This window comes from Pantherophis guttatus, chromosome 2 (assembly GCF_059756535.1).
Source record: "Pantherophis guttatus breed Tessera chromosome 2, ASM5975653v1, whole genome shotgun sequence".
In the NCBI taxonomy this organism is placed as follows: Eukaryota; Metazoa; Chordata; class Lepidosauria; order Squamata; family Colubridae; genus Pantherophis; species Pantherophis guttatus.
In genome coordinates, this window is record NC_142064.1 from 114263060 (window position 1) to 114514002 (window position 250943).

The following is a 250943-nucleotide window of genomic DNA, read 5'->3' on the forward strand; positions in this document are numbered from 1 at the left end:
TATTCTGGATCGAAAGATTATAAAAATGGCTAATGGCTTTGTAGAATTTATGATTAAGTTGGATGAAAATACTAACTTATTAGAGTCTAAAGTGGAAGAAATTGAGGACAATTTGGATAATAAAATACAAAAAATTGAAAATGATTTGACAAACATTCAAGACAATAGCTCAGAAGAAAAACCTAAAATGGAGGTTGAACAAAAGTCTTGTAATGCAGAAAATTTACAACAACGGATTGAAAGAGAGGTCCTAATGGTGCATTACAATTTTACAGAATATGCGATCAGACTCAGAGGTTTGCAGGAAAATAACAGAGATGATTTAAGGAAAATATCTTCTGAAATTCTGGCTGGGATTTTAAAGGTTCAACCTGAGGAAGTGTTTTGTAGGATTGACAGAGTGTACAGAATAAACTCCTGGATTGCAAAGCAAAGGCAATTGCCTAGAGATGTGGTGATTTATTTTACAGATAAAGAAATTAGGAATAATATTGTGCAAAATTCCTTTAATTCTACTTTGCAATTGTATGGAAGAAAGATATGGATCTACAAAGAGCTCCCCCCCAAGATGTTAACGGAAAGGAAGAAATTTGGTTTTCTGGTGACTGAGTTAAAATACAGAAATATTCCATTTAGGTGGGATGCCCCAGTTGGCATAATATTGAGATATCAAGGAGAAAGATACCAATTAGATACTGTTGAAAAAGCGGAAGAATTTTATCAAAAATTTTTGAAAATGAACTTAACATCTATAGGCACAATACAGGATAAGCAGAAGGAGTTGGAAATAAAGGGAAAACATCGAATTACAGAGGTTGCGGTAGACAAATTGCCTTTGGATTCTCTCGATACCCCAGCTGGATTATCTACAAATATGAGAGAAGCGGCATCTGATTTCAACGTGATGATTCACCAAGTTAAAGACAAGTATGGAAATCAATTAGCTGATATACAATTGGCAAAAAAGAAATATGAGATACAAAAACAAAACCAACAAGATCAACTTATAAAGCAGAATGAAAACCGATCAGTTGATATACAACTTGTAGAAAGGAAAACAGGATGGAAATTAAACCCACAAAAAGAAAAGAAAAAAAGAAATAGGTCTCATAAAAACAGAAATTTCTAAATTAAGCAACGGTGAAGCCAGTGATTTTAAAAAAATGAATGAATATGTGAAAAGATAGTGGAGGCGAAGTATTGGTTAATATCATCCTGAGGACAGTGACAGACCTCTGCAATGCCGTAATTTTGGGATGTGAAAAGAGCCTTAAACTGTTGGATTTGAATTATCTATTTTGGATTTCTTTCTTGTATTGATAAATATATTATAACTATTCTGAGCTACAAGGCAAGAGAGCTACGTTGGGGCATGCAGAAGATCTGGTTGTTACCCATTACGATGATGGGAATTAATAATCCTGATGAAAGCCACAATTACAACTATATGGAATATAATCATAATGTCACTCGGGTGGTTGTTTTTACTTTTATATATATATGAGGATATTCATTACTGATGGGGGCAGATGATGACTGAAGACTTTGAACAAACTGTTGCACCAGGATGCTACGTTACCCAATTATGGATGAGGGACTCAACAATCCAGTGGAAAGACATCAAAGAAGATATTATATGGATTATAAATTTAAAGTTATTGTCTTTTTTTTTTAAATAACGGAATATATACATACATACATATATATATATATATATATATATATATATATATATATATATATATATATATATATATATTAGCAGAGTGGGCAGTGGATTAAAGATATTAAGAATTGTTGTGCATGGTAATTTTGTAGGAAAGTGGGTGGAAATATGTTAGTCTACTGATGGATTAGCTTAAGAAAAGGGATGTTTAAGTGATATATTTAGGGTAGTGGAGGAAATGGATAGAGTTGAATAAATGTTAAATTAGGATTTATGGGGAAGGCTGCTTTGAAATGTTATATTAATATACACAAAGAATAAATGTTAAAGTAGGATCTATTATACAGTCTTAAAGTGGAGGGTTGCTTTGAAATGTTGTAATAATATATAGATATAAGTTTTGGGGAGGACAAAAAGGGCAGATTATTGCTAAATTGGGAGTTATAATAATATTATGCTAAACTAGAAGTTATCATACAATGTTATAGCAGACTGCTTTTTTTTTTGAAATGTATGGTAAAAGGGGAAAGTAACAATAATATTTTTAGTAAGTAAGGGTCAGTATATAGAGGAGGCAGTAAGGCGATGGTAAAATATTATGTAATCTGTTATGAATTAGGTTTTTGGTGTGAAGAAGTCTCGGGGTGGGTGGGTGGCGAGGGGGGGTTAGGGAGGAGGGGGGGAAGGAAAAAAGGGGGAAAAATTTGTATTTGAAAACTTTTTCAATAAAAAAAAAAAGACAGGGGTGGGGGTGGGTGGGTGGGAAGGGTATGGTCCCCATTTTTTTCCCTCCAGTACAGGGGAACACTACTAGGGGAATGTGCATGTTATTTCCAGAAGCAGAGAAAATCAGATTAGGCAATTGTCAAAGGAATTGTGAAACTGACTGGCAGGGATAGTAAAACTGATCAGGTTAAATTGTAAAACTGATTTGAAAATGGGCTTGTTGTCAAGTGGAGGGTAGGAAGTATAGTATTTCCTAGAGATTGTGGACAAGAAAATATTGGTTTCTCTTTTTTTTAAAAAAAAAAACCCTCTCAAAGATTTATTTGTTTAATTGATTTATATGGCTCCCCATTTTACATCTGAGACTCTGGGAGGTGGACAGAATTAATAGTTTGTTAAAGTATGAGGAACCTATATGAACCTAAAAACACAGATAGAACATTGGATCAAGATAATATGGTGGCAGCTGGAGCTTGCAGATGCAATGTTGTTGGTTTCCAAGAACATGCCACCTTTCCACCACCTAATTCTCCTGCAAATAAGAGAAAGCCTTGTGTTCAGAATGAGTAATGTGCTGTTTGTAATACCCTACCAATGAACCAACTGATATTGCAACATCTCACATGCAAAAAATCCAATGTAAACCCTACCATAACAACCTCTTGCACCTACTTTAAAAAGTAAACCAATTAAACTCCAGAATTAATATATTTCTTCCTAACAGAAAAGAATAAATATGTACACAGCTAAGGCCCTACAAATGACTTATAGCTGAATACATAACTGCAGTGGGCACCTTTATCATGGCAAGCTTCTAGAGAATTCAGTTAGATCAGAATGCACACACAACTGACTTTGAAACTATAGTTCAACAACCCTCACTGGGGCCAGAATTTCCATTCCCTAAGAGAAATGGTTGTTAAGATAAACATCACATGACCACACCTCTCAGTGACAGTATTCTGATAGTCTTGGTTCTGGTATTGGCATGATCTGTGCCATCAATAGGTGAGGACTTCACATTTCTCTTGCCTTGCTTCTGCTTGCTTCCATTTCAACTTCTCACCACGTATATCCCACCCCCCATCTGTGCCCTTCTGTCTGTCATTTATTCTGAAGCTCTCCTCATCAGCAACAGCTGGCTTCTTCTTCTTCTTCCTAACATAGTCACGCAGATGCAGGGTCCACTTTTTGGATCATTGAACACCACTTTGCATGGTCAGCTGCATCTCTGAGGCACAGGTCTGCAGCTTCCATGTCTTTGTTGATGGTGTCTTGCCATCTCTGTTTCAGACACCCTCGAGGTTGCCGGCCATTGACTTTTAGTTGATAGGCTGTCTTGACAACGGTGGAAGCTGCTGCTCTCTGGACGTGTCCATACCAGCGGAGCCAGCCTTCTCTCATCTTCTCTGTAATTGGTGCCACACCAAAATGCTGTCAAATGGTCTCATTTGTGATGTGGTCAAGAAGGGAGATGCCCAATATTCAATGGAGCATTCGTATTTCCATGGCATGGAGATAGCTTTCGATCCCTGTTGTTGCTGTCCAACATTCAGTGCCATACAGTACAACAGGGCGGATGACTGTCTTATAAATCTTAGATTTAAGATGGGTTGGCATTCATCTGTCAGATAACACACCAATGAGTTTTTGTCAATGCATCCAGATTGCATTCACCCTTGCTCACACCTCACCATTGATGTCGCCATTGCCTTGGAGATGGGATCCCAGATACCAAAAAATGTCCACCATTGATTTGAAGCAATTCCAGGGGTAGTGACAGTCTCTAAGTACTCAGTATCCTTGATGTTGAGGCAAAGTCCAAAATGGTTGAGGTAATCATTCCATGTTGGAACTTGCTGCTGTAGTTCACCTCTGGTGGTGGAAGCAAGCGTAACATCATCAGCATACAGCATAGTCCAGGGTGCATTCTGCTGCAGGTCATGCGTGTTTCAGTTTTGGAAGACAATTTTCTTTTTTGCTTCTTTACTGCCACATATTTTAGCTGGTGAAGTTGGGAGGGGGTTGTTGTTGGAGCGGTAGAAAGTTAGTCATAACAACATTCCATATTCAAGGACTTTTGCCTGCGTCTGATGGAGACTGCCGGAAGATTGTATCCAGTTGAGTGGGATGAGTTGATTGGACAATGTGATGAACTTGTGGGTGTGGGGCAGGGCTGTGAACTGTTAGCTAGGTGTGGAAAACCTGGAAGCTTTCAGATTCGGGTTTTCCCAGATGTGCCAACATGACATCTCTAATAAACTTTATTTATTTATTTATTTATTTTATTTATTAAATTTTTATACCGCCCTTCTCCCGAAGGACTCAGGGCGGTGTACAGCCATATTAAAACCACATATACCTATAAAATTTAAAAACAGTTTAAAATATATTAGAAATTTGGCCCTTATATTAAAAACTACAAACACCTGACTAAAATTCATTTTCTAAGCCAGCCCAGCCTGTTGAAACAATAGAGTCTTAAGGGCACGGTGAAAGGTACGTAGGTCCTTTGAGGAACCTCAGGCCTCAGAGCTTTAATTTGTTGGGGGCAGGGGTGAAATGTAAAATTTGTTACTACCAGTTCTGTGGGCGTGGCTTGGTGTGTGTGGGGGGTAATGTGACTGGGTGGGCGTGGCCAACTTTTTTTTTTTTTACTTTTCAAAGCATTCTTTCTAATGCTTGGAAAAAGCCTCTGCTTTTTAAAAAATACCTCTCGATCCCAGCTGAGTTGCCTGATCGGCAGAGAGGTATTTTTTAAAAAGCCTCTCTGACAATCCCAGCTGAGTTGCCTGATGAGCAGAGAGCTATTTTTTAAAAAGCCTCTCTGACAATCCCAGCTGAGTTGCCTGATCGGCAGAGAGGTATTTTTTAAAAAATACCTCTCTGCCCATCAGGCAACTCAGCTGGGATCGTCAGAGACTTTTCGAAGCATTTTTTTTATTACTTCTTCAGTCAAGAGGTTGCAGAAAAAAATGCTTTGAAAGAAAAGCCTCTGACGATCCCAGCTGAGCCGCACAATCATCAGAGGCTTTTTTTTAACTTTTAAAAGCATTTTTTCGTCAGAAGAAGTTGTAGAAAAAATGCTTTTAAAAGTTAAAAAAAAGCCTCTGATGATTGTGCGGCTCAGCTGGGCCTGGGGGGGGGGGGCGCAGGGATTTTTGCTACCGGTTCACCTAACCACCTGCCGCCATCGCTACTGGATCGGGTGATCCGGTCTGAACCGGAAGCGTTTCATCCCTGGTTGGGGGTATTCCTTGGATGGTCCTTGGAGCGTGATGGTATCCACAGAAGTGGCTACAGTGCAGAGCCTTGGCGCACCATCACTGGGAATCTGTTAGAGAGACCAGCTGGGCATTGCACCTGCCTGTTCTTATTTAACATTTTGACCCAGTCAATGAGGGATTCATGTACTCCATGATCCCGGAGGGCATACTAGATCAGTTGGTGTGGGACACGATCAAATGCCTTCTCCAGGTCTAGGAATGCCATGTGTAGTGATTATCTCTTCTCACAGTGTTTCTCTATGAGCTGACGGGGTGCAAAGATGGCATCAGTTGTTCCACAGCCTTTGATGAAGCTGCATTGGTTGATGGTGGGTTGGTGATGCTGCAAATGTGTTGATCAAGGATTTTCTCAAAGATCTTCATGGTGTGAGAAAGAAGGCAACCGTTGGCTGTATGGAAGAAAAGGAAGGAATTTAAGTTTATCCCAGATTGTGGGCAAAATCTTCTAGAATCTAAACTAAACTTGTAAACTAGACTTCTAATGCAGTGAGTAAGCAGAATTCCATTAAGATAGTATGTATGAACTTCAACTCCCAGAATTTCTCATCCAGCAAGCTAGCTGGGGAATTCTGAGAGTCCATACATCTTAAAGTTGCTAAGATTGAGACTTATTTTACTTTGCATGTTCTCAAGACAGATTACCCAGGTTTCTTCCACAGCTAGCTTTTCTCTGAGTCTTAATCTCATTTATGCATGACTTAATGATTACCTCTTTTCTTATACTTCCTCACTGAAATCCAGTCCTTTGCTTTAAGCCTTATCACTCATCTATTACCGTATGTTTCCTTATTGTTGCACATTAATAAACTCTAAATATTAATTTATGCATATATTTTTTTGTCAGTTTCTTTTTTTTTTTGCAAAAAGTTTTTTATTTTTTTAAACAAAAACAACATAAAAGCATCAACCTTCCAAACACAGACAGTATTTCGATCGGTGAAAATCGTTTCGTGCTCTCAAAATTTTCAAACTCTCATTATATGACAGATATTCTTACCTCTAACAAAAAACCAAACAAAACACCAAGTGCTTAAACATTTTATCCAAATTTCATTTCATATATAATATTTCATCTCCATGCTTTATTATCTATCCATTGATAAAATAGCTCCCATATCAAATAATATTGTTTATCTTCCTGTTCTCTTATTTCAAATGTCAATCTACTCATTTCGGCACAATCCAACATTTTCTTAATAATTTCTTCATCAGTAATCATCTTTTCTCCTTCCCAGTTTTTTGCAAATACAATTCTAGCCGCTGTTAATATATTCACAATTAAATATTGTAATTCTTTATTAAATGTCTCTGGTAAGATCCCTAATAAAAATATCTCTGGTTTAAGGTCAATATGTCTCTTTGTCATTTTTTCCAACCATGTGTGTATCTTAGTCCAAAATCTCCTTGCTTCTACGCATGTCCACCACATATGGTAATAAGATCCTGGGGTCTGATGGCACTTCCAGCACTTCTCCGATTGTTCTTGAACATTCTGGCTATCCTCGTTGGGGGTAGATGCCACCTGTAAAACATCTTATACAAATTCTCCTTATTTGCTGTAGACATTGTCATTTTATAATTATGTGACCACAATTTTTGCCATTTCTCTAAATCAATACTATAACCAAAATTTTTCCCCCATGCTATCATTGACTCTTTAACTTGTTCTTCTTCCAATTTTGCCTCTAGCAAGTGTCCATATAACTTTTTAATTACATGGTCATCAGAGCCCATCAATATCTTATCTAAGGTAGTCAAAACATTATAAAAACCTTCTTGTTTGAGATCTTCTCGATATCTAGAAAATATTTGCATATATGAAAACCAATCCATCTTAAATCCCTGATCTTCTAAGTCTTGCTTTAATTTAAGTTCACCCTTTTCATCCAATAATTCACTATATGTAACAATTTGTTCCCTTTTGAGTATCACTGGATATGAAAAAGTTTCAATTGTAGATACCCAGACTGGAATCTACAAATGGTATTTTTTAATCCTCTCCCAATTCAAAAGCAACGCTTCATGTATCTGATGTCTTCTGAAATACCCCTGTATTTTAGTTCCTTTGTACCATAAAAAGGCATGCCACCCCTTCAACAAATCATGTCCCTCCAAATTCAATAGTCTAATATTTTTCAATGTTACCCATTCTTTAATCCACATTAAACTAGCAGCTTGATAATATAATTCAAAGTTAGGTAAACCAAAACCATCACTTTAGCATCTTGTAACAACTTAATTTTTATTCTTGCCTTTTCCCCTTGCCAAATATATTTCAATATCATTTTATTCAAATCTGTAAAAAAATCCTTGTCCAACTTTATCGGAATTGTCTGAAACAAATACAACATTCTAGGCAAAATATTCATCTTAATGGTTGCAGTTCTCCCAATTAAAGATAGTTGCAAGTTTCCCCATTTTCCAAATCTTGTCCTATCTGTCGTTTAACCTTATTATAATTATTTTCCTTAAGAGAACTACACCTTGCTATCAATTGTATCCCCCAAATATTTTACCTTATTCGTAACCTGTATATTTGAAATCTCAATTCTTCTCTTTGCTTTTTCAACATATTTTTAGTCATTATCTTTGTCTTTTCTTTATTAATTTTTAAACCAGCCGCTTCTCCAAACTCTCCAATTCTTTCTAGCAATTTATTTATAGATGTTAAGGGTTCTTCCATAATAAAAACCAAATCGTCTGCAAAAGCTTGTAATTTATATTCCTCTTTCCGAATTTTCATACTTTTAATCTCCTTTTCTTCTCTAATATTTCTGTTTAGCACTTCCAATGTCAATATAAACAACAATGGGGACAGTGGGCAACCTTGTCTATGCCTTTCTCTATTTCAATATATTCAGACAATTCTCCATTTATCATTACCTTAGTCTTTTGTTTTGAGTATACAGCTTCTATTGCCTGAAGAAATTTTTTCCCAAAGCCCATCTCCTCCATCTGTAACATCATAAATCACCAATTGACATTTTCGAAGGCTTTTTGTGCATCTAAAAATATCAAAGCCATCTGCTTTTCAGGGTGCGCTTCATAGTATTCTAAAGTGTCCAAGATTATTCTTATATTGTCTCGAATTTGTCTTTTAGGTAAGAATCCATTTTGGTCGGAATGTATAAAATTATTCAAATATCTCTTAAGTCTTTCTGCCAATATCATAGCAAAGATTTTATAATCTGCGTTTAGCAGGGATATCGGCCTATAGTTTTTGATTTGTTGTGGGTGTTATGTATTGATACTTTTGAGCGGGAGTTTCAAACCTGCCTACGTTTCTGATTGGCTGACAGTCCCTCCAGGATTGTATATAAGGAGGACTGCAGCCTCTGAGTTTTTGCTGAAGTCTCACTGTAAATTAAAGAGCTGTTGTCACTTGCTCGGTTGTGCCTCTCGTTATTCCCGAACCACTTCATTGGCGACGAAGGTGGGATTGAGGTCACAACAAGCGAACCAGTGAGACCACGAGCTTCAGCTAGGCGACGAGGCGAACTACAGGAGGCATACCGAATATGTCTGCCTACGTTCCGCCCAAGCCTTTTGATCCGACCCGCGAAAAATGGGTCTCGTACCTAACGAGGTTCGAATGCTCGCTCGAAGCCAGCGATATGCAAGGGCTCTCCGCTAATCGGAAGAGGGCCCTCTTCCTAAGCCACTGCGGACCGGACGTGTTCGAGATGGCAGAGTCACTATGCGAGCCAACGCCGGTCCAGACCGTTTCCTGGGACACCCTGATGGCCATGCTCCGGGCTCACTACGCTCCCGTGCCCTCCAAGTTCGTGCAACGATACCAACTCAGACAGCGCGTACAGCGAGAGGGAGAGCCGGTCAGCGCATACATGGCCAGCCTGAGGAAAGCCGCAACTCATTGCGACTATAGAGACTTGGACGATGCGTTGCTTGAGCAACTCATCTGTGGTGTCCGGGACATTAGGCTGCAACGGCGCCTGCTCGCCAAGCCTGATTTAACGCTTGCTGGAGCTCTAGACGAGGCCAGGGCTCATGAAGCCTCCACAAAAGCCGCAGAGACGCTGCAGCGTCCGCTGACCAGCAAAGACAACCCCAAGTCTGCCCCGGTGCACAGAGAAGACGCCGGATCCAGCTCGGAGTCCGAGTCGGATGAAGACGTCTTCCGAACAGAGCACCAGAGGAAAGACACTGGCAGCCCCCGGCGAAGCTGTCCCAGCTGTGGAGGGCACCATGACAGACTGTCCTGCAAATATAGGGAGGCTATTTGCAGGCGTTGCGAGAAAAAAGGGCACTTGGCGCGAGTTTGCAGAGCCATTCTGCCCAGAAAACACCAACCACGTGAGCGCCGCAGCCAACCGGAATCAACGCGCCAGAAACAACCAACGAGAGAAGGCGGCGCGAAAAAACGGCGCGAATTTGAACCTCGAGATGGCCGCAGCATTCACATAGACCAGGCCAGCGCGGAAGTCGAGGACAAAGTCAGCACGGTGGTTGAAATCAACGGCAAGCCATGCTCAATGGAGATCGACACCGGATCGGCTCTCTCCATAATGTCTTGGGCGACCCTAAAGACCCTCCTGCCGTCGTTCCGGAAGGACCAGCTCTCCAAACAGAGACTGCGCATCCTAGACTACCAGGGGAACCGAGTCCCCCTCGAAGGCGTGGGCACGTTCCGAGTCACCTACGGAGACTACGAAAGAGACCTGCCACTGACCATCGTCACGAAGCAGCTTCCCAGCCTTCTCGGCATGGGGTGGTTCCGAGCCCTCGGCATGGGTTTCACCGGCGTCCACCAGATGCTCAAGTCATCGTTAAAAGACAGTCTCCTGACCGAGTTCCAGGACGTTTTCGGGGACACGTTGGGCAAGTATGTGGGGACCCCTATCTCCCTTAACTTAGACCCCAACGTAGCCCAAATAAGACTCAAAGCCAGACGGGTGCCTTTCGCATTGAAACCAAAGATCGATGCGGAACTGGACAAACTGATTAAACAAGGGGTGTTGGTTCCCGTCGACCATGCAAAGTGGGAAACCCCTATAGTGACCCCAGTTAAGTCCGACGGCTCAATTAGAATCTGCGCCGACTACAAGTGCACGATCAACAAGGCTTTGCAGCCGAGCGCCTATCCGGTGCCGATCGTGCATCATCTACTACACTCCCTGGGGCCCGGAAAATTTTTTGCCAAATTAGACCTGGCTCAGGCCTATCAACAATTACCAGTCGATGATGCCACGGCAGAGGCACAAACGATTGTTACTCATAGGGGTGCATTCAAATGCACCAGGCTCCAGTTTGGGGTGAGCGTCGCACCCGGCCTGTTTCAAAGCACCATGGAGCACCTTCTGCAAGGGCTTCCCGGAGTGGTGCCCTATTTTGATGACGTTCTAGTCAGCGCTCAGGACGAACGTCAGTTAGGGGATAGAGTAAGGAACGTCCTTTCTAGATTTAGGGAAGCGGGACTAAGGCTAAAAAAAATAAATGTATGATCGCTGTCCCCTCCGTTGAATTTTTGGGGTACAGGGTGGACGGCACAGGCATCCACCCTACCGAAAGCAAGGTGAGAGCAATTAAGAACGCACCTGCCCCCAAGACCAAAGCTGAGCTCCAAGCCTTCCTTGGACTGCTCAATTTTTACTCAATGTTCCTAAAAGACAAAGCTACCGTCGCAGATCCCCTACACAAACTATTGGGGAAGAATGTACCATGGGTCTGGGGGAAACCACAAGCAGCCGCTTTTGAGGCAGTTAAGAGACTTCTATCAGAAGACAGTTTCCTAATCCAATACAACGCAGCGCTACCGCTTGTATTGGTTTGTGACGCCTCCCCCGTAGGAGTTGGTGCCGTCCTGGGCCATAGACTGCCGAACGGCCTAGAGGCGCCCATTGCGTTTTACTCTCGCACCCTGTCAAGCGCAGAGCGAAACTATAGCCAATTGGACAGAGAGGCTCTGGCTGCAATTGCGGGGGTTAAAAAGTTCCACGAATATCTCTTTGGCTGGCAATTCGAACTTGTGACTGATCACCGGCCCTTGCTAGGACTTTTGGCAGGCGACAGGCCCACCCCCGCTGCCCTGTCCCCACGTTTGACTAGATGGGCTATTTTTCTTTCGGCCTATTCGTACCAACTTGTACATCGACCTGGACGGACCCTGGGTCACGCGGATGCCCTCAGCCGCTGTCCCCTACCTGACTTACTGACCAATCCAACACCTGAGGCCTCCGTCCTTCTACTGGACACATTAACTTTGGGACCTATTTCCTCTGCCGAAGTGGCTAAAGCCTCAGCCAGGGACCCAATCATTCGCACTGTGATGGGGTGGGTGCTGAAAGGGTGGCCGGTCAAGGTGGATGGGGGGGACTATCAAGGTTTTGTAAACAAATGGAACGAACTGTTTACGCAAGGGGGTTGTTTATTGTGGGGTGATCGGGTGGTAGTGCCAACAAAACTGCGAACGAGGGTCTTGGAATTGTTGCACGAAGGGCATCCGGGCATTGTCAGAATGAAAAGTTTAGCCCGCAGTTACGTTTGGTGGCCCAACATGGACCAAGTTATCTCTGTGTGGGTGGGGAAGTGCAGACCCTGCCAGGAGTCTCGCCCCGATCCCCCGGTAGCGCCCATCCGAGAGTGGGAGAAACCAAAAGGGCCATGGGGGAGGATCCATATTGATTTTGCTGGCCCCTTCCACGGGCAAACGTTTTTAATTGTAGTAGATGCCTTTTCGAAATGGCTCGAAATCATTTTAATGCCCTCTACCACAGCCGAGGCTGTTATTAAGGCCCTTCGCAAGCTGTTCGCCACACATGGCCTACCGGATACCCTAGTATCTGACAACGGCCCTTAGTTCACAGCAACCCTGTTCGAGGGATACTTGGCCAGACTGGGCATCCGCCATGCCCTATCGGCCCCGTTTCACCCGGCTTCTAACGGATTGGCCGAACGTTTTGTAAGAACGGCCAAAGAGGCCCTATCCAGACTAGACAACGGGGACTGGCAGGCCAGGATAGATCAATTCTTAGCTGTCCAGCATGCCACACCATGCACAGCCACAGGGAGAAGCCCAGCAGAGCTCCTCATGGGCAGGAAGCTCCGATGTGTGTTAGATAGGCTTCATCCCAACTATTCGCACGAAAACTTCAAGGGAGAGACCTCCGGCCTAAGACAGTTTCAGGTTGGGTCCCCGGTGTTCGCTCGTAACTATGCCAGCGGACCTCTATGGGTTGCAGGAACCATAGTGGGCATAACGGGCCCAAAATCCTATACGGTAGACGTAGGAGTAGACAGACTCTGGAAGCGCCACATAGACCAGCTAAGAAAAAGGGTAGTCGGCGAAGCAAACATAAATTTAGATATATCCGAGCCTAACTATAACAACTTTCCCAAAACAGCTAACTCAAGCCCGGGTTCGCGAGAATACTTAGCTGACAAGCCCTGGTTCCAGCGCCGCCCCAGCGAGTCGCCACTCCCAACCAGGGATAACCACGCCCCGGACAAAATCCAGGAGGTTCCATTGGCGGAGCTGGGAGAGACAGAAAGTCCCTCCGACCAGCTCGATGCCCCACCAAACACTGAACTGCGCAGGTCAACTAGGACGAGAACTCCCCCTGGGCACCTGCGAGATTTTGTGTGTACTTATGTAAATTTTTGAATGTCAGTGCCTTCTGGGAAGGGAGGGGTGTTATGTATTGATACTTTTGAGCGGGAGTTTCAAACCTGCCTACGTTTCTGATTGGCTGACAGTCCCTCCAGGATTGTATATAAGGAGGACTGCAGCCTCTGAGTTTTTGCTGAAGTCTCACTGTAAATTAAAGAGCTGTTGTCACTTGCTCGGTTGTGCCTCTCGTTATTCCCGAACCACTTCAGTGGGTCTGTCTTTTCCTTATGAATCAAAGTGATGTATGCCTCAGTCCATGTCTTGGGTATTTCTTTTTTTATCATTACTTCATTCATAACCTCCAGCATTGGGATCAATAGTGATTCTTGTAGAGTCCTATAATATTCGACTGGCAGTCCATCTGGGCCTGGTGCCTTTCCATTCTTCTGTTTCTTAATTGCCTCAGTTAGCTCCATCATCATTATATTTCCATCCAATAACTCCTCAACTTCTTTGGGAATTTTTGGTAGTTTAGCTTTTTGTAGATACCTTGCCACTTTATCCTCTTCTATCACGTCTTTCTTGTACAGTTGTGTATAGTATTCCTGTATTATTTCCCCCATCTCTTTATTTCCAAATCTACTTTGTCCTTGGTGATCAATTAATTGCGTTATTTTCTTTGATTCTCTTTCTTTTTTCAATTTATGTGCTAACTGTTAAGTGGGGTGAATGAGGACACAGCAAGTCAGAGTAGTGAGTGACAACAGCTCTTTATTGTATAGTGAGAATCCAGCAACTAACCCAGGGAGCCAGCTCCCTTTATATACCTTGCAGCTGTAGTGGTCAGCCAATCAGCTGCAGGTCAGTTAATTCGAACTTCCCGCCAAACAAACCTATTTACATAACACTCCTCCCCTCCCAGAAGTCAGTTGGAGTGTTATTTACATACAAAGTCTCTCAGGTGACTAGGGCGTGTGCGAGTCCTAGTTGACCTGCGCAGTTCAGTCAGAGGGGCGGCGTCGAGCAGGTCGGAGGGACCCTCTGTTTCTCCCTGCTCCGCCAATGAGGCCTCCGGAACTTCCTTGTGGGCGGTGACTTCTCCGGCGGCCTGGACTACCTCGATGGGGCGGCGCTGGATACCAGAATCCTCAGCTAAGTCCTCCGCTCTACCCGGGCTTGTAGTTTGTGTTTCTGGTTGGTAGTCATGGTCAGGGATTGGTTCTTCGACTCTGTCTTCGGTGTCTGCGGTTACTCATTTTCTCAGTTGGTCGATGTGTCTGCGCCAAACTCTCCCGTTCCCCATGTCTACCCTGTATGATTTGGGCCCCGTGATTTCTGCAATGGTCCCTGCCTCCCAGAGTGGGCCCTGTCAGTAGTTTCTGGCGTGGACCGGCATTCCTATGGTGAACTCTCTAAGCCTCTCGGTGCATGGGTGCTGTCCTCTGCGTTGTTCGCCTTAGGTGGGAGCTCTTCAGTTTCTCTGCAGGAGATTTTAATATTGTATTGTTCAATGTCCATCTAGATCTGCCTTTTCGCCCTTTCCAAATAGCGATCACTGCATTATGATCCGCCCATGTATTAGTATCTATATTCACTTGTTCAATATTTAAAGTCAATTCCATTGTTGCCCATATCATGTCCAGTCTGGACCAAGATGAATGTCTGTCAGAGTAGAAAGTGTATTGTCTATTTTTCCCATTTCTCTCCCTCCAAATGTCTTTCAAGTTTATTTCCTCTATCATTTTAAAGAAGGTCCTCAGCAATATCTTTCTACTATCTCTTGTTGTTCTACTTGTTTTATTGTCCAGTTTTTCATCTACAATTCCATTAAAATCCCCCATCATGTAAACATTTTCATACTCCATTTCAATTATCTTGTTATGTAATTTCCTGTAAAAATCATTCTGATTGTTAGGGCCGTATATTGCTACTAAAAGTAATTTTGTATTGTTATCAATTAATTCCACCATCAAAATTCTGCCTTCTGGATCAGCATACTTCTGCTCAGCTGTAAATGTATTTCTAATATACAGAGCAACACCTCTTTTTTTACTTTGCGCCAATGATAGAAAAGTTTTACCAAGTTTTGGTTGAATCAGTAATTGTTCATGTTGCTTTTTAATATGCACTTCCTGTAAACAAATTATATCAAATTTTAATTTTTCTAATTTATGAAAGACTTCTTCTTTTGTTGGTCGAATTAAGTCCATTTATATTTATTGAGATTAATTTCCTTTCATCCATATTCATACTTTATAGTTAGGTTTTGTTGCTCTAGTTGATCTGGCTTTTGTAGATGTTACAAACCAAAATCCACAAGCTTCAAAGATTTCAAAAATGTCCCAATACTGCTTTCCTGCTTTCAATCCAGTCCAGTTATCCAAAACGGAAATAAGACAATTAGGCAATTTCAAGTCTTTTAAAATATATACTTGGGAAAAAATAAAATCAATCCAAAATAGGTTTGCCGCTCCTCTTCATTTACTGCCCATCACAGTTCCATGCACTAATAAGAGTGTTCTTAGTAAAAAAAAAAAGTAGAAGTTTCTCACCAGTCTAGTCACTGTTGTTCCGATCTTCCTTCCTGAAGTTGACACAGCCTCCGCAGCCTAATGGCTGCTGCTCTGCTGCTGGAAAAAGGGCTTTCCTGGCTCAACCAGGACTTAACAATGTCCCTGGGGGCCTCAGGACGTGCCCTCCACTACCACAGTCAAAACGAGACTGTGTGGTCCGATTCGGACTGTCCAGCAGCGGAGTTTCTCGGCGGAGTTTCAGGAGCCCTAAAAACCCCGCGCGTCTCGCCACGGCACCAACTTCCGGTCCCATTTTGGTGTCAGTTTCTTGAGGGATTCTGGAAACATGCTTCTAAAGGCTAAGGCTTCTCCAAAATGTTAGCCAAGCTATTGAGTGTATGGTGTCCCTATATTTTTCAATTAGCAGAAAAGAAAAGTCATTTTCTTTCTTTTAGTCTTGCTCACAAAACCTTGCTGGGGGAGCGGGGAGCAGGGGAAGGTCATGTAAGACAATAAGTGCCACATCACTCTGTGTTGTTTTACTTGGGCTGGATGAATTCAATGCAGACAAAAAGAAAATTATCACCAGCAAGTGATTGTTTAGCTTCCCTTCTTTGTTGCTATTTGGGTTTTCCTCACCTTCCTTTAGGCTGATTTATCCCTCTTTCCTTGGCATTCTTCCTTTTTCCTTCATTCTCTTGCCCCTGCTATTTAATTTTAACATGATTTCTATTTCATTGCTAAATGCTTCCTTCAGATTTTCTCTTCTGCCTCCAAGTGAATATTTTTGTACTGTATGTATGCAATGGCCCTGTCTTACAGAATTTGACAATGAGGTCAATCATCATTATCTTCCATTTCTAAATATCCTAATAAGGAGATATTGTACAGTGCTTTTGAGCAATGGTACTAATTATCTATCTATCTGGAGCAGGGGTGGGTTCTAAATTTTTTTACTACTGGTTCTGTGGGCATGGCTTATTTTGTGGACGTGGTTTGATGGTCATGTGACAATTCTTTAGGATTTAGCAGAGGTACTGGTCTACCAGGCTTTTAACTGCTTGCAGAGCTGTACCGGTCTACCCATTTATTTTCGCAGGCACTGGTCTACCCATTTATTTTCACAGGCACTGGTCTACTCATGTATTTTTGCAGGCACTGGTCTACCCATTTATTTTTGCAGGCATCGGTCTACTCATTTGTTTTTGGAGGCACCAATCTACCACCAAACTGTCTTTTACCACTGATCAGCTGTAGGTGGCCCTTTGAAGCCCCACGGCAAGAGTTTAAACAGTTTTTCCTTATAGCCCATCAGCTGGGACTCAGGAGGCAGCAATAGATTGGGGGTGGGGCCAAATAAATGGTAAGAATAATGTGGGTGGGTGTGGGGGGGGACGGGGGGGCAGAACCGGTTTGGTGATGACATATCATCACTGCTACCCACCACTGATCTGGAGACACAATGAAACTTCCTTAAACATTTTGCATATACAGTAGGTAACTCTCTGGCTTAAACTGAGTCAGTCACAAAGAACAAGGGAGCAGCAGTACTAAGATAACACAAAAAGAATATTCAACATTAAAACAATGAACGAAGGCCTGAAATTTGAGCAAGAATAAGAATAAGAATAATTTTATTTCTATACCGCCCTTCTCCCGAAGGACTCAGGGCGGTGTACAGCCTATTAAAAGCACAAGACAAACATCAATTAAAATAATTTAAAATTATTAAATAATTCGGCTCAATTTAAAACCCAGAAATTTAAAACACCCAATTTAAAATTATTATGTTGATAGCCTGGCCTGGCGGAACAACAGGGTCTTGAGTGCACAGCGAAATACCCAGAGGTCGGAGACCTTACGCACTTCCGGGGGCAGTTCATTCCACAGGGCTGGGGCTCCCACAGAGAAGGCCCTCCCCCTGGGTGTCGCTAGCCAACATAACTTGGCCGATGGCACCCTGAGGAGACCCTCTCTGTGGGAGCGAACTGGCCGGTGGGAGGCTATTGGTGGCAGAAGTCAGTCTCGAAGGTACCTGGGTCCTATGCCATGGAGCGCTTTAAAGGTGGTGACCAACACCTTGAATTGCACCCGGAAGACCACTGGGAGCCAGTGCAGCTTGCGCAGGAGGGGTGTCACGTGGGCACAACGAGTTGCGCCTATAACCACCCGCGCAGCCGCATTCTGGACCAGTTGGAGCCTCCGAGTGCTCTTCAAGGGGAGCCCCATGTAGAGAGCATTACAATAGTCCAACCGGGAGGTGACAAGGGCATGAGTGACCGTGCGCAAGGCGTCCCGGTCCAGAAAGGGCTGCAACTGGCGAATCAGGCGAACCTGATAAAAGGCCCCCCTGGCCACGGCCATCATATGCTCTTCAAAAGACAGCCGTGCGTCCAGGAGGACACCCAGATTGCGAGCCCTCTCTGTGGGGGGCAAAGATTCACCCCCAATAGTCAGCGATGGCACCTGCTGACTATATCGGGATGCCGGAAGCCACAGCCACTCGGTCTTGGAAGGGTTGAGTCTGAGCCTATTTCTCCCCATCCAGACCCGCATGGCCTCCAGGCAGCGAGACATCACATCAAGGGCATCATTGGGGTGGTCTGGGGTGGAGATGTATAGCTGTGTGTCATCAGCATACTGATGAACACTCACCCCAAAACCACGGATGATCTCGCCTAGCGGTTTTACATAAATGTTGAACAGAAGGGGTGAGAGGACTGATCCTTGCGGCACCCCACAAATAAGGTGTCTCGAGGTCGACCTCTGCCCCCCTGCCAACACAAACTGCGAACGGTCAGAGAGGAAGGAGGAGAACCACTGAAGCATGGTGCCCCCTATTCCTAACCCCTCCAGCCAGTGCAGTAAGATACCATGGTCGATGGTGTCAAAAGCGTTGAGAGATCTAATAGGACCAGGATAGAGGAACAACCTCTGTCCTGAGCCCTCCAGAGATCATCAACCAACGCGACCAATGCCATTTCCATGCTGTATCGTGACCTGAAGCCCGACTGGAACGGATCCAGATAGACAACTTCATCCAGGTATTGGGGTAGTTGTCGCGCCACCACACCCTCAACAACCTTTGCAACAAAGCGAAGATTGGAGACTGGACGATAATTTGATAATATAGCCGGGTCCAGGGAAGGCTTCTTGAGGAGGGGCTTCACAACCGCCTCTTTCAAGGTGGCGGGAAAGACACCCTCACTCAGAGAAGCATTTATAATCCCCTGGAGCCAGCCTTGTGTAACCTCCCGGGAGGCCAGTATCAACCAGGAGGGACACGGGTCCAATAAACATGTGGCAGCGTTAAGCTTGCCCAGAATCCTGTCCACGTCCTCAGGAGCCACAGAGTCAAACTCTTCCCAGATAACGCTCTCAAGACCTGCCCCCGTCTCCTCCCCTGGATCTACCCAATCGGAGTCCAGGCCTTCCCGAATATGCTGGATAGAAGGAAATGAATTACCAATAATCTTTTCTGTCATCCTCACCACTCTCTGCACCACCTTCCTGTCCAAAGCAGTAATGCTTCCAAACCAGACAGTAATGGAATATGACAGGATACTCTTGATTGTCCCTCTATAGAAAGTGGTAAGGACAGGGGAAGGAAGATATACTTTTCTCATGCGACACAGAAAATGCAGTTGCTGCTGTGTCCATTTCACCAGTGTCTCTGTTCGACTGGCCACAGCGTGCTCCTTAGGAAAGAATGACCCTTGACTCCATAGCAGTTAGTAGAAAAGGTACTTTTACTAGAGATCTGAGTGCAGTATAAGTAAGGCAAATTCTGAAGAAAAACCATGTGAAAACCATATATTGAAAGCAATCTCCAATGTCCAAAACCTTCCCCCCGTGAGAGTAGTCCAATCAGGTTCTCTTCTGATGTTTTGGGAAGCTGGTGCTTCAGGCACCAGTGTAAATTCCTTTCCCAGGGCCGGCATCCTTGAAGGCAGGAAGATGGCTTGGTTTGGCACCTCTGGTTCTTGTTAGTGTCCATTCTCCCCAAATTCCCACAGCATTCTTTCACACCTCCAGCACTCTTCCCGTCCCAAATGTCAACTCCCCCTGCATATGGCAATTGCTAGCGAGCTTCAAAGAAAGCGAAGATGGGCAGCTGACAGTCTCACTGTTGAGCGACCAAGCTAGCCTACTCGTTTAGCTGCACACCCAGAAACTGCTAACCACCTCATTAATACAGAGATGTGTGGCTGTGCTTGCCTTTTCTGAAATTGACAATGATCTCTTTAGTTTGTCCTACATTTAAAATGAGGCTGTTTCTATTACACCAGGTCACCAAACCCTCTACTTCCTTGTGCTAAGCACCCTCATTGAAATCCTGAATAAGCCCCATCACTGTTGTATCATCTACATACTTCAACAATATGGTTAGTGGCAAACCTTGCAAAACAGTCATAGGTCAACAGGGTGAACAACAGTGGACTTAGGACACAGCGCTGAGAAGAACCTGCACTCAAGAAAATGGTGTTAGAAATATTAGTCCCAAATTGCACATACTGGGGCCTATCAATAAAAAAATAAAGAATCCAGTTGCACAAAGGAGTATTAAAGCCTAAAAGGCCCAGTTTGTCTATTGGAAGCTGAGGAATAATTGTATTAAATGCCGAACTGAAGTCAACAAACAGCATTCGCACATGAGTATTTCTTTCCTCCAAGTACGCCAAGCTCGGATGGCGAACAGAAGAAATAGAGTCCTCTGTAGAGTCCTCTGATTTGGATGGTAAGCAAACTGAAGCGAGTCAAGTGCTGGAGGGAGGCTGGATATAATGATGTCCTTTATCAGCTTCTCAAAACATTTCACAATGATGGATATAAGTGCAACCAGACGGTAATCATTAATCATGCCTTGAATCTTCCAAAAAACGTGTTCAGCTTGTTTAAAAAGTCCGTGTCGCCCTTTGAACGTGATGGAGCCACTTTATGGTCTGTAATGGCCTGGATGCCTTGCCACATATGCCTGAAAAAAGGCCTGAACTTTCTGACAATGGGCTTGCTCTGCTCTTTTCACGGCGCTTTTGAAATTGGCTCTGACTGTTCTAAATGCCAGCATATTGCTGTATTTAAAAGCCATATTCCATGCTTTCAATATCTTGAGAGCCTCATATGTCATCCATGATTTTTCATTAGCCCACACAACAATATTTTCAAGGACACAGACACCCTTCATGAACTTCAAGATGTTGCTTGGGTGACCAAGTGAGGAGTTGTACAATTGGATATCATCAGTTTATTTACCATTTGTAATCTATGGATTCGCTGATATACTTGACCCACTGCCTTGAATTCATTGAGACCGTTTGCTGTCATAGTGCCTAGCACCCATTGAAGTCAAGTTGCCATTCGTGTGCCTTGAACCCATTGAAACCAACTCACCTTCATTGTGCCTTGAGCCTGCTGGAGTCATGTTGCCTTCGTTGTGCCTTAAACCCATTGAAATCATGTTTAAATTTGCTGTGCTTTGAGAGTTATTGGGGATGTTGTGCTGCCGGCATTGCTCCTGGGCCACAGGTGCAGAAAAGACTGCAGCACATTTTGTTTCTGTTCCCTTCATGTTGTCTAGGTCACTTGGAGCAGACTTTAAAGACTGCACAGATGGAGTTGGGACTTCGGGAAGGACTACAGGGTTGGTTGTGTGAAATAAACACACTTACTCTCCTCGTGCTGAGTATGGGTATGTGTGTGGACTGGGATAGGACACAGATGTTCTTTGTTCAGTTCTTTAGTGGAATTTGAACCTTACAAGCCTTGCGCTCTTCTGCTATGGAGGATACCTGTGTCTGGAGAACCTCAATAAGGATGAAACTGGTCTGCCAGCTAAGCTCTAACTAGTCAATAGATAATATAACATCAAAAGCTATATAAGCCCCCTCTTCAGGGGAGATTCTCTTGAAAGCCTCTAGCATGAGGCTCAAACCAGTAAAAGTCACAAAACTTTCTAGTATGAGAACACATAGGGAAAAAAAACTTACATAGTTTCTATAAGTTCCCTTCTCCCCACGCCTTTGTCTTAAAAACTATTAATTCTAATAAGAGAGAAAAAGTGTAGCTCAGGGCTAAAACTGGAGGGTTCTTGTTGCTCTCTGAGCTTGGTACTCAGAATTCCAAGAACCCACAAACTGCTAATTGCATTTTTATGAAGTTTAGCTACAAGTAAACTAGAACATCACTTTAAGAGTCTGGTGGCCTATCTGGAGAACTACCATGAGAAACTCAAAGGTGCTTTTTCAAAAGGCAACTGGATTTTGTTTTTCCTTGAAGATATTTCACTTCTCATCCAAGAAGCTTCTTCAGTTCTGACTGAATGGTGGAGAATGGAAGGATTTATATTCCTTGCAGTCATCTGGTCACTAGCACTCTGAGAATCGCTGAGGCCATTTGGAGATTTATCTGTGCCCCCACAGTCTTCATGAAAGACATGAACTTTGACTGTCTATGGAGTATTAAACTGGTACTCTATTTATGTCCTACCTAGATATTTATGAGCTAAATGCAGATACTACAATATGAATAAAAATCCAGAGATCTCCTTCAAAAGGAAAGCAAATGCTGTCAAGAGTTCTATCCTTGGAAGTAGAGGATTGAGAAAAGAAATACACTTTGCTCTTTTAACACTTTACTTCAGGAAAAAAAATACAGCTAACAGACAAGTAAAGCCCCATATTGATCACATAAGACAAAAGGGATGCAAAGCCATCTTGATATATTAGGTTGTGTCATTTAATGGGGTGAAAATTAATTTTTGCATTCTTTTTTTCAGTGAGGGGTTCTAAAAATATGTGTTTTTATGCCAAGAATTCAAACCTGCTGTTAATTTTGCAATTGCACAATGTTTAGCTTGGTATGGTAAATCCATGTCTGATCATATACCCCACAAAAGTCAACCAGAAAAGTCAAAAGTCAACCCACAAAGAATAGCAGGTGACTGGCCCTAATTGTCTTTGAGCTCTTTACTTTTGAACACATAAATATGTCCAGGCTGACAGCTTTCTGATTAATCTGAACAAAAATCTAATCTCATTCATTGGAACACATTAAAACAGGGGTGTCAAACTCACGGCGTCATGTTGTCGTCATGTGATGTATCACAACTTTCCCCCCCTTTGCTAAACCAGGGGTGGGCGTAACCAGCGTGTGACGCATCTGGCCCATGGATCACGAAAATGACACCCCTGCATTAAAAGAAGATAATCTTGTGTCAATTTCTCCTGAATTTTGTGGTTTGGGAAAGACTGGTAATTCAATAAAGGCCAAACTCTTCCTGTTTGTATAGTGCTGATTATTAACCAGAATGGTAGCTTAAACTCAAAAACGCTACAAAAATGTACCATTTCAAAAATTCATTTTTATGGACAATCAGACCATCTCCTATGTGCTTTGATCTCAATACCTTCAACCTTACATTTATTTCAATCTGCCCTGTACAAGATTTGGGACTCTAATCAAACCGGCAGGAGTTTCTTTTCTTTTTTAAATGAGATTGTAGAGCAGGGGAGCAGGGCCCTTGTAATGGGAAAGAGACTTGCCATGAATTAATAGTGAAAAAGGCAATCTCTACAACAAAATAAGTCTCCAAAGTGACTTAAAACTATGAATGTTCTCAATGTCAAAATTCTAGAATGAATCAGGAGTGCAGCCATGTCAAACATAGGAAAGTTAAGTCTTTTAGAGTGCCATGGTGCCCTCCTTTTGTCTTTGTCAATTAATTTTAACAAGGTGTAATTATTCTTGCTTCCTTGAAATTTTTAATATTTTTTAAAACTTTTAATTCTAAAATTTTAACTTCAACATTTTAATTTTTATGTACTGTGGTACATAACAGAATTACAAATTACAGAATCTCTCTTTGAGGGAGATGGGCAGTTCAGAAATGTGAAACATAAATAAATAAATAAACAATTTTTTCAAGGCTATATTATTCCCCACAAAATTAAAAAAAAGTTTATTTAAATCAATCTTAGTGATACTTAAAAAGCGTCAGTATGAGTTCTACTCATCCAAGAAAATGTCAATAGAATCAAAACCACAGCCAAAAACATTATATTCTCCCATTCTGCTGAAGTGAAGACTCTTCTGCTTTATAATACAGTTGTTTTAGGTTGGATTTCTGTAATGTTTCTTGAGGTTAATCAATAAATTGTGAAACTGTCATACTTCCAACATGAATGCTAATTTAATTCGGGAAAGGAAAATCTTTGAGATTCGTGACATTGGGAAAAAGAATTTGGTGACACAACTCAATGCAATGCAGAATAGAAATTTACTTCCTTGTAATTCAATCCCAGTAACTAGAATAGCTAGATCTCTGCATTTTGCTGAGTTTCCACCAAAGGCACTATTCAAAGTGCTTTTTCACTTCCTGCAAATTGCAAAGGCATGCACATTTATAACTTTTCCATGCATATCGCTTTCCATCAATTACAAATTGCATCAGAAATTGATATATGAGGAACAAAAGCAATGTTAAATATAATTTGCAGCTATCCCCTTTTTTATGTTCTTTGAAGTGATATATAATGTATTTTAAAAATATTGATTTTAGAGCCAAAATCAAGTATTAATCAAGGAGGATCAGAGTACTGACTGTCTACAGGCGCCTTTCTCTGAGAGGCTTTTTAAAAAAGATATATTAAATTAAAATCAGTTAGATAACAAAAAAAGGAACAGACAAGACAAGTACAGACAATGATTGCAGAAAATACGAGTTCAGCAACAGAGTGGTCAATGCCTGGAATGCTCTACCTGATTGTTGTTACAGCCTCAAACCCTCCAGGCTTCAACCTCAAACTGTCTACCGTGGACCTCACCCCATTCCTAAGAGGTTCGTAAAGGGGGTGTGCATAAGCGCACCAGCAAGCCTACCATCCCTGTCTTACTGTCCCCATTTATCTGTACTTACTTCCTTTGTTTATGTTTATGTTTATACCTATACCTGCTATCTTGTACATGTTTGACAAACAAATAAATAAATAAAAATAAATAAAGTATGTCTTCACCAGCAATCAGCACCCAAATCAGTATAGATTAACTCCAAGATTAACAACATGCCAACGATCAAATAAACAATCCCCCCAATCAAAAAACTGCCAAGGAAACCAACAGTAAACAGCCTAACCAAATAATGTCTAAGACCACCCCCACCAACGCTGACAGGGCAAGCCACTAGACTAGAATATAAATTTGAGAGCAAACTCCATTCCTTATCAGTCCTGATGATGTTACCTAGTTTGGGTAATAAAATGTCTGCAAGAAAACTAGCAAACTCAGAGAGCATCAAGGACTCCTCAGTAAGGTAACCAACAAACAAGGACATCTCACTAAACTAAACTATTCTTCTCTCTAATGTTATTGCTTAAATAATATCTAAAGGCAAAAACCAAGAATAATTTGAAAGCAACATTCCTAATTTTTTTTCAGTTGAAAAATGGAAAGATGCTCAGAGGAAATATGATTCCCACCAAATGATCAAAAACTAAAATAAAATTGGTGGACTCTGGGTTTGGCAATTCTGTTTATTAACATAGACTGCTACTTTTGCTTTTGTGAGTTCTGGGAAAGATTTATCACTTCATCTGTCTTTAAAACAGTGGAGAGAGCTGGCCCAAAGTCCTGCCTAACTGATTTACAGAGTATGATCAATAACTGTATACACTCCATCTATGCTGCGGTGGCGCAGTGGTTAGAATGCAGTACTGCAGGCTACTTCTGCTGCCTGCTGGCTGCCTGCAATTTGGCAGTTCGAGTCTCACCAGCTCATGGTTGACTCAGCCTTCCATCCTTCTGAGGTTGATAAAATGAGAGCCCAGATTGTTGGGGCAATATGCTGACTCTGTAAACCGAGGGCTGTAAAAGCACTGTTAGAGAGGGCTGTAAAAGCACTGTGAAGCGGTATATAAGTCTAAGTGCTAGTGCTATTGCTATGCAGAAAATTGTTAGACTGGTTAGAGTAGGATAAAATTCTATCTGAGGAGGAAATGGGGTTTGCTCCCCATGTGGCATTTACAGATCCTGAATCAGCATTCAAATCAGTTTTAGGAACAGGCTGTTTTGGAATAAATATTAGATGATGATGATGATGATGATGATGATGATGATGATGATGATGACATCGACAATGATGACAATGATGTACTATGTAAGCCTTCTCTAAATAATGCTTCACTAATCAAGCTTTAAATTGGTTCCTTTCAACACCGCAGTAATATGTTCCTCCATATGTTTCCTAGTTTTAAAGCTTGAAAGAGACTTAGATGACAAAGCCTGGAATCACATACTCTGTTCATAATACTGTATATCTACTTCAAACTTCCAAAATGATTTCAATTATTGCCCAATTCCTAAATCACAACTTCAGAATAAATGCTTTCCCCCTTTTTACAGAGTATGTATTAAGAGGAAGGGCAACATATATGTTATGTACGGATTGGCTAGAATCTACATAAGGTTTCATGCTCACTGCTGATTGGAATCCAGACCGTGGGAGATTTAACCTGCTGTCATTGGCTGGCTGGTCTGCCTGGAGCTCCTTAAGAAGGCAAGCTCTGGCAGCCCAGCTGGCAGAGTGCTGAATTCACTAATGGCTCTCGCCTGTTGCCTTGCGCCGATCTAACACTGGCAACGAAAGACAAAGGAGACCTGAGAACCTCCTCGTGAACCACGCAGCTGTCTTGGAACAAGGACCTCTGACCACCTGCATGAATGGCATCGCTAGTATCGCTGGCCCCAGCGATCTTCGACCCGCAGACAGAAGACTGGCACACATACATGGGCCATTTCAGAATGTTCCTGGAGGCCAACGATTACCAGGACAGTCCAGACAAGAGGAAGTGAGCATTATTCCTGACCTACTGTGGCACCAAGATCTACGAAATGGCACAGACGCTGATCGCCCCAGCAGATGTGGAGATCATCACCTGGGCGACCCTGCAACGTGCCCTGGAAGACCACTACACACCATCCACTGCCCCCATGGTCAGCTAAAATGAGTTTTACCACTGGCAACAATGAGAGGGAGAAACCGTCAATGATTTTGTGGCCAGCCTCCGGGAGATCGCTACCAGGTGCGAGTTCATAAATCCCGAAGAAATGATGAAGGACCGGATCATCCTGGGGATGAGGGACCTCACTCTACAAAAGAAACTGTTGATAAGGAGAGGGGTCTCATTCAAGGACGTTGTCGAGGAGGCCAGGGCTGCAGAATCATCAGACAACTCAGCGGCAAATGTAAGGAAGACCAGCAGGGTGCACCATACATACCGGGAGCCCGACTGGTCAACCGAAGTCCCTGAGTACGATGACGACTGGGACGACACAGATGACACCATCCACTGCTGTACCCAGAAAAGCAGCAGAACCCCAGGGACGCAGAGAGCAGGCAGCCACATTGCCCAGGCTGCATGAGTTTTCACACAAGGGCGGCTTGCCGTTTCCGGGATGCAATGCCGCCGATGCCAAAGAAAGGGCCACATTGCTGAAGCTTGCAAAGCACCCCAACCCATTCCCTTTCAGCGCAAAACCTTGGGGAGGTTCCAGAAAAAAGGACTCAAAGTGAACCCTAATAAATGCAAAATTGATATAAGGCAGGTAGAGTTCCTGGGTTACTTAATAGATGGGTTGGGCATCCACCCAACTGACAGCAAGATGAAAGCCATTAAGAATGCTCCAACCCCAAAGAATAAGGCAGAACTGCAAGCCTTCTTGGGACTGTTAAACTTTTACAGCACATTTTTACAACAGAAGGCCACCATGCTGAACCGCTCCACAACCTCTTGGGGAAGACGACACTGTGAACCTGGGGACGGAGGGAAGACCAAGCTTTTGCAGCAGTGAAAGACCTCCTCTTGTCCGACAGCGTCCTGATCCAATATAACCAGACGTTGCCGGTTCGGATCACCTGTGACACCTCCCCTTTCGGAGTTGGGGCGATCCTCAGCCACCACCTACCAGATGGAACAGAAGCACCAATAGCATACTACTCCAAGACCCTGTCATCGGCCGAGCACAACTACAACCAGATTGATAAAGAGGCCTTGGCTGTGGTGGCAGGGATCAAGTAGTTCCACGAGTATGTATACGGTAGGCATTTTGAGATTGTAACCGATCATAAGCCCCTATTAGGACTCCTGGCTGGTAACTAACAAACCCCGCCATACATGTCCCTGAGGATGACCAGATGGGCCATTTTCCTCACGGCGTATGACTATGAGCTAATCCACCGCCCCGGCAAAGACATCAGCCACGCCGACACTCTCAGCTGCTGCCCCCTGCCAGAATTGGTGGAAGACCTGCACCCACCACCCAAGTGCTGTTGATCGACATCGACCTGGCCAGCCCAGTGACCGCCAGAGACATTGCTGAACACACCCAAAAAAACAAAACGTTAAGAAAGGTTCTGAACTGGGTGTTGAGGGGGTGGCCACAGGACAACCTGGGGGAGGAGTTCAAGAGTTACCACAACCATTAAGAACTGTTTGCTGTGGAGAGAAAGGGTTATCATTCCTCAAAAGCTTCGGAGGCACGCTATGGACACCCTGCACATGGGACACCCTGGAATCATGAGGATGAAGGTGTTAGCCTGGAGCTACATCTGGTGGCCCCAGATGGACAAGGACATTACTGAGTGGGTGGACACCTGCAAACCCTGCCAGGGAACGTGACCAGCACCACCACGGGCACCCACTCATGAATGGGAAGCGGCCAAGGGGCCCTGGTCCCGCATACATATTGACTTTGCAGGGCCAGTAGAAGAACAGACGTTCCTGATTGTTGTGGACGCATACTCCAAGTGGCTAGAGGTGATCATCATGCAGACAACCATGACAGAAGCCACCATCCGAGCCCTCCGATGGCTGTTCGCCACCCACCGTCTACCCAAAGTCCTGGTTTCCGATAACGGCCCACAACTGACAGCCAAGTCCATGGAGGCATTCCTCGCAGAGCAAGGGATCCAGCATGTACTCATCTCTCTGTTCCACCCAGCAAGCAACAGGCAGGTCGAGTGCATGGTGAGACTAACCAAGGAAACCCTCACCCGAAGGGGTCCAGGGAATTGGCAGGAAAAAGTCGACCAGTTCCTCCTCACTCAACACATCACCCCCCATCACCCCCACCAACAAGAGCCCAGCAGAGTTGCTGATGGGAAGAAGGCTGAGGTCGCAACTTGACTGATACCACCAGGACTACCTTCCTGAGAGCCCCCTGGACTCTGCACGGCCCATGTGGGCATTCAATGTACAGGACCGGGTATTTGCACACAACTATGCGGGGTACCCAACCTGGCTGGTGGGCCGAGTCGTGGCTGTCACTGGCCCCAAGTCATACCGCATTGAGCTGGAAGACGGGCAGATCTGGAGGAGGCATATCGACCAACTCAGACACTGCCTGGGGGACACCGAGCTGAGGAACCAGGGTGACTGGACCGCGACCGGAGGGCCAGTGCAGCAATCGCAGAACCTAAGGTCTCCGCTCCGAAGAGCGCTGTCAACCGCCATCCGGGAAGCAGACGAGCAGGAACCAGGCCTACCCGGTGGCCCAACAGGGGGACTACTCGCCAACCAGGGCCACAACCATTCCTCTGGGATCAAGGGCATCCAGCGGGAAGCGACGGTTTTAGAAACCGAAGGAACCAGGCCGGAACTCGACTTGCGGGCCGAGGAGCTCCAGAAGGTTCCTTCCCAGGCAGCCGGAGGAACACCAGATTCGACCGCTGCAGCCAAGATCCCGGGGACAAGTGGGAAGCCAGTGCACCCCGCCTACCTAGAGGACTATGTCACATATATAGGCAGGGGATTGGACACTGTTCATTCTAGGAGGGGAGGGATGTTATGTATGGATTGGCTAGAATCTACATAAGTTTTCATGCTCGCCCTGGATTGGCTAGAATCTACATAAGGTTTCATGTTCACCACTGATTGGCTGTCCGGACCGTGGGAGATTTAACCTCCTGTCATTGGCCGGCTGGTCTGCCTGGAGCTCCTTAAGAAGGCGAGATCTGGCAGTCCAGCCAGCAGAGCACAGACACATTTTGCTGGAAATGAAAAGGTGCTGAATTCACTAACGGCTCTCACCTGTTGCCTTGTGCCGATCTAACAATATAGATAAGGTGCTATAAAGCAATACATTTTTAAAAATTGCAACATGTATGTTTTCCAGAAATCTTGAATGCAGCTTTCTTCAATTTACTCTTGGGGTGTATTTCTTTGGAATTGTGGGAATTGCTGCGCAAAACATATTTATGCCTGGTGAAGTTAGTTGTTTTCATGAAATCCTTGTTCAGTTTTTAATCTAGCACAACACAAGGCAACGTAACATTGCCTAAAATTTACAGCACATTCTCTTAATAGGTATATCTTCATAGTGTTAGCAGGAAAAGATAAAACTCAGAATGAGATATACTACAAAATGCCAGACAGCAGGAAAAAAACACCAAACCTCTTTCAGCCCATGACTGATTGTCTATACATAAGCTAAAAAAACTGGCTAACCAATATCCATTAACTCTTCAGCCAAAATTCTGACCTACTATGTCATCTTAAACCTGAAATGAAAGTATATTTACAGGACAGGTTTTGGTTTTAACAGCTGAGCTGGGCATTTAGAGTTTGAATGTCAGGATAAACTTAATTAAAATGCAGTATATTGCCAGGATAAAATGACAGAATATGATTTCTTGTTATGTCAGCTTTTTAGACATAAGAACTAGGGAATGGATTTTAAACATTAGAAATCTAAGCAGCAGCTTCCCAGTTCTTTTCAGGTCATCAAAGAGATTTCTTTATAATTTCTTCCGGTTTTTCTTTCTTATCATTTTAAAAGTTCCGAGTTCGAAGTTTTCTTAGCTTTGCAGTCCTATAGCAATCTGAAACTTTATTACATTGATAAAATACAGCCTATGTGAGTACATACTCTGGTAATCAGTAAAAATCAGTAAAACAAACTGGCTGGCTGTCAATTAATTTGCATAGGAGGAAATGCTATCAATCTCCAAAATTGATAAATTACTGCTTGTTTCTTTCAAAACAGCTTTCAGTGGGGGACAGTTTTCCCTCTAAAGTTCAGAGCCACATGCTCCTTTTTATTGTAACTTCTTAGAGGGAAGGCTGTTGCCCACTGTCATGTCTCCAAAGCAAAGAGCAAAACGATCAAAGTTCTGTGCCTCTTAATAACATTTATCAGCATGCCAAGTAAAGTGATCTTCTGCTCTGTGGCCACTCTTGAGGTCACTCTTTCCCAATCTCAGTGAAGGTCAGACAGGGGAGGTAAATCCTCCCAGATCCCAGTGCTTCCCGGAATGGAGAGGAAAGGTGATGCTGCTGGTAGTGGAGTCTGTTGCAAGCTGGGTAAACAAGGCCAAACTTTGACTCTCTCTTCATACAGACTCCAGATGTGGTAGCCTTTTTTTGGGGGGGGGGGGTTTGCGCCAACGAAAGAGTCTAAACAGGTGATATTGTCTAGGATCTGCTGTCTTTGAAGACTTGGGAATGTTCAGATTTTTCAAAAGGACAGCAAAAACCTATAGACATCCATTGAAGCTCATTGAATGAGCTTTTCTCATATATCACTGACTCTCAATCCATTCCAACTCATTGTGGAAATAAATAGGAGGGAAAAATCTGCCTGCTGCCTTGTGTTCATTGGAGCAAAAAGTTTTATCTTTAATAAAATAAGTATATTGCAGTAAGTGTCTTCAGAGCAGAAGTGGCAGAGCAAGGGCCATTTTTCTGCCGTGCTCTGGTGTGGTCCATAGAACTGCTGATCTATGGTTTCTGCTGATCCCATAGAAACACTCCTCCTATTTCCAGGAGCAAATATATATCTGGGAAAGAAGCACGGACAATCCATTCCTTCTCTTCCCAAGGGAAAATGTTGCATCCTCCTGAAACACCCTTTGACCAAAAGGGAAGCAGAGTTTTAGAGGCTGCCATCTCAGGCCTGCTAATTAACCTGTGTTAATTATCTGATTGATAATTAGCTTATCATTCAGATATAATTATAACATTTGAAATTCCCAGCAGGAGACTCACATCCTGAGGTTGCAGTCTATCACTAACTAAAGTGTACTTTTTTCTGAGTTAGGGGATGAGATCTGTTTGCAGATGTATCTGCATGAAGGGGACAAGGGGTGGTGGTCACAAGCATCATGATATTAAGATATAATATCATCAGGTACATCATCAGATACAATATAAAAAAGGCATGATTTGCAATGTGTTAATATATTCACAATCAAATATTGTAATTCTTTGTTGAATGTCTCCGGTAAGATCCCTAATAAAAATATCTCTGGTTTAAGGTCAATATGTCTCTTTGTCATTTTTTCCAACCATGTGTGTATCTTGTTCCAAAATCTCCTTGCTTCTACGCATGTCCACCACATATGGTAATAGGATCCTGGGGTCTGATGGCACTTCCAGCACTTCTCCGATTTGTTCTTGAACATTCTGGCTATCCTCGTCGGGGGTAAATGCCACCTGTAAAACATCTTATACAAATTCTCCTTATTTGCTGTAGACATTGTCATTTTATAATTATGTGACCACAATTTTTGCCATTTCTCTAAATCAATACTATAACCAAAATTTTTCCCCCATGCTATCATTGACCCTTTAACTTGTTCTTCTTCCAATTTTGCCTCTAGCAAGTGTCCATATAATTTTTTAATTACATGGTCATCAGAGCCCATCAATATCTTATCTAAGGTAGTCAAAGCATTATAAAAACCTTCTTGTTTGAGATCTTCTCGATATCTAGAAAATATTTGCATATATGAAAACCAATCCATCTTAAATCCCTGATCTTCTAAGTCTTGCTTTAATTTAAGTTCACCCTTTTCATCCAATAATTCACTATATCTAACAATTTGTTCCCTTTTGAATATCACTGGATATGAAAAAGCTTCAACTGTAGATACCCAGACTGGAATCTTCAAATAATGGTATTTTTTAATCCTCTTCCAATTCAAAAGCAACGCTTCACGTATCTGATGTCTTCTAAAATACCCCTGTATTTTAGTTCCTTTGTACCATAAAACATTTCTGAAAACATTCTTAATTTACAGCACTGTTGCACAACTGCCTAAAACTTTTGCACAGTATTGTATGTACATATATACACACATACTATCAACCTGCAAAACAACTTCAGCTGATGCCATACTTATTTCTGCTTCATTTCTTGGTTGCCATTCAAGGGGGAGGGGGGAGACCATGAGGGGAACTCAGGAATATGGTGCCTCAGCCGGCTAGCCATAACATCTACCAACTGGTATGAGAACCAAGGTCATGTCAACGGACACCTGTTGAAGTTGAGCGGGAATCTGCATCTGGACTGATTGGCCCATGTGACCTGAGAGACAAAAGTGAATGGGGCGGTCTTATTCTTTTAATTATCCCTAAATGCGGGAATAATTTAGAGCTAGCTTCACCTTTCTAAGTGCCAATAAAGGATTTATTGAATCTGAACAAAGTATCAGAATCCTGACTTCCCTGAGTTCATTACTTGGAATGTTGCAAGATACATATAAATTTATTTATTTCCTGGTGCCCTCAAGTCAATGTGAACTCCTGGTGATTGCTTAGATGTGTTTCTAAGTAAGATTTTGGAAGATGTTTGCCCTTGGCCACTTCCTGTATTGAATGAAAGAAGGACTGGCCCAAGGTCAACCAGCTGTCTTTATGTCTAAATGGGACTAGAACTCTTGGTCTCCCTGTTTTTAGCCTGGTGCCTTAACCACCACACTAAACTTGCTCTCTTATACATCATATATTAAACATTATGTAGAGATCAATGGTTTACAAAAGTACTTTATAATATTATGTTGTTGTTATGATTAAATACAGCAATAGACTGTGAGTCAGAGTCTCTTTTTATTTTTATTTTTGTTGTGGGGGTAATTACCTTATTCAATACCAGGAAAGGTGTAATTGGATCAAATAATTTGATACTACTTGACTGTTGTAAAATATCATAAAACCTGTGGATAAAGTTATTGTTTTACTTTCTGATTAGAGGAGGACATTGTACTTTAAAACAGATACATTACACATTTCCAATCATTGTGGGGAAGTTCTGTGGCAAGACAGGACTCTGCATGGGATGGACCATCGACAGATATCTGACATGCTGACATTGGGAAATCCTATCAATGTTTGGAAAGGGCTGGACTATAAGGCAGCGCTGAGGCACTGATCATAGCAGCACATGAACAGGCACTAAGATCCTCTACTGGGTTGTGGCTGCCCAATCTCCAAGCTGGTATTCATCCCAAGAAGCAACTGGTTAGGGACAAACATTCTATAAATATGGCTTACTAACTTTGAGCATCAACTCTACGGTGGCGCTGTATTGAATACCAAGGTGGTCGTAGCCGAGATAAACTCTGGCTCATATGAACAACAGATGCTACTGTAAGAATTAACTTTACTCTTTAGCTACAAAGCTTCCTATGACATGAAGGAAATATATGAAAATACATGAACCAGTTGGCTTTAATATACCTGCTTTATTGCTGTCTTAACAAATCTGAACAGTTTCTGATCAAATGATGACAGCAAGCTAATTAAGAACTGCCACAAACTCAGGAGGATGAAAGCAAAGTCAGCTGGGGGTTGTGTCTCTTTTTGACTATTCAAATCACTTTGGGGTCCACTGCCTCTCATTTTCCACCTGCCCATCTGCCTTTGCAGTTACAAACATGTAGAGGTCACAGAATACTTTCCATGCCTAAACATACTTTTCAGCAAGCCAGAGTAAACAGAGTAGATATGGTGCAATTGATTGTCTTTGGAGATTGTCCAGGCTCCAGTGTTGTCCATATATCCTGCCAAGAAGAACTCTTACTGGAAACCACCTGATGAATTATATTTCCTGATTAACTCTTTACTGATGTGCAGTGGTAAATGTAACTTATAAAATGCTTCTTAACTGTCTTATTTGTATCTTTGGTCTGGCAATAACTGCAGCCATTTGACTTCTAATGTGCATTCTAATTAAACACATAGTAAGACGATGCCAGAGAATGCCTGTTTTTGTAACTTGGGCGTAATCCTACTGAGAACTGTAGCATGTAAGATAAAATATGCTTAAGCAAAGGCATCTTTAGACATTCTTTGCTAATTAGCCCTGGTTTTTTTTGAAAGCCAGGCATGGCTTTCCACGTGAGGGTTTACTTGGGGAAAATTCAAGACCTCACTATGCTATTCAAAGAGACTTTGGGAACTTGCCCATTTCATTTATTGAATAGTTTCTGTAATTTAAGTTTCAGTTTCTAGTTAATAATGTTATGTCCTACATCTTTGAGCTCCCAACCACCTATAATCACTGGGAGTCATGCAGCATATAACTTGTTTTATTTTTATTTATTTATTAAACCAAATTATATAATCTTCCATTTCATAAACAAGCTATTCTGGGCAACATACACCAATTTGCAATAATAATGTCCATGCTAATAATATACTTGTAAGATTCAACTGTGTTCTCAAAAGTTTTAATTAGAGGAACAGTTATTTCTACATATAAAAGCAGGCTTCGGTTCACATCTATACTTTACATTTTGTTAAACAAATCAGAAAATCAGAGTTGATTAGATTCTGATAAAAGACTAAGCCATAATCCCTGATGTACAAAATGCAAAGTCTTGCTTCAATGGGTGAAGTACATGTGAATGTGCATATCAGAACCTGAAAGTTCTCCTTATTTAATACAAACAAATTTAGGAAAAATTAATTGGGAGCAGAGAAGCAACCTGCAAAGATGTTTAACCCACCTGTTACTTTTCCACTTCAAATATACTTCCTTTCCTTCTGTAAAATTCCAAGGGGGCACTTACTAACAATACCTGTATCTACAGAGGGCATTTGAGAGGCATGGAATTGTTGTGGATCAAATTTGGTTCCTTTAGTCACATCCCCAAAGAGACGAATGTCTGGAGATTCTCAATCATCCAGTCATGGTTGCTCCAAAGAAGCTTTTTGAAGAGGCAACTGGGCTTTTTTCCCCCCCTTGAAGCTTCTTGGATGAGAAGTGAAATATTTTCAAGGAAAAAAATGAAGAAAATCCAGTTGCCTTTTGGAAAAGCATCTTTGGGATCCCCAAAGAGATGTTGCTGGGGAAAAAAAGCCATTTGGAGTTTTCCCACTGCTGAAAGGGCCTATAGATTTTCATGAAATGTCTAGTTCAATCTTAAACATTTTGTTTTCAAGTTTTGAGATGTATGGCTCAGGAGAGATCTAGTGGATAGATCAATTTCTACATGACATATTTGGGAGAAGTTAAAAATAGTATCTACCTAGGATCCTATTATTCTTCAAATGTAGATTATAAAATACCCCATGTCTGAATTGCTTACAAGTAAAATATTAATTTTGTAAAACAAACAGTGAAATAAGCTTTTAAATTTGTTCATATATCACTGTAAAAGAAAAAGCATCTTCAAGAGGCCAATGCAATTTTAACTTTGGCATTATGAAATATCAGATGTAAACTTTTAAATCCCTGGAATGTGCTTAGTTAAGATTAATTTCAGTCTTGGTTATGCCAGGCCTTTCTTGTCATTTTGTTGTCTCTGACCAATCTTCAAAAATTGTAAACTTGTTTTTCTGAAAAAATATTTTCATCCTAATCATTCTGATTTTGTTTATAGTTATGCATACATTCCCATTAATTTGAAATAAAGTGCTCACAAATGCATTCTTATAAAATTATACTGGTTTTAATTGTTCTTACTTAAGTTTTACAGCTTATTTAAGCTGTAAATATTGTACATGTGTGCATGAATAGGGAGGAGAGAAATTTGAAATGGGACCCCACACTAGCTTCAAGGGAAATACTCGGGAAAACAAAAATAGGAATACCCAGAGCTACTATAACTATCCCATATCACCAGTCTTCAAAGCAGGTGCTCCAAATAATTGGCATTTCCTGCTCAAAAAACCTGAGGAAACAACAATGTCTTAACAGCCTTATTGTGATCTGTTTAGGGGCAGATTTGGGCTACTTCCAAATCTGTGTGAGGGAGAGAGGGAAAGTGAGTTTGTGAGTTCCTGATCTTAAGATAAAGGGATATTTGCAGGCATAATAGCAGAATATCTAGAACAAATTGCACAAAAATGCTATTTAGCAATCATGTTGAACTAAGAGAGAGAAGACAAATAATCCAGTGTGTTTTTAAGGGCCTCATTAATTTCCTCTGAAATTCCCTCCTTGCTCAAGCTCCTCCTCACCCCCCATTCTCATGTACTGATTAAACATTCAGCAATTGCAAAGAGGCTTGGCTTCAAAGCAGACTCTCTGGATAAATACTGAAGTTGTCACCACTTCTCCTGCCCCTCTGGACTACCATGGAGGGGATGGCTCTCTATCTGGTGGCTGCTCTATTGATTGGTTTTCCAGGGTCTTCCCATGGGGGTCTGTAAGTATCATAGATATTTCAGCAGTGGGAATAAAGCAGTGCTGGGAAAGCCTTGTGGTCCTTTTCAAGGTAATGAATTTTCTTGCAGATGGCCCCAAACACTTTGGGGCTTTTTCAGAAAGTCCAATATATTTCATGACAGGAGTAAAATTATTATAATCATCAATAAGGGGAACTGACAGGCTCTGAAGTTCTAAGCTGAGGAATTGTCCTTGGAGTGAAGATTCTCTGGACAAATATAAAGACCTCTTGTTCTCAGTTATGGCTGAGGCCCCATCTATATTATCATTGCTAAGCAGAGTCAACAACTTCCAGAAAACAATAAGGTTGAATATCTAGAAAACAGCCATCCCACATTCTTTGTTTCTGATGTCTTCAAGTTACCTTTTGCCATCATGGCTAAGACTTCAGTGACATAAAGACTGGTCTACCTGCTTGTTTTGAGAAAATATTTATTTTGTTGTGCGTACCTATACTGGAAAACCAGATATGACTTTGCAGCAGGCATACAGTATGTGTAACTAAATGACATATGAGTGATAGCAGCCATGAGGCTGACTATACGGTATTTCTCTGGTCCCAGTATGGAGTATCAGGTACTGAAAAAGCAAAAGACAGGAGAAGGAGGAGGCAGAGAAGGTGATTTGTCACTATACATATAACAACTCTTATTGCAGGAAAGAAAGGTAAGCGGTCAATTCTGGTCCCATTTGGGATTGCAAACAAACTCTCTGTAGATGTAAACCCAAAGCAGGGACATCCAAGAGAGACTGACAAATCTCAACACTATGTTAGACGGGGATTTTGTTAGGGATTTGACAGAGAAGCCAAGTTGATTTATTGCTTTTAAAGGAACAGAAACCTAAACACTACAGCTATGAATAGGAGACAATGTTTAAGACCTTTAACATTTGGCTTCCTTTTCACTTTGGGAAGGCAGTTGGAAGGGCAGGATTTGTGTTGGGGGTATGTGTTCAAGTGGTATTGTAAAAAGTGAGGCTTGTGGTCTTCCTACCTTTCCTTCCTCCTACCTTTCCCTCCAGAGTATGATCCTCCATGGTTTGTTCCTTGTTAGGGTTTCAGTAAGCAGAAACTCAGGAAGGATTTTGTTGAATTTGTTTGTTTAACAATAACAATGGATGAAACTATACTAGATGTACAAAATCCATGGTCAGGCTGCCTAAGACATTGTTTTAAAGAAGCAGCTCTTAAAAGTTCATAAAAAGAATTGTAAATCCTAATTGTTTATGCTCAATTGCTGCTCTTTGGATTGATGTGAAGAATATAATGTAATATATGTATATATGGTTACAACTGTCAGGCCATTACAATAACACAAGCAACAGCTGTGCAATAATAGGTATGTAATCATTACAGCAGAAGAAAGCAGTGTTTTGTAAAGGCATATGTGGATTAGCACAATTAACTTAATTATTGACAAATATCACCATGAAACCTTATCTGAGCTTCAGTTCTTGGCTAAGGGGAAGTACATTTTTGTTAATCCAAGGAAACATATGAAGGTGTGCATGGTGATCATTCTTAGGCATTCATACTGTATTCCTTTGCACTCTGTGGAGTGCTGGCCAGTGGTGTTATTTGAAGTGTGTTGTACTTTTTTTAGAACAGTGGGCCTGGGAAATCCTGCTGGCCAGGCACTGTATGGATAAACTTGCTCATACAGTATCTCCTCTAACTTGGATGCTAGATGGGCAAAGTCTTCTCATGATACATGAGAGGTAACATCCTGCTAGATCATCTGGGATTTGACCAGGCCTATGGCACTGCAGTAGACATGGTCGTCTGGGAATGAGCTTAGTCATCTATAAAGTAGATCTGGGCCCTCCTGGCTGATACGTACAGCTAGAGAGGAAAGGATAGCTGGATATAGGAGGTGGTACATTCATAGTTGAGGGATGGATGATGCCCTCAGTCATAAAGAAGATGGTGATGTGTTGTCAAGAATCCATCACTTGACCTGGCTATCTTCAATATATCCCTTTTAGGTGAGGTGGTTGAATTATAAATACACAGGAGTGTATTTTATATAAACCTTTACATAAAAAAGATTTTAGCTATACAATAGTGGCAAATCTATGACACACGTGTCAAAAGGACACAGCACAACATTCTTGAGTGACACACCAGCCTTCACCAACACCCAACAACTAATCTCCACCAACACTCAACAACTAGAACAATTAATCAGTGGAACAACTTGCCTCCAGAAGTTGTGAATACTCCAACACTGGAAGTTTTTAAGAAGAGGTTGGATAACCATTTGTCTGAAGTGGTGTAGGGTTTCCTGCCTAAGCAGGGGGTTGGACTAGAAGACTTCCAAAGTCCCTTCCAACTCTGTTATTCTATTCTAACTATTCTTGGAAGTGGTTTTCAGAGGTCAGTTCTTGTGTGGGGAAGTCTCTGTCTCTCCATGCAAGACGACCATGTTCTCATGCAGCATCCGAAGCCTCAAAAAATCACATGAGAAAGGGATAAGCTTTCACAGGGTTTTCCAGGGCTGAAGAGGCCATGGAAGAGCTTTCTCCAATGCCACCAAGAATGAAGGCCTTAGGTAAGGTGGAGCAGCCTCAAGTAGGCCACAGAGGCTTCTCAACAGAAAGAGAAGGCCTTCTGTCGGAAAGTGGCACAAGACAGATCCTGGGGAATCACACACCCACACAATTGCACTGTACTTTTTTTTTAAAAAAAAATAATGAATATATAAAAAAATGAACCTCTTTCGTTGGGGGCATGCAAGTGTGTGTGTGAGAGAGAGATGCAAGAAGAGTCAAATTAGGCATTTCCCAAATTTTTGACATGCTAATCCCAAAAAGTTCACCATTATTGTCTAGCCAGGACAATAATGCCCACTTTTCACCAAAAGTCCCTCTTAACACGGCCTTCCCAGTAGCAGCTTTACTTTAGAACAGGTTGATCCCCATCATTTTATTTTTTTCTCTGTTGCCTTGCAAGTAGACTGAGTGCTTCTGTACCAGATTTAAATTCCTTGAGTGTCTAATAAAATTTGGCCAAATAAAGTATTCAATTCAATTCAACTCAAATGCCTATTATTCAGGAGGAAAGTGAAAAGAGTCCTCTTTTAGGGCTTTTGGAATGGGGACCCTCATTAGATGGCAATTTTTATAGATTTGAAAGGATTGATAAAAAAAATACATAAAGAAATACAATTTCTAATATTGTTTGAGTTAACAATCCCAAACACTGGAGAATTTTAATAATATGAGTTGTGCATGAGTTTCTAATGTCACTTCATGACATATGGGCACAATCTGCAAAATGTTGGAAATGTCACCAGATACCTGGTTCATACTATCATCTGGACCAGTTGGAGCACTCGGAGGCTCCAACTGGTTCAGAATGCGGCCGCGTGGGTGGTTATGGGCTCAACTCGTTGTGCCTGTGTGACACCCCTCCTGCGCGAGCTGCACTGGCTTCCAGTGGTCTTCCGGGTGCGATTCAAGGTGCTGGTTACCACCTTTAAAGCGCTCCATGGCATAGGACCCGGGTACCTTCGAGACCGACTTCTGCCACCAGTTGTCTCCCACCGGCCAGTCCGCTCCCACAGAGAGGGTCTCCTCAGGGTGCCATTGGCCAAGTTATGTCGGCTGGCGACACCCAGGGGGAGGGCCTTCTCTGTGGGAGCCCCAGCCCTGTGGAATGAACTGCCCCCTGAAATACGTAAGATCTCTGACCTCCGGATGTTTCGTTGCGCATTGAAGACCCTGTTGTTCCACCAGGCCGGGCTATCAACATAATGATTTTAAATTGGGGTATTTTAAATTTTTGGGGTTTTAAACCGGCCAAATCTATTTAATTATTTTAATTTTTAATCATTGTTGTGTCTTGTGTTTTTAAATTGGCTGTACACCGCCCTGAGTCCTTCGGGAGAAGGGCGGTATAGAAATAAAATAATAATAATAATAATAATAATAATAATAATAATAATAATAATAATAATAATAATATGTGGTGGACATGTCAAAAAGCAAAAAAATATTGGCTGGAAAAAATGATAAAACAACATAGAGACTTGAAACTAGAGACATTTTTGTTGGGCATTTTACCAGACAAATATAACAAAGGGAATGTATATCTGATTTTACATGTAATGATTGCAGTGACAATAGCATTTGCACAACAATGGAAAAGTGAAGAGATCCCAACATATGAAGATGTGATTAGAAAAATATTAGAATGTGCAGAAATGGATAAACTAATACTTACAATTAAAGGGGAAAAAAAGAAACTGAATATTTTTTGACTTGGGACTTATTTTATCAATGGCTAGCTGACAAAAACAGGAGCTAGAAACAGGGAAATATGTGAAAGGATCAGCAATATAAGGAAGATAGGTTAACTTGGTTAAATAAATAGTATGATTATTACTGTTATTAATATTAATATAATTGATATTGATGCAATGAATATTGTTGTAAACACTTTGATTATTATTTCCTGAAATGATTTGTGCCCAGACAACACTGTTCAACTGAAATTGGAATTTTTGTATGTTAAAAAAATAAAATAAAAACTTATTACAAAAAAAAGATTGGAACATTTTCCCAAGTCCCAGCTGCTGGGGCAAAATCTGACATCCCATAGACTGAAAAAGCACCATACTGGGAAAGATGCCTTCAGAACTTATTAAAGGAAAGAGGGACTGAAAATAGAGAGGACAGGGAAGGCAAGTTCAGCGGTAGCACCCAAACTGCATTTTGCTCTCTTTCAGTTTTCTCTAACAGCTGTTCTACAATCAGTTGAATGACTGTGGCTGAAGTCTTCCTACTGCTATTATGTAACCCTATATTATAAAGCTATACAGATCTTACAAATACATATTTCATCATGCCTTTTAATTAGCAGTACTAGAGTTATCTGTCTGTCTAGGGACCGAGATAGATTCATATTTAAAGATCTGTCTGCGAAAGATGTAATTTATTAGCCCTTAGTTTCTGGGGTTGATTCTGCATCTGTTCTGCAACACTGCAACACTACTGTGTTGCATGAATTCTGGTGTGTGGATTAGGGTGTGTGGGGGCAACTTCTGAATGGTGAGGAGTCTCAGGAGACTGTGTGGTTTGCAGTGATGTCACTGAGAGGAGTTGGTCAACATTTCCACCTCATTTTAGGCAAGGGTTGGGGATTAAAGATGGAAATCCTTATTTCCTGGAAAAAAAAACAACTTGATCTCACTTTGTCAAAATCTAGCCATTTTGCAGCCAAATTTCAGCAACATAGTTTCAGGTGCAGGGGTCTGCAGATGGGTTACTGGAGGACTGTATGTAGGATGGGTTATGCCTCACCTTGGATGAAGGCACAATTCTATTTTTCTTCTTCAAATCTGAGATCAAACTCTGTTCTTTCATAGGAAAGGTTGCCCTTCTTTAAGCTGCAAGGGGATACTGCATTGTTCATTATAATGTGATCACATTACAATACCACCCAGTTTACTGTAATGGTCACTCCCATTTTATAACCCAAAAACAGCTCCCCAAATCTCTTTTAAGTGATATAAAGATAAAGATTTACTAATTTTTCAACGGTATTTGGAAGGTCACAAAAACTTTTCCAACCATTTACTTCTTCACTTTTCTAAAAGAAGAGATAATGGAGATGCCTCATCAAATGCCTCACTTTTCCTAAGCAAACTAACTCAGGAGATGTTCTTTCCTTCTTCTGCAGCTACACCCTCATCACCCCTGGTGTTTTGCGAACAGACACAGAAGAGCAAATTTTGGTGGAGGCCCATGGAGACAATACTCCAAAACAGCTTGACATCTTGGTTCATGATTTTCCACGGAAGCAGAAAACCTTGTTCCAAAGAAGAGTAGATATGATTGCGAATCCAGAGGGAGGCATGCTTGTCGCTCCAACTATAAATGTGGGTGTATGGTGATGGTTGCAGTAGAGTCTATTGTATCCCTAAAAAAAAAAAAAAAAATCAAGCTAAAATCCTGTTCATCCTGTTTGAGAGGACGTGCCATGCACTTTAGTAGAAAGAACATGACTAGACTGTCAAATATTGGGAGAAATTGAGAGTATAACTCGAGGGAGGAAAGAAAAACAAAGTTATAGGATACATATGTATTTATTTTACAGTTCTTGTTGCCATAATTGCTGAAAGATTCTGCACAGCATTTCACAGCAAACAAGTAAAATATTATAAATATTTAGATCAAAATCAGCATCAAAACCAAAAGTCAACCATAGGAAGAAACCAAAAGAAAACCTGATAGATATGAAGTATAGCAAAATTAAAGTGATTAATAAAACAAAACTGCTAAACTAGCTTTTAGAACAGATTGCTAGAGATTCTGAATCAGTCTAAATTTGGTGGTTAGTAAAAGTAGGATGTTAGTGGGCCAAAGAGCCGAATTTTCAGATTTAAAATGTAAACATTTCAGGGAACTCCAAAGGCTTCTGGACAACTTTTGTTCTCCCTTACCCAGGGAGGGAAATTGGGCTAGACTGTGTGCTGATAGAACTATGTTCACTCTCAACATGAACGAAGGAGAAAAAAAGAATGCTGAATGGTATATGTCTATGACTGATCCGTTTCCAATAGTCCTGGATATTCCAGAGGGCTTCAGTGTTGAAATGTTATTCCCTGACCAAATCCCATCCAAGGCTTTACTAAATCTGACTCTGCTAGTACTTGAGCCCAAAGAATGTCAAACAGCTGCTGGCATCTGGAGGGACAGATAAACTGAGAAAAGTTCTGCAAATTGGACCATAATCTCATCAAGAGAAATTACCTCCTGACTTTCAGACCTTCTAGGTTGGAGTTATGGACAGATTTGTTCATATTGGTAAAAGTGGTGTGTGTTAGTCTTGTGTGTATCTCTGTGTATCTGGATAATCCAATAATTGCCCAATGAAAAAATGATAAAGGGAAAGAGATAATAGCTCTCATATGATTGTAGAGCTACAGTGCGCAGCCCAGATGGTAGGATTCATTATGAGCTGGGATTCATGTTTCTCCAGGTTGAGACGGTTGACCAGAAAAGTTTACTTGGGATGAGGGTTCCCTCACTCTCCGTCCCACTTATCTTGAGCTTGGAATTAGGCACTGAGTTTTCTTGGTGCATAAATTAGGAGGGAAAAAGGCCAAGGAGAAAAAGGTTGTGGGTACACGGCAGTGGGCAAAGGACACTAAATGTGACTTGTAACAGCAGAATGGCAAGGTGAGATCTTGGGGATATGTTCTTCATTAGTTTCATTGACTGTGCTGCTTTAGCTGGACATAATAGGGCAGTGATGGCTAACCTTTTCTGGATCGAGTGCCCAAAGTGTGTGTGTGCGAATGCACACGTGTGTGCCTGAACCCCCAAAATACAATGTGCGTGAGGCCCCAGCATGCCCCCCCGCATGTGCCCTGCCCTCCCCGCATGTGCACCCTGCCCCTGCACATGCCCCTGCATGTGCCCCATCCCCACACATGCACGCACACCCCCTGCATGTGCCCCACTGCCGTGCATGCGTGCATGGCCCCCACATGCACCCCTCCCCCCGTGCATGCGCAGCAGAGACCTGATAACCAGCTGGCCGGTGGGAAGACTGCATGCATGCACAGCGGAGCTGAACTGGGGTGACGGCTTGCATGCCCACAGAGAGGGCGCTGCCATAGGTTGCCATAGGTTCGCCATCATGGCTATAGGACCTCTCCTTAGCCTTCTGTGAGGAAGGATCAGAAACTGACTTAGGAGAAGCAAGAAATATGTTTTTAAGATTTAATACATCTATGTGTGGCATTCTGTGATCCTCTTTGTTTTCCTTTAGAAAGGAGTAGAATGTTTTGGACCAATGTTTTAGTGTTGTTGCTTAGGACTAAGGAATGAGGCCTTGGGTGGCCTTTAGTCATGATTACGTTTGAAACCTCTGCTCTACTCATTTTCTCATCCAGATTCCTGCAAAAGAACTGAATAAGGATTCCAGGCAAAATCAGTATGTGGTTGTGCAAGTCTCAAGTGGTCCTCAAGTGAATTTGGAAAAGGTGGTTCTCCTTTCTTACCAGAGTGGTTTTGTGTTCATCCAGACAGATAAAGGCATCTATACACCAGGCTCTCCAGGTAAACTCTTTTTCTGCCTCTATTCTTCACTCCCCTGGGGTCCCACTGTAATTATGTGATGAATAATACTATAAACAAAACCATTCTTGGGATTTGTCATTTATTCAAGATATTTCCAGAGAGTGGGGAATGGAAGAGCCTTGGTAGAACAGGGGTTTAAGGCACCCTGTTATTAAGCTTATTAAGACCAGCTGCCTGCAATTACTGCAGGGTTCGAATCTCGCCAAGGCTCAAGGTTGACTCAGCCTTCCATCCTTTCTAAGGTAGGTGAAATGAGGACCCAGTTTGTGGGGGCAATAAGCTGACTTTGTATAAATATACAAAAGGATGAAGGCTATTGCTGAGCACATTGTAAGCCGCCCTGAGTCTTCGGAGAAGGGCGGCATATAAATCAAATTAAAAAACAAAAAACAAAAAACGTGTGTCTTGTGAGTGTTGGCATTGATGATATTGAGAAATCAAGCTTAGAAAGTTCAGAAAAGATTTAAGAAACACATTGATTGATGGTCCAGTGGAATGTAATCACAAATTAGGAAGGGAATGGAGAAGTCAAAGAAGATGTCATCCTGACTAATCGCAAGCTATAAAATGGGGAAACTCTTGAGGGTTATGTGAGTGATCTTTAAAAAAAATATTCTTACTGTGTTTCTTTAAGAGAAGAAAATGTATAATCTTGAAGGCCTTTCCTTTCCAGAAAGGCTTTTTCTTTAGCTTTCCTTTGAAGAACTAGGTGGTGTTTTTGTCTAAGATACAGGAGATTTAGATTGAAGTAATCTGGAAACATTTACGCCACAATAAACCCATTAGCCTTTAAAGTGCCTGAGGATGCTGCTGTTTTGGCCAAATAGATTAATCAGCTGTTTTTCTAGAAACTGTCCCACATCTGCTTTTTAGGATTTACAGTGAGTCTGGCAGACAGCTGCTGTCATGGTTGAGACTTGGCTCACTTTGCAAACCCCGCTTACAACTAGACAAGAAGAATGAGTGGAGGGAATAGATTGGAATGCAGGGGAGGCATAATGGGGCGGAAAGGAATGCAAAGAGCACTGACTTGGAGCCTGAGAACCAAGGTCATCTGCTGAGAAAGTCTACTAGGTGGAGAGTCCATTAGCCAAACAAACTGAACTGAACTGACCATACTGATTGGATGGAATAAAGGGGAATGTTTAACTATGCTGCTTGCGTGTGAAAACATTCGTATTGTCTTTGCTACTTCTGTATCCGTGTTGGCTCAGTAAATTATACTCTTGGTAATAAAAATGTTCCAGGAGTCTTTATTTGCTGCATGAATCATGTGGACAGCTACAAAATATCAGACAATTTACGACAATACTTTTTTTAGGATGTAAGCACATCAATCAATCAATTTTTTATTATGGTCACAGGCCAGCATGATGCAAGTACATATGTTCTGAATACTATCACAAATTACAGCTAGTCTCTTTTTTCTTAGTGCGCTATCGTGTCTTTTCTATGGATCACAACATGCACAGGATGGACAAAACTGTGATTGTCGAATTTCAGGTGAGAATCGTGTCTGCAATCCTGTGTGATTAGTAGTCCTCTGAACAAGGAGTGCTTGTTGATTCTTCTTATAACCTAGTGCCCCACCTGCTGGGTTGCATTTGCTCTCTATATTATGTCATCACATAGAAAATCTAGTATTCCAGCTGGAGTTTGATGATACAGAATGCATAGGAAATAATAGGCAACATGTATTTTTGCAACACACCTGTATTTTATTTATTTGTGCCCAGACTCCACAAGGCATTGTTGTCAGTTCTAATCCAGTCAACCCATCTTCAACCTTGATCCGGCCTTACAATTTACCAGAACTTGTCAGGTAATTTAACATGGATATTGTCATAAGGCAACCAGTTTAGAAACCAAGGTAAAACTCTGATGGGTGGGTGGGTGGGGGAAACATTCAGCTATTAAAGACTGGTTATAGAATAAAGCTGTATGTTCCCTTTTAGCTTGCTTTTCAGATAGTTTATTAAAGTAAGAAAAATCCAGGTTTCATATTTTGCATTTGTCCATCACATTTCTATTTCCTCTTGTTTTTTGGTGGGGTTATAATGTTATTTGTATGGCGATTCTGTGAAATTGAATGGACAAATAATAGATACAATTTCATCACCACCATTTAAGACCAATGAGTAAGAAGAAATTTGTTGCAGAAGTAAGAGTCACATTTCAGTTTCTACATATATGAATCTGAAGATCTCTGAATCAGGCATTTTCTTCCTCTTACACTTATTCTACATAATCCTATTAATCCTATTAATATCAAGAAGAGTTGTGGGTGCTCCAACACTGAAGGTTTTCAGGAAGAGATTGGACAGCCATTTGTCTGAAATGGTATAGGGTCTTCTGCTTGAACAGAGAGTTGGATTAGAAGACTTTCAAAGTCCCTTCTAACTCTGTTATTCTTTATTCTCTATTGTCATAAATCGATTGCAAAGCCAAAACAATGAAAATTCTCTTCTTTTTCTTTCTATAGTTTTGGGACATGGAAGGCTGTGGCCAAATATGAACATTCAGCAGAGAATTATACTGCATATTTTGATGTCAAAGAATATGGTACGAAGAAAGATCATTTCTGTTCAACAAATCTATTTTCTGATCCTGGGTTTTTATCCCCTTTGATTTATCTCTAAAAACCTTTTTCTGTCATTTATAAAAGTAGAAATGGCTGCTATGATCTCTCCTGGAAAGTTATGAGAGCCAATTTGGTCTAGTGGTTAAGACACAAGGCTAGAAACCAAGAGACTGTGAGTTCTACTACTGTCTTAGGCAGCTGGGTGGCCTTGGCCAGTCATTCTCTCTCAGCTCAGTCCACAGGGTTGTTGTGGGGAAAATAGGAGGAGAAAGATATGTCAGATATGTTCACTGCCTTGAGTTATTTGTAAAAATAATAAAGGTGTGATATAAATAAACAAATAAGAAAATATATTAAATAAAATTAAGTAAATAAATCTTCCTGTCAGACGTCTACTCTTTCACCTGTTTCATTTTCTGTAGTGTTGCCAAGCTTTGAAGTCCGTCTGCAACCATCAGAGAAGTTTCTTTACATTGACGGCAATACAAATTTCCAAGTGTCTATCACTGCAAGGTATGCTTATTTACAAATATGAGTAGATAAAGAAATTTATTTTGACACTGGGTAACATCTGCATGAAAGTGGTTTTTCTTTGGGTCATAATATTCAGAAAAATATGATTTTGTGACTAGTCCTGATCTGAACATATTTACTTGACATTTATTTCACAAATACAATATTTATAATATTAGAAAATAGTCTTTAGACTTTATTTATCTTTATTAGTCTGACTGCTTACGATACCAAATTCACTTATCACTTATAGCTTTAATACTGCATCTTTTTAGTGTCAAGGGTAGGGTGGTAGCCCAGTCATAGAAATGATCAGAGGGAGAGTAATCAAATTCATTTTTCAGGGAAATTATTATAATAAAAAAATATCCTAATCCCATTTCCCCATTATTTAGGAAATTACAAATATATTCCTTTCAGCAAATTCTTAGTTATTTTAATTATTGATTTCACTTGTATTAAGGCTTTAATTGTGGTATGTTTTCTACTCCATTCTTTTCATTTTTGCATGCAACCTTGAGTGTTGGAATGAAGAGAAAGGTGAAGTATATATTTAGAAATCAGAAAATAAAATGGGCAGAAGGATGAAGGAACTGAACTTATCATTCCTGCCACCCTCAAATTCTGTTTTCCCCTGCCCAGCTGTAGTATCAGAAGTGACAAAGGCTTGGAGAAAGATGCCTGAATGAGTAGAACTGAGAAAATAAAGAGCTTTGAGAAATAAATCAACGCCCTCACTGATGTACCCCTCTTGTGTCAAAGAAGATCAGTAGGAAAAGCAAAGTTGTATAATTGGGCCTTTACTTTCATTGTGTCATTACAGGTACTTGTATGGAAAGAAAGTGGAAGGTGTGGCCTTTGTCCTCTTTGGAGTGAAAATAGATGGTGTAAAAAAGAATATTCCAGAGTCACTCACGAGAATTCCGGTAAAATGTAACAGGAGTGTTTGCATATAGGAGTGTGCTTGTGGGTTGTTTGTCAGATCTACTAGGTAGAACAATTCCACTAGAAGGCTAAGCTATCATAATTGAGGTTGTCTATAATAACAGAATTTTGCAAGCCTGGTTGTGCTATAATTCCCTCATTTTCTAATAATTCAGTGAATAATGGAGTGTGTGCCCGAGTCTGAATGTTATTTGGATGTTCTGGACTTAAAACATATTTTTCCCCTTGCTGCTTTGGCCACAGAACTTGCATATCTCCATCAAGGTCATCTTCCTTGTTCTAAATTGTGGAAGGCCACTTGATTTCCTTCCTTATTTTTACTTATTTTTCATTTATTTTCAGATTATTGATGGAGATGGGGATGCAACATTAGAAAGACATAAACTACGTTCCCGATTTCAAAATCTCACTGATCTTGTTGGGCATACTCTGTATGCATCTGTAACAGTGATAACAGAATCAGGTGAGCAGGGGTGGGAGAAGAGAAGGGTAAATTGTTTCTTTGAATACAAACATATTACACTTTTAAAAATTAACAGACTACAATTTTAAATACCAGGGTCTGAAAATAAATAAATAAAAGAAAACAAACCATCACCAGAATACATCATTGATTTGTGAATTGGCTTTTGAATCCTCCCCTTTCTCAATGATTATTCACCTTTTTCCCACAAAATCCACAATATTATTGTGGATAAATGTCTCTTAATTGACTCTAAATGTTTAGAAAAGTGAGTCAAAATTTTCCAAATTAGATTAAAAGGGATGTCTAAAATGTTGCCCTGTATGAATTGTATCTATTAGTTTTTTTCAATTAAAAATGTTTCTAATCATTTGGAATATTAGGCCTAAATTTGGAATATTAATGTCCTTCTCTTCCTATGTGCTTCCTGACACCAGTATCAATTTGATCTTGTCTTTGTTTCTAATTTTTTCATGGTCTTCTTGAAACACCAATAAAACACTTAATTGCTATGGCAGATGGTATAATAGAACTTATTCATTTCTGTAAAAATTGATCAAAATTTTGGATTTTGGGCAATGCTACTAGATATGTCAATTTTTATCTTTATTAGATATTGTACTCAAATATTTACTAAAAATTGGAATACAATATGAATATTTTTTTATAATCCTTCCACAGTAAAATAAAGCTTTCCATTTCATATTCTTCCACAGTAAGGTGAAGCTTTCCATAAAGCTTTCCATTTCATATTCTCAGTATTGTTTCCAAGCTTTTGACATTTTACTGCATTCTGGATCTCTTGAATAATATCATATAAAGTTTTGACATGATTCTTTGGTATTTTCCTTTAGCTCAGAAACTATTGTTTCGGAGTCAGTTGGGGTATAAAGCTATTTTCTTTATTTTTTCATCTTTAATAAATGATAGAACCTGTACATATTTAGTCCTGAAGCATTAGATCTCTGCCTTTTCTCTATATCAGAAATTGTTTCTCCATTTATAAATCAACCTTATATAAATTTGCATTTGTTCATCTCTTTGAAGTGCTTTAAAATCTCTGGAAAATATTGAACTTCTATCAGGGACATAATTGGAGAAAAGTTACAGTGCTAATATTTCATATCACTTTTGTCAAATATCAATTTCGAATTTCATTTTTTTTGTCAATTTTCTTCAAGCAGTTTTGAAACTATAGTCTTGTGTGGAATTACATTCAGACTTTGTTTTTGAAGCATATAAATCTAAGTGCTATTGCTATTTTAAGGGAAACAATATGTCTAGTCTCAAAACCACAAAATAAAACAATATATTAATAAATCCCCACTCCACACCTTCTGAAGTTTTAATATGCCAATTTTCTATTTATAAATGATCATTTGCCACATTATTTTCTCTAACTTCTTAAGACCATTTACATGACAGGATAATAAAACTTACAATCAGCACATAATATGTTGAAACATTGTTTTCTAGAAAAAGAAATACGAAGTTAGTGTCAGGGTTCCAAGTAACACCCCCAACAAAAGAAGACTCCGAGGCTCGAGATTCCTCAAAGTTCCATTTTATTAGAGATGTCATATTGGCACATCTGGGAAAACCTGAATCTGAAAGTTTCCAGGTTTCCCCCACCCAAGTAAAAGTTCTAGTTCCTGCTCAGCACCCATATGTCCATCACATGGCTCAATCAGGCACCGTTCCAACTGGAGATGCCTCCCAGTCACCCAACTCCAGGTGCCAGGCAGACGTCCTTGACTTTTTGAGAAAGGAATGTTATTTTGACTATATATCTCCCATACTCCATATAATCCCCCCTCCCATTTTCCCACAGTAGAATATGTGGCAGGCCTGAAGGCCCAGTGCAAAAGATGGCTGTCAGATCCCTAAAAGTGATACTGCCATTCAATCGGAGGAGGGGGGACACTTGGATTCGATTTATTAGCATTGCCTGTGTCAACAGATATTTTACAACCTATATCCTGGCGCCAAAGAGCCCTGAGATCCCCTTTACCTGCAGGAATTTTTATGATAGCCATATGGGTTGTTTCACTTTAAAGGATAATGGTGGGAATGCATGTTTGTTCAGGTTCTCAGAGAAACTAGTAAAGAAAACATCTTCACACTTGTGTATTGGCTAAAATCTGCATTCTGACTTAAAGGGAGAGGTCTCTACCACTTTAATCCTACTGCCTTGCCTAAGGGTATTCAGATCTTGCTTTAACTGGATGGCTGTCACTTCTGCTTAATAAAAGAAATCCTTTTGAACAACCACATTTCAAGAGTTCTCACTTTCTTAAATTAGAAGGAGAGGCGATCCTTACAATGGCTTCCAGACCTGACAGATAGAAGAAGTTGAGAGACAATTTGCAAACTGTGGAAGTCCTGGGTTTATTAGGTTTGAAACTAATAGTGCTTCAAAATCTTTGCATGATTTTTTTCTTGCATTTCTCAGTTTGATTTCCTATTTTAAGTTGCATTCCTTCTTTTTGTTTTGCAGGCAGTGATATGGTAGTGACTGAGCAAAGCGGCATTCATATTGTGACATCTCCCTATCAGATCTCCTTCAGAAAAACCCCCAAATATTTCAAGCCAGGAATGCCATATGAACTGACGGTAATAGAAACCAAAGTCTTCTATTTTGTCAAAGAACCATCTTAACAATATCCTCCTCCACCTTACTGGGCTTCTGAAGAGCTGTCCAGATTTGGTGGTTCAAGATGCATGTGGAGGCTTCAGTTTACCTCGGGGTTGGCTCTGCCACTGTAGATTGATCGATTGATTGGTATTTGTATATTGGATGTTTTCCTGTAATGTATCTGCATAGAACATACAGTATAAATTACAAAAAAAACTTTAGTAAATCGATTTCTGAGCTGCCTGGAGTCGGTTTGAGTGAGTTGGGCAGCCATATAAATCTTTTTAATAAATAATAGTTAAATAAATTGATTTAGATTCAGAGGAAGCTGCTATGGTCCATGCTGAATCACCTCTTCTGGATTGTTTTAGGTGTCTGTTACCAACCCCGATGACTCACCAGCTGCCAATGTACCAGTGGTATCAGAGGCCATTCATTCTGAGGGAACCACTTTGAGTGATGGGACTGCTAAGCTCATCTTGAACACACCACTGAACATTCAAAGCCTACCGATCACTGTAAGTCACTCTGACATTCTGTTAAGTCCCATTCAGTGTGCTGATGAGAGGGAATGTCATGTGGAGGGAGAGGGGCACTGCAGAGGAGTAAGTGGCAACTCAGTCCGGATGCTTTGTGTGAGAGAAATAGGATGAAGACAGCCTCACCTAATACTTCTCAGAGTATATTGTAGATACAGATAGTGGACTCCTCAGTCTGACAAGATTTTGTCTATAGGTTTGAAAGCAATAAAGAACTCAGCTTGGGAAAAGTGTTATTATTGGTTTTGGACCTGACATCTATGTTGAAACATAGGGCCATCACAGTCTGGTGTGCAAATTGTGCACCACGCAATGAAATGACCTGAAGAGAGGATTGTCAATTGCCAGATACAAAGAAAGCGAAGGAGATATGTTATGTCAGTAACATAAGCTCACCCGCTTTGCCCATACACAGTCAGACTCTGAGAGAAGAGAGAGACCTAGCAGGCCTATGCATTGTGGAATTCTGCACAATGGATGCCAGCAGCAGCTCTGCTGTTGCTCAAGAGGGAACAAGTAATGCAATGTCCAACTGTTTGTTGTGATGAAAACTCTGTTTTTATGCACTTTTGCAGGATAGTCCACACAGCTATGAAAGGCAAAGCAAGAAAAATACGCTGTGAAGCCCCTATGCACATTGTGTCACTGGAGAGTCATCTTAGCTAGGAATGGAGAGGAATACATTATGTATGCCTGTTAATGTAAGGGAGATCATTGTATATAGGTTGATATCTGTATATTTGGGTCTATTGCTGTTGAGTTGAGTGTAATATAATGACAATCTTTCTTCATCTTTTTTTTTTTTTTACAAGGATCACTTGTAAAAGTCAGCTGATCATGGTATATTGTGTGGTCTGGTGATATCTATAAAAAGAAAGGAAGGTGGGCAAATAAATGGCCTCGGGCTGCTCCTTAGGCCCTGGTAAGGTTTGTTTTTTAAGGGAAAACAAATAGAAAACATACCCCGTGGATAAATGCCACTGAAAATAAAGTGATTTCTTCTCTTTTCTCAGTATTTCTCAGTATTATGAAGTAGCGATACTCTTTCAGAGGAACAGTGATTCTTGCAAGTCCCTGATTTGGTTTGGCATTAAATATCCCATTTGCTTTTTGTAGCCAGTTCATCATCCCATCTGACCCTCAGACTTTGCAATTGTTTTAGTCAATAGCTATGCCCACTCCACACTCCCCAAATCCCAATTACAATATAGAATTTGCTACACTCATAGTAACACAGAGCTCTTTTTTATCTTAAAGATGCAGATCAAATAACAGAATCTCAGATTTTTTTTTTATGAAAACAGGGTGCCAGCCAGTTCTTTTCTAACCATTACTGAATTCTTTCAGCAGTCTTCATGTGGACATCACTAAGTGCCAGCCTTAAAAGGAGTCATAGTTGCTTCCTAATTAGGTTACTGCTTCGTATGTACCCTGTGTAGGTTAGAACCAACCATAGAGACCTCCCAAGAGAACGCCAGGCAACAAAGTCCATGACAGCCACAGCCTACCAAACCCAGGGAGGATCTGGAAACTATCTTCATGTAGCCATTACATCTGCAGAGATTAAGCCCGGAGATAATTTACCTGTCAATTTCAATGTGAGAGGCAATGCAAATTCATTGAACCAGATCCAATATTTCACATACCTCGTAAGTATTATAGACCTGGAGGAAATCCAAGGGCTGCATTTCAATTCATATTGTAGCCTTGAAGCCACTGGCTTAATCTATCATTTCTAACCTTTCCATTAATCAGTATTTGTTCACCCTCAGATATTGACTAAGGGGAAGATTTTCAAGGTTGGCAGGCAACCCAAGGGAGCTGGGCAGAATCTGGTGACCATGAATCTGCGTATCACTCCAGATCTCATCCCTTCCTTCCGGTTTGTGGCTTACTACCTAGTGGGAAACAATGAAATTGTGGCTGATTCTGTCTGGGTGGATGTGAAAGATACCTGCATGGGAACGGTAAGTCAGCCTTCCCAGTAGCTTTCTTAGCAGTCATGGGAAACACCTTATTATAGCTGCATTAGAAGTGCATAAATCAAATTCTAATGTCTAATTCAAATATTTATCCAGTCCACTCCAAATTAAAGCTTTGTTATCTTCCACAGCCATTAAAAATCGAAAGCAAGCAATGTAGAAAGACAGATACTCCTTAAAAGTTCTCACAGTTTCCAAATCATCTTTTAGTAGTCAAGGTTACAACTGTACTTCCTTTTCTTTCTTTCAACAAATATTGCTGTACTCTCTTTCAGCCAGCAGTTGTTTCTCTCAAATCCACAATATTCTCAAGCCAACTAAGTGTCAAAGCTGTCAAAAATACTTTAAATCCACATAGAAAATACTTTTCCTTGGGTTCTTTTCTTTTATTATTTTTAGTTTCTCCAAATCCAATTATTGACACAAAAACTTTCTTGGGTTTTAGTATTTCAGCCTCCTCTTTGTTCTTCTCCCTCCATAGAATTTCCCAAATGCCAATTAGCCGCTCATTTCAGCTCTGGGACATCTTTTAATCGAATTCGAAATTTTCTTTTACCTGTGAGTTGGCTAATCACTCACCCGGTACCAGCATTCCATTCAAACACCTCTCCTGCACAGCAACTTAGTCCAGTTGCCCCAGCTTCAGAGTGGTCATTTTATAATGGCCGCCACCCCTGCTGCTGGTCTGAAGAGCTGCCTCTGACCTTTCAAGGAACTTGCCTGTTCCTCTTGGTCTTCTGAGATGCCTCTTCTTCTTCACCATCATTACAGGACAGTTATGGTCCGAAAAACCACCCGATAGCAGTTTGTCCAGCTGAATTTTCATGGAGCTTGTCTGAGCCCACTATTTTTCCAGCCGGTCTCGCTGCAACGCTTCCGGTCTCCACCAAACATTTATTTCTGTTCAGCTAGAAAAAGCCAACTATTTTCCCTTGAACTGGCAATTTTGCTGTCTGTTAGATATTTGAACTGTTCTTTGCTTTGTATAAACAGTTGGTTGTGAAAGGAGCATCTTCCAGAGACGATAAAATTCAAAAGCCAGGAGCTGCAATGAAAATCAAATTGGAAGGAGATCCAGGTGCTCGGGTCGGTCTTGTGGCTGTGGACAAAGCAGTATATGTCCTCAATGATAAATATAAGATTAGCCAAGCTAAGGTAAGGCCAGACATTTCTTAAGCTACACTCAGCTTTCAAGGGGTTTCCGACTTACGGGACTGAAGAGGAACATTTTTTTCCTGTGATCTGCACTAGATATGGGACACAATAGAAAAGAGTGACTTTGGCTGTACAGCTGGCAGTGGACAGAACAATCTGGGTGTCTTTGAAGATGCTGGATTGACTCTGACAACCAGCACCAAGCTCAACACCAAACAAAGATCAGGTATTTTGGGGATGGATGCTAATGTCTGGTAGATGGCAGAGGTTTTCCAATCCATTTAGAAGCCAAGAGAAGAGCATTTGCTCCATCAAATACTACTGGCATCATATGGGAATCAATTCACAAGGCCCAAAGCAAATAGTCAAGTGACTGCAACCAAGAGTCACTTGGTTGAGATGGGCAGTTTAGGAAAGAAAGAAAGAAAGAAAGAAAGAAAGAAAGAAAGAAAGAAAGAAAGAAAGAAAGAAAGAAAGAAAGAAAGAAAGAAAAAGCATATAGTTATCAGCGTGTACTGGAGGAACTGCCTCCAGAAAATAGTAGAAGAAATTCGAGCAGACAAAAAGGTTCACTCATATTTATACATTTCAGAAAGGAGGAAAAAAATGATAGAGTCATATATATACCTAAGTAATACATATATAAGCATAAACATTCATAATTAACAAACCTCATGTTACTTCTCCACTTACTATGTTCAAGAAGGAATTATTGTATTAATAAAAGAAACATATCAGTTCGGTTGCCATAGAAATCTTGGTCAGACTCAGGGGTGGGTTCTAAAATTTTTTACTACCGGTTCTGTGGACGTGGCTTATTTTGTGGGCGTGGCTTGGGGGTAATGTGACGGTGGGTATGGCCAACTTTTTTTTTTTTTTAACTTTTACTTTTAAAAGCATTTTTTCTACAACCTTAAGAGGTTGCAGGAAAACATGCTTTTAGAAGCTTCTGACAATCAGGCAAATCTGCTGAGATCGCCAGAAGCATTTAAAGGGATTATTTTTCCTACAACCACCTCGGCTGAGGAGGTTGCAGGAAAACATGCTTTTAGAAGCTTCTAACAATCAGGCAAATCTGCTGAGATCGCCAGAAGCTTTTAAAGGGATTTTTTTTCCCTACAACCTCCTTGGAGGTTTGAGCAACCCGTCCTTTTTTTTGGGGGGGGAATCTTTGCAAAGAAAAGGAATGCAGATAAGGCAGGTTTAAAGACCCTTCCGCTGTAAAGCCAGGGGCATCCCCTGGAAGTCCCAGTCATCGGAGATCCTGGCCCCCCACCCCAAACAAGCCAATTCACAGGCTTGGATTCCAGCCCACCCCCCTCTCCCCACGAGCCACACAAAACGCGCGTGGAGCGTCAGAATTCCCAACTTGCGCCTGGTTTTGCAAAAGCTCACTTGGATAGGACCCCCCCTGTGCCCACCCTCCCCGCTCCCTCCGCCAGTTCCCTGGCAGTGTAGGCACAGCAGCCCTGGGTGGGGAAAGGAGGCCCCGTCCATGAGGCCGCTTTGCAAAGGTGCACCTGCGCGGCACCTCCTGCGTTCTTACCTGTTGGATCTGCCCGGACGCCATCTCCGTCGCTGCAGCCACCGGAGCCTGTCTGGCGCCGGCGGGGAACTTTTTCAAACTTGGCCCGTCCTCGCGGAGGAAGTGCAGCTGCATCTCACACCCTCTGCTGGCTCTCTGATCCGGTCAGAGACCGGGAAGCCCCCGTGGAAAACTCGCCGTCTTTGCGGGTTCCGCAAAACAGCCCTCACAGGTAGACCCAGGGCCCTAGGAAGGTCATGGGGATGCTGGGCCCCATGCGCCCAGGCGAGTCGTGTTTGGTGCTGTGGGTGCATTGCGGGGATGGCAGCCTCTGGGGCAAGTTTCGCCTTCTGCTCTGCTCCCATGTGTCTGGGGCGGATGGTTTATCCTTTGGTCGAGCCAGCTAAGAGGCAACGTTCCTCCTCCTGCCATCCTCGAGCTCAGCTCCGGGCACTGTCCAGCCAGCCATACCTGGCTTCTCCCTGCGGCAGCCCACCTCGATCCCAGGCAGCGGAACTTCAGGGCCTTTCCTCATGGTGTTGTGACTCTGACCCTCGAGCCCATCTTATTGGAGAGAGAAGACTCTGAAAGTGAAGGAGAGGAGTTGACAAGGCCTCCCTCTCCAGGACCCTCCTCTCTGGCAATGCCTCAGGTGTCTTCCGAAGGCCAAGAGATAGGCCAGGAGCCAGGCACTTCCGAGCAGCCACAGTTAGACAGCGATGGAGATAAGTCTTGGCTGGATCCCCGTCAGTGTAGGAAAGACAAGCGCACGCAGCAGAGAAGGAGGCGTGCCAGAGATTAAGCTAAGTCACTGGATCACACCCCACAGGGGATAAAAGGGGGTGTGGTGGCCATTCAGGCTTTATGATGGACAAAACTGAAAGCTAGCAAGTCATTCTGCATTTCTGGAGCTTTGTTATATGCTCTGTTTGGATTGATTTTTGGACTGGACTTGACCATTCTTTGGCTTTTGTGGACTTACTTTGATGTTTCGGTCGGAGGAGATAAACCTCCCTTTGTAAGTAAAAACTTTTGGCAAGCAGCCACTGGGTTGCTGCCAATTCTGTTATCAAAGGAAATTCTTGTCTGCTGGTTTATTTTAACTCTTGGTCGACTGCTGGTGTGCGTGTGTGAGACGGGGACAGAACACGTGGTGGTGACGAGGCAGGCAGGCAGCCGGGTGCATGGGAGTGACTGGCGGCAGTGCTCCTGGCTGGCAAAGGGAGTTCCGGGGCTGCATGGGGCCAATAACGGTGGGCTGGGTAAGCGACTGGCGACCGGGCTGGGAACTGGTTCGGGGGCATGGCCAGCCAATCTTATTACCAGTTCTCCGAACTATTAAATTTTTTTACTACCAATTCTTGTGAACCGGTGCGAATTGGGAGCAACCCACCACTGGTCAGACTTACAGAGAACCAGGCACTTCAAGGTTGCCTTTTTCATGTGCCAATTAGCACACATTCCTTTTACGTTTCCCTTTTGCTAAAATGTCCCACTCCTCTAAGGATTTGTTTTCCTCACACCTGAAAAATATGTTTCAGTGTTTGAAGCACAGAATATTGGCCACTGAGTTCTTGAACTGCATGCAATGATTCCAACATCTTCTACCAAATGATTACTCAAATTGTAGGGCAAATTCCAGATCACTGTTTCTAAGGGTGGCTCTAGAGGAGGGAATTATAATGCAGGATTTCTACTTTATTCCAATGATTGTAAGAGAGTCCTAACTTACTAAGCTTCCTTCCTTCTTTACGATTGTAAAATTAATCTTCACAGGAATTAGTGCTGAGTATTATTTTCTTACTTTAAAGAATAATTGTTCCTACCTCTTCTCGTTCAGATGCAAAGTGTCCTCAGCCTGCAAATCGGAGGCGTCGCAGCTCTGTTTTGCTGCTTGACAGCAAGGCAAGCAAAGGTATATGAAAAATAATGAAGTCTGTTTACTCTGAGGTAAAAGAATAAAACTGCAGTCCATTTGCATTTATTGAATCAGTCAGGAAATGGACAAAGGAATAGAAGATTATCCCTCTTTCCTTTCTTTCTCAAGCAAAAGGGTAGAAAATTAATGATCTCTATTAAATAGAATCATTCTTAACTTATCAATAACTTTGAGTGCTTGAATTCTGAGTGCAATGGGGGGAGTACTTAAATGGCCCAATAGTTCAATGTAGAATCTACAGTAACTGGTTCCAGCTAAAGCGATTACATTTGATAGACAAAATTTTTAAGCATTGTTTTTGAGTGTTCTTGGAGCACATCACTGATCAAGAATTGTTCTTGGTGAGGAGGAAGTAAGCAATGGCCAGTGAACTACAAGCAGCCCCCAAACCAGGAGCATCTGTGGGGATGCCTGCATATCAACAGGGCAGTTCCAACTGAACAATCAAAGCTCTGCCCCTAGTAAAATAAAATGGCTATACCTAGAGAGATCAGTAAAGCTCCTATGAAAGGGGCCAGAATTTAGTGGCCAAAGAAATGTTCTGCAGGCAGGTGTTGAACTGGAAGCCTTCAGAGAGCATTCCGTCCACAGAAGCTTTGGGGGTAAATTATTATTATTACTTTTGCCTGTTCTGCCTACTCTCCTATTATTACTTTTACCTGTTATGAGAGGAGGAGAATTTTGTTGAAGAATAATTGTATTAACTGTTTTTAATTTTAATTACATTGAAATTCAAACTAAGTGAAATGAATTGGGTTTCTTCTCGGTTTACCCAGTAGTTTTTAGGAGCGTGCCCCCCCCCCTGCATGCCATCCAAAGACCAAGGGGAACTCTGACCCTGGAAGATGTTGCCCAGGGTCAGTGCAGAACAACCAGCAGCATGAGAAGCTGGCCATGCCTCTCAGCTAGAAATGAACTGGGGCCACCATCTTCCTCAAGCAGTCCCTTCCCCTGCCCAAGGGACCTAAACAATCCCTTCCCCTGCCCAAGGGACCTAAACAAGGCGCATATTCTGGAATTGTTATTTGGACTCCTCTGTATGCAAGGTTGCAGGACGGCTTGGTTGAAAGAAGAGGGATAACTAAAGAAAAGGGCCTCTAGGTGATTTAAAGCCCATGTTTTTTCCAGGAGCTGGTGATTGCTTACTCAGTCCTGGTAGCACCTATAATGCTCCATTTAAGAGTTTGAGATACATTGCAACATTTGACTGATTTTCAAAAACAGAAGATAAGTTTGAATGTTCTGGCAAAACTGCAGATGCAGTAATAAGCCATAAAGCTTATTACTTGCGCACTAATAACTACAGTAGTGAAAAGTCAAAGGATGCTCAGTTGTTCCTTCCAACTGTCTGGGACAAGATAAAAAACTAACTAATTTGATTAATTTATGTAGACATTCATTGTCTATTGTTTCCCTTTATGCCTATGACTATGAGAAATAGGATTGTCTAATGTTTCACAAATTTTCCATATTTTAGTGACACAGTTTCAGGATCAAGACCTGCGTAAATGCTGCGAAGATGGCATGCATGAGAACCCCATGGGGTACAGTTGTGAAAAGCGTGCAAAATACATCCAGGAGGGAGATGCTTGTAAGGCCGCCTTCCTTGAATGCTGTAACTACATCAAAGGGATCCGAGATGAAAACCAACGGGAGAGTGAGTTGTTTCTGGCAAGAAGTAAGTAGCAGGTTCTGGGATTATTGAAATAAAGGAACATTTAATTCACCAATATCTGGAAAACGCAGTATATAATAGCATTACCAAGGTTGAAAACCCAGTTGGGATATATTGTTATTATTAGGTATTTATATGTCATTGTTGCTAATTTATAGCTGAGCTTTAATGCAAAATACAGCTCTGTAAATGCAGGAGGAACACTAGAAATTGGGTTGAACGAGGCTTCATTCGTGAGAGAGCCTCCCAGTCCCTGGGCTCTCTCAGTGCCCATCAAGGTTAGGTCTATGCCGCATGGAGCTATACTCTCATTACATCACTGTTTTTAATTAAAGCAGACTAGGAATCTGCTGTTTCCTCTCAAAACAACCCACCACATTTTAAAAAACATTGCTGACCTTTTAGTTCAGCTAAAGCATCAGCAACTTTTGGGGAGGTCTCAGTGGTTGAAGAAAGCTGTTGGTGAGAAATGAACTGGAGGGCTTGTTGAGTGAAAGTGGTGGCAGTACAGATCTATCTTTGGTGGTAGTTTAATGGTAGACTGCTTCAATATTATTCTAGTTGGAACAGTGAACTATAAATTAAAACCTTGATTTAAAAAATTGAGTTTGAAAATGATTTTTTAAAAAGGCTGAGGTAAAAAAGGTCAAGATGGCAACTATAGTAGTGTGGCTGAAACTCTGCCTGTTTTCTATGTACAAAATGTGGGTGAACACTCTTAAAGAAAAGAGGATTTTTCCTCTTTTGTGTCAATATTGTGAGAGAGCTACACTTTGAGGTAGCTACAAGATTGGAAGAGGATTAGAAACATATATGACCTTGATTTTCTTTGCCTTCATAGATAATTGTTTTTCTAGTTCTTGTTTTTCCTGTCTGACTGAAAATTTATTATTTCTTAATTTCATTTTATGTATACATGTTAATCTAATAGAGAACATAAAATAAGGATGGAAGAAATAGGTGTCTATGGAAACAATGATTAATTCTCATCATATCCTTGATACTACATCTAATACTGTATGTGATGGAAACAGTCCCTGTTGCCCCACAGAATGCCTCATTCTGAATAGCTTGAGTTTTCAAGAAAGAAATGTTGCACCATTGTGCCAGTTTGCATGTTCAGTACTTTCTGGTAGAATAGCAAGTGGGGGAAAGTATACTTTGATTAACCAAAATACAGAGATACCTACTATTTTGCTATTTTTGAAAATAACTATCAAGTTAATTGTGATTTATTTAATAAACTATTGTTAAAAAACTGTACGTTATACCAACTTGCTTTCTGTTTTCCAGGTGATTTTGAAGATGATTTCTTTGGAGATGACAACATCATCTCAAGATCTGATTTTCCTGAGAGTTGGTTGTGGCTAACGGAGGTGCTGCCCGAGCAGCCTAACAGTCAAGGGTATTAGAGTTCTGCTGTTTATATTATCCCACTTTTCAGCTGAAAGGAAAATCTAATGATTGCAAAATTTATACAAGGATGGGGAAGATGGTGTCTCTTCCAAGAGGAAAGGTTCAGAAAAGGTCCTGCATGAAACCTGGGGTTTATTTTTCACCTCCTTTAGAAGAGAAAAGCTACTTGTTAATCACTGTTCTTTATTATGGCCAATGACCAGAATTCCATTTTGAAAAAGTAGAAATGATTATTAATTACAATTAATAAGAGAATAACAGAGTTGGAAGGACCTTGGAGGTCTTCTAGTCCAATCCCCTGCTTAGGCAGGAAACCCTACACACTATAACCCTAAATAGTTATCCAATGTCTTCTTAAAAACCTCCAGTGTTGGAGCATTCACAACTTCTGGAGGCAAGTTGTTCCACTGATTAATTGTTCTAACTGTCAGGAAATTTCTCCTTAGTTCTAATTTGCTTTTCTCCTTGATTAATTTCCACCCATTGCTTCTTGTCCTACCCTCAGGTGCTTTGGAGAATAGCTTGACTCCCTCTTCTTTGTGGCAGCCCCTGAGATATTGGAACACTGCTATCATGTCTCCCCTGGTCCTTCTCTTCACTAGACTAGCCATGCCCAGTTCCTTCAACCGTTCTTCATGTTTTAGCTTCTAGTCCCCTAATCTTTTTTGTTGCTCTTCTCTGCACTCTTTCTAGAGTTTCCACATCTTTTTTATATCGTTAACATTTACATTTTTTTTACATTTAGTTTATTTAGAATATTTAGTTTTAATATCTTGCTGGTTTAAAAAAGAAAAACTGGCTACTTTAACAAAACCATCTTTAAGGAGGGCTGAGTAATTGTCTTTCTGCATAATTGATTGTTTAAGGCTTGATATACCCTGCTTAAACCCGCATCATCCTGTGAAAAGCCATGAATTTTAATAAATTAATCTTAGCCAAGTTGATCCAGAGTTATCAGCCAAGATCAAAGGGCCTAGGTCCATTGGGGAAAAAAATAGTTTCAGCGAAATAGAGATGTATGTTGGCATATGCTGTTTTCCCTTTTCACACCAAAAGACCCCATTAGCAGCAATAATGCATCTTTCCTCTTGGGTTCTACTATATGGAGCACAGTAGAAGGACCAAGAAATGGTAGTTGTGGAGAAAGCTGCTTTTCAGCTCTTGCCACTTGGACTAGATCGGTTTGTTGTGCATCGTCTCCCATTACAGGGCAATTTTGGAAGCTGTCAGTAGAACCTTGAAGGAAATGCAGATAAAGGAAATGTGACAGAGAATCACCTTGAAGTTGATTTCAAAGTTAGGATTAGGTAGTTGGTGATTATTTATCCAGCAGCAATCAAATTGCATTGTCATATCTGTTTCCCATATTACTGTTGATTGCTTTCAAAATGAGTATTTTATTTTGAAACCCCACTGTTGCAAACTTAGAATTTAATGGGGGAAGTAGATGATGACAACTTCCATTTGGAACTTGTTTGTATTTCCCATTGATTCTCAGATCCTTTTGGAAGGAAGGATGCTGTATAATTGGTAGCTGTCTACCTGACATGAGCCTCCAAGTGTTTACTGTAATACCTCTGCATAGTAATGATGCAACAAAATGGTTCTCAGCCTTTTCTTCACTGTGGCCCCCTTTAAATATCTTTTGTGGCCACAGACCATGTCTACAGACCCTCAAGATGTAACTCAATATGTAAATCATAACATTTCTTCAACCCTTTGTGGACCTCCTGTGATGACATGCCCCTCCCCTCCCCGGAGTCTGCGGACCACAGGTTGAGAACCACTGACATAACACATTCCATTTTGTTACTAGGATTTCAAGCAAGACACTGTCTTTTTATCTGAGGGATTCCATCACAACTTGGGAGGTACTGGCTGTGAGCATTTCACCCACCAAAGGTAAAGAATTTTGAACGATGGAGCTAAAGTTGGGAGATGTGAAAAGCACCTAAGAATTGAAGTAGAATTAACGTTTTTTTTGGGGGGGGGGCTTTGCCTTACTTGCAGGGATCTGTGTGGCTGAACCTTATGAAATAACAGCCATGAAAGACTTCTTCATTGATCTTCGAGTACCGTATTCAGTAGTGAAGAATGAGCAGGTGGAGATTCGAGCTATTCTGTACAACTACATTGATGAAGATATTGAAGTAAGTTTTGGGACTGTGACAAGAGTGTGGGTTTAGAAATTAGGAAATGTGCATGACTTGTGTTGCTATCAATTCTTTGATGGGCAAACTTTATGTACTTTCAAATCTAAGCCACATCATTTTCTGACTAATAAAAAAGTGCCAGTGATGGAGGCAATGGTGGGCACATTTGGCTAAGGCTCTTTGGATCAGAGTTGCTTAAAATTTTTGTTGACAGGACCACTTCCCACTTTTGAACATTATGGAGGGCCCCCAAAGAGCTTTTATTCCTATGGGCTATATTTACCCATCTTTACCATATTAAAAATTGAAATTGATGCATTTGTAGAATATTTACTGAATAATATAAAAACAATAATATTAAATCCATCACATATTAGCCAATAGAATATTTTTCATGAAAAATATAGCATAATAATGAGAAGAGTAACATTATTTTAAATGTGTGCAAATACCTTTACTGCGTGGCAAATAATTCTGATATTGTGAGCCCCTGTGAGGGTTTTTAGAGGACCCTTCTTCAGATCACACTTTAAGAAACACTGGTTTAGATCATCATCTCTGCTCCATTTGTGTTTTCTATTGAGAAGTGCACTTATGGGGCTCAGGTATTTGGATTGCCTTATTTGCATACATACTGAATTATTCACATAGTCCTATTTTCTACCATGATGAAGGGAAGGATGAATTGCATGATATGATATATGTGTATGTGTGCTCTGTGTGTACCCCTCTTCGGTGTTTCCTTTCATGTATCACAATGATTTGCTGGTGCAGGAACAGATTTAGTGGGAAATGTGTTTGTGTCATCTGTGGGAAAGCTGGATTTTAAATGATTCTTATGGCCAAAGCTGCCTTGTGGCTCATCTGCTTTTTTTCATCTCCACTAGGTGCGAGTGGAACTGTTACACAACCCAGCCTTCTGCAGTGCTTCCACAGAAAGACAAAGATACCGACAGCAGCTCCCGATTAAAGCCCTGTCCTCCAGGGCAGTACCATTTGTGATAGTCCCATTACAGCAAGGATTGCATGATATTGAGGTCACAGCACGTGTCCGGGGAGAGATGGCATCAGATGGTGTGAGGAAGAAGCTGAAAGTTGTAGTAAGTAACAAGTGGGGTTACATTATGGCTCCTGGAAAAGAGAGGCTGTAACCAGAGATCGCTGCAGATAAAGACTATTTACCATAATTATATTAATGAATGCACCCTTTACCTTCTCCCATTGCAACACAAAGGCTTTTTGGTCTCAAAACGTAACTTGTAACAACACAAAATGGCATATGGTGGCTAAAATGGTCTAGTTTGTTATTCATCTTGGACTGTGTAGTTGTTCTGATTTTATAGTTGTTCTTTTAAAAACTCCTAGAATCTTCCCATAGCAAAATTTGGTTGGTTTGAAAATGGCAGAATGGGGCAGAGCTCAATGCTTGGGGAGTTCTTTCATGCAAAGTAAATATGTTCAGTGTTGCAGCCAGGATTCGTTTAGTCCAGTCTTTCTCTCCCACCTCCCAATCCCTCCCCCAGGTGCAATAAAAAAAAATCCCTGCCACATGAAACAATTACCCTTTACATTTCAATGGTGTGATTTGGTGGATGGGTGGGAGACATGACCATGGGGCTAAAATTGTCCACAACAACAGCAATACTGCCGAAAAGAAAAAAAAAAGTATGCTGGGTGACTAGTCAGTTTAATTTAGGAGTTCCCTAGGCTGGCCTGCCTTGCCAGGGTAGTCATGTGTTTCCCCTCCTATCCTTGGACTGGAATGGGATGGCATCTTTGTCTTAGCCCATGAAATACTTGCCCACCACAAATTCTAAAAAAATTAATAATACTATTTAATTCTGAAAGAGAAATATCAAAGCAGCCATTTCAAAACCATAGGAGCCATTCAAATTCATTTATGCACAACAACTCAAGCTGGGGCTGAATGGATAGGTCTCACCTAATGAGAACAAGATTAAGAACAATGTGCTGGCCGGGTGCTTTTCAAAATGAAGTTTGGGAGCAGACATTTGGAGAACAATGGTTACAAACAGATGTGAAAATAATTGGCAACCACTAGGAAGTGAGTGCAGACGATTCCCTTCAAAAATAAGTCTAATTTATCTGGAAGTCTCCGAAGTTAGGCTAAGCCAAAATAGTACCAGGCTGACTTTATTGTTGTTTCTAGAGGATGAGGAGTGTTACTCTTGTGCAACAAAAGTCACATCAGCATTGCAACATTTTAAAGACTGGCAATGCTTTTATCATCTAAACTTCATCAGATATGTGGAATATCATTCTGTCAGAAGCAGGCTACACACACAACATACAGCAGCTGCTATTGGGGAGGAAGAAAGCACAGAAGGCAGTACAATAAAAATAAGTAAGATAAGAACCTCTTGAGTGACCAGAGACATTCTTGTCCCCTAACCCTTAATCTGAGATAAGGAAGCTCAGGGCTTCCAGGATATTCAGCTACAGGAGGGGCAAGGATCCATTAAGAGCCGATGGTAGACTGGTGGATAAATAGAAATTAATCCTTAATAGAGGGCCATGTTGATTTGGCTATTGAGAAGATATGAGGCTGACCTAAGTCTTTTCCTATTGTGCATCCGAGCACCAATTCTATTACTGAATATTTTACTACATTTCTAAGAGATGCTACAGGAGAGTCTTTGTATTTTGTAAGTGTTCTTATGAAGTACTTGTTGCTGTCATGCATTATATTTTTATTTGCAATGAGGCTCCCATAAGAGATTGTTCTGGTGTTTTTCTGTAACAGCCTGAAGGGATACGGAAAGATATTGTGACTATTATTGAACTGGACCCAGCTGCAAAAGGTGAGTAACTCTAATTCTTACTCATTAATTCCCATTATACCTTTTACTAAGTCCTGCAGATGGCAAAGTCCTTTCACCCACATGCTTTATTGTTTCCAGGGAAAGGAGAGGATCTTTTTACCATGACAGTTTAAATAAAGTTATTTTACTTTGGAAAAGTTATGTGCTTACAGACAATTATATTCCTTCCTGTTAAGTGCCTATTAAGATAATTGTGTTGAATTCCATTTACAATTATTATTAGAAACAATGTCAAAGAGGTACCTAATGTGGAATGTGATATTTTTCTTTTCCTGTAATTTTCCTCATTTTCTTTTTCATTTTTCAGGTGGAACCCAGGAACAAACAGTTATAGCCAATAAATTAGATGACAAGGTGCCTGAAACAGAAATTGAAACCAAGATTAGTGTTCAAGGTAAGAATTGGTTATTTGAAACCCAGGCTTCTACATCTGTTAAATATAGAAGATGAAATAATCACTAGCCCAATTTTGCTACAATCTACTGGTGCTGTAGATGGACTCCTTGATAGAACAACATTTTCATATTTCTCTGTTCCTGTACTGTTCACCAGTAGAACCTCTGGTGATGAACGCTTTTGACCACAACCAAATCGGGTTCCGACCAAAAAATTCACAAAATTTTTGAATCTGGTCACGAACACAAACTTGAGTGGTGATCAAACACGGCCACGGCCTATTTCCCATTCTGCACCATTTTTTTTTTGTAAGCGTCAAGCAACAGTGACCTCATGTGGCCGCTGCATTAATTTTGCATTAATTTTGGTTAGGTTCGGGTCACGACCAAATCGGGTTGTGACCAAAGTTATGAAATGAATTATGGTTGTGATCAGAGGTTCTACTGTAGATGGAGCATAGATCAGAGCCTTCCTTACTGGATTCACAGATACAATCGATCTGACCCACTTCTGACATTTAATCTTATTACTTTTGCCTATCTGGAGAATCAAAGTGGGTCTGCTCCAGGTCCTGATGTTTAAACAGTGTAATCTTATGGGACCTAGGAAGTCCCATAAGCAGATTTCCTTCTCTGCTCAGTGCCTGCCCTCTGGAATGCCATTCTCCCCCAGATCCATACAGGTCTAACTCTAATGACATTCAAAAAGTCATTTAAAAAATTGGTGGTTTTCCTTGTGGAGTCCCTGTAAAAGTTTGGTTTTCTATTGGTAATGAGTTAGTGTTAGATCTACCATCACACCGCTTCAACCCTACTTCACTTTGATGGCAGCCTGCCATAAAGTATGGGGGGAGGGAAAGGCGAATGCAGGGAGGGGGTATGACAGGAGCCAGAAGTGCCAACCAGAGATACCTGTTGAATGATTCAAGGACACAGGCATGGGAACAGAATGCAAATGCCTATCAAAGAGGCTCCAAACCTCAGACCTGTTACCAAAACAACTAATTTAAACTTTACTGGACACTACTGGGGGGGCAGGAGGAACGCCTGGAAGAGGGGAAAAGAAATGGCTTTATGTGTGAATCCTCTGATCTGGCTTTTCCTACACTGTAACCAGTGGTGGGTTGCTACCGGTTCGCCCTGGTTTGGGTGAACCGGTAGCGGTGGCAGCGGGATGCTCCGCCCACTCGCCTGGACATCATCAAATACGATCTGCGCATGCGCAGAAGCTTCTGCACATGCGCAGATGGGGTGCATGTGCAAGCGAAGTGAACCAGTAGCAAAGGTAAGTGAAACCCACTTCTGACTGTAACCAGTTGGCTTTAGTAAAAGTATGCCTTTCACTGCAAATGGAGTTGAGGGTCTTTCTTTAGGACAGCCTTGACAATCTTTTGGTCAGCTATATCCTTTTCTATATATATTGTTTCTTATTTTTAACTATAAACCACCCAGAATTGCTAAGGAGTCTGGCAATCTTTAAACTGAAATAAATAAGTTAGTTAATAAACCTTCTAATTAGTCCTGGAACCTAATTACTCCATGTTCAATGCTCTAAATGAAGGGTAGGGGAGTTGGAAGCAAGATTAGACTAATCATTTGCCCTAAAGATATTGAAGCTTAAAGAAAGATCACAAACTACCCAGTTTCTAACATGCTTGGCAATTTTTTCACATTCAGGTGACCGTGTGGCTCAGTTGATTGAAAACTCAATCGATGGAAGTAAACTCAATCATCTCATTATCACTCCTTCTGGCTGTGGGGAGCAAAATATGATCACCATGACTCCATCGGTTATTGCCACCTACTACCTGGACACAACAGGGCAGTGGGAGAATCTTGGCGTGGATCGCAGGACTGAAGCTATCAAACAGATCATGACTGGTAAGGCAAATTGTCTCCAGATATGTTTTGCTCAGTAGATGGGAATGTGAGATTCTTTAATCCCTAAAATAAACAAATATAAGACCCACAGAAGTCAAGAAGCCAAATGTTCTTAAATGTATGGTGGAACTCTGTTGTTATTGTTTTTCTTTCACAAGATAGATTTCTGCTAGCTTAGCTAAGGATATTACTTCATTAATCTGGAGCGGTCATAGTAACTGCTGAGAAATGTTTAAATATGGACTCATGGAATTATCATAATATTATATAAAAGGAAAGACATTTTCATCTCTTGTGGTGAGTTTGGAAATACTGTTCTGCTATCAAATGCTTGTTTTTCAGGCACACAGGACTCCTTTTGTTGTTGTTGTTAAGGTTGCTTGCTTTCAGAATCTCATCTGAAGAGTGGGATGGTTTTACACTGAGACCAGAACACAAATCAAAACAATTGTGCCAAGGAAAAGCAGCTCCAATGAGACACACAGCAAAGAAAGAAGAGTGCAAAACTGTTTTGGATGCCAGTCTGGATGCAAGTGTGATTTTGTATGGCTGGAGCTAAATTTCACAGCTCTTTCTATCTTGTCCCTTTTCAGGTTACACCCAGGAGTTGGTGTACAAGAAAGCAGACCATTCCTATGCAGCATTTCCAGATCGTGCATCTAGTACTTGGTATGGACAAAAATATAGCCATTACTTTCAGATCATGGAAAGGCTTTCCTCTAACTTCCTCTATAAATGTTCATATATTTTCATTTTCTAACTTCTGCTGGTGCATCTGAGTTTCTGTCTTTGTATTTTGTTTTTTTGCTTTCTTCATTTCTTCATTCCTTTCTACCTACCTTTCCCTTCTTTGTAGTTAGTAGCTCCTTTCTAGCCCATGTTTCGGTCAAAATCCTTTCAGCTTTCAGACAAAATACTCTTTTCTGATAATGGCTTACCCATATAATATGTCTCCCTCTTGTCTTCTCATGTCTAGCATTTAATATCAACCAGTTCTATTGTTTTTTTTTTCATTAAAATAAGAATCAGAATGTCCTGCTTCAAGCTAGTAGAAGATTTGAAACACTGATTCCATAGGATTGAGTTGTTGCTGTTATTGTTACTAGAATTTTTTTCTCTTTGGTTAGTTCAAGGTGATGAACATACTTAATATTCTTGCCTTTTATTTTCCCCACAACAGTAGCCAACAGTAGTGTGAGGTGAATTTGGCTGACAGAGGCCCAAAGTCACCCAGCTGGCTTTCATGCCTAAGGGAGGCCTAGGACGCACAATCTCCTGTTCTCTAGGCCAGGACCTTCACCACTACTGCAAAGTGGCTCTCTGAATAGATGATTATCCTACTTCAGTGAGGAGCTGTCCTCTGAAAGTACTCAGTTCCACTGACTATTACTAACACATATAGAGCAAATGTTTAGAATTCATCTTTGATAGTCACAAGAACTGAATTAAGGAATTCTCCTTCTCTTAACTCTTATCCTGGATTTCTTCCAAAGCTCTAGTTCCTATGTACTGTACTGATATAACAATATTATAATTCCTCTTAAACTGATTTGATGCATTATTTCTCCTGATACTTCCTTGAGTCCTGGGTTGAGACCTGGATTAGTTGAGCTCTTTTTCCTTCCTAGGTTGAAGGACAGATGAGAGATGAGGACAACTCATTTTAATCTTGATTGTTTCCCATAAATGCATGGACAGCTTCTACCCTTGTTATATCGTAATATAGTGATGTGGTGACTGGACAAACCACTCTTCCCCTCTTCCTCTTAGCTAGCAGCAACCTAGTCATATTTGGCTTACAAAACCAAGCAAGCAACTGCTTGTATTAAGATCTTCATTGAAATGGTTAGTTAATGCATTATCTTCTTTACAGGCTAACAGCATATGTTGTAAAAGTCTTTGCCATGGCTACCAAAGTTGCAAAAGACATTAGCCATGAAATCATTTGTGGAGGTGTGAAGTGGCTGATTCTGAACAGGCAACAACCAGATGGAGTGTTCAAAGAAAATGCCCCTGTAATCCATGGAGAAATGCTGGTATGGTCTCCCTCCCTCCCTCCCTCCCTGTTCGATTTAAATAAATCCAGAGGTTTTAAAGTTCTTAACAAAAAACCCAAACCCAGGTATTAAAGAAAAGATTGTACTGTGCAAGTGGTTCATTGCTAGCTTTTTCTCTAATGATATTGGTCAGCTGTACAGGAATTCAGGTAGGACATGCAGATATATACCATTATTTTATTATTATTGTTTGTTGCACAGTCAGATGTTCAAACTAGGTGGTATTATTGTTGTTGTTGTTGTTGTTGTTATTATTATTATTATTATTATTATTATTATTATTATTATTAGTAGTAGTAGTAGTAGTAGTAGTATCATTTGGGTATTGCTCTAAGGGCTCCTATTACTATTGGTACAACCATTGATTTCTTCCTCCACAATCACTCAACTGCAATTTGCAGATTGCGGTATTTCATTATTTTTTCTAGTTGTTTCTCTTCAATTCATGCATCACCTGGTATTGCAATATCAATGACCTTTTTCTTTTCCACAATAGTGATGTCAGGAGTGTTGTGGGCCAGATGTATGTCTGTTTGGATTCGAAAGTTCCACAAGATCTTGACCTGTTCATTTTCAAGGACTTTGTCAAGTTGGTGTGCTTACTAATTTTTGCTGCATTCAAACCCAACATCTGGCAAAGCTTCCAATGTATGATTTTGGCAATTTGATCATGATGTTGTAGATAATCACTTTGTGAGATTTTGCTGCAGTTACTGATAAGATGATCCACCGTTTCATCTTTCTCATTGCATACGGATCTGGATGGGGAGGAACAGACTCAGGCTCAACCCATCCAAGACCGAGTGGCTGTGGTTTCTGACGTCCCGATATAGTCAATTGGTGCCATCACTGACTATTGGGGATGAGTCATTGCCCCCCACGGAGAGGGTTCGCAACTTAGGCGTCCTCTTGGACTCACGGCTGTCTTTAGAAGAACACTTGACGGCTGTGGCCGGGAGGTCTTTTTATCAGGTTCGCCTGATTCGCCAGTTGCGTCCCTTTCTGGATCGGGACTCGTTAAAAACGGTCACTCATGCCCTCGTTCACGCCTGGACTACTGTAATGCTCTCTACATGGGGCTCCCCTTGAAGAGCACCCGGAGGCTCCAGCTGGTCCAGAATGCGGCCGCGCGGGTAGTTATGGGAGCAGCATGGCGCTCCCATGTGGCTCCCCTCCTGCGCGAGCTGCACTGGCTCCCTGTGGTCTTCCGGGTGCGCTTCAAGGTCTTAGTTACCACCTTTAGAGCGCTCCATGGCTTAGGACCGGGGTACTTACGAGACCGCCTTCTGCCACCAATAGCCTCTCACCGCCCAGTACGCTCCCATAGAGAGGGGCTTCTCAGGGTGCCATCAGCCAAACAATGTCGACTGGCGGCCCCCGGGGGGAGAGCCTTTTCTGTGAGGGCACCCACCATCTGGAACGAGCTCCCCCCAGAGATACAGAAGATTCCGGATCTGCGCACTTTCCGCCGTGCCCTCAAAACATTCCTGTTTCAGCAGGCCGGCCTGGCCTAACTTTCCCTTTATATTGCTTTTTGATTTTATTTTAAACTAGGATGTCTTGAATTATCTAGGACCAGAATGTTTAGTATATTTTAATTGGTTTTTTATTATTAACGTTTGTATTATATGTATTTTTATCGTTCGCTGTTCACTGCCCTGAGTCCCTTAGGAATAGGGCGGTATATAAATTTAATAAATAAATAAATAAATAAATAAGCAACATTTGCTGTTGTTACTGACATGTTGAATTTTTGCTTTCATGGAATTGGTTTGTTCTTGGGCAGCTGAAATGTAGCCTTCAGTTTCTTTCTTCAGCACCCCTGATCTCAACCAGCTCCATGTTAGCTTTGTATCTACCTTTCCTTCAATGTCCTTCAGGTGTTGATGGTGCATAGGCTGCTTTTTCCAGTTAGAAACTCAATGCTCAATTGTTTCCTTTTGATATTCTGCTTTCAGCTTGTTGTTTTCAAGAGGTTTCCCTTGTTCACCTCCTCCAGCAGAGGCACTTTTGCTTTTTTATGTAGTCATTTAAACCATGTTTTTTCTCTTCCATAGTTTGTTTCACCTGTAAGAATCCTCTGCCACCCTGACATCTTGGAAAGTACAATTGATCAATACCACTTTTTGGGTGCAGAGCATGGTGCATTGTCATTAGTTTTCTTGTCTTTCAATCTAAGTTATCAAGTTAGTTAGTTGAGTCCAATCAATTATTCCAGCTTCGTATCAAATTACAGGCACTGCTTAGGTGTTAATTGCCTTAATGATATTTCCTCTGCTTAGCTTTGGTTTCAAAAATGTCTGGACTCATTTTATATATTTTGTTGAAGTAGCTTCATTGACTTGGTTGTGCAACAGGCCAGAGACTTCAAAAATTCCTAAGTACTTGTACCCTTCTTCTGGTATTACTGCTTTTATCAACTCTTCATTATCAAGTTCGAATCCATCATCTTCAACAATTTTTCCTACCTTAATAGCAATTGTTGCACATTAGTCAATGCCAAATTGCATCTCAATGTCTCTGCTAAACTCCTCAGTGCTTTTCAGCAATGAGCTCAATTCAGATTTTGTTTTTCCAAACAGTTTTAAATCATCCATGTAAAGCAAATGGGAATTTTTCAACCCTTTTTTTGCCAATTCATAGCCACAATTTGGTTTGTTCAAAATGCTTGTTAGTGATGCCATCAAAAGTACAAATAATAGAGGTGACAATGAGTCACCTTGGAAGATTCCTTGTTTGATTTCAACTTCACCAAGTTCTTCTCTACAGGCCATCAATTTAGTATGCCATAGCTTCATGGAAGTCTTCAGGAATTTCAAATTCCAAAGCACCTGAAGGCCAGACAAGGAATAATGGATGGAAACTGAACAAGGAGAGATTCAACCTGGAAACAAGAAGAAATTTTCTGACAGTGAGAGCAATCAACCAATGGAACAGCTTGCCTTCAGAAGTTGTGGGAGCTTCATCACTGGAGGCTTTCAAGAAGAGACTGGACTGCCATCTGTCAGAAATGGTGTAGGGTCTCCTGCTTGGGTGGGGGGTTGGACTAGATGACCTCCAAGGTCCCTTCCAACTCTGTTACTCTATCTAATCTATCTAATTTCTGGGTGTTGCTGCTAATTCCAAAAATATCTAAGCATTTCTCAATCCAGCTGTATGGAACAGAATCAAATGCTTTCTTATAATTAATCCAGCCCATGAACAAATTTGTTTGTCTTTTCCTTGAATTCTTCAAAACCAGTTATCAATCAACAATTGGTCTTTGGTTCCTTTTGAATTTTTGCAGCATCCTTTTTGTTCTACAAGTAGCAAATCCTTGTTTTCTAGATATCCATAAATTTGGTTTGTAATAATGCCTGTAAGTAATTTGTAATTTGTATGTTGTTGGCAGGCAACTGATTGGCCTGTAATTTTCAGGTTTTTTCACCTTTCTACATCTTTCTGAATCAAAAAAGTTCTTCCAGTTGTTAGCCATTTTTCATTTTCTGATGTTTCCAGAACCTGATTCATTTGGATTGCTTGTTAGTTATTTCAACCAGAATCCATGCAGCTCATCTAAATCAGGGGCACCCCAGTTCTTGACCTTCTTTGCTTGTTTTTGCACCATTTCTTTTATTGTGTGTACATCTTCCCTTCTAGTCACTTTTATAGTGCTTTCAACCTTCTTGATCCACTGTGCATTCCCATTGTGCTTCTTACTTTTCCAAAATTTCAGGGTATTTTCTTTGTAGTAGCACCATGTCCACTTTCAAGGGTCTTATAGAAATTATTCTGATTGTTGTTATTATTGATTTAATCTTCATTTCGATTCACAGTCTGGGACTGGTAAAAACAGTTCAAGTCTTAACCAAACCCTAAGAGCTATTAAGGTAGCACCTGAGTATATAAGCAGTTGCGAGTAGGATGTTTTTTTGTGAAGTCAGGATATATTATTATTATTTCTCTATAATGAAATGTTTTTATAGCACTAAATAATAAGCAAAACCACAAAAAGTGTGCAGCTTTTCAAATAATATGCAACAATCAGTGAAGTATGTATTAAAAAAAATTAAAAACAGGCCTGGAATGTCACCAGTAGAAGCGGGATGAAGGGCAAAAAGGCTAGCCTTGGTAAGATTTGACTTAATGAGAGAATAAAGCTCTGTGTTCTGCCCACCCGCTTGCTTGCCTCCCCCTCCCCCTCCTGTCTGGCGCTCCCTCTGCTTGCTTGTGGCGAGTTCTCCCTGTGGTGAGTTGACCTTATGGGGTTGTCCTGCGGCAACTTGGTGGCAGCAAATTGGCAAAGGGGAGCTGGAAGTAGCAAGCTGGCTGTGGGGAGCTAGCCGCGGCAAGTTGTCCCACATTTCTCTTTGCCTGCCCTCCACTTCTCTTTAAACAAAATGGCTGGAATTCTGGCATATAAAGAATTTTATTTGTCTTTCTGAAGTAGCATCAACTGATCAGCTTCGGAATATAAACTCTTGAAATTGCCTAGGCCATGCCTGGCTTAAAGCAAATAATCAAAAGTTTCATTAAAAGGACTAATTACTTGTTCTTCTGTAGACAGTCTGGCAGAAAATTCCTTTCACAGAGTTTGCTGCCCTTTGTTCTTTCTCTCCTCACAAAATGTTGTTAGGGTTGTTTATAGCTCCCATATGGATATGTAAAGTTGAATGTTTTCTCAAATTCCAACTCTTCAACAACACTGCAAGTTGAATCGTGAAATGTGGATGGCAGCCACATGGATGGCAGATACAAAAAAAACCCCAACCCCTTAACTCTTTGCTGCTCCCCCACCTACCCCCTATGAATAATTACAGAGAAGTGTTTATTTATTAGCATTATTTAATATATTTATATATTACCATTAACTTTTATCATTTTTTTGTCTCCCCCCCCCCCCGTTTTCTTCTAGGGAGGATCTAAAGGTGCTGAACCAGAAGTATCTTTAACAGCATTCTGTCTAATTTCATTATTGGAATCCAGATCAATCTGCAATGAACATATCAATGTATGTGATGTTGTATTGGGAAATGGTATGAGGGGGCCAAAATACGAGCACATCTCTAGGGTTTTTTTAATCATAATATTCCATTTTCCCACCTTCTTGACCCCAGGTTCAGTATTAGAAGCCTTCAGGATCTCAAAGTAGACTAAACGTGCATTATTAGCATGCAAAACATACAAGCAGGAAGAGGGCAGCACATATTCACTTTATTTATTATTTATTGAACACCACAAATAGGTGATTCTGGGCATCTTACAACATAACCCTTATACCCCACCCCCCACCCCCATGGCAGCAGCAGCACAATCAGATCAACCACTTGATTGGCTCCATCTCCATTTGTGATCCTCAGGCTCACTGACAAAATCATGATTTGTGGGGCCTTTCAGAAAAGCAACTGAGAGGGGACCAATCATACCTCAGGGAAATGATGTTCCATAGAAATGCTAATTGTCCTCCAAACATTCCTAATGGATCTCTTCTCTTTCCTCTGCCCTCACTTCTAGATTCTAGACAGCAGCATCAACAAGGCTGTAGATTATTTACTCAGAAAATACGACAAACTGCAAAGGCCTTACACTACGGCCCTCACAGCCTATGCTTTGGCTGCTGCAGACCGACTCAATGATGACAGGGTACTCATGGAAGCATCAAAAGGTAATATATGGGTTTGTTTTAAATAGAAACCAGGTGTGGTTGGGTTTTGAAAGATTAGCTTGGAACACGAAACAGAATGGATAGATTTTTAGAAATTGCAGTAACCAAAAATAAAACCAAGAGCAAGTGGCATTGGTTTGCTTCTAGCTGCCTGGTAAAGTAGAAACAATATGAGTAAAAATAGATATAAAGCTCTTTTTTTCCATAGGCTGCCAGTTGTTTATCTCAGCAGAAGGCTGAAGAATGTTGTGGCACACAAATAGACACACACAGACACACACACACACACCAGGGGTGTCTTACCCCCATAGTATTTTTTTCCAGAGAGTAAGTCATCTGTGTACCAAATTTGGTTGATATATATATATATCATTTTATATATTTTATATATATATAAAAGCCAAGCCTTTTCAGCTTTCTGAAAGGCTAGAAGGATGGGGGCCTGCCAGATGCCATGGGATGAGCGTTCTGCAGGGTGGGCACTTCTATGGAAAAGATACTCTTTCTAGGTCCCGCTCAGGGGTGGGTTCTAAATTTTTTTACTATCAGTTCTGTGGGCGTGGCTTATTTGGTGGGCGTAGCTTTGTGGTCATGTGACTGGGTGGGCGTAGCTGGGTGGTCATGTGACTGGGTAGGCATGGCCAGCTTGACATCACTCATGTCAAGGGTTATGGTTAGGGTGCCTGGCCTCTCCTCGCCTCAAAGGCCTCAACGAGATACAATTTCCCTGTCTATTTATTTACTACTACTGAACATCCAAAATATTTTATTTATTTATTTATTTATTTATTTATTTATTTATTTATTTATTTTATTTATTTTATTTATTTATTTATTTATTTATTTATTTATTTATTTATTTATTTATTTATTTATTTATTTATTTTCAATTTATATACCGTCCTTCTCCCTGAGGACTCAGGGCGGTGCACAGCCAGAATTAAAAACATGAAATACAAATATTAAAAACAATTAAAATCTATATAAATTTGGCCCAAAATTTAAAAAAAACCACAAACCAATTAAACATTTAAAAATTTTAAAAAATTTCTTCCTAAGCCAGCCCGGCTTGCTGGAAAAAGTGGGTTTTAAGGGCACGGCGGAAGGCACTGAGGTCTTGAATTCTCCTTATCTCTGGGGGGGTTATACTAAATATACTATTTAATCCTATGTACATATGCCATATGTGCATATAATATTACATAGTATAGTGTATAGGCACACAAAAAGATACATTATTTACTATATATACTGTATGTGTATGTACACATACACACACACCTCTTCTAAAACTATACACATTCAACCTCACTTACTTCATTTGGAAAAACACATCCAGAGTCCACTTTCTGCCACACATTTAACTATAACTTCTATACATTTAGAACATTACACACACCTTCAGATGTTCTTCCCTAACTTGCACATCACTGTTAGAGCCAGGAGAGATCATGGATTGAGTAAAATGTGGTGAAACTCACTTAACAACGCTCTTGCTTAGCAGCCAAAATTTTGGGCTCAATTCTGGTCATAAATCAAGGACTATCTCTGCCTTCCTCTGCATGGCTGCCTTGTCCTAGTAAACTCCTTCTCCTTTCTAAAATTTTTCCTCTCTGTTAGAGGCACCAAAATAATCCAGTCGATGTAAGGTTTCCTGCTGGAGCAGGGGGTTGGACTAGATGGCCTCTAAGTCCCCTTCCAGCCCTAAATTGCTGTCCTGTTTCAAAGCATCTTCTGAAGCCATGTTTAGTGCCAGGATTTGTGTTCCTTCCTTCCTTCCTTCCTCTTCTTTCTTTCTTTCTTTCTTTCTTTCTTTCTTTCTTTCTTTCTTTCTTTCTTTCTTTCTTCCTCCCTCCCTCCCTCCCTCCCTCCCTCCCTCCCTTCCTCTTCCTTCCTTCTTTCTCTCTTTCTTGTCTCTCCCTTTCTCTTTCTTTCTTTCTTTCTTTCTTTCTTTCTTTCTTTCTTTCTTTCTTTCTTTCTTTTCGCTCTCTCTCCCTTCCTCTCCTTTCTTTCTCTCTTTCTTGTCTCTCCTTCTCTTTCTTTCTCTTTCTCTTTCTTTTTTCTCTCTCTCCCTTCCTCTTTCCTTCTTTCTCTTTCTTTCTTTCTTTGTCTCTCCCTTCTTTCCTTTCTCTTTTTTTGTTTTTTCTTTCTCTTTCTCTTTCATTCTTTTTTCCTTCTCCCCCTTCCTCTTTCCTTCTTTCTCTTTCTTTCTTTCTTTCTCTCCCTTCCTTCCTTTCTCTTTTTTTGTTTTTTCTTTCTCTTTTTCTTTCATTCTTTCTTTTTTCCTTCTCTCCCTTCCTCTTTCCTTCTTTCTTTCTCTCTTTTTCTTTCTTTGTCTTTCCCTTCCTTCCTTCCTTTCTCTTTCTTTGTTTTTTCCTTTGTCTCTTATTCTTTCACTTTCTTTTCTCTCTCTCTCCCTTCCTTTCCTTCATTCTTTCTCTCTTTCTTTGTCTCTTTCTTTTTCTTTCTTGTCTCTCCCTTCTTCTATCTTTTTTCCTCTTTCTCTCATTTTCTTTCTCTCTTTTTCTCTCTCTCTTTCTTTCTTTTACTCTCTCTCTCCCTCCCTCCCTCCTTCAAAGTCTAGGAGAGTGAGACTGGGAGACCCGAGAGAAAATGCCTGGCCACGGTGGCAGTAGCAGCAGCAGCAGTGGTGGCGGCACCCAAAACAGGAGCTTCAGGCTGTGGCAGGCAGAGGCAGGGCAGGGGTCAAACGGGAACTTCAGTGCCCCGAAACTTTTCCTGCGCGGTTTTTGCCGCTGCAGGCATCAGCGGCAGTGGTGGTGGCAGGAGTCCCGGAACTCCCCGAAACTTTTCCTACGCAGCTTTTGCGGTGGCTGCCTTCCGTCACATGGAGGGAAGGCCATGGGAAATCTGCTTGCCCTGCTGCAGCACTGCCACTGTCGCCGCCCCTCTCAGCCTCATTGCAATGGCTCCATCTCCCTGAAGGGTCGCCCACCCACCCACTGGCCGGGCCCGGCCGGAAGTGCTACATCTCCCGTCACAGGCCACATGTGTGACCTGACCTTGGAAGGCAAAGGCATCGGGACCGCCGGGAAGGCCACGTGGAAGGCAGGCAAGCATGCCAGGCCGCAGGGAAGGGAGTAGGCTGCTAGCTCTCTTCCGTACTGCCGGGTGGCCCTGATATGCTTGCCTGCCTTCCATGCACCCTTCCCGGCAGTCCTGTGGCCAGGCCCACTTGCCTGTTTCCTTCCCCACCACCATCTCTTTGTTAGGCTGCTTACCTACCACGGCAGCTGGTCCAGAGCAGCCCCCAGCTAACTGCCGCTGCTAGAAAGCTTTATCTGAAGGAAAGCTGCTGCCATCGCCGCCTTGTTCTTCGCATATGCACATCCCATTGGAGTTGCAAGGCAATGGGACGCGCATGCGTGACGAACATGGCGGCCGGGGTGAGCGAGACGTGACCGGGCGACTGGTTCGGGGGCATGGCCAGCCTGCCATTGCTACCGGTTCTGCGAACGACTAAATATTTTTACTACCGGTTCTCCCAAACTGGTGCGAACCGGTAGCAACCCACCACTGGTCCCGCTAGATGGCAATATTTAAGGGAAGGGAGCTGGAGCAGGTCAACCCTATCCAATCTGGTGGAATGGCAGATACCCTCAGGGAGATACCCTCAGGGAGAGGCAGTCCTCCAAATAACTTGGCTGTGTGCCATGTATGTTTTAAAGGTGAAAACCATCACCTTGTATTGCATACAGAAAGAAAATGGACCCAGTGCAATTCACATGGCAAACAATATGATATGGGCGAAGCAAGGGGCATCTGAAACTGCAACACCACTGAATTCTGGAGCAGTTGTAACTTCTGGGTGACCTTCAAAGATAGAGCACATTGAGGTAGTCCAGCTGGGAAGATAGAGCACATTGAGGTAGTCCAGCTAGGCAGGAGTGACTATGAGCAAGGTCTCCCAATCCAGGAATGGGCACAATTGCTGCACAAGATGGATCAATGCAAAGTCACCTTTCAAGATAAGTAACAGATAATATTTTTATCTGTTTGGCTTAATTCTGTTTCTGTGCTGTTTTTTAGGAAGGAATCGTTGGGAAGAATATAATGCTCGCACCCACAACATTGAAGGCACTTCCTATGCCTTGTTGGCCCTGCTGAAAATGAAGAAATTTGAGGAGGCCGGTCCCATAGTCAGATGGCTGACAGATCAGAAATATTATGGGGGAACCTATGGACAAACCCAAGTGAGCTTTTGCTTTATTGTCAGATTATAATCTTCTGCGCTCTATTCTAAACTAGGCTGCTTAAAACAAAACAATAGTCTGAATTTTTGCAGGTTTCGCCTAAGGAAGAGAAGGCAAAGTCAAGACACTATAGCAGTCTTTTAATATTTGAAGTGCTGTCACAGAGAAGAGGTTGTGGATTTATTCTCCATAGTGTCTAAGGATAAGACAAGAAACAGTGAATGGAAGCTTTACAGAGAGAGACCTCAAAAAAAGAAAAAAAAAAAGAATAAGGAGTGTTTTTTTAACTGTACTTTGTAGACTACTCAGCTGTTAGAACAAAGCATTGAATAGATGCTATAGGCATTGAATAACTCTGATAGACTGAAAGAAACCACAGGTTTCATTTTAGACATCTGTAAGCTTTTTTTGGCACAAAATATCCATAGGAGAAAATGTTTTGTGCTGAGAAAAGATCAGGGTGTATGCTTACATGGTGGATAGAGAATTTATCTCTAATTGGTTGAATCTTTGATGTGCAGGACAATGAATAGCTTTTGAAAGGAATTTTTACCTGAAGATTATCTAGGGTTTATGTCCTTCATTCATGTTGAAATTAAGGGAATCAAGGGAAATCTCATCCATAAATTTCCTATTGTCCTAGACCTAGATCATTTAGTTCTACAGATAAAAGGCTCTTTAAAGATGTATGTATGTGCATATACGGTAAGTCAACCCTCCTCTGTTTGTTTACTCATTCAGTTTGTAGCCCATCTTCTCATTTATGATCAAATGATCCAACAGACAATTGTAAAAATTAGAAAGATAGTTTGGGTATTTATTGCAACGAGCCCCATCACCATGTTCTTCCCTATGTGTTAAACATTTATTTCTCTGGTAAAATACATCACTGGAATTACAGTTCCTTTGTGAGACACTCCAAGACAAACAATCTTATTTTTTCCTTCTCCCGTTCCAGGCAACAGTTGTGGTGTTTCAAGCTCTTGCTGAATATGAGATTCAATTGCCTACCCATAAGGACTTAAACTTAGATATTGTTATTAGGCTGCCAGAACGAGAACTACCTATAAACTACAGAATTGATATTACCAATGCTGCTCGAGCCCAGACAACAGAGGTATGGTATTTCAGCAAGTATATTTATTACTCCTTTCATTGAAACTAATTATGTTGGAGTTTAAAGTTGAAATACATCTTTGTTCAAGAACTGGGAAAAACTATACAGTATTTAGTAAAACAAGAAAGAAAACTTAAATCAGTTCTTCCTATTGGAATTGTGGTGGTTGGAGATTAGCCCATGTTCAAGCATCAGATCAGGGGAGAGTGGCTTAAGACTACTAGCTTCTTTGTCAACATACAGTGTAGTTTTAAATGACTTCCCTTTCCTCACACAAAGCTGCAAAAGGCTGTATTTAAGACAATATTGCAAAATTGTGTCTGTACTTTTAAGAACTATTCCTAGGAAAGAGATTTGAATGGTTCTGAGGGACTTTTGGAGCACTTCGCAACACCTTCACTTAGTACATGAAGATAAAGTCATTAAAACGATCTATTGCTCTTTGCTATTTCTGATATTGCAGAAGCAATTTAGAACCAATGTAAAGGTATGATACTAATAGAGTTTGAATATGTTTATATATAGATCTGGTACAATCAAGTAGAAAGAAATATTTGTGAAACAGCATACAAGGGAAAAGCACATGTAGGCAGGAATTATTATCAATATACCAATAGTAATAGGGGCCTTGGGTGCAATCCCACAACAACTGGAGCATCACTTAATCACCTGCGGCATTGATTAATTACTGTCAATCAATTGCAAAAGGCAGTTTTACTCGGAACAGCTCACATCCTGTGACCATATCTTTAACACCATCAAAGAACAAAATCTGCCTATCCTTTGTCCTTGGAAATGACTCACCAGGTGGATAGAAATGCCAAATCCAGTCTAAATATCTGGCTGATTGTGTGAACAACCAGTGATAATGACAAAGCGACCCGAGATGTTTGTATATCCAGTTATGCATTATTTTTCTTTGGACCGACTGTGAATGTAAAGTCAAGAATTATCATGGTTCATCACACAGTCAGCCAGATGTTAATATCAGAACTTCTGTCATTAACTGATGTTGGTGTTAAATGAATCATGCCCAATTTTATAACTTTCCCCCCCCAGTCATAAAGCAAATAACCATGGTCAATAAGTGAATCATGCAGCTGTTAAGGAAATCCAGCTTCCCCTATTGCCTTTGTTCAGGGGTGGGTTCTACTTACCTTTACTACCGGTTCGCAATAGGATCGCGCGTGTGCCTTGCTTCTGCGCATGCGCAGATCGCTTCTGATATCAGGGCCAGGAGCCTCCCGCCAGTTCTATAGAACTGGTCCGAACCGGGGGCAACCCACCACTGCCTTTGTTTGTCTGAAGCCTCTTGGGAATGTTGCAAAAGGCAATTACATGACTCTAGTGACACTGCAACGTTGTACCTAAATCACCTTTTTCAGTGCTATAAGTCAAGGACTACTTCTATCTGACAAGCAAAGTCAGTTGAGGAAACCAGATTCGCTTAACGGCTGCAGTGATTTACTTAACAACCATTGTAAAAAGGGTCATAATATTGGGTCCAGTCACATGATGACTCACTTAATGTATGCATCACTTAAGGTCAAAATTCTGGTCCAACTGTGGTTGTACATCAAGAACTACTTCTTCCAGTTATCACCAATGGCCTCTAAGAGACCATTATTTCTAAATAACCAATACCCTTTTATCGAAAGCTTTACCCTCCACTTTGTTGGGAGAAGAGGACATATTAATCACTTCTCCATTGCACCTGAAAACAGATTTCAGGTGCTTTAAAGTTTACTATACAAATGTAATGTAATTGTCAAATGGCACTACTCATGATTTATATATAATATATATTTATACCTTCCTATTGCAGAAAATTAAATCCATTTATTCTACTACATTATGTTACTATGAATGTACACATACATAGAAATTGCAAAGATTGGTGCACAATAATTTGGTTAGTTTTACATTCATTGTGTCTTCAGAAAGTGGAAGGAAAGGAGTTTTCTTTATGATTTGATTTTGTTGATACCTTGCCAATATATTGTTGTTTCTTCATCCAAATATTTGATTGGGTCTTTCTTATATTTTGAAATCTATTCCACCTCTAGCTCATATCAGGTTACAACAAATACAATCCAGTAAAATCAAAATAGCCAAGGAACTGCAGTTGATGGTCATGTTAACCCTGGTTGCTTTTCAGACCAAACTCAATGAAGACTTCACTGTGTCAGCATCAGGTGATGGAAAAGCAACAATGACAATTTTGACGGTCTATAATGCACAATTGCGGGAGGATGCAAATGTTTGCAACAAATTCCATCTTGATGTTTCTGTTGAAAACGTGCAGATCAGTAAGTTTGGCTTCCTAGAAATAGTGGATTGTAATGAAATTTTGGGTGGGGGATTAAAATTTTAGTGTTCACCATGTCAGAATCTATTCATAAAAAGTCTCTCATTTAATAGAAAATATTATTAACCATACTTAGTTGAGATCCAGTACTTGCAGTCAACAAACCAATTGGGATTTGGACAGATGGTCAAATAGCCATAGGCCAGAAGGCCTCTTGTTGTCCACTACTGTTCTTCTATCACTTAACTAGTTGCACCAACTCTTAAGATTTGAGGTAAAAGGTGCCAAAAAAGAAAAATGACAATGGCATTCTTAATTTTAGAAATTCCAAAAAGAGAGATTAACTCCAGAAATTTTTGATTGCTTTCAATTCATGTTGATGGGTTTGCAACATGATTCAATTTCTAACCGGTTTTGTATCTGTGTACCATTCTGAGGCACTATTACATGTTTATCTCATTTTTCCTTTGCAGAAACCATATTTATTTATCAAATTTATATGCCACTTATCTTGCAATTCAAAGCGACTCAGTGGGTTAATATTGCTATGGAATTCTTGTAATACCTTAATATATTTAGTACAACATTTGCTTTGCAGCTGTCTTTCGTGGTAGTCTTCTTAAGCTGGTATACTGCTCTGTTTGTATGCAGATTGCTAGTTTACATGGAGAAATTGCTTTTCTAGAGTTTGCTTGTCAGCTTTTCAGGCTGAAATTAGTGACCGACTCAGCCGGTGTGTTCTATTGGGCTGCCCTGCTCTCACCCCTCTCTTCCACAAAGACTCTGCAGGAGAAGTGCAGGGGATCATAAAAAAGATGTTTTGGGTGTATCCCTGTATAATAGTTATAATGTCCCTGCCAAACTTAAGAGGGATACTGAGATGGCCGATTCAGTTGTTTGTGATGATAACAACTCTATTGGGCAGGGCATTGTGGTCCATGATTTGGTACCCTTCTGGTTGGTGACACAACTGTAAGAGGCGTCTATTTAGGACGGGAATATGTAGATTTTGTAAGAGCCTGAGATATCTGCCTGGTTGTACTGCCAGGAGAAAAAGGAGGTATATTATTAAGACTGTCAAGAATGGTAGTAAGGATTGTGATGTTGATGTTGTTGTGCATCTTGGCATTAATGATCTGTCCAAAAAAAATGTGTTGTCTGTGCAGAAGGATTTCCAGAATTTGGGGCAGGAACTTAGTAGGATAGGCTGTAGTCTTACTATTTAAGAGAGGGTTGTTGTCCCCAGCAAACACTGGGGACTAATAAGGTTGTTGTGTTTCTAACACAGATCTTTCTGCAGTTAATAATATTAAAGTTGGCGTTAGGAAAAATCAAGCTTTTGATAGTGAGAGCCATATCATGTGCATTAATGTTTGCAGTTTAGGCAACAAACTTTGCGAACTAACAGCTGTTATGTCCAGGGATAACTTGAATTTTGTTGCAATTACAGAGACATTATTCAGAGAGCCCATTGATTGGGATATAAGAATACCAGGCTACATACTAGATTCTAGATATATACATACAAGGTTACATACAGGTTTGTCAAAACAGATCATGCCAAACAAATCTTATTTCATTCTTTGACAAAGTGACTAAATTAGTGGACATATACTTGAATTTCAGTAAGGCATTTGACAAAGTAGACCACAACTTACTTCTTGGTAAGCTAAAAAAATGTGGGATAGAAAGCATCACCACCAGATGGATTTGTAACTGGCTGACAAATCACACTCAATGTGTAGCCCTCAATGAAATTACATTAACATGAAAGGAAGGAAATAGTGGGGTACCCTAGGTTCCATTTTAGGCCCAGTATTCTTCAACATCTTCATAAACAATTTAAATAAGGGAATAGAAGGGGAATTCATCAAATTTGCAGATGACACTAAACTGGCAGGAATAGCCAAACCTCAGAAGATTTGAACACTGGGCCCTAACTAACAAAATGAAAATCAGTGTAGAGAAAAGTAAGGTTTTACACAGGCAAGGAAAACCAAATGTACAGGTACAGATTAGGAGAAACCCAACTCAATAGCAGTGACTGTGAGATAGATCTTGGACAGATAGATAGATCCTAGTGGACAATCACTTAAATATGAGCCACCAGTGTGTTTCAGCAGCAAAAAAAACCAATGCAATCCTACGTTGCATTAATAGAGTGATAGAATCAAGTTCATTTAAAGTATTAGTATTGCTTTATAAAGCCTTAGTAAGACCACACTTGGAATACTGAATCCAGTTTGATCACCATATTATAAATAGGATGTAGAGACTTTGGAAAGAGTGCAGAAAAGAACATCAAAATGATTAGGTGGCTGGAGGGTAAAACGTATGAAGAATGGTTGCAGGAATTGGTTATGCCTAGTCTTGTGAAAAGAAGGATGAAGGGTGACATGATAGCAGTGTTTCAATATTTGAGGGGCTGCCACAAAGAAGAGGCAGTCAATCTATTTTCCAAAGCACCCGAAGGCAAGACAAGAAACTATGGATGGAAACTAATGAAGGAGAGAATCTAGAATTAAGGAGAGATTTCCTAACAGCGAGAACAATTCACTGGTGGAATAGCTTGCCTTCAGAGGTTGTGGGTGCTCCATCGCTGGAGGCTTTTAAGAAGAGACTGGACAGCCATTTGTCTGGAATGGTATAGGGTCTCATGCTTGAGCAAGTGGTTGGACTAGAAGATCTCCAAGGTCTCCAACTCTGTCATTTTGATTTTGATTCAGAAAAGACAGAGTAGAAAAGAGGAAGAGTGGAGTTGTCATTTCTTTCAGAGGACATAATTGAACACAATAACAGAATAATAGAGTATTCTGTCATTTATTATTTATATTGTGATATCATTGTATTAACTATACTATACTATACTATACTATACTATACTATACTATACTATACTATACTATACTATACTATACTATACTATACTATACCATACCATACCATACCATACCATACCATACCACACCACACCACACCACACCACACCACACCACACCACACCACACCACCACACCACACCACACCACACCACACCACACCACACATCACCCCATACACCATACCATACCATACCATACCATACCATACCATACCATACCATACCATACCATACCATAGACATGAATACACACTGTATGTATGTATGTAAAGAAAGAAGCAGACATTCTGCGAGCTCCGGAACTTACAATTTTAAAATAATTAAAAAACTTTATTCTACTAAGCTTTCGTCAGCCATCTGCTGACATCGTCAGAGTATTAAACTACCATTACAGAGATCTCTGCCTTTATATGCCATTAATCAATTTGGCCATTGTGCATGTAATAGGCCCTTCCAGCCGTTTCCCACTTGTAATTAGCTGTGTTGTTTTTGCTGTGGTCATGCTGGATGATGGAGGCTTAATTCCTACTGTTTCCTCCCTCCTAGTCTGCTTATCAGTGGGGGATGATGTTAGCCTGTCAACTGTTGCAATTTGCTGTCAAATTGAAAACCAGTAGCGGGTTTCAAATCCTGGTGCTACTGGTTCGCTATTGGTAGCGTGCTCACTTCGTGAGTGTGTGGCACTTCGGTGCATGTGCAGAAGCTTCTGTGCATGCGCAGAGCATTTTTGATGATGTCTGAGCAAGTTGGCAGAGCCTCCCGCTGCCGCTACCAGTTTGCCCGAATCGGAGCGAACCGGGAGCAACCCACCACTGGATAGGGGGGGACATAATCAAAATCTTTAAATATATTAAGGGTGTGAATAAGGTTCTAGAAGGAGGTATTTTCAATATTTTGCAAAAATCAAAAACACAGGAGCATAACTTCTAACTGACAGGAGGGAGGTTCAAAAGTAATGTTAGAAAGTATTACGGAAAGAGTTGTGGAAACTTGGAACCAACTTCCAGCAGAGTTAGTAGGTCACTCATCAGTAACTAAGTTTAAACATGCTTGAGATAAACACATATCCATTATCCAACAAAAAATAAAAAATACAATTAAAAATAAACAAACAAAAACCCCAGTCTCAATGGACCACTAAGTATTTTTCTGCCACCAGTTTTCTATCTTTCTAGGATAAACAATAATACACACACACAAACTCTGCACAAACAGACATGTACAATATCAATTACTGTAGATGTAAAGAAAAAACATAAATCTGGTTCTTGCAAAATGATTTTTTTACACCCAGGTTGAAAATTCCTAGCTCACATACTTTACAACCTACACAACCAGTTCTTCAATTATTGAAATTTGATCTGGATTTGAATCTAAATATTCCCTATTCACTTCTTCCAAGACCTCTTTCAAAACCCAATCAATTATAGAAATGGAAAGTAAAAACAATTAGATTAATGCTTTGTTTTCCAAGAAGATGCTATGGCCAGTTAGACAATCAAACTTTTCACTTAAAAAAGCTGCTAAGAATTTGTGCAGAGTCTGATTTCCCCCCTTTCTTTTGTAATTTTTAGATTCAAAACAGGCAAAGGGAGCCAAGGCAACCCTCAAGCTTAAAATCTGCATTAGGTAAGAATGTTGAACGTTCAAGAAAACTCTGGATTGTAACTGAATATTTAGAGTAATAACCTGAAGAAGCACTTGTGTTACTTTTCAAAAAAATAGTTATACTTTCCCCAGCTTTACACTTTATCTCTGCTTGTATATTGATCTGTTTTCTGTGCACCATCCCAATTTGTAACATTTTCTTGTTGGTGGATGAAACAAAGAGCAGGATTTAAGTCACTGCAGGTCCTTCAGATTGATTTAGGGATGCAGAAATTGCAATATGCTATAGCAGGATGGCAAGTACATGAATGGGAAACCTCCAGGGGACTCTAGAACTATAGGCTAGACTCAGAAGTTGAGAAAAATGACCCAGGAGAAGATAATGGCAAATATATTCCATGTTGATGGGAAAATTCCACAAACTTGTTCATGAATCCATCAGATGTTGAGCTGGACTCAAGAGAACTATAGAGTGAGACAAACTATAGAGTTTGGTTTTGTCATTTAAAGAACAAAAATACATTCTATTTTGTGCCTTAATGATTCTTACTCAGTTTTCACCCAAATTCATAAACCTAGTAAAAACATTCATAAAAATTGTTTTGTGAGTTAGGAGCACATACATTGCGATGGCTCAAGTGCCAGGCTATAAGATCTGTCAATAGCTAGATTTCTCCCCTTCAAGATGAAACATTTTGAAAAATCCAGAACTGCCCACATAGCAATGAACAGGAAATTGTTTGTGAACTAGGAAATCCATCTTTGGTAATTTTTTCTCCATTCTTGATTTTAGGTATTTGGGAGAAGTTGATTCTACAATGACAATAATTGATGTTTCTATGCTGACTGGTTTTATCCCTGATGTTGAAGACCTTACAATGGTAGGCAAGCTTTGGATGGGGCTTGAAGTTGCTGCTTCTATAGTTCCATGAAGATTAGAGTTAGAGAATGTATTATAGTTAATCATTTGCCTATATGGTTAAAACTGCAGAGGGAATGAATGAATCTTCATTACCAGTAAATGAATCAATAAGATGCTGAATTTTATTTCAATGACACATAAAAGGCATTTTTTAAAAAATCAGAAAGTCTTGAACTGAAGTCAAGGTTATTTTAACTTTTAACTATTTTAACTTTCTTGGTGTTGACTGTAAGCAGTGATTTCTATATTGACCCAGAATTTGACTGTCGGAAGAATTTGATTTGTACAAGGCTGTGTGGAATTTCTTTGGCAAATTACTAATATTAAAACTCTTTTTGGCTGTCTCAAAGTTTCTCAGATGTACATCCTGGGAACTTTGAAAATACTTTCAGATTTTGCTATAAATGTAACACAATGCCAATACAAATGGCTTCAGTTATCTGCAATTCCATGTATTTGAATCATCTGCAACTCCTGAATTAATATCTTTTCTTTCATTGTTTAGCTTTCTAAAAGAGTCGACAGATATATCTCCAAGTTTGAAACTGACAATAATATGGCTCAGAAAGGAACTCTTGTCATTTATTTAGACAAGGTAAATATGTATGGAATCAATTTCTTTGAGTAGTTGCATGGTTGGTTATTTGGTTTGCTAGGCAAACACGAGGTGTGTTATACTGAAAATGATAGTGTGTATATTCAGCGAAATAAATCTACATAATTCATTGTTGATTGTAACAGATCATATATCTAGTAAGAAAGAGATATAATAATCTCTTACATTATATTTCAAGATCACATTTTTGCTACCTCCTGTCTGTTTTCCATGATTGCAGTGATGTGCGTGCCACCAGTCCTTGAGCCAGCAAACGTATGCTAATCCAAATTATGCTAACAATCTATATTCTGCCACAATAATGAGGGTGATGAATGGCACTGTCCTTGGCTTAGCCAATTTTGTGCCAGTGTAGTTTCCTGCTGACTCAAAATGGGGAAGACAGCACTGTATCTGGGCACTGAGGGAATTTTGGATATTAAAAAAAAAACATAAAATATAAATAGATTAATTAATTAACAAAAAGAAGATATGACAGAATTGTTTTAATACTTTAACTTTTGACCAGTATTTTCTGTGACACCATTTCAACCTGCTGATCCTCTCCATATATGAACCTTTTCCATTATTAACCTTTATTCTCCGCAACTTGGACAGACTTATAGAACTTAGTCCTTCAATCAGTGGGTCAAACTTGAGCACCCAACTTGGAATAAGTAGTTTCTTTGAAGTTATACAGATTTTATTTCATTTATTTCGTAATTATGTTATTTACTTTGTGTGGCATAGTCACGGGAACTCGCCCTGTCCCATGATACTACCAGGCCTTGAATTGATAGAGTGTCGACCATTTCTGGTCAGCAGATCCAGCATCCCTATCCAGCTGCGCCACTGCATCTCTGGTTATACAGATGGAACTTCTATAAAAAATCCTTATTACCTCCATGAGCAAACTAGCACTCACAAAATTATCTTTTCTCTCCATCCCAGGTCTCCCACTTGGAGGAGGAATGCCTGCAATTTAAGATTCACAAGCATTTTGAAGTTGGCTTCATTCAGCCAGGAATAGTCAAGGTGTACAGCTACTACAATCTAGGTAATGGCAGATGTATTGAACACCATTCAACATACTGGAGCTTGGCAAAATTAGGCAAAAATACCCAACAATAATTGATACTTTATAAAATATTCTTGACTTTCCAAAAGTCTCTTTATACCTATTTTATAAAGGCTGAAGTGAAAAATGAATCACTTGAGAACGTTGAAAGTTATTGACACAGAGCTCTGTACAGTATTTTGGTAGACTTTTGGCATGAGTTTCCTTTGCTTGCCTCCTGAAGAGCATAAAACAAAGCTAGTGGGGTCTAGGACAACTCATTGCAGCCAACTCACCATGGCCACCTTGCCATGGCCAACTCATTGCGGCCAACCTGCCACAGCCAACTCGCCATGGCACAACTCGCCGTGAAGCAAAAGTTACACTAATATCAAAGAAATGGTAGAATAGAATCATTAAAGAAAGGATGCAAAATGAAATCTGAATGACAAAAAATATTTTTTAAAGTATTTGAAATAATTAAATTGAAATGTTGAACTGCCCCACAGTGAGTTGTCATGTGACCAGTTGGCTGCAGTAAGTTGGCCATGGCAAATTGGCTGTGGCAAGTTGTTCCATTCTGAAGCCAGTGACACCAAGATCCTATTTTTCTCTGGTCTGGTGGGGAACGTGATGCTCATCTTAGAGAAAAAAAGTGATACTGAGACTTAGGAAGCTGAACTTATCCTGGCTGAGGAAGAGTTTTGCCATTCTAATTAATATTTTGAAAGTTCATTATCGTTTTTATTTCTGAATAGCATTTTCATTGCAGCTCTTTAACCTCAAAAATAGTGCTATTTTAGAGAAAATTACCTGTAAAAGCTATATATATAGTAGGCAATATTCCAAAAAGGCATTTGTTTGGAAAAAAAATCCCCAAATGCATACACATTTATAAAATATTAAATATTTAAAATATAAAATAACTGTTTAAAAAAAAATCTCTAATCCAACTAATCATTTTTGCAAAGTTGAAAAACCAAAAGTAACAAACACCCATGCCCAGTTCTAATTCAGTTTTTTTAAAAAGTTTTTTATTAGTAGTTCAAAATTAAAAACATTGGACATAGATATGACATCACTGGTCCCAAGCATCTTCCAACACTTTAAGTTAATACATAATATACTAATGATAATATAATAATATATTCCTTACACCTTATACGTTATTTAAACATAGTATAATAATAGTAATTTATACGTTATACCTATATAATTATATATATCTATACCTACATATATCTATCTATACAATTCACATACATATTTATCTATAATAACGTATATAATTCTAGTCTAACACTACACATTTGTCTCGGCTATCCTCCTTTTATCTAACCATTCATAGAATTTGGCCCAGATTTTATAGTACAATGTTTCGCTTTTATCCTTGAGTTCCAAGGTGAGTCTATCCATTTCTGCGCAGTTGAAAATTTTTAGTAGTATTTCCTCTTCAGTTGGGGTATCTTTCTCTTTCCACTTCTGCGCAAAGGCTATCCGTGCCGCTGTAAGTATATGCAGTAGTAGATAATTTATGACTTTCTTGTATTTGCCCTCTGTCATTCCCAAAAGGAAAAATTCGGGTTTGATTTCTATGTTTATTAACAAAATTTCTTCCAACCAACCTTTTATCAGATTCCAATATTTCTTTGCCTTTGGGCATTCCCACCACATATGATAGAAGTTCCCTGAAGCCACATTGCACTTCCAACATGCGAAGAATTTCCCTTATTGATTCGTGCTAATCTAGTGGGGGGGAAGTGCCACCTATACAACATCTTATATAAATTTTCCTTATATGAAGTTGCTAATGTAATTTTTAATTTTTTTCCCCAGAGAGTCTGCCAATTGCCCAAATCAATACTATGCCCAAAATATTTGCTCCAAATTATTATCGTTTCTTTGACTTGTTCCTCAATCCCGTTGTACTTACGGGACCGCCTTCTGCCACCGATAGCCTCCCACCGGCCTGTACGCTCCTACAGAGAGGGACTCCTCAGGGTGCCGTCGGCCAGACAATGTCGGCTGGTGACCCCCAGGGGGAGGGCCTTCTCTGTGGCAGCACTTGCCCTCTGGAACGACCTGCCCCTGGAGATACGTAAGATACCAGATCTCCGTACTTTTCACCGTGCCCTTAAAACTTTTTTATTTCATCAAGCTGGGCTGGCGTAACCCCCCCCCCTTAGATATTTTTAGATATTTTTAGATATTTTTAGATATTTTTAGATATTTTTAGATATTTTTAGATATTTTTAGATATTTTTAGATATTTTAAAATATTTTTAGATATTTTAAAATATTTTTAATTGTAAATTGATTTTAGTTGGGGTGTTTTAAATTTAACTGGGCCAAAATTTGTCTAATTCTTTTTTTTAAAAATTAAATTTTGTATGTGATGTTTTTTATTTTTGGCTGTTCACCAAAAATAAAATACTGAGTCCAGTAGGAGAAGGGCGGTAAAAAAATTTAATAAAATAAATAATAAATAAAAATAAATCATGTCTTGCTTCAATAAATAGCAATGTAATTTACTTATGGTCTTGCCCTCCCTTCTTAATAAAATCTTATCTAATTGTGATAATTCTTGCTTTATACCCCATTCCTTTTTATCTTTGCTAAATTTAGATTGTATTTGGAGGTATGCCCACCATTCCAATTCAATTCCTTCTTCCTTTAAAATGTTTCTCGCTTTCAATTCTCCTCTCTCATTCAGAATATCTTTATAGGTGACAACCCCCCCTTAGTTAGTAAAATTTGGATGAGTATACATTTCCAAAGTTGACACCCAGTTGGAAATTTCCATATAATTAATTCTTTTTGTCTTAATCCAGATATCTAATAGAGCCCTCCTAATATAATGCCTCTGGAAGTACTGATGGACTTTATGCTTTTCCTCCCATAAAATAGCATGCCATCCTATCTGTAAAGATGCTAGAGAAAGAGGGGGATTCAGTTTGCCAGATTGGAGAAAATATTATCAGGTAGCAGCTTTGGTATGGATAAGTGAGTGGATGCATCTCAAAAATACAAGACTATCGGCGTTAGAAGGCCCAGTTCTAATTCAGTTTTGTTGGCAGCACAGATCAATGGATTATGCTTTAATTTCAGGAAAGGATGTGCTCACTCAAGACATTCTGCTGCACAAAGCATTTACACTGATTTTGCATATAGGTGCAACCCAGGGCTGGGTTCTAAAATTTTTTACTACTGGTTCTGTGGGCATGCTTATTTTGTGGGCGTGGCTTTGTGACTGGGTGGGGATGGCCAACTTTTTTTTTTTAACTTTTAAAACCATTTTTTCTACAACCTTAAGAGGTTGCAGAAAGAAATGCTTTTAGGAGTTTCTGATGATCAGGCAACTCAGCTGAAATCGCCAGAGGCTTTTAAAGGCATTTTTTTTCCTACAGCCTCTTCGGCCGAAGAGGATGCAGAAAAGAATGCTTTTAGAAACCACTGACGATCAGGCAACTCAGATGAGATTGCCAGAGGCTTTTAAAGGCATTTTTTTTCCTACAGCCTCTTCGGCTGAAGAGGTTATAGAAAAAATGCTTTTAAAAGCCTCTGACGATCCCAGCTGAGCTGCACGATCATCAGAGGCTTTTTTTTTTACTTTTAAAAACATTTTTTTGGATGAAGAGATTGTAAAAAAAATGCTTTTAAAAGGCTCCGACGATCCCAGCTGAGCCGTGCGATCATCAGAGGCTTTTTTTTTTACTTTTAAAAGCATTTTTTCGGCCGAAGAGGTTGTAGAAAAAATGCTTTTAAAAGTAAAAAAAAAAAAAAGCCTCTGATGAGGTGGGTGGGGTAAGTGAGCGGTGACCGGGCCGGGGACCGGTTCGGGGGCCTGGCCAGCCAATGTTATTACCGGTTCTCTGAACTACTAGAAATTTTTACTACCGGTTCTTGCGAACCAGTGCGAACCGGGAGCAACCCACCAGTGGTGCAACCCTAAGATTGCTTGCTGTGTCACAGGGATACCTAGTTTACCTGGAAGGTCAGTTTGTCCCCATTTGATTCATTTTTGCTAGGTATTGTTAACTTCAGTGAAAATGCAAGATTATTGGCCTGTAATCTCACTTATAAGGCATCTGTAGTCCTCACTTACAATGGCCATGGGACACTGCAAATTGTTCAAAGGCACAATGGTGCTAAAAAGTAACTTGTGACCAATCTTTGCATTCACAAGCATTGTAGAATCCCTCAGTCATGAGATTGCTTCTTTGAAACTAGCATACATAATTGCTTGCAACAATACTCTAGAATTTGGGAGGTGGAAGTAAAATTGTAAATTACATTCATGTTATTTTTCACATAGCAACTGCATCTCTTTGCCCAACAACCAAAAGGGAAATAAGTTCATAAGGCCAATTGTAGTCACACAATTTTCTGATTAGCGATCAAGTTGTCAGTCCCAATTGTGATCAATTGTGAGTCTGGTCATGTGAAGATTCAATTTACAACAGCAATGACTTTGACCAGCATTCAGAACTCAATTGTGATCATAAATTGAGGACTACCTATAGTCTATTTTATACTGTCAAAAAGTGGCATGTACAGGAGGCATCAAGGGGGATTAGAACGACAAAAGTAAACATTGTGTTATCAAACCACAAGTTAATTGGTCACACCACAAGTTAATTGTGGCATCACATGCATGCTCAAAACTGGCAATGCAATGCCATTTGACAAAAGGAGCAGAATTCTACAGATGTCCACGTTCCAACTTACTAACTCCATTATATAATGGGATATCCTCTCTTACATTTCTTGATGCATTGTTGCACTCTGCTTCTCAGGTAAATGCTTAACAAAACTCAATCAGCCAACCAACATTCTTGATAAGTTTCCATTGCCTTGTCAGGTCAGACATGCCCCAAATTTGAAATCTCCTTGAGAAAATGGGTTACTCTTTGTTCTTCTAAATAATTATATCTATAGTCATCATAGATTTATTGATGTGATGTATGGACATAACTTTTAATTCTTCCTTTAGATGAAAAATGTATCAAGTTCTACCATCCAGATAAAGCAACAGGCCTTCTCAATAAGATATGTCATGGTAACATTTGCCGATGTGCAGAAGGTAAGTTGGAATAATTAAGTAAAGTTTGTATCTGAGCACCAAAATGAAAGATTTGAGGAAGAGATAGTATGGAATATTTTCCCCTAGCAATGTATTTTAAATGAGAACATGTATCATCAACAATCAATCCAATATACTGTTTTCTCTTTTCCCTTCTTGAAGAAACCTGTTCCTTGCTCAACCAGCAGAAAAAGATTGATCTTCAGTTACGAATTCAAAAAGCCTGCGAGCCAAATGTGGATTATGGTATTTATATTGTAGAATCTTATTAATAAGGTAGTGGTGTCTTTCATTATTAATGCTCTATTTCTAATTATCAAGAAGTCATGATTTGGAGCAGCCATTTTAAATTTATTCATAATAAGATGGATTTTTTTAACCCTCAGAATACACACCTTCATTCTGCAATGATATTTTTCTAGTTAACATGGTGCTGCTTGTTGGTGTGTTATTTACCCTCCAGTGCAGCATATAACAATTCAGGGCTCATAGAAATAGATCTGTATCAATGAGTAAGCAGAGCCAAAACACTGAGATTCAGAGAACATTTCCATGCTGCACACACTCACTGGATGATTGGGAATAATAATTGTCCATAGACAATTAGCAGTGCCTGTGCCTCACTGATTATTCCACTCATGGTGAAAAATAATCAGCTGTCTTAATGAGTATTGTTTCTGTCTTTGTTCTTATAAGTCTACAAAACCAAGCTGCTTCGGATAGAAGAAAAAGATGGTAATGATATCTATGTCATGGACGTTTTAGAAGTTATTAAATCAGGTAAGATTTTTTCTCTGAAACAAACATTTTCTTTTTTTTTTAATTTGATTTATATGCCGCCCTTCTCCGGAGACTCAGGGCAGCTTACAATGTGCTAAGCAATAGCCTTCATACTTTTGTATATTTATACAAAGTCAGCTTATTGCCCCCACAACTGGGTCCTCAATTTACCTACCTTAGAAAGGATGGAAGGCTGAGTCAACCTTGAGCCTTGGCGAGATTCGAACCTGCAGTAATTGCAGGCAGCTGGTCTTAATAACAGGGTGCTTTAAACCACTGTATTACCAAGGCTCTTCTTTAAATCTGAAAGTTCATTTCAACCCTATTTGAAAGTTCACATTAGTCTATTTAATTTGATTTAATTTAATTTATTCAATTTAAGCTCTTGAAGCTTTCTAGAGAAGGCCAGCAGGGTGGGAGTTAATGAGATATCGGGATAACTTCACCTACCTGCTGAATTTTCATCTCTATAGTCAAAATCTCAGAGTTTCCTGGAATTTTCCTTGAGTAAGAATGCTGTAGTTTTCTCAAAAAGTAAAAGAGGGCAGCCATTAAAAACCTCAAGTGTCAGTAGGACATATTTTATTTCACAGAAGCTCACATTTCTATGGAACAGTAAAGTATTTCCCATTGGAAGTCAGATAGAAATTCTCTCAAAATGTGCATGATTGAATATTTCCCAAAATTTTTTGTAACACTTTAGGATTCATCATCCTCACAAATGTGTTTCAGTAATTCCTTCAAACTTCCCTTATTCATGAATTATCAAAAGGAATAATGGGATTTTGGTCTGCTTTCTTAAAACAAAGTCTCCCTTTTAATGCTTCTGGTTACAGTAAGGATGCAGAAATAGATGCAGGTCTGGTGAATTCTTTTGCTTGTAAGAGGAGCATGCCTTTAAATTGATCTCTTCACTCTTTTTCTGTTTTAAAGAGAGGAAACATCTTATTCCTCATCCTTATCACTGTTATTCAAACTCACCACAGGGTTTTTCTAAACAGAATGTTTCTGTTTTAGATAAGGATTCAGGATTTGTCTGTGAGAATGTGGAACTAGGGATGAGTTACATTAGAAAAAAAGGGAGGAGCCATTTTTATCATTCTACCAGTTTTTTTTTTATTTAAAAAGTTTTACAAATACATTTTCTCCCCAATTCCCCCCAAACCCTCCCTAACCCTCCCCTCCCCCCATGACTTCCTCTAGATAAAATCCAAATCAAAATTACATTTTTTGCAACTTAAACCCCTCTTCCCCCTGTGTACTATTTATATCTTCATAGAACTCAGTTAATCTATCCCTACATAATACATTCAGCTAAAAGCTATCTGATATTTCCTAGTTTGATATTTATTCTGCACATAATCTATCCACTTTTTCCACTCCCATACATAAGTCTCTTGAGTTCGATCTTTTAAATATGCTGAAATCTTCGCCATCTCTGCAAAACTGGCCATCTTCAAAGTCCATTCTTCAATAGTGGGCATGGCATCATTTTTCCAATATTGGCCTATCAATAATCTCGCTGCTGTCACCATATACAATATCAGCTTTGTTTCACCCAATGTAAAAACCTTAACTATACCCAATAAAAACAATTGTGGAGAAAACTGAAGTTTTTTCTTCAAAACATTTTGCATAACCCACCAAATTTTTATCCAAAAAGCCTTCGCTTTCTTACAGGTCCACCATATATGATAATATGTGGCATCTAAACAATCACATCTCCAGCATTTTGGTTGAACATTAGGATACATACACGATAGTTTCTTAGGATCTAAATGCCACCTATAAAACATTTTATAAAAATTTTCCCTCAAGTTCTGCGACTGTGTAAATTTAACATTCTGGACCCATATTTTTTCCCATGTTTCCAACATCACTGGTTCTTCAAAATTTTGTGCCCACTTTATCATACAATCTTTAATCAGTTCATTTTCCGAGTCTCTTTCTAACAAAACATTATAAACCCTCTTAATATGCATTAGACCTTTCTCTTATATGTCTAACCAATTCTTCTTCATGCATCATTATACCAAATTTTTGATCTTCTTTCCATCTCAATTGGAGTTGATTATACTGTAGCCAAGTTAAATTAATCCCTTCTTCCAACAGTGTTTCTAATGTCTTTAGTTGCCATCTGCCCCCATCCATAAAAAGAACTTCTTTGTATAACCCCCCCCCCGAGTGACATTATATTTGTATTCCACATAATATGACCAAGATCCAGCCATAACGGTATTTTGTAATCCCGTTTGAGTCGGTGCTTCTTCCAGACTCTCATCAAAGAGTTCCTAAGTATGTGGCTTTTAAATACTTTGTCCACTTTATTCTCATAGAATAAATATGCATGCCAACCAAATTCAAGATCATAACTTTCTATATTCAATATTCCAGTCTTTATCCTTCCAAACCAGTCACTTGCTTGCGTCAAGGCCGCTGCTTCATAATACAGTTGTAGGTTTGGAAGATTAAGGCCTCCCCTTTCTGGGACATCTTGCATAATTTTCAGTTTAACTCTCGGCTTTTTCTCATTCCAGACAAACTTATTCACTCCTCTTTGCCATTCTCTCAGTTGTTTATCACTTTTAAGCACCGGAATCATTTGAAACAAAAAAAGAAATCTAGGCAAAACGTTCATCTTAACTGCTGCTATTCTTCCAAGTAGCGACAGCTGCAGTTTTTTCCAAATCTCCATATCTTTTTATACCTCTCGCCACAACACCTCATAATTATTTTGAAACAATTTCATATTTGATTCTGCAACCTGGACTCCTAGATATTTAACCTTTGATACTATTTCAAAGCCTGCCTTGCTTTCAAGTTCCTGCTTTCGAACTTGTGTCATATTTTTAACTATCATCTTCGTTTTTTTCTGATTCAGTCTAAATCCTGATACCATACCATATTCTTCTATAATGTCTTTCATCTGGATTATTGATTCCATCGGCTGTTTTAGGGTAACAACCAGATCATCTGCAAATGCCCTAGTCCTATAATCTTCTTGCCTAATAACTATTCCATGTAAAGAATTTGAGTCCTGTATTGTATTCAACAAGACTTCTAGTGTTAAAATAAATAACAATGGGGATAGCGGACAACTTGTCTTGTTCCTTTTTCAATACTAAAATTTGTAGTCAAACTTCCATTAATAATAATTTGTGCCATTTGTTGTTGATAAATTGCTGCAACTGCCTGTATAAACTGATCCCCAAAGTCCATTTTTCTTAAAGTCTTTAATAGAAAGTTCCAATCCACTCTATCAAAGGCCTTCTCCGCATCCAAAAACACCAGCACTGCAGAGATCTGTTTATTTTTCTCAAGATATTCCAATAAGTCTATTATTTGCCTTACATTATCCTTCATGTATCTGCCTTCTATAAATCCTGCTTGATCATGATGAATCACCTCTTGAATAACTGGCATTAACCTGTTGGCTAATACTTTTGCAAAAATTTTGTAGTCATTATTCAGAAGAGATATTGGTCTGAAATTCTCAGGTTTTTTAGGACCTGCTTGTTCTTTCGGTATCAATGAAATATAAGCTGTTTTCCATGAGGGAGGTATTTTACCCCCTTGTTGTATACTGCAAAATAAGTCTTTGAGGTATTCAACCATTTCTGCTTGTAAAGTTTTATAATACACCGCAGTTAAACCATCTGTCCCTGGTGCTTTAGCTGTTTTCAGTTGTTTAATTGCGGCAATAATCTCCTCAACTGTTATCGGTTGACTCATTCTTTCCTTTTGTTCACTAGATATTTTCATAACTCTTCTTTCTTCTAAGTATTTATCTATAAGTCCAGTTTTTATATCATCTTTAGCATATAATTTGGTATAATAGTCTAAGAAAGCTTCTTTAATTAATTTTTGTTGAAAAATTTCCTTTCCTCCACTCTCAATGCTACCAATAACCCGTGTACTCTGTCGTTTCCTCAATGTGTAGGCCAACCATCTGCCCTGTTTATTAGCGTTGCAAAATGTATTATGTTTCGCAAATTGTAAGTTAATTGCTGTTTGTTCCGCCATAAGCATATGAAATTGATCTTTCAAGAGTTTTATAGCTCCTCGTATTCTTTCATCTGTTGGATTTTTTATAAGTAACTGTTCTTTTTTCTTTATCTCTGCTTCCATTTCAAGTGTTTTCTTTTGTCGATTTAATTTGTGTTTAGAGTTAATGTAAATGAGTACCCCTCTCATATATGCCTTACTCGCGTCCCACACAATTTCAACAGGGGTACCCTTATTCAAATTCATTTCAAAAAATTCTTTCATTTGCTTTTTAAGTTCATTTACATTCTTTTCATATCTAAACAAATTTTCATTTACTCTCCATGATCTTCTCTCAGTCTTTCCCATTTCAATTTCTATTCATACCGGGCTATGGTCAGTTAGAGTCCTTGGAAAAATCTTTGTTTTTTTTTGTTTTAACAAGTAAATCAGATGATAATAAAATAAAATCAATCCTAGAGAAGGATCTGTGCCTGTCTGAGAAGAAAGTAAAGTCCAAATCTTTTGGGTTATGTATTCTCCAAATATCTTTTAATTCCAAATCTTCTTTCATATCAAAAAAAGTCTGCGGTAGTCTGATCCTTGACTTTGCCAAACTCTTTTTATCTATTTTGGGATCAATTACTCCATTCCAATCTCCCATGATTAGAATAGATCTATAATCCCAAAAATACTTAGTAAACTCTAGATTAGGAACACAATTTATAGCTTCAAATTTGGAAAAAAAAGAATGGCGTAGTGATTTACGTAAATAAAAGACTAAATTATAGAAGCAGCTAAAATTATAGAAGCAGATGATTGTGGGAGATTTATAGCAATTGAAATTTATACAGAAAATGGTCCAATTTTGGTGATTGGAATTTATGCTCCTAATCAACAACAAGAAAATTTTTATAAGACATTGCATTTTAAAATATTGCAATGGGATTCTACCAGTTTTCTGTATCCTGATCAATCTGTTCCAGTGAATCAGAAGATCCTCCAACCAGTGGTGGGTTCTAAATTTTTTTCTACCAGTTTGGTGGGTGTGGCTAGGTGGGGGTGTGTAACTGATTGGGCGTGGCCAATGTGACATCACTCACACACTCAGTCACATGACCCCCCCAAGCCACACCCATCAAAATGGTGGCTAAAATTTTTGGGACTTTTTGAAACTTTTTTTTTGACATTCCAGCTCCATATCCTGGTCGGGACACGTGGGGTGGCGGTGGTCATCTCGGCTTTCCCTCCATTGCCCTTCCTGGCCGAAACCCCTTCTCACCTCTGACGGGCCTTCCTTGTGGTTGCAGCTGGAGCAACCCACTCCGCCAGCTCAGGGCAGCGGACTCAGCTGCAGCTCAGATGAGCCAAGGAACTGCGGGGAGCCTCCCACATGTTGCACCCCCTCCCAGCTTTCCCCCCGCACCTCCGCTGGGCACTAAATTTACTGGGCTGCCCCCACCCCTGTCGTGGCTCCAATGGCGGCAGCTTCGGGAGACGCTGGCAGAACGGAGGCACAGGGAAAGGCTGGGAGGGGGTGCAACACACGGGAGGCTCCCCACAGTTCCTCAGCTCGTCTGGGCTGTAGCTGATTGAGGTGCTTTAGCAGCCATGAGCTGCACTTTCCTCCAAGTCTCACAGAGAGAAGCAACTGTTTCCCTCTGCCGCCTACAGTGCTTAGAGGAAAGCATGGCTCATGGCTGCTACTGGGCTGCCCCAGTCCCTGTTGCAGCTCCAACGGCGGCTTCATGAGATGCTGGTGGCACGGAGGCACAGGCAAAGGCTGGGAGGGGGGTGCAACACGTGGGCTGCTGAGTCTGCTTCCCTTCACATCCCCACACTTGTTTACCCATCCCAGAGAGCTGAGACTATGCCTCCCTCTGACCCAGCCACCTTCCTTGCCGGCATCGCTCCTGAGCGAACTCTTCCGTCCTCAGCTGTTGCGAAGAAGCGGCAGCTCTGGCTGCGCCACGATCGCTTGTTCTCTTTGAGAGCCACTTTGCACTTTGTTTGCAAAGTGGCTCTTAAAAGAGAAAGAAGCAGGTGTGGCACACCCAGAGCTGCCGCTTCTTTGCACAGTCGAGGACTTCTTCCGCTTGGAGCTCCAAGCTGCATGGAGAGGGGGGGCGGCTGCAATGCTGGCAGCTTCGGTGGGCTCCTTCCCTCAGCGGTTTGTTTTCTTTTACCTCGTCTAGGGGACTTTGTCATTAAAGGCTGCTCTGTGCCTTTTGATCTTTCTCAGGTGCGGAGAAAAGCGACCCTGTGTGAAGGGACTGAGCCTGCTGCTGAACTTGGAAGCCGAGAGGCTTCTTTTCCACCCAGCCACTGGTGCATAGTGCCGGAAAGACCTCCGGTCACTGCCACCATCTTCGCGCATACGCAGCTTTCTTTTCACCAGCTGAAGGACTTTTCGGCACCCTGCGGCCAGGCAGCTAAGAGGCTTCTTTGCTCTGGTCAGCTTCGGGTGGGTGAGCAAGCAGCGACCAGGGGACCGGTTCGGGGGCGTGGCCTGGCTGCCATTACTACCGGTTCAGAGAACTAGTTCCTAAAGTTCAATGGTGGCTTGCTCCCGGTTCGCACCGGTTCCCGCGAGCCGGTAGCGGTGACAATATGACGTCACTGAACTGGTTCTCACCCCCCCGCCCCTCCACCCCCACGTTATTTTTAGCCTTTATTTGGCCCCACTCCCAATCTATTCCTGCCTCCTGAGTCCCAGCTGATGGCTAGAGGGAAAAAAAACTGTTTAAACTCTTGCCGCAGGGCTTCAAAGGGCCGCCCTACAGGTGATCAGTGTTAAAAGAAAACAAATGAGTAGCTATGCTAGGGAAAAAACGAAACTGAAAGTAAAACAGGCTCTGCTGCAACGTGACAAAATGAGGCAGGGAGAGATTTCTTTTTCTTTTTGCTCACCAAAAAAGGTAGGTGCAAACAATTGGAAATTTAGGGCAAAAGAAGAGAGTTCAAGATTTTAAAACACAAAAGAAAAAAAGCTCTATTTAACTAGGGAATTGTAATAATTGAGATATTATTAATTGTATATTGTGTTGAAAGCAGAAATGGTTAAGTTGTGGTTTGGAGGAATATATGGGGGAAATTATTTGGTTTATTATTATTGGTAAATATAATTAATTGATTTGTAAGAAATTGGATTGCATGGAAATAATTGGAATATTCATGTTCATATTGATTAATATACAAAAAAGATAATTATATAACTAATTGATTTATATTAAAATGTTTGTAAAATTAAAATTAATTAAAATTTGTATTAAACAACTGTAATATTACATAATTAACCAATGTGAGGATGGATATAAAAATAGATGACAATGGGAAGGGGTATAATATAGAATAGAAGGGAAAAACTGAATTTGATTAAGATTAGAGATGAGGATGAAGGGTAATATTGGTTTTTTTAAAAAATAGATGAGGAATAAATATGGCAAAAAGGAAATATAGAAATTTTAAATTTAATTGAAATTAAATTTAATTAAAAGAGCCTTGGTAGTACAGTGGTTTAATGCACCCTGTAATTAACACAGCTGCCTGCAATTTCTGCAGGTTCGAACCTTACCAGGCTCAAGGCTGACTCAGCCTTCCATCCTTTCTAAAGTAGGTTAAATGAGGACCCAGTTTGTGGGGGCAATAAGCTGACTTTGTATAAATATACAAAAGTATGAAGGCTATTGCTTAACGCATTGTAAGCCGCCCTGAGTCTCCGGAGAAGGGCGGCATATAAATCAAATAAAAAAAAAAATTAAAAAAAAATGACTAAACACTGTTTAAATTTGTGAACCGGCCAAATACTCTGTTCAAAGAAAATACATTGTATGTTTGTATGTGTGTTTCTAATTATCGCTATTTATTCATATTTGTCCTCTTTTATTCTTTAAAGATTAACAATTCATTCTTTATCTTAATATCGTTATATTTGTTTGGGGTTGGCTTTCTTCCCTTTCATCTTTTTTATTGTACAGCTATCTTTCTCCTCAAACCTACCACCTCTCTCTTTTCTTTCCTTCTTACTTTCTCTTGCCCCCCTCTTCTTCTCCTCCCTACTTCCTCTTCCTTTCTCCTTCTCCTCCTCTCTTCCTCCCTCTCTTACCCTCACTCCTACTCTAATTTCCCTTCCCTTCCTTCCTCCCTTCTCTTCCTTCCCTCTCTTCTCCTTCCTTCATCCCTCTCTATTGCTGTATCCTTTTGTGCATATGGATTACTCAGAGACCTGAAAAAGTTATTTTTGACTGGTCCTTGCACTTTTGACCACTCCTCGAACTTATGACTGTCCTCACATTTTACGTTTTTTGCCCTATCTTGTCACCATGGTGAAGAGAAGCAGTTGTGAAATGAGTGACATGGTTGTTAAGAATGCTGCACGGGCATAAAAGTGAGGATGGTCATAAGTGTGAGGACCAGTCAAGTGCAAGGACCTGTCAGAAATGACTTTTTTCAGCCCTCTGAGTAGTCCCTATACACATAGCCACGCCCACCCAATCACATGACCTCCAAGCCACGCCCATAAAATAAGCCACGCCCACAGAACTGGTAGTAAAAAAATTTAGAACCCACCCCTGCTAAAGTTACTACCTATTCGGTAGACCCGGGCCGAACCAGTAGCAACCCACCACTGCCTCCAATCAATGTGGGAAGGATCTGTTGTAGAAAGGCTGCCAATGGCCGTCCTCCCCTCAGCAAAAATGGCCTTCCTTTCACTTCTGTTGATAGGAATCTTCCCTGGATGATCCGCAGACAGATGAGGTTAGCCTCTAGTACTGAGATAGGGAACTGGTTTTTCAGGGTCAGATGCTGCAGTATATGTGTTGCGTATAATTGGCCTCTCTGAGGAAAAAGGTAGAGCTGAGAAGATGATTTGTTTGCCCCCGGGTGATAAATATGGACCAATAGCAGTTGAAGAAAGGGCTAATGCATCCACTAAATACAGCTATTCCCTCTTCTCTGGTTACTTAACATTACTTGCCAATGTAAGACCATAACCCTATTGAAATATTTATTCAGATTCTATCTAATTTCTGCAGGCACTGACCGAAATCCACAAGCAAAGCCCCGTGAGTATGTAAGTCAAAGGAAATGCCAGGAGACTTTGAATTTGAAGCTGGACAATGATTATTTGATCTGGGGTCTCAGCAGTGACCTGTGGCCCAAGAAAGATGAGTACGTATTTCACTATTTAAAAAAAAAAAATCTAAAATTTTATAGATTTTGTTTTTCTGCTATCAAATCCATAGAACACCTAACAATATATTTACAGTACCATAGAATGTTGTGTTACAACTTTGAAAGCAACCCTAATCTGAATCTTTTAATATCAAAATAGCCATTCTTCCTCAGTTTTATTGGATGTCACTTGTGTAGGTTACATATGACATTGTAGGGAATAACCTTAACTAGGATTTTTAGATTCCTTCATGTATGGATAGCACCATCTGCCCAACTAAATCTCTCTGGGAATATCTAATGCTTTTGCTCAGATGCTTCAAGCCACATAGTCCATATGTTCTATGTTGTGCTGAAGAGCTTTGCTGGCCTGGAGAGGTCTTTTCTATCACAACCTCACGTTTCCCAGTGCCTCCAGTTCAGGCCTGCAAGGATCCATACATGTGAGATCTTTCACTCAGCAAAGAATAAAAGTTGTCTTCATGTCTTTGTTACTGTCTAGTGGTTGCCCAAATTTTTGCAGCCCAGACCTACTAGTCCAATCATTTCATTTCACTTTGTGCTGAATTATTTCCACCGTTGTTTTTATAGTACAGACAGTTCAGTAGGGGAAGGGTTGCATCTAATTGTTCCTCTCTATACACTCAAACATACACATGAAAAAGAGTTGGTAGATTATCACTGTATGTTTAGGAACATAGACTTGTTGTTTTAGGTGTTTTTGGAAACATCAAGGCTGATACTCATTTACGTGAAGAAAATCAAAATACTGTTTGGGTGATTTAACCGTTCAAAGCAACATAAGGATTTTTCACACTTTTTCACACTTCTTAAAGTCTCCCTGAATTTTGGATTGTCTTAACTATCACAAGCCTGATGCATCTCTTATTCTCCTTGCCTGGTTGACTTTGAGAAGCTCTAACTGTGAGCCATTGGGGTTTCTTTCATTCCATTTGGGTTCCACAAACATACTTCTAAATTTCTGTTGATAATATATACCTTTAGCATTCAGATCCAATTTTCTGCTATTTGTGTTAACTGAAATACATAAAGTCTTAGACTGGGGAGAAGCAATCTATGAGATAAAACTGATGCATCATTGAATTCATTCATTCATTCATCACATCTGTACTGTATACTGCCAAATCTTGCAACTCACGAGGGTGTCATGATAGCAATCATGTTTTATGGCAGGAACCATTTGAATTTTCCAGAATTCAGTTGAGGATTCAGATTTTAAGGAAAAAGATAAGTTTCTTTTCTCACCCTAAAAACAAAATCTAAATTAAAATGTCATATTCATAGCATGAAATGATTGAAAACTATATTTGGATTCAATCCAAGCCCAACACATTGTTCCAACAGGAGACAGTTGAACTAATTTCCTTGCAGGGCTGTTTTTAGCTATCCTGTTTCTCTTTCCAGTATTTCCTACCTCATTACAAAGAACACCTGGATCGAGAGATGGCCATATGAAGAAGAATGCCAGGATGAAGAATTCCAGAATTTGTGTGATGACTTTGCTCAGTTGTCCAACACACTGACTATTTTTGGCTGCCCTACTTAAAGTTTAGAAGAATTAATGATAGGAAGAATATTCTCAGAATAACGATTTTTGAGCCAATACATATATGTTACTTTGCCTCTTGATTTTTTAGTTTTTTATCATTTTGCTGTGCTATTTTCTTTCAAAATTGTTTATTCATAAAATAAATGATTGATTTCATACTTTGGTATCCTGTTGATAGTTAATAAGGAGTGATATTTCAGGAGTATTCTTTTTTTGCTCTTCTGATCCTTTTATTAATTGAAGTTCTTCGAGAAGATTATAAAGTATTGTTTAGTGATGGATGAATGAGTTAGTGGGTGAATATTAATGAGGGAAAGAATTAGGTGGCACAGCTCAACACAATGCAGAATATAAATTTACTTCCTTCTAATTTCATCCCAGTAACTAGAATAGTTAGATTTCTGCATTTTGCTGAGTTTCCACCAAAGGCAATACTCAAAGTGCTTTTTCACTTTCTGCAAATTGCAAAGGCATTCTCCCATGCATATAGCTTTCCATCCATTACAAATTGCATCACAAGTTCATATCTAGGTCATAAAAGAAATGTTGAATATCAATTGCAGCTATCCCCTCTTTCATGTTCTTCAAAGTTATATATAATGTCTAAAAATGAGTAATGTTGATTGTAGAGCCAAAACTAAGTATTATTACTCAAGGTGGATCAGAGTTTACAGATACCTTCCTCCAAGAAGCTTTTCAAAAAAGATGTATTAGGATTGTCAAGGAAATGCACAGCAGCTGTCCAGATGAAATTGGAAACCCTAACATAAATTTGTAGTCTTTTATAAACCAGACCCCATAAAAGAGTAGGTGGAGTTGCACTGTATATAAAGGATCACTATATTGCTACAGAAATGCACAAAAACAAAATAAAAACCTCCTAGAATGCATATGGGTCAATATAAAAGAAAAAAAGAATGACATTGCCATAGGTGTATACTACAACTAAGCAAAAAAAAAAAAAAAAAAAAAATAGATGTACTTTTTGCTAACCAAGTAACAAATATATGTAGGAAACACACTACAATAGTAATGGGGGACTTCAATTAACTTGACATCAACTGGAAGACTAATTTTGCACTAAGTGAGAAATCAAATAAGTTCCTGACCAACCTAGCTGACAACTTTATTGTCCAAAAGGTAGAGGAGGGAACTCTACCCTCCCTAGAGAGGGAGAGCCATAATGGACTTAATTTTTATTCATTGATTTATTTATTTGCTTACTTATTTATTTATTTATTTATTGGTTCGATTTATATGCCGCCCTTCTCCGGAGACTCAAGGCGGCTTACAATGCATTAAGCAAGAGCCTTCATACTTTTGTATATACCTGCTTAGTAGGGCTTTCGCCCCCCCCCCCAGCGGTGTTCTTTTTTAGACAAAGTCAGTTTATTGCCCCCACAATCCGGGTCCTCATTTTACCTACCTTGGAAGGATGGAAGGCTGAGTCAACCTTGAGCCTGGTGAGAATTGAACTCGCAGTAATTGCAGGCAGCTGGCAGCTAAGTGCTACTTTAACAGCACTTTTAGTCCGCTGCACCACCAAGGCTCCTTATGGCTCCTTCTCTTATGAACAGAGAAGTCGTGATAGAGGGAGCTGAAACTGCAGGAACCTTGGGTGTGAGTGACCATGTCATACTGGACATAGTCATACTGGAATTCAATATAATGCAAACACAAGCAACAGAACATAATGACACCAGAGTCTTAGATTTAAAAAAAGCTGATTTTAATAAACTCAGAGAGAACTTGGGAAAGATTCCTTGGATGAAAATCCTAAAGGGGAAAACAACTCAAGAAGCTTGGGAAACTGAAAAATATGACTATAAAATCTCAGTCCAGCACAATACCACTGAAAAAGAAAAGTAGCAAATCCAAGAAGAAACCAGCATGACTGCACAAAGATCTCTCTGATAAGTTGAAAGACAAAAAGGACAAGTACAAGAAATGGAAAGAGGGACACTTAACTAAGGCAGAATATCAGCAGATAGCCAGAATCTGCAAAGTTGAAATCAGGAAAGCAAAGGCTCAGAATTAACAAAGGCTTGCAACAAAAGTCAAAGATGATAAAGTTCCTTCCAACATATAAATAACAAGAAAAAAAATCAAGGAAACAGTTGGTCCACTAAAGAGAGAAGGCAGCAAGGAAGTAACAGGCAGCAGAGAGAAAGCAGAGTTGCTTAACTCATTCTTTCAGTTGTCTTCAGCAAACAAAAACTATAGCCCAACCTACCAAAAATATAATCTTAAAAGACAGATTAGAAATAAAAAGTAAAATAAGCAAGAAAATGGTAAGAGAACATCTGTCTGATCTTGACAAATATAAATCACTGGGACCTGATGGATTACATCCCAGTGTTCTGAAAGAACTGACAAGTGTTATCGCAGAACCATTGTACCATATTTTCAAAAATTCTGGAGCACCAGGGAAGTACCAGAGGACTGGAAAAGAGATGATGTGGTTCCCATCAGTGATGTGATTCAAGTAATTTAACAACCGGTTCTGCCTAATGACCAGCTGTGTAGGTGTTGTCAGGTTCCAAAAGAAAAGAAAAAGAAGGAACACAACCAAACACAAACTTGGTTTGTTACTGCCTGCTTTACTTCCCTTCTGGCACACACTTACAATCGCAGGAATATCTTGTTAGGGCTACTTGCCTGTGCTCCCCACCACCTTTTATACAATAAGTACCATCCACCCACAATGGTATGCAACTCCCTCCCACATGATCCGGAAGTGAGAAGAAGCCATCATCTTTCAAGTTCAGCCTCCTTAGCCCTCAGTCCCAATGGAGTCCTTAAGGGAGGATTGGTCCTCACCGAAGTGGCCAGTCTTCAACAGAGGTCCAGGATGGCCTGGGAGAGCGATGGCTGCCTCTCGAGTGCTGCCATGCCGTCCTCGATGATGTGATCGCCGTGCAACCACCTCTTAGTTGTTTGGTGGCCGTGTGGCCTTCTCCCGGCATAGCGGCCTCTTCCGGGTGTTTCCGCTGTAGCTCCGCTGCCTACATGGTGGTGGGGCTGACAGCTCCCGGTGTCCTGGTGGCTCCTGGGCTGGTTCTGGGGTGGCAGCTGGGCTAATACTGGCCGGAGGCTTCAGGGTGGCGGCTCCCCTCCAAATGGCAGCTCCACGCCAGAGCTGACAGGTGTGGCTGGGTGGTGGTGGTATCATGTGACTCAGTAAGCATGGTGAACTCAACATCACTCATGGCAAGGTTCAGCCCGCCTGCGCTACCCAACCTTGCCATAACGGCAATATCACCTCATTCCGGCCAGTGAGGGCTGCGTTACTCCTTGCACCACTTCTTGTACCACCCTCTAGGGTGGAGATTTCCAGCCCCACCAAGAGCGAATCTCCCCCCCACCATCACCCTTACCTTCTCAGGCCAGGCGAGGAATGACTGGGAGGGGAGAAGCGAGGTGAGGCGCGGGGCCAGCCAGTGGTGGGATCAGCCATTTCGCCGAACTGCGCAAAAAGTTAACAACCACTTTGGCTGAACCAGTGCAAACTGGCTGAATCCCACCACTGGTTCCCATCTTCAAAAAAAGGGGGAAAAACAGACCCTGGAAAGTACAGACAAATCAGCCTAACATCAATACCTGGGGAGATACTGGAAAAGATAATGAAAAAACAGATCTGCGAACATCTAGAATCTGTTTGTTTAAAACAGATCATGCCAAACCAATCATATTTCATTCTTTGACAATATGACTAAAGTAGTAGACCAGCAAAATGCTGTGGACATAATATGCTTAGATTTCAGTATAGCATTCAACAAAATATCACAACCTACTTCTTGATAAACTAGAAAAATGTGGGATAGAAAGCATCACCACCAATTGTATTTGTAACTGGCTGATAAACCATACTCAACAAATAGTCCTTAATGGTACGACATCTACATGGAGGGAAGTAAGCAAGGTTCTGTTTTAGTCTTCAATATCTTCATAAATGTCTTAGATGAGGGAATAGAAGGGGAACTTATCAAATTTGCAGATGACACTAAGCTAGCAAGAATAGCTAACAACCTAGAGGACAAGCTCAGGATCCAAAAAGATCTTGACAGAGTTGAATAATGAGCCCTATTCCCCCCAAAAAAGAAATTTAAAGTGGAGAAAAGCAAGGTTTACACTTAGACAACCCTACCTCCAAAAGGTACAAGTATAGATGAGGTAAAACATGGCTCAAAAACAGTAACTGTGAGAGGGACCTTGGAGTGCTAGTTGACAATCACTTAAATATGAGCCAGCTGGTGACATTGTGCGACAGCAGCCAAAAAATTAATACAGTCCTTGGTTATATAAACATAGGCATAGAATCAAAATCACATAAGTATTAGTACCACTTTATAAAACCTGGAATAATGCATCCAGATTTGGTCACCACATTACAAAAAAGTTAGCGAGATTTTAAAAAAAGTACAGAGAAGAGCAACTAGGATGATTAAAAGCCTAGAGACTAAAATATATAAAGAATGGTTGGAAGAACTGGGTATGCAGTGGTAGGATTCAGCCAGTTTGTACTGGTTCAGTAGAACTGGTAGCTACATTTTTCTGAAGTTTGGCGAACCGGCTGAATAGCCTTCTTCCCCCGCCCCACCCCTCCCCATCTGTAACCCCCAAATTGCATCAATAAAGGGGTGGGTGGGTGGCTAAGTGAGGGGCAGGAAGCTCTGCCATGCCTGGCGAGGGGAGAAGAGACAGCAAGAGGAGCCCTGTCTTGTTCCACACGCCCCAATGAAAGGCAATGGTAGACAGCGTGGTGCTAGACTGGAGAAATGGGCAATGGAGTGACCGGCACGAGGGAAGGAGGAGGTTGTTTTCCAGTGGTGGGATTCAAATAATTTAACAACTGGTTCGCTCAGGGTCAGGTTGGTCCATCCCTGTCCTCCAGTTCTGCTGCACATGCAGGAGGAGCCTCCTGCAATGGCCAACCTGACCCTGGGCAAATTGGTTGATAAATTATACCTCCCACCCCACTATCAAAGTGGATGCTGGGCACTGCCTTGCAATGGAGAAATGAGAAATGGAGCGGCCGGCATGACGGAAGGAGGAGGAGCAGGGAGAAGAAAGAGGGAAAGCGGCCTCCTCCTTTCCTCACGATGGTCGCACTGGCCATGTGATTGCCCAAGGATCTGCTGATAGAGTTCTATAGAGGAATTATTGAGTGTCATTTGTACCTCAATAACTGTCCGGCTTGTCATAGCAACCAAACAGGACAGGTACAGACTTCAATGGATAGTTAGAATTGCAGAAAAAACAGTTGCAACCAGCCTGCCTTCCATTGAGGATCTGTACACTGCATGAACCAGAAAGAGGGCTGAGAAAATATCTACAGACTTCTCACATCCTGGACATGAACTGCTTCAGCTTCTTCTTTCTGGACACTGCTATAGGGCATTGCATGCCAAAACAATTTGACACAAATATAGTTCCCCCCTTCCTCCCCTCATGCCATCACTCTGCTAAACACGTACCATATTTTTCAGAGTATAAAATGTACTTCCCTCTCCCCCCAAAAGTGGGTGAAAATTTTGATGCATCTTATACAGCGAATGTTGTGGTGGGGGAGAGGGGGGATGGTGCAGCACCGATCAGCTGTTCTAGAATGGGCCACGGTGATGGCAGCAAACAGGCCAGGACAAATGGATGGTGGCAAACAGGTTGCGCCAAATGGGCCATTGCAGCAGCGAATGGATGGTGGCAAACAGGCAGTGGCGGTGAATGGGCAGCGGCAAATGGGCCACGCCAAACAGGCCACATTGGCAGTGCCAAATGGGCAGTGTTGGTGGTGAACGGTCGTTAGCAAATGGGTATAGTGAATGGGCATTGGTGAACGGGCTGTGCCGAACAGGCTGTGCTGAACAGGCCATGGCAAATGGGCGGCTGCTGTGGCAAACGGGCATCAGCGAACGGGCCACACCGAATGGGCCATGCTGAACAGACTGTGGCGGTGGCAAACAGGCTGCGCTGAATGGGCTGTGCTGAACAGGCGACGATGGTGGCAAATGGGTCGCCCCAAATGGGCAACAGCACCAAATGGGCAGTGGTGGCAGCAAATGGGCGGCGGCGGCAGCGAATGGGTGGTGGTGAATGAGCCACGGCTGTCAACGGACAGCAGCGAACAGGCCGTGATGAATGGGCCTCGCAGTGGCGAACGGGCCATGGCAGCGGTGGCGAATGGGTGGCGGCAAATAGGCCAGATGAATACTGGATGGATGCTGGGAGGCAGAAGCAGAATTTTTTTTTCTTGTTTTCCTCCCCCCAAAAGGTAGGTGCGTCTTATAGTCTGGAGCGTCTTATATTCCGAAAAGTATGGTAATTCCCACAACACTGTCTTACGCCTAAAGATACTTACTCATATAGTAGGCTGTATTGATATTATCTTTCTCATCTTGTCAACTTTCTCATCTTGTCAACTTTCTCATCTTCTCATCTTTCCTAATGCCTTCTCCTATTGATATATATGATTTATTACTTGTTGTATCTTATTATTAATTATTTTAACTATGATCCATGATACATGACCTATCACTTTGTTGTTTATATGTACATTGAGAGTTTATGCACCAAGGACAAATTCCTTGTGTCCAATCACACTTGCCCAAAAAAGAATTCTATTCTATTGTTGTTTTTCCTCCTAACTGTTTTGTTGTTTATAAAATATAAAGACAGCAGGCTAACAATGTAAAAACTGATCTAGTAGTTGAGTATTTTAAAATTCTTTTGATCAGTTTTGTAAGGGATGGGAAATTAATATTGTAAAATTAATTAAAATTAATTATATTAATCAACATTCAGCTAGGATGTATATGTGTGTTTCCCCCCTCCCCCTTTTAATGTCTAGTTTGTTGTGTTTTTTCTTTTTTTATATACATTTTGCTGTTTTGTAGTTTAACTTTTCTTGAATAAACTAAATATTATTATTAAATAATGCTTCTCTGTTCAAGCTTTAAATCAATTCCTTTTAACACAGCAGTAATATGCTTCCTATTTTTTAAAAAAATTAAAAGAAATTTAGATCACAAAGCCTGGGTTTTTAGAATCATACACTCCAATGGTTCTCAACCTGTGGGTCGCAACCCCTTTGGGGGTCGAACGACCCTTTCACAGGGGTCGCCTAAGACCATCAGAAAACACATATTTTCAATGGTTTTAGGAATAATTTTATGGTTGGGGGGTCACCACAACATGAGGAACTGTATTAAAGCGTCACGGCATTAGGAAGGTTGAGAACCACTGATATACTCAGTTCCTAATTCTGTATAACTATCTCAAACTTCCAATATGATTTCAAATACTACTCCATGCCTAAATCATAACATCAGAATAAATGCTTTCTCTCTTTCTTACAGAGCATATATTAAGTGGAAAGGGGTGGGGGAGAATATTGATCTTTTTAAAAAAGAACGGCAACATGTATGTTTTCCAGAAATCTTGAGTGGAACTTTCCCCAATTTACTCTTAGGCTGTGTTTCCTTGGAATTGTGGAATTGCTATGCAAAGCATATTTATGGCACCTAGTGGGAAAAGTTATTTTCATGAAATCCTTGTTCAGTTTTTAATTAACACAAGGCAATGTAACATATCTGAAGCAGGGGTAAAATCCAGCAGGTTCTGACAGGTTCTGGAGAACCGGTAGCGAAAATTTTGAGCAGTTTGGAGAACCGGCAAATGCCACCTCTGGCTGGCCCCAAAGTGCGGTGGGAATGGGGATTTTGCAGTATCCTTCCCCTGGAGTGAGGTCAGAATGGAGATTTTACAGTATCCTTCCCCTGCCACGCCCACCAAGCCATGCCCACAGAACCAGTAGTAAAAAAATTTGGATTTCACCACTGGTCTGAAGTCCACAGCACATTCTTTAAATGGGTGTGTCTTCATAGTGTTAGCAGGAAAAGATAAAGTTCAGGATGAGATATACAGATTGTCCTCGGTTTACAACAGTCCACTTAATGACCATTCAAAGCTACAAAAGTCCTGAAAAAAGTGACTTGGGTGTCTTTGCAGCCTCCCCGTGGTCATGTGATCAAAGTTCAGAGGCACAGCAACTGGTTCATACTTACAACCATTGCTGTGTCCCAAGGTCATTTTGCCCCATTTTATGACTTTTCGCAGTTGTTAAATGAATCACTGCAGCTGTTAAGTTAGTAACATGGTTGTTAAGTGAATCTGGCTTCTCCATTGACTTTGCTTGTCAAAAGGTCACAAAAGTTGATCACATGACCCCGGGACACTGCAACCGTCATGATTCAATGACAATATCAGCCAGTTGCAAAACATTCAAATTTTGATCATGTGACCATGGGGATGCTGCAATGGTCATGTGAAAAATGGTCCTTAGCAGTGGTGGGTTGCTCCCGGTTTGGTTCTTGTAAACTGGTAGTAATTGCGGTGGGAGGCTCCGCGCACCTGCCTGGACGTCATCATGAATGATCTGCGCAAGTGCACGCTCCACGTTGCAAACTTCCGGTAGCGGAGGTAAGTAGAACCCCTCCCTGGCTAAGTCACTTCTTTCAATGCCATTGTAACTTTGAACAGTTACTAAATGAAAAGTTGTAAGTTGAGGACTGCCTGTATGTCATCTTAAACCTGAAACTAAAGTAGACTTAGAGTACAGGCTTTGGTTGTTGAAAATCTTAAAGGTTGAGCTTGGCATTAAGGCTTGAATGTCAGGGCAAACTTAAGTAAAGTGCAGTGCATTGCCAGGGTAAAATGAGAGAATATGGACTGTTGTTACGTGAACCTTTTAGCCATAAGAGATATGGGAAAGGATTTTGTTGCTCAGATTGAACATTAGAAATCTGAGCAGCAGCTTCCCAGTTCTTTTAACGTAATCAGTAGAGATTTCTCTAGAATTTCTGCAGAATTTTCTCTATTATTTGAACAAGCTCATAGTTCAAAGTCTCCTTGGCTTTGGAGTCTCATAGCAACCTGAAACTTTATTGCATTGATACAACACCACCTATGCAAATAACTACTCTGGCAATCAGTAAAAGTCAATAAAAGAAACTGGCTGGCTATCAATTAATTTGCATAAAACTGTTAATAATCAAAGCATTTATTTGTAATGATGATGAGAACATGACAGTAAACATATGCACTCGATCCATGTAATTATATACAAAACTTCTACAAGGGTATGGCAGTGGCCTCATAACTAGATGTCCAATTCAGCTACCCAAGCAATCACCTTTGGTGTGCTTTGTGTAGATCTCCTAGGGAACCAGAGGATGCATGTTGTGGGCAATCTCATGCAATCTATTTAATTGTTTGCGTATCAGCACCACAATAGCAACAAGGGAATATTAAAGCAAAAGGAAATGCCATTAATTTTGAAATCTGATCTTTGAAAATAGAATTAGTTTTCCCTCTAAAGTTCAGAGCCACATGCTCCTTTTTATTTATTGTAACTTCTTAGAGGGAAGGCTGTTGCCCACTGTCATGTCTCCAAAGCAAAGAGCAAAATTATCAAAGTTCTGTGCCTCTTAATAACGTTTATCAGCATGCCAAGTAAAGTGATCTTCTGCTCTGTGGCCACTCTTGAGGTCACTCTTTCCCAATCTCAGTGAAGGTCAGACAGGGGAGGTAAATCCTCCCAGATCCCAGTGCTTCCCGGAATGGAGAGGAAAGGTAATGCTGCTGGTAGTGGAGTCTGTTGCAAGCTGGGTAAACAAGGCCAAACTTTGACTCTCTCTTCATACAGACTCCAGATGTGGTAGCCTTTTTTTGGGGGGGGTGCGCCAACAAAAGAATCTAAACAGGTGATATTCTTTAGGATCTGCTGTCTTTGAAGACTTGGGAATGTTCAGATTTTTCAAAAGGACAGCAAAAACCTATAGACCTCCATGAATCTCATTGAATGAGCTTTTCTCATATATCACTGACTCTCAATCCATTCCAACTCATTGTGGAAATAAATAGGAGGGAAAAATCTGCCTGCTGCCTTGTGTTCATTGGAGCAAAAAGTTTTATCTTTAATAAAATAAGTATATTGCAGTAAGTGTCTTCAGAGCAGAAGTGGCAGAGCAAGGGCCATTTTTCTGCCGTGCTCTGGTGTGGTCCAGCCTTAGAGAAAACTCTGCTGATCCCATAGAAACACTCCTCCTATCTCCAGAAGCAAATATATATGTGGGAAAGAAGCACAGGCGATCCATTCCTTCCCTTGGGAAGAGGCTCCTCTGGGGAAAAAATGTTGCATCCTCATGCATCCCCTTTGACCAAAACAGAAGCAGGCCAAAATAGCATCCAAGCCAGAGAGCATCTTTGATTTATGCATAAGTAAAGGCTAAGTCTCCCATAGACATAAGGTGGAAAGACCCTTAGGAAGGGGAGAAATAGCTTTATATACAGTTCAAACATATTGGGTTTGGAATGTTTTCTCTTATTGGCTAGCATAATTTGAGTAATAAGTTGTCTTAGAGAGCATGCTCATTAACTATGTATCAGTGCATGCTAACCCATAATATTTGTAGCATGATCATTTAAATGAACTTCAAGTAATCTGTGGGCTGAGAATTTAGAAGTTAAGGAGGAAATTTTCATGAGGTTTTTTAGAGTCCATGAAGAGACAAACCAAATGTCAATCAACACTAAAGTGTTCTCTATCTTATCAGAAGACAAACCACAGACATCCTGTTAAGACAAACACACCCCCTCTCCTCTCTTGAGCAAAGAGTATCAATGAATCCAACTGCAGTTACAGAATAACAGAATTGAAAGGGACCTTGGAGGTCTTCTAGTCCAATCCTCTGCTCAGGCAGGTGACCCTATACCAGTGATGGCTAATCTTTTTGCCATCGGGTGCCGGGGGGAGGGGGTCATGCACGTGCATGCCCACACCCATAATTCTATGTGCCCCGCCCCTGCACATGCACGCACGCCCCCTATCTTCTGGGGTGTTATTCCTGACAGCTTAGTGTCACCTGCAAATTTGATGAATTCCCCTTCTATCCCCTCATCTAAATCATTTATGAAGATGTTGAAGAGTACTGGACCTAAAATGAAACCTTGGGGTACCCCCTGCTTACTTCCCTCCGTGTAGATGTTGTTTCATTAAGGACTACAAATTGAGTGCACTTTGTCAGCCAGTTACAAATCCATCTGGTGGTGATTCTGTCTATCCTACATTTTTCTAGCTCACCAAGAAATAGGTTGCGGTCTATTTTGTCAATTGCCTTACTGAAATCCAAGTATACTATGTCCACAGCATTTCATTGATCCACTAATTTAATCACTTTGTCAAAGAATGAAATAAGATTTGTTTCGCATGATCTATTTTTTTTTTATTGAAAAAGTTTTCAAATACAAATTTTTTCCCCCATTTTTCTCCCCCCTCCTCCCTAACCCCCCCTCACCACCCATCCCCCCCGTGACTTCTTCACAACAAAAACCTAATTCATAACAGATTATATAATATTTTACCATCCCCTTACTCCCTCCTCTAAATACTGACCCTTACATACTAATAATATTATTACTTCCCCCTTTTACCATACATTTCAAAATAACAGTATATAATAACTTCTAATTTAGCATAATAATATTATTATAACTCCCAATCTAGCAACAATCTGCCTTTTTTCCCCTCCCCCATACTTATATATATAACATTTCAAAACAGCCTTCCCCATAAATCTTAATTTAACATTTATTCAACTCTATCCATTTCCTCCACTCCCCTAAATATATCACTTAAACATCCCTTTTCTTAAACTAAACAATCAGTAAACTAACCTATTTCCACCCACTTTCCTACAGAATTGCCATGCACAACAATTTTTAATATATTTAATCTACTGCCCGCCCTGCTAAAAAAATATATATTCCGTTATATAAGAAAAAATCAATGACTTTAAATTTATAATCCTTATAATATCTTCTTTGATGTCTTTCCACTGGATTGTTGAGTCCATCATCCATATTAGGGTAACATAGCATCCTGGTTGCAACAGTTTGTTCAAAATCCTCTGTCATCATCTGCCCCCATCAGTAGTGAATATTCTCATATATATATAAAAAAAGGAAAACAACCACCCTAGTGACATTATAATTATATTCCATATAGTATCTGTAATTGTGGCTTTCATCAGGATTATTAATTCCCATCATCATAATGGGTAACAACCAGATCTTCTGCATGCCCCAGCGCAACTCTCTTGCCTTATAGCTCAAGATAAATATAATACATTTATCAATAAAAAAAAAGAAATCCAAAATAGATAATTCCAGTCCAACAATTTAAGGCTCTTTTTACATCCCAAAGTTATGGCATTGCAGAGGTCTATCACTCTCCTCAGGATAATGTTAACCAATACTTCGCCTCTACTATCTTTTCATATATTCATTCATTTTTTAAAAATAACTGGCTTCACTGTTGCTTAATTTAGAAATTTTTATTTTTGTGAGACCTATTTCTTTTTTTCTTTTCTTTTTGTGGGTTTGATCTCCATCCTAGTTTCCTTTCTACAAGTTGTATATCATCTGATCGGTTTTCATTCTGCTTTATGACTTGATCTTGTTGGTTTTGCTTTTGTATCTCATATTTCTTTTTTATCAATTGTGTGTCAACTAATTGGTTTCCATGCTTGTCTGTGACTTGATGAGTCATCACATTAGAGTCCGATGCCACTTCTCTCATATTTGTAGATAGTCCAGCTGAGGTGTCTAAAGAATCCAAAGGCAATTTGTCCACGGCAGCCTCTATAATTCGATGTTTTCCCTTTATTTCCAACTCCTTCTGCTTATCCTGTATTGTGCATAAAGATGTTAAGTTCATTTTCAAAAATTTTTGATAAAATTCTTCCGCTTTTTCAACAGTATTTAGTTGGTATCTTTCTCCTTGATATCTCAATATTATGCCAACTGGAGCATCCCACCTGAATAGAATATCTTTTTTTAAGCTCAGTCACTAGAAAACCAAATTTCTTTCTTTCCGATAACATCTTGGGCGGGAGCTCTTTGTTAATCCAAATCTTTCTTCCAAACAATTGCAAAGTAGAGTTGAAGGAATTTTGCACAATATTATTTCTAATTTCTTTATCTGTAAAATAAATCACCACATCTCTAGGCAATTGCCTTTGCTTTGCAGTCCAGGAATTTATTCTATAAACTCTATCGATCCTACAAAATACTTCCTCAGGTTGAACCTTTAAAATCCCAGCCAAAATTTCAGAAGTTATTTTCCTTAAATCATCTCTGTTATTTTCCTGCAATCCTCTCAGTCTAATCGCATATTCAGTAAAATTATATTGCATCATTAAAACTTCTCTTTCAATCCGTTGTTGTATGTTTTCTGCATTACAAGTCTTTTGATCAGCCTCCATTTTAGGTTTTTCTTCTGAGCTATTGTCTTGAGTGTTTGTCAAATCATTTTCAATTTTTTGTATTCTATTGTCCAAATTGTCCTCAATTTCTTCCATTTTAGACTCTAATAAATTAGTATTTGCATCCAACTTGATCATAAATTCTGTAAAACCATTAGCCATTTTTATGATCTTTCGATCCAAAGTATCAAACTTTAATTGCACTAATTCTTTAATTTCCTGCTTAAATTTTTCAAAGTTCTGATTCACAATCTCATCCCTTCTTACAATCTCCTCCAAAAGAAATTCAATTATGTTAAAATCAGTTTTCTGAGACTGGAGATTTAGAACTTGTTCACGTAATTTATTAATGGGGGAATTTCCCCCCACTGCTTGTTTATCCGGCTTTTTAAGTTTTAATGCCATGTTTCCACACAGACAAACTTTTTTAAAAAAGAAAAGAGAGGCAAAGAAGAAAAAAAAACTTCTTTCCAACCAAGATCACTATCAGATCTCTAGGAAAAAGAGAACACAAAAGTAGAGCTTTATCTTCAATTGTAGCCAGAGGTATTTATTCCGCTACTTTGTATCTTAATAGAAAACGGAAGGACTTTCCCTTTCAGCCCCTTCTCAAGCCTCGGCAGTCGCCATTTTTTAAAAATTCTTTTTTCCTTTTCCTTTTCCTTCTTCAGTAACTGTTATAAAATAAATGAGATACTTGCGATTCAGGGTCCCAGGTCCAGCTCACATCCTTGTTAATTATTCTGTTAATTTTATAGGCTTGTTCTTGTCGTCTAGCTCTGCATAAAGCCCAAAGGTCTCCCAAAGCCTGGAGCGATGGCGAGGGAAATAGGGAGCTTCGTCTGCTTCGTCCCCAAAAGTAAAAAAAAAACTTTTGGGGCTATGCAGAGAGCTCTACCTGCCCCTGCCGGCTCTATCTCCATTTCCACATGGAAACGGAGTTTTTTTGAGCCGCCTTTCAGTTAAAAAGGCGGCTCTTTACAGGCAATGGGGCTGGCGGTCCCGAGGGATCGTCTGGCGGCGGCGAGAAGCAAACCGGAAGTCCTCGCATGATCTATTTTTGACAAATCCATGTTGATTTCTGGTTATAACTTTGCTTGCTTCTAGGTGTTCACAGATCTGTTTTTTGATTATCTTTTCCAGGAATTTCTCAGATATTGATGTCAGGCTGATTGGTCTATAGCAGGGGTGTCAAACTCGATTTCATTGAAAGCCATATCAGGGTATCAGGGTTGTATTTGACCTCAGGGGGGCTGGGAGGGCATGGCTAGCTTGACGTCATTCGTGTCAGGGGCGCCTGTGGTGGCCCGAGCACTCTGCCAGTAAAAACAGGCTCCTGAGCTCCATTTTCAGCTCACTTGCACTGTACCTAATTTATTTTGCAATTATGTCTCTGTAACAGTGGTGGGTTGCTACTGGTTCACCCCAGATCGGGTGAACCGGTAGTGGTGGTGGCGGGAGGCTCCGCCCAGACGCTTCTGCGCCTGTGCAGAAGCATTGCATGTGAGCACAAGCGCACAAGACCCCACGAGTGAACCAGTAGCGATGGATTTTGAAACCCGTTCCTGCTCTGTAAATATGCACTGTTAATGGTAAAAAGAACTATATTGTCAATATTGAAGAAAACCAGCACAGTCCATATAGAGAAAATTATCTCAATGCTGAGAGAAAGGGACTGTGCTTTGTCCCTTTCTCTTCAGCATAATGAAGGGAGCTGCAGACAGCCCAGACTACTCAGCAGAACTCAGCAGAATATACTTTGCATCCACCTATTATCATATGTAAGGGATGCAGTGGCTCAGTGGCTAAGATACTGAGCTTGTCGATCAGAAGGTTGGCAATTCAGTGGATCGAATTCCTAGCTCCGCATAACGGAGTGAGCTCCCATTACTTGCCCCAGCTTCTGCCAACCTAGCAGTTCGAAAGCACCTAAAAATGCAAGTAGAAAAATAGGGGCCACCTTTGGTGGAAAGATAACAGCATTCCATGCACCTTTGGCATTTAGTCATGCTGGCCACATGACCACGGAGAGTCTTCGGACAGTGCTAGCTCTTCAGCTTAGAAATGGAGATGAGCACCACCCCTAGAGCCAGAAATGACTAGCACACATGTGAAGGGGAACTTTTACCTCCAAGATCCCTTCCAATTCTAATGATGATGATGATGATGGTGATGGTGATGATGATATCTTTGGGGCCCAATACCCCCCCCTTTCCACCTCCTCAACTGCCTTTGCAGTTACACGCACACGTCAAGATCACAGAACACTTTCCATCCCTAAGCATATTTTTTAGCAAGCTAGAGTAAACAAGGTAGATATGGTGCAACTGATTTTCTTTGGAAATCCAGGCTCCCGTGTTGTCCATATATCCTGCCAAGAAGAGCTCTTACTGAAAACCACCTGATGAATTATATTCCCTGATTAACTCTTTACTGATGTGCAGTTTTAAATAAATAACATACAATAAAATGCTTCTTGACTGTCTTTTCTATACATTTTATCTGGCAATAAGTGCAGTTCGTTTGACTTCCAATATAGGTTCTAATTATAGTAAGACCACACCAAGGAATGCCTGCTTTTGTAACATGGGCATGATCCTACTGAGAACTGTAACATATAAGACAAAATATGTTTAAGGTGCTAAGGCATCTTTAGACACTCTTTGGTAATTAGCCCTGGTTTTTTTGGTGGGAGGGCGGGCATGGATGTCCATGTGAGGGTTTACTTGGGGAAAATTCAAGACCTCACTATGCTACTCAAAGAAACTTTGAGGTGAAAAATGGGCTTGAACTATTGGACACTGCTGAGAAGACGCCTGATGAACTGTGGCAGGAAATTAAATCGACCATTATTGGAACTGCAGAAAAATACATATCATGCAAGAAGCCAGAGAAAAAGTGCAGATGGCTCTCAGATGAAGCCATCAAAATAGCTGAGCAAAGAAAAGCAGCCAAAGCAGCAGGCAAATGGGAAGAAGCAAAAAGACTGAATGCAGCTTTCCAGAGGGCAGTAAGGAAGAACAATGAAGTTTACCGGGGTGAGCAGTGTAAACGGCTTGAAGCAGACTACATGAAGGATCACATCAAGAATGCTTTTAGGCAAGTCAAAAAGATCAGAGGGCCATTTATTTCTCAAAAAGGCATCATTAAAAACAAGTGAAGGAGAGAACTGTCCGACCAATAAGACATGAAGAACAGATGGCGAGAATATACAGAACAGCTGTGTGCAGGTAGCAAAGGGGCCCAGCTTCAGGATGAGGTGGCAAGACAAGTAGAAATAGAATCGGCCATCCTTGAGGAAGAGATCAGATGGATGATGAACCAACTCCCAAACAACAAGACTCCAGGTGTTGACACTATCAACACTGAATTACTGAGACTTGTGCCAGAAAATCTGGGAAACCAACACATGGCCACAGGATTGGAAATGCCCAATTTTCATTCCACTGCCAAAAAAAGAGGTGACTCTCCCTTTGATTGCTGCAATTATCACACAATTGCTCTCATTTCTCAAATCAGGAAGGTTCTGCTTAAAATATCTAGCATCAATCATTGAATATTACCAGAGGTTCAAGCCAGCTTCTCAAGGAGTCATGGTACCCAGGACCATATTGCAAATCTGCTCTGGATCATGGAAAATAACTTGGGAATATCAAAAGTTCATTTTCATGTGTTTTACTGACTACAAGAAATCATTCATTGATTCTTCTCAGTTGACCCTGAGAAGGTATGGAAAGCCCTACAAGACCTAGGAGTACTTAGTGGTAGCACATCAGATCAAGTTGGTGCAATCATTGTACACAAATCAGGAAGCCAATATGCGAACACCATATGGAGACACCAATCGGTTTAAGATAGAGAAACAAATGTAACAAGGTTGCATTCTCTCCCCTTCTTATTCAAAGTGTGTGCCAAAATGATCATGAGAAAACTAGATCTTGAAGGATAAAAAATTGGGGTAAAATTTGGAGGAAGAAACATCAATGATCTTTGATACGCTGACAATACAACTTTCCTTTCAGAAACCAAAGAAGGCGTGTAACTTGTGATAAAAAAATCAAATAAGAAAATAAGAATTTTGGTCTATTCCTGAACATCAAAAAGACCAAGCTCATAACCACTGCAAGGAATGGAAATCTCAAAATAGAAATTGATGGTAAAGAGAAAGAATATGTGGAAAAATTCTCTTTCCTAGGATCGCAGACCGCTCAAAGCAGTGAATGCAGCCCAGAAATAAAACGTTGGATTGCACTGAGTCACATAGAAACGATGATCATGAACCAAATATGGAAAAGCTAAGTCAGCCTGGCAACGAAATGTAGGTTAGTCCGCTCTATTGTTTTCCCTTTAGCTACCCATGCTTGGACTTCAAAAAAGCAAGACAGGTAGAAAATCAACTCATTTGAACTGAGGTGCTGGAGAAGGCTCCTGCATATTCCTTAGACAGCAAAGGTGACCAACAAGCAAGTACTGGAGAGCATACCACCAGGATGTCACTGCAAAGGAAAACCACAAAAAAACGTCTCACTTATTTTGGTCATGTTGCATGGAGGAATTTATTGGAGAAAGCAATTATGTTTTCAGAAAAGTTAGCGGTAAAAGGAAACCAGGCTGCCAAAGAACATGGTGGCTGGACACCATCAAAGCTGACACCAGCTAGAGCATAGAACAACTCAAAGAAGTAGTACAAGATCGGAAGATGTGGAGAGACCTGGCCTATAGAATTGCCAAGAGTCAGACACAACAGATAGGATAAGATCGTCATCATCATCATCATTATCATTCTTCTTTGTGTGGTGCCCTGCCAGAAGAACACACATCCAAGGTATTGCTAGCCATAAAAGGGGTAAAAAGGTACTGTGTAGTGAAGTAGATTCTTTTATTGCTTGCTTGCTTATATTCATTCATTCATTCATTCATTCATTCATTCATTCATTCATTCATATGTTTTTTCACTTAGCATTGTCTGCTTCATGAAACACTCCAGGCTCTTTATATATAAACAAAAATAATTTCTAACATATTCTAACATATGATTAGAATCACATCAAAAATCATCATCAGAATCCCATATCACCAGCTTCCCAAGTTAGATCACTTCCAAATATGTGTGATTTCCTGCTCTGAAAACCGGTGGAAACAACAGTAGTGCCTTAATACAATTACTGTGATATGTTTAGGAACATACATTGGGATAAGAAGTTGTACCCCAAAATTGGGCTACTTTAAAACCCCTTCCAAATATGTTTATGAAGGAGAGGGGCAAAGTGAGTTTGTGAATTCCAGATCATAAGATAAAGGATTTTTTTAAAAAAAAATTGATTTATATGCCGCCCTTCTCCAGAGACTCAGGGCGGCTTACAATGCGTTAAGCAATAGCCTTCATACTTTTGTATATTTATACAAAGTCAGCTTATTGCCCCCACAAACTGGGTCCTCATTTAACCTACCTTAGAAAGGATGGAAGGCTGAGTCAACCTTGAGCCTGGTGAGATTCGAACTTACAGTACTTGCAGACAGCTGGTGTTAATCACTATGCTTTTTTAGTCTGCTGAGCTAAACCAGGCTCATATTTGCAGATGTAATAGCAGAATATCAAAACTAAATTGCATATAAACTGCTATTTAGCCATTGCATTGAAACCAAAGTGAGAAGACAAATAATCCAATGTGAGTTTTTGTTAATTTCCTCTGAAATGTCCTAGTTATTCAAGCTCCTCCTCCCCTTTGTGTACTGATTAAACATTCAGCAATTGCAAAGGGGATTCAAGCAGGCTCTCTGGATAAATACTGGAGTTCTCAGCATTTCTCTTGCCTCCCTGGACTATCATGGAGGGGATGGCTCTTTGTCTGGTGGCTGCTCTATTGATTTGTTTTCCAGGGTCTTCCCATGGAGGTCTGTAAGTATCACATATATTTCAGCAGGGAAAGTAAAGCAGTGCTGGGAAAGCCTTGTGGTCCTTTGCAGGGTAATGAATTTGCTTACAGGTGTTGCAAACACTTGTGGACTTGACAATCTGTGCTAAGCAGAACTATCATGTCCGAAGTTATGGTGCTTTATAGAGTACTGAATTTACTTGCAGGTGTCTCCAAATACTTTCTTAGAAAGTCCAATATATCCCATGACAGGAGTAAAAGTATTATAATCATCAATAAGGGGAACTGACAGGCCCTGAAGTTCTAAGCTGAGGAATTGTCCTTGGAGTGAAGATTTTCTGGACAAATATAAAGACCTCTTGTTCTCAGTTATGGCTGGGGGCCATCTAAATTATTGCCATTGCTAAGCATACTATTTCTGAAGCATCAACAACTTCCGGAAAACAATAAAATTGAACATCTAGAAAACAGCCATCCCACATTCTTTGTTTCTGATGTCTTCAAGTAACCTTTTCCCATTATGGCCAAGTGACATAAAGACTGGTCTACCTGCTTGTTTTGAGAAAATATCTATTTTGTTGTGCGTACCTATACTGGAAAACCAGATATGACTTTGCAGCAGGCATACGGTATGTGTAACTAAATGACATATGAGTGATAGCAGCCATGAGGCTGACTATACTGTATTTCTCTGGTCCCAGTATGGAGTATCAGGTACTGAAAAAGCAAAAGACAGGAGAAGGAGGAGGCAGAGAAAGTGATTTGTCACTATACATATAACAACTCTTATTGCAGAAAGAAAAGTAAATGTGTAATTCTGGTCCAGAAGCCAATGTTTAAGCCCTTTACCTTAGGGGTGACTTCCTTTTCCCCTTAGGAAAGCAATTGGAAAGGCAGGATTTGTGTTGGGGATATGTGGTCAAGTGGTATTGTAAACAGTCAGGTTTGTGATTTTCGACAAGCCCTCCCACCTTTCCCTTCAAAATGTGACCATTAATGAATAATTAATTTGTTAAAACAATTAATCCCTTTTAATAATTTAAACAATACAGCCAAAAGACGAACAGAGGTAGATGTAAGCATTTCGTATAGACTCATCAGTATCTACATTACAATAACACAGTTAAACTCAGCCTCAAATATAACATCTAGCAAGAGCACTAATTAAACCTATAAGGTATGCAGGAAAGCAACCAATGACAAGCCTTATGCCCATGGGAGGCGTAGATTGACATAAAGCTATTTCTGCATGCACAAGGGAGGCTTCAAATGGTTAATGGCACCTCAGCAAACCACAGGAAACTAGAGTTCCTGTGGCACAGTAGAACTTTAAACACAGAGTATGGATCCACCTGGTGGCCTGTAGCTAGTAAGTGTCTTGAAATGGCCGAAGAAGGCATTTTATGGCCATGATTTGCTGTTGTTGTTGGATTACTCAAGACTATCTGCACCCATTTCGAAAGATGCTCTTTTATTCTGAAAGTTAAACACCTATCAGTTCTGCCAATGTAATTATCTCCACAATTACAAACAAATTGGTAAACACAATGAGTTTTGGCGCTGATAGGTTGTGCTTCCTTAATTAGGGGCAGGGGTAGCCTCTGGGTTTGATGTAATATGTGAAGCTCAGCCATACTGAAAGTTGCTTCAATTTGTTTGTAAAAGTACAGATGACAGACTCAACAATTCCTCTGGTGCAATATGAACTTCCTAAGTGTCAGCCTCCTCCTTTATATTGCTTGCTTGCTTCGGCTGCCATTGTAACGGGGTGAGGGGGGAACTGTCTGGGTATTTGGGAGGGGGGAAGTGAGCTGGTGGAGATGTCTCGTAACAGGGAGTGAATTGGAGAAAGTTTTCCTCAGTGCTTTCTCTTTAGCTGGAAGGCGTGCTGATAACCAGTCAAGGTCAACCGTCCTGACATACCAGAAGGATGGAGCCATCTGAAGCTGCACCCCACATGACACTTTGGGGGGATGTGGATTGGATAATCCTGACTGGACCCTGGGGACCCTGGGGAGGGTTTTGGGGATGCTTTCTATATGTGATTTTTGCGCCTATTGCCTCAGACCTTGCTTTTCTTTGGTTGCATTCAGTTCATACCCAGTAAAAGTACCTTTCGCTATAAAAATGGAGTCAGGATTTTTCTTTCTTGAGTACTAAAAGGAGGCATACCTGACATTAAGCAAGGTCTGAAATTAACAGCCATCCAGGAAAAGCTATTGTGGGGGCTGAGCAAAGAATGTCTGACCAAGACAGTGACCAGGAGGACATGGGGGCTGCTGGATCCACTACCTCCCAGTCATGCCCCAGCTGGGAAGCTTTGGAGTGGATGGCTGATTTACAGCTTGAGGAAAAGCCAGTGAGAGCCAAATGGTCTCTGGGCATGGGAAGGTTGCCAGAGCTGGAGGAGAACCTCCCCCCCCCAGGAATAACAACTAACAGACGCCGACACGCAGATGCTGCCTGGCAGGAAGAGCAGAAAGAAGATCTCCTGCTGACCCAGGCTCTACAACTACTGAGAGAGGCTTGTGAGAGTCAAAGAGCCTGTGAAAGGTATGGAAAGCCTGCCCATGGATTGCATGCCAGTGGGGAAGCTGATTGTCCCGGGGGTGAAATTGAGACTTCATCTTGGAAGAGAGATCCAAAGCCTGGGAAGAGGCAGTTCAGGCCTCTGGAACTCAAGCAGTGGCTGCGATCCAGGGCCCCCCTGCTAGGCAGGCATTGCCACGGGGGCAGAAAAAGCCCAAAATCCCCTTGCTATCACTAAAATATGGGGAAGATCCAAAAGGACTGGGGTTCTTCTTAACCCAAGTGTGGAACCACATGCAAGAATGGGGGGAGGATTTTACCTCAGATGCCGCACGCATGAGATGCGTTACCAAGGCCCTGGACTGAAAGACATGCTAGCCCACCTGGCCAAGGGGAAGATTTTTTCTAAATTGGATTTACAGGAGGCTTATTATAGAGTTCGGATTAAAGAATGTGACAAATGGAAAACAGCTTTCAATTGCCCACTGGGATGTTTCCAGTTTAGGGTGCTCCCTTTCGGATTACAAGGGCCCCACAGTATTCATGCAACTGATCAATGAAGTGCTGCATGAGCACCTTTACAAGGGGGTCTTGGTTTACCTGAATGACATTCTTATTTACACAGAGACCATAGACGAACACGTAAAGCTGGTGAGAGCTGTCCTGAAAAAACTTAGAGCTGCTGAGCTGTATGCTAAGTTGTCAAAATGTGAATTCCACCAGACTAAAATTGACTATTTGGGGTACCGCATCTTGCATGAGGGGATAGAAATGGACCCGGAAAAAGTTCGGGCAGTCCTGGAATGGGCGCTGCCACGTACCCGCAAACGACTACAAAGCTTCCTGGGATTTCTCTGCAGCTGGAAGGCATGCTGATAACCAGTCAAGGTCAACCATCCTGACATACCAGAAGGATGGAGCCATCTGAAGCTGTGCCCCACATGATACCTTGGGGGGATGTGGATTGGATAAGCCTGACTGGACCCTTGGGGGAGGGTTTTGGGGATGCTTTCTATATGTGATTTTCGCGCCTATTGCCTCAGACCTTGCTTTTTTTTGGTTGCATTCAGTTCATACTCAGTAAAAGTACCTTTCTCTATAAAAATGGAGTCAGGATTTTTCTTTCTTGAGTACTGAAAGTTGACGTAGGAAGAACGTTCTTTGTTGTGTCTTTGTAATGATGGTTCTAATGTTTGGTGTCCAGAATATTCATGAACTGGAATAGAGACATGGTAACAAGGTCAGCCAATGAATAGGGCTTAGTAACAAGGTCAGCCAATAGGAGCTGAGACAGGAAGGAGCCTGGGTGTGGCTCTGTAGCTCTGAATGCTGTGCTGAGAATTGAAATTGAAACTAGTGTGTCTGCAACTCTGAACTGAAAACTGTTCTCTCCTCTGCTGTTGGTATTGTATATTTATTTTCATGTGTTCTATTATATATAAAGAGAATTAAATGAATCCTGCTGCATCAGTTACCTGCGTGGGCTTTCTGGATTTGATTTCTGCAACAAACTGACACATTTCAAATCCTGGGAAATTATAGAACCCCAAAACATGAAGGATTCTACAGCTAATACTGTGCTGTCAAATATAGTAAGAGGTGTAGAAAAGAAGGGCTCCTCCTAAAATCCCATCTCTTCAGTTTTAAGCATGTTCAGCACCAGATTGTTCCAGCTGCATTACAGGACCAGTTGTTCGATTTCCCATCTATATGCAGGCTCACTACTGTCTCAAATGAGACCATCGACTGTTGTATGTAAACAAAAAGTTCGAGTATACATTTTGTCAAAGATATCGCAACTGTAATGTGTGTTCTTATTTGTGTTTTGACTCTTCCTTGTTTGGTCTTACTCATATATCTATCTTTGTGATTCACTGTTAGTTTATGTTAGTGATTTATGTTCCTGTTTCTGTGACTCCAATTGCTCCCTATTCTTTTTTCCTTTTTCTATTTTCCAACCAAATGTACCCCTTTTCCCATACTAGATAATAATCGTGTTTCTCCTTATCTTGTAGTTCCTTTGTGAGTCTCTCCATTTCTGCACATTCCATGATTTTACTAATTACTCTATCTTCTGTTGGTGTGTCACTATTCTTCCAATTTTGTGCAAAAATTATTCGTGCTGCTGTTGTTATATGTATGATTAAGTATTTTATTTCCTTTTCATATTGTCCATTTATTATACCTAATAGAAAGGTTTCCAGCCTCATTTCTAATCTTCGTTGTGTGATTTCTTCTACTTGTGTTCTGATCATTTGCCAGTATTGTTTTGTTTTTGGGCAGGTCCACCACATGTGATAGGTTCCTTTGTGAAGTTTACATTTCCAGCATGTTGGAGAGGTGTTGGGAAACATTCTTGCCAGTCTTGCCGATGGGAGATGCCACCTATAGAACATTTTGTACAGATTTTCCTTATATGGTACCGACATTGTTAATTTATAATTTATTGTCCATAATTTTTCCTAATTATCTAATTGAATATTGTAGCCGAAATTCTTTGCCCAGATTATCATATTTTCTTTGACCACCTCTTCTTCTAATTTGTATCCTCGTAAGTAATTGTAGACTTTTTTAGTCAATTTATCCTGTGGTCCTTGTAAGATTTTATCTAATTCGTATTGGCCTTTTTGGAATCCAAATTGAGCCAAATCTTTCTTATATTTTGATTTTATTTGTAGATATGGCCACCAGTCAATGTCCATACCCATCTCCTTCAATTCTTCTCTTGTTCTTAATTCCCCTCGGTTGTTTAGTAAATCTTTATAGGTTCTCATTTTGGTGATGTCCATAGCATTTGGGTAAATCTGGGCTTCCATGGTCGATAACCATTCCGGGACCTTATTGTAGTGTGTTTTTTTGATGCCCTGCCATGTCTGATATAGTGTTTGTCTGACGATGTGCCTCTGAAAATATCCATGCTGTTTATCGGTGCCCTCCCACAGAAATGCGTGCCATCCTCGTTGTAGGTCGAATCCTTCCAAAGTCAATAATCTTTTATTTTTAAGTTCCATCCATTCCTTGATCCAAATTAGTGCTGATGCTTTATAATATATTTCCCAGTCCAGTAGTGCCAGTCCTCCTCTTTCTCTTGTATCTTGTAGGTGTTTTGTTTTAATTCTTGCTTTCTTCCCTTGCCATATGTAGTCTGCTATTAATTTATTAAAATCCTTAAAGAAATTCTTCCCCGGTTTCATTGGAATCACTTGGAATAAGTATAAAATTCTAGGTAGAACATTCATTTTAATTGAGGCGACTTTTCCCAAAAGAGATAGTTATAGTTTTTTCCAAATTTCTAAATCTTTTTTAATTTGTCTTGCCAATTTATCATAATTATCCTCTCTAATTGATGAGCTTTTATTGGTAAGCCATATTCCTAAGTATTTTACCTTCTTTGTCATTTCTATATCTAATTGGTCTTCTAATTCTTTTTCTTGTTGGTTAGTGAAGTTTTTCGTTAGTATCTTTGTTTTTTGTTTATTGATTTTGAGTCCGGCTACACTCCCGTATTTTTCTATTTTATCTAATAATTTAGTGCCAGTTGTTATCGGTTGTTCTATGATGAATACCATGTCATCGGCGAAAGCTTGGAGTTTGTATTCCTCCCCTTTGATTTTCAGACCTTTTATTTCTTTATCTCTTCTGATCTCCTTTAAGAGAGTTTCTAAGGCTAATATGAATAACAGAGGGGACAGAGGACACCCCTGTCTCACTCCTTTTGATATCGGAAATTGTTCCATCAAGTCGCCATTTATTGTTATTTTTGCCGTTTGGGAGGAGTAAATTTTCTTTATCATATTTATGAATTTGTTGCCGAATTTCATAGCTTCCAATTGCAGTACAAGAAATTTCCAATTTAGGTTGTCAAATGCCTTCTGTGCGTCTAAAAAGATTAGGGCCGCTTGTTTATCTGAATTTATTTCATAATATTCTAATACGTCCATTATTAATCTCATATTGTTTTTTATCTGTCTCTTTGGGATAAAGCCATTTTGATAAGAGTGAATGTATTCATTAATTATTTTCTTAAGTCGTTCTGTAATAATCAATGTAAATAATTTTTAGTCCACATTTAAAAGTGATATCGGTCTGTAATTTTTAATATGTGTATGGTCTGTCTCTTCTTTTGATATCAGTGTAATAATAGCCTCTGTCCAGGAGTTAGGAATTGTAGCTTCATTCAGGACTCCAAGTAAAATTTCATCTATTACGTGTTGTCAAGATTTGTAAAACTCTGCAGGTATACCGTCCGGTCCTGGGGTTTTATTTGTTTTTTTTTCCTCGCCTCTGTTAGTTCTGTCATCATGATTGGCCTGTCCAATAGGTCCCTATGTGTTTCTTCTAGTTCTTTGATGTCAGCTTCATTTAAATATTGTTTGATGTCCTCTTCTGAGGACTCTTCCTGTTCATACAATTTTTGGAAAAATGTTTTGGCTATGTTCTTTTTATCCTTATTCCTATAATATATCTCTCCTGTGTCGTCCTGTAATTGATATATTGTCCTTCTCTCTTTTTCTTTCTTCAATTTGTACGCCAGCCATCGTCCTGTCTTGTTCGCGTGTTTGAAATGGTTTTGTTTTATTGATTCAATTTTCCTGGCTATTTCTGTTTGTGTGATCAAATTTATTTTGTGTTTTGTCAAGTTTATTTTTTCTTTGATCGTTTTGTTTTGAGGTTCATTCTGTAGCTCAGATTCATATTTTTTAAGATCTTTCAATAAATTGTCTTTCTTCTGTTGTTTTTCCTTGTTCTTCTTTGCCAAATATGCTATTGTCAGGCCTCTTATATAGGCTTTTGCTGTGTCCCATAAGTTCTGGAGGGAGGTTTGCTCTTTAATGTTGATTTCAAAAAATATTTTCATTTCTTTTTCTATCATTTGTACATAGTCTTTATCTTTCAAAATCTCAGTGTTCATCATCCATCTCTTCTTCTTCCGATAGCCTTTCCAAATTATTTTTATGGGACTGTGATCTGCCCAAATATTTGTCATTATTTCTATTTCTTCTAAGTCTTTCCTAAGATCCATGATCATCCAGGCCATATCTATTCTGTGCCAGGATGAGTGTGGATTGGAGTAAAAGGTATACTGTTTTTTTTCTTTATTTATTTCCCTCCAAGCATCCTGGAGGTACAGTTATTGCGCCATTTCCCTAAAGGTATCTGGAAGGGTCTTTTTCCTAGTTTTATTTTTCCTGGTACTCCAATAGTCTTTTTCCGTGTCTGAAATTGCATTGAAATCACCTATCATGCAAATGTTTTCGTAGTCCAGATCTTTTACTTTGTTGTGTATGTTTTTGAAGAAAGCACGTTGATTCTCATTTGGCGCGTAAATCAAAATCAATAATATTGTTTTTAATTCCATTTGTAATTCGATCATTAAAACTCTTCCCTCCTCGTCTGCATATACCTGTTTTGATTTTAGGTATTTCCTAATGTAAACTGCAATGCCTCTTTTCTTTTGTTCTGCTAGTGAGGTGTAAAGGTTTCCTAATCTTGTATTTTCTGATATCTGTTGGTGTTGTTTTTTGATATGGACTTCCTGTAAGTTTATTATATCCATCTCCAATTTTTGTAATTTGGTAAATGTCCGGGTTCTTTTAGTTGGGGCATTTAACCCATTTATATTAATTGAAATCATTTTTATTTCCTGTTCCATTTTTCTTCCTATTTATTTGTTGTCTTTGGTTTCCTTGTGTTTCTTGTTATTCTTTGCGTTTTTCCCCTTGCTCCTTCTTTCTCCATTCTTTCTCTCTCCAGTCTTCTCTTCTCCTCTTGTTCCTCTTCTGTTTCTTCTGTAGGTTGTTCCTCTTGGCTCTTATTCTCCGATTCCTCTCTGGATTCTTGATCTTCCTCCAGGATGAAGTGTTGGTCAAAAAATTCCTGGGCTCCTTCCAGACTATCTATCTTAAATTTCTTGTCCTGCTACGAGATTAAGATGCCCTCTGGTAGCAGCCAACGGAACATCACTTTGTGTTTATTTAGTTGTGTTGTGAGGAAGCTGTAGTTTTTCCTCTGGTCCCTTACACATCTCGGAATTTGTTTCAGTGTTATTATTTCTTTCCCTTTGTAGAAAATCGCGTCTTCTCTCATTTTTCTGTATATCTCCTCTTTTATCATTTTCTTTGTAAATTGGACGTGTACTTCCTTCATCCTATTTTTCCTCTCCCTTACCTGAATATATATCTATATATCTAATTAATTATTAATTACTAGAGTGTTAAGGATATTTATAGAAGTAATTCATAATCCAATAAGATTAACTTTTATTTTGAAGACCTACACCATATAGACCATAGACCTTAGACACTATTACTGATAAAATACTATCATAAATAATGATATTGAAACACAAATAAGAATAGTCCAGTGCATGAAATTTTGGGAGAACCTACAAAAAAGAGTTAAGATGACAAGTACTGGAACAACCACCATAACCAAAGCGAATAAGAAAATAATTTCAAACCAAGCCTCCCCTACAGCATCCCCTGCCCAACAGAGGTCTATAGAAACCATGCTTGGAACAGAAAAAGAGAAGATGGGCTCTATTTCCAGTATGCAAAATATTCAGTCAATTTTGGCAATGATACAGGAATCGATGAATAAGACCCAGGAAACAATTGCTAATAACCATGAGGAGACAAAAAGAAAACACGATGATCTGAAATCCGATGTGGGAGAGATAAATGATAACATAAAGAAAATGGATGACAAGATAGAAAAGATCCAGCAAAACATTGCCAAAAACGAACAAAGGATTCAAAAGACAGAAATCAAAATGGAACAGACAGTTAAGAAAGTAGAAATGCTGGAACAACAACAAATAGCAAGTAATCGAGAACTCGAAGACTCACTCACCTACCTGGTAGCCAGTTAGTTTTGTGACAGTTCAACAACACTGAAAAAAGTTACCTATGTAAGTTCACACTTACAATCATTGTAGCATCTGCAGGGTCACATGATCAAAATTCAGATGCTTGGCAACTGACTCATATTTATGACAGTTGCAGTGTTCCTGGCTCGTGTGGTCACTTTTTGTGGCCTTCTGGCAAGCAAAGTCAATGGGAAAGCCAAATTCACTTAACAACCATGCTACTAACTTAGTAACTGCAGTTACTGTGGCAAGAAGGGTCATAAAATGGGGCAAAATTCATTTAACAAATGTCTCGCTCAGCAACAGAAATTTTGGGCTCAATTGTGGTTGTAAGTCAAGGACTACCTGTATTTTAACAGAGGGATCCCTAGAGATGCGATCATTGGTATATAGAGAGAAGAGCAATGGAGAGAGCATAGCCCCCAGGGGCATCTGTGCTTATTGCTGGATATTCAGTGTGATTTTCCCTAGCTTTGCCTGTTGCTTCCTATTTGTCAAAAACCTAATAATCCACCTACAAGTATGGATAGCACTGGTAACTGAATAAGTCGAGAGAGAAGAATTTCTGGAATGCTGAGCTGAAGTTTACAAAAAGGACTCTTGCATAGATCCCTGGAGATTCAAGATGTTGCCAAATGTAGTGCAGTGCCATGTTGATACCATCATCTGTCAATCTATTTGCTCAGTTGGCAAACTGCAAGGAGTGTAACAGTGGATTTGTGATGATTTTCAGATGGGCCAGCACTAGCTTCTCAAAAGTCTTAATAACTACAGATGTCAGAGGAACCAGTCTGTACTCTTTCAGCTCCTTGATTGGGGGTTGGGAACTGGGAAGGTAGTAGAGGATTTGAAGCAAGAAAGGACATAACATATCTCTAATGATTTATTAAAGATGTGGGTGAAAATGGGGGCTGAAGTTGAAGTTGTTCAGCCCAGGCTTTCAAGCAGGAAGGATTTACTTCGTCTGGACCTGGTGCTTTTCTGATCTTGACAAGAAGACAGTGTTTGTAAAAGCATATATTCGCTATCACAATTAACTTAATTAATTATTGACAATTATCACCATGAACCAGGGGTGAAATCCAGCAGGTTCTGACAGGTTCTGGAGAACCAGTAGGGAAAAAATTTGGATTTCACCCCTGCTATGAACCCTTATCTACGTTTCAATTCTTGGATCAAGGTGAGGAACACTTTTGTTAATCCAAGGAAATTTATATGGAAATAAGTTTAGGCATTGATATTTCTCAGCACTCTGTGCAGTGCTGATCAGTGGTGTTATTTATTTATTTATTTATTGAAATAATTTTTATTACAATTTTCCTTTACACAACTCTAAAACATAATTAACAGACTGTGTCATTTTCATATACTTTGGATCAACATTCCATACAATATATACATTATATACATTCAGTATCTAATTTTTTTTAATTGAAAAAGTTTTTCAAATACAGATTTTTTCCCCCTTTTCCCCCCCTCCTCCCTAACCCCCCTCCCCCTCCCCTCCCCCTGTGGCTTCTCCAAAATAAAACCCAGATTAATAACAGATTATATAATACTTTACCATCCTTTTACTCCACCCCCCATATGCTGACCATTTCTTTCTAACAATATTATTATATCCCCCCTATACTATACATTTCAGAGCAACATTCAGCTGTAAAATTATATAATAAATCCTAATTTGGCAATTTCAACTCATAATCTACCCATTTCCTCCTCCCCCATACATATATCTCTTAATTCAAATATTTTACGTATATTAATATCTGGACATTTCATCCCTTTTCCTAAGCTAAACAATCAGTAAACTAACCTATCTCCACCCACTTTCCTACAGGTCTACCATACATAATATTTTTAATATCTTTGTTCTTCTGCTCACACCACTAAAAAATATTTCCATATGTAAATAAAATCCTCAAATGACTTTAAGCTTGTAATCCATATGATATCTTCTGTAGTGTCTTTCAACTGGATTATTAATTCCATCGCCCATGTTAGGGTAACATCAAGTTCTAGTTCCAACAGTATATTCAGTATCTTCAATTACCATCTGCCCCCATCAATAATAAGTGTTTTCGTATATAAAAAACCACCCGAGTGACTTTATATTTATATTCCATATAGTATCTTCTGTAGTGTCTTTCATCTAGATTATTAATTCCAACCACCGTGTTAGGGTAACAACCAGATCTTCTGCATGCCTCAATCCCATAGTTCTCTTGCCTTATAGCTCAACATATACGTAATCCATTTGTCAAAGAGTCCAAAATAGAAAGTTCCAATCCACTCAATTAGAGGCCATCTTCCACATCCCAAAAGCACAGCACTGCAGAGATCTGTTATTCTTCTCAAAATAGTATAAACCAATACTTTGCCTCAGCTATATTTTCATGTATCAGCTGTCTATAAATCCCGCTTATTATATTTAATCGTCTCTTAAGTAACTGGCATTAGACTGTTGTTTAGTCTAAAATTTTTTAGTTTTGTAGAACCTGCTTCTTCTTTTCTTAACTTTTTGTGGTTTAGATCTCCATCCTGGTTGCCTTTCTAGGACTTGTATATCAGCTGATTGATTTCCATGCTGGTCTGTAACTTGATAAGACATCACATTAAGATCCGAAGCCGCCTCTCTTGTATTTATAGGTAATCCAACTATAACCTCTGAAGGAGAATCCAAAAGTGGCTCGTCCAAAAGGGCCTCTGTAACTTGTTGTTTTTCCATTACCTCCATCTCCATCTGCTTAGCCTGGGTTTCAATCTCTTGTTGATTTTGCTTTTCTTTATTCCCCTTGTGTGTTCCTAACACTGATGGCATACATGGAGATGTTGAATCCATTTTAAAAACCTTGTAGTAAAATTCTTCCACTTTTTCAACAGTATTTAATTGATATCTTTCTCCTTGATATCTCAATATTATACCAACTGGAGCATCCTACCTAAATGGGATGTTTTGTTTCTTTAGCTCAGTCACCAAAAATCCAAAATCCTTTCTATCTTTTAACATCTTGGACAGCAGCTCTTTATATATCCAAATCTTCCTTCCATTCATTTCAAGAGTGGAGTTAAAAGACTTTTGCACAATATCGTTTCTTATTCCTTTATCAGTAAAGTAAATCACCACATCTCTAGGCAACTGCCTTTGCTTTGCCACCCAAGAATTTGCTCTGTAGGCCTTATCAATCTTACAGGATACCTCTTCAGGACTAACCTTTAAAATCACAGCCAGAATTTCAGCAGACATCTTTCTCAAATCTTCTCTTTTATTTTCCTGTATTCCCCTAATTCTGACCGCAAATTCCATGAATCTGAATTGCATCATTGTGACTTCATTTTCAATCCTTTGTTTTATATTAGCTGCATTGTAAGTCTTGTAGTCAACTTCCTTTATTTTAGACTCTACTTCTGAGCTTTTTTCTTGAATCATTGTTAAATCATTTTCAATTCTTTGTATTTTATTATCCAAATTATGAATCTTATAATCAACTTCCTTCATTTTAGACTCTATTTCTAAATTGATATCTTTATCCATCTTTATAATTATTTCTAAGAAACTTTTCATATGTTGCTTCAGGTTATCATACTTTTGTTGAACCAACTCTTTAATTTCCTGTCTAAAATTTTCAAGGTTCTGGTTCACAATCTCATCATGTCTTGCCATCTCCTCCAATATATCCTCCTCCTTATATCCTCCCAAATTCGTAACAATGCATCTCTTATTTTGTGTCTATAAGGATATGAGTGTGTCCTATTCCCTTTATCTCACATAAAGGAATGCCACTCCTTTTGCAGATCGTGTCCTTCCAGTGTTAAGATTCTTCTATTGTTTAAATTAACCCAATCCCTTATCCAAACCAGAGTTGCTGCCTTGTGGTAAAATTCTCACGCAGGGAGTCCACAGCCACCTCTACTTCTACTATCTTGGAGAGAGAGTAGTTTTATCCTTGCCTTCTTTCCTGACCAAACACATTTTGTAGTAATTTTGTTAAGTTCTCCGAAAAACTTCTTATCTAATGATATGGGAATTGTCTGCAATAAGTATAATAATTTGGGTAGGATATTCATCTTGATCGTCGCTATCCTAGTGATGATCGGTGGTGTTATTTAAAGTGTTTTGTACTTTTTTAGTACAGTGGGCCTGGGAGATCCTGCTGGCCAGGACTTTATAAATAAACTTGCTCATATCTGCTCTAAGTTGGATGCTGGATGGGCAAGGTCTTCTCATATACATGAGAAGTAACATCCTGCTAGATCATCTGGGATTTGTCCAGGCCTGTGGCACTGAAGTAGACATGGTCATCTGTGGAATGAGCTCAGTCATCTATAAAGTAGATCTGGGCCCTCCTGGCTGATACGTACAGCTAGAGAGGAAAAGGTAGCTGGATACAGGAGGTGGCACATTCATCCTTGAGGGATGGATGGTACCCTCAGCTGTAAAGGAGAAGGTAATGTGTTTCCTTGTCAAGAATCCATCACTTGACCTGGCTATTTAAGACTAGCTAGTAAAACATTAGGGCTATTTAATATTTTAACATATCCCTTTTAGGTGAGATGGTTGAATTATAAATACACAGAAGTGTATTTCATATAAACTTTCATATATTTTAACTATACTGTGGGCATGAATCTATGACACACATGTAAAAGGGACACGGCACAACATTTTTGGGTCACACGCCAGCCTTCACCAACACCCAGCAATTATTTCTTCAAAGTAGTTTTCAGAGGCCAGTTCTTGTGTGAGGAAGTCTCTGTCTCTCCATGCAAGAAGACCATGTTCTCATACAGCCTCTGAAGCCTCAAAAATCACAGGGCAAAAGGATGAGCTTTCACAGGGTTTTGTGGGGGCTGTGGAAGAGCTTTCTCTGAGGCTGCCTCAAGAACGAAGGCCTCAGGCAACCCAGAGCAGCCTCAGGTAGGCCACAGGGGTCTGTCAAAAGAAAGAGAAGCCCACCTGAAAGTAAGTGGCACGAGGCAGATCCTGGGGATCACACACATGATTGCACTGTATTTTTTAAAAAAGAAATGTGTACATAAAGAATGTGTTTTTAGTTGGGGACATGCATGTGTGTGTGCGTGTGAGAGAGAAAGAGAGATGTAAGAAGAGTCCAATTAGGCATTTCCTGAATTTTTGACATGGCAACCACAAAAGGTTCACCACCATTGTCTAGCCAGGTAGGGATGCTCTAGTTGCCCACATTTCACCAGAAAGTCCCCCCTTAACATGGCCTTTTCAGTAGCAGTTTCTTCACTTTAGAGCAGGTTGATCTCCAGATAATTGGTTTTTTTTTCTCTGTTGCCTTGCAAGTACAATGAGTATTTCAGTACTAGAGACAAATTCCTTGTGTGTCTGTCTAATCACACTTGGCCAATAAAGTATTCAATTCAACTCAACTCAACTCAACTCAACTCAATTAAAACACCTATCGTTCAGAAGGAAAGTGAAAACAGTCGTTTCTTTCAGGGCTTCTGGAATGGGGCCCCTCATTAGATGGCAATAATTTACATGGATTTGAAAGGATTGATAAAGAAATACATAAATAAATGCAATTTCTAATGTTGCTTGCATTAACCTCCCCAAGCACTGGAGAATTTTAATAGCAGGAGTCATGCATGAGTTTCTAATGCCACTTCCTGGCACAAGGGCACAATATTTTTTTCTCAGAAATGAACTCCAGCTTGAAATTGGCTGTGCCATTGCGGATTACTATTCTGCCTCTTTTGCACCTCTGCTCAATACCTTTCCATCACCTGACTTTCCTACACCTGGGCATCATCTAAATAAGGCAACATCCAATTCTGACGATCATTTGATTCATGCACTCTGATATCATAGTGCAAGTGCAATCTTTATTATCTATTATGTCTATGTGGGGATACATTCCTGCAAGAGCTATTTGTTACTCCAATCTCCATATACCCTATAGTTTGCAAAAGTAATCAGATAGCTCTGAGAAGCCAATTAAATTACACTGCAGACAATTTATGTGAAACTGCACACTTAATCAGATTGCAAGGAGGAAACTCCAGCAGGCCTCAGTTTCAAATTGCTCTGTTTAAATGCAAACAGAGCCAGAACCAATAAAATGTGACTAAAGATTTCAAGATATGATAATAAGGCATTTGTTAGCAATGTATAATATTAGAGTGATTTTATTTACACAGCCTTAATCTCCCATTCACACAAGATAATGTGTTCATCTAAAACATCTAAAAATGTTTTTGTTTTCTCCACTGCTTTACTTTTGTTTTTGTAATAAATATGCCTGTGCTGTTAGTAACAAAACCTACCATTTCTTTCCCTGCACGTTCTGTAAAGGCCTTCAATTGTTGACATTCCAGTATTACAAAATGGTATCACAATACCATTCTTTTCATGCAGCCCTTACTTGGGGCTGACAGACTATACCATTTTTTTAGAACCAAAAGCTGCCCTTGGAAAATGCTGGATCAAGTGGGTAGGCGCTGCTTTAACATCAGTTTAGCCAGTTTGCTTGGTGATTAAAGTGCCGGCCTGGAAATCAGGAGACTATGAGTTCTAGCGCTTCCTTAGGCAGGTAACTCTGGGCCAGTCCCTTTCTCAGCCCAACTCATCTCACAGAGTGGGTTTTGTGGGAAAAATAGGAGGCAGCAAACTTATATATGCTGCTCCTTTGAGTTGTACAAAACAAAGGCAGGATATAAATGTAATGATGATGAACCTGATGTAGGGCTCTCTGTGGAAGAGTGAACTGTAAACCCAAGTAAGCCCTCTGTGTGCAACAGCCAAAAACATATGAAGAAAACATATGAAGAACAGTTGCAGGATTTGGGTTTGGCTAGTCCAGAACAGGGCTGTCAAACTCCTGGCCTGTGGGCCAGATGCATCACATGCTGGCCATACCCACGATTGGTTTAGCGAAGGGAGGGAAAGTCCAGATACATCACGTGATGCCGCTGTGACGATGTGAGTTTGACACCCCTGGTCTAGAGAAAAGAAGGACTAGGGGGGATATGATAGCAGTATTCCAGTATCTGAGATATTGCCACAAAGAGGAGGGGATCAACTTATTTTCCAAACGGAGGGCAGGACAAGAAATAATGGTTGGAAACTAATCAAGAAGAAAAGCAACCTGGAATGAAGGAGAAACTTCCTAATAGTGAGAACAATTAACCATTGGAACAGTTTGCTTCCAGAAATTGTGGTTACTTCATCACTGGAGGTTTTTAAGAAGAGACTGGACAGTCACTTGTCTGGAATGATATAGGGTCTCCTGCTTGAGCCTGTGATTGGCCTAGAAGACCTCCAAGGTCCCTTCCAGCTCTATTCTGATTGATAGGGCTCTCTGTGGAAGAATGAACTGCAAACCCAAGCAACCTCTCTGTGTGCAGCATCCCAGGCGCAGAAAACTACAAACCAGCTCTTAAAACAGTGTAAATTTCCACCTCATCTTAGGCAAGGGTTGGAGGTTAAAGATGGGAATCACTAACTCCAAAAAAAAGGTTGATCTCACTTAGTCAAAATCTAGCCATTTTGCAGCCAATTTTCAGCAATGTAGTTTCAGGTGCCTGGATCTGCAGATGGGGTTACTGGAGGACTGCATGCAGGCTGGGGACTGCCTGATCTTGGATGAAGACACAATTCTATTTTTCAAATCAGAGATCAAACTTTGTTCTTTCATAAAAAAGATTGTCCTTTATGCTGCAAGGGGGCACTGCATTGTTCATTATAATGTGTTGATTACATTACAATACCACACAGGTTACTGTGCCAATAATGGTCAGTCTCATTTTATAACTAAAAAAAGCCAGCATCCCAAATATCTTCTAGGTGATATAAAGATACAATAGATTTACTCATTTTTCAACTGTATTTGAAAGCTTTCTGGGTCACATCTCTAACCATTTACTTCTTCACTTTTCTAAAAGAAGAGATAATGGAGATGCCTCATCAAATGCCTCACTTTTCCTAAGCAAACTAACTCAGGAGATGTTCTTTCCTTCTTCTGCAGCTACACCCTCATCACCCCTGGTGTTCTGCGAACAGACACAGAAGAGCAAATTTTGGTGGAGGCCCATGGAGACAATACTCCAAAACAGCTTGACATCTGGGTTCTTGATTTTCCAGGGAAGCAGAGAGCCTTGTTCCAAACCAGAGTAGATATGATTGTGAATCCAACGGGAGGCATGCTTGTCACTCCAACTATAAAGGTGGGTGTATGGTGATGGTTGCAGTAGAGTCTATTGCAGTGTTGGTGGATCTTTTTAGCACCGAGTGTCAAAACAGGAGCACCGAAAACCAGCATGTGCATGCCGGGAAGCTGCTCTTCTGGTTTCCGGCACTTCCCCAATCCCGAAGTCCAGCTGGCGGAAGAGAAACAGACGACAGCTGGTGTGCCCAGAGAGATGTCTCTGCATACCACTTCCAGCATGCGTGCCATAGGTTCTCCATCATGGGTATCTTGTATCCCTGTAAAAAAAAAAAAAAAACAAGCTAAAACTCTGTCCAGTCTGGCTTGAGGGGAAGTCCTATGCACCTTAATCAAACATGATTAGATCGTCAGATATTGAGAGAAATTGACCATATAATTCTAAGGAGGAAAGCAAAATGGAATTTTGGGATGCATGTGTATTTATTTTACAGTTCTTACTGCCACAATTACTGAAAGATTCTCTGCAGCATTTCACACAAACAAGTAAAATATAATAAATATTTAGATCAAAATCAGTATCAAAACCAAAAATCAATCACAGGTCTGAGTCTGCTAACTAATTGAGCCCAAAGAATGTCAAACAACTGCTGACATCTTTTCTCAGAAAACTGAGAAAAGTTCTGCAAATTGGACCATAATCATACTAACACAATTGCTACATTTCTATATGCAGTGATTTCCATGAATAGGCATATTAAATGTCCTAACCTTGCAGTGATGAAATTACAAACCTTTCTTTTTTTCTTTTATCTGGTTTTATTACATCTGCTGCAATTTCCTTTTTTCCCATTTTTGTATTAACTTTTAGTTTTATGTGAGTGATACACTGCTTTTCATATACATTATTTGGTCATTGCTGCTATGTTTTTATCGTGCTGGTTAATGACTATATTTAAATAAATCTGATTTGATTTGACTGACTAGTTAAATAAGATTAGTGTATATTTTCATTTTCTTTCTGAATGAGCATGCTTTAACTTATTTTGATTGCTTTTTGTTAAAGATGTAATAATATTTAATGAAATAAATCTTAGACAAACTCTCACTAAATAAGCCCTGCAAGGTTCAGAGAAGCTTTTGCCAACTGGGTGCCATCTGCAGGCATTAAACTGCAGACTGTGCCAGCCTGTGCAAGTTGGGGATTTGGGGATACTCTAAAAGTCATAGATTCTAACCTTTGTATAATTTCAGGGGGCATTGTTTACCTGCCAGTAAAGACCAGGAATAATTAATTTGATTCCCTAGCTCTGGGGCAATTTCTCAGTCTGTGGGTCCCATAAAATCATTCTTTTTTTTCCTGTTTGCAATAGCTCTTATGCATTAAAAATAACAAACTATAAAATAAAGAGTGGTCTATGCATGTCAAAGTCTCTCTGTTTGGATTTTATGGTGGATTTTGTAGGCTAAATGATTTTGGCTGGTTATTGTAAGCTGTTTTCATGTAAACTTTAGATATTATACAATTATTATAATAAGGAGATATATTATTGGAATATATTAATGGAATATAATAGTTCATCTTGGTAAGTGTGTGTGTGTGTGTCTCAGTATTGGGATTCAAAATTTTTACTACTGGTTCTGTGGGTATGACTTGGTGGGTGTGGCATGGCTTTGTGGGCATGGCAGGGGAAGGATACTGTAAAATCTCCATTCCCTCCCCACTCCAGGGGAAGGTTACTGCAAAATCTCCATTTCCTCCCACTCAGCTGGGACTCGGGAGGCAGAGAATAGATGGGGGCGGGGCCAGTCAGAGGTGGCATTTACCGGTTCTCTGAACTACTCAAAATTTCTGCTACTGGTTCTCCAGAACTGGTCAGAATCTGCTGAATACCACTTCTGATGTGCGTGTATTTGGAAAATCGAATAATTGTCCAACGAAAAAGATTCGATGTGTTTGGATTTATGATCCTTCAGGAAGTGAGATGGCCGAACCAAGACAGTTGTGTAAATTAGGAGGGAAAAGGCCAGAGAGAACAACGTGGGGTTTGTGGGTGTACTGCAGTGGACAGATGTGGCTTGTAACACAATGTAGCAACACATTTTAAAGATAAGCCTATGTTTGTCATTCTGTGATCCACTTTGTTTTCATTTTTGACCCAGTAGAAATTTTTGGACCAATGTTTTAGTGTTGTTGCCTAGGGCTAAGGAATGAGGCCTCAGGTGGCCTTTAGTCATGATTACGTTTGAAGCCTCTGCTCTACTCATCTTCTCATCCAGATTCCTGCAAGAGAACTGAGTAAGGACTCCAGGCAAAATAAGTATGTGGTTGTGCAAGTAACTGGTCCTCAAGTGAGTTTGGAAAAGGTGGTTCTCCTTTCTTACCAGAGTGGCTTTGTGTTCATCCAGACAGATAAAGGCATCTATACACCAGGCTCTCCAGGTAAACTCTTTTTCTGCCTCTATTCTTCACTCCTCTGGGGTCCCACTGTGATTATGTGATGAATAATACTATAAACAAAACCATTCCTGAGATTTGTCATTTATTCAAGATATTTCCAGAGAGTGGGGAATGGAAGAATGTGTGTCTTGTGAGTGTTGGCACTGGTGATATTGAGAAATCAAGCTTAGAAAGTTCAGAAAAGATTTAAGAAACACATTGATAGATGGTCCAGTGGAATGTAATCACAAATTAGGAAGGGAATGGAGACGTCAAAGAAGATGTCACCCTGACTAATTGCAAGCTATAAAAGGGGTAAACTCTTGAGGATTATGTGAATGATCTTTTTTTAAAAAAATCTTTCTGTGTTTTTTTTTTAGAGAAGAAAATGTGTAATCCTGAAGGTCTATTCTTTCCAGAAAGGCTTTTTCTTTAGGTTTCCTTTGAAGGTGGTGTTTTTGTCTAAGATCCAGAAGATCCATACTGAAGTAATCTAGAAACATTTAATCTAACATTTAATCTTAGTAATCTACTAAGATCCAGGAGGACTCTGCCTTCCCTGGCAAAGTAAGGACACCTCCTTGGAATGGGCTAAGTTTAATGACTTCCTAGCAGGCTGACATGTTTAACTCTCTCATTCACTTTCCCATTCCCTTTTCACATACTCTCTCCCTTTTTCCCTAACAGAAGGTCCTGTGCTCTGGCAAATCCCCCATGCTTTCTAGACTCTAAATAAAATAAAATTATTCTATTCTATACTCTATTGGTAGAACAGATCTTTCTGCAGTTAGGAAAGGCACAGAGGGAGCAGAATCCAGCTGTGATTGGGAGCAGAATCCAGCTGTGATTGGGAGAAGGGTCATGTCTTAATCTCACTCACACATACAAGCATACACACATTTCTCAGCTCTTCTGGGCTTTAAAAGTTACAATTTGGAGATGCTCACCTTCTTTCCAAGCAGCCTTGAAGCTCAAAACTCAAAATCCCTTTACGACCTTAGTTCCAAATGGCCATGGTCTGGAAAAAATCCACCCACAGACAGAATGGGTCTATGCTGGCAAGGGAGGCTTACCCAGGCCAGGGGTACCCATTGGTCAGGTTAGCTTGGAGTCCCATCTGGGGTGCCAAATTGTTGGAAGAAATACCTAGTTCAGTTCCAAGCCGGGAGAAAGGCACTGGAGACAAAATGGAGGCTGGAGGCTGATTGGAAAGAGGGTTCATTTATTGATGAACAGGACCACATGGGTTGTGGTTCTGGTGCATCTGACCACATGGAGTTGCGAGTAGGTGGCTTTTATACTTTCTCTTGGGCTTTGCACTTGAACTTCCTGTTCCTGTGCAAGAACATGTATTCTATTAGTTGTTGTAGGGGTCATAGCTGGCTCTATAGGTTGTCTGAGCTAAGTTTGGTTGAAGTTTGGAGGCTGATGCAATGTCTTTAGGAGATTATGCAATGTGGTGAGCTCTGCTGCTAGATGGTAGTGGGTTAATCTTATTATGTCCTAAAGGGTCATGTCTTAATCCCATCACCCTGGAGCTGAAGCTCTTTTGTTTTGTAGATAGGCTGGCCCAATCTTTCTCAATGGGTACAAAATATCTCCTGGGTGGTGGGGAGGGAGCTGGGGCTCTGAGTTTCTGTCTCGCTTAAGATTTTTATTTCTCTTTTAGGGGAAATATTTTATCCTGCCTTTTTAAATATTTCTCAAAATATTTAATTTTTCTGGGAGGGGGGTAGCTTCCCATAAGACTAATGAGCTGTTTTTCTAGAAACTGACCCACATCTGCTTTTTAGGATTTACAGTGAGTCTGGCAGACAGCTGCTGTCATGGTTGAGATTTGGCTCACTTTGCAAACCCTGCTTTCAACTAAACAAGAAGAATGAGGGGAGGGAATAGATTGGAATGCAGGGGAGGCATAATGGTGGGGGAGGAGGAAGGAATGCAAAGAGCACTGACTTGGAGCTTGAGAACCAAGGTCATCTGCTGAGAAAGTCTACTAGGTGGAGAGTCCATTAGCCAAACAAACTGAACTGAACTGACTATACTGATTGGATGGAATAAAGGGGAACATTTAACTATGCTGTTTGTGCATAAAACGTTAGTATTGTCTTTGCTACTTCTAGATCCATATTGGCTCAGTAAGTTATACTCTTGGTAATAAAAATGTCCCAGGAGTCTTTATTTGCTGCATGTACATGTGGGACGATTGACAGCTACAAAATATCAGACAATTTATAACAGTACTTTTTGTTGATGATAATGCAAGCACATCAATCAATCAATTTTTTCATTATGGTCACAGACCAGCATGATGTAAGCACATATCTTCTGAATACTATCACAAATTACAGTTAGTCTCTTTTTTCTTAGTGCGCTATCGTGTCTTTTCTGTGGATCACAACATGCACAGGATGGACAAAACTGTGATTGTTGAGTTTCAGGTGAGAATCATGTCTGCAATCCTGTGTGATTAGTATAGTCCCCTGAACAAGGAGTGGTTGTTGATTCTCCCATGTAATCATGGCAGGAAGACCCAACCATTTTATGAAGCTTTGGTTGGCTAACATTTTATATATGCATTTTCCTAAAATGTTTAATTTTAAGCTCTGTGTTAAATATTAGGCTGTATCAAAGATTTGAAAAGTTTCACTATGAAACTGGAAAATAATGCCGAGGTTGAATGTATGTATTTTTGTGTATGCATGTATATGGTGGGGATAGGAGCTAGTTTTTTTTTTTTTTTATTTGATTTATATGCCGCCCTTCTCCGGAGACTCAGGGCGGCCTACAATGCGCTAAGCAATAGCCTTCATCCTTTTGTATATTTATACAAAGTCAGCTTATTGCCCCCACAACTGGGCCCTCAATTTACCTACCTTAGAAAGGATGGAAGGCTGAGTTAACCTTGAGCCTGGCGAGATTCGAACCTGCAGTAATTGCAGGCAGCTGGTCTTAATAACTTAATAACAGGGTGCTTTAGACCACTGTACTATCAAGGCTCAGGAAGTTTACTACTTCCTGTTTTGTCAGCAGTTTTCATCTGCACCATTATTTTTTTTTTGCTAAAAGGGGCTTGGGGTGGCAAATGTTCTACTTTCAAACCAAATTAGGCTGAATTATCTGTTCTGGGCTATCAGTTGGTATTATCTTAGTGAAAATTCAAATAATAGCCTTGCATCTTATAACCTAGTTCCCCACCTGCTGGGTTTCATTTGCTCTCTATATTGTGTTATCACATATAAAATCTAGTATTTCAGCTGGATTTTGATCATATAGAATGCATAGGAAATAATATGCAACATTCTACATGTTTTCAACACACCCGTATTTTATTTCTTCGTGCCCAGACTCCACAAGGCATTGTTGTCAGTTCTAATCCAGTTGACCCAAACTTGATCCGGCCTTACAATTTACCAGAGCTTGCCAGGTAATTTAATATGGATATTGTTATAAGGAAACCTGTTTTGAAACCAAGCTGAAACTCTTAAGGGGTGGGGGTGGGGGTGGGAATTCAGCTATTAAAGACCGGTTAAAGGATAGGCTGTATAGTATTTTCCCTTTTAGCCTGCTTCCCTGATCTATTACTAAAGTAAGAAAAAAAAATCCAGATTTGATCACTTGAATTTGTCCATGACATTTCTATTTCCTCTTGTTTTTTGAAGAGCCCAGAGCAACATTCATGGGGCTGCAATGTTATTTGTATAGCAATTCTGTGAAATTGATTGGACAAATAATAGATACAATCTTATCACCACCACTTAAGCTCAGTGAGCAAGAGTAAATTTGTTGCAGATGTAACATTCACAATTCAGCTTCCACATATATGAATCTGAAGATTTCTGAAACAGACATTTTCTTCGTCCTTTATACTTATTCTCCATAGGACAAGCAAACCTATTAATATCAGGAAGAAGCCTTGTATCCCTTGTTCATATCATTATTGTCATAAATCAATTATAAAGTCAAAAGAATGAAAAATATCTTCATTTTCCTTCTGTAGTTTTGGAACATGGAAGGCTGTGGCCAAATATGAGCATTCCACAGAGGGGAGCTATACCGCATATTTTGATGTCAGGGAATATGGTAAGAAGGATCATTTCTGTTCAACAAATCCACTTCCTGATCCTGGGTTTCTTCTCCCTCCATGTAGTTTCTAAAAAACCTAGTTCTATCATTTGTAGAAGTGGAAAATTATGAGAACAAATTTGGTCTATGTCAAAGTCTGTAGCTATCCAACCAGCACACAAGTAAATAATTCAGCAAGATTCATTTTATAGAAGTAACTTCTTTATATACAATAATATAAAACATGATGCATGTATACAATACCCATGCAGCTCTTGCAACGTTGTCGAGTCATTGGCTGACTTGTTGTTACGGCTATTCCAGTTCATAAATTCTTATACACTGACACTACTCCCTTTATGACTGGAATAGACATAAAACCGAATAACTTAATATTCTTCCCATGGTGCACTCCACCCAATGGCTTGGTCATTATATCTGCCAGATTGCCTTCTGAAAAACAGCGAAGCAAGCTAATTAATTTACATTTGATGGCTTCTCTTACATTACAATATATAATATCCACATGCTTGCTTCTATTTTTTTACTCTGTCACCTGTTGCCATTTTTTTAAAAAAATTTGATTTATATGCCACCCTTCTCTGGAGACTCAGGGCGGCTTACAATGCGCTAAGCAATAGCCTTCATCCTTTTGTATATTTTATACAAAGTCAGCTTATTGCCCCCACAACTGGGTCCTCAATTTACCTACCTTAGAAAGGATGGAAGGCTGAGTCAACCTTGAGCATGGCGAGATTCGAACCTGCAGTAATTGCAGGCAGTGGTCTTAATAACAGGGTGCTTTAGACCACTGTACTACCAAGGCTCTTAATGCATTTGTTATTAATGCAAGCAGCATTATCCTCAAACACTGTTACAGCGTTATTTACTTTTACATTTAAATCCTTCAACAGCTGTACGTACCAAGTTACCTCTGAACAAAGTTTAGATAGAGAAATAAATTCTGCCTCTGCAGTAGAAATGGCTACAATTGTTTGTTTTCTAGACTTCCAACCAATTAAAGCTCCTCCAAATAATACCACAATCCCAGAATTGGACTTTCTGGTTTTTACATCTTTGGCATAATCACTGTCAACATAACATTTCAACTTTAATTCTTCAGAGACCTGTATTTGAAGACCCAAGTTCACAATTCCCTTCAACTACGTGAGAATCCTTTTTACACCCATCCAATGCAATGGATGGGTGTAAAAAGTGGTGCAATGTGTTGGTGCAGCAGTAAAGTGACATAAGATGCTTACTGCACAAGCTATGTCTGGTCTGGACCACTGTGACAGATATAGCAAGTTCCCTATTGCTGACTGATATATCTCTTGATCACAGGCTTCACTTTTGTCCTCACCCAAATTGTTATGAAAATCTGTGCTCATAGATGTTGGAGCAGAATTACAATCCTTCATATTATATCTCTCCAACAGCTGTTCAATTTTTCTTCTTTGACTGAGAACATAACTATCTTTCTCAGTTTTTTGTATCTCTACACCAAGATAGTTTTGTATTTCACCGAAATCTTTCAATTCAAACTTTTTCTGATTAGCAAATTCTTTTACCTGTGACAGATCTTTTGCAATGAAACCAGATCATCCACAAATGCTAATAATTGACAATCCCCACCTTGTAACTTTCCAGTGTATGTGCAACCATCAGCCTTGCAACTCTTGAACCCAAGACCCTTCAATGCAGTAGCTAGACAGATATTCCAATTCCCAGATGACTGCTTCAGCCCATAAATGGTCTTGTTCAATTTATACACCGTGTTAGGCTTTTTACTTTCATACCCTGGTGCTTGAACCATGTAAATTTCTTCCTCTAATTCCGCATTGAGGAATGCAGTGGTTATATCAAAATGCCAAATTTTATGGCCATGTGCCACTGCTAATGTTAGTGCCAACCTTATGCTTTACCATAGGTGCAAATACCTCATCAAAGTGCACATTTTTCTTTTGTGAAAAACCTTGTGCCACTAATCTTGCCTTATATTGGACCACATTGTTGGATAGTACTTTCCTTTTGTACACCCATTTACATCCTATGGCTTTGCAACCTTGTGGCAAAGTTACAGATGTGAACACTTTATGTTCACCCATGGATTTCATTTCTTTGTCCATGGCTTCTTTCCACTTCACTTGTTCAATTTTCGGTAATGCCAATACTTCCTTATAGTTTCTTGACTCAAACCACACATTACACACCTTTACTCCACTAGCAGAATACCTGTCAGGTGGAATCCCCTTGTTCCATCGCTCTGATCTGAGTGGCATTGACTGCTCTTGTGCTTCAACACTCTCTTTCTTCATATCTGAGTGATCATCTTCTCCTGACTCCTTTTCTTGTTCTTTTTTAGCTTCTCCTCCCTGAACACTGAGATGGTCACTAAGTGAGTTACCATTGCTAAGTGGGTCACCGTCACTAAATGGATCGTTCCAAAAATTTGCATCAATTCTGTTCCAATTTTGCTCTGCAAAGCTAGCAGACCTGGAAATCACTATTCTCTTGCTCCCATTACTAAAGTGATAGCTCTTTGAGTCAGGCTCATAGACCGTAAGCCTGAGTTTTCTAGCCTTTGGTTGACCTTTTCTCCTGATTGCTTTTGGAATATGCACCCACTATTGCTTCCAAAAATCTTTAAATGTGCCAGAGATGGCTTTCTCCCATATAACACTGTATAGGGAGTATGATTAATAGAAGAACTCCACAGCCTATTGATTAACTAATTAGCAGCCAACATGGCTTCACTCCAATAGGACCTGCTCAGACCAGTGAGTCCTTCATGGTTTGTAAGACACCATTCCACCTCTCAACTACACCATTCTCAGCTGCTGTATATGGATTAGTGCATCTGTGTTTTATTCCTAACTATCCCAACCACTGTTGAAAACGTGCTGACATGAATTCTGAACCTCTGTCAGTTTGCAGCTGATATACCTGTTGTTTATATCTTCTATCTATGAAGCTTACCCGTTGTTTAAATTTCTGTAGCACCTCTATTTTACTCTTTAGTAAATAGAATGTAATCTGATCTCTTCTGTTGCTCTTCTCTCTCTGGTCCAAGGAACAGAGGCTCTTCTCCTCATGGCTTCTTAATCCACCCCAGCACCATTAGCAACTGCAGATCAAAGGCAGCATGATAAGGCACTGGCCTACATCACCTTAGAATTTTGGAAAAGAAAAACTACAATAAAAATTATTTACAAAAAAAAAAAAAAAGGTAGCAGTCTAGAACCCTGGAGACTGTGAATTCTAATCCCACCTTAGTCATGAAAGCCAGCTTGGGTGGCCTTGGCCAGTCATTCTCTCTCAGTCCAATCCATATCACATGGTTGTTGTGGAGAAAATAGAATGAGAAAGGTGTGTTGGATATGAGTTATCTGTAAAAATAATAAACGCAAGATACAAATAAATAAATAAAATCAGAGGAAGGAGTATTAGGTATGTTCACCACTTTGAGTTGTTTATAAAAATAATAAAGATGGGATATAAATAAATAATAAATAAAATATATTGAATAAAATCTGTCAGTGCTAGCCTTCTACTCTTTCATCTGTTTCTTTTTCTATAGTGTTGCCAAGCTTTGAAGTCCGTCTGCAACCATCAGAGAAGTTTCTTTACATTGATGGCAATACAAATTTCCAAGTGTCTATCACTGCAAGGTATACTTATTTACAACTATGAATATTATTACTCAGTGCCAAAATAAAGAAATTTATTTTGGCACTGGGTAACATCTGCTTGAAAGTGGTTTTTCTTTGGGTCATAATATTCAGAAAAATAAGATGTGGAGACTAGTTCTGATTTGAACATATTTACTTGAATTTTTTTAAACAAATACATTATTTATAAAATTGCAAAATAGTCTTTAGACTTTATTTACGGTAGCTTTATTAGTCTGACTGCTTATTATACCAAACTGAATTATCACTTATAGCTTTAATACTGCATTGTTTTAGTGTCAAGGTAGGGTGGTAGTCATAGAAATGACCAGAGGAAGAATAATCAAATTCAGTTGGGAAATTATAATCTGAAAAAAATGCCACCAATTCCACTCTCCCATTATTTAGGAAGTTACAAATTCTAATGAGTGATTTTAATTGTATTAAGTGTAGTGATATCCCCGTAAAGATTGCTGGAGTCTGAGTTCTCCTGGCCCTCTTGGTATGGCTGCTGGTCCACACTGGTCCCTTGCTCAGGCACCTGTACTTGCCTGGGTAACGTAGTGGAGTGGTGGTCAGTCTCCTCTCAGCAGGAAGGTCACATGGTGGAGAGATGGTCAGTCTTTTCTCAGCAGGTGGGTGACATGATGAGATGGTATTCAGGTGGCTGGTCGGCCCTTCTTCCTCTCTTTCTCTCTCTCCTCTCTCTCTCTTGAACTGCCTGCTGGGCTCTCCTTCCACAGGCTCTGCTCCTTTGTAGCCTCTGCTCCTTCCACAGCCTCTGCTTGCCTCCCTTTCAAATTCTTCTCTCCCTCAGGCTTGCCTCACAGAAGCCAATCCTATCCTATCCCCTTCTGTCTCTCAGACTTGCCCCACAGAAGCATATCCTATCCTATCCTATTCTCCTTCTCTCCCCCAGGCTTGCCCCACAGAAGCCTATCCTATCCTATCCTAGCCCCTTCTGTCTCTCAGCCTTGGCCCATTGAAGCCTCTCCTATTCTCCCTGTTGGAGGGAAAATCCATCTGGTTCAGTTCCAAGCTGGATAAAAACACTGGAAATATGGAGGCTGATGGAAAGATGGTTTAATGATGAATAGAACCACCAGGGTTTATGGTTCTGGTGCAGCTGAACAATTGGTTTGATGAGTACATGGATTTTTATAATGTTTAAGAGATGCTGCTGGGGGGTGGGTGGGTGTTGTGCAATGTCTGAAATGCTCTTAGGAGATTGTGCAATGTAGTGAGCTCTGTGTCTTCTGCTTAATGGTAGTGGGTTAATCCTATTATGTCCTGAAGGGTCATGTCCTTTTCTTCTTAATCCCATCACCCTGGTCTTTTGTTTTGTAGATAGGCTGGCCCAGTCTTTCTTAATGGGCGCAAAATGTCTGTTGGGGAGGTTGGGCTATTAAGAAAGACTGCTTTCTGTCTTTAAAAGCATGTTTCCATTTCTCCCTTTGGAGAAATATAATATTCTGTCTTTTTAATATTCCCCAAAATATTTCATTCTTGGGGGGGGGGGGGTTTCTCACATTACTATTGCCTTCAGTCCCTCTCCTTTTCCTTAGGCCTCTTTCTCTATTTTCTTCTTAGCCTTTTTAGTCCCTTTTCCCCTTCCCCAGGCCACTTTTGCTATCCTTACCTTCCAGCTTTTCCCACCCAAGTCTCCCCTACCTTTTCTTTGTTGCTAGTTTGGTTATCCTGGTTAGGCCCATATATAAGAGACTGTAGGCTTTCTTGTAATAGTAATATTTATTTCTTTTCTTCCTCAGGAACACAATTAGACAGGCACTAATCTGGGAGGAGCAAGAAGTTATATACAGAGAAGGCGGGGCTAATGGTAAGTACTAACCAATGGTAAGTGACACAATGACATCACACAATGACATATAAACAAGCACACATATTTACAGATATCAGGTTAGGTATTTTCATCTGTAACAAATCCCCCTCTAAAATACCTAACTAATGGTGGGTTATTAAGATTATATATGCACATCAAGTTTGGAAGTCAAATACATATGTTGTTTGGTTGGCAATGGCTTAGTGAGGATATCAGCAATTTGTTCACTAGTATTGCAATGGATAGCTTTAATAAATCCTATACTTGACAGTTGTCTTACATGTTTATATTTTATATCGATATGTCGAGATCGTTGACCTATTGCTTCGGAAGCTGATATATCAATTGCTGCCTTATTGTCCTCATTGATAATAATTGGATAAACAGGTTCATCCCACACATTGGTTAACAAGTCATCGAACCAAGTTAGATTGTTGACCGCTTTGGATAAACAAACATATTCGGCTTCCGCTGTGGAAGTGGCAATTAAATTCTGTTTGCCTGTGTACCAGTGCACCGCACAGCCATTTATAAGAAAAACATATCCAGAAGTACTTTTTCTGGTTTTTGAATCAGTAGCCCAATCAGCATCAGCGTAGCAGGTCAAAGTTGGTTTTTCAGAAATGAATGGTTCTAAGAATAAGCACATATCAATGCTAGACTTTAGATATTTTAGAATCCTCTTAATTCCTTCCCAGTGGTATGAGTTAGGATTGCTTACATGTCTTGACAACAAATTTACAGCAAGGGTGATATCAGGCCTGGTCCAATTAGATATGTATAATAAGGACCCAATAATTGATCGATATAACGTGTTATCCTTGAATGGTTCGTACTCATTATACACATTCCTATAAAAATCAGTTGACATAGGAGTATCACAAATTTTTGAATTAATTAAATTACATTTTTGTATGAGTTCCATAATCTTGTCTTTCTGAGATAATTTGAACCCCTTATCTGTTTTGTCAATTTGGACTCCTAGATACTTATTTACCTTTCCTAATATTTTTAAGTTGAAATTTTTGCCTAGTTGTTCAGCGAAATTATCACATTTAATTTTGTCGTGTCCAAAATACAATATATCATCAACATAAATCAAAACATATTCAATAGAATCATTATTTTTTTTTGTGAAAAAACAAAAATCAGATGAAGTAGCTACAAAACCCATATTTTTAAGTATCTTTGATAAGCACTCATACCACCGCTTACCGGACTGTTTTAGTCCATAAAGGCTCTTGTTTAATAGCCAAATTTCTCCCTTTTTTGTATCCTTTCCTGGGGGTGCTTTCACATAAATTTCTTTATCTAGATCAGCGTGCAGATAGGCTGTCTGCACGTCAAATTGATATACTTCCAGATTTAAGATAGAAGCTAACACTAGTGCTGTTTTCACGCTTTCTGATCTAACGGTTGGGGAATAAGTGTCTTCATAGTCATCCGGAAATCTTTGGGCAAAGCCTTGAGCCACCAACCTGGCTTTGTATAGGAATTTACCATCCTCTAGCTCCTTGATTTTATAGATCCACCTAGTGCCAATAGGGGATTTCTCAGTGGGCAGGTCTGTTGGTGTATATACATTTAGTTCTCTCAAACTGTCCATCTCTTTTTTCATTGCTTCCTCCCACTTACTTTTTTCTTCTAGGGGTAGCTTAAGTATGTCATCATATGTGTTAGGAGTCAGGTGTTTAGCTTGGATAGACAGTACGTAATCATCTAATCTTTTAGGAATTATGCCCCTATTGGATCTAATGGGCCTATTCTGGGGATGTTCATCGCTATGCATATACTTAGCTTCTTTTTCGGTTAATTGATCTACTTTCAAAGTGGGGTGTCCTTTTTTCCATTCATCATTAACTATTACTGGGCATTTGATTCTGTTAGTAGATGTGGATTTGGGGTTCGTATCTGATGTGTGATGTTTTGCGTGCGTGTGTGTAATATTTTTTGATTCTGGGTAAATTTCATTGAGATGTAATTTTGACCAGTTCATGTGTTCATGAAACACGGCAGATCTGGATACAATGAAGTGATTATTTTTATCAATGAAGCGATATCCCTTGGTTCCTGATTCGTACCCCATAAATATCAGTCTTTTGGATACTTTCTCTCCTTTGCGTCTTAACTGTGAGGGCACATATACATCAGCAGATACACCAAATACGTGTAAATGCCCAATTTTTGGTTTCCTTCCATACATGAGTTCGTATGGGGTCTTATTGATTGTACTGGACCATAAGCGATTTATAGTGTAATTGGAATAATTAAGGGCTTCAGCCCAGAATGACTGGTTTAAACCAGCATCATCTAACACACATTTAACCATGGTTTGTAGCAAACCATTCTTCCTTTCAGAGACTCCATTTTGGAATGGGGAAAATGGACAAGATTTAAAGTGCAATATTCCTTGTGATTTTAGCCAAATTGAAAATTCGTTGGATAGGAATTCCGACCCCCTGTCAGTCATTATTTGTTTGATTTTGGTATTGTATTGTGTTTCTACCATTTTAAAGAACTCCTTAAATTTTTTGAAAACCTCACTTTTGTGGTTAAGGGTGTATACAAAACCAAATCTACTATAGTCATCGACTATGGTCAGGAAGTATCTTTTTTTGTATTTAATTGAAGGTTTTAATGGGCCTACTACATCCATATGAATTAGTTGAAAGGTTGATTGTGTGGTGCGGGTGGCTTTTTTGGGTTTTGGCTTGTTTTTAATTTTGGAAGAATTGCATACAGAGCATTCTAAGTAATTTTTACAGTTCTTTATTTTTAAATCTTCGGAACACTCTAACATTTTTCGTATGACTGGAAAGCTCGCGTGTCCTAGCTTTCTGTGGAGTAAGTGACTACAATTATCGTGAATAGGTTTTCCATTGTTTAAATTTTCAGACATATTAGTATCAGTGTTTGATGCATTCTTATCATTATTTTCATCATGGCTATCTGAATTTGGTTTTTTGTTTCTTAATTGATAGTTTGCATAGACTAGTTCGTTATCTTGTGGCAGTAGGTATGTTAGTCCATCATTTGTAAATAGTTTACCTATGTTTCTGTTGTTCTTAGTCATGAATACCTTTCCACCTCTGAAAGTGGTTTCTATTGCATTGTCTAAGCTTAACTTTAGGGTTGCCAATATGTTATTTGGAATTTCGGGCACAAATAGTACCCCCTCTATTTTTCCTATACCTTTTATATGCGTGTCTCCTATTCCTCTCACTAGGACTCTATTTTGGTTTGCTACTTTAATATAATATTTCTTTTCAGTGAAGTTACTTAATATTTCTCTATTATGAGTTGTATGGCATGTGGCTCCTGAATCTATGAGCCAGGTGTTGAGTGAATCAGATATCAAAGTGTTATTATTTCTTATTCCATATAGTGATCCTTTCTTATTTTCTCTAGGGTTATTTCTGTATGTTTGTCTTTCTCTAGAGTGTGGTGATTCTCTTCTCTTATACCTGTAATCTGGGGAGGTTCTGTCTAAAAAGTGTATTCTTCTATCCTTGTGTTTATATGAGTCACTGTATCCTATATTCTTGGGACAGTCTCTACTCTGATGTCTTTCAGATCCACATGTGAGACATTCATGTGGGTATCTGTCTCTGGCCCTGAAATCAGTCCTTCTTTGATTTCTACCTTCTCTTTGTTGTGTATATCGCTCTCTTCTAAGTCTATCTTCAGTAATAAGCTTATTGGTAAGGTTTTCTAAAGTAATTTGCTCTATACTTAGGTTATCTATTAGTGTAATGTAGTTATCCCAGCTGTGATCTAGTGAGTTAATTATAATGCTTTTCATGGTGTTGTCAGAAATGGTTTCTCCCCTTTGAATAAGGTCTGCTCTTACAGCGTTTAAATTCAAGATATGCTCACTCATGGATGTATCATGTTTTAGTTTGGCAGAATAGAATTCCCTAGAGATTTTTGTGGTAGTGGCTACATTTTTGCTATAGAACAGTCTGAATAATTTTTGATATACTTCAAATACAGTTAAATTATGCTCTATACTGGGGAGTATACTTGGGGAAATAGAAACAATTAACATATAGTATGCTTTGTGGTGGAGGCAGTCTATTTCATAGGTCCAAGGCTTATTTGGTGGGTTATCAATAAAAAATAAAACATTTTCTTTCATATATACAATCTGTAAACACTGATCCCATTCCATTAAGTTGCTTCCATCTAATTTCAATTTTATAAAGTCTGGAGGTATTGTCCCTGAGTGTAGTGAGGTGTTATTCATGTTTAGTAGCTGTCCATGATTTAAGACCTTAGCATACTCACAATAAGGCCTGGGTATGGTAGATGTATGTCTGTATTTACTTATCTCTATGTTGCGCTGACTTGTATTTATGTTTCCTTCTTCTTTCTTTGCAGGCTCGTTCTGGGCATGCTCAGTCCTCATTTTTCTCCAGCAGTCGATGAGGGAGGTTCCTGTGTCTGCAGCTCCTGGGGTGAAGTCCCAGACGGCCTTCTGTTGCTCTGCTTTGTTTCCGGAGGGCCTCTGGTGACTGAAGAATGCCTGGGGTGCTGCTCTGCTCATCGGGGAGTCTTCTCTGAGGTCGTCAGTAAGTGGAGCTTGAGGCGGGCCGCCATTGCCAATGGAGCCGGGTTGTTCAGGGAGCTGCTCTTCAGTAGGTAAGTATGATTGCCAGCTTGTCTTTCTTCGGGTGGCTAGGCCTTTCTTTAGACAGTCTATTTCTTTTTGGCCTTTGGTAGATGGTAGTTTAGAATTTTCTATTTCATTTTCTGGTTGTTTGTTTGGTATTGTTAGTTTAGTCCCGAGTGCTGCAGTTAGCACCTGTATAGCATTGTCTATTTCTACTTCAGTAGGTTGAGCTTTGTTTTGTTTAAATAATTGTTTTTTATTTGTTTTTGGACTCGGGTAATCATCTTCTTGGTAGGTTTTGTTTTTTATTTCGTAGTTTGAGGTTTGGAATTCTTTTAGTAATTGGTCAGGCATTTTAGAGGTATTAGGTGGGTAAGATGGCTGCCATGAAAAAGGCGGGAAGCTGTCGCCATCTTTGGTGTCATTTTTGAAGTCAGGGGTTGAATTTCTTACCTTGCAGTTTTCTTGTTTGTTATTTTCGTTATCTGCTGCTGTTCCGTGGTCGTTTATTATGCTGCGGATTTTCACAAGCAGATTTGATTCAGCTGTAGTTGTTTCTATTAATTCTAGTATTTTTCTTTTTACCTCATCTTCTTTGTTTGGTGTTAGCAGTTCATTTTCTTGTAATTGCGTTTGTTTCTTAATATTTTCAAGTGGTGTATATTTGTCAGGAGTTAGTTGAGCTGCCATTCTTTTCGTTATGTATCTGGTGGCAGGTCTTCTTTTGTCGTTATGTGAGTCTTGCATCTTTATGTTCGGTTGGGCCTACCAAACCATCCTCTTGCTACCAATTTGTTGCTAGTTTGGTTATCCTGGTTAGGCCCATATATAAGAGACTGTAGGCTTTCTTGTAATAGTAATATTTATTTCTTTTCTTCCTCAGGAACACAATTAGACAGGCACTAATCTGGGAGGAGCAAGAAGTTATATACAGAGAAGGCGGGGCTAATGGTAAGTACTAACCAATGGTAAGTGACACAATGACATCACACAATGACATATAAACAAGCACACATATTTACAGATATCAGGTTAGGTATTTTCATCTGTAACATTCTTGCCCTCTCTCCCCCCGCCCACTACATAAGGTTTTAAATATGGTATGTTTTCTACTCCATACTTGTTATTTTTGCAAGCCACTTTGAGTGTTGGAATGAACAGAAAGGAAGGTATACATTTAGAAAAAAGGAAGTAAAATGGGCAGATAGGTGAAGGAACTGAACTTATCATGTCCTTCTCCCAAACAATCTGTTTTCTCCTGCCCAGCTTTACCATCAGAAGTGACAAAATCTTGGAGAAAGGTGCCTGAATCAGTAGAGCAGAGAAAAAAAGATAGCCATGAGAAATAGGTCAGCAACCTCAGTGATGTCTGTGGAGAGTCTCAATCATCCAGGTCACAGTTGTCTCAAAGATGCTCAAAGGCAACTGGACTCTTTTTTCCTTGAGGAAGAAGAAGTAAACATTTCGATTCTCATCCAAGAAGCTTCATCAGTTCTGACAGCAGGGAGGGTAGAATAAAATAGAATAGAATTCTTTATTGGCCAAGTGTAACTGGACACACAAGGAATTTGTCTTTAATGTATATGCTCTCAGTGTACATAAGGAGAATAAAATACATTCATTGAGAACAAAAAGATACAACACTTAGTGTTAGTCAAGGTTATTAATAAGCTATCAAATCGTACTAGGAAACAAATAAAAACAATATAAATTGAAAGATACAAGCAACACAATTATAGTAATAAGTGGGAAGAGATAGATACTAGTAAGGAAGAGAAGAATAATAGTAATACAGTCTTACTAAATTATTTGACAGTATTGGGGGAATTAGTTGTTAAGCAGAGTGATGGCATTCGGGAAAAAACTGTCCTTGTGTCTAGTTGTTCTGGTGTGCAGTGCCCAATAGCGTTGTTTTGAGGGTAGAAGTTGAAACAATTTATGTCCAGGATGCGAGGGGTCTGTAGATATTTTTACAGCCCTCTTTTTGACTCATGCAGTACACAGGTCCTCAATGGAAGGCAGATTGGTAGCAATTGTTTTTTCTGCAGTTCTAATTATCCATTGAAGTCTGTCAAGTTTGTCTTATTTGGTTGCAGAGCCAAACCAGACAGTTATGGAGGTGCAGATGACAGATTCAATAATTCCTCTGTAGAACTGGATCAGCAGATCCTTGGGCAGTTTGAGCTTTCTGAGTTTGAGCAGAAAGAACATTCTTTGTTGAGCTTTTTTGATGATGTTTTTGATATTAGGTGTCCATTTTAAGTCTTGAGATATGATAGAAACTTGAAGGACTCTACTGTTGACACCGTGTTGTCTGGTATTGTAAGAGGTGGTAGTATAGGAGGCTTTCTTCTAAAATCCACCACCATTTCTATGGTTTTGAGTGTACTTAGTTCAAGATTGTTCTGGTTGCACCACAGGGCTAATTGTTCAACCTCCCATCTGTATGCAGATTCATCATTGTCTTGAATGAGACCAATCACTGTTATATCATCTGCAAACTTCAGTACTTTAACAGAGGGGTCTTTTGAGATGCAGTCATTGGTGTACAGAGAGAAGAGAAGTGGAGATAGCACACAGCCCTGGGGGGCTGCTGTGCTAATTGTGCAGGTATCTAGTGTGATTTTGCCTAGCTTCACCTGCTGCTTTCTGTCTGTTAGGAAGCTGATGGTCCATTTACAAGTGTGATCAGGTACAGCTAGCTGATTTAATTTAGTTAGAAGAATATCTGGAATGATGGTATAGAATGCTGAGCTGAAGTCTACAAAGAGGACCCTTGAATAGGTCTTTGAAGATTCAAGATGTTGTAGGTGCAGAGTCATATTAACAGCATCATCTGTCGATCTATTTGCTCGATAGACAAATTGCAAGGGGTCTAACAGCGGATCCGTGATGGTTCTCAGGTGGCTGAGCACTAGTCTTTCAAAGGTCTTCATAACTACAGATGTTAGAGCAACCAGTCTGAAGTCATTCAGTTCCTTGATAGAGGGTTTCTTCAGCACTGGGATGATAGTAGAGCATTTGAATCAAGAAGGAACATAGCACATCTCTAGTGATTTATTAAAGATGCAGGTGAAGATGGGGGCCAGTTAGTCAGCACAAGTTTTTAAGCAAGAAGGAGTTATCTTGTCTGGACCTGGTATGGAAGGATAGATACTGACAGTTGAGACTGGATGGTGGGGGGGATGGAAGGATAGGCTCTGCTAGGATGGTGGTGGTGGAAATGGAAGGATTGTATTTTTTTGCATTTGCATTGTATTGTATTGTATTGTATTGTATTGTATTGTATTGCATTGCATTGCATTGCATTGCATTGCATTGCATTGCATTGCATTGCATTGTAAGCTTTGTGGATGAGAAGTGAAATGTTTTCTTTTTCATCATCAAGGAAAAAACAGTCCAGTTGCCTTTTGAAGAAAAAAGCATCTTCCAGACACCATCACTGATGTACCCCTCTTGTGTCAAAGAAGATCAGTAGGAAAAGCAAAGATGTATAATTGGGCCTTTACTTTCATTGTGTCATTTACAGGTACTTGTATGGAAAGAAAGTGGAAGGTGTGGCCTTTGTCCTCTTTGGAGTGAAAATAGATGGATATAAAAAGAGTATTCCAGAGTCACTCACGAGAATTCCGGTAAAGTTTAACAGGAGTGTTTGTTTATTGGAATGTGTCTGTGGGTTTGTGTGTCAGATTTATTAGATAGAACAAACCACAAAATTAATTCCATAGTAGGCTAAAACTATCTTTGCTGAGAGTCTGTAGTAACAGAATCTTGTAAATCTGGTTGGGCTATAATTTTTTCTCCTTCTAATAATTTGGGGAATAAGGGAGTGTCTGCTTCAGTCTCTTCTGAGAAATCAGCTCTCCACAAATGAACTGGCAAATGTGTGGAAAAGCCTGAAAATATCATTAGTTACAGAAGACCTTGTAGAAGAGAATCAGCATCTGGCAGATGACCTGAATGTGTTCTACTGTAGGTTTGAGAGAAGATCACTGTCAAATACCGCTACCCTCTCCATCTCAAATACATCAACAACAGCTAAGTCTCTTACACTCAACTCCACCCCTCTGGGCCCCACACCACTGGTGATCACATAAAAAGATGTGTGAGGTCTATTTCACAGACAAAAAGGTGGAAAAGCACCAGAGTCAGACAGGGTAACCCCCTCTTGCTTGAAAGTCTGTGCTGATCAACTGGCCCACATCTTCACTCACATATTTAATAAACCACTGGAGATGTGGTATATCCCTTCTTGCTTCAAACGCTCTACTATCATCCCAGTGCCCAAGACACCTCCATCAAGGAGTTGAATAACTACAGACCGGTGGCTCTGACATCTGTAGTTATGAAAATCTTCTAAAGATTAGGCCACCTGAAAACCATTACAAATCTGCTGCTAGACCACTTTCAATTTGCCTATCATGGAAATAGATCGACAGATGATCCTGTCAATATGACACTGCACTTTGACTTGTTACAACATCTTTCTTTTTTTTTTGGTAAATATTTTTTTATTTTTTTTCAAACATAAACATAAAATATAACTTTCAAGAACAGTCTCTCGATCCGGTCATAGATAGTTACCACGCTTACATTCCTTTAACAAGCTCCATTCAGAATTTCCCATTACATCTTTTACGGATAAAAATTCAAAACATATAAGAACAAGTTTTAACATGAAGTCTAGCATCTTCATCTAAACAAATCCATTATATCAATACAATTTTAATTTCAAATTAACTTTCACTCATTTTTATATCTATAAATCAATCCTGATTATATCTTGTTCTTCTTCACCTTGTATCTTTTACCATCAATGTCAAAATAATTTTTAACAATATTCTAACCTCTTATTCTAATTATTTACCTTACAATTTTATCACCACAAATCTTAATTTCAAATTCAATACAACTCCATCTTTATTACACTTTATAAAACAAAATTCTATCTAATTCTTAATCTCTTGATCCTTTTTCTCGAATCTTAATATCTTAAACTTTATCAATTTATCTTTAATTTTATCCCACTTATCATCTATTACACTTTTCATGTTACACAGATTTATCACAAAAACATATTTTATTTAAACTAATTTCCAGCATATTTTCTTCCATACCTCCCTCTATTGTTTGGCTGTTTTCCAGCATATTATGTTTGGCTGATTCACAGCACAGTCTCCTCCAGAGCACCAACTATTTTTGGCTAATTTCCAATATAGTCTCCTCCAAGCTTACCACCATTATTGGCTGATTTCCAGCATATTATGTTTGTCTGATTTCCAGCATAGTCTCCTCCTAAACTCCCTCCATTGTTTGGCTGATTTCCAGCATAATCTCCTCCAACTCTCCTCCTATTTGCTTGGCTGATTTCCAGCATTTTATTGGCTGATTTCCAGCATATTATATTTGGCTGATTTCCAGTATAGTCCCCTCCAAGGCTCCCACTCTTGTTTGGCTGATTTCCAGCATAGTCTCCTCCAACTCTCCTGTAAGTGTTTGGCTAATTTCCAGCATTTTAACTAGTTTCCAACGTATTTCCTCCGAGTCTCAAACTCTTATCTAGTTGGTATCCATTCGTCTTATTTTAATTTTCTCTTACAGTATGATTATCTATTTTGTGTCAGTTTCCCAGCATGCTCTTTCAAATTAATTCTCAATATATTTCATAATAATCATCATTTACCAGCATATATCAAATTAAATCACAATTTGTTACTAAAATCTGTATATCTTATAATTTGTTCAATAAAACCTTAGTCAAGCGTAATAACCAATCTAACATTTGTTTGCAAATTAAAATTAAAACATATTACATCAAGCAGTAAACTTTCTTAAAGTTGTCTCACATTAATATATACTCTTCTTTATTGTTTTTAACCACCTATATATCATCCTTTATTTTAGTTGCCATCTCTTATTTTCTAATTTTGTTACTCCAAAAACCCTCCTGTTTTTATCCAAAAATCATATATACGTTCAGGCTTTTAAACTTTACATTTAAATTTAGTTACATTTAAATTTATCTACTTTATTTCTTCCTTTTCTTCCTTTTCCTATCTGTCCATAAATGTTCCATTTCAAAGTTCATCTGTTCTAATTAAAAAATTCTGTATGTCCCTTTAATGCTTTATAATGACTGTTCCATGTGTGATGCATCAACTTCCTGTCTTTTGTTCCTACGCCACACCTAATTTTTTTTTGCTAAGCTTGTTAGTTTCCATTGTCAAATGTCCAAAATATTCCTTCTTTCTTCTTGAAATCATCCAGGACATAATAGGGATCTCCAAATTCCATAGATCTAATGTTAATTTCAAAGTAATCCAAGGTAAAAAGTCATTTAAAATGTTTCTTTTCCAAACAGAAAGGGAAATCTCTTCAATTGACTCTCCTGCTTAGTCACCGCAGACTCCATGGCAATTATGTAGCTATCCGTCTGTCTTTCTTCATTAGCTTCATTAACTTTCAAAGGTGTAAACTCCTAGAGATACATTTCTCCAATCCACTCCAAATAAAAGAAAAGTCACTTTTCTAAGTTCTTAAAAGCCAATTCTTCCAAGCCAAATTTGCTAAAGCAAGGTCTGTCTTAGGTCTTTATTTCCATTTTTTTCCTCTTTTGATCTTCAAGCCCCACAGATCTGTAGCCGCTATTTAAAGTTTGGGGTCTTATTTTTTAAAAAAAAATCCAAATAATCATGTTGTTTTTCCTAGGTTGGTGTCACTCACCCGGCTTTGAGATACTCGCTCTTTCTTCTTCTTCTCTCCTGCACGATCTTGTGTCCCGGTCTGCCGCGGCTTTGTGGCAGCCGCCATGGCTCCCTACCCCCACCGCTGACTTCGAGGATTCCCTCTGGCCTCCGAGGAACTTGCCTGTTCCTCTTGGCACACTGAGGCGCTCCTCTTCACCCCCCATCCCTGCAAGATGGGGGTCGGTCCGAAGACCGATCGGATGGTGGTTTGTCAGTTGGGGTTTTTGCGGGCTCGTTAGAGATCGCTATTTCCCCAACTGTGGCGCCGCAGCTCCAGACCGGAAGTCCAACATCTTACAACATCTTGAATCCCCAAAGAACTATATAAGGGTCTTTTTTGTAGACTTCATCTTGACATTTAATACCATCATTCCTGAAATCCTCCTCCTTAAACTGACTCAGCTACCTGTGCTTGACCATATTTGTAGATGAATTATAATCTTTCTAACAAATAGGAAGCAGCTGGTGAAGCTAGGGAAAATCACATTGAATACCTATTCAATTAGCACAGGAGCCCCCCAGGGTAGTGTGCTCTCTCCATTACTCTTCTCTCTCTATACCAATGACTACATCTCAAAGGATCCCTCTGTTAAAGTACTGACTTTTGCAGATGATACAACAGTCATTGGTCTTATTCAAGACAATCATGAGTCTGCATATAGACTAGAGGTAGATCCACTGGCAATGTGATGCAGCCAGAACAATCTGGAACTGAAGACTCTTTAAACTGTAGAGATGATAATAGATTTTAGAAGAAGGTCTCCTGTTCTACCACCTCTTACAATATTAGGCAATACAGTGTCAACTATAGAGACCTTCACGTATCTAGGTACTATTATCTCCAAGGACTTGAAATGGACATCTAACATTAGAATCATCATTAAAAAGGCATAACAAAGAATGTTCTTCCTTCATCAACTCAGAAAGCTCAGATTGCCCAAGGATCTGCTGATACAGTTCTGTACAGGAATTACTGAGTCTGTCAATTGTACCTCAATAACTATCTGGTTTGGCACAGCAAACAAACAGGACAAGTACAGACTTCAATGGGTAGTTAGGACTACAGAAAAAACAATCACAACCAGCCTGCCTTCCATTGAGGATCTGTCTATTCTATTCTATTCTATTCTATTCTATTCTATTCTATTCTATTCCTGCACGAACCAAAAAGAGGACTGAAGAAATATCTACAGACCAGGGGTGAAATCTAAATTTTTTTGCTACCGGTTCTGTGGGCGTGGCTTAATTAGTGGGCGGGGCTTGGTAGTAAGGTGACTGGGAGGGTGTGGCTGGTTGGTCAGGTGGGCGTGGCCAAGTCAATGTCACTTCTTTGCCCTTTTTTAACCTACAAAACACAACACAACACAACTGGCTCACCCACAATATAAAAGCAGCTGTGCTAGACCCAAAATGGCCCCTGCAACAAGCAGGAACCTCACACAGCCACAAAAAGCCCAAAAAACCAACTTTCACACTTTACACACACACAACACAACACAACACAACTGGCTCACCCACAATGTAAAAGCAGCTGTGCTAGACCCAAAATGGCCCCTGCAACAAGCAGAAACCTCACACAGCCACAAAAAGCCCAAAAAACCAACTTTCACACTTTACACACACAAAATTCCACATACAGCTTTGTGAGATTTTGTTTGTTTGTGTAGTTAGAGTGAAACATTACAGAAACACACTAAATCTCAGAAAGCTGCACAAATATTATTTTATTTTAATTTATTTTTATTTTTATATAAAAATAGCTAAATTTAAAACTTCCTAAACTTTAAATGGCTAGGTCTAAAAAAAGAACAACTAAAAAAAACCGCAATTAACTATTTTTTTAAAGCTCCCAAAGGGGGAAAAAACTTACCCAATAGAACAGGGATCTCCCACCTTGGCAACTTTAAGACTTGTAAACTTCAATTCCCAGAATTGCTCAGCCAGCTTTGCTTTGCTGGCTGAGGAATTCTGGGAGTTGAAGTCCACAATTCCCTGCCTGCTTGATTCCAGGCAGGGAGATTCAGTTGCTTGCTGATGCAATGGATTGCAGGGATTACAGCAAGGAGTTGCAACCAGCAGCTAAGGTAAGCAAGCTGAGGGGGGAGGGGGAGGGATTTTTGCTACCGATTAGCAGGCAACTCAGCTGGGATCGTCAGAGCTTGGCTGGTCAGAGCCATTTAAAAGAAAAGAAAGGCTCTGATGATCACACGGCTCAGCTAGGCATGGGGGGTGGGGGGGCAGAGATTTTTGCTACCGGTTCTCCGAACTGCCCGCCGCCATCGCTACCTACTCACCCGAGCCGGTCCGAACCGGGAGCATTTCACCCCTGCTATTTCCTCCTGCAAGTCAGAGGTGCAGGGACTACTCGCTTTCCCCCAAAGAGACCCTAGCATACTCTGGGGGGAGGGACAGAGCACAGCCTGAGGAACAACCCTCCCTCTTCGGGACAGTGGGGGGGGGAATCTGCCCAGCAGCTTTGGGGAACAAGGCAGGTGCCACAATTTGTGGCTGGTCACCCCTCTGGCCACGCTGACTTCACTCCCCAGCAATGTGAGGAGCCGCCGCCACCACTGCCTAACCCTCTCTGTGCCCAGGAGCCAAGCCGAGCTGAATGGGAGCCCCTAAAGGGAAACGTTCCACTTTTCCAGCCATCGCTGCCCGGATCCCAAAATGCAAACCTCAAGAGTCGTGCTTCAGGTGGCGGCCAGTTCCCCTGCAATGTGCAATCGGGAACTGGGAAGTGCTTTGGATTCAGGGAGGAGATTGTAGCGCTGACGCCTAAAAGTGTTTTTCTGCATATTGCAGAGCCGCATGCCCCCGTCCTCCTTCTCAGCAGACTCTTCTCTTTCCTCCTGGCCAGATCAGCCGCCTGAAACACGGTACACACCCCATGTTTGGAATCGGGAAGGGGATCGCGGATCTGCCACCCGAACCCGCAATCCCCTTCCCGATTCCAAACATGGGGTGTGTGCAGAGACAAAAAAAAGTGTACCATGTTTCAAGCAGCTGATCTGGCCAGGAGGAAAGAGAAGAATCTGCTGAGAAGGAGGACAGGGGCGCGCGGCTCTGCAATGTGCAGAAAAACACTTTTAGGCGTCAGTGCTATAATCTCCTCCCTGGTTTCACCCAATCTATATCTGTACTTTTGGTTTTTATTGCCTAAGTGTAAGAGTTTACTTTTCTCTACATTGAATTTCATTTTGTTAGATAGGGCCCAGTGTTAAAGTCTATCATCTAGGGTGTTGGCTATTTCTGACAGCTTAGTATCATCTGCAAATTTGGTAAGTTCCCCTTCTATTCCCTCCTCTAAGTCATTTATGAAGATATTGAAGAGTACTGGGCTTAAGACAAAACCTTGTGGTACCCCACTGCTTACCTGCCTTCATGTAGATGTGGTACCATTAAGGACTACTCTTTAAGTATGGTTTGTCAGACAGTTACAAATCCATCTGATGGTGATGGATTTGTATACCACTTTTTTCTAGCTTACCAAGAGGTAAGCAAGAAGTAGGTTGTGGTCAGGGGTGGGTTCTAAATTTTTTTACTACCAGTTCTGTGGGTGTGGCTTATTTTGTGGGTGTGGCTTGGAGGTCATGTGACTAGGTAGGCGTGGCTAGCTGGTCAGAGTCATTTCTGGAAGGTCCTCGCACTTACGACCAGTCCTCGCACTTACGACCCGACTCATTTGTTTGCTTTTAACACTGATCAGCTGTAGGACGGCTCTTTGAAGCCCCGCGGCCAGGGCCGGATTTTCCTATAGGCTAACTAGGCTTCAGCCTAGGGCCTCAAGATCAAGAGGGGCCTACATTCAAATTGTTAGCGAAATTAAAATTACACTTTCACTATAGGTGAAAGGGCCTCATAAGTGGAATAGCCTAGGGCCTCTTTTCATCTAAATCCGGCCCTGCCCGCGGCAAGAGTTTAAACAGTTTTTTTCCCTCTAGTCATCAGCTGGGACTCAGGAGGCAGCAATAGATTGGGGGTGGGACCAAATAAAAGGTAAGAATAATGTGGGTGGGGATGTGTGGGAGGGCGGGGGGGGAGAACCGGTTCAGTGACATCATATCGTCACTGCTACTGGCTCGGCCGAACCGGACCGAACCGGGAGGAACCCACCACTGGTTGTGGTGTACTTTGTTGAATGCCTTGCTGAAGACTAAGTATATTATGTCCACAGTATTTCGCTGGTCTACTAATTTAGTCACTGAATTGAAGAATGAAATCAGATTGGTTTGGCACGATCTGTTTTTAACAAACAGATGCTGACTTTTAATTATTACTTTACTTGTTTCTAGATGTTGGCAGATCTGTTTTTTAATTGTCTTTTTCAGTATCTTCCCAGGTATTGATGTTAGGCTGATTGGTCTGTAGCTTCTTGGGTCTATTTCCCCCTCCCCCCCACTTTTTTTTGAAGATGGAAACCACATCAGCTCTTTTCCAGTCCTCTGGTAGTTCCCCAGTGCTCCAGGATTTTTGAAAGATGTGATACAGTGGTTCTGAGATGACATCTGTCAGCTCTTTTAGAACTCTGGGATGTAATCTGTGAGGTCCCAGTGATTTGTATCCATCAAGATCAGACAGATGTTCTCTTACCATGGTTTTGCTTATTTTAACTTTTATTTCTAGTCTGTCTTTTATAGTTATGTTTTTGGTAGGTTGGACTATAGTTTCTTTTTGTGTGAAGACCACAAAAGAATGAGTTAAGCAGCTCTGCTTTTCCTCTGCTGCCTGTTACTTCTGTCTTCTCTCTTTAGTGGACCGACTGTTTCCTTGATTATTGTAATTATGATTTATGATCTATGACTTGATGTTTATATGTACACTGTGAGCTTATGCATTGGAGACAAATTCCTTGTGTGTCCAATCACACTTGGGCAATAAAGAATTATATTCTATTATTTTTACTTATTTTTCATTTATTTTCAGATTATTGATGGAGATGGGGATGCAACATTAGAAAGACATAAACTACGTTCCCAATTTCAAAATCTCAATGATCTTGTTGGGTATACTCTGTATGCATCTGTAACAGTGATAACAGAATCAGGTGAGCAGGGGTGGGAGAAGAGAAGGGTAAATTGTTTCTTTGAATACAAACATATTACACTTTTAAAAATTAACAGACTACAATTTTAAATACCAGGGTCTGAAAATAAATAAATAAAAGAAAACAAACCATCACCAGAATACATCATTGATTTGTGAATTGGCTTTTGAATCCTCCCCTTTCTCAATGATTATTCACCTTTTTCTCACAAAATCCACAATATTATTGTGGATAAATGTGTCTTAATTGACTCTAAATGTTTAAAAAATTGAATCAAAATTTTCCAAATTAGATTAAAAGGGATGTCCTATCTAAAATGTTGCCCTGTATGAATTGTATCTATTAGTTTTTTTCAATTAAAAAGGTTTCTAATCATTTGGAATATTAGGCCTAAATTTGGAATATTAATGTCCTTCTCTTCCTGATGTGCTTCCTGACACCAGTATCAATCTGATCTTGTCTTTGTTTCTATTTTTTCATGGTCTTCTTAAAACACCAATAAAACACTTAATTGCTATGGCAGGTGGTATAATAGATCTTATATGAACCTTATTCATTTCTGTAAAAACTGATCAAAATTTTGGATTTTTGGCAATGCTGCCAGATATGTCAGTTTTTATCATTATTAGATACTGTCCTCAAATATTTGCTAAAAATTGAAATACAATATGAATATTTTTTAATAATCCTTCCACAGTAAGGTAAAGCTTTCCATTTCATATTCTTCCACAGCAGGGGGTGGGTTCTAAAATTTTTTACTACCGGTTCGGTGGGTGTTGCTAGGGGGGGCGTGACTGATTGTGCAATCACGTTTCAAGAGTTCTCACTTTCTTAAGTTAGAAGGAGAGGCAATCCTTACAGAAAGCAAGATCTGCAAAATGGTCAACCCAGAGAAGCAATCTTCGCTCTACTGAGGGGATCTTGCAAACCATGTCGGAACGAAGCAGAGAACTGGGAGAAACCAATTGCTGGGGGGAGACAGCAACCGCCACCCAGTTGGATGCCTGTTTCGTACACTCCATCGGAAAGGATGAGGTAACCCTGGAGAATCCTGAAAAGCCCTGTTGGTCAATTGGCATTGGGAAGAAAGATAGCTGGGATGAGAGATCCAGAGGAGTCACCCTCAGTTGTGGCAACCGAAAACCGGGGTGGAAACTGGAACTAGAAGCCCTTGCTGACCAGGGGGGAATGAGCAAAGCACCACTGGGGGAGGATTATCTGAAGAGGCATATAACCCAATTGATGATGGAAACTTTGGAAAACCTCAACATCCGAAGGGAGCCAGGACAACAACCAAAGGGTTGGAAAGGGCAGCAGTTGCGGATGATGCCACGGGAGGCACCCCCCTCCTGGAGCCTGCCTACCAAGCAGATGGTACAGCAGAAGTGGGAAAAGACCCAGCAACCCCTCCCCCTCAGGCTGCATGTACACAGGCACCCATTCCCAACCAGCCTCGAGTCCTGCAACTGGAAAGAGAAACTCCCTCCCTTGGGGTGAATTTTGATGGGAATCTGCAGCAGTTAGGATTCTTTGTGGCACACATGCTCACCTACATGCAAGAGTATGGGCGTGATTTCCAAACCAAGGCTCCCGAGTGCGAGTTGTGACCCTAGCCCTAGAGGGTGCTACTGCCAGATGGATGGTGACTCTGCATAACGCCAATGCACCAGAACTGCGGGATTTTGACCATTTCATGATGGCCCTATGACATCAGTTTGAGGACTCACTAGCGGACCGCAAAGCATGCGACCGCATTAAGGTGGTGAAGCAAGGGCAACGGCCAGTAGTAGAGTATACTGAAGAACTCCGGAACCTCGTGTGTCATGTGCATTGGCCGGAAGATATTTTGGTGAGCTGTTTCAAGGACGGGCTGAGTGATGATCTATACAATGCCTGCGTGGCCCAAGGTGCACCGAATCACCTACATGAATGGTATGTCACCGCTGAAGAAGCTGAGATCGATATGGCCAGAAACCAGTATCGAGCGGGGCAAGCATGGAAGAAATCCCCACCCCAATGGAAGCAAGAGCCCCTCAAACCACAAACAGCATTCTCTCTGAGATCTTCAACCTGTTTCAAATGTGGAAAAGAGGGGCATTGAGCTGCAGAGTGTCATTCGCAAACACCCCCTCCCCGGAACCAACCACTGGGGGAGAACCCTGCTAAACCGGGTCGGCATGGGAAGGAGACTGCCCTGAGGAGCAGGGAGACCATAGAAATTCCATCCTCTACCCTCTTTAGGGAGGAAACCCTGGCATCTGAACAGGAGGAATCACACTCATTCGGAAGCGATCCAGATGATGAACCACTGGTAAGCAAACCAATTAAACTGCTTACCCTCCCCTTAAGACTATTTATCCCAAACCAGGACAGGGAGATAAATATCTACACTCTAGTGGATTCAGGGTGCACCCATTGTTTGATCAGCCCAACCTTAGTAGGGAAGTTGGGGATTAACGTAAAAAAGATGAAAAATCCCATCACATTCTGGCAACTAGATGGGTCAATAGCAGGAAGGGAGCCAGCTTCTTTTGCTACCGAGCCTCTACATATAGGCATCAGAAGCCATGAGGAAATGCTTACATTTATAGTGGCTCCTGGAATGGAATGGCCATTGGTTCTGGGCCTTGCATGGCTGAAAAAATGGAACCCAAAAATCAATTGGAAACAAGGCATCATAAAATTTCAGATGAATGTGACTTTTGCTGAGAAGCCACATAAAGGAACGGAGGGGGCTGGGAATCAAGAAACAGCCATGCCTGGTCACGCCATACCAACTGAGGGCATACCCACAAGGATTTAGCTGAGTTTTTTAGTGAAAAAGCCTCAGATGAGCTCCCCCCCACCGCGCCACTGAGTGCGCAATAGAAATCTTACATGGCATGAAACTCCCTAAACCCAAGATGTACAGCATGTCACCGAGGGAGTTGGAAGAGCTGAGAACATTTATTGAGAAAAACCTAGCAAAGGGTTTCATCGAACCAGCCCGACCAAAAATTGCAGCTCCAGTGCTTTTTAGAAAGAAAGAAGATGGCTCAAAACGTCTCTGCGTTGATTTTTGTAATTTGAATACAATCAGTGTAGAGAACATGTATCCCCTCCCCCTTATGAAAGATATGCTAGCATACCTCGCTAAAGGGAAAATTTTCTCAAAGCTGGACTTAAGGGAGGCTTACTACCGTGTCAGAATTAAGGAAGGGGATGAGTGGAAAACAGCATTTAACACCCCCCTCAGCTGCTACCAATTCAAAGTGCTTCCCTTTGGGTTGCAAGGAGCTCCTGCAGTGTTTATGCAGTTAATAAATGAAGTGCTGCATCAGCATTTATATAAGGGGGTTCTGGTCTATTTGGACGACATTTTAATCTATACTGAGACCAAAGCAGAACATGTAAAACTAGCCAGGGCAGTTTTAAACAAACTTCGCTCTGCCAAACTTTATGCTAAACTTTCCAAATGTGAATTCCACCAAGAGAAGATTGACTATTTGGGATACTGCATTTCACACCAGGGGGTTGAGATGGATCCTCTAAAAGTGCAGGCTGTACTTGATTGGGACCCTCCATGCATGTGTAAACAGTTACAGAGCTTCCTGGGTTTTGCCAACTTTTACCACCAGTTTATCCCTGCTTTCGCCCAGATTGCCTTCCCCATCACCAAGCTCTTAAAAACGAAGGGGGAGGACAATCCAAAACCAAAGCAGCCATTGAACTGGACTATGGAATGCCAGGCGGCATTGAAAAACTTAAAAGGCTGTTCTCGGCAGAACCAATTCTAAAACACCCAGACACAGAGGAACCATTTGGCATACAAGCAGATGCCAGCGAAGTGGCAATAGGAGCGGTCCTGCTTCAGAAGAATGAGCAAGACCAACTATAACCATGTGCTTACACATCCAAAAAGTTGAATGAGACTGAGCAAAGATGGGCCATTTGGGAGAAAGAGGCTTATGCGGTTTATTGGACGTTGTTAACCTGGAGGCACTTTCTAGAACCGTGATGGCAAACCTATGGCACGGTTGCCACAGGTGGCACGCAGAGCTGTATCTGTGGGCATGCAATGTTGCCCTAGCTCAGCTCCAGCACGCATGCGCGCCCGGCCATCTGATTTTCGGCCCTTCTGGGCCCACCGGAAATCAGGAAACAGGGTGTTTCCAGCCTCCAGAGGGCCTTCGGAGGGATGGGGAAGGCAGTTTTCACCCTCCCCAGGCTCCTAGAAAGCCTCTGGAGCCTGGGGAGGGCAAAAAACAGGCCTACCGGGCCCACCATGCCAAAAGTGGGGGGAGCGCGGGGGGTCACACATGTGTGGGGGGACAGGGTGCATTGAATTATGGGTGTGGGCACACACGTGCACAAACCCCCTGCGCTCCCCCCACTTTTGGCACGTGACGGCAAGAAGGTTAGCCATCACTGTCCTACAAGGTAGTAAGACTCCTTTTGAAGTCTGGACTGATCATAAAAATCTAGAAGCCTTAAAGACCCCAAGGAAACTCTCTCCAAAACAAGTACAATGGGCTCAGTACTTTAAATGGTTTGACTTTACTCTAAAATATCTCCCGGGGGGAAAAAACTTTCTGGTGGATGCACTATCCAGAAAACCGCACTACAATAGTGCAAAGCCAGACATAATCAAACCCATAGTACAAAACTATCAGCTAGCTGCTAAAGTAGTCACCAGATCCCAGGCAAAACAAGAGACATTGATGGACAATGATACCACCCAAAATTTTAAACAAGCATTGGCCACTGATGAATGGTTTTTGAACAACAAATCCAGCTGTCTGATGAAAGAAGACTTGGCTTGGGGGGGGGGGAGTTGTATGTTCCTGCCAGCCAAAGACTATGCTTAATGGTAAGGTGCCACGACTCCAAATTAGCTAGACATTTTGGGTTTGTGAAAACTTTACACCTGATTAAAAGACAATTTTGGTAGCCATCACTAAAAAAGGACATAGAAAGCTATGTAGCTAGCTGCCCCATTTGTGCAGCAGCAAAAAGGCGTCAGGGGAAATCCCCAAGTCTATTGCAAAAGGTAGCTGAACCTTCAGTGCCTTGGAGAGAGATTGCTATGGATTTCATTGTAGAATTGCCAAACAGTGAGGGAAATACTGTTATTTGGGTCGTGACAGACCTGTTTTCAAAACAGGCACATTTTATACCCTGCCAAAAGATCCCAACTGCTAAAAGTTTAGCCAAATTATTCCTAATACACTTTTATTGACTTCATGGTGCTCCACAAAGGATCATCTCCAACAGAGGGGTTCAATTCACCTCCAACTTTTGGAGGGCATTTTTGGACTTACTTGGTACTGGCCAGGGGTTAAGCTTGGCATATCATCTGGCTACTAATGGAAATTCTGAAATTTTGAACTCGGTATTAGAACAATATTTAAGATGTTTCATTAATTTTCAAGAGGATAACTGGACCGAACTTTTGCCTTTTGCTGAAGTTGCGTTTAATAATGCTGTCCATTCAAGCACTGGTTTTACCCCTTTTAGAGTAGCGACAGACCAGGATTTCAGCCCCATGCCTGAACTACCCACAGAAGAACCCACCATCCCCTCACTTAAGGAGTGGATGGATAATTTGCAAAACACGTGGCCAGTGGTTAGACTAGCTTTAAAGGAAGCTAGAGAAGCTTTTAAAATTCAAGCTGACAAGAAAAGGATGGAACCCAAACCTTTTCATATTGGAGACAGAGTATACTTATCTACAAAATTCCTGAAATCATTACAACCATCAAAAAAACTAGGACCAAAGTTCATTGGACCTTTCCCCATCACTAGAATCATCAATCCAGTAGCAGTTGAACTACTCCTTCCAAAGACACTCAGGCAGATCCACCCAGTATTCCATATCAGTTTACTCAAGCGAGAAGTAATCTCATCCCTCAGACCACCTGCATCTACACCACCGGTGCCCATCATGATTGAAGGTGAACAACACTTTGAAATCAAGGAAATCCTTGATTCTAGGATCCACAGAGGGAAAATCCAATACTTAGTTGCTTGGAAACATTTACCATCAGCACACAACGAATGGGTCGCTAAACACCATGTTAGGGCGCCAATCTTACTGAGAAAATTTCACTCCCAAATCCCTAACAATCCTTGTTAATATACTATCATGAAATCTTGCGTATATTTGTTTTTTTTCCAGGTGGACACTTTCGCTTTCTAAGGAGGGTAGCATGTCAGATCCCTAAAAGTGATACTGCCATTCAATTGGAGGAGGGGGACACTTGGATTCGATTTATTAGCATTGCCTGTGTCAACAGATATTTTACAACCTATATCCTGGCGCCAAAGAGCCCTGAGATCCCCTTTACCTGCAGGAATTTTTATGATAGCCATGTGGGTTGTTTCACTTTAAAGGATAATGGTGGGAATGCATGTTTGTTCAGGTTCTCAGAGAAACTAGTAAAGAAAACATCTTCACACTTGTGTATTGGCTAAAATCTGCATTCTGACTTAAAGGGAGAGGTCTCTACCACTTTAATCCTACTGCCTTGCCTAAGGGTATTCAGATCTTGCTTTAACTGGATGGCTGTCACTTCTGCTTAATAAAAGAAATCCTTTTGAACAACCACATTTCAAGAGTTCTCACTTTCTTAAATTAGAAGGAGAGGCGATCCTTACAATGGCTTCCAGACCTGACAGATAGAAGAAGTTGAGAGACAATTTGCAAACTGTGGAAGTCCTGGGTTTATTAGGTTTGAAACTAATAGTGCTTCAAAATCTTTGCATGATTTTTTTCTTGCATTTCTCAGTTTGATTTCCTATTTTAAGTTGCATTCCTTCTTTTTGTTTTGCAGGCAGTGATATGGTAGTGACTGAGCAAAGCGGCATTCATATTGTGACATCTCCCTATCAGATCTACTTCATAAAACCCCCCAAATATTTCAAGCCAGGAATGCCATATGAACTGACGGTAATAGAAATCAAAGTCTTCTATTTTGTCAAAGAACCATCTTAACAATATCCTCCTCCACCTTACTGGGCTTCTGAAGAGCTGTCCAGATTTGGTGGTTCAGATGCATGTGGAGGCTTCAGTTTACCTCGGGGTTGGCTCTGCCACTGTAGATTGATCGATTGATTGGTATTTGTATATTGGATGTTTTCCTGTAATGTATCTGCATAGAACATACAGTATAAATTACAAAAAAAACTTTAGTAAATCGATTTCTGAGCTGCCTGGAGTCGGTTTGAGTGAGTTGGGCAGCCATATAAATCTTTTTAATAAATAATAGTTAAATAAACTGATTTAGATTCAGAGGAAGCTGCCATATTCCATGCTGAATCATCTCTTCTGGATTGTTTTAGGTGTCTGTTACCAACCCCGATGGCTCACCAGCTGCCAATGTACCAGTGGTATCAGAGGCCATTCATTCTGAGGGAACCACTTTGAGTGATGGGACTGCTAAGCTCATCCTGAACACACCACTGAACATTCAAAGCCTACCGATCACTGTAAGTCACTCTGACATTCTGTTAAGTCCCATTCAGTGTGCTGATGAGAGGGAATGTCATGTGGAGGGAGAGGGGCACTGCAGAGGAGTAAGTGGCAACTCAGTCCGGATGCTTTGTGTGAGAGAAATAGGATGAAGACAGCCTCACCTAATACTTCTCAGAGTATATTGTAGATACAGATAGTGGACTCCTCAGTCTGACAAGATTTTGTCTATAGGTTTGAAAGCAATAAAGAACTCAGCTTGGGAAAAGTGTTATTATTGGTTTTGGACCTGACATCTATGTTGGAACATAGGGCCATCACAGTCTGGTGTGCAAATTGTGCACCACGCAATGAAATGACCTGAAGAGAGGATTGTCAATTGCCAGATACAAAGAAAGCGAAGGAGATATGTTATGTCAGTAACATAAGCTCACCCGCTTTGCCCATACACAGTCAGACTCTGAGAGAAGAGAGAGACCTAGCAGGCCTATGCATTGTGGAATTCTGCACAATGGATGCCAGTAGCAGCTCTGCTGTTGCTCAAGAGGGAACAAGTAATGCAATGTCCAACTGTTTGTTGTGATGAAAACTCTGTTTTTATGCACTTTTGCAGGATAGTCCACACAGCTATGAAAGGCAAAGCAAGAAATATACGCTGTGAAGCCCCTATGCACATTGTGTCACTGGAGAGTCATCTTAGCTAGGAATGGAGAGGAATACATTATGTATGCCTGTTAATGTAAGGGAGATCATTGTATATAGGTTGATATCTGTATATATATTTGGGTCTATTGCTGTTGAGTTGAGTGTAATATAATGACAATCTTTCTTCATCTTTTTTTTTTTTTACAAGGATCACTTGTAAAAGTCAGCTGATCATGGTATATTGTGTGGTCTGGTGATATCTATAAAAAGAAAGGAAGGTGGGCAAATAAATGGCCTCGGGCTGCTCCTTAGGCCCTGGTAAGGTTTGTTTTTTAAGGGAAAACAAATAGAAAACATACCCCGTGGATAAATGCCACTGAAAATAAAGTGATTTCTTCTCTTTTCTCAGTATTTCTCAGTATTATGAAGTAGCTATACTCTTTCAGAGGAACAGTGATTCTTGCAAGTCCCTGATTTGGTTTGGCATTAAATATCCCATTTGTTTTTTGTAGCCAGTTCATCATCCCATCTGACCCTCAGACTTTGCAATTGTTTTATTCAATGGCTATGCCCACTCCACACCCCCCAAATCCCAATTACAATATAGAATTTGCTACACTCATAGTAACACAGAGCTCTTTTTTATCTTAAAGATGCAGATCAAATAACAGGATCTCAGATATTTTTTTTATGAAAACAGGGTGCCAGCCAGTTCTTTTCTAATCATTACTGAATTCTTTCAGCAGTCTTCATGTGGACATCACTAAGTGCCAGCCTTAAAAGGAGTCATAGTTGCTTCCTAATTAGGTTACTGCTTCGTATGTACCCTGTGTAGGTTAGAACCAACCATGGAGACCTTTCAAGAGATCGCCAGGCAACAAAGTCCATGACAGCCACAGCCTACCAAACCCAGGGAGGATCTGGAAACTATCTTCATGTAGCCATTACATCTGCAGAGATTAAGCCCGGAGATAATTTACCTGTCAATTTCAATGTGAGAGGCAATGCAAATTCGCTGAACCAGATCCAATATTTCACATACCTCGTAAGTATTATAGATTTGGAGGAAATCCAGGGGCTGCATTTCAATTCATATTGTAGCCTTGAAGCCACTGGCTTAATCTATCATTTCTAACCTTTCCATTAATCAGTATTTGTTCACCCTCAGATATTGACTAAGGGGAAGATTTTCAAGGTTGGCAGGCAACCCAAGGGAGCTGGGCAGAATCTGGTGACCATGACTCTGCGTATCACTCCAGATCTCATCCCTTCTTTCCGGTTTGTGGCTTACTACCAAGTGGGAAACCATGAAATTGTGGCTGATTCTGTCTGGGTGGATGTGAAGGATACCTGCATGGGAACGGTAAGTCAGCCTTCCCAGTACCCTTCTTAGCAGTCATGGGAAACACCTTATTATAGCTGCATCAGAAGTGCATAAATCAGATGTGCTTATTTTAAAGCATTTTCATGGTATTTTCATAAGACATTTATTTCTGTTCAAATAGAGAAAGCCAACTATTTTTCCTTGAATTGACATTTTTTCTGTCTGTTAGAGACATGAGCTGTTCTTTGCTTTGTATAAACAGTTGGTTGTGAAAGGAGCATCTTCCAGAGACAATAGAATACAACAGCCAGGAGCTAAAATGAACATCAAATTGGAAGGAGATCCAGGTGCTCGGGTCGGTCTTGTGGCTGTGGACAAAGCAGTATATGTCCTCAATGATAAATATAAGATTAGCCAAGCTAAGGTAAGGCCAGACATTTCTTAAGCTACACTCAGCTTTCAAGGGGTTTCCGACTTACGGTACTGAAGAGGAACATTTTTTTCTGTGATCTGCACTAGATATGGGACACAATAGAAAAGAGTGACTTTGGCTGTACAGCTGGCAGTGGACAGAACAATCTGGGTGTATTTGAAGATGCTGGACTGACTCTAACAACCAGCACTAATCTCAACACTAAACAAAGATCAGGTATTTTGGGGATGGATGCTAATGTCTGGGAGATGGCAGAGGTTTTCCAATCCATTTAGAAGCCAAGAGAAGAGCATTTGCTCCATCAAATACTACTGGCATCATATGGGAATCAATTCACAAGGCCCAAAGCAAATAGTCAAGGCTCACTGCAGAGTCACTTGGTTGAGATGGGCAGTTTAGGGAAGGAAGGAAGGAAGGGAGGGAGGGAGGATATTGTTATCAGCGTGTACTGGAGAAACTACTTCCAGAAAATAGTAGAAGAAACTCCAGCAGACAAAAAGATTCATTCATATTTATACATTTCAGAAAGGAGGAAAAATGATAGAGTCATATATATACCTAAGTAATACATATATAAGCATAAACATTCATAATTAACAAACCTCATGTTACTTCTCCACTTACTATGTTCAAGAAGGAATTATTGTATCAATAAAAAAAAAACAGATCAATTTGGTTGCCATAGAAATCTTGGTCAGGCTTGCAGAGAACCAGGCACTTCAAGGTTGCCTTTTTCATGTGCCAATTAGCACACATTCCTTTTACGTTTCTCTTTTGCTAAAATGTCCCACTCCTCTAAGGATTTGTTTTCCTCACACCTGAAAAGTATGTTTCAGTGTCTGAAGCACAGAATATTGGCCACTGAGTTCTTGAACTGCATGCAATGATCCCAACATCTTTTACCAAATGATTACTCAAATTGTAGGGCAAATTCCAGATCACTGTTTCTAAGGATGATTCTAGAGGAGAGTTATAGTGCAGGCATCCTACTATATTCCTATGGTTTTAGGAGGGGTCCACTCTAATCCTCCACTGGTATTTTCAGCAAAATATGAAAAAGCTGGAGATGCTCTTTGACCTTCAACTGTGAGTCCTTCAACTCAGACCCAATGAAGAGCTGAGCTATGTTTTCTTCCTTACTGCAGCTTCCCAGCACTAAAGTGAACTTTCTATGAGCTGCTTTGGATCTATTGGATATAGATCCAAATAACACATAATTAATGCTTCAGACTGCATTCCCAAACTATTTTAAATGGGAGAAAGTCCCACAGAAGGCAGCAGAACTCCCTTACTCCCTTAGTGTAAACCGATTGTAAAATTAACCTTCCCAGGAATTAGTGCTGAACGCTATCTTCTTACTTTAACGAATAATTGTTCCTATCTCTTCTCCCCTGCCTCGTTCAGATGCAAAGTGTCCTCAGCCTGCAAATCGGAGGCGTCGACGCTCTGTTTTGCTGCTTGACAGCAAGGCAAGCAAAGGTATGTGAAAAATAATCAAGTTTCTGTTTGCATTTATTGAATCAGTCAGGAAATGGACAAAGGAATAGAAGATTATCCCTCTTTCCTTTCTTTCTCAAGCAAGAGGGTAGAAAATTAATAACCTCTATTAAATAGGATCATTCTTAACTTATCAATAACTTTGAGTGCTTGAATTCTGAGTGCAATGGGGGGAGTACTTAAATGGCCCAATAATTTTTTTTTATTGAAAAGTTTTATGAAAAGTTTTATGAAAAGTACAAACATTTTCACCCCCCTTCCCCCCTCAACCCCCCTCCCCTCCCCCCCTCCCTTCCCCTCCCTCCCCCACCCCCCTCCCTAGACTTCCCAGAACGAGCACAGGGTATAGCATTCACAAACCAAGAACTAAAATGTGCTAACAAATTATTACATTTCATGTTCTCCCTAGGTCCTTAACTCCTTATAACTCAGAAAAAACAAACATAAACTACTTAATATTATTTCATTCATAAGCTATATGAATCTTCTTATTCGGATACTTCTTCTGTATGTAATCAATCCATTTTCTCCATTCCGATATATATCTCTCATTTGAATGGTCTTTAAGGTATGATGAAATTTTTGCCATTTCCGCCAAATGCACAACTTTTAATGTCCATTCCTCAATAGTAGGTGGATCTTCCTTCTTCCAGTACTGTGCCACCAGTAACCTGGCAGCCATTATTAAGTTCAAAACCAGCTTAGTCTCTATTACAGTGCAATCCGTAACTATTCCCAACAGAAAAAACTGTGGTGTAAATTTAATTTTTTTCTTCAAAATATTTTGAATAATCCACCATATTTTTATCCAAAAAGCCTTAATCTTTTTACATGTCCACCATATATGGAAATATGTAGCATCTTCACACTCACATCGCCAACACTTGGGTTGTAAATTCGGATACATACAAGCCAGTTTTTTTGGGTCTAAATGCCATCTATAAAACATTTTGTAAAAATTCTCCCTTAAATTTTGTGCTTGTGTAAATCTTACATTTCTAACCCATATCTTTTCCCATGTTTCCATCATTATTGGTTCACCTACATTTTGTGCCCATTTTATCATACAATCCTTGACTAACTCTGTTTCTGAATCTATTTCCAGTAATGCATTGTACAACCTTTTTATGTGCATTTGACCTTCATCTCTTATTTGCTTTATCAAATTCTCATCCTGCTGCAAAATACCAATTTTTTGATCTTCTTTCCATCTGGCCAGCAGCTGTCCATATTGAAACCAAGTCTTAATAATCCCTTCTTCTTTTAGTTGTTCCATGGATTTTAACTGTAGTCTGACTTCTTCCTTATAAAGGAGTTCCTTATATATCTTGCTTTTGCTCTAAATTTATGTTCTCTATCGCGTGTCTGGGTACTGTCCATATTGGTAACCTATCATTTAGTTTATATTTATACTTTTTCCAGACACGCAATAGAGCATTTCTTAATATATGACTTTTAAAAGTCTTATCTACTTTCTTATCATACACTAAGTAAGCATGCCAGCCATAAACCAAACCATATCCTTCAATATTCAATATCTTTTCTTCCGTTAAGTTTATCCAATCTGTGATTGCTGAGAGGGCAGCAGCTTCATAGTACAATCTTAAATTGGGCATCTTAAGACCACCTCTTTCTCTAGTATCTTGCAATATCTTTTGTTTAACTCGTGGTTTCTTCCCTGCCCACACAAATTTGTTTATGCCCTTCTGCCATTCCTTCAAGTTCTCATCTTTTTTAAGTATAGGTATCATTTGAAAAAGAAATAGAAATTTTGGTAAAATATTCATTTTTACAGCGGCTATCCTTCCCAGCAAAGTCAGTTGTAGTTTTTTCCAGTTGTCCAACTCTTTCTGTATTTTGTGCCATAATGGTTCATAGTTGTACTGATATAATTTCGTATTTGCAGTCATAATATAAACCCCCAAATATTTAACCTTCTTAACTACTTCAAATCCTGTTAACCTTTCTATCTCTTCTTTTTGGCTCCTAACCATATTTTTAGCTATTATTTTTGTTTTAGCTGCATTTATTTTAAAGCCAGATACTTGTCCATATAAGCAGGTTATATCCATCAAGGCTGTAATCGATTGTACCGGTTGGGTTAAGGTAACAACCAGGTCATCCGCAAATGCTCGTACCTTGTATTCATGCTGTCTAATTTTAATTCCATTAATTGTATTCATCTCGCGTATCTTGTTTAATAAAATTTCCAGTGTCAAAATAAACAATAACGGGGACAAAGGACAGCCTTGCCTTGTTCCTTTTTCTATATTAAAAACATCTGTTAAACCACCATTAACTATTATTTGCGCTGTTTGTTTTTGATATATTGCCTTAATAGATTGTACAAATTGTTCTCCAAATTGCATCCTTTCTATTAGTTTTAGTAAAAATTGCCAATTCAATCTATCAAAGGCTTTCTCAGCATCCAAGAACACAAGCACTGCGGGGACCTGGTTGTTCCTTCCCAAATACTCTAATAAGTTAACAATTTGCCTTACATTACTCTTCATTTGTCTACCATTTATAAAACCAGTTTGATCATGGTGAATCATTTGCTGCATGACTGTCATTAATCTATTTGCCAAAATTTTAGCAAATATCTTATAGTCTGTATTTAATAATGAAATTGGCCTATAATTTTTAGGATCTGTATCGTCATGCCCTTCTTTTGGGATCAACGAGATAAATGCTGTCTTCCAAGTTGGAGGTACCTTTCCTCCCTGTTGTATATTGTTAAATAATTCTTTCAACGGTTCTATCATTTCCTCCTGTAGGGTTTTATAGTAAATAGCCGTCAAACCGTCCGTCCCAGGAGCTTTACCCAGTTTCAACTGCTTAATTGCTAACGCAATTTCCTCAGAAGTTATCGATTGATTTAAACTATCCCTCTGCTCATTTGAAATTGTATAAATATTCTCTTTCTGCAAAAATCTCTCTATGTCTATATCTTTAATTTTATCACCAGTATACAGCCTCGAATAAAACTCTAAAAAAGATTTTTAATCAATTGTTGCTCATAAACCTCTTTACCCTTATATTTTATTCTCTCTATTGTCCTTGATTTTTGCTTTTTCCTTAACAAATATGCTAACCACCTGCCTGGTTTATTGGCATTGTAAAAAGTATTATGTTTTGCATATCTTAAATTAGTTGCCACTTGATCTGCTATTAACATATTAAATTGACTTTTCAATAAATTGATTGCCTCTTTAATTTTCTTATCCGTTGGATTAGCTACTAAAGCCCGTTCCTGTTTACTAATCTCATCTTCTAATTCTTTTCTTTTTGTCCCCTGTTTCTTTCTATATTTATTATTCAAATATATCAAAATTCCTCGCATATATGCCTTACTTGCATCCCATACCATTTCCATCGATGTGCCCTTTTGCATATTTATAACAAAAAATTCTTTCATAAATTTTTTACACTCTTTTACATTTTCTTCATACCTAAACAAATTATCATTTAACCTCCAGGACCTCCTAGGCCCTTTCTCATACTCCAATTCCAGCCAAACTGGACTATGGTCTGTCAATGTTCTTGAGCAAATCTTTGTATTTTTCACCCTAGATAAAAGATCGTTAGTAATTAGTATAAAATCAATCCTTGAAAAGGATTGATGTCTATCTGAAAAAAAAGTAAAATCTTTTTCTTCCGGGTTTCTTTCACGCCAGATATCTCTCAACTCCCAGTCGTCCATCATTTCCCAAAACGCTTTGGGCAATTTTGCTCTTGTTAACACATTTTGTTTAGGTCCCTTCTTGTCTTTTTTAACGTCCAAAACACCGTTCCAGTCGCCTAACAGGATACAAGTTTTATATGCCCACTGTGTCAATTTTGAGTGTAGTAAATTATAAAAGTTTTCTTGTTGTTGATTCGGGGCATAAACTCCGATTACAAGTATTTTTTCTCCTTTTACTAAAAGTTCTATCGCTAAAAATCTTCCTTGATCGTCTGCTTCAATTAATTTAGCAACTAAGTCTCTTTTCAAATATATAACTATACCATTTTTCTTTTCTGATGCTGCTGCTACGTAAGATGTACCAAGTCTTGCATTAATCAAATATTTTTGATCTTGTATTCTTATATGAGTCTCTTGTAAGCAAATTACTTCATTCTTATATTGCTTAAGATAGTGAAATATTTTTCTTCTTTTCTGTGGAGAATTCAAGCCATTAATGTTCCAGGTCAAAAATCTAGTTCCCATCTCTGGGCCTTTGGAGCCTCTGAAGCAAGTCCTGATGCTCTGATCTCATTTGAGTTTTAGGTCTTGTGCCCCCCACTGCTCCTGTTTTAGTAGTATCTTGAGTCATTTCTTGAGTTGCCATCTGGGATTGTTGCTGTCTTAATTCTTCCTTGAGTCTAGCTGTCACCGATCTGGTCTGTCTTTGGTCCTTTGGTAACTGCGAGAAATCAATCAGCGCCAACTCTTGAGTAGCCATTTGGATTTGTAATATTTCTTCTTGATCAGCCAAAGCTCCCCCCTGAACTACTGTCAAGAGCTCTTCTGTCTCAGCTTCCATTACTTCTTTCTTTCTTTTGCCTTCTGGTGATTTAGTTGGTTTGGGTGTGCCAGCCTTTAATACATTAGTATAAAAATCTCTTGCTTTCCAAATTGTATTAAGCCGATATCTCTCTCCTGAGTAAGTCACCACTAGTCCAGTTGGCACCTCCCATCTGTACTGTATCTGACGTTTTCTCAGCTCATCCACCAGAAAGGCATACTCCCTTCTAGCTCTCAAGATCTTAGGGGGGATTTCTTTCATTGTCATTACTTCCTGGCCTCCCACCCGAAGCTTGTTTTTAAAAGTAGCCTGTAAAATTTCGTTACGTACTCTCCTTGTAGTAAAATATATCACAATGTCTCTTGGTAGATGTTTCTGTCTAGCAATCCAGGAATTAACGCGGTACAGCTTGTCCATCTGCCAGCCCAGATCATTTTTTGACTCCCCCACTAGCGGTGCCAATGCCTCAGACATCATTTCTCTCAAATTCACTTGTTTATTCTCCATCACCCCGCTGAATCTTAAAGCAAATTCCATGTCTCTGTATTATATCATTATTACATCGTCTTCAGCCCTTTGAATTCTGTTTTGAGCTTCTCCTATTTTACTATCCAAAATTTCAGAAGATTGTTTAATTTCCTCAACTCTATCATCCACCATCTCAATATTGCCTGCCAGACACTTAAATGCCATTAATATATCATCCCTAATCCCCTGATTGCGAATTGCAATCTCATCTGACACAGCCTGTATCTTTTCGTTAGTTTCCTTAATTTTTCATTAGTTTCCTTAATTTTTTCATCAATCACATCAACAATTTTATTTTGGGTGATTTGGAGAGCTTGTTGCAACATTTCCAACGTTAGGGTCTGTGGATCCGCTGGAGGAGCAGAAACTTGTAATCTAGGAATATGAGCTGGGGAGCTACCAGCACTCCCAGTTCCTTTAGTAGGAACAGTTTTTACAGACTTTGAGGCCATTTCCAGTTTGAAATTAGTCTTTATATTTAATCAGAGTCAAAAAGAAGAGTTCCTCAAAAGATTTCCCAATATTAATTAATGTTTAAAATCCTCCTTCTGTCAGCACAAAAGCTTTTTTTTCCCCAAGCGAAGGGCTGCCAGCAAAACGAAACTTTTCCTGTAACTTTCCGTTTCCCCCGCCTTTCAAGCTTCAATCGCCATATTGTTGCAAAGTACTAAGTGATTACTACTGAAGGAGGCTCTAGGCATTGGAGTTAGGTAAAAAATACTTGCAGTCTGATTTCTCCTTGCTCGTTCCGCCTGCTGCTAGTTCAAGATGTTAATTCCCTCATTTCCATTCAGCAAGATTGGTCGCGGCTTCTAATTCCGCTAATTAGCGGAGATGTCCCTGGTCTGGAGCGGCTTGACAGGCTTTTAGGGAGCGCGCGCCCTTCGCGCCCCAGGAGTTTTCCTAGGGTGTTCGGGGGGGTTCTACCTCCACCTGCCTGCTCTTCTCTCTCCCCTTTGCCCGGGGAGAGAATTTCAAGCCTCCAGACAGCGTTTGTCAGCTGCTCTGGGGCTTTAACGGAGCCAGGGAGCGGACGCTCTCAAAAGAATGTCTTTCGAGGCTCGCGGAGCCAAGCGGAAGTCCAATGGCCCAATAATTTAATGTAGAATCTACAGCAGGGGTGAAATCTAATTTTTTTTTGCTACCGGTTCTGTGGGCGTGGCTTAATTAGTGGGCATGGCTTAATGGTAAGGTGACTGGGAGGGCGTGGCTTGTTGGTCAGGTGGGCATGGCCAAGTCAATGTCACTTCTTTGCCCTTTTTTAACCTACAAAACACAACACAACACAACTGGCTCACCCACAATATAAAAGCAGCTGTGCTAGACCCAAAATGGCCCCTGCAACAAGCAGGAACCTCACACAGCCACAAAAAGCCCCAAAAAACCAACTTTCACACTTTACACACACACAACACAACACAACACAACACAACTGGCTCACCCACAATGTAAAAGCAGCTGTGCTAGACACACAAAATTCCACATACAACTTTGTGAGATTTTATGTGTTTGTGTAGTTAGAGTGAAACACTACAGAAATACACAAAATCTCAAAAAGCTGCACAAATATTATTTTATTTTATTTTATTTTTATTTTTATATAAAAGCAGCTAAATTTAAAACTTCCTAAACTTTAAATGGCTAGGTCTAAAAAAAAGAACAACTAAAAAAAACCCCAATTAACTATTTTTTTTAAAGCTCCCAAAGGGGGAAAAAACTTACCCGATAGAACAGGGGTCTCGAACCTTGGCAACTTTAAGACTTGTGGACTTCAACTCCCAGAATTCCTCAGCCAGCTTTGCTTTGCTGGCTGAGGAATTCTGGGAGTTGAAGTCCACAACTCTCTGCTGGCTTGATTGCAGGCAGGGAGATAGAGGTGCTTGCTGATTCAATCGATTGTAGGGATTACAGCAAGGAGTTGCGACCAGCAGCTAAGGTAAGCAAGCTGAGGGGGGAGAGGGGGAGGGATTTTTGCTACTGATTAGCAGGCAACAGCTGGGATCATCAGAGCTGGGCTCTCAGAGCCATTTAAAAGAAAAAAAAGGCTCTGATGATCCCATGGCTCAGCTGGGCATGGGGGGCGGGGGCAGGGATTTTTGCTACCGGTTCTCCGAACTGCCCGCCGCCATCTCTACCTACTCGCCCGAGCCAGTCTGAACATTTCAGGGAGCATTTCACCCCTGATCTACAGTAACTGGTTCCAGCTAAAGTTATTACATATGATAGACAAAATTTTTAAGCATTGTTTTTTGAGTGTTCTTGGATCGCAGCACTGGTCAAGAATTGTTCTTGGTGAGGAGGAAGTAAGCAATGGCCAGTGAACTACAAGCAGCCCCCAAACCAGGAGCATCTGTGAGGATGCCTGCATATCAACATGGCAATTCCAACTGAACAATCAAAGCTCCACCCCTTTTATATGTTTGGGGCTTCAATCATCCCCTTCCTAAAGACATCCATGCCCCAAAGCCTTTTTTGCAACTTATGAATCACCAGGACCACAAAAAAAACAACAGCAGAACACCCAGAACTAATGTCCTTTATTTCAGGAGAAAGCGAAGAATAAATATGTTTAACCGTATAGTAAATTTAAAACACAGATTATGGATTTATAAATGTAACTAAAAAAACAACCACACTCAAAATTTAAAAAATTCTGCCTCCCCTGTACTGGTGAGAGAGCCCTGGTTGCGCAGCAGACTAAAGCACTGTTATTAACATCAGCTGCCTGCAATTACTGCAAGTTCAAATCTCACCAGGCTCAAGGTTGACTCAGCCTTCCATCCTTTCTAAGGTAGGTAAAATGGGGACCCAGATTGTGGGGGCAATAAGCTGACTTTGTATAAAATATATAAAAGTATGAAAGCTATTGCTTAACACATTGTAAGCCGCCCTGAGTTTCCGGAGAAGCATTACCAAGGTTGAAAACCCATTTGGAGTATATTGTTATTATTAGGTATTTATATGTCATTGTTGCTAATTTATAGCTGAGCTTTAGTGCAAAATATAGCTCTGTAAATGCAGGAGGAACACTAGAAGTTGGGTTGAATGAGGCCTCACTCGTGGGAATCACATCACATCCAGCCTCCCAGTCCCTGAGCTCTCTCAGTACCCATAAAGGTAGGTCTATGCCACATGGAGCTATACTCTCATTACATTACTGAGTTTAATTAAAGCAGACTAGGAATCTGCTGTTTCCTCTCAAAACAACCCACCACATTTTTAAAAACATTGCTGACCTTTTGGTTCAGCTAAAGCATCAGCAACTTTTGGGGAGGTCTCAGTGGTTGAAGAAAGCTGTCGGTGAGAAATGAACTGGAGGGCTTGTTGAATGAAAGTGGTGGCAGTACAGATCTATCTTTGGTGATAGTTTAATGGTAGACTGCTTCAATTTTATTCTAGTTGGAACAGTGAACTATAAATTAAAACTTTGATTTAAAAAATTGAGTTTGAAAATGATTTTTTAAAAAGGCTGAGGTAAAAAAGGTCAAGATGGCAACCATAGTAGTGTTGTTGAAACTCTGCCTGTTTTCTATGTGCAAAATGTGTGTGAACACTCCTGAAGAAAAGAGGAGAAATAAGCATTGTGTCAATATTGTGAGAGAGCTACACTTTGAGGTAGCTACAAGATTGGAAGAGGATTAGAAACATATATGACCTTGATTTTCCTTGCCTTCATAGATAATTGTTTTTCTAGTTCTTGTTTTTCCTGTCTGACTGAAAATTCATTATTTCTTAATTTCATTTTATGTATAACATGTTAATTTAATAGAGAACATAAAATAAGGATGGAAGAAATAGGTGTCTACGGAAACAATGATTAATTCTCATCATATCCTTGATACTACATCTATACTGTATGTGATGGAAACAGTACCTGTTGCCCTGCAGAGTGCCTCATTCTGAATAGCTTGAGTTTTCAAGAAAGAAATGTTGCACCATTGTGCCAGTTTGCATGTTCAGTACTTTCTGGTAGAATAGCAAGCGAGGGAAAGTATACTTTGATTAACCAAAATACAGAGATATCTACTATTTTGCTATTTTTGAAAATAACTATCAAGTTAATTGTGGCTTATTTAATAAAGTATTGTTAAAAAACAGCACCTTATACCAAGTTGCTTTCTGTTTTCCAGGTGATTTTGAAGATGATTTCTTTGGAGACGACAACATCATCTCAAGGTCTGATTTTCCTGAGAGTTGGTTGTGGCAAACGGAGCAGCTGCCCAAGCAGCCTAACAGTCAAGGGTATTGGAGTTTTGCTGTTTATATTAGCCCACTTTTCAGCTGAAAGGAAAATCTAACGATTGCAAAATTTATACAGGGATGGGGAAGATGGTGTCTCTTCCAAGAGGAAAGGTTCAGAAAAGGTCCTGCATGAAACCTGGGGTTTATTTTTCACCTCCTTTAGAAGAGAAAAGGTTTTGCTCATTTCTAAGGCAGCAACTTGCCAGTCAGTCTGTTCTTTGTCCTGGTCAATGACCCTGATTCATTGGAGGAGATCAGAAAGACAGCAGATTGGTTCGAAGCCCATTCAGAGGAGTTGACGCCAGCCATCGAGGAAAAAAGGAGAGCTCTAATTGCATATAAAGCCTGTTGCAGTGAGCACAACCTACAGGTTCTGTGAGCTGCTCGTAGCAAAGTCCAACAGACCGCTAGGAGATGTGCTAATGATTATTGGCTGCAGCTTTGCTCTCAGATCCAGTTAGCAGCAGACACAGGCAACATCAAGGGGATGTATAATGGCATCAGGCAGGCCTTAGGTCCAACACAGAAGAAATCTGCCCCTCTGAAGTCTGCTACAGGTGAGGTTAGCCAGGACTGAGCACAGCAGATGGCACGCTGGGTGCAGCACTACCCTGAGTTATATTCCAGAGAAAATGTGGTAACTGAAGAAGCATTAAATAACATTGAGTGCCTGCCTGCCTTGGAGGAGCTTGACAGTGAACCAACTTTAGAAGAACTAAATGCGGCCCTGGATTCCCTTGCCTCTGCCAAGGCACCTGGGAAAGATAACATTCTTGCCAAAGTTCTGAAGTGCTGCAAAGAGAACATCTCCACTGAACTGCATGAAATCTTCTGTCTTTGTTGGAGGGAAGGTGGAGTACCACAGGACATGAAGGATGCAGCTATCATCACACTGTACAAGAACAAAGGTGACAGGGGTAACTGTAACAACTACCGTGGCATCTCTCTTCTTAGTGTTGTAGGGAAGCGGCTTGCCCATGTCGTACTGAAGAGGCTTCAGGTGCTTGCAGAGAGAGTCTATCCAGAATCACAGTGTGGATTTCAAGCCAACAGGTCCACTACTGACATGGTATTTTCCCTTAGACAGTTGCAGGAGAAATGCAGGGAACAAAGACAGCCACTTTTCGTAACCTTCATAGATCTTACAAAGGCTTTTGACTTGGTTAGCAGGGATGGCCTTTATAAAATTCTCCCCAAGATTGGATGTCCACCTCAGCTCCTCAACATCATCAGGTCCTTTCATGAGGAAATGAAGGGCACTGTAGTTTTTGATGGCTTAACTTCAGATTCCTTTGATATTCGAAGTGGAGTGAAGCAGGGCTGTGTCCTCATGCCAGCTTTATTCGGGATCTTTTTTGCTGTCATGCTGAAACATGCTTTTGGAACTGCAACAAAGGGTATTTACCTCTGGACCAGATCAGACAGAAAACTCTTTAATCTCTCTAGATTGAGAGCAAAGTCTAAAGTCCAGCTGAAATGCTTACGGGATTTCCTCTTTGCTGATGATGCTGCCATCACTACTCACTCTGCTGAAGACCTTCAACAATTTATGGACAGTTTTAGCAAGGCCTACCACGACTTTGGACTAACAGTCAGCCTGAAAAAGTCATGGGTCAGGACGTGGATTCACCTCCCTGTATTACAATCTCTGCACAAGAACTGGAGGTCGTCCATGACTTTGTGTACCTCAGCTTAACTATCTCTGACACTCTCTCTTTAGATACTGAGCTGAATAAACGTATTGGTAAAGCGGCCACCACATTTTCCAGACTTACAAAGAGAGTATGGCTTAATAAGAAGCTGACGGAACATACAAAGATCCAGGTCTATAGAGCCTGTGTCCTGAGTACACTCTTGTACTGCAGTGAGTCTTGGACCCTCTACGCACAGCAGGAGAGAAAGTTGAACACCTTTCATATGCACTGTCTCTGACGAATTCTTGGCATCACCTGGCAGGACAAAGTTCCAAATAGCGCAGTCTTGGAACGTGCTGGAATTTCTAGCATGTATACACTATATACATGAACAGCGACGTCTACAGTGGCTGGGGCATGTTGTGAGAATGGCTGATGGTCGGATTCTGAAAGATCTCCTGAATGGAGAATTAGTGCAGGGGAAGCGCCTCAGAGGGAGACCAAAGTTGCGATATAAGGATATCTGCAAGAGGGGACCTAAAGCCCCTGGGAATGGACATTAACAACTGGGAAACCTTGACCTCCGATCGTTCAGCTTGGAGGCTAAAGACGCAGCATGGCCTTCTCCAATTCGAAGAGACACTTGTTCAGCAGGCTGAGGTAAAGAGGCAGTCCAGGAACCAGCGAAATCTGGGGGCTGGGCAGGGGATAGAATGTATCTGCCCTCAGTATGGAAGGGATTGCCACTCTCGAATTGGCCTTTTTAGTCACATTAGATGCTGTTTTAGGACCTCTTTCCAGAGCACGATACCATAGTCTCTTGAGACTGAAGGATGCCAATGACCCTAATTCCATTTTTTAAAAAGGTAGAAATGATGATTAATTATAGTTGTTTTTGCAAACAATAAAACAATAGTTTGCCACTTTCAAAGAAATTGATATTGGTCATTTGTAGTGAAACTGAATGATTACAACAATTTCCGATAAGATAAATCTGAATGACCCAGAAATTTATTTACTAAGTGGAATAGAAGACCTCTACCACAAGGACAGAGTCTTGAAAATATGGGATTTCCCCAAACTTTCCTTCAGGAAGTACGGTATGCTAAAATTTGGTAAGTTTAGGCTCTTTGAAATTTAAAGATGGATATTTAATTTTAATATCTTGCTAGTTTAAAAAAAGGAAAACTTCCTACTTAAAAAAAATATCGTTAGGAAGGATTGAAATACGTAATTGCCTTTCTAGGTCCATAATACATTGTTAAAGGCTTGATACATCCACTCACATCATCCTTTGAAAAGCCATGAATTCTGATACATAAATCTTAGCCAAGTTGATCCAGAGTCATCAGCCAGGATCAAAGGACCTAGGTCCATTGGGAAAAACAACAGTAGTTTCAACCAAATAGAGATATACATTGGCATATGCTGTTTTCCGCTTCTCACACCACTTCACACTGAAGGACCCCATTAGCAGCAATAATGCATCTTTCCTCTTGGGTTCTACTATATGGAGCACAGTAGAAGGACCAAGAAATGGTAGTTGTGAAGAAAGCTGCTTTTCAGCTCTTGCCACTTGGACTAGACCAGTTTGTTGTGCATCGTCTACCATTACAGGGCAACTTTGGAAGCTGAAGGAACCTTGAAGGATCTTGAAGGAACCTTGAAGGAAATGCAGATAAAGGAAATGTGACAGTGAGTCACCTTGAAGTTGATTTTTAGGAATAAGTAGTTGGGGATTTTTTATTTATTATTTATCCAGCAGCAATCAATCTGCATTGTCATTGTCACAGTGGGATTTCATAATAAAATACTCACTTTGAAAACAATCTACCGTAATATTTTCAATATTACAGTAGATTGTTTTCAAAATGAGTATTTTATTATGAAATCCCACTGTCACAAACAGAATTTAATGGAGGAAATAGCTGGTGACCGCTTCCATTTGGAACTCATTTGTATTTCTCATTGATTCTCGGATCTTTTTGGAAGGAAGGTCGCTGTATGATTGGTAGCTGTAGGAGTTGTCTACCTGATACTAGTTTAAAAATGCACACTATAATAGCTCTGCAAATCATGTGATACATTTCATTTTGTCCCTAGGATTTCAAGCAAGATACTGTCTTTTTATCTGAAGGATTTCATCACAACCTGGGTGGTGCTGGCTGTGAGCATTACACCCACCAAAGGTAAAGAATTATGAATGATAGACAGTTGGCAGGTGTGAAAAGCACCTAAGAATTAAAATAAATTAATATTTTGGGGGGTCTTTGCCATTGGCCTTACTTGCAGGGATCTGTGTGGCTGAACCTTATGAAATAACAGCCATGAAAGACTTCTTCATTGATCTTCAAGTACCGTATTCAGTAGTGAAGAATGAGCAGGTGGAGATTCGAGCTGTTCTGTACAACTACGCTGATGAGGATATTGAAGTAAGTTTTGGGACTGTGACAAAGAGTGTGGGTTTAGAAATTAGGAAATGTGCATGACTTGTGTTGCTATCAATTCTTTGACAGGCAAACTTTATGTATTCCCAACTCTAAGCCACAGCATTTTGTGACCAATAAAAAAGTGCCAGTGATGGAGGCAATGGTGGGCACATTTGGCTAAGGCTCTTTGGATCAGAGTTGCTTAAATATTTTGCTGTTAGGACCCCTTCCCACTTTTGAACATTATAGAGGGCTCCAAAAGAGCTTTTATTCCTATGGGCTATATTTATCTATCTTTACTATATTCGCAAAGTACATAGCAAATGAATGTAAGATCTACTAAATGCTGTGAACAACATTTTAACTTCCATCCCCTGCAGCACACTATGTGAAACAAACCAACTAATGTACAGCATAGCTGCCGTTATAACTGCATAATTGGGTTATAAAATCCCAAAAAAGAAACCCACTGGAACACCAAAGTGGAAAATTTGACTTGAAAATAAAGTAAAAAAACTATGAGGAGATGTCAGCAATTTTAAATATTTGAAAGAAGGAAAACTAAAGAATAAAAAGCTGAAAAATAGTGTACACAAAACATACAATCTGGAGGAAAAAACAATAACAGAAATTATGGAAGAACTAAAACAGCATGTAATAGCAACAGCAAAGAAAATTGAAAGATATGAAGGATGAATAAAACAATATCATGAAAATGTTCAGTTCAAAAGAAACCAACACCTCTTCTACCAGTCACTTGATGAAAGTCAAGTCCATACTAATGTTCACCCATGTAAAGAAAAAAACTTTCAACTTTTGGAAACAACTGTGGGTAAACCCAGTGGAACACAAAAAAATGGCCTCCTGGATCACAGCTACTCAAAAACAAGTGACACGAAACAAAATGGAGAATATTGTAGTAACAACTGATAAGGTTGCACAACAAGTAAGGAAGGTCGACAACTGGCCTGGACGAACTGCATTGATACTGGTTAAAGCACCTGACCAGCCTCCATCACCTCTATTTGATGAAATGTTTCAAAATGCAACAAGCAAAGAATGGTTAATACCTGGCCAAACATACTTGATAATGAAAGATCTAGAAAATGGCACAGAATCAAGCAACTATTGCCCAATTACTTGTCTGCCAACAACATTCAAACTTTTTACAAGAGTACTGGCAAATTCAGTATTCAATCATTTGATGGAAAACAGTTTGTACCCAGGAGAATAAAAAAGAAATTACAAAAAAATCAAGAGGAACAAAAGATCAGCTGCTCATTGACAAAATGATACTAAAAAATGCAAAACGAAGAAGAACAAATTTAAATATGGCATGGATAGATTACAAGAAGGCATTTGACACATTATCCCACAGCTGGATTAACGCCTGTTGAATAACTTGGGAATCAGCAAAAATATTTGTACATTTTTGAAAGCAAATATGCAAAAATGGAAAACAGTTCTAACAGCAAATGGGGAGAACATTGATGAAGTCAACATCAGACAAGGAATCTTCCAAGGGGATTCACTTTTGCCACTACTGTTCAACATTGCATTAATTCCACTGACAATAATCCTACGAAACACAAAACTGGGCTACCAAATCTCAAGCCAACATGGCAAGATAAACCATCTACTATACATAGATGACTTAAAACTGTATGTGAAAAACTCCACTGTGTTGAATCAATACTCAACACAGTTCAACTGTTCAGCAATGACATCAGAATGAACTTTGGACTTGAAAAATGTGCTATACTTTCCATGCAGCGAGGAAAAATGGAAAAAATAGAAGGAATAGAACTGGGAAATGGAAGCATTCTGAAAGCATTAGCAAAAGTTGACAGTTACAAATACCTAGGCATATTGGAAGCAGATAACATCTTGAATGGAAAAATCAAAGCGTCAATGCAAAAGGAATACATCAGGAGGGTCCGCAAAATTTTAAAATCAAAACTGAATGCTGGAAACATAATTAAAGTCATTAAAACATGGGCAGTTCCAGTGATACTCTACCCAGCTGGAATCATCAACTGGACTGTGGCTGAACTGGAAAACTTGGACCGGAAAACACACAAACTTTTGAATATGTACAACGCTTTACATCCACAAAGTGACATCAACAGGTTGTTCCTGCCAAGAAGAATAGAGGGCAGAGGGCTATTGCAAATCTGTCAAATTGTAGAAGAAGAAAAATGAAGTAGTAGATTTGAATGATTATGTGAACCAAAGTACAGAAAAATTGCTGCAGGCTGTGAAAACGGGGAACATTATAAAAACAACAGAAACAAAGGCAGAATATAAGGAAAAACAGCTGGATGATAGATTAAATGGATGGAAAACCAAAGCTTTGCATGGACAGCACTTGAAAAACATTGAACATTGCCCCGATGACAGTGGGTATCACTGTTACATGTTTCATCCATAACCGTGTAGTTTCGATGGCCAGGTCGCAATATTTCATGATTTTTTCCAGTTCTTTTTATTTGACTCTGGCATCTCCTGGTACAGCGATATCAATAAATTGAACTCTTCAGCCCTTGACAACCGTGATATCTGGCATGTTGTGTTCCAAATGACGATCCGTCTGCATTCGAAAGTCCCACAAGATCTTCACTGTCTCATTTTCAACAACTTTTTCGACTTTATGTTCCCATGACTTTTCGGATACAGGTAGGGCATATTTTTTACATAATGACCAGCGCGGCCCACTGTGAACTGGTAGTAAAGGTAAGTAGAACCCACCCCTGCATATGCCATCTATAGAACATTTTGTATTGATTTTCTTTATATGCTGTGGACATGGTTAATTTATAGTTTCTTTCCCATATTTGCTGCCATTTGTCTAACTCAATTGTATATCCAAAATTCTTAGCCCATGCTATCATTTTTTCTTTTATCTGTTCTTATTCTAGCTTAATACTCAATAAGTAATTGTATAGTTTTTAAATCATTTTTTCATCTGTTCCTGTGAGTATCTCATCAGCTCTGTTATTTCCAAGTAAAAATCATATAGTTTAGCATCTTTTTCATATCTTGTTGTATTTGTAATTGCGTAAACCAATCCATTTCAATCCCTTGTTCTTCTATTTCTTGTTTCTTTTTCATTTCCCCCTTATCTGTTAGTATATCTTTATATCTAAGAATAATCCCCATATTGATAATATTTGGATGTATTAACACTTCCATTGTAGATAACCATATTGGTATTTTCAAGTAATATTTATCTCTAACGTTCTCCCATATTAATAATAATGCATTTCTTACATAGTGTCTTTGAAAATAACTGTGCATCTTATTTTTGCCATACCATAAAAAAGCATGCCATCCCAATTGTAAATCGTGTCCTTCCAAAGTTAATAGTCTTGTGTTTCTTAATTCAATCTATTCTCTCATCCACGTCAATGCCTGTGCCTGATAGTATAGTTCCCAATTACGTAGTCCAAATCCTCCTCGAAGTCTCGCATCTTGTTAACATCCTTAATGTTAATTCTCACTTTTTTCCCTTGCCATATGAATTTCATTATTATTTTACTTAATTGTTCAAAATATTTCTTTCCCAATTTTATCTGTATTGTTTGAAATAAAAATAAGAGTCTCGGTAATACATTCATCTTAATTATTGCAATCCTTCCCATTAATGATAGCTGTAAATTTTTCCATTTCTCCAAATTTTTCTCAATTTAATTTTTCAGTTTATAATAATTATCCTCTTTAATCGTTATGCATCTTGAAGTTAATTGGATTCCTAAATATTTTACTTTCTTCGCAATCTGAATGTCTAGTTTCTCCATTAAGTCTTTCTTCTGTTTTTCTGTAATATTTTTCACCAATATTTTTGTCTTTTCTTTATTTATTTACAGTCCTGCCACATCTCCATATTCTTCTATTTGATCTATTAATTTGGGTCCTGTATTTGTGGTTCCTCCAAGATAAATACTAAGTCATCTGTGAAGGCTTGTAGTTTATATTCTTCTTTTTTGATTTTTAATCCCTTTATTTCTTCATTTTGTCTTACATTTCTATTTAATACTTCTAATGTCAATACAAATAATAATGGGGATAAAGGGCATCCTTGTCTTGTTCCTTTCATTATATTAAACTTTTCTGTCATATCTCCGTTCATCATTAGCTTTGCTGACTGTTTGTTATAAATTGTTTTTATCATATTTATAAATCTTCCCCAAAGTCCATAATTTGTAATTGTTTTATCATAAATTGCCAATTCACATTGTCAAACGCTTTTTGCACATCCAGGAATATCATTGTCATTTGCTTATCTGAGTGCACTTTGTAATATTCCAGAATATTCAAAATTGTTCTTATATTATCTCTAATCTGTCTTTTGGGCAAAAAAACATTTTGATCCATGTATATAAATTCGTTTAACAATTTTTAAAATCTATTCGCCATTATTGATGCAGATATTTTGTAGTCAGCATTCAACAACGAAATCGATCTGTAATTTTTAATTTGTTGTAAATCTGTGTCTTCTTTAGGTATAAGAGTAATATATGCCTCCATCGATGAGTTTGGTATCTTTGCGTTTACTAAAAGTTCATTAAATACTTCCAACATTACATTGTTTAGTACATCTTGCAGTATTTTATATACTGTAGTTCTGCTGGTAATTCATCCGGGCCCGGTGTTTTCCCATTCTTTTGTTATTTAATTGCTTCTGTTAATTCCATCATTGTTAGTCTTTCTTCTACTGCTTTTTTATAATTTTTACACGAAACAAGTACATGGGCAGATCATAATCAGATTATAATTACCGTATTTTCCGGCGTATAAGACGACTTTTTAACACATGAAAATCTTCTCAAAAGTCGGGGGTCGTCTTATACGCCGGGTGTCGTTCTCCTGTAACCAGGCAGACCAGCCCGAAAGGCTCTGACGAGCCTTAAATGGCTCTGACGGTCCCAGCTCTGACGGTCGATCCCAGCTCTGACGATCCCAGCTGAGTTCCCTGCAACTCAGCTGGGATCACCAGAAACCATGTAAAAAGAAAAAAGTCTTTTCCCTTTTACTCTGAGGATCCCAGCTCTGACGATCCCAGCTGAGTTCCCTGCAACTCAGCTGGGATGGCCAGAGCCATGTAAAAGATAAAAAGTTTTCCCCCTCCAGCTTGCTTACCTCAGCTGCTAGTCCCAATGCTTGCCTTGCTTCGCTTGCCTGAATCTATTCCATCAGCAACTAACTCCCTGCCTGCAATCAAGCAAGCAGGGAGTTGTGGACTTCAACTCCCAGAATTCCTCAGCCAGCAAAGCAAAGCTGGCTGAGGAATTCTGGGAGCTGAAGTCTACAAGTCTTAAAGTTGCCAAGGTTGGAGACCCCTGTTCTATTGGGTAAGTTTTTTTCCCCTTTGGGAGCTTTAAAAAAAATAGTCAATTGGGTTTTTTTTAGTTGTTCTTTTTTAGACCTAGCCATTTAAAATTTAGGAAGTTTTAAATTTAGCTTTCATATAAAAATAAAAATAAAAATAAAATAAAATAATATTTGTGCAGCTTTCTGAGATTTAGTGTGTTTCTGTAGTGTTTCAGTCTAACTACACAAACACACAAAATCTCACAAAGCTGTATGTGGAATTTTGTGTGTGTAAAGTGTGAAAGTTTTTTGGGGGGCTTTTTGTGGCTGTGTGAGGTTCCTGCTTGTTGCAGGGGCCATTTTGGGTCTAGCACAGCTGCTTTTACATTGTGGGTGAGCCAGTTGTGTTGTGTGTGTGTAGAGTGTGAAAGTTTTTTTGGGGGGCTTTTTGTGGCTGTGTGAGATTCCTGCTTGTTGCAGGGGCCATTTTGGGTCTAGCACAGCTGCTTTTACATTGTGGGTGAGCCAGTTGTGTTGTGTGTGTGTAGAGTGTGAAAGTTTTTTTGGGGGCTTTTTGTGGCTGTGTGAGGTTCCTGCTTGTTGCAGGGGCCATTTTGGGACTAGCACAGCTGCTTTTACATTGTAGGTGAGCCAGTTGATGTTTTTTAATTTTTATTTGGTGTGCATTGGAAAAGGGGTAGTCTTATATGGCGAGTATAGCCCAAACCCTATATTTTAACAGGAAAAGTTGGGGGTCGTCTTATACGCCCAGTCGTCTTATACGCCGGAAAATACGGTATATGGAAAGGCCAGAAGAAAAGATGGACTTTGAATTCAATAATTTTACAGGAAAATTAATTTCAACAATATCTGGAAAAGGAGTTGGTTTTTTTCTTTAAAATAAACCATCACTCCAAAATGTATGGGATACAATAAAAACATACATTAGAGGACTGGCAATGACATACCTGGGAAAAAAGAATAAAAAGAAAAGACAAAAACAGAAAAAGTTAGAAGAAAAATATAAAAAGCTGGATAAGGAATTGCAAAAAGATACAAAAAATAAGAAAATCAAAAAACAAATGGACTTGAAAAAACATGAAATGAATTTAATTGAACAAGAGGATTTGTCAAGTAAGAGCTTCTAAACATTTTTTTTTTGAAAATACAAATAAGCCAGGCAGATGGTTGGCATATAAAATGAAAAAAGAGAAGGAGAAAAATCTAATCAACCAATTAACAGATGAAAAAGGAATGGTATGTTATAGAAATGAAGAAAAGAAAAAAATAGTTCAAAAGTATTATGAGAGACTATATAAACAAGAGATAATAGCTGGAGAAAAGATAGAACAATATGTAAGAAAATCCAACCTACCTAAAATACCTGAAAAGTATCTTCGCTTTCATGGCCTTAGTTTGTAGTGCTTGTTCTTGAGCAGCAAGTATTAAACCTTCCATTTCTTTCTTGATGGCTCCTCTCTAAAGCCATGCCCATGTCAAGTTATGATCACATTTTCCTTCTATTATTATCTCTTTTATTCATTAAACATGAAACTCAGTCAACTGAACAAATGTAAAGATGTATCACAATATTGACTGGCACCGATGGTTGATACGGGTTGCTGCCAGCATCCTAGGTGTTGACCAAGTATCTTCTTGAAATATACAATGTTTTAAAATATATGATGTTGGCGAAAACTGAAGCAACACCAGCGGAACTGCAAAAAACTGTACTACTCGGAACATCGTACATTTTAAGAAGGTATTTGGTTGATACCTAGGATGCTGGCAGCAACCTGTATCAGCCATTAGTGCCAGTCAATGGTATTTGTGATTCATTTTTAAATGTTCAGTTGACTGAGTTTCATGTTTAATAATAATAATAAGGGTAACATTGTTTTAAATGTTTGCAAACATCTTTACTGCCTGGCAAATAATTTTGATTTTGTGGGACTCTGTGGGAGTCTTAGAGGATTCCCCAAGGCTCCTTGGATAGTAAGTTAAGGAACACTGGTTTAGATAATCATCTCTGCTCCATTTGCACAATGACTCAGTGGTTGAAGACATTCCCGTTCCTTGCCCCAGCTCCTGTCCACCTAGCAGTGTGAAAGCATGCAAATGCAAGTAGGTTAATAGATACCACTTTAGAGGGAAAGTAACAGCACACTCCATAGGCCTTTGGCATATAGCCATGCTGGCCATTTGGAAAATGTCTTCAGGCAATGTGCCTCCCTCAGCCAAGAAACAGAGGTGAACACTGCACCCTAGAGTCTGATACAACTGGGCAGGGAAACTTTACCTTTACCTTTACCTTTATTTTAAAAAGTACCTCTTGGGCTCTTATATTTCAGGGGTCTTATTTGCATAAATATTCTGATTTATTTACATAGTCCTATTTTCCATCAGTTTACGATGAAGGGAAGGATGAATTGCATGATATGATTTATGTGTATGCGTGCTCTATGTGTACTCCTCTTCGGTGTTTCCTTCCATGTATCACAATGATTTGCTGGTGCAGGAACAGATTTAGTGGGGAATGTGTTTGTGTCATCTGTGGAAAAGCTGGATTTTAAATGATTCTTATGGCCAAAGCTGCCTTGTGACTCATCTGCTTTTTTTCATCTCCACTAGGTGCGAGTGGAACTGTTACACAACCCAGCCTTCTGCAGTGCTTCCACAGAAAGACAAAGATACCGACAGCAGCTCCCGATTAAAGCCCTGTCCTCCAGGGCAGTACCATTTGTGATAGTCCCATTACAGCAAGGATTGCATGATATTGAGGTCACAGCACGTGTCCGGGGAGTGATGACATCAGACGGTGTGAGGAAGAAGCTGAAAGTTGTAGTAAGTAACAAGTGGGGCTACATTATGGCTCTTGGAGAGAAAGCGATCTCTGCAAATATTTACCATAATTTATTTATTTATTAATTTATTTATTGGTTCGATTTATATGCCGCCCTTCTCCAGAGACTCAGGGTGGCTTACAATGCGTTAAGCATTAATTGTATTAATGAGTGCGCTCTTTATCTTCCCCCATTGCAACAGAAAGGCATTTTGGTCTCAAAACTTTACTTGAAACTGCACAAAATGGCATATCTACCATGGTGGCTAAAATGGTCTAGTTTGTTATATAACTTGGACTGTATAGTTATTCTGATTGTTCTTTGTAAACTCCTAGAATCTTCCCATAGCAAAATTTGATTGATTTGAAAATGGCAGAATGGGAGCAGGTTCACTGTTTGGGAGTTCTTTAAATATTTTTTTAAAAAAATTAAAAATTTAAGTAAATATGCTCACTGTTGCAGTCAGGCAATGGACTTATTTTGGTCCAATCTTTCTCCCGCCCACACCCCCAATCCTTCCCCCAGCTGCAATAAAAACAATCCCTGCCAGACGAAACAATTACCCTCTACACTTCAGTGGTGTGATTTGGTGGGTGGGTGGGTGGGTGTGAGACTTGGCCAAGGGGATAAGATTGTCCACAACAACAGCAATATTTCCAAAAAGAAAAAAAAGTATGCTGGGTTACTAGCCAGATAATCTAGGAGTTTCCTTAGCTAGTCTACCCTCCTGTTCTTGGGGCAAGGCATCATGGTATTGCCAGGGTAGGCATGTATTTTTCCTCTTATCCCTGGATTGCGACTTTCTCTTAGCCCATAAAATACTTGCCCACCACAACATCTACAAAATTTAACAACACTATTAAATTCTGAAGTAAAGTCTTACATTTAGGCAAGAAAAACGAAAAGTACACATATAGATTGGGTGAAACCAGGCTTAATAGCAGTAACTGTGAGAGGGATCTTGGAGTCTCAGTGGACAACCAATTAAATATGAGTCAGCAGTATGCAGCGGCAGCCAAATGAGCAATTTCAATCCTAAATTGCATTAACAGATGGATACAATCAAGATCAAGTGAGGTACTAATACCACTCTATAAAGCCTTAGTAAGACCACACCTAGAGTACTGCATCCAGTTTTGGTCACCACACTATAGAAAAGATGTTGAGACTCTAGAACAAGTGCAGAGAAGAGCAACCAGAATGATTAGAGGACTGGAGACTAAAACATATGAAGAACGGTTACATGAACTGGGCATGGCTAGTCTAGTGAAGAGAAGGACCAGGGGAGACATGATAGCAGTGTTCCAATATTTGAGGGGCTGCCACAGAGAGGAGGGGGTCAAGCTATTTTCCAAAGTACCTGAAGGCCAGACAAGGAATAATGGATGGAAACTGATCAAGAAGAGATTCAACCTGGAAGTAAGGAGAAATTTTCTGACAGTGAGAACAATCAACTAATGAAACAGCTTGCCTTCAGAAGTTGTGGGGGCTTCATCACTGGAGGCTTTCAAGAAGAGACTGGACTGCTATCTGTCAAAAATGTTGTAGGGTCTGCTTGGGCAGGGGGGTTGGACTAGATGACCTACAAGGTCCCTTCCAACTTTGTTAATCTGTATAAACCAGCCATTTCAAAACCACAGCAATAGAAGCCATTCAAGTACATCTCTGCACAGCAACCCAGCCTGGGACCTTATGGCTAAGTCTCAGCTAATGAGAACAAGGTTAACAACAGTGTATGGGCTGGGCGCTTTTCAGTTTGACTTTTCATAATGAAGTTTGGGAACAGAAGATTGGAGAACAATGGTTACAAACAGATGTGAAAATAATTGCCAACCACTAGGAAGTGAGTGCAGATGATTCCCTTCAAAAATAATCCATACTAAAGACTGAGTATAACAAATATGTGATATCAGGCTAGCTGCCATTAGTATTGCAAGTAGTGATCTGCTAGTTTCTGGTACTTGTAATCTGTTATTTGAAAACAAGAAGTAAAATGTCCAATCAGTAAACACTATCTAATAAAACTATAACACAAATGTTCGACTCCAAGAATATTACTATAGGATAACAGCACTATTTAATATCCAGGATGCAAATAATATTGAAAGTTGCACGTATACATAAACTGATAAATGTGTTGCCATAGGATTGTGTTTCCTATAAATATAGTAAGTAATAATGTTAATATTTAATATTAATTAATTATTAATATTTAATAATAATAATAATATACAAATAAAAGGAGAATAGTAGAAAATCAGAACCTGTAGGAGATGAGCAATCTGAGCTGTAAGGCTGAGTTAAATGTGTCATCAGTTTGAAGTCATTGTGTTTCCAGTCCCTCTTTCAGAGAATTCAGAATAACAGAGTTGTAAGGGATCTTGGAGGTCACCTAATCCAATCCCCCTTATCAAGCAGGAGACCCTATAACATTCCAGACAAATAGCTGCCCAATCACATCTTTAAAACCTCCAGGGATGGTGCAGCCACTGATCTATAGAGGCGTCTTTAGGGAAGAAGTTGAAACAGTTTATGTCCAGGATGTGAGAGGTCTGTAGATATTTTCTCAGCCCTTTTTCTTGTTCGTGCAATATACAGATCCTCAATGGAAGGAAGGCTGGTTGTGATTGTTTTTTCTGTTGTTCTATCTGTTGAAGTCTGTCCTGTACTGTTTGGTTGCTGTGCCGAACCAGATAGTTATTGAGATACAAATGACAGACTCAATAACCCCCCCCCCTCATTCAGGACTTAATCCTGGAGGAGGGGGCCGACCTGGCATGCATAACTGAGACCTGGCTGGGCCAGGGGGGAGGGTTCCCCTCTCAGAGATGTGCCCAGATGGGTTTCAGATATTGCATCAGCAGCGACTCCAGAGAAGGGGTGGAGGAGTGGCAGCTATTGTCCGGAAGAGCCTTTGTCCTCGCAGGATCCCTGCCCCGGAGATTGTTGGGTGTGAGTCTCTCCTCTTGAGGTTGGACTCAAGGGTTCAGTTGGGCTTGTTGTTGACGTACCTGCCTCCCAGCTGCATGACAACAGCCCTGCCTCTGCTGCTAGAGGCAGTAGCCGGGTTGGTGGTGGAGTTCCCCAGACTTATGGTACTGGGGGACTTCAACCTACCATCACTTGGCGAATCCTCAGATGAGGCTCAGGAGTTCATGGCTTCCATGACAACCATGGACCTGACCCAAGTAGTTCAGGGTCTGACCCATGAGGGGGGAAACACACTCGACCTGGTATTTCTCTCGGGGCAGTGGAGATATGATCTGGAATTAAGAGGTATAGAGGTCTCGCCCTTGTCGTTGTCAGACCGTTGAGGCTGGACTTTAAGATGCCACTCCTCCATTGCAGGGAGGCAGAGCTGATTAAGTGGTTCCGCCCCAGACACCTAATGGACCCTGACTCTCTTGTCCACAGTCCGGCCGAGACCCTAGTGGCTGCCTGGCATAAGGCGGCATCTGGGGCATTGGACCGGATTGCGCCTTTGCAACCTCTCAATGGCAGCGGATCCAGGAAAGCTCTCTGGTTTACTGAGGAGCTCTGGGAGATGAAGCACCAGAAGAGACGTCTAGAGCGACGAATCTGACTGAACACTTTTGAGAGCCTTTGTTAGGACTTACTTAGTGGCGATACGGGCAGCAAAATGTTCACATTTTTCCGCACTTATTGCATCCGCTGATTCTCGCCCAACCGCCCTATTTAGGGTAACTCGCTCCCTCCTTAAGGTTGGGGGAACGGAGGAGCCCTTGCAGGGTAGAGCTGAGGAATTTGTACAGTTTCTGTTGGATAAAATCGCTCAGATTTGGATGGACCTGGACTCTGATTGGGCAATACCGACCGAGATGACAGGGGCGGGTCTTAGTCCTATTGTGTGGGAGGAGTTTGAGACAGTGACTCCTGAGGAAGTGGACAAGGCTGTAGGGGCGATGAGTTCCTCCACTTGTTTGTTGGACCCGTGCCCCTCCTGGCTGGTTTCAGCCAGCAGGGAGATGACAGGAGGCTGGCTCCAGGCTTTAGTTAACGCGTCCTTGAGGGAGGGGTCCTTCCCACAGCCCTTGAAGGAAGCAGTTGTAAGGCCCCTCCTCAAGAAACCTTCCCTGGACCCAGCAAAATTAAAAAACTTTTGTCCAGTCTCCAACCTACCCTTTGTGGGAAAGGTTGTAGAGAAGATGGTGGCATTTCAGCTCCTGTGGTCATTGGATGAAATCGATTATCTGGACCATTTTCAGTCCGGTTTCAGACCTGGCTATAGCATGGAAACTGCCTTGGTCACGCTGATGGATGATTTCTGGCGAGCCTGAGACAGGGGTCATTCCTCTATCTTGGTGCTACTTGACCTCTCAGCAGCTTTCGATATCATTGACCATGGTATCCTTCTGGGGCGACTAAGGGAGCTAGGAGTGGGAGGCACCGTATTGCGGTGGTTCGCCTCCTATCTCTCTGGTCGATCATAGTCAGTGCTGGTAGGAGGACAGAGGTCGACCCGTAGGCCTCTCATCTGCGGGGTGCCTCAGGGCTTGGTCCTCTCTCCCTTCCTATTTAACATCTACATGAAACCACTGGGTGAAATCATCCGACGACACAGGGTGGGATATCAGCAATATGCTGATGATACCCAGCTGTATATCTCCACCCCCCATCAGTTCAGTGAGGCAGTAGATGTGATGTGCCAGTGCCTGGAGGCTGTGAGGATCTGGATGGGAGTCAACAGGCTCAGACTTAACCCACACAAGACCAAATGGCTCTGGGTATTGCCCCCTAAAGACTATGTCGATTGTCCATCCTTGATTCTGGTGGGTGAGAAAGTGCCCCTCTCAGAATGGGCTCACAATTTGGGTGTCCTTCTAGACTCACAGGTGAGACTGCAACAACATCTGACAGCTAGGGGAACTTTTGCACAGGTTTCGTCTGGTGCACCAATTGCGACCCTACTTGGATCAGGAGGCTCTCCTCACAGTCACTCATGCCCTTGTCACCTCACGGTTGGATTATTGCAATGTGCTCTACATGGGGCTACCCTTGAAAAGTGTTCGGAGACTACAGTTGGTCCAGAATGCAGCTGCGCGAATTATAGTGGGTGCGCCTAGATACACCCACTGTCAGCCTCCGCTGTTGTGGCTCCGTCCTCCGAGCCTATCTTATCGGAGGAAGAAGGCTCCGAACATAAAGGAGAGGAGTCGGCCAGGCCTCCCTCTCCAGGCCCCTCCTCTCTGGCAATGCCTTAGGTGCCGGCCGAGGAAGAGAAGATTAGCCAGGAGCCAGGTGTCTCCGATGATAGCGATGGAGGCGATCTGTCATTCCTGGATCCACGCCAACGAAGGCGTGATAAACGGTTGCAGCAGTTGAGGAGGCGTGCCAGGGATTAAGCTGAGTCACTGGACCACACCCCAGAGACTATATAAGAGAGTGTGGTGGCTATTTAAGACTCTGTGACGGACAAAAACTAACTCTGGCTAGTCACTTTGAACAACGCCTAAATCTGCCGAAGGTTTCTTGTTTTGAACTGGACTATTTGCAAACTGTGTGTATTGCTGTTTATCTGGTGAAGGGATACTCCCGTTTCTTGAAGTAAAAGCACTTGGCAGTCAGTCCTCGTATTGCTGCCAAGTTTCTGATAACAAACTGTGTGTGCCAAGTGCTTCCTTAACCCTCGGCTGGCTGTTTGTGTATGTGTGTGTGGAGACGGGGACAGAACACTCCGCCTTTACTGCTTTGGCTGCCATAAGAAACGGGTGGGAGAGAATTAGAGAGCATGTGGGGGGGGAAGCGTGCTGGAGGATTTTTGAAGAAACGAAACCTAATCTCCGAAGTGGCTATCGGGTCAACCGTCATCGTATTCCTGATTGATGACGATGCCAGATGTGCTTCCACCTGACCTCTGGAAGACCTTTGGATTGGGTGATTGATGATGGACAGTGGGAGGGGATGCTTTCTATATGCAATTTTCGCGCCTATTGCTTTAGTTTCAGCTTTTCCTTGATTGCGTTCACTTCATTTTCTAGTAAAAGTACATTACTCTATAAATAATGGAGTTTGGCTTATTCTTTCCTGGACTTTGAAGGAAGCACACCTGACATTAAGCTGAAACTCACTCCAGTCATCCCGGATAACCACCGAGGGGACTGAAATCCAGATCATGTCAGACCAGGAAGGTGAAGAAGAACAGATGGGAGCATCGGGTTCTACGATACCTTCACTTCAAGCAGAGAAAGAGGCTGCCAAATGGTTGGAAAAACTCTGGCTGAGAGAGGAGCCTGAGGAAGCCAGATGGTCGAAAGGAGTAGGAAGGATGTCGGACTGGGGGGAGACCCCCCAGGGAGTAACCAGCTCCAGACCCCATAAGAGCAGCGGTTCTCAACCTGGGGGTCACGACCCCTTTGGGGGTCGAACGGCCATTTCACAGGGGTCGCCAAAGCCCTCTCTCGTCCCCCCCACCCCTTCACTCACCCTCACTCTCTGCTCTGTTGGATCACTGGCCGTTCGCTTACCCCGCCCACTCCCAATCTATTGCTGCCTCCTGAGTCCCAGCTGATGGCTAGAGGAAAAAAAACCTGTTCAAATTCTTGCCGCGGGGCTTCAAAGGGCCGCCCTATAGCCAGTGGTGGGATTCTGCTGGTGCCCCGCCCCTCCACACCACTATTTATTGCCAATAAATAGTGGTGGGTGAGGGGCGGGCGAGTCAGCAATTTAACAAATGGTTCGGTGTTTTTTTGTAATTTTATTGGCCCGCGGACCTTCAGCATAGGCTAATTAGCCCTTGATTAGATCGGCTCCCAGCTCTCAGCTGATTTGCTCTCAGCTGTTTTGCTCAGGGCTCTGCTGCTTGTTTGCAAAGAGTGCTGGAGCAATTTTTTTTCCCCTAGCTATGCTGAAAAACGAAACTGAAACTGCTTTGCTGTTGCTGCAAGGTTGGAAAATTAGGCAGGCAGATTTCTTTTCTTTTTCCTCACCAAAAAAGGTAGGTGCAAACAATGGGAAATTTAGGGAAAAAGAGGAGAGTTCAAGATTTTAAAACACAAAACAAAAAAAGCTCTATTTAACTAGGGAATTGTAATAATTGAGATACTATTAGTTGTGTATTTCTGAGAGCAGAAATGGTTAAGTTGTGGTTTGGAGGAATATATGGGGGAAATTATTTGGTTTATTATTATTGGTAAATATAATTAATTGATTTGTAAGAAATTGGATTGCATGGAAATAATTGGAATATTCATGTTCATATTGATTAATATACAAAAAAGGTAGTTATATAACTAATTGATTTATATTAAAATGTTGAATTTATATTAAACAACTGTAATATTACATAATTAACCAATGTGAGGATGGATATAAAAATAGATGACAATGGGAAGGGGTATAATATAGAATAGAAGGGAAAAATTGAATTTGATTAAGATTAGAGATGAGGATGAAGGGTAATATTGGTTTTTTACAAAAATAGATGAGGAATAAATATGGCAAAAAGGAAATATAGAAATTGTAAATTTAATTGAAATGACTAAACACTGTTTAAATTTGTGAACCGGCCAAATACTCTGTTCAAAGAAAATACATTGTATGTTTGTATGTGTGTTTCTAATTATTGTTATTTATTCATATTTGTTCTCTTTCATTCTTTAAAGTTTAACAATTCATTCTTTATCTTAATATCTTTATATTTGTTTGGGGTTGGCTTTCTTCCCTTTCATCTTTTTTATTGTACAGCAATCTTTCTCCTCAAACCTACCACCTCTCTCTTTTCTTTCCTTCTTACTTTCTCTTCCTCCCCCTCTCTTCTCCTCCCTACTTCCTCTTCCTTTCTCCTTCTCCTCCTCTCTTCCTCCCTCTCTTACCCTCACTCCTACTCTAATTTCCCTTCCCTTCCTTCATCTCTCTCTCTATTGCTGTATCCTTTTATGCATATGGACTACTCAGAGGGCTGAAAAAGTTATTTCTGACTGGTCCTCACACTTTTGACCAGTCCTCGAACTTACGACTGTCCTCACATTTTACGTTTTTGCCCTATCTTGTCACCATGGTGAAGAGAAGCAGTTGTGAAATGAGTGACATGGTTGTTAAGAATGCTACAATGGGCATAAATGATGACCAGTCATAAGTGCGAAGACCGGTCAAAAGTGCAAGGACCTGTCAGAAATCACTTTTTTCAGCCCTCTGGGTAGTCCTTTTGTGCATATGGACTACTCAGAGGACTGAAAAAGTTATTTTTGACTGGTCCTCGCACTTTTGACCAGTCCTCGAACTTACGACTGTCCTCACATTTTACGTTTTTGCCCTATCTTGTCACCATGGTGAAGAGAAGCAGTTGTGAAATGAGTGACACAGTTGTTAAGAATGCTGCATGGGCATAAATGTGAGGATGGTCATAAGTGTGAGGACCGGTCAAAAGTGCGAGGACCTGTCAGAAATGACTTTTTTCAGCCCTCTGAGTAGTCCCTATACACATAGCCATGGCCATCCGGTCACATGACCAGCTAGCCATGCCTACCCAGTCACATGACCTCCAAGCCACGCCCACAAAATAAGCCACGCCCACAGAACCGGTAGTAAAAAAAATTAGAACCCACCCCTAGTTGGGGGTCACCACAACATGAGGAACTGTATTAAAGGGTTAAAACTGTATTAAACTGCATTAGGAAGGTTGAGAACCACTGCCGTAAGAGAGAGGCAGTGTGGCTGCAAGAGCAAAAGGAAAGCCTCATGTTGGCACAGGCGTTGCAACTCCTCCGTGATATCGAAGAAAGCTGGAAAAGCCGTGAGTTTTATGGGTTCCCTGTGGAGAAGGGAGGAGATGGTCCCAGGGGGGAGCCGGAAGAAACAGCCTGTGGGGGAGAGGATGAGGAAGCTGAGAAAGGAACATCTCAGGCTTCTGGAGCTCAAGTGAGGGATGCAGCAGGCCAGGGACCCCCAGCCTTGCAGGCCCCCCCCCGCAGACGTAAGAACCAAAGATTCCCCCCCAACCGGAAATATGATGGGAATCTGAAGACCTTGGGGGTTTTTTTGACCCAAGTGTGGAACCACATGCAGGACTGAGGGGAGGACTACTTATCAGATGCCACTCGAGTGAGATGCGTCACGAACGTCTTAGAGGGAGCAGCCGCTGACTGGATGGTGGTCCTCCACAATAATAACTCCCCCTTGCTGAGAAACTACAACCAGTTCATGGGGGCTCTTAGGAGGTGGTTTGAAGACCACCTAGCTGAATGGAAGGCGAGACTCAGAATGAAGGGCATACAGCAATGCCGGAGATCAGTGGCAGAGTATACCCAAGGATCTCGCGAGCTGGCACCCTACATGACAGGGTGGTCAGAAGCGGCTCTACTGGAGAGCTTCAAAGATGGGCTGAATGAAGAGATATACAAGGACTGTAGAGGCCGGGGAGTCCCCGAAGATTTGCAGAGTTGGTATATAGTAGCTGAGGATGTGGAGATTGAGCTGGCCTGAAGCTGACTCCGAGGGGGGCATGCAGGAGACCCGTCATCCTCCTTTCACCGTAAAGAAGCACCTAAGATGGCCGAGGGGAGAGCGGAATTCAAACCGAAATCAAAGCCCTTCACCTGTTTCAAATGTGGGAAGGAAGGACATCGGGCTGCCGAATGTTTCTCCAAACCAGTGCCAAAGGCCACCGGCTTGGGACCAAAGAAGGCCGACAAACCACCCGCAAAAACCCGCGGCACGAGGACTTCCGGTTGGCTCCGCGAGCCTCGAAGATGCTCTTTTACGAGCGCCCGATCCCCGGTTCCGTAAAAGCCCCAGAACAGCCAAAAAACAGCTGTCTGGAGGCTTGGAACTCTCTCCCTGGGCAAAGGGGAGAGAGAGGAGCCAACAGGCGGAGGTAGAGCCCCCCAAGTGTGCTAGGAGAAATCCTGGGGCGCGAAGGGTGTGGGCTCCCTATTGAAGCCTGTCAAGCTGCTCCGACCAGGGATGACTCCGCTAAAGCGGACCTAGAAGCCGCGACCAAAATCTGCTGAAAATAAATGGGGGGACTTTTAACATCTTTACTTTGATTGCAGACAGAGCAAATCAGGAAAAAAAAGGAAAAAATTGCAAGTAACACTAACTCCGATTTAAAATGCAGAAAATGGCACCTGAGGGCAGGAGGAGGAAGCTATTAGGGAAAGTGCTTGTTAACGCTTGTTAACGTTTGCAATAGTGATACAGCTACTGGATTACACCTTAAGAGAAAGTTTTAAAGTGGAAGCGACCAGATTCGCTTAACGGCTGCAGTGATATACTTAACAACTATTGTAAAAAGGGTCATAATATTGGGTCCAGTCACATGATGACTCACTTAATGAATGCATCGCTTAAGGTCAAAATTCTGGTCCAACTGTGGTTGTACATCAAGAACTACTTGTATTACTTTCTCTATAGCGATGGCTCTTACAGTCTTTTCCTTTCATTAGGAATTCTTGATTTAAGAAGCATGCACACTTCTCTCAGTTACAGCTGGATCCGCTCTGCTTTTTCTTCCAGTTATCACCAATGGCCTCTAAGAGACCATTATTTCTAAATAACCAATACCCTTTTATTGGAAGCTTTATCCTCCACTTTGTTGGGAGAAGAGGACATTTTAATCACTTCTCCATTGCATCTGAAAACAGATTTCAGGTGCTTTAAAGTTACTATACACGTTATATTACTATGAATGTACACATACATAGAAATTGCAAAGATTGGTGCACAATAATTTGGTTAGTTTTACATTCATTGTGTCTTCAGAAAGTGGCAGGAAAGGAGTTTTCTTTATGATTTGATTTTGTTGATACCTTGCCAATATATTGTTGTTTCTTCATCCAAATATTTGATTGGGTCTTTCTTATATTTTGAAATCTATTCCACCTCTAGCTCATATCAGGTTACAACAAATACAATCCAGTAAAATCAAAATAGCCAAGGAACTGCAGTTGATGGTCATGTTAACCCTGGTTGCTTTTCAGACCAAACTCAATGAAGACTTCACTGTGTCAGCATCAGGTGATGGAAAAGCAACAATGACAATTTTGACGGTCTATAATGCACAATTGCAGGAAGATGCAAATATTTGCAACAAATTCCATCTTGATGTTTCTGTTGAAAATGTCCAGTTAGGTAAGTTTGGTTTCCTAGAAATATAGATCGTAATGAAGTTTCGGCGCGGTGGGTGGGGGTGGGGGTGGGGGGTGGGAATTAAAGTTTTAGTGTTCACAGTGTCAGAATCTCAATGTGGAACAAGCTTTCTCTGCTATTTATTCATAAAAAGTCTCTCATTTAATAGAAAATATTATTAACCATACTTAGTTGAGATCCAGTACTTGCAGTCAACAAACCAGTTGGGATTTGGACAGATGGTCAAATAGCCATAGGCCAGAAGGCCTCTTGTTGTCCACTAAGTCTCCACTGTTCTAACTAGTTGCACCAACTCTTAAGATTTGAGGTAAAAGGTGCCAAAAAAGAAAAATGACCTAATGGCATTCCTAATTTTAGAAACTCCAGAAAGGGAGATTAACTCCAGAGATTTTTGGCTGCTTTCAATTCATGTTGATAGGTTTACAACAGGATTCAATTTTTTACCAGTTTTATATCTGTGTACGATTCTGAGGCACTATTACATGTTTATCTCGTTTTTCCTTTGCAGAACCCACATTTATTTATCAAATTTTTATGCGTCTTATCTCGCAGTTCAAGGCAACTCTCACTAGGTTAATATTTTTACTGCTTGCTATGGTATTCTTTCAATACCTTAATATAATAAGTTCAGTACAACACTTGTTGTGCTGCTGGTACTTTTCTTAAGCTTGGATACTGCCCTATTTGTATGTAGATTGCTGGTTTACATGGACAGATTGCTTGTCTAGAGTTTGCTTGTCAGCTCTTCAGGCTGAAATTAGTGACCAACTCAGCAGGTGTGTTCTATTGGGCTGCCCTGCTCTCTGCCCTCTCTTCCATAAAGACTCTGCAGGAGGACAGTATGGATAATTGTTGAATCTGGCACAGTGGACCATAAAGAAGTTGTTTTGAGTGTATCCCTGTATAATAGTTGTAATGTCCCTGCCCAATAAGAGGGATAATAACATGGCAGGTTCAGCTGTTTGTGATGATAACGATTCAACTGGGCAGAGGATTGTGGTGCATGAAAAAGAAGTTATCTTGGCTACAGAATGGTCTGCATCAGATGTTGTACCCTTCTGGTCGGTGAGTCAATTGTAAGAGGTGTCTATTTAGGACAGAATATGTAGGTTTTGTAAGAGCCTGAGATATCTGCCTGGTTCTACCACCTCCAGAAAAAAAAGGTACATTGTTAAGACTGTCAAGAATGCTACTAAGGAATGTGGTGTTGATGTTGTTGTGCATCTTGGCACTAAGATGTGTTTTCTGTGCACAACACATACTTCAAGTTCAATGGAAAAATCTATAAGCAAGTACAAGGTACCCCAATGGGATTGCCCATATCAGGCCTAATAGCAGAAGCAGTCATGCAATGACTCGAAACCAGTTCTTCAGCGACTGAAATTGGGTCTGGATTTAATTTATTATTCTTTGGTTAAACATTCCTTATTCATTTGATTTCTTTCAAGAATTCTTTCAAAAACCAATCAATTATAGAAATAGAGGGTAAAAGTGAATAGATTAATTATTGGTTTTCAAAAGAGATGTTACGGCCAGTTGGACAATCAAACCTTTCATCTTTTAAAAAACTGCTAAGAATTTGTGCAGAGTCTGATTTTTTTCCCTTTCTTTTGTAATTTTTAGATTTCAAACAGGCAAAGGGAGCCAAGGGAGCCCTCAAGCTCAAAATCTGCACTAGGTAAGAATGCTGAATGTTAAAGAAAACTTTGGATTGTAACAGGATATTTAGAGTAATAACTTGGTGAAGCAATTTTGTTACTTTACAAGAAAATAGTTAAACGTTTCCCAACTTTATACTTTATCTCTGCTTGTACTGTATATTGATCTGTTTTCTGTGCACCATCCTAATTTGTAACATTTTGTTGGTGGTGGATAAAACAAAGAGCAGGATTTAAGTCACTGCAGGTCCTTTAGATTGATTTAGGGATGTAGAAATTGCAATATGCTACAGCAGGATGGCAAGTACATGAATGGGAAACCTCCAACTATAGGCTAGACTCAGAAGTTGAGAAAAATAACCCAGGAGACGGTAATGGCAAATATATCCCATGTTGATGGGAAAATTCCACAAACTTGTTCATGAATCCATCAGATGTTGAGCTGGACTCAAGAGAACTATAGAGTGAGACTAATGATAGGTCTTCAGTTTGGTTTTGTCATTTAAAGAACAAAAATACATTCCATTTTGTGCCTTAATGCTTCTGACTCAGTTTTCATCCAAAATCATGACCTTGCAAAAACTTCCATGAAAATTGTTATGGGAGTTAGGAGCACATACATTGCGGTGGCTTAAGTGCCAGCCTATATGACATGACAATAGTTGGATTTCTCCCCTTCAAGATGAATCATTTTTAAAAACAGAGCACTGCCCTCATAGCAATGAAGAGGAAATTATTTCTGAACTAGGAAATCCATCTTTGGTCATTTTTTTCTCCATTCTTGATTTTAGGTATTTGGGAGAAGTTGATTCTACAATGACGATAATTGATGTTTCTACGCTGACTGGTTTTCTCCCTGATGTTGAAGACCTTACAAGGGTAGGCAAGCTTTGGATGGGGCTTGAAGTTGCTGTTTCTATAGTTCACTGAAGATGCTGAATTAGAGAATGTATTATAATTAAACTGCAGAGAGAATGAATGAAATTTCATTACCCATAAATGAATCAATAAGATGCTGAAATTTATTTCTATGACACATAAAAGGCATTATCTTTTAATAAAATCAGAAAAGTGCATCTCTTGTAATGAAGTCTTGATTCTGCAAAACTTTGTGAATCTAGTCAGTTATTTTAATTTTCTTGGAGATTACTCAGATGTTGCATGATTCAGTGGGCAATATATATATTTGGATATAATGTAGTGCTGGAACAATGGGAGAATATGTGGACGAAAGGTATAAAATTTACATTAAATTATAATCTAAAAGAAAAATTTTATAAGATGATATATCGTTGGTATATAACACCAGATAAGTTGTCCAGAATGTATAAGGTATTTCAAGTGAATGTTGGAAATTTAAATGTAAAGAAGGGACATTTTATCACTTATGGTGGACATGTGATAAAGCAAAGAAATATTAGAGTAGGATTCATATTCTAATACAGAAAATTCTTAAAGTGAATATAAAGATAAAACCAGAATTTTTTCTTCTGGGTCTAATGGAAAAAGACTTGAAACTTTTTTAAAAAAAACTTTGATGTTGTTATATATGTTGACGGCAGCAAGATTACTTTACACACAAAAATGGAAGGACACCTTGATTCCTACAATGGATGAACAATTGCAAAATCTGATGGAGTTAGCAGAGATGGCCAAATTGATTGTTTTGATTAAAGAAAAATATATAATTACTTTTGCTTCTACTTGGAAACCACTTCTGGACTTTGTGCTTGTGGTAGAAAAAAATGAAACTTTGATTTTGGGCTTTACCGATTAATAAGTTTGTTGTTATAAAAATGGCTAGTTTATATTATTATTATGCAGAAGTAAAAAGTTGAGGTTTGATGTTATTATCATTACTGCATCAAAGGGAGTAGGAAGTCAATACTTTTTCTTTCTTTTTTCCCCTTGCCTCATACTTTTCCCTTCTCTTTTTCATCCTCTATTTTCCTACTATTTTCTTTTTACTTTTGTATTATATATTATAAAATAATAAAAAAAGGAAAAAGGAAACTACTCAGATGTTGACTACAAGCAATGATTTCCATACTGACCCAGAAATTGATTGTAGGGTGAATTTGACTAGAAGAAGGATATTGGAATTTCTTTGACAAATTAATTATATTAAAACTCTTTTTGGTTGTCTCGAAGTCTCTCAGGAAACCTTGAAAATATTTTCAGATTTTGCTATAAATGTAACACAGTACCAGTACAAATAGCTTCAATCATCTGCAATTCCATGTATTTGAATCATCTGCAACTATTGAAGTAAATATCATCCTTTCTTTTCTTTCATTGTTTAGCTTTCTAAAGGAGTGAATGGATATATCTCCAAGTTTGAAATTGACAATAATATGGCTCAGAAAGGAACTGTTATAATTTACTTAGACAAGGTAAATACATATGGAATCAATTTCTTCGAGTAGTTGCATGGTTGGTTATTTGGTTTGCTAGGCAAAAAAGTGTTATACTGAAAAAGATAGGGTATATATTCAGCAAAATAAACCTACTTAATCCATCGTTAACTGCAACAGATCATATACCTAGTAAGAAAGAGATATAATCATATCTTGTAATATGCGATACTTATATTCGAAGACTGCATGTCTGCTATATTTATCCATAATTGGATAAATGTAGTACTGCCTCCTGTCTGTTTTCCATGATTGCAATAAATTACAAGCCACCAGCCCTTGAGCCAGTAAACATATACTGGCCTAAATTATGCTACCAGTCCATATTCTGCCACAATCATGAGGATGGTGAATGACATTGTCCTTGGTAGATTTCTTCCCTTCCACTAAGCATCATCTGTTGGGAGAACATCACTCCTCCTAACATGGGGCAGGGTGGGGCAGTCTTAAACAAATGCTTAGAACAGCATATCTTGCCATCTGTCAGGTGGCCTGACTTATAAATGGTAAACAGGTATAAGAGAGAAGCATGGAGTGAGCAAGTATACCCCATCCATTTTGAAATCTCAAGCCCACCCTGATATATGTTGGTTCAGCTATTTGGGAACACAGCTCTAACACTTTCCCAAAAGAGATAAATATGGTTAATGAATAGCTTACCTCACCAGTTAAAGGCATGGAGGGGAGTGCAGGTTGGAATAGGAAGGTGTAATTGATAACAAAAGAGCTACATCCCTGACAAATGCTGCAATAGGACGATGGTGCCCAAATAATGATGATATCCAAGCAAACGCCCAAAGCTTCGAGTTCTGACCTTGAGGCCTGCAGCACCTGAAGTAACCAGGGAACACCCAAGGAGAATTAGCATGCTAGAACTGGCTATCAGAGTTGTGGGATTATTATTGTGATCTCTAGCAGTTATCTTGATAAAAACATCTTGCATTGATGATTAGAGATTTTCTCCACTTGCATTAATCTCAGTACTAGCACACCTTGGCCAGAACTTATTTTCTGATATACCTGTAAATTGTTCCTGCATATGGCTCACAGTTTCTGGTTAAGACAGACTGAAGGGATCTTTCCTTGAACCCATGCCAAAACAGGCAGCAGGTGAAACCAGACCCCCCTCTGGTTCACAGAAAAACCTCTCTCCACGGAACAGGTCCCTGGTGCCCAAAAGGTTGGGGGCCACTGGCCTAGGTCACCTAATGCTCTTTGGATAGTAAAAAAGAAGCATGGAATATAAATGAATGAATGAATGAATGAATGAATGAATCTGAAAGAAGACATGACAGAATAGTGCAAGTGTGTCAAGCTCAATTTCATTGAGGGGCCACATCAAGGTTGTGTTTGACTTTGAGGGGGCCAGGGTGGATGTGGCCAGCTCGAGGACACTCGTGTCAGGAATGCCTGTAGTGGCCCAAGTGCTCTGCCAGCAAAAATGGGCTACCAAGCTCCATTTTTGGCTGCAACGATCTGCAAACCTCTGCCAGGGAAAACGGAGCTGGGGAGGGCCATGGGTGGCCCTCTCGAGCTCCATTTTCCCTGGCAGAGGCACCACAGGCTGGTCCTTTGCTGTTGCCAGGGCGGCCACATGGGCCAGATCTAAGCACCCTGTGGGTCGGATCCATCCCCTGGGCCTTGAGTTTGAAACCCCAGGAATCGTGTGTTAATTCTCTAACTTTTGACCAATATTTTCTGAGACACCATTTCAACCTGCAGGTCCTCTCACCATTTCCATTGTTTACCCCTTCTTCTGGGAAACCTGGACAGATTTGCAGAATTTAGTCCTTTAATCACTGGGTCAAACCTAAGGAATGTGGAATAAGCAGTTTCCTTGAGGTTATTCGGATGGAGGTTTTTTGGGGGGGGGATTATCTCCATGGATAAACTGGCACCCACAAATTATTTTCTCTCTCCATCCCAGGTCTCCCACTCTGAGAATGAATGCCTGCAATTTAAGATTCTCAAGCATTTTGAAGTTGGTTTCATTCAGCCAGGATCAGTCAAGGTGTACAGCTACTACAATCTAGGTAATGGCAAATGTATTGAATACACTTCTCTCCTCCTAATTTCCCTACAACAACACTCTGTGAAGTGAGTCAGGTTGTGAGAGAATGACTTGGCCAAAGTCATCCAGTTGGCTTTCATGGCTAAGGTGGGACTTTACTCATGGACTCCTCCCCCTTTCTAGCCTGGTGCATTTACCATTAGACCACACTGGCTCTTTCCAAAGGAACTCAATGGTATTGAAGCTTGGAAAAACTAGGCAAAAAGCCCAACAACAATTGATAGTTTATAAAAACATTCTTGATTTTCCAAAAATCTCTTTATAACAATTTTATAAAAGGTGAAGAATGAATCATTTGGGAATATTGAAGGTATATTAAAGGTAGTGACACAGAGCTCAGTCCAATGCTTCGGCAGCCTTCTGGTCTGAGTTTCCTTTGCTTGCCTCCTGAGGGGCAGAGAACAAAGCCAGTGACACCAAGATCCTGTTTTTCTTTACTCAGGTGGGCAACGTGATGCTCATCTTTAGGGGGGAAATGTGGTACTGAGCTTATCCTGGCTGAGGAAGAGTTTTGCCATTCTAATTAGTATTTTGAAAGTTCATTATCATTTTTATTTCTGAATAGCATTTTCAGTGCAGCTCTTTAACCATGAAATGTGCAAAATCATGAGAATACTTCAGAGAAAATTACCTGTAAAACCTGTATCTAGTGGCAAAATTGCAAAAAAGACTTTGTTTGGAAAACATACCCTCAAATGCATACACATTTCTGAAATGTTAAAAGAATACAAAATAATTGATTTAAAAAATCTCCAGTCTAACTAATCAGACCTGACATATTTGCCAAGATGGAAATGATGAGAAACCAGAACCGACAGACACCCATGACCAGTTCTAATTCCCTTTTGTTGGCAGCACAGATCAATGGGTTGAGTTTTAATTTCAGGAAAGGATGTGCCCATCCAAGACATTCTGCTGCGCAAAGCATTTGCACTGATTTTGCATATAGACGCAACCCTAAGATCGCTTGCTGTGTCAAAGGGCTCGGGCAGGCTACCTAACTTGCCTGGAAGGTCAATTTGTCCCCATTTTGATCCCACTCTCACTAGGTCTTGTTAACTGCGGTGAAAATATGGCCTGTAGTCTCACTTATAAGGCACTTGTAGTCTTTGCTTACCAACACACATGGGATGCTGCAAACGTTCAAAATTACAAAGGTGCTAAAAAATAATTTTGTGACTAATCCTTCAATGACTGTTGTAGTATCCCAGGGTCATGTGAACACATTTTGCAACCTTCTGACAAGCGAAGTCAATGGGGAAACTAGATTCATTTAACAACTATGTCACTAACTTAACATTACAATGATTCACTTAACAGCCGTAGCAAGAAAGATTGTAAAATGGGGCAAAACTCACTTAACAAATGTTTCACTTAGCAACAGAAATTTTGGGCTCAATTGTGGTTGTAAGTCGAGGACTACATGTATTGGCCTACAGTTTCAATTATAAGGCATCTATAGGCTTTGCTTATTGACGGCCATGGTACAATGGCACTAAAAAAATAACCTTGTGTCTAATCCTTCAGTTTATAACTATTGTTGCATCCCTCAGTCATGTGATTGCCATTTATATCATTTGCGACCAGCACACGTTTGCTTGGAATAGCAGAATTAATATGGTACGGTTTGAAAGGTGGCAGTAAAATTGTAAGTCATAATCATGTTATTTTTCACTCTGTAACTGCATCCCTTTGATTAATGATCAAGGGGATGTAAGGTCATAAATTCAGTTGCAGTCATAGGATTTTCTGCCTAGCAATCAAATTGCTTGTCCTGATTGTGATTACTAAGTGAAAACAATAATACTATATTTTAGTATTGGTACTGCTAATACCAGAGTCAGGGTATCATATGTGATATTGCACAGAAGCTCCCTAAAATTGGAGACTTTAATACTAGAAGAAATTGGTTTTATAACAGACTATAAGAATCATAACTATAGGTAGTCACCCACAAAAAACCTCCCATTTGATAAACTGGATCCAGACTTACAACCATGTAGTTTGCTTAATCACCATGAGATTCAACTATTGCAATGACTCATTTAACAACCATAATTAAAATGGTTATAAAACAAAGTTTGGTCATGTGAAGACTCAACATATGACAGCAATGATTTATGACCAGAATTCAGGCCTCAATTGTGGTTATAAGTTGAGGACTACCTATAGTCTATTTTATGTTATGGAAACATGGCACATATAAGGAGGCATCAAAGGGGGCTAAAATGAGAAATGTAAACATTATATTGTCACACCAGAAGCCCCACACATTTTTTTTTTAATTTGATTTATATGCCGCCCTTCTCCGGAGACTCAGGGTGGCTTACAATGCGTTAAGCAATAGCCTTCATACTTTTGTATATTTATACAAAGTCAGCTTATTGCCCCCACAAACTGGGTCCTCATTTAACCTACCTTAGAAAGGATGGAAGGCTGAGTCAACCTTGAGCCTGGTAAGATTCGAACCTGCAGAAATTGCAGGCAGCTGTGTTAATTACAGGGTGCATTAAACCATTGTACTACCAAGGCTCTAAAATTAACATTTTATATGTTAATTGTGGCATTGCATGCATGCCCAAAACTTGCAATTCAATACTATTTGCAGAATTCTACAGATGTCCATGTTGTAACTTCCTAACTCCATTAGATAATGGGATATCCTCTCTTATCTATCTTATTGCATTGTAGGGCTCTGTGTTTCTCAGGTAAATGCTTAACAAAACTCAATCAGCCAATCAACACTCTTAATAAGTTTCCATTGCACAGTCAGGTGACACATGTCCTAAATTGGAAATCTCCTTGAGAAAAATGGGTTATTCTTTTGTCTTTCTAAGTAATTAAATCTATAATCATCATAAATTTCTTGATGTGACATGTCGACATAACTTTTAATTCTTCCATTAGATGAACAATGTACCAGATTCTACCATCCAGATAAAGGAACAGGCCTTCTCAATAAGATATGTGATGGTAACATTTGCCGATGTGCAGAAGGTAAGTTGGGACATACCAAGCTGGTCAACACTCTGGAAGATAGGCTCAAAATCCAGATGGATCTCGATAGACTTGAACTCTGTGTCTTATCTAACAAAATGAAATTCAGCATAGAGAAAAGTTAAGATTCTATATTTAGGCAAGAAAAACCAAGTGCACAGGTATAGTATAAGTAGTACCTGATTCAATAGTAATAACTGCGCCAAGGATCTTGGAGTCCTAGTGGACAATCACTTAAATATGAGCCAGTGGTGTGCTGCAGCTACCAAAAAAGCCAACACAGTCTTAGTCTACATTAACAGAGAGATAGAATTAAGATCATGTGAAGTGTTAGTACCACTTTATAATGCCTTAGTAAGAGCACACTTAGAATACTGCATCCAATTTAGGTTACCACAATATAAAAAAGATGTTGAACCTCTGGAAAGAGTGCAAAGAAGACTAACAAAGATGATTAGCTGGAGGCTAAAACATGTGAAGAATGGTTGCAGGAATTAAGTATGTCTACCTAGAGAAAAGAAGGACTGGGGCAGTGGTGGGTTGCCCCCGGTTTGCACCGGTTCTATAGAACCGGTAGTAAAACCGGCGGGAGGGTCCGCCCACCGACCCTGATGTCATCAAAACGCTTCTGCGCATGCGCAGAAGAGCGTGTGCTCGGCCCCATTGCAAACCGGTAGTAAAGGTAAGTAGAACCCACCCCTGGACTGGGGTGACATGATTGCAATGTTCCAATATCTAAGGGGCTGTCACAAAGAAGAGGGGGTCAGCCTATTCTCCAAAGCACCTGAATGCAAGACAAGAAGCAATGGAAACTAATCAAGGAGAGAAGCAACCTGGAATTAAGGAGCCATTTCCTAACATTTAGAATTAATCAGTGGAATGACTTGCCTCCAGAAAATGGTTGCTCCAACACTGGTGGTTTATAAGAAGAGATTGGACAATGTCTGAAATGGTATAGGGCAGTGATGGCTAACCTTTTCCCAACTGAGGCCAAAAGCGCATGCTCCCGAACCCTCAAAATGCATTTCTCGTGCAGCCCCCCACCCCCACCCCCCGCGCATGCGCTCACCCCCCCCATGCATGCGCTCATCCCCTGTGCATCTGCATGGCCCCTTGCACGTGCCCTTCGTATGCGTGGCAGAGACCCGAAGACCAACTGCCCGGTGGGAGATGCGCACGCATGTGGAGTGGAGCTGAACTGGGGTGACGGCTCGTGCCCACAGAAAGGGTGCTCCGTGCCACCTCTGACACCTCTGGCACGGGTATAGGGTTTCCTGCCTGAACAGGGGGTTGGACTAGAAGACCTCCAAGTAGTCCCAAATCTATTATTCTGTTATTACTGAATTATTATTTCAGAGCATAATAAACCTTATGTCAGGATTGCCTTTGAAAAACCCAGTGTTTTCTTTGTTCCTTAAATATAGTACAAATCTTATCTGATTTTCTTTTCAGAAAAAATAAGGCAGCAAGCATTTGAAATGCCACATTATCAAGTAATTATGTAATTAGCTCTAGATAGTAGGGTCTTGCATTTAAATTAGTCTTATTTTTTCTGATTATCAAAGACATAATTATTTATGTCTTCTAAAAATGAGATGTTATCTGCTCTGTGCTGGCTACTTTTTGCCCTAGCCATGTCTTTTAAATCAGAACATGTATCCTCAACAATCAATCCAACATTCTGTCTTCTCTTTTCTCCCCTTGAAGAAACCTGTTCCTTGCTCAACCAGCAGGAAAAGATTGATCTTCCGTTACGAATGGAAAAAGCCTGCGATCCAAGTGTGGATTATGGTATTTATATTGTAGAATCTTATTAATAAAGTAGTGGTGTCTTTCATTGTCTACATCTAATTAACAAGAAGTCATGATTTGGAGCAGCCATTTTGAATTTATTCATAAAATGGATTTTTTTACCCTCAGAATACACACCTTCATCCTGCAGTGATATTTTTCTAGTTGACACGGTGCTGCTTGTGTCAAGATTTCAAGTAATACACCCATAGCAAACAGAACTCCGAGGCAAGCAGTTTCCTCAAAGAACAAGTTTATTGGATATATCATATTGGCCCAGACTGGTAAAAACCAACTCTAAAGGTCCCCGCAGTTTTCACTTAATTAAAACTAAAGGTTTTCCCTCCTTTCCCAAACAATCAGTCACATGGTCCAATCAAGGTGCTGTCTGGTTGCTTGGAAACTATACTCCTCCTCTCTTCAGCCATCTGTGGAAATGTCCTTGGTTCTCAGGAGAAACTATTTTGTTTTGGCTACAAAACCCCAACTATCTCTATTCCCCCCCACCTCTATTTCTCATCACCATTGTGGCAAAAATGAAGCCTCCAAGATGGTCTCAGTCAGGCTAGCTTCAAAGTTGACAGAGTTAAGAGAAAGAACTTCCTGCAAGAAAAGAAAGGATCCAATGGACTTTATGAACCCACTCCAGAACTTGGTGGTGAATTGGACCCCCTTTCAGAGATGATCCTGCAGGGAACCCCATGCAGCCTATAGATGTGTTTCACAATCAATTTGGACAGCTTATTTGTAGATGGGAGATCAGTGCAAGCTATGAAATGGGCTTGTTTAGAGAATAAGTCTATTACAGTCCAAATGACCGCATTTCCCCCCACTATCAGGGAGTTCTACAATGAAGTCCATGGCAATCTCCTCCCAGGGCTGGGATGGATCTGCCACTTATTGGAGCAGTCCTGGGGGTTTTCATGGTCTTTTTTTCATGGCTGCACAAGTGGCACAGCTCTTGACATAGTCCTCAATCTCCTTCTTTATCTTTGGCCACCAAAATTGCCTTCTAGCCAGGTGCAGGGTTTTTACATAACCAAAATGCCCCGCTTGCTTGGAGTTGTGACTTTCCTGGAGTATTTGGAGCTGTAGACTATTGGGCATGTATAGTTTTGAACCTTTCCACGCTAGTCCAACTTTGAGGGTCAGCACTCCCATGTTGTCCATGGGTAGTATGGGTCATTCAGTAGTTCATCTTTTAGCCTTTGGTTCATCACACCCCCATGCCCCCCGTGTTTCTTTGCCGCTTCGCCTGTCCCCTGGTTGTGGCTTGTGCTGCCAGTTGGGAGGGAGGGAGCATGGCATGGACCACCTCCTCACATTTGCTGTCATGTTGTGGTTTACGTGAGTCATCCACCCTGGATGTATTTCAACTCAAAGTTAAACTATTTAAAGTACTGCGCCCATCAGAGTTGTTTTGGGGAGAGTCTTTGGGGGTGGGGGGGGGTGTTGAGTGCCTCCATATTTTTGTGATTGGTCCACACCTCAAAAGGCACTTGGCTGTCCTCAAGAAAGTGCTGCCATGTTAGCTAGTGCTAGCCTCTGTCAGGCTAGTTTCAGAGTTCGTTGGTGTGTTATTTACCTTCCAGTGTAGCATAACAATTCATGGCTCCTAAAAACAGATCTGTATCAATGAGTAAGCAGAGCCAAAACACTGAGATTCAGAGAACATTTCCATGCTGCACACACTCACTGTTTTCACTCTCAATTCTTCAAAAAGCAACATGAAGCCAAAGTGCAGTAATCTGCATGGCCCCAACTTCAAAACCCAGAGCTTAAACACTACAGTACTGTGAAGTGGAGTGAGGAGAAAGTTTTCACAAAAGGAGGAAAGGATTTCTTGGAAGCTTAGCCCTGTGAGGTAGCCCAGACAGGAAGAGTAACCAGGCACATCAGCAGAATCTTTAGCATAAGGTTACATTAAACAGATTTGTGAAGACTGAAAGTATTTCTCCCACCCTCTTTTTCTAGTCAAATATATCAAATTTCTATACAAATATATCAAAAAGAGCTACAAGATTCCAAGAGAGAGAGATAAATGGCTGACTAAAAAGTCAATAAATGATGGAATTTCAAAAAAGTTAAGAGATTATGAATAATGAGAAAATATATTAATAAAATGGAAAAATACAAATAGGGAAAATAATAGTATATATATTAACAGATAATACATCTTATAACTAAAAATAAGTTAAATTTAGTAGATGGAAATTTAGAATTAGGTAATCTAATTGTATTATTAACATTAATTTGGAATATTGATGTTATGGTGGAATAATGAGTAATTTTTAAAATATTAAATATTAGTAATTTAGTAGGGGATAACAGATACATGGCACAAAAAATGTTATGTTTAAATGAATTAATGGGGAAAATGATAAAGAATTATAGAAAGAGAATAGTATTGCTGAAGTTGGAAGATTAGGATTACACATACTTATTTGTATTATTATTGTTAGCGTTGTTTAAAAAAGATTTGACTCCGTCAGTGCACTGTCCACAAAGTATCAATGGTATGAAAAGAAAACTGTAAATAAAACATGTTTTTTTAAAAAAAGGAAATAATGCACTTTCAGACTTGCAAGATTCTGTTAATGCAAGCTTACAATAAAGTAATTTTAGTCCATCTGGCCATACTTCCTGTATGGAAGAATGTCCTTGAATGACTGGGTGGACTGGGCATTAACATTTGAACCACTATAAGTCCATGTATTTGCCATACGCTAAATAAAATAAATCCTGTCTGGACTACCTCACATGACTGATAATAGTATCACACTCATAGAACCAGGGCACCTCTAGAGAAAATACACAATTTGCTTCCATGTACCCCACAGTGGAGCTAGTACTCAGTGGCCACACCTGGAAGATTCTAGACTGCCACAAAGATCCAGCCTGGAAGTGCCCATAGTCTAGGTGGAAACGTTAGCAGTACCTGTCCCAAAGGTGCTTTTCCAAAAGGCAACTGGACTTTCTTGGTAAGAAAGGAAATCCAGTTGCCTTTTGGAAAAGCACCTTTGGGACAACCATGACCTGGATGATTGGGAATCTCCATAGACAACTAACAGCACCTGTGCCTCACTGATTATGCCGCTCATGGTGAAAAATAATCAGCTGTCTAATTGAGTATTGTTTCTGTCTTTGTTCTTATAAGTCTACAAAACCAAGCTGCTTCGGATAGAAGAAAAAGATGGTAATGATACCTATGTCATGGACGTTTTAGAAGTTATTAAAAGAGGTAAGAATTTTTCCCTGAAACAAACATTTTCTTTAAATCTGAAAGTTCATTTGAACCCTATTTGAAAGTTCACATTAGTCTATTTAATTTGATTTAATTTAATTTATTCAGTTTAAGTGCCACCTCAGTCTTAATTGATTCTGGGCAATGTAGAATAAAATTGAACAAAATAATAAATGCAATATAGTAAAATTACTAACGGAATAGGAAAAAAGAATAAACAGCAAAAACAGATGCTGAATCCAGTTGATATCATCCATACCCCCAAACGTATCAGACAGGAGCCCAATCACCCCATGGGCTTGAAGCCAGCTCTTGAAGCTTTCTAGCAGGGTGGGAGTTACCGAGATATCGGGATAACTTCACCTACCTGCTCAATTTTCATCTCTACACTCAGAATCTCAGTGTTTCCCAGAATTTTCCTTGAGTAAGAATGCTGTAGTTTTCTCAAAAAGTAAAAGAGGGCAGCCATTAAAAACCTCAAGTGTCAGTAGGACATATTTTATTGCACAGAAGCGCACATTTCTATGGAACAGTAAAGTATTTCCCATTGGAAGTCAGATAGAAGTTCTCTCAAAATGTGCATGATTGAATATTTTCCAAAATTTTTTGTAACACTTTAGGATTCATCATCCTCACAAATGTGTTTCAGTAATTCCTTCAAGCTTCCCTTATTCATGAATTATCAAAAGGAATAATGGAATTTCGGTCTGCTTTCTTAAAACAAAGTCTCCCTTTTAATGCTTCTGGTTACAGTAAAGATGCAGAAATAGACGCAGGTCTGGTGAATTCTTTTGCTTGTAAGAGGAGCATGCCTTTAAATTGATCTCTTCACTCTTTTTCTGTTTTAAAGAGAGGAAACATCTTATTCCTCATCCTTATCACTGTTATTCAAACTCACCACAGGGTTTTTCTAAACAGAATGTTTCTGTTTTAGATAAGGATTCAGGATTTTGTCTGTGAGGAAGTGGAACTAGGGATGAGTTACATCAGAAAAAAACGGAGGAGCCATTTTTATCATTCTACCAGTTTTCTGTATCCTGATCAATCTGCTCCAGTGAATCAGAAGATCCTCCAGAAGATCCTCAATGTGGGAAGGATCTGTTGTAGAGAGGCTGCCAATGGCCACCCTTCCCTCTGCAAAAATGGCCTTCCTTTCACTTCTGTTGATAGGAATCTTCCCTGGATGAGCTGCAGGCAGATGAGGTTAACTTGAAAAGTGCTCTAGTACTGAGATAGGGAACTGGTTTTTCAGGGTCAGATGCTGCAGTATCTGTGTTGCGCATAATTGGCCTCTCTGAGGAAAAAGGTAGAGCTGAGAAGATGGTTTGTTTGCCCCCGGGTGATAAATATGGACCAATAGCAGTTGAAGAAAGGGCTAATGCATCCACTAAATACAGCTATTCCCTCTTCTCTGGTTACTTAACATTACTTGCCAATGTAAGACTATAACCCTATTAAAATATTTATTCAGATTCTATCTAATTTCTGCAGGCACTGACCGAAATCCACAAGCAAAGGCCCGCAATTATATAAGTCAAAGGAAATGCCAGGAGGCTTTGAATCTGAAGGTGAATGATGATTATCTGATCTGGGGTCTCACTAGTGACCTGTGGCACATGAATGATACGTACGTATTTCACTATTTTTTTAAAAAAAATCCTAAAATTTTATAGACTTTACTTTCCTGCTATCAAATCCATAGAACCCCTAACAATATAACTACAGTGCCATGGAATGTTGTGTTACATCTTTGAAAGCAACCCTAATCTGAATCTATGATGATGATGATGATGCTATTGGTTCAGTCGAGTCCAGCTTTTGGCAATTTTATGGTTCAGGTCCCAAAGGTGCTTTTTCAAAAGACAACTAGACTTTTCAAAACCTTTTGAAAAAGCACCTTTGGGACAATCACGACCTGGATGACTGAGAATCTCCGTAGACATTTAGCTATGTTACAGGTCTCTCCCTATCTTCCAATCTTGCACTTTTTATTTGAGTTTTTCTATGGTCTGGCTAGTGTCAGCTTTGATAGTGTTCAGCCATCATGTTCTTTGATGCCCTGGTTTCCTCTTACCATTAATTGTTCCAAACATAATTGCCTTCTCTAGTGAATTCCCCCCACATGGCATACCAAAGTAAGTGAGATGCACTTTTGTGATTTTTGACATTTCTGGTGTAATGGGCTCCAGTACTCACTTTTCCTGTCCAAGGAGTACTCAGGAGCCTTCTCTAGCATCAGAGCTCAAACAAGATATTTTCTTCCTGTGTTGCTTTTTTAAGGCCCAGCTGTCACAGCCTTAAGTAGTTTCAGAGAATATAATAGAGGGAACTAATTGCCAGTCTGATGTCTTTGCTTTTCCATATTTGGCTCATGTTCATCATTGCTGTGCAACCCAGGACAATCCAATGTTTTATTTCTGGGCTGCATTCACAGCTTTGAGCTATTTGCGATCCTAGGAAACTGAATTTTTCATACATTCTATCTCTTCACCATCAATTTCTATTTTGATATTTCCCTTCCTTACAGTAGTCATGAGCTTGGTCTTTTTGATTTCCGGAAGATACCAAAATTCTTACTTCTTTGATTTTATTGAACAGATAACAGAATAAGAGTTTGGAAGGGACTTTGAGGTCTTTTAGTCCCTATACCATTCTAGATAAATAGCAATCCAATCTCTTCTTAAAAACCTCCAGTGATGGAGCACCCCCAAATTCTGAAGGCAAAACATTCCACTGATTAATTGTTCTCTCTGTCAGGAAATTTCTCCTTAGTTTTAGGTTGCTTCTCTCCTTTATTAGTTTCCATCCATTGCTTCTTTTCCTGCCTTCCTGTGCTTTGGAAAATAGGCCGGCCTTCTCTTTGTGGCAGTCCCTCAAATATTGGAATACTGCTATCATATCACTTCAGTTCTTCTTTTCACCAGACTAGACATACCCAATTCTTGCAACTATTCTTCATATGTTTTAGCCTCCAGTCCCCTAATCATCTTTTTTGTTATTTTCTGCGCTCTTCTCATCTTTTTTATATTGTGGTGACCAAAATTGGATGCAGTCATTATAAAGTGGCACTTCATATGGTCTTGATTCTATCCTTCTGTTAATGCAGCCTAGAATTGCATTGGCCTTTTTGGTGGCTGCAGCACATGTAAATGATCTTTCGATATTTCCCAATATTTTTTCCATGATCCAGAGCAGATTTCCAATATGGTCATGGGTATTACAACTCCTTGAGAAGCTGGCTTGGACCTCTGGTAATTCTCTTTCAATGATTGATGCTCGATATAGTTGCATTATTTTAAGCAGAACCTTTCTGATTTGAGAAATGAGAGCAATTGTATGATAATTGGAGCAATCAAAAGGAGAGTCGCTTTTTTTTTGGCAGTGGAATGAAAACTGGGCATTTCCAATTTTGTGTCCACGTGTTGGTTTCCCTGATTTTATGGCACAGGTCTTTAATGTCTCTGGGAGTACAGGTATAAGGGTCTGCCTCTCCTCTTCATTCAAGAAAGCAAAACTCTTGAAACAATTAACATTTCAAAAGGAATATTTTATTGAAAGAAAAGGGATTGTAAGACAAAGGAAGCAGGATCTGAGGTTTTCTGCATAATTCAGTTAGGATAAAGCAGTTAGAAACCCCTCCCCTCAGTTCGGTGTTGAATAAGCCAATCCACAGGTGCAAAGTTGTTTTGATAATCTCAGGCTGAGAAGGTGATAAGAAATTGTTCCCGGACGACTCTTGTTGGAGGCTTTGGAACTGAGACAAAACAGATGGCCCTCCCCCCTTACATTCCCAAGAAGGTAAATCAAAGTACAGGATACATAGGCATCAGGAAAAAGGTTATAAACTGAGGAATGCACCCAGGCCCCCTCCACACAAGAATGGCAGTGTCCCAATAGGGATCTGTGGGACCTGACAACAGTAATTCAGTGTTGATAGTGTCAACACCTGGAGTCTTGTTGTTTGGGAGTTGGTTCATCGTCCATATGATCTCTTCCTCAAGGAGGCCGGTTCTATTTCTACTTGTCTTGCCTCCTCATCCTGAGGCTGGGCCCCTTTGCTACCCGCATACAGCTATTCTGTATATTCTCGCCATCTGTTCTTCATGTCTTATTGGTCGGACAGTTCTTTCCCTTACTTGTCTTTAATGATGCCTTTTTGAGAAATAAATGGTCCTCTGACCTTGTTGACTTGCCTAAAAGCATTCTTGATGTGACCCTTCATGTAGTCTGCTTCAAGCTGTTTACATCACTCATCCAGTAAACTTCATTGTTCTTCCTTACTGCCCTCTGGAAAGCTGCATTCAGTCTTCTTGCTTCTTCCCATTTGCCTGCTGCTTTGGTTGCTTTTCTTTGCTCAGCTATTTTGATGGTTTCATCTGAGAGCCACCTGCGCTTTTTCTCTGGCTTCTTGTGTGGTATCTTCTGCAAGGATGAAATGATTAAAATGTATAAATGGACTAAGTCCAAGCCTAGCACATTGCTCCAACAGGAGACAATTGAACCAATTTCCTTGCAGGCCTAAATTTTAAGCTATCCTGTTTCCTCTTTCCAGAATTTCCTATACCATTACGAAGAACACCTGGATTGAGAGATGGCCAAGTGAAGAAGAATGTCAGGATGAAGAATTCCAGAATTTATGTATAGACATTGCCCAGTTGTCTGACATATTGAGTATTTTTGGATGCCCCACTTAATGTTTAGAAAAATCAATAATAGGAAGAAAATTCTCAGAAGACAGATTTTTGAGTCAATACATATATGTTATTTTGCCTCTGAATTTTTTAGTTTTCTGTCATTTGCTGTGCTATTTTCCCTTAAATTGTTTATACATAAAATAAACAATTGATTTCTTATTTGGTGTCCTGTTGATTTTTTTTTTTATTGAAAAAGTTTTCAAATACAAATTTTTCCCCCTTTTTTCTCCCCCCCTCCTCCCTAACCCCCCCTCACCACCCATCCCCCCCTGTGACTTCTTCACAACAAAAGCCTAATTCATAACAGATTACATAATATTTTACCATCCCCTTACTCCCTCCTCTAAATACTGACCCTTACTTGCTAAAAATATTATTAATATTATTACTTCCCCCTTTTACCATATATTTCAAAAAAAAAGCATTCTACTATAACATTGTATGATAACTTCTAATTTAGCATAATATTATTATAACTCCCAATTTAGCAATAATCTGCCCTTTTTCTCCTCCCCCAAACTTATATCTGTATATTATTACAACATTTCAAAACAACCTTCCACTTTAAAACTATATAATAAATCCTACTTTAACATTTAATCTTTTGTGTATATTAATATAACATTTCCAAGCAGCCTTCCCCATAAATCCTAATTTAACATTTATTCAACTCTATCCATTTCCTCCACTCCCCTAAATATATCACTTAAACATCCCTTTTCTTAAACTAATCAATCAGTAAACTAACCTATTTCCACCCACTTTCCTACAAAATTGCCATGCACAACAATTCTTAATATCTTTAATCCACTGCCCACTCTGCTAATATATATATATATATATATATATATATATATATATATATATATATATATATATATATATATATATTCCATTATATATAAAAAAAAGACAATGACTTTAAATTTATAATCCATATAATATCTTCTTTTATGTCTTTCCACTGGATTGTTGAGTCCATCATCGATAGTAGGGTAACATAGCATCCTGGTGCAACAGTTTGTTCAAAATCTTCAGTCATCATCTGCCCCCATCAGTAATGAATATCCTCATATATATATAAAAGTAAAAACAACCACCCGAGTGACATTATGATTATATTCCATACAGTTGTAATTGTGGCTTTCATCAGGATTATTAATTCCCATCGTCCTGGTGGGTAACAACCAGATCTTCTGCATGCCCCAGCGTAACTCTCTTGCCTTGTAGCTCAGTATAATTATAATATATTTATCGATAAAAGAAAGAAATCCAAAGTAGATAATTCAAATCCAACAATTTAAGGCTCTTTTCGCATCCCAAAATTACGGCATTGCAGAGGTCTGTCACTGTCCTCAGGATAATATTAACCAATACTTCGCCTCCACTATCTTTTCACATATTCATTCATTTTTTTAAAATCACTGGCTTCACTGTTGCTTAATTTAGAAATTTCTATTTTTATAAGACCTATTTCTTTTTTTCTTTTCTTTTTGTGGGTTTAATTTCCATCCTGGTTTCCTTTCTGCAAGTTGTATGTCAACTGATCGGTTTTCATTCTGCTTTATAACTTGATCTTGTTGGTTTTGTTTTTGTATCTCATATTTCTTTTTTGCCAATTGTATATCAGCTAATTGGTTTCCATACTTGTCTTTGACTTGATGAATCATCACGTTAGAGTCAGATGCCACTTCTCTCATATTTGTAGATAATCCAGCTGGGGTATCTAAAGAATCCAAAGGCAATTTGTTTACCGCAACCTCTGTAATTCGATGTTTTCCCTTTATTTCCAACTCCTTCTGCTTATCCTGTATTGTGCCTAAAGATGTTAAGTTCATTTTCAAATTTTTTTGATAAAATTCTTCCGCTTTTTCAACAGTATTTAGTTGGTATCTTTCTCCTTGATATCTCAATATTATACCAACTGGGGCATCCCACCTAAATGGAATATTTCTTTTTTTTTTACTGTTGATTATTAATAAGCAATGATTAAGAATTATTATTTTTCTTCTTCTTCTGATCCATCTAATAATTGAAGTTCTCTGAGAAGATTATAACGTACTGTTAGTGTTGGATGAATGAGTTGGTGGGTGAATATTGACTGGGATTGGTGAGGTTGGGGAGAGAATTAGGTGGCACAGCTCAATACTATGCGGAATAGAAATTTACTTCCTTGTGATTTTATCCCAGTAACTAGAATAGATAGATCTCTGCACTTTGTGAATTTCCACCAAAGGCAATATTCAAAGTACTTTTTCATTTTCTGCAAATTGCAAAGGCATGCACATATATAATTCTCCCTTGCATATAACTTTCCATCCACATTGAGTTCCCACATGCACCAATTCCAGAAGGCACTCCAACCCATAGACCCATTCCACTCATAACTGAGGAAGAAGTCATCAATGCTGTGGACAGAATGAAGAATTTGAAGGCCCCTGGACCTGACAATCTGCTCACTGACTTCTGGAAACTAAAGGAAGTGTGAGGCACAGGGATACCTTGGCTGACTGAGTTGTTCAATGCTGTAATGGACACTGGGCATGTACCAATTGATTGGATAACAAGAGTAACAGTTCCCATCTTCAAGAACAAGGGTGACCCAGTTGACTGTGCCAACTATCGCCCAATCCACCTTCTGTCTCACACTATGAAGATCTTTGAGAGAATCCCTGATCAACGTATTTGCAGCATCGCCCAACTCACCATCAACCAATGCAGCTTTGTTAAAGGATGTGGAACAACTGATGCCATCTTTGCATCCCGTCATCTCATAGAGAAACACTGTGAGAAGAGATAACCACTACACATGGCATTCCTAGACCTGGAGAAGGCATTTGATCGTGTCCCACACCAACTAATCTGGTATGCCCTCCGGGATCACGAAATACATGAACCATTCATTGACTGGGTCAAAATGCTATACAAGAACACCAGCAGCCAAGTGTGATGCCCAGCTGGCCTCTCCAACAGATTCCCAGTGATGGTTGGGGTGCACCAAGGCTCTGCACTGTCATCACTTCTGTTTATATTGGTCATGGATACCATCACACATGACCTGCAGCAGAATGCACCCTGGACTATATTCTATTCTGATGATGTTATGCTTGCTTCCACCACCAGAGGTGAACTACAGCAGCAAGTTCCAACATGGAATTATTGCCTCAACGATTTCGTACTTCACCTCAACATCAAGAAAACTGAGTACTTAGAGACTGTCACCACCCCTGGAATGCTTCAAATCAATGGAGAAAACCTAAAGAAGGTGGACATTTTTCAGTATCTAGGATCCCATCTCCAAGGCAATGGCAACATCAGTGGTGAGGTGCGAGCAAGGGTGAATGCAGCCTGGATGCATTGATGAGAACTCACTGGTGTGTTATGTGACAAACGAATGCCAACCCATCTTAAATCTAAGATTTACAAGAAAACCATCCGCCCTGTTGCACTGTATGGCACTGAATGTTGGGCAGCAACAACAGGGACCGACAGCTATCTCCATGCCATGGAAATGCAAATGCTCCATTGGATATCAGGCATCTCCCTTCTTGACCACATTAGAAATGACACCATTCACCAAAATGTTGGTGTGGTATGGAGAAGATGAGAGAAGGCCGGCTCCTCTGGTATGGACATATCCTGAAAGCAGCACCTTCCACTGTTGGCAAGACTGCCTACAAACTAAAAGTCAATGGCTGGCGACATCGCGGGCATCCAAAACAGAGATGGCAAGACACCATCAACAAAGATATGCAAGCCATGGGCCTGCACCCTGGAGACACAGCAGACCATGCAAAGTGGCATTCAATGATCCAAAAAGCAGAGCCTGCACTAGCAGGAATACACTAGGACCGTGATGGGGAACCTATGGCATGCGGGCACACAAGCCGTCGCCCTACTTCAGCTCTACCACAAATGCGTGTACGCCTCCCGCCAGCCAACTGATTTTTGGGTCTCTGCCATGCATGCAGGGGGCGCATGCAGGAGATATGCACGCATGCGTGGGGGTGGGGAGGTGCAGGAGGTCGTATGTGCATTCCATTTTGGGTTATAAGTGTAGGGAGGCCTACTAGGCCCAAAACAGGGTGCAGCGGGTGTGTGCGGCACACACACACACACAACACACCCCATGGCCCGTTTTTGCTCCCAGGAGGCTGCAGGGAGGCCCAAAATGGAGTGGGGAGGAGCACGGGAGGAATCGCATGTGCATGTGGGGGGAGCATGGGGGGGTCATGTGTGAATGCACTGGGGAGGCAGAGGTTGTTGCATGCACATTGCATTATGGGTGCAGGCACGCGGGTACGGGCTTTCAGCACACAACAACAAAAAGGTTAGCCATCACTGCACTAGGAGGAGGAAGAAGAAGGAGAAGGAGAAGATGATGATGTAGCTTTCCATCCATTACAAATTGCATCACAAGTTGATATATCGGTCACAAAAGAAATGTTGAATATAATTTGCAATTATATGCAAGTTATAATAATTTGCAATATATGCAAGTTATATATAATGAACCATGGTGGCACAGTGGTTAGAATGCAGTATTGCAGGCTAAATTCTTCTGACTGCCAGCAGTTTGATTCTCACCGGCTCAAGGTGAGTAAAACGAGACCCAGATTGTTGGGGGCAATGATTCTACAAATCATTTAGAGACGGCTGTAAAAGCACTGTGAAGTGGTATGTAAGTCTAAGTGCTATTGCTATTGCTAATGTATAAAAAATACTGAGAAATACTGGTTTTAAAGCCAAAACTAAGTATTAATCAAGGAGGATTAGAGTACTGACTGTCTACACGTACCCTCCACTGAGAAGCTTTTTTAAAAAGATGTATTAATATAAAATAAATTAATAAATTAAATAACCAACAAACAAGAACATCCCACTATCAACAATTCTCTCCTCTAATGTTATTTAAATAATACCTAAAGGCAAAAACCAAGAATAATTTGTAAGCAAGATTCCCAATTTTTTTTTCCAATTAAAAAATGGAAAGACACTTAGGGGAAATATAATTCCCACCAAATGATTGAAAACTAAGAAGAATTGGTGGGCTCCAGGTTTTACAATTCTGTTTATTAACATACACTATTCCATTTGGTTTTGTGGGTTCTGGGACAGATCCAGTGGTGGGATTCTACCGGTTTGCACCGGTTAAGTAGAACCAGTTGTTAAGTAGTTAAGTAATTCGGAGAACCGGTTGTTAGAAGAATCTCCTTTTGTTTTTTTCCACTTTACAGGGTTAATCCTGTAAGGTGTTGTTTCCTAGCCTAATCTTTATTGCCCTGCTTACAGAAACTACCTCTCCATTAACCTTTATTACATTCTTGGCAGTACGACTAAACTTACCGTTGCTTCCGGTTCCGGAGCTTCTCGGAGAGCTTTTTTTTAATTTTTGTTTTTTTGTTTTTGCTTGACTTTCTTAAAGGGGAAGGGTTGTTTTAAGCTTTTTACACCGCTGTTGGGAGGAAATACTCCCCTGTTGGAATTCTTCCAGCCTTCTTCTTCAGCACTTTGAAGAAATAATTGAATAACGAAGCAGAAGCTTTTAATGACAAGGAATTAAGATGAGTGACATTCAGCAAGGCTTATTGGCTAGCTAGAAAGATTGACATTCAAACGTGAGTTTACATACCCTTTCTGACTTTTGGTCTAAAACTGGTTTTTGATGAAGTTTAATTCTGTGCTTGGTGATGTTTAATCCTGTGATTAGTGATGAGATAATTTTCCCTATTCAGCTTTGTTTGGAAGGAAAAATGTTAATATCTGTTCCTGAAAAGAAGCAGCTTTGGAAATCTGACTAGTTCCTGTGTCTATTTGTTCTGGTAATTGGTTTAACAAGCAACAGATACTCTGTTTGCTCCTTTGCTTCATTCTGGAGAGTTTAAATGACCTCTCTGCTAAAGGGTTCACCTTATGAGCAAGAGTTGGCTGCTGATAGTTATCATTGCATTTTAACTATTTTAACTCCTAAAAGTGCTCTGCCACCCTGCCTGATTTGTAACTCCAGCTTGCAGGTATTTCTAATCTAATGATTGGTATTTAGGGCAGCTTTCTGCAAGCAAAGAAGCTTTTTGTATTTTTGTACAGGTAATCCTTGATTTACAACAGTTACAATGGCACGGAAAAAAGTGACTTATGACCATTTTTCACACTTACAACCATTGCAGCAAACTGTCATTAGGGCAAAGAAGCGATGCCACATGACCACCTGGCCATGCCCACCCAGTCACATGAAGCAGCGCAGTTGTGAAATGAGTGACACGGTTGTTAAAAATGCTGCAGTGGGCATAAATGATGACCGGTCATAAGTGCGAGGACCGGTCAAAAGTGTGAGGACTGGTCAGAAATCACTTTTTTCAGCCCTCTGGGTAGTCCCTATGTGTATATGGACTACTCAGAGGGCTGAAAAAGTTATTTTTGACCGGTCCTTGCACTTTTGACCGGTCCTCGCACTTACAACTGTCCTCACATTTTATGTTTTGCGTCCTATCTTGTCACCGTGGTGAAGAGAAGCAGTTGTGAAATGAGTGACACGGTTGTTAAGAATGCTGCGAAGGGCATAAATGGCCATTTCTGTTTCATGTCTTGGAAGTATGAATTTTGGTGAGAGCTTTGCTTTGTAAAGTGCATACACTAAAATGCACAGGTTATTGTTAATGATGACCTCACAAAATCTTGTATTATTCAGAAGGGAATGAGACAAGGATGCCTGCTATCCCCACTTTTGTTAATAGAAGTTCTGAATAGGGATATTAAAAAAGAGGAAGGAATAATGGGATTAAAAATTAAAATTAAAAATGCACAGGGTTAGTTTTGTAATGTATTTTTTACTTAGGCTATAGTTTTATATTGTAGTATGTGTGGATGCCTATTTTTTTTTCTTCATTTTTTTCAGAAATTTACTCCTTCCTGGCTATCTGTCTTGACATAATTGACACCATTTTGGGGGGTGTTTGTTATTTTGATTGATATTAGGGATTTTGTTTTCTTTCTTTTTCCTCAGAATGCTTGCCCAGTACAATGTGATTTTTGTTTGCTGGTTTCTATCAGGCTTCTATTCTTTTTTCCCCCTGAAAGGACTCTTCTGCATATTTGGTCCCTGATCCTGTTGGTCATAACTTCCTTCTTTTTGGTAATGCTGAAAAGGCATCTTTTATTTGCCCTTTAACATCAAAGGGGGGATTATGAGGGGCAAATAACATGGGTTTTGTAATTTGTTAACTAACATAGTTACCTTGTATTTTAATCTGATTGATATTCTCTCTTTCGAAGTGAGGTTCAGATTTATTAGCTTTTAACATTCCTAAACTGAGAAACAAGCTGGAGGCTATCTCTAGATAAGAAAAGTTTTTTAGTACAACTTGGTCTCTTATGTGAACTCTAAACAACCTTTTTCCTTACAATTATGCCCCTTCTGAGTCAGACCTCATTTTAATGAACATGTGTGATATTATGGGATACAAATATGATGTCCAACTGAGGAGCATATAGTTAACAAAATATTGGAATGCGCAGAAATGTGTAGATTAACATATGTACTAAATGAGAAGGAAGATTCAGAGTGTTATACGGTATGGGATTTGTGGTATAGGTGGTTGGGAAATAAATGCAAAAGTTAATTACTAGGGGACAACACTTAATTATTAACTTAACTTATGTACTATTATATTATGACTTATAATACATTAATTTCATAAATATCTTACGATTCTGAATGTAAATTATCTATATAACCTATTAGCTACCATATTTATAAGCATATAGTATGACTACACGTTGCCAAACCGAAAAGGTTGAATTGTAATATATTTGTTTATTCAATAAAATTTTAAAAAAACAAAAACAAATATGTAACATGTTTGACTGCATGTAACTGATTTCCTATGAAAAGGGGAGATTACTTTTATTCTGTCCAATTAACTTTCCTCTTGCATTTTCTTTGTTGTGTTAACTATAAAAAAAAGGGAAACATGGGGCTCAAGGCTCTCTCTCTTCCTTTTTCATAGAGAGACCCACTTTATCAGGGTACCCTAATAAACTGCTTTTAAATGATCTTCCAACTCAGTTACTTATTGGAAAGGTAAACTGAGGCAGAACCTAGAGCCAGATTTGGCTTTCAAGCCAGACTTAATATCCTTCCTTCAGCACTCCTGCAGGGCAGGTATGATATCCCAATAGCTAAGGAAATGTGTACATGTGGCAATGGGGAAGTTGAAGATATCTCACATGTCTTATTGTGCTGCAAGTTCTACAGGGACATCAGATAAACACACATGCTCCCTTTATTGGAGAGATTTCTAGGGAGATCAGATAATATATACAGGTGAAACTCAAAAAATTAGAATATCGTGCAAAAGTTCATTTATTTCAGTAATGCAACTTAAAAGTTGAAACTAATATATGAGATAGACTCATTACATGCAAAGCGAGATAGTTCAAGCCTTGATTTGTCATAATTTTGATGATTATGGCTTACAGCTCATGAAAAGGGCCTGGTGGCTCAGCAGACTGAGCAGACTGATAGCATTATGATTAACACCAGCTGTCTGCAATTACTGCAAGTTCGAATCTCACCAGGCTCAAGGTTGACTCAGCCTTCCATCCTTTCTAAGGTAGGTAAACTGAGGACCCAGTTTGTGGGGGCAATAAGCTGACTTTGTATAAATATACAAAAGTATGAAGGCTATTGCTTAACGCCTTGTAAGCCGCCCTGAGTCTCTGGAGAAGGGCGGCATATAAATCAAATAATAAAAAAAAAAAAACTCAAATTCACAATCTCAGAAAATTAGAATATTACATGAAATCAATAAAACAAGGATTGTACATAGAACAATATCGGACCTCTGAAAAGTATAAGCATACATATGTACTCAGTACTTGGTTTGGGCCCCTTTTGCATCAATTACTGCCTCAGTGCAGCGTGGCATGGATGCTATCAGCCTGTGGCACTGCTGAGGTGTTATGGAAGACCAGGATGCTTCAATAGCGGCCTTCAGCTCTTCTGCATTGTTCGGTTTCATGTCTCTCATCTTTCTCTTGACAATGCCCCATGGATTCTCTATGGGGTTCAGGTCAGGCGAGTTTGCTGGCCAATCAAGCACAGTAATCCCATGGTCATTGAACCAGGTTTTGGTACTTTTGGCAGTGTGGGCAGGTGCCAAGTCCTGCTGGAAAATGAAGTCAGCCCCATAAAGCTTGTCTGTGGAAGGAAGCATGAAGTGCTCCAAAATCTCCTGGTAGACGGCTGTGTTGACCCTGGACTTAATGAAGCACAGTGGACCAACACCAGCAGATGACATGGCTCCCAAAATCAACACAGACTGGAAACTTCACACTGGACTTCAAGCATCTTGCAGTGTGTGCCTCTCCATTCTTCCTCCAGACTCTGGGCCCTTGATTTCCAAATGAGATGCAAAAGTTGCTCTCATAAAAAAAAAAGGACTTTGGACCACTGAGCAACAGACCAGTTCTTTTTGTCTTTAGCCCAGGTAAGACGCTTCTGACATTATTTGTTGTTCAGGAGCGGCTTGACAAGAGGAATACGACATTTGAAGCCCATGTCCAGGATCCGTCTGTGTGTGGTGGCTCTTGATGCACTGACTCCAGCCTCAGTCCACTCCTTGTGAAAGTCCCCAACACTTTTGAATGGCCTTTTCCTGACAATCCTCTCCAGGCTGCGGTCATCCCTGCTGCTTGTGCACCTTTTTCTTCCACACTTTTCCCTTCCACATAACTTTCTATTAATATGCTTTGATACAGCACTTTGGGAACATCCAACTTCTTTTGCAATTACCTTTTGAGGCTTTCTCTCCTTATGGAGGGTATCAATGATGGTTTTCTGCACAACTGTCAGGTCAGCAGTCTTTCCCATGATTGTGATTCCTACTGAACCGGACTGAGAGACCATTTAAAGGCTCAGGAACCCTTTGCAGGTGTTATGGCTTAATTAGCTGATTAGAGTGGGACACTTTGAGCCTAGAATATTGCACCTTTTCACAATATTCTAATTTTCTGAGATTGTGAATTTGGGGTTTTCATGAGCTGTAAGCCATAATCATCAAAAGTATGACAAGGCTTGAACTATCTCGCTTTGCATGTAATGAGTCTATCTCATATATTAGTTTCACTTTTTAAGTTGCATTACTGAAATGAATGAACTTTTGCACAATATTCTAATTTTTCAAGTTTTACCTGTATGTGAATCATCTTTTTCAGGATTCCAATCCAGCTACCACTTGTATAATAGCAACATTTTGTGCTGCTGCAATGATAATAAAGAAAAACCAATTAAAGAACTAAATAACCTTATTCTTAGTAATACTTTGCTTAGTTATTTTCTAATGATTTTTAGAGAACATATATTTTAATGTATAGTTTTATTATATTACCTTTATTAGTGTTAGATAAACACTAATGGGCATATTATTATTGTAATAAGGTGTTCAGAGTATACCATATTTAACTTTATAATTGTCAATATATAATTGCACTGCTTGCTTGATCCTGATTGCATTTCCTGTCTTTTATCTCTTATTTTATTATTTGATATTGCTGGTCATTGGCCATATAAATAAATTTCAACTTATTTTTGGGGTTGTGTTCCCTTGGAATTGTGGGAATTGCTGCGCGAAACATATTTATGGCAAGTGAAGATAGTTGTTTTCATGAAATCCTTGTTCAGTTTTTAATCTAGCACAAGACAATGTAATGTTGCTTAAAGTCCACAGCATATTTTCTGTAGGGGGATATCGTCATAGTGTTAGCAGGAAAAGATAAAGCTCAGGAGGAAATATATTACAAAATGCCAGTGAGTGAAAAACAATAACCCTTTCTGCCCATGACTGATGATCTATAGCTAAGCTAAAAAAATATATCAGCCAATATCCATGATCTCTTCAGCCAAAATTCTGACCTATTGTGTCATCTTAAAGCTGAAATGAAAGTATATTTAGAGTACAGGGTTTGGTTATCAGAAATTTTAAAAGTTGAGCTGGGCATTTGAATGTTGGGGCAAACAGGGTAAAATGACAGAACATGGATTCTTGTTAGGTGAGCTTTTTAGCCACAAGAACTATGGGAAAGGATTTTGTTGCTCAGATTCAACATTAGATATACGAGCAGCAGCTTCCTAGTTCTTTTCAGGTCATCAGTAGCGATTTCTCTAGAATTTCTGCAGAAGTTTCTTTATTATTTGAACAAGCTCATAATTCAAAGTCTCCTTGGCTTTGGAGTCCCATAGCAACCTGAAAGTTTATTGCATCAATACAAATAACTACCCTGGAAATCAGTAAATGTCAATAAAGAAACTTGTTGGCTGTTAAGTAATTTGCATATAAATGTAATTTATTAAAGCATAAGCAAATGCTGTCAATTTTGAAAGCTGATAACATTATTTTGAGAACAGTTTTCAATGGGCAACACTGAATGCTTTTCCTCTGAAGTTTTTTTTTTTTATTTATTTATTTTTATTTATATGCCGCCCTTCTCCGGAGACTCAGGGCGGCTTACAAGGCGTTAAGCAATAGCCTTCATACTTTTGTATATTTTATACAACGTCATCTTATTGCCCCCACAAACTGGCTCCTCATTTTACCTACCTTAGAAAGGATGGAAGGCTGAGTCAACCTTGAGCCTTGTGAGAATTGAACTTGCAGTAATTGCAGGCAGCTGGAAGCTAAATACTACCTTTAAAAGTAGCATTAGTCTGCTGCACCACTGAGGCTCACGTTCAGAGCCACATGCTCCTTTTGAGTGTTTATTGAAAATTCTTAGTGGGAAGGCTCTCACTATCACTTCTCCAAAGCAAAGAACAAAATCCCATAGGGTTTTTGAAAATGTTTTGCTTCTCCTCCAAGAAGCTTCTTCAGATCTAACTGTTAGATCTGAATGGGTTGTCTTATGGGACAACCATGACTTGCATGATTGAGACAAATGATGACCATAGACAAAGGGCAAAACGATCAAAGTTTGTGCCTCTTAATAACGTTTATCAGCATGCCAGTAAAGAGATCCTCTGCTCCATGTCCGTTTTGAGGCCATTCTTTCCCAATCTCAGTGAAGGTCAGAAAGGGGAGGTAAATGCTCCCAGATTACATCTGGTTCCTGGAATGGAGAGGAAAGGTGCTAGTCTATTGCAAGTTGGGTAAACAAGGTCAAGCATTAACTCTCTCTTCATATACCATAGCAGAGACTCCAGATGTGTAGCTTTTTGTGTGGGTGTGTGGAAACTTCAAGTTTTCTCACTTAGGAATCAGGATCTGCCTGTTTTTAAGATTTAGTCTTTCTGATTGGTTTTCCATCTTTGCCAAAGGAAGAATCTAAAGGATAAACAAACTCCATCAAAATACAATTTGGAGTTGGGTGATTAATTTTTTAACTTTAAAACCAAAGCCATGAAGGGACATGGAATTCAGAACAGGGGATGAAAAACATCTCCAAGTTCTGAGAGGATTTTGGAGGGCTCAAATTTTGAGAAAATTATCCTGTTTGTAAACTATGGTCTAATGTGGTGTTTCTTCAAATCCACTTTAATTGCTTCTTTAAATGCAACACCAGGCTACAGTTTTTCTTTTGTGGAAATAGTCTGACTGTGACATGGGAGTAGAATGAAAATTTTCCATAACCAAAACAAAACTCTCTGAAGATGCAGAAACAGTTCAGGAAGGGAAGCAATTCAGGTGGATCAACCTTTTTGCAGACATTCAAAAAATTAGACTAGCAATGTTTTTACAGATAACTACCCTGTTTTCACCCAAATAAGACATCCCCTGATAATAAGCCCAATCAGGCTTTTGAGCGCATGGCAATAGGGCCAAGCGCTTATTTCAGGGTTCAAAAAAATATAAGACAGGGTCTTATTTTCAGGGAAACACAGTAAGTTGTTAAGCACAGATATAGTTTGGTGTAGTGATTAAGGCACCAGGATAGAAACTGGGAGACTGAGAGTTCTAGTCCTGCCTTATATACCAAGCCAGCTGGGTGACTGGGCCAGTTTTATACTTAGGCAGGAAAACCAAATGCACAGGTGTAAAATAGGAGATACATAGGAGGTAAAAATAGGACGCTCAATAGCAGTAATTTTAGAGGGGTCTAGAAGTCCTAGTGGATAATCACTTACATTGTGGATAAATATGAGCCAGCAGTATGCTGCAGCTGCCAAAAAAAGCCAATGCAAGACCTAGGTTGCGTCATCAGAGGGATATTAACAATAATTATACTGGTTTGGTAAGATGGTAATATTTGGTGAAATATTACATCCAATTTTGGTCAGTATGATTAAAAAAAAAGATCTTGAGAATCTAGAAAGAGTACAGAGAAGAGCAACAAAGATGATTAGGTGCTGGTGCCTAAAACATATGATTAATAGTTGCAGGAACTGGGTGTGTCTAGTTTAATGATTGATTGTCTTTGGAGATTATCCAGGCTTCAATGTTGTCCAGATATCCTGCCAAGAAAATCTCTTACTGTAAACCACCTGATGAATTATATTTCCTGATTAACTCTTTACCGATGTGCAGTTATAAACATAATTTATAAAATGCTTCTTAACTGTTTCTACATTTTGTCCAGCAATAACTGCAGCCCGTTTGACTTCCAATGTACACTCTAATTAAATCAATAGTGAGACGATGCCAGAGAATGCCTGCTTTTATAACCTGTATAACTCAGTATAATGCAGCTGAGAACTGTAGCATGTAAGAAAAAATATGCTTAAGGCACACAGGCTGTCTATCAGGGAAATTTCCTAGGAATTGGCTCCATAGAATTAGAGAAAGAAGTAAATACAGCTAGGTCAGGCAAGATCTGAAGCCGAACCACTATTGTATTGAGGCAACCTGGACAGAGTGTCTGCCAGTTTTTTCCTCGTGGAATATAGTGCAGGTTAAAATTGAACAAATTAAAGTATTGCGCCCAATGAACTTGTTTAGGGGATAACTTGCATGGGGTTTTCAGGGCTTCCAGATTTTTTTGATCAGTCCACAGTTTGAAGGCTTTTTTTTTGCCCCTTCTAGGAAGTGCCTCCAAGTAAGCAGGGCCCACCACACTTC

At 40.1% G+C, this 250943-nt stretch overlaps 2 protein-coding genes and 1 pseudogene across 2 annotated transcripts; 2 read left to right on the forward strand and 1 right to left on the reverse strand.

Moving 5' to 3' along the window:
• Positions 1-3559: 3559 nt before the first annotated feature.
• LOC132709529 (uncharacterized) lies at positions 3560-4335 on the reverse strand (annotated as a pseudogene).
• A 32444-nt stretch (positions 4336-36779) lies between these two features.
• On the forward strand, positions 36780-109087 carry C3 (complement C3). The gene is made up of 40 exons (XM_087886534.1): positions 36780-37183; positions 42887-43085; positions 45108-45273; positions 46727-46797; positions 47031-47116; positions 47777-47856; positions 48298-48388; positions 49212-49314; positions 49676-49796; positions 52294-52409; positions 52803-52949; positions 54410-54619; positions 54743-54937; positions 55946-56107; positions 56204-56333; positions 59473-59547; positions 61049-61249; positions 62540-62651; positions 64479-64564; positions 64673-64812; positions 65703-65915; positions 67580-67637; positions 67966-68052; positions 69731-69934; positions 70528-70603; positions 71808-71970; positions 76886-76981; positions 77485-77635; positions 81686-81849; positions 82808-82966; positions 85125-85275; positions 89730-89784; positions 90557-90644; positions 91191-91280; positions 92232-92337; positions 97331-97420; positions 97583-97666; positions 98117-98200; positions 107221-107356; positions 108785-109087. Exons 1-40 carry the CDS (start codon positions 37113-37115, stop codon positions 108924-108926), a joined length of 4959 nt encoding a protein of 1652 aa, XP_087742660.1. The 5' UTR covers positions 36780-37112; the 3' UTR covers positions 108927-109087.
• Positions 109088-128035: 18948 nt separating this feature from the next.
• Positions 128036-237054, forward strand: LOC117656646 (A.superbus venom factor 1-like). The gene is made up of 30 exons (XM_087886535.1): positions 128036-128150; positions 145519-145717; positions 147937-148099; positions 150467-150537; positions 151444-151523; positions 152097-152179; positions 155742-155832; positions 165814-165916; positions 173957-174077; positions 180890-181005; positions 181398-181544; positions 183008-183217; positions 183341-183535; positions 183759-183920; positions 184016-184145; positions 185334-185408; positions 194593-194704; positions 198442-198527; positions 198631-198770; positions 206709-206921; positions 217858-218008; positions 219650-219704; positions 220476-220563; positions 221988-222077; positions 224026-224131; positions 227077-227166; positions 228874-228957; positions 232115-232198; positions 233693-233828; positions 236754-237054. Exons 1-30 carry the CDS (start codon positions 128080-128082, stop codon positions 236893-236895), a joined length of 3594 nt encoding a protein of 1197 aa, XP_087742661.1. The 5' UTR covers positions 128036-128079; the 3' UTR covers positions 236896-237054.
• The last annotated feature ends 13889 nt before the right edge of the window (positions 237055-250943 follow it).

What these genes read in the sequence shown, in the direction of transcription:
- C3 (XM_087886534.1), top strand. Translation starts at nt 37,113, where the DNA reads ATGGAGGGGATGGCTCTCTATCTGGTGGCTGCTCTATTGATTGGTTTT. An exon ending in GGAAGAAGCTGAAAGTTGTA is followed by an intron (nt 65,916 to 67,579) that starts GTAAGTAACAAG and finishes TTTCTGTAACAG; the next exon opens with CCTGAAGGGATACGGAAAGA. An exon ending in TATCAAACAGATCATGACTG is followed by an intron (nt 69,935 to 70,527) that starts GTAAGGCAAATT and finishes GTCCCTTTTCAG; the next exon opens with GTTACACCCAGGAGTTGGTG.
- LOC117656646 (XM_087886535.1), top strand. Translation starts at nt 128,080, where the DNA reads ATGGAGGGGATGGCTCTTTGTCTGGTGGCTGCTCTATTGATTTGTTTT. An exon ending in CTGTGATTGTTGAGTTTCAG is followed by an intron (nt 150,538 to 151,443) that starts GTGAGAATCATG and finishes CTTCGTGCCCAG; the next exon opens with ACTCCACAAGGCATTGTTGT. An exon ending in TGACAGCAAGGCAAGCAAAG is followed by an intron (nt 185,409 to 194,592) that starts GTATGTGAAAAA and finishes TCTGTTTTCCAG; the next exon opens with GTGATTTTGAAGATGATTTC.